The 228,433-nt window shown below is 40.8% G+C and overlaps 4 protein-coding genes and 1 long non-coding RNA gene across 7 annotated transcripts; 4 read left to right on the top strand and 1 right to left on the bottom strand.

Moving 5' to 3' along the window:
- Positions 1-501: 501 nt before the first annotated feature.
- LOC110829556 (uncharacterized) lies at positions 502-8,805 on the top strand. 2 transcript variants are annotated; one of them, XM_087346216.1, is made up of 9 exons: positions 502-668; positions 1,799-1,958; positions 2,175-2,294; positions 2,692-2,896; positions 2,977-3,050; positions 4,247-4,342; positions 4,985-5,091; positions 5,478-5,565; positions 5,961-8,805. In XM_087346216.1, exons 2-9 carry the CDS (start codon positions 1,833-1,835, stop codon positions 6,105-6,107), a joined length of 963 nt encoding a protein of 320 aa, XP_087202342.1. In that variant the 5' UTR covers positions 502-668; positions 1,799-1,832; the 3' UTR covers positions 6,108-8,805. The 2 variants fall into 2 exon arrangements, with proteins under 2 accessions (XP_087202342.1, XP_087202344.1); XM_087346218.1 differs by lacking the exon at positions 1,799-1,958.
- A 6,202-nt stretch (positions 8,806-15,007) lies between these two features.
- On the top strand, positions 15,008-35,002 carry LOC110829561 (uncharacterized). Its single transcript, XM_087346215.1, has 2 exons — positions 15,008-15,104; positions 31,773-35,002. The coding sequence occupies exons 1-2, from the start codon at positions 15,096-15,098 to the stop codon at positions 33,444-33,446; spliced, it is 1,683 nt and encodes a 560-aa protein (XP_087202341.1). The 5' UTR covers positions 15,008-15,095; the 3' UTR covers positions 33,447-35,002.
- Positions 35,003-35,988: 986 nt separating this feature from the next.
- LOC110829559 (coiled-coil domain-containing protein 12) lies at positions 35,989-37,277 on the top strand. The gene is made up of 3 exons (XM_022063391.2): positions 35,989-36,219; positions 36,466-36,604; positions 36,993-37,277. The coding sequence occupies exons 1-3, from the start codon at positions 36,068-36,070 to the stop codon at positions 37,194-37,196; spliced, it is 495 nt and encodes a 164-aa protein (XP_021919083.1). The 5' UTR covers positions 35,989-36,067; the 3' UTR covers positions 37,197-37,277.
- Positions 37,278-42,026: 4,749 nt separating this feature from the next.
- On the top strand, positions 42,027-208,630 carry LOC110829553 (glutamate receptor 1-like). Of its 2 annotated transcripts, XM_087346211.1 has the most exons (20): positions 42,027-42,275; positions 85,886-86,038; positions 142,698-142,825; positions 148,121-148,250; positions 168,292-168,424; positions 168,823-168,943; positions 171,451-171,615; positions 171,819-172,025; positions 175,481-175,588; positions 176,848-176,961; positions 179,610-179,730; positions 179,888-179,982; positions 185,079-185,479; positions 185,692-185,890; positions 186,343-186,587; positions 196,013-196,121; positions 198,317-198,454; positions 199,507-199,581; positions 199,836-199,896; positions 203,019-208,630. In XM_087346211.1, exons 1-20 carry the CDS (start codon positions 42,164-42,166, stop codon positions 203,057-203,059), a joined length of 2,856 nt encoding a protein of 951 aa, XP_087202337.1. In that variant the 5' UTR covers positions 42,027-42,163; the 3' UTR covers positions 203,060-208,630. The 2 variants fall into 2 exon arrangements, with proteins under 2 accessions (XP_087202337.1, XP_087202338.1); XM_087346212.1 differs by lacking the exon at positions 199,836-199,896 and having other exon boundaries at positions 42,028-42,275.
- Positions 86,894-214,994, bottom strand: LOC147874174 (uncharacterized). The gene is made up of 3 exons (XR_015534453.1): positions 214,621-214,994; positions 162,613-162,665; positions 86,894-86,935 (listed from the first exon to the last, which is right to left on the bottom strand). It is a non-coding gene; the product is annotated as an uncharacterized LOC147874174 (long non-coding RNA).
- Positions 214,995-228,433: the final 13,439 nt, after the last annotated feature.

Genomic DNA, 228,433 nt, shown 5'->3' with positions numbered 1-228,433 from the left:
AAGGACAGTTTAGTCAGGGTTAGATTAAGTATGGTTGTATTGCTTTATGTCAAGTTGGGTTAGGTTAGGTAAGGGTAGGTTAGATCAGGTCAGGTTGAGTTGTGTTAGGTTAGGTTACGTTACATTGCGTTATCTTTGGATATATTAGATTTTAGGTTATGTTACGTTAGGTCAAATTCATGACACGGCGACGAATAGAGGGTTTCGAAATTACAAACAGGTCAAGGTCATTCATGTGCATGAAAATTTCTGCAAAACGGTAAGTCTCTGAATGGTAATATTCATGTAAAGTTGAGGTCATGGTTAGGTCGTCATTTCATCATCAGGGCGGGCAGCAGATGACAGGATCGTACAGTCTCAAGCAGTGACCGGCACGGTGGAGGAGCATGGCAATGCACGACAATGGAGGTTCACGTTGTAACGCTGAACGTTACAACGAGGCTCCACCCGGCCAGGATATCGATCACCGGGTCGGGCGGCAGACGACAGCGTATCGTGCAGTCTCAAGCAGTGACCGGCACGGTAGAGGCGCATTGCTACACGTGTAATCCCGTGCTCTGGGAATGAGAGGCCAGGTGATGACACCCTCGAAGCACATCGTGTCTAATTATTAACAGCAACTTATCCGAGCAGAACAACAGTGAGCTAAGTCGCAGATTTAATATAAGGTATGTGGGTTCAGCAGGTGGGGGTCGAACCCGAGGCTGTCACCTCAGATTAATGTCCCAGCTGGTCTTGGAACTAGTGGTAAATTTTTTGTTGCCGATAGGCATGTGGACGAGTCGGTTAGGATGCTCGTTAAATGATGATGAAACAGCCTGGAAATGATTGCCTCTGATTTTGTTTAATTTAATTCTGCGTGCAAATATAAAACTTGAATTTTGTTTGTACGGTTACAAAATTTGGCATATTTATTACCCCCAAGGCAAGTTTTTCCGTATATTATCTCAAAATGAGACTCAGAATGCCAACATAATAAAAAGAGTGAAATTTATACACAAGCTGTCTGCGTACAAGTGTCCGCTACCATAATTCTATTGTGTATCTAAAATTGGAGAATTTGAGTTCCCTTTACACATTTCATTACGTAATATTTAATAATTTCAATTTTCTGTGCTTTATGCAACTCCATGAGGCAAATATCTGAAGTTGCTCGGCTATGCAAGACAATTCCCCGCCTCTTATAGAACCCAAAGGTTCGTTGCCGAGAGCACGACATTCCGCAAGTGGACCCTATCCACAACCCACGACCTCACTCCCTTTAATATTATCCTACAATCTATGTGTAATTCTTCCAAGTTGTCTTTGCCTTTCAGGTTTTTTACCTCTGATATTTGTGACGAGTAGAAATTATGAATCTTTTCTTTACGTGAATTTCTCCAGCCTCTAATGGCTCCCTCCGCGGCCTAAGTATTTTCCACAGCACCCCCTCTTTTCAGACATCCACTAAGTGTAACGAATTCTTCTCGGGCTACCAGCCGAGTCAGGTGGTTGAATCAGGAAAATGGTAGCGATTCGAGAACCATCTTCGTCACTGTCCTCAGGGTACTTAAGTACCTTTCATCCACCTGACACGACTGGTATCTCGAAAAGAATTTATTATTCACACATAATATTCTTCCATAAATCGTTGTCACTTATACTGTCTAGTAATTAAAATCAAATTCTTTGTCTGGGGCACGCAATTATCTCGTGTGGTCACAGTTTATTCATCCGGAGATTTTTTAATATATTCGGACAGACAGAAATGGTTTCGAATTGAAGTGGACGCTTCACGAAGTTCGATCTTTGTGTGCAGACTGGATCGCATCTTTTCACTCAGATCGATCACGATGGAACGCAACTCGGGTGACATAAAGCGAAGGGACCGCGAGAGAATCATGGTGCAGGAGGGAATCGAGTTGTGGAAACAAAAGAAGCAAGTCGATCAATCGAAGAGAATACAGGAACAGCGAGAGGTGAGGAAGGACACATCTGTGCAGACTACTTTGAGATGGAATAACGATAGTGTGTTTCGGGGGGCGATAGATTCGAACCCGGAATCCGCCCACCTTTTTTTAGCGCTAGTAGTAATTCTACATAAAGAATTTTCGATACTACGAATATAATTATATTACGTCAGTCTTAATTTTCGTGATCATTAAGTGAGGAGTCTGTGTATTGATTTCTGATAGCTGCGTGAGATGCTGTCACAGTATTCGCCGTGGGGCCGACCGGGTTGTGGAGCGCCCAACGCTGATGGAATCCGCAAAAGAAAGCTTCATCAGCAGGGCCTATTCGCCGAGGAGGACAAGGTACAATGAATGACTCTTTAAATTAGTAAATTATTATATTTCCTATGTCAATATCCAAAATCACGATTTGAAAATTAATTTTACAGATATAAAACATCCAAGCACAACCTCCAAATTTAAAGGAAGATACTTAAAATCAAACAAATCAATATACGCAACGCAAGATGTGCAACAGTTTTTAAAATTGATAGACCTGATGATGATGTAATACACATCGAAACATGTCGTCAATACAAAATGTAACAAGATACAGTATCTACTGAGAATGTTATAATTTTAAGTAATTTTAAACAACGTTATTTTAAGTTTGTGTATAGACGGAAAATAAAATATTGTATATGTTAGTATTTAATATATTCCTCGGTTGAAATTTGACGGGGTCCCGTCCGTTTTTCAGAAGAACCTTGGGGCCGCCACTGATCGGTCGTGGAGTAGTACGCCACAGAGGGGCAGCTCCGGGCAACAGAAACAAAAGAGCACCGCGTACAAGGCGGATCCCATCTTGCGTTTCCAATTCAACGAGCCGGTGAGACGTTGCGTGGACAACGTCCTGAGATACAGGAAAAGTAACCAGGACAAACAGGCTTATCGCCAAGAGCTAGGTAAGGGACATTGACAGGACTATGCGAGGGGCAGAGACCGCCTGAAAGTGTCGTTGTGTAACGTGGTGCTACTCTTTTAGACGCTCTGGTGTCGGAGAAGAGGCGCGCGCAGAAGGAGGCGACTACCCGCGAAGCACAGTTGGAGAACAAGCTGGTCAGTACAGACTCCACTGTATATGTTTCCAGATAGGGTCCCTTCTCCTCTAACTGGTACCTGTGATTGATTAACCCTCATTTCCAGTTGGAAATGGCATCCCCCTGGGGGCGCCCCGGCCCTGGGGGGTTCTTGTGGAGGGACCGACGAACAATTGGCTTAAATTTTCTACATTCGTTGGTATGTTCATTTGTTCGTCTTTCACTTCTGTAGTAGCCATGCCACGTCTCTATGAACGATTTCTGCTATAAAAAAAAAGTGTTAAATCACTTGGCCACTCGAGGAATCGTAAAAGCCAGCTTATTCCTTTTATTTAAAATGATTGTATGATAAAAAAAACGACGTTCGTTCCGAATCCAGTCAAGTTTAAATTTAAGACCATCGTCTGATAAGTAGATAAGGACAGCAAGACAAGCAAACAGGTGGCTCTTTCTCGCGGTAGAAATAGAAAATTCACAGTTAAGTTGGTTCCGGCGTGTAAGTGGGAAATGCAGGACACTGTAATGAAGTAAGGCATACAAAGGGTCCGGAACATACTAAAAGGGGTTTTGGGGGTATGGAATAATATGACAAATTCAAAATTAAAGTCAAATACTGGGTAAAGTTAACAGTTTTTTTTGTGATATATGATACACGTCGCTATTTAATTAGTTTATGAAGGGCAGTGACATGATACTCAATATCGAATGAAACTCAGTGTGACCGGCAGATTTAATTAATAACTGAACATAAAGATGTCACTACAAGAGTCAGACCGGTTGAAGAGCATATTGTTCATATGAGACGAGGCGACACTTTGCACACACCAGACGTGAAAGCAAGAGATTAAGATGGCACATAATCGGCGTACCACGTGCACGAGGCATGATGAAGCTAGTTTCAAAACTACACCTGACGTATGTTTGTGTGTGAGTGCGTGCGTGCGTGTAAGTTGGCGCTGCCTTGTGAACGCACAAGAACTACAGATTCACTGTTTTTCCTTCGGTATATTGGCATGGTAACTTAAACTAGGAAGATTCCCTTACTAAATAATCAACACCAAATATCTGACGTATGAAATGTAATCAAAGAAACTTTGACGGGTGATTTGCCCAGACAGAATGAAATGTGGATATCGTAGCAGGAAGTTGGCACAGTATTCTTAGTTTAATACGAATAAACTGAAGGCCACAATTAGCTGAGGAGAGTGGTTTCAGGGCTGGAGTGATGAGAACACCCTAAAATGTATCCAGAGGCGAGATGAGGGTGTGAGATGCCGACAGAAGTCAGCCACCGACAAAAACCCGAGCAAGGTGAGTAATGTTCTGCCATATTAACGACATAAAGACTAATGCTACATTACACAATGAAATTCCAGTATAACAACGCGAGTTTCAAAAATCGACTGACCATTTTTTGTTCTGATTTAGCATTCAGATACAGCTCTATATTAAAAGACAGGGGGGGGGGATTTTTTTTTAAATCGCTTAACAAAAATTGTATTTTGTTGATACATTCATGAATCAAGCATGAAAGGTGTTTCTTCTGCTGCAAAATATTATAAAGTTATTATTACTTTGAGGTACTTTGAGATATTTCAAGAGAACGGAGATATGAACCCTCAAATTCCACCCCGTCTCCACTTTCGCTGTTCCTTCACGTCACAAAGACACAGAATCTGAAATATGTTACGTATTTTTTTTAATTTTTTTTCACAATACGCGCCATTTAACTACTGAGTCGTCCTACAGTAGAATTTCATAACCAAAGCGGGCGTAGTTGCTTTGCGGACATCTATTCAAAATGCGATTTTATAAAGATCTTGGGTGCCCTCCTCTACAGCAGGGATGCGGGAACAATGCGTTGGATGTGGATTCTGCACGTAGAAAATAAATTACACGCACATTTGCTACGGGTAAGATGGGACCAGTCCTAAGCTGGTTTCTTGTGCGCAGGTTCTGGAAGGTGTGGAGCTCGTACCCCTATTGGCCCGCAGAAGAGCCGTGGCCGATAGACACCCTCTTTCCTCCACAGACGTAACCCGGATAAGAAACTTCAAAGGGTAAGTATGAGAGGGATCTCACCCCTTGTGCTACGTCGATGAACATTTTTGTACTAAATGACGATACAATTTAGTTCAGAATTTTATTTTCAAATCTCATTATAAAATTTCCTTACGGACTACATAAAAAAAAACATCTTCACGGCGACAAAAGCCAGATTCCCGCCAAACTCAGACATCGCCAGACCCCACCGTAGGCTTTACCACACCCTCGTCTACATTTCTTACTACCAGAGTTACCACCGTCAGATTCTAATTTATTCTAGCCTCGTACAATTAAGCATGACGGACATTGGATATTATATCAGTAGATGACTTTTTCTGTTAGGTACAGTTTGTTACGAATAAGCGAGCGCGTGTTATAGGGTCGATACGTTCTGTTTCAGACCCGCGGATTGTCAGCGAGCGGTAGGAACCCACGAGTATGTCCAGGAGTTGTCCCAGCAAGTGATGACCAAGAAGGACCGCGTACAGGTTAGTGCAAAACTGTCACGAAGCCCTGCGACCTCAGGAAAATTTACTTTCTCGTCACACAGCTCAGCATTGGGAAAGAAATTTTCTCCCACGATCCTTTACTCTTCGAGTTCTTCAGATTCTGTCCGAAACTGGCCCCTTGAACAATTAAGGAATTCATACCATTCATTATCCATTTCAGAGCATGTAATATTATTGGTCCTGATTTAAAAATGGGAGAATGAAAATAAACTCTTTAGATTAGGTCCAAAATTTTGTCTCACTCTGAAGGACAGATAGAAAATGTAGTACAGTCTGAGCTCAACTAATGTCTTTACGACGATGAATAAAAGATTGTTAAGACGGGAATAACATGTGGAGAAATGAAAAATAAGTGATTTTTCTTTGGGTCACAGAAAGCCCACCAGGAGGAGCTAGACAGCTGCCGGCGCCATTTCGAAACCTGGCAGCAATTCTGGGGGCGCCCGGGGCACGGGGCCCCACGCGATGTCAAAGTCAAAGGAAACATTGACATCCTGCTGCATCGGCTTCCAGTGAACTGATGAGAAATTCGAATATCCTGCCACTTCTCGTGTTTCCGAAGAACGACTTCGTTTAAAAATTTGTACTATAATGATGAATATTTTGGAAATTTTAGTTATACGAAAGTCCTGTAGGCGTCTTCACCTGTTTGTAATGGTGATGACAGTTTTATAAATTTCAGCTCATAGGGCTTCGACAGATACCAACTCCTCCGACTACCAGACGTAGGAACACATTAAATTTACTGTGTAGTTACAGATGAAAAACTAAAATTCAATTCTCGAGTTCCGTGTTACAAACACAAATTTATATATATATATAAAAAAAATTACATTTACGAGTGATCCGTCTCTTAAATATTTGACATTCAGTCTCGTCGTGACACCAACAAGAAATCACCGCGACAGAACTCGAGTTGCGTTTGACGCATTCCAGAAGTAAGAGTAGCTACGTGTTCCCTGACGTGCAAGAGGGGCTTCAGCGCGTACAATCGCGTAATGCAATCAGCCTGCGTTTATCTCCGGTGGCATGTCGGACCGCGTAATCGCCCGGAGATACTCCTTCTGGATCTAAACCTGTCTTGCACGAAAGGCAACGCAGTTACATGCAGGTCATCAGGTCGCCGAGGCAAGGCGCTGCCGTCAAAGAGAAAATGAACGCAGGTGTTGACTGACGGATATTTTGGAAATCTGCACGTGTTTGACTGTCGCCAGCTAACGAGGTTCGTGATTTGTACAAAGATGCGTTGTAGCTTATTCTTTTTGGGCCCGGGAGATTATAAATCCTTCGAAACTGTGGCGGAATCAGAACCATTGGGAACGATAGCAAAATCAAAATTACATTCACGAAAAGTGAAGGAGGGATTATATTTGGGGAGTTGTTGTTACCTTGCAGTTCAGAATCTTCTGCCTTGCGGCGTCTCGCATAAAAATACGTAAAGGTGTCCGTGAGGGAGTGTGAGAGCAGGTTGCCGGGAAGAATATTTCGACCTAACGAGAGAGTGGACACTTCAGAGTTTCTAAAATTCATTAAATATTATTAGGGGGTCTAAATCAAGGGGGGCGAGACGTAACCTTACTGACATTGATATTGAGGAAATGGGAGTGGATTCATCTGGCTCAGGATATGGTACAGTTCCAGGTTCTCGTGAAAACGGCAATGCAAATTTTGGTTCCGTAAAAGGCTAGTTTTTTTTTTTAAAAAAAAATTAGCCTAGAAAGAAGGAGTCTACTGTCTTGAGCTATATAAGTGGATGATATGGCCCGCGTTAATTTTCGTGACAGTAAATGCGAAACTTAGTAACAAAACTTGAAAAACAGAACGAGTAATTACGAAAATTGACGTCATAACCGTGGATTTTTTTAAGTGTAAGGCAATATACGTAGGCGTGAAAAAAGTGTTAACTTTGAAGACGAATTCTTCTTACTTGCAGCCGTGTGGACCTGAAATCTCACCTAATACGCGCCTTGACTTGGCTGCGGTGACTTAGCGTGCAGCTAAGATGTTTCCAGCCAATTTCACTCTCTGTGTTTACTTTCTGGCTTCAACCATCCGCCCAGCTGCAGGTGGACGTACAGGGCGATAACTTTTATAACGGATGCCTGCGTTACCGGACCCGAGCGGACAAATTCTCGCCAAGGACACTCGCACTTGCCTATCAAAAACATAATATCTTTCAATTTGCTTTCTGAATAAAATATGTTAATATTTTAATATTTTCCGTCAAATAACAATTTTAATACGATAATAAAATATAAATATTTAAAATATTTTATTATCTTATTAAAATTGTGATTTGACGGAAAATATTAAAATATTAACCTAATTCACAATATGACGCAAATATACTACCTTATAAAATATGTTAGTACGTACATAAAGTATCTAAAAGAATTATGATCATATTTTATTCTCTTGTCACAGAAAACAACTCTGTGATATAACAGAAAAAAACACTTAATATTTAACTTATGACCTGAGCTCTAGAATTTATAATTCAGACAGCAAATGAAACTTTTGGGACATAAATTCAAAGTGAAAGTTCGGACGTACTTCTGATCTTTATCCCCCGAATTTCCTCACGATTCTTCATGCCCTATAACTTTGTTGTTTCGTGTGCCCTTCTTGCATTATTGTTATACGGAAGTGACTTAGAAATAAATTGGCGCATGCGTGTTGCCGAACATTAGGCGATGTAATAGTTCCCACGGTGTGACGAAATAATTTTAGTTCAACGTCAAACAATATTACGTCACCAGATAATTTTAACGAAGCGCTATCAGTGTACACGTTCAAGAGACGTGTAAGCAATAATACTAACCGGTCGCCATAATAAGACTCTTAATAAATGTAGAAAGTAGAAGTTAGCGTGTTTTTGTGAACACCCGGTATTCCTATGACAATCAGTCACTGGGTGTAAAAGGACCTTCCTTTCGTATCACCTGATACATATCAAATTATGATAATGCAGAAAACTGCCCTTATGCACTTCCTTTTTCGTTTATTTCTTGTTGGTAACACTGTTCAGCGTTTGTTTTGTTTAATCCATTATCAAATGTTCACAGTTACGAAAAATTATATGTACCGATATATTTAGAGTTACAATGTTTGTGAGAAATATATATAATGTACGTTGAATTGTTGTTAGATTCTGTTACTTGTAATGTTAATGACACGTTTTATGTTTATAGACAGAAATATAAATGTTTTGTGCAGAAACGAGTGCTGTTTCCTTATGTCATACCTGAAACATATTTACGAGGTGCGATCGGAAAGTTTCTAGACTGTGTCAATAGAGGGCGAACCGGATGTAGTACGAGCTTCTGCCTTTAGGGGGTGCGGCCTACATTCATAGTGAATCAGTGTGCCAGCTGGCATCATCGAATTAGCATTTGTTTCTTAGTTACGGGCGTTTTGGTAGTGCATTACACCGACCCTCCTGCGATTTCGGAATGGCGTGTGCATCAAATTTTGCCAAAGACTCGCCAAAACGGCTACGGAAACCTATGAAATGCTAAAGCAAGCATTTGGGGAGTCCGCAATGGGTCGTGCACAAACTTTTGTGTGGCATTCACGTTTTAAAAATGGCCGAACCTCTGTCGATGATGACGAGCGTTCTGGACGACCATCTTCGAGCACAACGCCCGAAAATGTTACGAAGATTCGGCAGGCCATTCACGAAGATCGACGTCGTACCATCAATGACTTGTGCGACATTGTTGGGATAGGCTATGGGACCTGTTAGCTGATTCTAAAGGAAGAACTCCACATGCGACGCATCCTGTCTGAGGACCAGAAGCAGAATCGACTTCTCGTTTGTCAGGAGCTCAAAGATCTTGCAAGAATCGACCCCAACTTCCTTTCTAAGCTCCGTGTGACTTCTTCCTCTTCCCAAAGATGAAAATTCAGCTAAAGGGAAGGAGATTTGAGACGATAGAAGAGATTCAGGCAGAATCGCAGATGGTGCTTGACAGGCTGACAAAGAAAGATTTCCAGGGATGCTTCCAGGCTTGGCAGCGGCGCTGGGATCGTTGTGTTCACTCCCAGGGGAACTACTTCGAGGGTGATGGATGAATTTAATACATGAGATAAGTGTACGGGTTTTAATAGGCGCAGTCTAGAAACTTTTCGATCGCACCTCGTATATATCAATATAAAATACCGGATTACCAACCAGCTTGAAGACGAAAGTTCACCTCCACAACAACAAAAGACTGTTTATCAAGGCCCATTTTAATACTGTCCTATTCGAGGTGGTTTCAAAACGAAATTTTGTATACACATTTAAATTATCCACGCAGGGCGGAGTCAGCAGTTCAGAAGGTTGGGACAGTATACGACAATCAGGTAACGGATTTGAAGTTTCCTAGCAAAGCAGAATTCTCGACAAGGACAGGCACTTGATTCAGAGTTATTCTTTATGAGTGGGCTAAATCTTATAACCTCCTTAGGGATACTACAAAATGGCTCATCTAATAAGCCCTATTAACACGCCACATACAAATTGTAGTATGTTTACATAAAACATCTGTATCTGACAGAGTTTTCAAATATGTCTGTTTTTAAATAAAAAAATAGGGGCCTGTGTGGGGTACAACAAACTGATGTAACACTACAGCAGTGTTTTTCTTAACCGAATGCCTGTAAATTATGCCGAAAGGGCCCACGATTTGAAGAGATTATACTCTTTTATTTTTAATCTGTATTTATCTAAGTTTAAGGTCTCAAACACCACATTTTTACTTTTACTCTGGAGTTAAAAAAAAAATGACGAAAAAATCTATACCTTCTACCAAAATTTATAATTTGCAAACATTCTGATAAATTCTCCCTCAAAGACGTTCTGTGTCTTCAAGGAACACGCAATGCAGTCATCCATCCGCATTCGCGGTCCAGCTCCTAGCAATTATTTTCATAAATTTTCCTTGAAAAACTAACCCGTGATCCGCGCAACTTCTCACCAAATAAACGACCCACTGTCACGTCGCGGACCGCCTCGGTCCAAGCCTCACTGTTACACCCGGAATAATTTTAGAAGGACAACGTATTTTACCGTGTTCCTTACCCGTCCATGCCTCTCGAAAGAAAAATAAATAATATTAACAAACAAAGTGGAAATGTAAACATACGAAACTTCAATCCATTCTTGCAGCAATTTTCCATCACTGAGATGACATTTTATTCAGATGTACTAAGAAGGAGCGTCTGGAATGCGATGTTCCGACAAGATAAGGAATTATGAATACCATTAGCAAGAGAGAGAGAGAAATTAAGTTTTCATGGGAACCTCAGTGCAGCCAACTTCTGGATGGAAGTGTAGGACGACCACGTACAGCCACACAAAAACACTTTCTACAAATATTCAGCGTTCTTGTGGGCTCGGCTTGTGTTCTAATGGCGAGAGTTGTGAAATTATTTAGATTTTAATGAGTGTCTCCAGTCGGGGACTAGGTTAACTCTGACAAGAGTCAAACAAAGAAAGATAAACAAATACACCTGAGAGCTGATTCGGCGACAATTAACAGACAGTATTATGCCTAACTATGTCAAGAACTTATCGGTGGCCTTGGTCTACAGCATAGGTCAATAATAAGTGGATCTATGCCTCCATTCCCCCCATACGTCCTCACGCCGCAGTGCTTAATTTGCCCAAAGGTTTGTATAAATAAGTGTTGAACTTAACGGCTAAGTGATTAACACCCGTACTTTATAATCGGAAGGTCCCGGAGACCGACAATCCTGACTTGGTTTTCCTTAATCAATCCAGGAAAATGCCAAGAAATCTTTATAATTCTTTGTTTATTTAATCGTCCTTTAATCTCACACAAAACGGCCTGAGTTACTGACAGAATTCTTAAATAAATCATAAATAAATAAATTCCTGAAATCTTGCAGCAACCTCGGGGCCTCATCGAATTTTCTGGTAACCTAACGTAAACATTCATAAGATAGGAAATGTTATTCATTTATGGAACTTAATGTCTTTCTAAGCCCCCCACGGTGGTCTAGCGGTTAGAACGCTGGCCTTGTAATCCTGGGGTCTCGGGTTCGATTCCCGGCGGTGCCCGAATTTATAACTTGTGTTGGGCAAGGCCGTGGTCTAGGCAACACGGAGTTTTCCTCCGGGGGCTTCCCCGGTTTCTCCGTGGCATCCCATTCACACACAGAAGAAGGCAATGGCAAACCACTTCTGGATCATCTGCCAAGAACGTATATGAACAGGTCCTAGTCCGAGAAAAGGATGGAAGGATCCTGTTCATATGGACCTGTCGTCAGACAGAACACTAAATAATAATAAGATGAGGTGGTCTAGCGGTTAGCCTTGTAATCCTGGGGTCTCGGGTTCGATTCCCGGCGGTGCCCGAATTTATAACTTGTGTTAGGCAAGGCCGTGGTCTAGGCAACACGGAGTTTTCCTCCGTGGCATCCCAACAATTACTCCATTCACACACAGAAGAAGGCAATGGCAAACCACTTCTGGATCATCTGCCAAGAACGTATATAAACAGGTCCCAGTCCGAGAAAAGGATGGAAGGATCCTGTTCATATGGACCTGTCGCCAGACAGAACACTAAATAAATAAATAAATAAATAATGTCTTTCTGGCCAATTTAATGTAACGCGATTTGTTTGTGACAGGAATAAACTGGGTTATGATGTTACGTCACGAAATCGAAACACGAACAGAAGACAGTAACGATTCTACATTAAAATGTGACCGCACAATTTCGAAATAACCAAACTACCGAACTCGTTTCGTTACTCCCGAAGAGAAATTATTTTAAAAATGGGAACTTTTAAGAAATAAACTGAAAAATTAATTGGATTGATATCTGCGGAAGTCAATTTTTTGCAGGAAACCGAGGTTGGCTGCGCTGTCACTAAACAGGGTCCCATGAAACAAACAATACGCAATACAATCTTTAATTAAGAGAGCGAGAAACGAGCTAGACGACAGGACTCTTTAGGAAGCTTGTGTAATATCACAGAGATTACGAGTGGACCCGTCACTCTTTAAATATCACACGCTTCGAAACATTTGCTCTCTTCCATGCATCTTCATCAGGAACCAGGCAGGAAGAACTTTTTCCTCATGAACAGTAACACAACTTATTGAAGCATTATATTTAAAAATTGCATGAAAACTACAACATCTATAAAATTTCTTTACGAAATAAATTAATGAGATGATAAAGTTGCGTCATATTGTGATAAATATATATTTGTTTAAATCTTGTCAGTCTAATCACAATAAAATTCCTATTAAATATTAAATATTACTATAATTAACATTTAATATATTTTAAATATTCCTATTAAATATTAAATATTACTATAATTAACATTTAAATATTTAAAATATATTAAATGTTAATTATAGTAATATTTAATATTTAATAGGAATTTTATTGTGATTAAACAGAGAAATAAATTAAATCTCAACACGTCTTTACAGCTACTTAAGCCAGATTACTGCCAAACTGACCTACACAGAACCTTCCTCTCGACTCTCCCCAGACCCCATCATAGGCGCCACCACAGACTCATTTGCATTTTTTCCCTCATACGAGAGTTTCCACCGTCCAAAAGAATATTTTAAAATTTTTCTTCATCGTGCAAACATTTCATTCTTCTATTTAAGCGTGCAAGCCTATTATATTAGTACACAGTTTCTCTGATCTTTGTTCTGTGCGTGAAACTAATATTAGCACTCCAATGGAGCAGATTCATTCTTGATAAGCTAGTAGTCACTCACTGGCCCAAGAACTTCCGTCCTCATGACTGACAACTGGAGGAGAGCTCTTGCGAGCACATTAATAAACCACCAAGTTCCATAAATGAATTTCTTAAACAGCTGAATCACTATAAACTTCTCACGGACTCTGCTCCAAGGAGCAGTTAGTTAAAGAGATAAACAAACATTCCGATATGGGCATGAGCTCAGGTAAACGCAAAACCAATAAATGTTCCAACCCAAAGAGAGACACGGCTGAACGTGGTAACGTGTTGACTTTACACGTCTGTCGAACTGTCAGATCGCCAAGCTAGACAATGCGACCAAGTGACTTATAAGAAATGGTCCTGTAAATTTTCACTGACCTCAGCAACGAGTAAGATCCATTCCAAACAAAGGCTCGCTCCACTGTCTACATTCTATTGAGGCCAGTCATATGAGTGATGTTTATGGTGAAACCAGTTTTTTTAATAGTAACTATACTGTTTCGAAGAAATCAATTTCACACTTTTCCTTTTCGAAACTTTTCCCCTGTCCAGAATCAAACATGGCGACACCTGTCTGTATGTCCCTAGATTCAATGATCAATCATCATCAATAATTACGCAAAGATTGATCAATGTTCGTTAACTCCAAATAGCGTACCATTCGATATTACAATAGTCTCTGTACATTTTAAACTCCCTATCATCAGCAATGTAAACATGGACGCCGAGCGAATTTGTGATATGGTACATACTGCCGACTGCCGGCTGACAGCACGCGGGGATACAAAATATTCTGAAATAAATCGTCACAGAATTTAATCTGCTCTGAATTTCAAGCGCATATTTTATTTCATTATGTCGTCCACAATATTTAAACTCTGCCACATTTGCGAAGAATTTACAGCTACCTTTGGTAATATTATAGTATTCCACATCCTGGTGACGAGATATTATTAATATACAGGGTGTTTACTTTTATCTTTGTTTACTTATAGCATCTGACAGAGCTCCTACATTTTTATGGTGTTTCATTCTATATCAGATCTAAAACTTATTGATGATGTTGAAGAGTCAATTGAATAAAAATTTTCTTGGATATTATCCATCGTCTAGTAAATATAAAACGTAAAATACGACGTTTCGGAGATGGGACTCTATCTCCGTCTTCAGGTTCCGGAGATAGGGATTAGCTCTATCTAGTGGGCCCAACTGTGTAGGAACCTGAAGACGGAGATAGAGTCCCATCTCCGAAACGTCGTTTTTTACGTTTTATATTTACTAGACGATGGATAATATCCAAGAGGTCCGGAGATAGGGATTAGCTCTATCTAGTGGACCCAATTGTGTAGGAACCTGAAGACGGAGATAGAGTCCCATCTCCGAAACGTCGTTTTTTACGTTTTATATTTACTAGACGATGGATAATATCCAAGAAAATTTTTATTCAATTGTTTTATTCTAGCCTAATAAATTAAACAAAAAAAAACATGCTTAATTTCCGTTGTTTCGTAAAGTTGCAATGTTATTGGACCGAAACGTAATTCTCTACACATATTTAATCTTTTTCTTCAGCCCAACCGATGACATGGCCACGATCCCCCACCCCCTTCTCGCTCGACGCATTGCGTAGAGAAACGTTATCACGTCCTGGATTCGAAGCAGATCTTTTGACGGACGACTGTGGCGGGGATGAGCTCGTCCTCACTACATGAGGGTCCATCTCGCTGGCGGAGGCTGCAGTGTGAGTCAGACCCTCGCAGAGAACACAGTGATTGCCTCGTGACGTCATGAAGTTGGTGAGTAAAAAAAAAAATAGTTCATTACCGCAGGCGCCTGTCACCTTCTAATTTTCTTCTTAGCAATGAACTCTGCGTCTTGTATTTATGGCTCGCGCTTCTGTCTCAGAACAACCAGTGATTACGTATTTAAACGACATTACAAGATTTATCTTTTCAACGGACACGCGTTGTGTTTTCTTTGCGGTAAAAACTAAATGTTTAAATAATATTTTGGACGAACTGCTTCAAAGAATTAAGACGGCATTTTGAATATGAGAAGTTTTTGAAATTCCAGCTTCACCTGACAGGAGTTGGTGCTGTAATTCGCCAATAAGTGAATGATCTAAGATTTTTTTTAAAAAAAAATATATCAAGAAATGAATACGTTAGAATTGTTTGTCTTCTCACCCAATATCCAGACACTTAAAGGACACACAGAACCACGCCGTTGCTATGTACGAATTTTCAGCGTATTTGAAAAACTAGATGGTTAGAAGAATACTTGAACATACGAGAGATGAAGTGACATTAGACCCAATGTTAAAAAATTACACAACGAGAAACTTCACCGATTAATCTATTACGTCCAGTGGCGACCTTTTGTTAAAACAGCGATGAACCATCAGTTTCCACAAGAGACGGGATGTGATTGTACATGACGTGGGTAAAGAAGGGTACAGCGGCTGAGGACATTGATAATGGCGAGTATCGACTCTGGAACTTACAAGGCTGAAGACCTAGACTTAGATGGGGGAAATATTAAAATAGACCTTACGAGAACGGGGTGTATGGTTGTGCAGTGGATTTGTCTGACTAAAGAGACAGCCCAGGGCGTATTATAAAGAGTGTAATCATATCTTCCGGTTAAATAAAAGGCGAGTGTTGGATGACTAGCTAAACAACTATTAGCTTCTCAAAGTGAACGAGGTATAACCTAAGATGATATAGTTGCGTCATATTGTGAAAATATATATTTAATTAATTATTCTTGTCCGTCTAATCACAATTTAAAATTTAAAATTAAAATTAAGATAATTAAAATATCACGTGATGTTCCTATCGAAACATTCGATTTACATTTTGAAACATCTTTTTCTTACGACACGTTTCGGTTCTTAAATGAACCATCTTCAGGTGTATAAAAATTAATTAAAATTATATAAACTTAAAACTTAATCATAATTTCTTATATGCAACCTTTTTTATAGTTGTTTATCAGTTAATAGTGATGTTCACATCCAGATTCCATTTTTATATATTTGAAGTTGTTTTACATATGTGAGTCGTGTTTAAGTAAAATTTTTTGTTGGTGAATGTTTTTGTTATTGTTCTTACATCGGCCAAAGATGAGAGGTGTAGATGAGTTCCGATGTGTCTGGAAGTATTATCGTATTTGTAAGTTCATCGTATGCTCCAAATGTCTCGTTTCCGATTCAATAACAACAGAAAACGTAGGCGCCGCGCTGGATAGGCAAACCACACGACTAAACTGTCCTAATGAGAAGTTTATATTCTGCATGGTGTTTTCTAACTATGTACGACATCCTGGTCTCCGTACGTGGATAAAGCCCACGTCCACTTTAGACTCGCGGACACCATCTAGTAAACAAACGCATCGCACGTAAAGTTTAAGGCCGAAGAAAGTTCAAAGGGGCTCACTTCCGAGAAAGTGCAATACTTGTCGGGTTACTCAACGATTTCTCCTATGCCGCACCTTAAAATCCACCTGCCACCTATGAAGTTACTTCTTAATAAAAGAGAGAAATGAGGCTGGCTCATTGATCAGTCAGTGAGAAGAAATTCCCTGCTGTCGTTCATCGCCAGTAATCGCGCCAGAACAAACAAATAACATTCTCATATATCAAATCTAAAACTTCTTGACGATGGTGAAGAGTCAATTGAATAAAAATTTTCTTGGATATTATCCATCGTCTAGTAAATATAAAATGTAAAACGACGTTTCGGAGATGGGACTCTATCTCCGTCTTCAGGTTCCTACCATGGTGTGGTTATGCCTTTTTATTCTGGGACTTTCACTTTTTACTTTGTCCGGAGTTAGGGATTAGCTCTATCTAGTGGGCCCAACTGTGTAGGAACCTGAAGACGGAGATAGAGCCCCATCTCCGAAACGTCGTTTTACGTTTTATATTTACTAGACGATGGATAATATCCAAGAAAGGTCCGGAGATAGGGATTAGCTCTATCTAGTGGGCCCAACTGAGTAGGAACCTGAAGACGGAGATAGAGCCCCATCTCCGAAACGTCGTTTTACGTTTTTTTTTACGTTTTATTACTAGACGATGGATAATATCCAAGTAAATTTTTATTCAATTGAACATTCTCATAGCACATTTATTTTACATTCATTTTAATACGAACCTTCAATTCATGTTTCTGTCAAAGCATTGATCCGTTCCTCCGAAATTTTTTTCTAAGTAAACTTTTACGTAATTCTTGATCCTAGGCAGTAATTAGAACGAAGGTACCACAACTTTCTCTGACACGAAACGGATTAGACGTATCGCAATTAATATAATTTTATCATCCACACTGACTGTCACTTGTTAATGACATCACGATCGTAATAATTCGTAATTATGACCAAGACGAAAGGAACACTGCCCAAACGAACGACCCTACACACGGAAGAACATAGATTTTTTTCTTTTCCAACGAAATTTCCTTGTACCAAGTCGAAGTGCTTTGAATTTGGAAACGTTCTCTTGTTTGCGTCATTACAACAGTAACTGAGAAATGACTACATCTGATAAAAGAACAAAATTCTCCAATCAGCGCTATTAATTTGAATAAATGTCTACGCGAAGCTAATTAAGCTGAAACAGACAACATACACGTACGAGTTAAGAATCTTCTTTTGACTTATTACTGCGACGAGGTCTCAGGATGGCAAACAATGTCTAGAAAGCCTGGCCCTGAGTACGTGTGAAGAGTTAATGACACAGGCTCCTGTGTGACCCTGCAGGCTTCTTACGTACTCGCTTACTCCTCAGCTATACATCGCTTGAAGGACTCCGGCCGTCCCACATGTGGAAGGATTAAGCTCTTGATGAGCGATCAGCCCGTCACAAGAACTTTACCTACACAGGACAGCACAACACAGACACGGACAGACATCCATGCCTTGAGCGGGATTAGAACCCACGAAATGAGTCTCAGAGATATTAGAACATACGTTCGGTCACTGTAACCGGATTACAGGCTTCTAGTCTATAAAAATTAGCCGATTTTATAAATAATTCATGGAGTGACTGTCAACGAAAGACATATTATTTCATGTAAACAAACGGACCAAATATACCTCGCATGACAAAGAACATGAACGATTAGATAATACGCAAATGTTGCAAATGCGCCTTAAACAAATTAATAATTATTCTTTCTTTGGATCGCATATTAACAAATGCTGAAGACATAACGTGGAATATCGGTTAATACAGAATGCCCCAAAAATACGTATACACATAAGATAGTATAATTGCGTCATATTGTGAATCAAATATTAAATTAATTATTCGGTTTTGTCCGTCTAATCACAATTATATTTAAAATTTACAAATAAGATAATTAAAATATCATTTTATGTTCCACATCGAATAATCGATTTACATTTGGAACATAATTAATTATCTTATTTGTAAATTTTAAATATAATTGTGATTAGACGGACAAAACCGAATAATTAATTTAATACGTATACACATTTTAATACGGAATATTAACCATGTATGTATACAAATTTTTGTGACACCTTCTACGTAACCAAGTAATTAACCAACTTCGAAAAGCAGAGTCCATCTTTGGAACCTAAGCTTCACATCAACTGATGTACATTCTTGGACACTTTCTTTCGTCTACTGATTTAGAAAGAAAGTAAAAACAGACGAAGTTTTAAAAGCCGGTTCTGTCATCAGATGAAACATTGCAACTAAGTCAGCTGGGTTAATCGGGAAGAGCCAATCTCAATCACCAAGCCAAGCACAGCCTAATTTTAGCCATTGGCACATATAAAACATAAATAAATTGTAAGTAAGTAGGACGAAGTGTCAGTCTATCGGTACTATTCGCGGAAACAATCTTGCTTCTATATTCACAGACGCTCAAGTACAACAGTTGTCACAACTGTCTGAATCAGTTCAGTTGCAGAAACATAATGGAGAAGCAAAGCACTGATGAGTAGCCCGGGCAGTGCCGTTTCTAAGTCCATTCATTCATATTTTCACCTTGTGATTTACTGCTCGGGACAGAGAGTAGAAATCTTAGTCATGGAACAGGTTTCTATGGAAACATCGTCTGACACACTTTTCAGCGAGTCGGTCCATCAACGGCATTCCTCCGCACTTCGGGTAGCTTCGCTGTAGACCTCTGATGCGCAGGTTTGTTGACAGGGCGTGAATTTAAATGTACAGGGTGATCCCTTTAGAAATATAACCAACATTTATGCACGAATAGCGATCAACTTATGAAACAGCATCCTGTCTTCACACATAAGGTCATGACGACGTAGCTTATTTACTGTAGGCGTTCTTTACACACAGATCAGGCTATACAGAAGGATAGCCGGGCTCTCTCCACAGCCAACATTATCGTCAGCGTAATTAAGCGCCCCCTTGTTTTAGATTTCACGCAAGAGTTTAAAAGAATCTGTGACGTAGACGCATGACAGGAAGGCGAACAAAGGAGATGCTGAGTTTACATTTTAAAAATCATATTTCATAAACGACGTCTCACCATTATGTAGCATTAAATGACAATGCTATTAAATAATTGTTCTTCGATGGGTCTGTAATCTTAAAAGTTCCTTGTACGTAGATGATTCGTTTACACTAACTGGGGAAGTCATAATAATATTAGCTTTTTGATTATTTCCGGAGGCCAGCAAATGGAAGGTACGAGGCTCGTCCACAAAGTACGTTTCCCTGGGGCCGTTTACAGAAACAAAACACAATTTCATGGAAATATTTATTGCAACAGATACAACAAGTGTCCAGCTATTTTTCAACACATTCTCCACCGGAATTGAGACATTTGTCATACCGTGGGACCAACTTTTGAATACCTGTGTCGTAGAAGTCTGCCGCCTGGGATTGGAACCACTGTGTGACAACCATCTCCGCCTCTCTGTCATTCTCAAAACGCTGACGCTGACCGGACAGGAATTTCTTGAGGTGTAGGAAAAGATGGAAATCACTGGGAGCGAGGTCCGGGCTGTAGGGTGGATGATTAAACACCTCCCAGCTGAACTCCTGCAGGAGACTTGCTGTCCGTCGAGCCGTGTGCGGCCTAGCGTTATCACTGACCGCACTTCACAGTCGGCGGGAGCTGGAATAAGAACCTCCATCTTCAACAGCTGCAACGATGCTAATGTGAGAACGCGGGAAGTACCGTTAGTGCATGCGCCATGCTACGTCATTGCTCTATCACGTACGCACAGTCGCTTCGCGCAATATAAGGTTTGCTAGTTGTGGGACGAGTGGGAAACTTTCTTTGTGGACGCGCCTCGTAATAAGGCCCGAGGCGTCGGTCTTTCTTCCCAAATCGCACGTTCATTAAAATTCCCACATAATTCAAACAAAACAGAAGTCAATAACGCGTGTAGTAACGGTCATGAAATCGTGACCAGTTTGCGACAATAACTCACGGACGGGTCAGGCGTTGAATCTTCATGTTCTTCCATCGCTTTCAGATCTCGTGAACAGACTGCAGCCACTTCGTGTGCTGTTTAACGTAGACTGTAATGCGTAGGGTAAAACGTCATGTTTTATTCCGGGATTAAACAGGAAGAACTGAATAAAATCACGCATAAACACTGCCAGATAAAGAGTCTACAGTGGCTTGAGATTATCTGTCTTTCCCCAATGCCATAAACTTCAAAGAATTTCTGTTGAGTTCGACGTTCTCAGACAAGCTTACATTTTCGTTTGATTTATAACATAACAACATGGTTACCGCGCGAAATAAATATATAAACCTACTTTTCCGAATCACTTTGGCTAATGATTTATTAATAACGATTTGTTAATTGCAATACTCAGGATATATATATGATAGTTATGAATTATGGGCTGGGGAGAATGCAAAGAGATAGCTTGTCCCAAAATCAGCGTTGATGAATTCAGGAAGACCACGAAAAAATGTTACGACAGTCGATCTCCTAGCCAAGATCAGAACCGGTAGTAATTACACCACAATTTTAAGTAGCTACAGATGAGAAATTTTGTACGAAATGTTTTGAGCCGAAACGCCTACATAATTACACAAATTCGCACAGCGCCAGCGAAACTTTCAAACTTCAGAGCATACGTCACTAAATTTCATAACAACAGAATTTATGATTTTCGTTGCAATGCGTTTACAGGATAAAGTAATTAACTCTCTGAAGCACATGTACAGTATTTATTTTTATTATTAGTGTTCTGTCTGACGACAGGTCCATATGAACAGGATCCTTCCATCCTTTTCTCGGACTGGGACCTGTTCATATACGTTCTTGGCAGATGATCCAGAAGTGGTTTGCCATTGCCTTCTTCTGTGTGTGAATGGAGTAATTGCCACGGAGAAACCGGGGAAGCCCCCGGAGGAAAACTCCGTGTTGCCTAGACCACGGCCTTGCCCAACACAAGTTATAAATTCGGGCACCGCCGGGAATCGAAGCCGAGACCCCAGGATTACAAGGCCAGCGTTCTAACCGCTAGACCACCGTAGCATTTCACATGTAAATACCATTTAAAAATTGAGTTTCCGCATCAACCCCCCCCCCCCCCACCAAGAAAAAAACCCGCTGTACATTCTAAGGATAATACGAAACCCACAACTCTATATGCAGAAGGCAGGATTGCTAAATTTTAAAGCACGTGGTACACATAAGTACCACTATACTTGAAAGAGTTAAAGAAGGTCTCGTGTAATAAATGTTTGTCGTAACCTCTCGTTTCTTGGGATTCTTTACACCTCTTCATAGCAACCTATAATCAGGTCTTCAACTTACAACATTGCACCTCGCCAACTCTTGCCGCCAGAGGCGACCTCAACGAGTGACAACAGAGTGAGAGAAACAACGGAAGACCGCGGGGCACAACGACCAGCGACCCGTGAAATTGAAAACAATTGGCGATGTCAGTCAATGCCCACAAATTTCTTATAATGAAGGCACAGCTTTTGAAACAGGCACGAACATCTGACACTAAACGCTGTTGGGACACACAGAAACGCACCGGTGGATGAATCGGGCAGGATGCACGATACAAAAACTGCACATTTCACAAAAACGTATCATGAATCACTTACAACTACTAAATTCAAGAAACCATATTCTGTAGATGTGAAGAAAATATTAATATTTGCTTCGGAAAAGCGGATAATGGCGGTCTAACCGTTATCACACACTTGGCATGGAGAGAGTATCTTCGTGTAATTAAAGAAATCTAGTCAAACTGATTATCCATTAAATCTGGCGTGTAAGAAACATGACTGTGAACATTTATGAATTGTTTCTGGTACAATCTGCAAGCGTGGTGATGCGTTTTACGTAATAATAACACACAAAGCCAATCTACATGTTCTCTTGTTGCCCTCAAACATATTTAGACATGAGAACGAGTTTACTCTAGACCATACACATGGACGACTTCACACTTGAAATTCTGTCTTGTCACTAATTCTTGTTCTATTAACAGTTTCCTTCCATATCCTTTCTGAGAAATTATTTCCAATGGCCCTAAGCTGTCTCGTCCGACTGCACGGGAACAGTAGAGCCAGCTATAAGAAAGCTGGAACCAGTTCCATCCCCTGAGGTGATAATAGAAAGTGTCATAAAGAACGCGGATGCTTCCGTGTGACCTTGAAAAGAACGACTACACAAGACACAAAGACTTGTAACCGATAGCAAAGGAGCCTCGGAGGTTAAAATGTTAGATAAAAAAATGTCACGTTTTGTAAACAATAATTGTACCAGGTGAGACGGGAAAGGTGGAAATATTACAAGACGTGCTTAAGAATAAAAGAATTAAATTACACGAGCTTACGGGCGTTTCTACGCTTAAACAATTACAATGTGGCTCTAAAATTATAATTATAAAAAATTCAGGCCTACGTTTTTGCCTCAAAAGTACCTCATTACGGTCTAGAACTTCCAACTGGGACTAGTTGAATGAGCATCAACTTCTCAATGAACCTTTTCCGTGAATTTATTTAAGCTCAAGAGAAGAATGCAGACGGACGGACCAACGCTAATTCCGTTTATCAAAGCGCGTTCATTTTAACGCATACAAGCTTTCGGTTGCAGCAAAACTGTCATCAAAGACTTTTAGTTATTATAATATGATTTAATGACGACAGAGGATGTTCCGGAGATATGTGGTACATATATGTACCACCTACTTTAACAATCAACAAGTCTGAATTCTTTTATTTACGTGTTTCGTCTGATTCTCGTTTCAGACATAGATTATTACCGTAAACAGCGTTAACCTGTTGATCTCTGTAATGGTGATGTGTCATGTTTTCTTCGCGGTACGGACCGAATTCTTAAATATTACGAACACGAGCTTCATCTTTAAAAGGTCAAACTAATGGGGGAGGAGGAGGGAGGCTTCCCGGCGACGCACACACGCCTCTGAAACGGTTAGGACTGCAGACTTTCACTGATTCGCGAGAAAGTATGTAAGCGACTGAACAATGTCATTGATTCCTAGTTGCTTGAATGGAGGAGGGAGGGGACAGAGACTTGTTTTATGTACATTACCACACGACGAGATGCAATGAAGAGAAATCTTTATGGATATTTACTGTACTGTAGAAAGCAGCGGTTTGTTTATTTTACGATGATGTATTGACCACGGAGGTCATGGTGTAGCGAAACATTCCTTTAATCTAGTTTAATATCGTATCAAAACATCATGATGGTATAACGAATGTCTCGAAGTCATTCTAGTGATAAAGTTAACTCTTCTAAATTTTTGGTTTCATTTTTTCATCGTGTTTATAGTCTCTGGCTCTGAAATCATTAGTCATTCAGTACGATGCTTAATAATTCATGCAAATAAAAAATGAGATAAATTAGGGAGGGCTTAGCATGCAGCACGCATAGAGTAAATTAAATTTTAAATGTAAATCCTCATAAAAATATATTAGGAAGACATAAACGTAATATAATTCGAAAATGAATATCAAAGAAACAGACTATTTAGACGTAAATTAAACAGACTCAGGATTGTTTATAGAAAAATGTGTTTTTTGGTGAGATTTGAGGTTCTCACGGACGAAGATGACGATGTTGTTCTTCAGGGTTGTGATGCTGTACAGACCCGCAGGTAGATACCAACGTTTCGGAGGAACATACTGCCACCATCTTCAGGCTTGAAGATCGACACGTCAGGGGTGGTTTTTGCAGTATGCACTTATGGCTGGTTAGTAGTTAGGAAAAGAATACGAAACACGACCAAAAGCATTTGTTGCGATTTCCTGTTCAGAACAGTACCGTAAAGCAGCCATGACGGAGTCTGCGGAGTACAGACAAAAGCTTTCGAAAACAATATGGGAGAGAAATCGGTTGGATCTATTAGCGCGGTGACCCCATGATGACCTTTGTTCTGCTGGGGTTATGATGGTTACTAATGTCTCTAAATCATGTTCCCTACTAGTTTATTTTATAACTCTATGACAAGTACCAATACTACTAATTATCAACTGCTACCGAATTCCACTCCAATTAAATTTTCTTATTAGGCAGGAACCGGAGTCTTACGGTCATAAATTTCAAACGTACGTGGAAAAGTTTTAGTATGGTTTTGTTTTAATAAACAGGTGGAGTGACCTTTAACCCGGACGTAATCGCCCTAGTTGCAATCTCTGATAGCGAAGAATACAGACGGGGGCAGACGAGGTGTTGAATAGAACATGGTCTAATAATTTCAGTGTAAATTTCCTGTATCAAATTTAGTTCAAATCAAGCCAGGGCCGAAATATACCACACTGACATGCACTAATGTCCTCTGGGATGCGTTTCGCGAAACACAGTTGCCGAATGGAAATCGTAGTTTTGTTTTCGGGAAGTATCAGGTTCGAATCTTGACCCGGGAGGAGACCAGGAAAATATCTTAATTTAAAGCCTTGGCAATATTTTGTTCCAAATCCTTTCCAATTCATTATTCATCGCGAACTAATTACTTGTTGCTACGCACTGTAAAGCTGATAAGATTTGCGTAGGATACAATCCGTACAAGAACATAGCCAATTATTTCCTTACGCCTCTCCAGTTAGCATAGAATCAAGGCTTTCTAGATCTGCAGAAATTCTAACTTATTTATCTTCCCCCGCAAATTAACACTAGCCGTGCTCAGACTGGTTATACCATCCAGGATATTTACGAGGCTCGTCCACAAAGTAAGTTTCCTTGGGGCCGTTTACAGAAACAAAACACAATTTCATGGAAATATTTATTGCAACGGATACAGCAAGTGTCCAGCTATTTTTCAACATATTCGCCACCGGAATTGAGACATTTGTCATACCGTGGGACCAACTTTTGAATACCTGTGTCGTAGAAGTCTGCCGCCTGGGATTGGAACCACTGTGTGACAACCATCTCCGCCTCTCTGTCATTCTCAAAACGCTGACGCTGACCGGACAGGAATTTCTTGAGGTGTAGGAAAAGATGGAAATCACTGGGAGCGAGGTCCGGGCTGTAGGGTGGATGATTAAACACCTCCCAGCTGAACTCCTGCAGGAGACTTGCTGTCCGTCGAGCCGTGTGCGGCCTAGCGTTATCACTGACCGCACTTCACAGTCGGCGGGAGCTGGAATAAGAACCTCCATCTTCAACAGCTGCAACGATGCTACTGTGAGAACGCGGGAAGTGCCGTTAGTGCATGCGCCATGCTACGTCATTGCTCTATCACGTACGCACAATCGCTTCGCGCAATATAAGGTTTGCTAGCTGTGGGACGAGTGGGAAACTTACTTTGTGGACGCGCCTCGTATTTCGAAGGAATACAAAAACCGCAAGCCGGAATAGGTCTGCACGGAGACCCGGGAGACAACAGCCTATCGAAATGATAATTGACTTGCATGCTTCCAAATTAAATCTGTCAGGGAAATTAGATTTCAGTATTAAATTTAATCGTCATTTCTGGAGTAATTTACTGAACATACTCACTATTTCATGGCGAATTCGGGGATATTTCATACAGACAGGTCACAATTACATACTGCAAATTCTTTTCTTATAGCATTCACGAAAACAGCACTCAAAGCCCGGAGACTTCTTGAATGTTTCTGAGGTGGCATGGGGAGGGATTAGCCATCTCTGGGACTTACTCAGCCTACACAATTGTGAGTTTTAAACAGTCATCCTGCGTACCTCGGGCGACTCTCCGATGATGATTTCATTACGCACAGGTTCATAATGAAGTAAGAACTGCCACACAAAACGCTTTCTACTGGAGAAATTACCCACGATCAGTGGTGGTACCGCTCAGAAGCCACTGTCCAGGAGCAAAACGGAACGCTTGGCGTCTGACAGGAAGACCTACTTACATCAGACCCAGGGGCCAGACAAGAATTCCTTTCCAATGACACATTTTTCCTTCATAGGTCAGTGGTAACCATGCGTACCACCTGCTTCAGCTTTCATAACTCTTAAGATACAAAATTTTTCCGACGTGCAATCTAATATATTTGTAATAGTGACGTTCTGTGCTTTGTTTGAGGAAAGAACCGTTTTTCCTGAAATGTTTTTGGACGAGCTTTTCTTAGGATTGAAGAGACGAGTACAAAATGTCAAAAATCAGAGCGCGCTTCACGTAATGTCGCGAACAGCCGTATCCTGGTAACCACGCGGGAGATTGCATAAGGAAGGAACGTGCCAGTGTGTAAAAGCGTGACCAGCAGATGGACGGAGGACAGCTGGACCTCAGCCCAGACTCCCAATATCATTTGCGGAAGTCTCGCAGTTTTGCGTGTGTCTACGCGTTGATGAGCGACCAGAATTCACAGTGACACTTTCACAGACGATACAGGTAATATTACGAGCAGCAGTGAACTAAGTCCGATACACAGTCCGCCCTTTAACTTAAGTCTGATGGCAGAAACGAACATTCACAAACCCAACGCGATAACCAACCAAACGGCTGATATATACACCTCCAGTCTTTTGTAACCTTCTTTACTGAAACGCCCTAAAGTTAATAACGAGTTCCATGAAGAAGAATTCGTATTGGCAAGCTGACAGTACAATGAGTTAGTCAACAAATTCTGTGCTTTTCGTAGGACCAGAAGGTTCATTACCGTGCTCAAAAAAGCCCGCCACCAGTCCCTACAGTCGGCCAGATGAATCCAGTCCACATCGCGACACTTTGTTTCTCAATGATCCATTTTAATATTATCCCCATATGTACGTCTGTGACTTCTTTTCAGGGTTTACAGCCTTTCCAATGCGTGCTAAATGATCCTCTCATCGTTGATACAGCGTCGAGTTCTGAAGTGGTCATCGTCGTGACCCCTTTTAAAGACACCGATTATGCCAATCCTCCGCTCCCAGTCAGACTTCGTAATGATTTTTAATTAGCCACATGCACGGATCACCCAGAGAAAGGTGGCCTGCATATGACGGTCGCTCAACAAACGCACTTCCGCGACGTTGCACTGCATTGTTTTAATATTTCGAAACTCTTTCCCTGTTTCTGACATATTACATACTTTTGTGAGGGAGAAACCATCTGACAGGTGTTAATTTCTCCGCGACTCTGTAATTGACGAAGACGTCGATACTGTGATCGGAAGGCACGGGTCGCCATATGTTCGACGACTCCAGAAACCGCCGAGTCATCGCGGGTGGCTTTCTTGAATCATCACAAAGAGATGTAATTTCTCTCGACGCAGGCGAAAAGGGCGCATGGCACAGACGTGGAAAAGAAAGTGATTTCGAGCCATACTCCGAGGAAGCAACAATTTTTAACTGTTGGCATGAATTGTCCTAAATTTCTATGGATTCATCGTAAGGTCGAAGACATCTTATTTAATCTATCTTCACTACTTAAACTTATCTAATCACTCTTGACAGGTAACTTGCTAGTGTTTAAACAAACGTTATGTTTTAAATGTGGGAAATACAGACAGACAGACAGACGAGTCGTGTCTGCCCGCTCTCAGATGCTCCGTGTTCCCATAGATTTCTGTTCAAGAGTAGCAATTCACGTCGGTCACGATATTGTCTCGTAAGACTCAGCCAATAAAAGCAATGATTAGGCAACTCGCTTAACAGGCCTTTAGAACAATGCAATAACTATCGCTACGAGCAATTTTTAAGCTTTATTAAGAACGTCAATCCAAGAACTAGGAAGCGTCTCACTGACGAAATCTCCGAGAAAATCACGCGAACTGCAAAGACAAGAATTAAAACATTAATAAAAAAAAATAATCTAGCGAAAGGAATGTGAAATATCTCATTGATGACTAATTTTGTTCAAGATATTTAATGACTGCGGAACCTGTTTGAAAATAAAAATAGTTGGCAAGATTTTCAATAAACTGCCAGGAATTTTTAATGTAAGTTTTCGTTTTTATAAAAATGGCGAGTTGATGATAAAGGGTGAATGTGGCCGAAGGTCTGGAAACGCTGATAACTCCCACCACAGACGATAAGCGTCTTGTTGTCTGTCGACGGCGACGAGCAACAAATGCATTATTAACCAATCAGAAAATTACACACATCTTTAAACGCATTTCCTTTCGTGAACAGTTCCCAAGAAGACTTGGCTGAACTTTCGTTCCAGAGACCTTTGCCGATTTGCGTCGTATTGTTTCATCACACGCTTGGCATTTCACTTGCCGAACCCACCCCCCCTCCCGGGGGGGTTCCCCCGAACACGCACTACAAAAAATTGCGCGAACAGACTCGTTCGTGAGAAACTCATGTACCCATGCCCCCCCCCCCTGCTGTGAGTGGAGGGGGAGAGACATGACTCCCCCACAAACAAAGGTTCTAGTTAGAAGAGAAAGTGTGAGGACCACATGCTGGGAGGTCCGGGGTACCGTTCACATTCAGGTGTAGCGCCATTTCATCCAAAGTAACCACACAAAGCAGAATTCTTGAGAAGTTAACAGTCGCTTAAGTAATCGCATATGAAACACGAAGGTTCATCACCGCACTAACATAGACAGGAAAAATAATACATTTTATATCCTCACGTCCTATTTCTTTAGCATAATTTTTAATATTATCCCGTAATTTACGTTTAAATCCCCAAAATGGCCTTTACCTTTCAGGTTTTAAAGCATTTTTAACGCATATGTTCTATGCTTTCTACACACACCGCCCATCTCGAAAGTGTTGGGGGAGGGGGAGATATCTGACATTGGTTTCCACCTTCCACGTAACCAACCGCTGCCTTTCTTCAGAGATCAAAAACATGGAGTTGACGAGAACAGTCTACTTCCATGTACAATAACCAGGTCGCCTTCCACAACGTTTCCCTACACTTATATAAGTTGAATATTTTTTCGTAATGTCTTTTCGAGAAAATTCACTTGTATTCGCCGCTGTACGAAAAGTAATTTTGTTTGAATAGCAGTGTCTCGAGGTTTCCCGCAGTTGCTGCATCCCGCAGCACGCCCATAAACAAGTGAAACTCGGCTTCCGCGTATCTACAACGTAGCAATATGGAGGTCGCAGCCGACTTATCGTCTGCTGGAATTTCTCCGTGACAGAACGTCTCGTCTCTGAAACATATTGCCGTAAACATGCAAGATTTCACGAGATATTTTTTTTTGTTTCGTTCTTTTATATTTTATACCCTGAGAACTGCTACAGACGGGTGGCATTTGGTTACACAGATTAACCGAGAGTCAGATTTATTCTTACGTCTTACAACATAAACGTTAATGTCGGTAAGTCAAGATAACATCTCGAACAAGGACGGAAATAATATCTTTTATAAAATTTTAAACGGAATCGGACAAACAATAAATAATTTCACTCCTTTCTAAACCCTGATCAAGAGTGGAAATATTCCCGCTGCTCTCCTCTTTATCGTAATAAAATTGAAAGAAATAAATCTGGATTATTTTTTACGACAATTGTGGGCATAATGTACGAGGTGCGATCGGAAGGTTTCCAGACTGAGCATATAAAAACCCGTACACTTATCTCAGGTATTAAATTCATCCATCACACTCGAAGTAGTTCCCCTGGGAGTGGACACAACGATCCCAGCGCCGCTGCCAAGCCTGGAAGCATCCCTGGAAATCTTTCTTTGTCAGCCTGTCAAGCACCATCTGCGATTCTGCCTGAATCTCTTGCCAAAGACTCGCCAAAACGACTACGGAAACCTATGAAATGCTAAAGCAAGCATTTGGGGAGTCCGCAATGGGTCATGCACAAACTTTTGTGTGGCATTCACGTTTTAAAAATGGCCGAACCTCTGTCGATGATGACGAGCGTTCTGGACGACCATCTTCGAGCACAACGCCCGAAAATGTTACGAAGATTCAGCAGGCCATTCACGAAGATCGACGTCGTACCATCAACGACTTGTGCGACATTGTTGGGATAGGCTATGGGACCTGTCAGCTGATTCTAAAGGAAGAACTCCACATGCGACGCATCCTGTCTGAGGACCAGAAGCAGAATCGACTTCTCGTTTGTCAGGAGCTCAAAGATCTTGCAAGAACCGACCCCAACTTCCTTTCTAAGCTCCGTGTGACTTCTTCCTCTTCCCAAAGATGAAAATTCAGCTAAAGGGAAGGAGATTTGAGACGATAGAAGAGATTCAGGCAGAATCGCAGATTGTGCTTGACAGGCTGACAAAGAAAGATTTCCAGGGATTCTTCCAGGCTTGGCAGCGGCGCTGGGATCGTTTTGTTCACTCCCAGGGGAACTACTTCGAGGGTGAATTTAATACCTGAGATAAGTGTACGGATTTTTATAGGCGCAGTCTTGAAACTTTGCGATCGCACCTCGTATGTCTTGACCTTTAGCATTCGCGATATACAGAGTGTGCCATTTAAAACTCAACCCGACAGCAATCATATACTACGGTGAAATATGAAATCAGAAGCAGGTCCACTCTGTACAACAGACTCTCTCAACCTTCTACGCAGCACGCGAGTTAAGATCGTCCTGGTTGCTAGGCCGCTGTTCACTCCAGCTGCGCAAGAGCTGTGCAGGTGATAATATGATACTGTTGCAAGAATTCACTTGGTTTCGTCGTTTCGTACGTGAAAGGGTTCACACGTAGTAGTTGACGGTGGTTTCCGGTATGTGTAAATGCGTAAGAGGGAGAACACTAGCAAACATCAGCGGTGGTAAGCCTACGACCCCGAGCAGAGCGGACGACAGACCACTGTCCTATACCGTTATATACCAAATTCTCTTACTTTCAGGACTCGACAGCCATTTTATAAACAGCTATTATGTTGAAAGAGTTTTTTTTATTTTATTCCTAAGGATATATGCCTCTGTTGCATCCAACCCACCCTCTTACATTAACCTGCTGATTTCATCTTTAAAATATTTTTCGGTGAACTCCTATGTTGTTAACATACCAAACTTCGCATGGCCGCCATACTGATGATGATTATTGCAAGAAATTAAAAAATTATGACGGTCTTGGCGTATCCTCAAGTATTATAAAATGTTAAATTCTGATGGCACGTGTTTCTGTCCCGCAGGTAGTGCTCATGTTGATAACCAGTCTCCTAGGCAACTTCTGCATCGCGAAGCAATCGGAAGAAACTTCGTCCCTGATTTGGAACAACGCGGACCGCGGGAATCCGCCTTCGCCGCCCCTCAAACTGGACCCCGCGCTCAGACGCGCCTTGCTCCGCGCTCTAACGCAGCTGGAACTCGAGGCGCAGAGTAAATCAGCCGGAGCGGACCCCACAGGAAACACCACCCCTCCAGGTGAAGGCTCCGGGAGCGACGAGCAGGAGGCCAACATAAAACGTGACCTCGAGGAATTGTTAGGAAACTACGAGAACGGCTTTCAGCCCCCGAAGGAACCGCAGCCTCCAGACACACCCAAGGACAACAACGAAATGATTGTGTTAGACGAACAAAACTCACAGCCAGCTGACGACGTCAGCGTAATCGACTACGATGTCCCCGACGACAAGACACAGCCGCCCGAAGACTTACAACGACACGAGACGGCGTCTTTCTTAGAGAAACCACAGGACAGCGCCATATTCTTCCAAGATCAGCAAAGGGAATCACAGAAGACGACCATCGCTGAAGAGAAACCAGAGACGGATGTCTCGACGCCGATTGACATTCAAACAAACATCATACCCTCAAGTACACAAGTGACGGGCACTGACATAACTAGCAATACTGGAAGAAGGGAAAGTGACCAGGACTCCAACGCCGTAGAGACGTCCTCGACGAGCAAAAACGCTGTCGTCAAGAGCACCGACCCGACGCTTGCCAATGGCGTCACAAAACTCGATCTCGATGACCAAGACGTCTCTATATTCCAGGCTCCACTCGTGGCTGCATTTACGCTACAGCAAGACGAGAAGGGTAATCCGAAACGCGTTGTGCCTCTTCTCCGGCGGCCACAGTCACCTCTGGTAACACCACGGCAGCGTCTGCCAACAGAGCAGCTGCAACTCGCTGGCCAAGCACCGCTCTTCCAGCCCCAGACACCGCAAATAACAGGCCAACAACCGCCTTTTCGCCAACATCCGCTGCAGTTGTCTCGAGAACAAGAGTTAGAACAAAAAACTCGTCTCTTAGAACAACAGCTGATTCAGCTGCAACAACAACAACACTTCCAACAACAGCAGCAGTTCCAACAACATCAACAACAGCTCTTGAAGCAACAGCAACTCCTACAGCAGGAACAGTTGAGGCAGAGACAGCAGCAGCTGTTCCTGGAAGAACAACAGAGGTTGAGGCTCCAACAACAGTCCTTCCTTCCCTTAGGGCCACCGCCATCACCACAGCGGCAAAGACCTCAAAGGCAGGAGACTGGCACCGGAATAGTGGATTTTCAGCAAAGCGTTGGTTTCCAGTACAGACAGCAGCCGAACACCCCCTTCCCGCAACAGTTCGTCCCGAACACATTCCAGCAGGGTTCCAACCCGGCGACGACGGACTTCGTATTTAAAAACCAGAACACCTTGAGGCAGAGTGTTCATCCGCCGTCCGTGAACAGCCAACTTCAAAACCTTCTGTACCAGTCGGGTGTCGCCGGGGACCTGCAGAACAACGGAGCGTCGCCTCAAGAAGATCTCAACATTGTGTCCAAAATTCTCTCCCTCAACCACGAAGGAAGAGCGAACAGACCTGGCAGGGAGACGCTTGAACCACCGTCCAGAATAATCAGACCGCCATTTCCATAACTCTGCATACACACACACACACACCGTGAAGGAAAATACGGGGACAGAGTTTTTTTTCCGGTTTGCAATAAGGATAAGTGGAGGTACGCCGAGATGCCTCCATCATATTCATCATTCTTCACCCCTGAACGGGCAGGGGTCAGATAAGACCGCTGTCTGAGAGACAACAGTCATCACAACCTCTCCACAAACATACACCAGGTGAATTAACTAAAGTGCTTCAGACAATCGTCTCCCGTTCGCTACCTGCGGAATGTACATTAATCGAACGCAACCTTAAATAGGCGAAATGCGCCTGGACGGACCAAGGAGGATCTTGTACACAAGGCATCTCCCAAGAACAAGACATAAATGTCGTCGCTTAATCTAACGTACTCGGTTTAAAATAAACATTTCTGTTCTGAACACTGAACACAACGATTTCTGTACCATGTCTTGCCTTCACGCAACCCAACTCAGTACTGAAATACCAAAATGGAGGCCCAAAACAAGTGACGAATGTTTTGTTTCGGTATGGATGTGACTTTCGAACTCAAATTACTTACAACATTCTCTACACAAGTTTCACAGCGCTAAATTTTGTTGAATGTTAAATGTTTGCCATGAATTCAGAACGATGTGGGATGAAACAGCTGTCATGTAGTTTTAAGGGTTTTTTCCCGGAGTGACCGAGGAAAACCACGAAACAACATTCAGTGAGGGTAGCTCTAGGTCGAGAGGATGCATACTTTTGTCCGCGGTTATTGAAAAGTTGCGCACAGAAGGGTTTTCCTCTACTGCAAGATACTTAAAAGCATTCGCGTTCTTGCAGACGATAAACACGTGTTTACAAATTCTACCGAAAAGCTTCTTAAGACATTTATATCAGCAAAATTCTGAAAATTACGAACCCATATTCATTTTTTGGGGGGAAGACTTACGAAAGATGCGGTTTTGTTCTTAATTGTTCTCTTTTTGAGCAGCCATTACTTTAAAAAAAAATAAAAACTAGATAGATCAATACTGATTTAATAACCCAAAGATTAATTTTCAGTAATGTAACAGAAATTTTCAATGGGTAATGTAATACAGGGTTGTTACAGAACTTAATCCTACTTTTACCGCCTTTGTGACGAATTCCAGCTACTAAGCCCTACACCAGATATTCCAATCAAAATTATGTTGGCATTTTAATTTAATCCGTGCGTCCCAAACATGACCCACATCAAACGTCTTTGTTTAATCCTGTTAAGGCACAACCATATTAAAGAGAGATCATAAAAACAAAGGTGTGCCTCTATCTAAGGAGCAAGGCAACATATTTGCTCATAAAACAAATATTCGTAAAGATTCCCCCACAACCCCCAAAGGGTGGTGACTTATTTTCATAGAAATCCACGGTAACCATGGTAACCTAAGTACAACAGTCAACAGCATTCACATAGAAAGAATAAAGAATGCATCAGACAGTATGTTAACATGTTATTATATTACAAATATTAAAGTGCTAATGTTAATGTTATACAATGTTCTATAATGTAACGCATATAAATATATTACTTAAACCATGTCAATAATTGCAATGTAAGTTAAGGAAGAGAGAAAAAAGAACTCTTTTATCTTCCTCCGAAACATTGTCAACTGCCTAAATAAGACGAGAGATCGAAGTGAAGATCATTTTCAACCCAGACCTGAAGATAGAGGTAATGTGTTCCTTCGAAACCCTTGAATCTACCTAAACGTCCACACGGAATTACAACCCAGAAAGAAATCGATACTTCAATCACAAATTCAATAGAATCTTGCACACACTAACGAAGGATACAATTTCATTTTGCCGGTCTAAAATGATATGGTTAGGTTACTGATGCGCATACGCGGGGGATCCTCGATAATGACGTCATTATTCTATCCCACAAAATGCAACGCTAGTCACGATGATATTGCACTGTGTAGGAAGTACGAGAATATGAAACTGGCGTATTACGTGTGTTTTGGCGTCTCGACGACTTGAGTCGGGACGCTCGGCGTCGTGGCGATCAGTGTCGATTCAATAATGTCGTGTCTTAGGGCATCTCTAAGCTCATCTTATTTACATACCATTTTAGTCTAGTCGCAATTCTTCTATCGTGCTTAGTTTCCGAGCTACGGTAAGTAACCTCAGAGGGAATCGAACTCAGGACATTTTTCCGGATATCACCCTCACATGATCTCTTCCTGGTCTCAAGAAACAAGCACGCCAAATTTGGCGCAAATCAGTATAACCATTCGCGAGCTATAAGCGGACAAACAAAATCAGCAATTTAAACTTCAAATGTAAAAAAAAAAGATGGCAGTCTTATGGGTTGTAGCGCCGCGTTGTCTGGTAGAAGTTCACCAACGATTCAGGAGTCCTTGCTGCCTCCGTCAAGGCGATCGCCTTGATGATGGGTACAGGCTACACGAAGCTACAACTCAGATGTCAGCCATCTTAGTAGCAAGTTCGTGACTGTAGTGGCATGCCATCTGGTGGTAGGTGGTAGAACTTGGACTGTGCATTGTATCGATTCTGCGTGTGTTCACACAAAATTGTTTGCATTCCCGGCATGTTGGTATTACCTGTGCCTGGCACTGACTCTGTGTGAGGTCTGTGACTTTCCAATATGGCTTCCGAGAAAAACATTGGTTGTATGGAAGACGAGGCACTGAAACGCAAGGAAAGGTTAAAGGCACTGAAACGAAAGCATGATGAGACTGATAAAGAAGGGGATAAGTCAGAATATGTCAGTACGGAGGGCCTTGCTAGTTTACCAAGGTTAGTATGGTTTGTTACTTACGTTAGGATTTTGTTAATAGTACATAATAATATGTTTTTAAATCTGTAACAGTTAATACAATCAGCTGCTTACTCACTTGACTAAAATCCTCGAATAAAACCATAACAGTATTTTATGTTGAGCTGTAATTTTGAAATCTGTATCAGTATAAGCAAGCAGCAATTTGTGGTTGTATCTTTGTAACATCTTTGTTATATAAAGATGTATATAACCGGTCATTTCAGGCCAAAGTTCCGCAGTTATAGACCACAAGATGTCACCTTGAAAGAAAACATTTTACCTGTTGCAAAACCAGGTGATGTTGAAGCTGAAGTAAAGGATCAGCTGGGATCTGGTAACGTCAAAGTTGTTATCGAAGAACTGGTAAGTACATTTGGAAAAAAAAAGTGATGATCATTTTTAGGCAAGAACTTATTGAATCAATATTAGTGCATGGTTTTGTATCATTTACTCTCCTGAAACATTATTTTGTATATCTACATTCATTAAATTAAGTTTGAATAGACTGTGTTGGGGTAAGTAACCTTAAATGCAACAAAATTCATTGGCAAGTTTAAGGGTTTCAGTGTTGGGTCAGATAACTGTAGGAATACACCAAACTGACAGAAATAATATTGTGAAGTTTCTATTCTTTAGTTTTATAAACTGGAGGACAGGGACCAGTGGTGGGCAATTGTGAACATGGAAATTAACATTTTGGTTACATGAAAGCTGACAACCGTCAGCCTCCAAAGATTTATTTTTGTTGCAGGATATTACCAATTTGGCACCCCGCAAACCAGACTGGGACCTGAAGCGAGATGTCGCCAAGAAACTGGAAAGGTTGGAGAGGCGAACTCAAAAAGCGATTGCCGAACTGATTCGCGAGAGGCTTAAGGAAGGACAGGAGGATTTAGTCACGAGCGTTAACATGGGTGCTAGTGCCAGTCAGAACCTGGATGTTGACGAAGACTGATTTAGTTGCTTTTGTGCATATTTTGTTAAAGGGCTTTGTGGTTTAGTCTGTCGATAATAAAATTTTCATGTTGTCACACAACTCCTTTATTTAAAAAAATCTTTGTTTTTATCGCACTGTTCCCCGGCATATGACTTGATTTGTCGATGTCGCGACTATCTTTACCTGAATCAGCTGCACGCTACCACAGTCTACAAATTACGAATTTGTTGACCTATCGACAGACCCGCCAAAATTTTTCCAACATTACTTATGTTAAAATATATAATAAAATTCAGGTCAATACACAAACTTATTGACCTGAATTTTATTATATATTTTAACTATAAAACACAAACATGACGCATTTAAACCTTATTACTTATGTTGTTGAAATCTTGTAAAATATATTATTACAATAAATGTTTTATAAAACTACAAATTTATTTAGTTCCACGGTTTCCCTTTTTGCGTTCTTCGTTAAGATTTGACCATAATTCCTCCGATGTTCCTTGTCACTGTTTCACTTTATTCCTTTTTGTTGCATACATTTATGAATTTTCGAATTACTTATTTATAGTGGTATATATATATATATATATATATATATATATATATATATATCACCTCGTCTAATTCTGCAATGGGTCGCACGTATCTGTAATTCCAAATGGATGGTACTGAATAGCTGTCCATTCAAAAAGTTAACAATAACTTGCTGCAGTCTAAGGTTCCACGAGCCTAAGTTCTCGGGAGTCTCGTGTTCGAGTGAGGGACGCAAACACGAATCAAAATCCCGAGAATCTGCCATACCGAAGTACACACAAAAGAAATATTAATGAATACAAATATTACGTGCACAAACTAAGTAAGCAAGTTTTTGTATTTCCTTATATAATTTCGCTGGACTTGAATATGAAAATATTTTAGTCTTTCTGTTTCTCACTGATCTGAATCCGATCTGTTAACAAATCGCATCACATTATTAAACTGAACTTCATGAAGACAAATTCTCATCTTGTATCTTCAGTGCGCAGTAAGATTAACCAATAATAATAATAATAAATTTAGACTCAAGCCCGATAGAGGAACAATTATATTGGACTGTATTTTAATTACGAACTGCAAAAATACTGGCTGAAGGAAGAGTTTGGGCTGCCAGGCACGGCCTGGAAATCCTGAGACAGAAATGAAGATTAATAGCACCTCAGCTTAACAATTAGCCTAAAACGCGAGGTCGTCCATCAGGATCTGGCACTTTGCTCCTTGGTCCGTACAGCTGCTTACAACCATGGCCGCATAATACTACGCGTTCGTAATCCGGAGACCCGTATTCAGTGCCACGCCCTTCGTCGCGATCCTCACACCTGACAATAACCTCTAAATCTATTGAGAATACTCCAAATTCAAGTCCTGAAAGGAAGAGACCAATTTGGAAGACCTTATCATAGATCGGAGGGCAATGTTAAAAGTCAGAGTAAGAAGAAATTGTATATAATAATGTGAAATAGATTCATTTGGTTCAGATTTGAACAAGATGTGGGCTGTTCTAAACACGATAATAAATATTCGGATCTATAAAATGTGGGTAACTGATCGAACAGCTGGGCGACTATTAGCTTCTCAAGAAGGATTATGTTGTATGGAGACGGTCTATTAGAGGTAATTTACACTTGTAGGTTGTGTTGAACGTGTTATGTCCGCCAAAAATCATTTAAAAAACCCCGAGAAACTTTTCGCATTTATTTCTAAATCGACACTAATTTTCCTGGTAGGATATTGGAATATTATTCCGACAACTAACACTTTATCAAAGCAAGTACAAAATCTTCCTAATTCTAAATAACACATTCATGACGGTTTAAAAGCTCTCTAAATGCAGACAATAGAATTGAAAGAGTTGATACTCGTTACACAGCTAAAAATCCGTCACTGTGGTAAACCCACTTACGCGTAAATGAAACATCTCGAGAAAGTTCTACAAAGAGTACTAAATCCTGATCTGTCTGCAGACGGGGAAGTAAGGTGCGAAATGTGAAAAGTTTGAATTTATATTAATTAAAAAAAAAACGACGTCAGTGCGACTTGATTAAAAAAAATGTTTCATTTTAATACAGATCACCTTCAACGTAAGGCACACACGTAGCAGTGAAATTTTTTCTAAATTACAGAGCGGTAATTAGACAAATAAATTTACGTACCAGACTGACTCATATATTATTTTAAACAGGAGAAATTAATATGGGACAGAAAATCACAAAACAATCTACTCACCGAATGAAGATAGACGCGTAATGTGCAAACCTGAAATTGAGAAACGAAATTTATAAAATTGATGCAGAATTTTCATAGTGGCACATTTAATAATAAGTTACATTTAATAAATACTTACGTACTCCCCTGTTCCAAAAAAAAAATTGTTATTCAATGCTAGTTTGTGTACGTCCCCTGTATATTAAACTCATTTTAAGAATTATTCCTTCGCTTTGCGCATGTCAACTGTTGTCAGTGGGCATAACTGAGCCAATCAACGTTCATGTCAAACACTGCATTCGTAAAGTATTACAATGATTTTACAATTTTAATAAATGTTATGGCACCTGTAATTTTACACTAAAACCATATAGCATTAATCAGAAACTTTAGCGATTACAAAAAACTTTAAACTTGCACGCACTAAACGAAAATTCTCTGTCTGCTTACGATGTTCCACAATCGTCATAATTCAGCTGTTTCGGGATATTCCGGATCATATTTAAGTTACTCTTGTTACAGGGCGCACTTACGTTCCATTAGTGATCAAATGAACAATGAAAAATGTTCCTAAGTTGGAGGTTCAGTTTGCTGTAGGATAGCTAAAATTTATTTTTAAGGTAGTATATATGCGTCATATTGTGAATTAGGTTAATATTTTAATATTTTCCGTCAAATCACAATTTTTAATAAGATAATAAAATATAAAATATTTAAAATATCATTTCACGTTCCGCATCGAGTGATCGATTCACAAATTGGAACGTTCCAATTTGTGAATCGATCACTCGATGCGGAACGTGAAATGATATTTTAAATATTTTATATTTTATTATCTTATTAAAAATTGTGATTTGACGGAAAATATTAAAATATTAAAATTTATTTTGTATTACGTCAGAAACACCCGGAAAGTCTGGCTAACATGAATGACCTTGAGATATGGCAGCTCCTGAAACAACACTTTTCGTCAACTGGGTAATCTCCCTCAGACAGGGGATGACGGCATAATTCTACATTTTTTAATCCCCTAACCCTTAGTCTTGGCAAATGTCACAGCTACCCTTGAAACTCTGGTAACAACCTATAATAAAACAAGGCGTCATAACTTTGAGGACCACAATCTAAGTTTACATCGCCGTGAAAACACCAAATTCAAGATATTATCTGCACATACTTCTACACCACCCTGCTTATTGCCTTGTAATGGTACTCGTTTGGCAGAGACACTGGGTTAAAGTTGCCAGCGAGTACAGACAGACATGTCTACCGACACTGCAGTCAACCGCTCTACTTTCCTGGACACATTTTGACAGTTCTTGTGTTCTTTATCTGTATCTGTTTTCATCTTTAGCACATTATGAGGCAATGGCAATAAATTACCACTGCCAGACCATTCTGAACACGAAATGCATAAGATAAATGTACGGATCCTACTAAAGATTTCATTTAAACACATTTTAATTAGTATAATTACTTTTTTATATATAAAGAATTCAGTGACAGTTCTGCATGTCTTCTCTGCAGTCATGTGCTTTCATGTTGACTACAAACAGTTTCTGGGCTATACTGTTTTACTTTCAGGTATTTATTCCAATAATCTCACGAGTCCAGATGTCTACCTGCAGAACTAATGTTGCCTTGTTTAATTTTAACCGTCTAATCACAATAAAATATTTTATTAAATATTAAAATATTATTACTACAATTAACATTTAATATTTAAAATATTTAAAATATATTAAAATGATGCTCTTTCTATCGATAGAAAGAGCATCATTTTAATATAATATTTTAATAATAACAATATTTTAATATTTTAATATTTAATAAAATATTTTATTGTGATTAGACGTTTAAAATTAAACAATTATAATCATCACAATATGACGCAACATTATCATCTAATGTTGCCTTATTGCAGGAAGCAACTGATATATATATATATGGATTTTGATGGACCAGGACAGGGTCCGGTGGAGGGATTTAGTTAATTCGGTGATGAACCTTCGGGTTCGGTAAGCCATCTACTTAGTTATATGTATGATGCGAGTGATAAAATGGATTTAAATGACTCGGAATAGGCAATGTTCCTTCGAGTACCATAAAAGGCGGGGAATTTATACGAAGACGAGACACCTTGATTATCACCACTTACACATTTTTTTTACGTAACAAACAATTTAATTTGAGGATAAATAAATCATATAAATGTAAAAAAAATAATTTAAATTGTTTATTGTGCTATAACGTTACAAAAAAAATTTTTTATTCCTAAATGATTTTGTGTTTTACGGAAACTAACGCAAAACGCCTGAAACCTGTCATGCGTCTTGAGGCTTGCAGGGATAAAATTATTATTTTTGTTTTCAGTTACAGGACGCATGCGCAGAGGCTCCGTCCATTTATTGTTACCACGATTGGGGGTGATAGAAGAAGGGTTTGGGTCGCCAAGACCGATTAAGGGCTCCACCGTGATCCTCCTTTCATTCGGCCGGGCCCTTTCGCTACCTCGTACTGTAGGCGACTTGCAGACCTACGCTTGCGCCGTTCCTCTGGATCCTGTTGCCGGAAGCTGCGGAGGGAGAGATGACGTCAGAGTGAGTGTTGCGTCGACGCTGGCGGCTGGGTATGGCGTCGAGTCCGGTCTAACCGGTGATGTTACAGTAGTAAACTAGACACGGTGTGAAGCATCGCGTCACAGTTCAGAGGGATGCTGTTGCTCCTTCGACATCATGCTCGAGATGCGTCCAATCGCCGCTAGGGGCGCCGTCATGGTCACAGCGACGCTTGTGATGCTGTTTCTCCTGCCGATGACCGGAGCCACGGCCGACAAGATCCCACTTGGTGAGTGCTCGTAACTTGTAGAGCGAAGGGGGCTGAAAGCTTCATCTCAATCTTAATCTTTGAGTTGGACTCTTTCTTGTTCAAGTTTCTTTACTTAACAAACACAGGCTACCAAACTGTGAATCGAGTTTTGTCTTTTCAGCGAACTGGCGATAAAATATACCAATTTTTTTTTAAATTTACACGAGTATTAATTGTTAAAATGTAAATAATTCTGTAAAAAGAGCTGTTTTGTTTATTAACTTCTAATGTTTTCGTTTTCAGCAAATTATTGCGTGTCTCTGAACACAAGACAATGAACAGGAAACTTTAAGCGTTTAACATCGCATTTATTTTATGGTAATTCTTACAACTATTCCATTTAAAAGTTGTCGCCTTCGAATCTTATCACAGTGTCGGCATGGTCCCAACCAGTAATATGGATTTCTGTACTCTCGGTCCATTGTGTTTCTTTGTAAGGACGCAGAACACCGATTTAACATTGAATCGTCACGTGACTTCTACAAAGATACATTTATTTTTCCCGTATCTTGTGCTACATCCCGTCATTAGCTAATTATTTAAAGCCACCGACGTCCATTCGTACCGCCTAAAACTTGTGCACGTGTTGGACAGATGATGTTTAAGAGAAAAATTGATTTTTTTTATTAACAAATTAACAGCTTGCATAGTCTATCTGTCGTGTTTAGATCGTGTACAGAAAGAGCATTCTTACATCACTTTCCATGTATTTTATTGATACGTGTGCAATTATTATTTTATTTTAATTTTTTTTCATTTACACAGAATGTGTTTGTACTACACTGTGTAAGTCTTCTGTAATCTGAGGGTTTCTGTCTGTTGAAGACAAATAAACAAATATATAAATTACACGAGAATAAAGTATGAATATTTTTGTAAAGGAACTGCTTCTCATCTATATTAGTCAGTGTGAGAAAGCTGTGTATATTCCATAAAGAAGCGAACACTTCAGGTCGAAGTTTTCATCAGAATGAGAAATGTATATTGCACATCTGAATTAAACGTTTAGTAAGGAATTTGTTTTAAAGGCACCAACTTCATATCTCTCAATATTTCTTGTCCTATTTTAATTCTCTACTACAATGCCTTTACAATTATTTAAATAAGGAGGACGTAACCCATATACAGAGTGATTTTAGAGAAGCTGACAGTGGTTCAGATACACACAGTTAAATTTATATTTTTGATTCCTGATGATATTAAAATGAGGGAACAACGAGAAGCTGGATGTCTATAAACTTCCCGATTTCGTAACGATGTGACATTTCTGTATTATGTAGATGAAGAACCACGTGACTCTTGAATGAATGTGACACCCGCAAAGAACAGGTGAACGCTTTGATTCTGATTCATGAACACGAGAAGGTTTCGAAAGAAAGAGCATAGCACAGCGCAGTCAAATTCGGAAACCTGAATACTGCAGCGACGCTCCGGCTCGTCTTAAAAACAAAAGTTCCGGGCACCGGATTTTAATACCACAGCGGACACGCGACCGAATGAAAGCCATTAATTTCCTTCTATCCCTTCTAAATATGTATATGAAGTGTTTTCAGATTAAAATTCCATAATTAAAGACAGATGTCGTATTAAACTTGAACAAATTTCACATCTTAAGTAATTTAATTAACCACCCAGCCTCCTCTACAATGGGTACCGGGGTCCTTTCCCGGGGGTAAAGCCGGCCGGGGCGTGATGCTGACCACTCACCCCCATCTAGTGCCGAGGTCAAGGAAGAGAGGAGCTATACCTCCACTCCCCCCAAGCGCCTACATGGCGTATAGTGGGACAAACTTTACTTTACTTTATTCTGTGTCTTAAGGAATTTCTTTTATTTACATCAGTTAGACGCCAGAACCTGTATTTAAATTCCCACTGTGAGTTAATGTATTAAATTTGAAGGAATATTATATTTTAAACAATCTCGCATGTTCCTTATAAACGCTCGTATATGCCCACATGTCTGCACGGCGTTAAAACCCAGAAAACAAAAGTCTACAACATAAAATTCAAAAGCCCATGTCTGAAAATATATAATAAAATTATTAAATTACACCAATCCCTTGCAAACCTCAAACCTCAACTATCAAAACCGTGAGATCACGGTCTGATGGTAAATTAGTGATTACTGTCAGCACAGTCGCTAATAACAACATTCATGAAGCGAAGTGAAGTTTCTTGCGTCTTCATTAAACACGGAAAATAAGTAATAAAATCTGACGTAAAATACGGGCACATAAATACAGCTATAAAAAGACGTAACACCGTGGCAATTTGTTGCTGATGAACTTGTTTTGGTCATCCCTGTTTCCAGCAACTACTGGTCTCTTGATGCAATAGCTTATTGAGAAATTAATAACACCTCAGGTGGTCAATAAATTCCCCTCCTGTGATGAAAACCGGGCTCATGTCCGTGTTAAGAATGAATCTAATCCACATTATCACACAGAATTCCTCAAAGATGCATTTTAATATTATCCTCCCTTCCTTCCAATCGGCCCTTATTATACTTTTGTATTTCCCCATCTTCCAGCTGTTTGCTACATGCTTCGCCAATCTCACCTCTCGTACTCGATAGCTCTATTAATATTTAGTGATAATTTTTAATAATTTATTGTGCAGATGAGTTGTAGCATCAGAAATTTTTGAGTAAAAAAGGCAGTTTCTTCAGTCTAAGTTAATTTGCATACATCGATATCTTGAAAGCGTCGTTTCAATTGTAAGTGTCGCATAATAATGAAGGTAATGTGACTTCCGATGGTGAATGAGCATGGAATAGGAAGGAGTCGGCACCTATTTATCTGGTCATTAGTTGCAAAAGATATTGAAAGTGACTAAAAAATGTTGGGGCAGCTGTTATCAACCGCATCTCTAGCTGGGCGCCTCTCGGATTATTATTATTATTATTATTAGTGTTCTGTCTGAGGACAGGTCCATATGAACAGGATCCTTCCATCCTTTTCTCGGACTGGGACCTGTTCATATACGTTCTTGGCAGATGATCCAGAAGTGGTTTGCCATTGCCTTCTTCTGTGTGTGAATGGAGTAATTGTTGGGATGCCACGGAGAAACCGGGGAAGCCCCCGGAGGAAAACTCCGTGTTGCCTAGACCACGGTCTTGCCCAACACAAGTTATAAATTCGGGCACCGCCGGGAATCGAACCCGAGACCCCCAGGATTACAAGGCCAGCGTTCTAACCGCTAGACCACCGTGGCGGAGCCTCTCGGATACAAAAACAAAACTTTTGCCGCTAAACAAAGTCTGTGGGCCCGATTCATGCAACCTGTTAGCACTCTGACGGGAACATGTAGGCGGAATACCAAATTATGAGGGCGATCTGCTACCTGATCCATGTTTGTACATCCCAAAGTCCCACTTCCCTATCTCTGGGCACAGCATCCCTTGCAATTATCTCGGACCGTTTTCATACCAAAAGTACTCAGGAGCCCGGTGCCTGCTTCGGTCTGCGCGCGCAGAATTTCCGATCGATCGCCTTTCCCTGTTCTGTTCAGCACAAAAAAACTAACACACACACCCACATTCTACATCAAGTGTTGTGAACTAGGGACAGACCTATTTCATCTGCATACATGCGGTTCTAAAGGAGCTCTCCCGCCATTTTAACTCATCTTTAGAGACCAGCGGTAAATACGAGCTGAAATAAAACGGAAACAAGTTATAGAAAAGCAACGAGGACTTGGGTACACGGAGACGAGAGTGTCTATGACGTCATTCGAAGATGACGACTTGGCATATTCTGTATGCACCTTCTGGGGGCTAGCGGTGAGTAGTAATGGTCTCTCCTATTCGCCATTTTTATGAAGATGTAGCCTGAGGAAACCGCAATGAAAGGGCAAACGAGTCTCAACTGCAGGGCAGAAAATTGGATTTCTGTGTGTGCGTCCGCGTGTATTTGGCGGACAGACGAAATTGTGACAAAATAACATCGCGGTGCGTGATACTTTAAGTGGACGACGGTGAGGGGAGGGACGCGGCAGTATATATAAAACTGATCAGCTTTTGAAGCAAACATTTCTTTGCGTTCAGTAGGCTCTTTGTTGTGCGATGGAAGGTATAAAAATTCGCATTTCACTCGAAATAAGAACTAGGGTTTTCGAAGTGAACGAAAGCACAGAACAAGAGGACCTAACAAAGGCTCAGGTATTATCAAAGGAATCAATCAGAAACTTTAACATGGACGGTTGACAGTTTATGCTGTAAGTTAAACTGATAACCTTCGAAGCTATAAATAAAGAGGATTTCATTAAGACTTAAACCTAAACCGTTAATTAAATAAAAACTTTTTATATCTTCTCCCACTATCAGATCATTTAAACTCATCGCATCTTGACTCATCACTCTTTATTATTCTCCATTATATTTTTTTTTAAATTTCCTTTAAGTGACTATAGAAACGAGGTGGTCTAGCGGTTAGAACGCTGGCCTTGTAATCCTGGGCGGGTCTCGGGTTCGATTGCCGGCGGTGCCCGAATTTATAACTTGTGTTGGGCAAGGCCGTGGTCTAGGTAACACGGAGTTTTCCTCCGTGGCATCCCAACAATTACTCCATTCACACACAGAAGAAGGCAATGGCAAACCACTTCTGGATCATCTGCCAAGAACGTATATGAACAGGTGCCAGTCCGAGAAAAGGATGGAAGGATCCTGTTCATATGGACCTGTCGTCACACAGAACACTAAATAAATAAAAAGAAACGAGGATTTAACAATTACCACATTGGCCTCGTCACATCTGATATTAGTAAGCTCAGAAATCGTGTCCTGTGCCGAAATACACCTAACATCGTGGGGAGTCCCCTTGATGACATCACGCCCAGACAACCAGTTGGGGGGATCCCCCGTTATATCAACACTCTTCCAGATATGAAAGATACCTATGTCAGGCAGATCTTACTGACCCTTTGACAAATCTGATTTATGTGAGGTCATTCGCAAAGACTGCCGACCATTCTTCACTAAACATCGTCCAACTACTTCCACAGAACGAAAATATAACACGACGAACACGTAAAAATTGTTACACTACGCGTACACTTCCTAACTTGATATATTTCCCCTGCGTTTCTGAGTTTTCCTTCGCCTATCTTCTAAATGCTCTTTATGCACTGAGTTCAATTACGTTCGCGCTGCAGGGAACATTAATTTTTAATACTTCAAGCTGTGTTAGACGCTGCAGTGTTAATCAGAAGTACATCCTAAACATCGGATAATAATTTCCCGTTTTCACATATTGAAGTCTTGACGGTCACGTTCGCCCGAAGGCTATAATTATGGGATTATCAGTGTTTGGCTTTGAACCTAGCCGCGGTATTTGTTACATTTCATTCACCACTGCAAATATTACAGTTTATACATGTTTTTCGTTCCATCCGTAATAAAACTACAAAATAAAATACAGACTTACTTGAAAAATCAAATTTTAAGGTTCGCTGGAACCACCATGGAGTAAAATTCTACTTTAGAAGTTAATCACGAAAATTTTCACCACTTATGAAACCAGAATGTTCATTTACCTTCTTCACAAGAACCAGTTAGTACTTGTCCCTTTTATAAGCCAGATAAGTCCAATCCTGACCCTCATATCCTAATTCTTTAAGATCCATTCACACATTTTTAACAAGTAAAACCATAAATTTCTCAAGAGAATTTTGCGATAATTCTGTAGGTATTTCCCATCCCTTCCACGCGTGCTACATGTCCCGTTTGGATGTAATGACAGCCTTCACATGAATCATTAGGGAGGCGACAACCGAACAGAAAAAATGTACAGGGAAGACAGCTGACAGTTGCAAAGCTCTTCTGTCAAGTGAGTTATAAACATAAAAAAACCTGAGCTTACGCAACTTCATAATTTCAACATCCTCTCTGTTCCCAAGATCTAATATCGGACGGAAAATAACTTTCTCTCCAAAAAATGCCATCCTTTTTAAAACATACCACAACTGACCCAACAGTATAGTGACTAGCTACGGGCTGGGCGGCCGGGGTTCGATCCCCGACGGGGGCAGAGAATTTTTCTCTAGCCTCTGCGTCCAGACCGGCTCTGGGGCCCACCCAGCCTCCTCTACAATGGGTACCGGGGTCCTTTCCCGGGGGTAAAGCCGGCCGGGGCGTGATGCTGACCACTCACCCCCATCTAGTGCCGAGGTCTAGAAAGAGAGGAGCTATACCTCCACTCACCCCAAACGCCTATATGGCGTATAGTGGGACAAACTTTACTTTTACAACTGACCCAAACGTTTGGCGACACATAAATTAGAAATACAAATGAAAACGAAAGACGGTAGTCTTCCGCGCTGTAACACCGTGTAGTCTGGTAGAAGTTTGCTGATGTTTCAAAGTCACTTTGTTCCTCCATCACCAGGACGATAGACTACGTGCCACAACATCCCAGAAGACAGTCATCTTCACATATGCCGCAGTGAGAACGTAGAAATATCATCATTAAGGAAGGTGTTAGTAAGATATGAAGTCATAAAAATTATTGCAAGTGGCTGTCGAGGACTGTGCCCATAATGAGGCAACTTCGAGTTGTGAAAAGATTGAGATCTTCAACGCATTTATTCCGCCAGTAAGACCACCTATAATTTAAGCTTACAAAGTGAAATGATTGAAGTGGACTTCGCACAAACACGGTCTCCACTGTGAAACGTCAGGTGTACGAAACCGCCTTCCGGTTTACATGGAGCTGCAGCGGAGTTTAAAGCGATGCCATGAACACGAAACTACTTCCATGGAGTTCCGGGGAAAAGAGAATTCTGTCAACAAGCTAGGAAACGTACGCATAACATAATAAATCAGAATTTAACCTCCAATAACTAAGGAATAAGATGGAAAAGAAATGACAGGCAGAGGCCGTGGCCAAATTTAAGGCGTAATCATGGAAATTACATGAAGGAACTCTGAAGAAGACCGAAATCGAAGACGGTCCCTCCCGAATACGAAGAAACCACAACGTTCTGCCCGTGACCTTTGCAAAATGCCGCCAGTGACGTCCTTGTGGCAGGCGTGTAATATGGCACCTGCCTTGGAGTTTAGTGACTTCATCGCGGGCGATTCCCCCACGTGGCCGCAAGACTTGCGATTATGAACGCTGGAATTACCAATTGCCACTTAATACTTCGCCTGATATTCATCTTATTTTTCCCGGTTTTAACAAGAATGAAATACGTCGACAAATTTTGGCAAGACTCGCATGTACCAAATTTCATGAAAATCCATTCGGAAGACGGTCAGACAGAGAGAGAAAATCATTTTTGAAACTCTTAGCTGCAAAGGCGCCTAGAAATTGTTTAAAATGAGAGAAATACACAGCGAAAATCTCCTTATTAAAAGGGTCAGGTCAATAAATAGCAGTAATTTCCATTCAGCGACATTTTTAAGCACTGGGTTCAGTATGTCGCAGCATGGTGTTTCTTCTTCTTAAAAGTAACGTTCAGTGACATAATCCTCTTTCCCTTATCACCATATATTTATGGTAAGAAGCCTTTTTGAGTGTAGAAGGCAGTCAGAAGTTCTGTACAATTCAATCAGCTTGTCTGTCCGTGTAAGATGCCACTGAACATCGCGCCTGAAGGTATGATAAACCCCGCAAACATGCGTGTAAGAGAAGTTGCCGGGCGATCAGGGGATCTCACTCTTTTCTATTCCGGAAAAAAAAAATATATATATCGGTTTTCTGTCGTACTACGTTTCGCAGAGACGGTAAAAATAAAGCTGTCCTTGTGCTTCAGACTTTTGAAGTCCGAAGTTCATCCAAATGATATTTAAATATACATTTAAATCTTAAATGAAGACGCGACACTTGTCCATTGCAAAGGTTAACAGATTAAGGCTGTTAAGTGATATAATGGCGGTTTAGTACGAGAATCGCATGAAACATACGACTACACTGTTTGCGTAAGAATGAGGAGTTACTGTCTCTTAAAGCAGAACCACCTTCTGGGGTTTGAATTACTAAATTATATACATTTTGTTGTGTGAGAAGAAAATTCTTGACTCTGGCGAATAGCGGACAAATTTGAGAACGTGACATGCGATTTGTACAGAAAAAATCAGTCATCTGACGATGGCATCAGTGTTTAACGTAGCGACTAACTTACAATTCTAACGACGTAAGCTATAAGCTCATCATAGATGCAAGAGTTAGAGACGGGGTGTCTATCATTTAAGTTTTCTAAGTTTATCTTTCTGGTTAATTTAACTTCAAATTATTTTTGTTGTGAGTAGTACTTGTACGAAGCTTGATTATCAGTCCAGTGTAATAAAACATGATTGTTTAAACGCCGGTTATTTAGAAGCTACCTTCCAGAATTATGGATCATCACACCCCTGGGACCTAGAAACAGGCTCAAAGTGAGCAATGAAAATTTTAAGACTTGAGCAGTAAACTACCGTTTAATTACGACGCTGGCCCATTTCTGCGTAATAACGAAACCTTAAATTCTACTCTGCCCTTCACTCTGTACTCCAAGTTAAGAAAGCGTCTCGGATTTTCACGATTATTAAAAAACGGATTTATGAAGATATGGAGACGTGTTTGCCAGCCTTATTATTTCCGTTGCGTCAAAGAAGTGAAAATTCATGTCGCCACAAGGGTCAAATCAGACGCACTTGAACGCCTGGAACGTTAAACAGCATTTTAACATCCTTTCTACAACTTTCATTTCTGGTATGTTTTTTCAAAATTATATTTCATTATCTCAATATATTATTTTATTTTATATTTCTATTTTATTAATATTCATTTAGTCTTTATATTACTTACATTACAGGCTGATGCAAAAACAACAAAAAACGTTCACCCACACTAAAGTCATATCGAGCATGATGTACATATACAGAACAACATCGAATATGTTATTAAAAATGGAATAAAAATCTGGAAAAGAACATCGTTTGATATCTGATAAACATCTGATAAAAATGTACGCTAAAATAATATATAGAAATTGTATTTAAGTTATTGATTTGAATCTTTATATAATTATATACACCTGAAGATAGTTCTTTTAGGAACCGAAACATGTCGTGAAAAATGATGGTCTAATATAAATCGAATATTTCGATAAAGAACATCATTTAATATTTTAAATATTTTAAATGTTAATTATTGTAATATTTTAATATTTAATAAGAATTTATTGTGATTAGACGGACAAGATTTAAACAATATATATCCTTTCAGTCTTAATGTGGATCCTGTTTCAGCATAACAGCACCGTGTAGATGCAGGCTGTATTATCAACGTTACGGAGGTCCTTAGGGCTTCCATCTTCAAGACGATATAAAATGACAGTCTATAAACAATGTAGCAACAATACAGAGAATTGTTGGGTAGTTATTTCTACAAGCGTAACCAATCCATCTTTTGCAAGAGCCAGAATTTTGGAGTCTTACCATCCGTATTTAATTTCTTGTCGGTATTTGACTTTAAACTTATAACTTACTTTAAGCGTATTTTTATCTTTTCAGCATGACCGGTATCAGTAGTTCGAACAGTAAATTAATTATAAAATTATATTCGAAATCGACTATCTGAGATCCTGCTTTAGAATCACAACGTAACGACCTATAAATTATAGATGTCACTACGTATCAAGCAGATACAGGGAAGGAGAAGGGTTATTACTGTCAGAATTATAAATACACGTTGCCTACATTCCTGATCTGGAGGGGTTTTTTTCCCAATGAAAAGAACTAAAGAGGGCTCGGAAAAAAATTCTGATCTGCGTTAACTTTCGACACAAAAAAACGTTTCCGAATAAATAAACAGGCTTTGAAGAGAAAAACAGCGACATTTCCAGAACTACAAAAAACAGCAGCGCACAGCGATGGCTACATTATCGGTCATGTGATTTTGTTTCGTACGCTGAGTTCGCGTTTATCTAAACCCCAGCCTGGACCCAAAGATTTATCGAATCATCCCCTGCCATGCGCTCTATGTGTCCAACTCATCTTCCTTGGACTTGATCAGGGCTGAGGAGTCGGAAGTAATTTTACGTGGAGTCAGAGTCTGTAAAAAATGTACCGACTCCGACCTCGATATAAAATCTTAAGAACAATTTCTATACCGTGTGTGCCGCAGGCGGCCTCACGCTTAGGGAGATTCAACTACGCGTTGAGCCAAAAGATGTGGGAATAATGCTTTTTAACTTTGGTTCCGGTACCTTTAGAATACAGACTGTCTACAAAGCAACCGATTTCTGCAATAACCATAAGACGTATATTTAAATATAGGTTATTTATTTATTTAGTGTTCTGTCTGACGACAGGTCCATATGAACAGGATCCTTCCATCCTTTTCTCGGACTGGGACCTGTTCATATACGTTCTTGGCAGATGATCCAGAAGTGGTTTGCCATTGCCTTCTTCTGTGTGTGAATGGAGTAATTGTTGGGATGCCACGGAGGAAAACTCCGTGTTGCCTAGACCACGGCCTTGCCCAACACAAGTTATAAATTCGGGCACCGCCGGGAATCGAACCCGAGACCCCAGGATTACAAGGCCAGCGTTCTAACCGCTAGACCACCTCATCTTATTATTATTTAGTGTTCTGTCTGACGACAGGTCAGGTCCATATGAACAGGATCCTTCCATCCTTTTCTCGGACTGGGACCTGTTCATATACGTTCTTGGCAGATGATCCAGAAGTGGTTTGCCATTGCCTTCTTCTGTGTGTGAATGGAGTAATTGTTGGGATGCCATGGAGGAAAACTCCGTGTTGCCTAGACCACGGCCTTGCCCAACACAAGTTATAAATTCGGGCACCGCCGGGAATCGAACCCGAGACCCCAGGATTACAAGGCCCGCGTTCTAACCGCTAGACCACCGTGGCTTAAATATAGGTTATAAGTCTAAAAAGTAGGTTGATGATTCACATGGTGGTGATGAAGTCTTTTGTGGTGACATTTACCATTTTAATAGGTTTGCATTTATTAATACGTATTGAGCTTTTATGAAGGAGTCGGCGTCGAAGCTGGAGTTGGAGTCGGAGAATTTAGCACCGACTCCACAGCCCTGAACTTGATTGCGGGTAAAGAGCACAAAGGTTCGAACATTTACGGCCATGTCTTCGTTGAATTACGAAAAAAAGACAAGTCGTTATAAAAAAAAGTTTAAAATAAAACCAGAAACAAGTTGGTAAAGTGTTAAGCGAATTCACTGACGCTTCTAACAAAAAGTGAGCATCAGAAGTCAGACAGACAGGATGGTGCATGTAATTAGTCTGTGGTGTTGCGACAGCTGTTGCATCTGGCAATCGATAACTAGACGCATTATCATATTGCAACTTAAGTGAAAGCAGAAGGGCTCGCTCCACCGAATATGAACACGCCAATTAGGTGTTCCAGGTGAATGACACGTGTAATAACAACGGCTTAATTAGCGACGAATCACATTTCTCGGAAGTCCATAGTACTTACTATATCGTTTCAATTAATCTGACTTAATTTCCAGCACAGTTATTTATATATTAAATCTTGTCCGTCTAATCACAATAAATTCTTATTAAATATTAAAATATTACAATAGTTAACATTTAAAATATTAAATGGAATAAAAATCTGAAAAAGAACATCGTCTTGATATCTGGTAAAAATCTGATAAAAATGTAAGCTAGCATAATGTATGAAAATTGTATTTGAAATTATTTATCGTTTTGAATCTTTATATGATTATATACACCTGAGGATGGTTTTTTTAGGAACTGAAACATGTAGTGAAACATGAAAAATGATGGTCTAATGTAAATCGAATATTTCGATAAAGAACATCATTTAATATTTAAAATGTTAACTATTGTAATATTTTAATATTTAATAAGAATTTATTGTGATTAGACGGACAAGATTTAATATATACTTATTATATCAGAATATGACGCAACTTTACCATCTTATAAACAGTTATTTAGTTAGACGGGTCAACTCTGGATTTTGTTTTGACCATTAGCAGGTGTTAGGGTTGGAAAAGAAAAAAAAATGCATACAAAATTTTAGTCGGACAGCTGAAATGAAAAGAATTACAGGAGACGAGGCTCAGATGGAAAGAGGCTGTTTAAGTGGGTGTTAAAAAAACAACTTTATATTATTTTTCACCTCACCCCTGCTTGCTATATGACCCGCCCAGGGCATTCTCCTTGAGTTTATCACCCTGATAATATCTGACGTACAGGACAAGCCCAAACATTGACTGAACTTTGCAGTTAAGTTCTGAGGTACGCGACTACACAAGAATCACTTTTCTGATCGCAGAGAATATTGAAATGTTTGTGAGAAACTCAACATGGATACATCTTTTGGTTCCCAAAATACCTCTATAATCGGCTTAAGAAACACAAAAGGAATATTTATTTTAAACTACAATTATTCGACGTACTGAGTGTAAAATATGTTTCAGTGAGCTTTCAGTGTCCTCCCTACACCCTGGAAAACTCGAACGGCATGGCAGTTCTGTTATCCTCTTAACCTCGGTTAACTTACTTCATTACTTTCTGATCCTCTGTGGGTTCAACTTTAACTGTAAGATGATTTGAAAATGAGAATGAGCATCTAAGCACCTGCCAACCACAGCGCAGGGTGGGATACTGGGCGCATGCACATTTTCCCATTGGTTTACGATATTTTGGACAATTCGCAAATTTCACAAAAGTAAAACAGAAATGTCGAGATACAAACTACACACAAGAGCGCAAATATCACTAGAGATTTCACGATAAAACACATTAACGCGAGATAAGGTAATTAATTTTAGGGTTGCTCTGGATATAAATCGGTGACGATCCATAATCATATTCGAAACAACAGAAGATAATATATCGGCTCTTATGAAATCAGACTGGATTCAATTTGATATAAAGCTCAGGTTAATATTAATATTTTTAGGGCAAAATTCACAAACATAATCCCTTTATCTTAAACACTACATTAACAATTTCAAATTACCTCTAATTGGCAACACAAATTAGATATTTAAACATAGGTGAAGGGGGGTATCTATGTATGATTTGCAAGAGCGACTTAGGAATATGTGACTATTCGCACAGAGGAATGAAACGAACAAAAATTAATTCAAAAGCAATGTTACAAAACGAAAACGTCGCATTGTAGGCTGTGGTCTATTGAAACTTCTCGGAATAGGCAATGAACCTTCGTGTTCCATAAATGGCGAGCCATCTTAACTACCTGCACTACTATTTGCTCTTCAAGAACACCGCCTCCGCTCCATGGAGACGGAACACCTATAAATCGCCTGGTAGCCAGCTCACACAGCCTGTGCGCAATTTAGTCTCATCGGCAGGGTAACAAAATGCCTTCCCATTCTCCGGGACTCCCTTTCCGTTCACAGAGCTGACCTGGAACTGTATCTCCACTTTTACGACTTCCATTTTCCCAAGAACCAAACACATTCGGCCCAACTTCTACCCCCCGGGCGTGTATTATAAGAGCTCCTGACTGGAATATATCGGCAAAGCATACCCAGTACTTTAACTGGCAGGGAAATTGGGTAACGCCCATCTGGTGTGTGTATTCGTGTATGGGGAGAAGTTATATCGGAGATACAGCATTTATGTCTGCCAAAACGGTTGAATATTGTAATATATCCTGTGTATACCTGGTCTCACCCTCAAACCCAATAGACCAGAGCCTATACCAGAGTCCCCCAAAATGAGTTTCGCAAACAGCGGGGGGGGGGGGGGGGGGAGAAACATGAAAATATTGATGACTAATTTCTTGTAAAGAAATGACACTTCGAAATTAAAACACTCATTGGAATATCAAATCTAAAACTTCTTGACGATGGTGAAGAGTCAATTGAATAAAAATTTTCTTGGATATTATCCATCGTCTAGTAAATATAAAACGTATAACGACGTTTCGGAGATGGGACTCTATCTCCGTCTTCAGGTTCCCTATGATAGGGATTAGCTCTATCTAGTAGGCCCAACTGTGTAGAAACCTGAAGACGGAGATAGAGTCCCATCTCCGAAACGTCGTTTTACGTTTTATATTTCCTAGACGATGGATAATATCCAAGAAAATTTTTATTCAATTGACTCATTGGAATAATTCGGCTCGGACTGCGTATTTGCAACATCCTGAGCAAAATCTCACTTAAATCAAGCCTCTCTCTCCTTTAGAAATCTCATCTCATTTAAAAGGTAATCAATAGTGTTCAGCCGTTTGTGTACGCGTCTAGCTGACCCCTAATATCAAACGGACTAATAAATTACCCGTAAAAATTCCACGGTCAAACTCGTTTTGAGAACACTGCTGTCCTATACCACAACGGGGGTCAATTCTCGCTTCTTCCTTCCTATCTCTGCCTGCAGCATCCAATACACCCCTCACCATCGCAATCTCGATCTTAGACCCCGCTGGCTGTATAATGATAAGATGAAAGATTGTGGATGAGCACAAAATCCTCCCCTCACCCCTCTAGCAAACTTCCTGCAGTGAGAATTTATGAGTTGAGGGCAGTTGGCAGGGACTTAGTACGTGCAGCGCCGTAGTAACCCACTCCCCCCCGCCAGATATCGTATTTTTAATAAGGCCTATGATCTATGGTGACCAGGGTTAGAAAGGACGTAAGTTAACCTGCTTGCCACAGAAACTCACATGTTAAACGCACAGCGAATAAATGTTCATGCCCAGTCTGCTGCTGAAGTGTTCAACAGAGACGATAATCGCTCAAGCCCTGAAGAAATGCATTACTTTCATGGAACACGAATGTTCATTGCCGCGTCTACAAGAGCTCGAGGATCAATTTTAATTTTACAAAAAGGTCTCATTCGTTGATATAATCATATTTTGCAGACGCATGGCATGTCATATTTTCGGGGAGAGGGGGGGTGGGGGGCTGACACCGGAAAACGCACGCAAGGACAAAGCGCAATTAATTTAAAAAAAAGAAAACTAGCCACTAGGTGTCGTGTTAATGCGTTCTCGGAAAAGCCGACACGCGTGACATTATCTGATTACGAGTGCGTCCCTGTGACATTTCAGCTGTAATTACATCAGCGTAATAAGAGAAAATGTTTCTGTAATTAAGGATTAGGGTTATCTCCCGCCGTGATCACATGAAAGTTGTCTTCGTTTGAGAGACAACACAGGTTATAAATTGCGGTGGTTACCGACGTAAATCGATTTCGGACTTCGAAGACCTCAAAATTCATCCTGGAGACGCGAGAAAACAAATGAAATACTATGCTAGTCATTTCCGTGGGGGAGAACCCCCCCCCCCCCCCCCAAGAAAAGAGACTCTCAGATAGACGCACCCTGCATGATTTGAGTTTTTTACGGCGATAAGTATGAAGATTTCCGTCTTCTGGGTTGTTGCGCTGTGTAGTCTGGTCGATGTTAACCAACGTTTCAGAGGTCATACTGCCTCCATCATCAGGGCGATGAGTATGAAGATTTCTGTCTTCTGGGTTGTTGCGCTGTGTAGTCTGGTAGATTTTAACCAACGTTTCAGAGGTCATACTGCCTCCGTCATCAGAGTATGAAGATTTCCGTCTTCTGGGTTGTTGCGCTGTGTAGTCTGGTCGATGTTAACCAACGTTTCAGAGGTCATACTGCCTCCGTCATCAGGGCGATGAGTATGAAGATTTCTGTCTTCTGGGTTGTTGCGCTGTGTAGTCTGGTCGATGTTAACCAACGTTTCAGAGGTCATACTGCCTCCGTCATCAGAGTATGAAGATTTCCGTCTTCTGGGTTGTTGCGCTGTGTAGTCTGGTCGATGTTAACCAACGTTTCAGAGGTCATACTGCCTCCGTCATCAGAGTATGAAGATTTCCGTCTTCTGGGTTGTTGCGCTGTGTAGTCTGGTCGATGTTAACCAACGTTTCAGAGGTCATACTGCCTCCGTCATCAGGGCGATGAGTATGAAGATTTCTGTCTTCTGGGTTGTTGCGCTGTGTAGTCTGGTAGAAGTTTACCGACGTTTCAGAGGTCCTTGCTGCCTCAATTATCAGGGCGATCGCCTTGTTTAATGATTATTGTGGACGGTTTACCGCTTTTAATGCGATGATGGACTGGAGAATATGATAAAACAAATCTTAATGAATACGATCTGAGGCTGTCTATTGGATTGAACTGGCTCGGAACGGGGTTCAATGGCGGTCTGCCCCATGGATTTAACACAGAAGGGGTATGTAAATGTAGCGTTTAGAAATGACCGTTACTGAAGCGTTGCAGAAACATCTTAGCTTCAGAGAACACAAATTTCAGTACCGCGTACGTGCATATCCCAGCTGTGATAGTTATGTATTTCTCCCAAACCGATCTGTATATTTAAAATTTGATTCTGATAAATGAGGTTTAATTTTGAGTCCTTTGTCAGTGAAGTTTAGTGTAAAATTTATCATTTGCTACAGAACTGAACAATAACAAGCTAGAAAAGTGTAATCTTCGCAATGTTACACGTCTTCTCACAGCTTTTACTGCACGTAGGAAGCAAACCTCAAAGTTCGAATAAAAGCCAGACGTATGGGTTGGGAATTCAGTTGTGTAGGAAATTACAGAAGAATAAATTTTAATTAAATAATGTTTCACTCATTTTATCTAGAAGGAAAAGTTTTGGTAGACCCACATTATTTTAAGTTCTTGACGAACTTAAAATTCCCGATCCACGAGAAAGTTACTACATTAAAAAGACCTGCGTATAGCTAGAAATTATTTTATTTTCCTTCTAAGAATAAAGACGATTATATCTCATCCTTGTATCCTATGCATTCTCTTAAAAATATCTGGGTTTAAATGCGAGAGATGATAAAAGAATTTTGAATGACGACGCACACAGATTATGGTTTAGGACGTTCAGATATTCCACACTTCTCAGAGCTGAAAATGTGAATATCTATATGAATTTCCTGCTGCAACCTGGTGACAGAGGATTTTGGGAACTCTCTCATTCATCCAAGTCTTTGTAAACACCACGGTTAAGTTTTCTCTCTCCACATTGCAAAACCTTCGTTTCATCATCTACCCAAGTTCTTTATTAAAGCTTCCTACGACGTCCATCGAGGTTGGTGTTGCCAAGGAAGAACCCAGCGGGTCTCAGGTTCACTCGATCAAAATTTTATGCAGAAAGATTTACACTTTACGCTTAAGTTTAATAGGATCTTTACAAAAGCATTTCATTATCATCTCGTGCCGATCAAAAGAGCAGTTTTTCTATGGTTCCACGATGTCGGCCTCCTGGGCTGAAACGCAGTGTCGATGTGAGTACCGACGTTTCGGAGGAACAAACCGCCTTCATCTTTAGATTTAAAGATGCAGAACGTAGGTCCTCACGCCATTTACAATTAGAGATTCCTTATCAGCGTAAAAACATGATCAATCACACTCATCCTTACATAGCTTTTATTATATTAAATAAAACATTTTATATATGACTACGTAAGAACCATATTTTAAAATTTAATTTTCTTCTAAACAATGTTATGCAAGAATGACGGAGCTCCTTAGCGTCAGATACACAGGAATTAATCAGATCTGCTGAATAACTAATTATCAAAGTGCGAGGTCTCTTCGCTCTGTTTTTAAACTGAGTTGACACTGGGGACAGGAAGACTTTATTAAAGCCGACAAACCTCAATAGAGCCGAGTCGGTTGGACCTCGCTCTTTTCCTGAGGTCTTTTTTTCTCTTCACGACTTTTGTCTCCCTTAGGTTTCTGACTCCTACCGCTTTTCCTTTGACGAAAATGAAATTGGAGAGCTGTGATGTGGTTTTAGAAATGATTACCAGAGGGCGTTTGCCCCAGTCTCAGCTGTCTTCGTTCTGAATGTCTCCTACGTGATGCGCCCCCTTCATTAAGTCCAGTAGAAACTGCGAGGGGGAAAAAAATGTGGAGGGGGAGGCTTTTTCCCCCTCCAGCCTTCTGGTCCAAAATAATTAAAATTAAAATTAAATAAGAACATTCACTAACACGTTCAAAATGTCACCCACACGTATTCTTTGAACGAGCTAACGTGTCGAGTTTGAACCGCCGGTTCCAGGCAACAGATTAGACACTTACTTAAAAATGGCAACAGATACAGATGAATATCTTGCTTGAAGCTCCAACCGTCTTAACCCCGGGGTATAAGTACGCAGTATTTATTAAATTGTAAGCTCAAAGTACTCTAGGGTTAGATTGGACTTTTTAGGGTTCCTGTTGTGTTATGCGATCCGAGGTCCTCGGTTCCTACAGTTTCAACAACGACCTCGGCTCTCACTGTTGCGAGTACCTGAGCGTGAGAATGTTTTTTGATAATTTTATAAGGTCGTCATATATTTAACGAAATTCTTACATGTGTGTTGCTGCAAAATTATTTGAGGTTTTTAGATACACATGATGAATATATTTTTTTATTAAATGAAAACCGAATATATGTAGGCCTTCTTAACGACTTTTAGTTATTTAAACGCAATGTAAGTACTCATTTTGAAGTAAGATTTATCCTGTAATCATTTTATCGAGAGATACCCGTTTTGTTGTTGACGAGAATCGAACTGGTGTTCATGAAATAGGTTTATACTTTGGATCCACAAGGCAATTGTTGTGTAGCCAAGGCGCATAGCTGGAGTTCCTATAAAATCAACAGATTCTGTCAGTTCAGAGTAAGATAAATCTGTCAGACAGGGAAGCGAGTGTTGGAGGAAATGTAATTAACTTGGCAGACTAGTTTTATGAAAAAGCAGAACGAAGTTAATAAAACCACACCTGCCCAAGCTGACGGTATTAAATGCTGTTCGTACTATATTGTAATAAAGTGCAAAAGGGTAATTTTTATTACGGGGCAGCCGCCATTTTGGGAGGGGCAACACTTCTCTCACAGACGAAGAGTACGTGCACAATGGGGTACAAATTAAATATCCCCTTCCAACTAAACTTGAACGCAGTCTGTTGTCACAAACCCCCACGGGGATTTCCGTAGATAACACGATGTGACGTCCCTGACCTTTTACAGTAAAAATATGTAAATGTTGTAGCAACAAACAGAGACTGGGATTCCCCGAGAGGCATAATTTACGTCGGGTGATAGAATGGAAAGTCCGGACACCACGTGACCGGACGTCACCTCGAGCGCTGTTACTCGAAACGTGGGCAGGATATAATGAAGACTGCGTAAATATGGAAGCTCACAGACTCTACAACACGCGTGGCACAAAACGCGGAAATTTTAAGGGCAAAACTTTATAAGAAACGTAACTAAAATCCTACAACAGGATGTCAGTTCCAAAGTGGGCAAAGCGTGGTTGTCAAAGATGAAAGAAAGTTCAGTCAAGAGATGAAGAGGATTAGGAAAGCTGAAATGGTATAAATATTATAAATAGAACAAAATCTGTAAAACAAAATTGGCTGATATGAAACACAAAAAAACATCTTCATTATACGACACAGGGAAGATGAGACTTTGGCTGTCCAAGAAGGAAATGGTCATGCGGGTTATTCCTTTATGAATACGTGATTCTTCCTGCGAATAACAAAACAGTACCAATTTCTCTTAGCACTCGAGAGTTGACAAGTCAAATCGCCCTGAAGTCAATTCCACTGCACGTACAATTAACCCGTGGCGTTGACAGAAGGGACAGAGCAGACATGTTGGCACAGCATTGTGCGTCATTTGCTGTGATCGCGATGTAGGCAAACCACCGCCCATGAAGAGAAACACAGAGGCCAGCAAAGCCGTGTGCAACAGCAGGGAAGAAACCAGCTCTATTATAAAATGACTTCCACTCCATTTCGTGCTAGAAGAACGCAATAAATCTGCAATCCAGGTTCATTGCAAAATGTCATCGAGATTTTTGTCTGTCTTCATCGCCCCCTTTTTTTTCCATATTAATGGCCCCCCTCATTTCATAAGACAGTCGTAACAGTTTTCACCACTCAGACACGATTCTTTTCAGCGATTTACAGAGTCAGAACTTTGCCACTCCATCGGTAAATACAATTCTCAACGGCACGGAAAATATTAACTGTTTACTGCGAAGAAAAATTGTTTCATAATTCGACTCTTCACCAAATATTATTAGGGCGATCACGCCAAAGGGGGGTGAGATGGGACGGACGTGTAGCCCCTCACGGGGTAGACGACAAATTCGTTCAAACTTTCAGTCGCAAAACCTGAAGGGAAGAAATTAACTTGGAAGACGCTGGCCTTGTAATCCTGGGGGTCTCGGGTTCGATTCCCGGCGGTGCCCGAATTTATAACTTGTGTTGAGCAAAGGCCGTGGTCTAGGCAACACGGAGTTTTCCTCCGTGGCATCCCAACAATTACTCCATTCACACACAGAAGAAGGCAATGGCAAACCACTTCTGGATCATCTGCCAAGAACGTATATGAACAGGTCCCAGTCCGAGAAAAGGATGGAAGGATCCTGTTCATATGGACCTGTCGTCAGACAGAACACTACAAATAAAAAAATAGAAGAGCTAGGATGGAATATTGTTGTCTGGATTAAATGTGGGTGAGGATAGGGACCAGTGGCCGGGATTTTGTGAGTGCGGCAATGAACCTCAAAGACTACATAAAAGAAGGGAAATTTATTCTTTAGCTGAGTTGGTGTTATCTTCTCGAGGACTGTTTTTCATAGAGGCGGATACATATAAACGTTATTTCCTTAGGCGAGTTTGCTAATTTGTGTGGTGAAAGAGGAAACATGTCTTAGAATTCTGATCGCTTTGTGGCACAGGCGCCAGTCTTTTTGCTGTGCGCCACGGCTCCAGCATTCGGACAAATGGAACAGACAGCGTGTCCACTTAGGTGCGCCCACACAACAAGTGTTCGCCCGCGTTATCGACAGGCGGGTTCATTTGTTTCCAGCTCTCAGCGCTCAGATCGAGGATTTGCCACTTCACGTATCAACGCGTCTGTATATCTCACTTGAGAGACAGCCGCAAAATACCACGGATGAAGTTCAGGTACAAACGCGAAAGGAACAAATCTGTCTTGAAGGAACTTTACAACGCATTAAAAGGTGAGATTTTAGGTTCTCACGGCTGCGACTATGATGATGACTGTCTTTTCTGATATTGCCAGGCCATTAGAAGTTTTCGTAGTTGTAAGAAGCTTTTATTTAGTGTTCTGTCTGACGACAGGTCCATATGAACAGGATCCTTCCATCCTTTTCTCGGACTGGGACCTGTTCATATACGTTCTTGGCAGATGATCCAGAAGTGGTTTGCCATTGCCTTCTTCTGTGTGTGAATGGAGTAATTGTTGGGATGCCACGGAGGAAAACTCCGTGTTGCCTAGACCACGGCCTTGCCCAACACAAGTTATAAATTCGGGCACCGCCGGGAATCGAACCCGAGACCCCAGGATTACAAGGCCAGCGTTCTAACCGCTAGACCACCTCATCTTATTATTATTTAGTGTTCTGTCTGACGACGGGTCCATATGAACAGGATCCTTCCATCCTTTTCTCGGACTGGGACCTGTTCATATACGTTCTTGGCAGATGATCCAGAAGTGGTTTGCCAATGCCTTCTTCTGTGTGTGTGAATGGAGTAATTGTTGGGATGCCACGGAGGAAAACTCCGTGTTGCCTAGACCACGGCCTTGCCCAACACAAGTTATAAATTCGGGCACCGCCGGGAATCGAACCCGAGACCCCAGGATTACAAGGCCAGCGTTCTAACCGCTAGACCACCGTTATTTACAAATTGGAATCTAGCGATGGATTTTCGAGGTAAGATGCAAATAATATATTCTAATATCGAAAGTTGAAAGAATAACCTCAACAAGTCGTGGCGGTTTTCTGTAACCATTTACTGAAAATTAAATTCTACAAGACCCTCCATGACAGCGCCACTTTCCATCGATAATTCATTTCTATAACTTCTCGTACCAGGTTTTTCTATGACACTTCTGTAAATCAACGAGATATTTCCCCTCCCCAGTCGCGGATATTACTTCGGATACAAGAAAAACGTTCCTGAACAGACAGCCCTTTGATATATAATGTAGCACATGTCGTTGAAGGATGCTGACAATAGTATTAGCACTACAGGATTACTCTGATTATTTCGACGTCCACGCTTTGTGAACGACACATTTCAGAGGCCACAACTCGAGGGAATGCCGTGTTTCATGTGGGCCTACGCGGTCATAAGGACACTGTTTATCTCATCGGCTATGCTTAGAGAGACCTCAGTCTGCTATCAACGAGAGATATTAGTACAATTTACCAACATTTCTGTTAAGTATTTATAGTAGCTTTGCGATTTCATTGCCTCTGACATCGCCTACGTGTGACGTAGCAAGGCACAGCTCGGTCGGAAAACGTTAGCTCGGCTGTCAGCTCTTTATTTGAACTCCAAAGTGGAAGCAGATGAAACGGTGGACAAGATACGGAACTAATCGTGAGGTGGGCGAATCACTTTCTGTTTTCTCATCAGACGAATACAATCAAATACATGACGCAATCGACAAAATGTTTCTTAAAGGTGGCCATGTCTGAAGTACTTAAGTTGGACAGTACCAAATAAGAATTATATTCCTCGTGAAATTAAGAAATGCACTCTGCTATAGAATTCAAATGTTTCTATATGGACTTAGAAAAAATATTTCTGGGAGAAATGTTAACACCTTACTTTAAGTAATACATACGTAATTAGTAGCTTAAAGACGTGCATTTTCTACACATACTCGTGGCAAAGACACGGGTGACAGATGCTTGAAGCATGGGGGAAAAGGTATGAATAAAAAATGTTGAATGAAACTCCACAAAGATGACTCCAGAAATTCATGATTACGAGGTATTAAACGATTAATGTTTAACCCCACGACTATTCAAATAGGTTATTCGCCGTGAACGAGACACCCAAAGCGAAAACGAGTTAAAGGGAACGTACAAATAGAAAATTCATTTTTAATAACGAATATATAGACAAATTATAAGTACTTGAAGATACATTTCTTCACCAATATTAATTTTCTGTACAATTATCAACCTATATGCATTACGTATAAGTTACAAAAGTTTATGTAAAGGTAGAATTTTATCGAGAGACCTCACCAGCAGTCTCTATCCAGTGGTAGATGAATCTAGTCCACACATCTGCACACTGTTCTCTAAGATCCGTTTTAATATTATTCTTCCACTTTCGTGTGAGCGTTTCCAGTGTTATTATTCCTCCAGACACTTCAATTAACATTTTGTGTGTTTCTCATAGTCCTCTCGCGTTCTACACGCCCTGCCCATCTCATCCTCCTTGATTTAATCGTCCTGAGAAAATTGAAGAAGAGACTATGTACACACACACACAATTGTTACTGAGTATACTTTGAAGGGGCTTCTTTTCATTGCTAGCTTGCGTGTTACTTCAAAACGTGAACTGATTTAAGAGGCAGGCATTAGTTTTCTCCTTGGTCCTACAGCTGTTTCTAAATTCATCGTAGTGACATTTAAAGAATGTCACATAAACAAGCGTTTCGGACATGAAATCAAAGAACACGGTAAAAGGTGTTATTACCACATTAAAACAGGCTTAATAATTTTTCATGCCTTAATATTGATGTGAGGGAGACGGTCTACGAAGCGGAAAGCTGAGCTCATCTGTTTGAAGTGAAGTAGTTGTCTCCATGGCAACTAACTACGTTACAGAGGCCGGCCTGGGGACCGCCGCCAGCGACCGGAAAATACATGGGCGTGGCATACGTAAATCCTTCAATTCAATGTTACTTCACGACTAGATTTAGGGCCGAGATTACGGGTACTTCAGGTACACTACAGTGCCTCATTCTTTATTTATACCTAGAGTTCCCAATGTTTCTCAAACTGTGGCGCGCAATTCAATTTATGCACGCTCGGAAATTGTAGTTAGCAACGGATAATATGGACTACATTTTACAGCATATGAACCTAATCGAAAAGTGGAAACGAAGCTGGTGAAAGTTTGTATGATAATCGGTTATAAATCACCTTCATTTCTCACAGATTACAAACATGCCTGTGCGAGGTTATAAATGATAAATTTAAGGCACAGAAAATCTACCTAGAAATTATGCACACAAGGAAATAATTACATTATAGTGATACCAAATTTTAATTTTTTTTAATTCAGGTATTTAAAGGAAAACAGACATTTTTAAGTATACCTAGAAATTCTTGTTTCACTGAGAATTCTGTAGTCACGAATGAATAAAAATTTAAATAACTGATCTCGAAATCGTTATTAACATTACTCGTAATTCTAAACTGCATTGTATGGTGAATTGTCTTCAGGTTACGGGGATAATGGTACAGGAGATCTGAACCCCATTTAAATTGGATTTGAATGCAATGGAAGATGTTTTGTACGAGATAATTAATTATTATTAATTTAAAATAACTTTATAAAAATGTGTGTAAGAGAAATCCATACTAAGTAGATATTTGTACAAATCGTAATTAGTAGTCACTAACAATACACAAATACTAAATTTTATTAAAATCCATTAAGGACGGCAGAGAAACTGATAAATGTAAAAGAACAGAACGAACAAAAATTTCGTCAACCGAATTGTGACGAAGACGTCTTGTGGTGAGAAACGAATTTAGGTGATTCCGCTAACTGATCCACCACGCACAGTTTTTCATGAAAAGCTGTTACTAGTTCATAAAGGAAAAATAAAACGAAACAAGATTTTATGCAACTCAAAATTATATCTCCGTGTTCATAAGACATCACTTTGAGCCAGATAAATCCAGTCTACAATCTCACATCAGTATTTCTTTAAGATCCACTTAAGTAAACGTAATCTAAGCTTCCTCATAACTGATCTGTTCCTTACAGAATTCACGTCCGAAATTTTGTACGCACTTCTCATTTCCTCCATTTTCATGATTTGATCAGCATAGTAATTTTTAGCGAAAAGTATAAATTATGAAGCTACAAACTATATTTAACGCAACCAAGTTCACTTGATTAAAAGTTAACACAGGCATCGCTGTATCTGAAACATCTGTCTTCTGCATGTGGCGTACAAACCTAAAAATTAATGCGACGCCCATTAATGCAAGAGCCCAGAGCTAGCAGCACAGCTGCAGGCTGGAGAAGGACGAGAATTCCAGCTGGGGAGGTCACAGGAACAACAGACAAGTCAGGAGCCCACCCGAACACACTCGGCGTGCACTGCTAATTGCGTTCTGATTATTTCGCTTCATGCTACCACGCACCCCCCCCCCCCCTCCACACACTTTTTGACCCCAATTCTATTCTTCTTCTTACTCTAGCAAGGCTAGACTTGTAGTCTGCACTTGAGAACAAATTTTAATAAAGCAGAACCAGTACTTTAGAGAAGACATAATTATGGGTGCGCACACACACAAACAAACAAGCGTGTAGGGTTCCTTATAGTAGCTAACAAATCGCTGAGGGTATCCCTGGAAATTTCCAAAAATTCGAAAAAATAACATCCCAGAATTGTCTTGTAAAAAAATTCAGTTTAAAAATGTTGGTCTTCTTTCTGGCCGAAATAAAATTATTAACAGCATGACTTCGTTCTGCTGAGGTTTAGTGAACTTCTACGTTAAATGTGGTGAGGCTGTCCCACTATACGCCGCGTAGGCGCTTGGGGGGAGAGCCCGTATAGCTCCTACTCATTCTTGACCTCGGCACTAGATGGGGTGAGTGGTCAGCTTCACACCCCGACCGCGCTGTTCCCCCGGGAAAGGACCCCGGTACCCATTGTAGAGGAGGCTGGGTGGGCCCCAGAGCCGGTCTGGACGCAGAGGCTAGAGGAAAAATCCTCTGCCCCCGTCGGGGATCGAACCCCGGTAGTCCAGTTCGTAGCTACCCTGGCTAATTCATTGTTATGGAAGCCTATTACAGTCCGGTTGATATCAAATCATTTCTGTTGTCATGCCTTATAGGTTTAAGTAACTTTGACAGGTTTCATCTCTGATATTATCCGTTGACAAAATGAAATCTATAAAAATTACTGAGACCAGGTTACATCTAACGTGCTGCAGTGGAATACACCCCGTCTGCACAGCGTAACCTTTGGGTATAGAGGGCCAGTACATGAAGCAATATTTTCCCGTCTGCTGCAGACATGAATGTCTTCTTTTATTTCCTTTTGTCCGTTGCAAAGGCCACTGTCTTTTCGCGACTTCCCACTTCTTTCGGACTTCCAGTGTCTTCAAGACATCTGTCACGTGACTTCCCGGCAATCCTCTAGTGGTCAGTGTGATTTATATACATCTCCCTTTCGTATGTTTTCCTTCTAATCGATTCCTTTATCGATACACGTTACACACGTCTCCCACACACTCTCATATCGTACTTGAGATCCATTTTAAGTTCATTCCATCTACATCTAGGTCTCTAAAGTTATCTATTCTCATCTTTCGCATGCCCTGTGCATTTACCCATCCTTGATTTTAAGAGTATAATTATAAAACTCAGTTACATAATTTTCTTGTTTTATGCTACGGTCGAAATATTATCCCTAGCACCCAATTTTGAAACAACCTTAACCCTCTGAAGTCCGAAGAGAGAGAGAGAGGGGGGGGGGGGATAGCAGAAGAGTAGAATTTCCGAAGAGAAAATTGGTAGGGGGAGAAGTGAGAGACACTTCGATTTTAGGAGGGGAAAGAGCATTTTTTAGTTAGAAGGTCCCCAGGCAATACCCGCTCGTCCTTCTGGTAAGGATAGAGTAAGAGTGAAGACGTTACGGCGATAATTAGCGACAATTTGCTAGCACAAACGACGGAAGATTTGAATTGTCCAAGTCCAAAGCTCGTATAAATATTATTTATGAATTCAGTCCGTACCGCGAAGAAAATACCACAATCCACCATTAAAAAGATGGACTGGTTAAAGCTTTCTAAGGAACTTATCAATGTTTATACTCAGAATCATACGAAACTCATGTGGGTAACATGCACACTTACTAACTGTTAATGAAGGTGGTATATAATAGTACCAAAGGTGGTATATAATAGTACCATCTGGCTTTAAAGTGTTAATATATAGTCGAGGATGCCAGGATGGTACAGTTGCCTGTATTTTCACTCCATTTGTTGTATACATTACTTACGGGGCATCCCCTTCACGTGCCCGGGCTGAAATCGCGCAGGCGACATCTGTTGCGATGCTCCAGTAATGGTGCCTCAATTAGCACGCTACAGATCATCACCTTGCAGTGCGAACACTTCCTTGCCCTCACATAATCACCACCGCTTTCATTTACAAGTGTCTGTGAACCTTGCTTCGTTAGGACTCTGCTCCACCATTTCTTGCTCTTGTGCAACGAATCCTCGAATTCCATCAGACACAGGGGCCGAAACGTCGCGAGTGGTTAACACTTCTGCTTCCCCGGGTCCAAATCCCGGCCCGGAGACAGACTATCCTGACATCTTCTGTCGTTCTTCTCATTCCATCCAGCAAAATGGCTGAACAATACCTTAAATTAGGCCACGACCGCTTCCTTCCACATCCTTTCAAATTAATTTTTTATTAATCATATAATCATCAGGTTCATCACTCAGCTACTCACAGCGACTTTAAACAAACCACAAATATATACGAGGAGAGGAATTTGATCAGCTCAGCGACAGTGTGGTTCTCAAGGACTCTGTGCCATTGAGTTTTACTGGGGATCGTGCCATAGCTCAGGCGGTTAGTCACCGGCTTCTCACCACGGGGATTCTTACACAGCGCAACCGTGAAAAGAACTTAACGCTTTTTCGCCAAAGTACGGTTTTATTTATTTGTAGTGTTCTGTCTGACGACAGGTCCACATGAACAGGATCCTTCCATCCTTTTCTCGGACTGGGACCTGTTCATATACGTTCTTGGCAGATGATCCAGAAGTGGTTTGCCATTACCTTCTTCTGTGTGTGAATGGAGTAATTGTTGGGATGCCACGGAGGAAAACTCCGTGTTGCCTAGACCACGGCCTTGCCCAACACAAGTTACAAATTCGGGCACCGCCGGGAATCGAACCCGAGACCCCAGGATTACAAGGCCAGCGTTCTAACAGCTAGACCACCTCATCTTATTATTATTTAGTGTTCTGTCTGACGACAGGTCCATATGAACAGGATCCTTCCATCCTTTTCTCGGACTGGGACCTGTTCATATACGTTCTTGGCAGATGATCCAGAAGTGGTTTGCCATTGCCTTCTTCTGTGTGTGAATGGAGTAATTGTTGGGATGCCACGGAGGAAAACTCCGTGTTGCCTAGACCACGGCCTTGCCCAACACAAGTTATAAATTCGGGCACCGCCGGGAATCGAACCCGAGACCCCAGGATTACAAGGCCAGCGTTCTAACCGCTAGACCACCTCATCTTATTATTATTTAGTGTTCTGTCTGACGACAGGTCCATATGAACAGGATCCTTCCATCCTTTTCTCGGACTGGGACCTGTTCATATACGTTCTTGGCAGATGATCCAGAAGTGGTTTGCCATTGCCTTCTTCTGTGTGTGAATGGAGTAATTGTTGGGATGCCACGGAGGAAAACTCCGTGTTGCCTAGACCACGGCCTTGCCCAACGCAAGTTATAAATTCGGGCACCGCCGGGAATCGAACCCGGGGCCCCAGGATTACAAGGCCAGCGTTCTAACCGCTAGACCACCTTGGCACATTTTTGGTTGTCAGGGGCGTGTAAAATAACATAGCTTAGACTGGAATACTATACCAGAATCGTGTCAGAAGAATATTGTCTCCGACATTGTGTGCATCATTTAAAAACCTAACTTATCCTTGTCCATATAAACTTTGTACTTAAAGTAAATAATGGCTTGGAATGCGCGCTTGCGTTAATTAATGTTGGAAAAGACTTCAACAAACCACCTGTGTGCACCGGTTGGAGACATTCAATTTGTTTCCAGCGGTTGAAAGCCTGTGCTACATTTGTCTACTTTTGTAGGTCAACATTTTGCTGGTTACATGCACAATGTAATTAATTCATTAAATACCTCGTACACAAGCCGGTATATTTTAGTAATGCTGAACATAAAAAAAAATGTTAATTTACACAGGTATTTTAGAGATTTAACTGCCACACACTTCGTGGAATTTAAAACATAGCTATTGTTTGTTTCATAGCTTTCCTTAATATTAAATCTTAAAGAAAATCTCAGTTACGAGCTCCGATTAACACTACAGAATCATTAATGTAAAATTTATTATGATTATAATGTAGTTGTTATCACTTGACTGTTATATCCCCAGTGGTAACTATATGTACCACCTGCTTAACTAATCGGTAACCGAATTTTATATAATGAGTTTCGATTCTCTTAATAAGCAATGATTATTTTCCTTTAACAACTTTAATTAGCTGATTTTTGTAATGGTGAAGTGCTGTATTTTCTTTTCGGTACGGGCTGAATTCTTAAATATTAACTATACGGGCTTCGGTCTTCCAAGGGTTAACACACAGTTCAGAGATACAAAATTAATGGTCTAGCCTATTATGCATAGGACCAAGTGACGACATCTTGTGAACGTTATCTGAATTTGACTAGATAAGCGACTTTCAGCTTCTAAAGTAGGTTTCAGGTTCATGGAGACGATAACAATTCTAATAAAACAATAATGCTAATTCTACTCATCTATTTAAACGACTGTAACATCATGAATGTCACAGTTAAGGACTTTGTAGGAGATTAAGAATCTATTCTGTTGTTTATACAACGACGTCAGTGCCTCATACTATATAACGTCGAAGGATCATTAATGAATAGTGAACAGGAAAGGTTATGGAACTGAGGAATACCACGGAAAACCTCAGTGAGAGTATCCGACCTCTGGACCGGGAGTTTTGAACCGGGAACTCAAAATATACGAAGAAGGAATGCAAACCACTCGACGGCGGTATTCGGTGAGATAAATAACCAAACACATGCCATATATAAGATTATAATAGCACTCTGGGCTCTTTGGTACGCGAACAGAACTGCACGTAACATCGCTCAAGAATAATTTGTTGATGGAATGCAACAAGCCATGTTAGATAAGAGATCAGTTACGCAAGGACCTACAGCCTCCCATCTTTCCTCAAATTTAACGGCAATAATCATTTCGAAAAAGGACTTCCTTCAATCGTTAGCTTCCTGTAGACTGTTTTAAATTGACAGCTTTGTACTCGAGCGGAGAAGAATTCCCCCCCCCCCCATTTTTAGTATTTTTATGATGTGATGATTCAAACAAGAATTTCAACTTCTACACAAAAAAAATTACGAGTGTATTCGAGCATTTTGTATCTGTGTGCTCGTTACAAACTTTTCAAAAAGCTACGTGACGGCAGTTACTTAAAATATTCATAAATTAACACTAACAAGGACAAACGCAATTACTTCAGGACGATTAAAACGAGCAAAACTTTCTGCTAGAGAGCGTTTCTAATGGGAACTATTTTTCAGGATGCAAATCTACAGACTGTTCACAATATTTATGTCTGCAGCTGACAGCTACCACTGCTTACAACATGGATAAGTAAACAGTGCAGATTCTCTGCAGTAGACCAGCGAAAAAAATTCCAAAAATCACACTAAGCAGTGTGCTCAAGAACTCAACTTTTCTATACATAAATATTTGAAGAATTCCCACTTTTATTTCCAATATCGCGAAAACTTCGTAGCTTACATGTGGAATATATGAGATGATTTGGTTTAATAACCTCTTATGTAACTCTCCACAGGTAGAAAAATAGATTATTAAGACTAGAAGCCAAATTTGATACATTTCGGTCCTGTTCCTCTCTTCCTATTGTCTCATTCCTTCTTTGTTTTCCTCTCTTATTTCAGATATATTCCTTCATTCTGTTTATTTCCATTTAGAAACGTAATAAAATCCATCACTTTTTTATATTATTTTATTTATTTATTTAGTGTTCTGTCTGAGGACAGGTCCATATGAACAGGATCCTTCCATCCTATTTTTATATTATAGAACTTAAAGAGAGTTTCAGTTACCTTAATGTATTTAAAGTTAGTCAATTTCAGAATAAAATCCTTGAAATGGTTTACACTGTTTATATTCTACAAGTTTTAATTTATATATATTTATATTACGTTTGCATCTACATTAAGCTGATATGTTAGGTACCGAATCTGTAAACACTGAAGTGTTGCTATAATTAATTATTTGAAGTATTTTTAAAGTTACAGGAGACTTTGTTCTGAATGACAGAGTCACCATTTCAATACTTCATATTTCCCTGTCTTGTTTCTTTGTCAACTTTTTGAAGCAAATACAAACTTTTAGTAACGAAACTGTGATTTCGCCCAGCAGTCACCAAACAATTAAGTGATTATTTGTACCGCGCTTTCATCGTATATTTAAAATCATTTCCTACTTCAAGGAAAACACAACATGTCTCCGTTTCAGATATCACTCGATTACAGCTGATTAGGGATATAATTCCTATTTATTCTGAGAGACATACGAGTCCTATAAATACACCGTGCAGATAAAATTTAGTGTTACTGAACGTTAAAGCGGTGATTCATTAAATCACCAATGTATTTAAAAGAGTTAAGGCACATTTCTGTTGCCAACAATATAAATAATAAAGTGTCAGGATGACAAACACGTGTTGTAAGCCTTGATTTATTGTTTATTTATATATTTAGTGTTCTGTCTGAGGACAGGTCCATATGAACAGGATCCTTCCATCCTTTTCTCGGACTGGGACCTGTTCATATACGTTCTTGGCAGATGATCCAGAAGTGGTTTGCCATTGCCTTCTTCTGTGTGTGAATGGAGTAATTGTTGGGATGCCACGGAGGAAAACTCCGTGTTGCCTAGACCACGGCCTTGCCCAACACAAGTTATAAATTCGGGCACCGCCGGGAATCGAACCCGAGACCCCCAGGATTACAAGGCCAGCGTTCTAACCGCTAGACCACCGTGGCTCTGGAAATTAACTTCTAATTCCTAAGCATTCCATGTGCGCGAGGCCTGCATTACACCACGTTTTACGTAGCCTTATTGCAATACTTCCCACAGCGTATTCTATTAACCCCACATAGAGTTTCTGTTTTTCAATCAACTGTGATACGGGGAAACAGATCGGACACAAGGCCACTCCTTCTTCAACGTATCCCGCTGCGCTATAATACAAGTCTGCTTCTGCTGTCTTATAACTGCATTGTCACTGTTATTATTAGCGTTCATAGCATTCGAAAATGTGTCAAAATTTTACTCACAACAACGTTAAAAGCATGACAGCTAAACATTTTTTATTCTCGCCTAATATCAAGTTAATTTCCTGGCATTTGAATAGAATGAGGATTACTACGGTATCTTGACCCAGATTCGAACCGACTACCCCTTCCACACAAGTTTAGTATGCCCCCACTACAACGGAATATTGATGACGAAACTGAAACCGTAAGCGATCAGCAAGCAAACCACAAATTCTGTGGTCTCGTGGGTAGACAACGGACTGAAGATTCTGTGTGCACGTCCGTCGAACACAGACCGCGTGCATACACACAAATTATCGCAATGTTATGTGTTTTATTATTTGTAGTGTTCTGTCTGACGACAGGTCCATATGAACAGGATCCTTCCATCCTTTTCTCGGACTGGCACCTGTTCATATACGTTCTTGGCAGATGATCCAGAAGTGGTTTGCCATTGCCTTCTTCTGTGTGTGAATGGAGTAATTGTTGGGATGCCACGGAGGAAAACTCCGTGTTGCCTAGACCACGGCCTTGCCCAACACAAGTTATAAATTCGGGCACCGCCGGGAATCGAACCCGAGACCCCAGGATTACAAGGCCAGCGTTCTAACCGCTAGACCACCTCATCTTATTATTATTTAGTGTTCTGTCTGACGACGGGTCCATATGAACAGGATCCTTCCATCCTTTTCTCGGACTGGGACCTGTTCATATACGTTCTTGGCAGATGATCCAGAAGTGGTTTGCCAATGCCTTCTTCTGTGTGTGTGAATGGAGTAATTGTTGGGATGCCACGGAGGAAAACTCCGTGTTGCCTAGACCACGGCCTTGCCCAACACGAGTTATAAATTCGGGCACCGCCGGGAATCGAACCCGAGACCCCCAAGGATTACAAGGCCAGCGTTCTAACCGCTAGACCACCGTGGCGAATGTTACGTGTATCAAATCAAAAAGTTCTTGACGATGGTGATGAGTCATTTGAATAAAAGTTTTCTTGGACTTTATCCATCGTCTAATAAATAAAACGTTTTATTTACTAGACGATGGATAATATCCAAGAAAATTTTTATTCAAATTTTACGTGTGTTCAAGTGTGCCACATTATGAAGACCTTGAGGGAATCCGTCACTGGTTCGGGAGATCAAACAAAAAGAGATGACACAGGCTGAGTGTTCTGGAAGAGTCGAGGGCAACCCATACCGGCTACTGAAAGCTTCTCTCTCTCTCTCTCTCTCCCACCCACCCCGCAGCGCCGCGGACGGTGGATTTAGAAAGGTTTTCTCCTATAAAAGTAAATGTTATTGTTATGTGGAGTAGCAGGCAGAACCAAACTAATCCATTTCCTGCAGTTCTATTGGGCTTGCACGTCTGTAGTTTTCTCCGGGTATAAACCAAGTTAAGAACATCGTAAGTACCGTTAGGACATTTATAAATCAAATTATTTCTTTTCTTGTTTCTAACGAAGATATCTGACGTCAAAAGTAGTTCGCCCATTCAGTCCCATCATTCCAAGCGGTGATCTGAAGGCCGCCACATCAATTGAGCTGGACACAGGGCCTCCATTTTGCTAATAACAGTATTCACTATAATTTGCATTACTTCATAGATTATTAAGAACAGATTAGATTCGTGAAAGACTTTCTCCGTTGAAAGCGTCTTCAGAACAAAGCGGACGGAGAATCTATTGACGAAACTTCTTAAAGTCCAATGCTACATAATTTAAACATCCAGTAACTATGCATCCCCCTCCCCCCACAGTTTATAATTATGGGTTTCACACGATTCTGTAAAATAAACAGCGAAGGATTAACCAATTGATCTTTGTAATGTTGACGCGATGAGTTTTCATTGCGGTAAGGACTGAATTATTAAAAAAAATAATATTTAGATGAGGCGTTCTTTGCCTGAAGATGGGAACGTATTAAGCATTCGAAACGTCATATAATTTTATAAACTTTGCAACAGAAAATATCCAACCCATATCCCTACAACATTAACCTTCTGCTTTGAACAATTCTGTCGTATGTACATTTATTTTTATTATAACTATTATTATTTAAATTAAATTCGTGCTTTAAAGGGTTAATTACTTACGAAGTGGAACAGATCACGAACCCGACTAATAAATAATAAAAGATGTTTACGTATTTAAACAAACACCAGACTTTGCATTCAACAGATTATCACAAAGCCAGGTAGGACTGCTGGTTTATTGTTTCCGTGTTATCAGCCGAATAATTTAAAATTTTTAACAATTTGCGTTCCGGATATCTGAAGTAATAATAAATAATAATAATATAATATATTTGGTTTAGACTATATACAGAGATCTGTGGCCGCCTAACACCAGGTTTTCACGGCCACAGTCCTTACATACGTAGCACTATTAGCACTACTGCTTACTACAACTATTCACTAATGCTACTCTACGTGACTATTCCTTAATCCCTAATACTATTTACATAACTCTTTCTTATTGTTCTCGTGCCTTCTACCCCAGTGGCAGTTCTAAATTCCTAATTTTGACCTGTCTTTTACATCTTACTTTGTACAGAAATTTCCCTACATCCCTGACCTCCGTGTCATTCGTAGTGCTTAAAATTTTCTTGAAGGCCAACTCCTCGCCAACGGTGAACCACTTGTTCCTCAGGAGCTGTTCCCTCCACCTCCCGGTTTCCGTACACTTTAATAGTATGTGAATCTCGCTTTCTGTCGCCCCACATAAAGGGCATATAAAAAAATGTTCAAGCTTCAGAAACAATTGGTATACCAGGAATTTAAAAGCGCAACCAAGTTTATACGCAGAAATCCTACCAGACGATTTTAAGGGCAATATTCTGTAACCAGCTCCTGCTAATTACAAATCTCATGAAATCGAAACTTTCCTGAACCGATCCAACATCAAAGTTACCTTACCTTCATAAAATACCCACTAGAGGGAAGCACCATCCCTCCGCGTCTCTAATACGACTTTCATAACTCGATGGTTTTGAATGATGGTGGGCTGTCCTTTGAGAATAACAATGCCTTTGAAATAGAGACTTTCAAGATGAGATGGAAAACGCAACAGTTCAAATTTTACTGCGTTCATCGCAAAATACTGTTGTAGAAATCTTAATAAAAAAAACTCGCGTCGTAGCCGCGCGGTCTGAGGCGTCATGCTTCGGACCGGCGCGCTGGTTCGAGTCTCGGTGGGGAGAAGAAATTTTCTCATGAGCTTTCGACCAGTGTATGGGACCGGTGCCAACCCAGCATCGTGAGGAAATTGGGGAGCGTAGTCCGGTCAGGAAAGCTAGTGATGGCTGGGGGTTCGTCGTGCTGACCACACGTCATCCTGTATCTGGTTGGATGATCGTTCACCTCTGCTTAGGCATGTGAACGTGAGGCTTTGGCTCTCTGGAGCTGTTACGCCACGGATTTAATTTTAATTTTAATTTTTTCAACATAGATAGGAAAGGTGCTATGAAGACTCGAGCTAAGACTGATAGTAACAGGAGAATGAAGAAATTTACATAATACTAGTACACAAATAAATTACCCGCCAAGAATGACGGAGAAATCTGAAATAGCAAATAGAATTATTAAATATTTAAATGAGATTCGGCTCCAAAGGGTTATTGAATTATTCTGGATTCCAGAGTGGAACCCACGGAATATTGAAGCTTTTCCGACGTTTCGCCAGCTGTTATATTCAAGGAAATTAAAGTATCGACATCATTAACTTTACGGATAAGGCTGATCCATCTCCTCGGGTTAATCGTCCCTTGTCATGCCAAGGTTTTTTAGGTCGGCCGACTTTCTTCCTTATGGTAACACTAAACTTACTCATGAATGGACTGATTCTCCACTCTGAGAATATAACACCAACTCGATATATCCAGCACAAATATATCAATTAAAGTTACTGAATAATATAAGTATATAATTATTAAAATATAATGAAACTAAGAAGTGTAGAAAACAATTCTTATGTAACAAATGGCTTAGCGCAAATTAGTGATTTGTTAGAAAGTTAATAACAAAACGTATTAAAGAGGCTAACTTAAAAGTGCTGGAATATATACGTATAAAGTTGGATTCAAATGGACGATTGAAGTTAGCAAGATATGTTACGGCACCAGAACATATAACAGCATTTTATTATTTAGCAATAAAAATATTTATACCATCTTCTCTGCTTTAAGAAATTAGCAGACTTAACGCCAAGTTATTCATGTTAAACAGGAAGTCCAAACATGAAGGTAGAAACCTCAAATTTTTTTTATTAAATGTACTTACACGACGCATCTGAGCCCCTCTGCAAGCAATCGTGAAAAACGTGTAGCTAAAATGTAACAGAAGCATTAAGTTTTGGAATGTTACCAGAATTCGCAAAATGAATATGAAATCAAAATCCATTTATGTCACATAAATTATTCCTGCCAACTCCGCAGTAATACATAATTCATACTCATTTTATCAACCTACGTCTTTCAGAAAACGTGAGGAACATAAAGGTGACTGAACACAATCAATCAATCAATCACTGCGACCTCCTGATTCAATTAGACGTTTTTAAACTATGACAAAGTCTGGAGACGCACACAAACAAACCTGTTCCTTCGTCCTTACGATCCGCTGACAAATATTAGACGCATCTAACGACATCGTCTAAACTTCTTTTGAACTTTCGTAACAAACAAACAAACAAAGGAGTTCAGCAAAAAACGCTGTAGAAAAGCTTCAAATCTAATCTGATAACCCAACACTTGCCCTCCCACATCTACGTATGGGTCTCCCAAGTGACCATTATAATTGCAGTAGTGATGGGTCCCAAATCTTGCTGAAATTCCGGTGTTATGTCTGTGTCATGGCTGCCACTGGGGACGAACACCGGGAAACTGTGCCTACCCCCAGCTGCATGAAGAGATAGGCTAGCCCGCAGTGCGAAGAGATGCCGGCTGAGGACAGGAATGGCTTTTCCATGTTCTTGAACTCCCTGGGGACGACGCTGCGAGGCATCGGGAGACGACGTCGCGGTGTTTACAGCCCCGCATGGATCCTCCCCCCCTCCCAGTCCCCCAACAGTCTCTTGCTACCGCAAACATGACCCTAGAAGCCCGACAAACTTAGTACCCGGTTTCCCCTGGCAACTATAATGCGCCGGACGTGTCTTTTCCGCAACGCGACATAGTTCCCGATATTGAACACCGAAAATCAGGCGACTACAGTTCCTTTTCATGCTTTCACGAGCCAATGGCTGCTGAATATCGACACAGCCAGGAGGGCACAACAAGGGTCGAAACGGTTTGGGGCATAATTCAATCAAAATGCGTTCTCTGCTTGGCGTGATGATTTGCGGGGTTGGTGACCGGGTTCCGATTCTCCGGAACTAACAAATTAATTACGGAACTTCGCGCGACTGCACGGATCTGTGCTCAATTTTATCTGTGACTTTTGACAGGACAAATCATTTGTCCTCAGCGAAATCGTAGTTCCATATTCAGGGAGGATAAGCCTTGAAAAAACTATTTTATTTTTATTTTGGTGAAACACTGTCAATCCACGTAATTTGAATTTGTTTCGTTTTGTGGTCGAAACGTTTTAAATTTCGGCCCCAAAAACGGCTATTCCGACTGAGATTTCTTGTGTTTTTCCTCAGTACCTCCAGAAAACGTCAAACTAATAACTCATATTAGGTTATCACTACTTGCTTTCATGTCCCTTCCAATTTATTAATCATAAAACCACTCAACGCTGTATTGTTTGAGCTACTGTCAACGTTGTTAAATAAACAACAGACCAAATTGTATAAATCACACGTTCCCCAAGGCTTGTAGAAAGTAATCGAAATTACATATAACAATTAATTCGCAAATTTCCCAGCCTCACCGGTTGCAAATGTCGGCTTTGCATTGCCCACAGGGACTATAACATCGTATGGGTAAGAAGCCGTACATACGTCACGGTGGTAGACACTCACGCCATAGCCATGGAAACAAAACAAAAACACACCACGTACTGAAACATTTAACACCAGGATAATATTTTTCCCTTAACAAGATTAAAAGAGGCCCCCCCCTCTCTTCGCAGCATGAAATTTCTCATTTTTAACACAGCCAGAACGCCGTAGCGTGATGCATTTGTTCGCTCTGAGGGTGGAGTCCGGGTCTGTAATCCCATGCAGCGGGTTCCCCGGTCAACGTGGAACGTTATTTATGGTTGAAAAGGTTCGCTCCGAGGACTGGGATTTTTGTAACTTCAGAGTGACCCAAGTTTACATTACTTACGAGCAGTCTTCAGTTTCCTTCGAAAACAAGAGTCGTTTTCATCCAGACACACCGTAATATTATTTTTCCATCTCCTTCTGGATCTTCCACTTGTTCTCTTTCTAAGAAACTTCCCAATTAGTATTATTTTGAGAATCATATGAAATCCACGAAGCAGCCTGTAGGTAGAACACAGAGTCATTTCAAATGACAGCATTTAAAATCTTCCAAATTTCATGCAAAATGATTCTGATTATCCTTGTGTTACGTCAATGAGCTACCTAATTGAAATTCGACAACTCTAAAAGCCAACAGAAAATATGAAAGCTCGTGGTGATGTATTTCATGGGTTAACAGACCCTGGTAACAATCCCCAAAAAACACAGCTACAGCCTTACCAAGATAAATTGGTTGTGGCCTACTTTAAAGCACTGTTTTGGTCAGAGAAAATGCAGGAAGGTATCAACGAGACAGCAGATATTTAGGCACAGATTTGAAACCCGGACCTCCCCAATATGAAGTAGGAACGCCAATAATTTAACGCGATGCTCAGCACACAGCCGTGTATCATCGCTGATAACTTTCTACGTATTACAGTGACCCTCGGAACCCAATGAGGCTGTTTAAAGACACGTGGTTGCAACACGTTTCAGAAAATTCACAAATTTTCATTCCGGGTGTCAATGTCGTACCACTCGCTCTGTCAATGTTGAATGACGCTGTGTTATTGGATTAATATCCAAATTGGCCGTAAATTTTAATGTAGTGTTTTTTGTGTTCATACTATGGTCCGCGGCTACCAATGACGTACTACTGGAATAAATAATCAGACCTCAACGGGTTATAAATATCAATAGTGCGTACTGTTGTGGTCAAAGCTAAATTTTTGCAGCCTCAGTGGTTCATCTGTGATCTAATCCCCAGAACTAACACTGAAACAAAAACTCACGTGATTTCATCTACATTTTCCTAAAGGGTTCTGTAACTGATTATGTAGTAAAACTGGTATGATTTCAAAGTTCATTTTAAGAGCCCTTCGGAGTCTCAAGACTCACGGGGAAGAAAGTGGAATATGGCTGGAAACCACGTTGGAAAAAGACAATTCGGATGACCTAAATGAAGATGGGAAGATTTTAGACTAGATTTGAGAGAAAACTATCTACAAGCGCGCTTAGTATCTTAGGTAGGTGACATAATTAACGTTGCAACTTAAGTCGGAAAGTCCCAATGGAGGAAGGTAAAAACGTCGAACAGACAGATAATTTAATTTCGCAGATAGGCCACCAGACTGCGCTGCTATCAAGGGGTGGGTGGGCTTTGTTGTTTGTCGGTGTTTTTACAGAGTTCAGCACGAATTTCGGAGTGTTCTTTGCTTTTTACGTACTAGCAAATGTTTGCACTTGACAGATGTTTAAATTAGACACCCTTCAGCCTGTGACTGCAAAGTCTGAATCCAAACACAGTTACCAATAAAAATGCTTTTACAAGGAAAATATATGGCCCAGAGTTTGAAAATAAAACTCATTTTTGAGGAAAAAAGTCACTTCCATATACACACAGTTTAAATATTTCAAAACGCTACGTAAAAATAAAACTTTCGCGTATTATCAAAATGGAGCTGCCAATATTCTATTTATTCATATCTCTAAAACGGTAAAGCAACTAGCAGAGAATTTTTTTTAATTCAGTATTTAACAAAGAAGACAGAATGCAGGCGTTGATGTAAAGATAATATTAAAAAGTACTTCAGTTGTAAAGATTCTCAGGAATCGAAATCGATTTACGTGCTCCAGAACACGGTCCAGTGCGCGGGTTCTTGTGACCACGGTAAAGAGCCTGATTGTCTGATTTTCCCAAGGACTCCGCTCCATGAAACTTGTAAAAATTATTTATATACCTGATCTGAGGGCAGAAGAATCTGATAACAATACGAGGCAGTCGAATATCTACAGGTACTCTCTACAGGTACATTTTACGAACGCCAAAGAAAGCCGACAAGGGGTGGTTTGCCAGGGCGGTGTCTGTGCGTGGTGTTAACACAAATCGCCTTGAGACAAAGCGGGTGCCCTGACAGCACAGCGCGTCGTGCCCTCAGGTTGCGGCAGGGACAGACAGATCTTCGTCATACTGATACCGAAAGCCGCTATAAGAAGGTTCGCGGACAGCCGATAAGAGGCGGAGCTTCGTGCCGGGGATAACGATCCTTTACAATTAGAACGTAGCGCAATGTTGTTACGAATTATCAAATATGGCCTCAAAATTAAAAATTTGGCTTCTCCCTCCGAGGAAATTGATCATAAGCAAGTATTTACAAAAATAATGACTTTCAGAACTAAAGAGACGCCAACCAACGAACATACAAACCTACCAGAAAACATTACGACCTATTCCAATTCACCGATAACATTTCTCTACATTGACACACTTTAAATTTCCGTCATAGAGAATCTGACATCTTCTTTCGAAGTACTGACGAGGATAAACTGCGGTAAACGTATGGTTAACCCTTTAAAGTACATGGTAACTATATATACCACCTACTTTAACTTTAAAGAACTCCGTATTTTTCCTACAGATCGTTTTTATGGGTTTTGTGTTATTATTATAATAAACAGCGACTATTTACCCAAATAACATAAACCAGTTGGTCGTTGTCTTGGATACGCGTTTTCAAATATTATTTACGTGAACCTATCACACAGGAGGGCAATTTACTATTGCCCTGGACTGTCCCCACTTTTTATCTACATCCCATGGCTCTCATTGGCCAATTCCCACGACCTGTCCATCTCCTACCTCCTAAAAACAAGCAACTTCCCAACATGCCTTACTTCAGCCAAGATAATAGAGGCAGTACGTTCCTCTAAAACGTCGGTAACACAACTTCCACGCGGTTGCAGTAGATCTGTCAAGACACAGTTTCCATTGCAACTATCCTCTATTCTGTCCTTCATAGAATGTTTTCACACACGTTATATATTGTATAAACGCTGGATGTCAAAAATTATTCTTATGTAAGACTTGTCCAAAATCATATAAACGCTATGAAAATTTACAGTGTCCCTATCTGGTGACAAGAAACTGAACTCGTTCCCGATATAGAAAAAACACGTGGAAGTTTTGAGGATATAGAGAGTACAAGAATATGCTCACGGGCCAAACTCGATGTGCGGGCATGTCGGAGTCTGCACAGGCCTGGGATGGTTGTATTGATTCGGGGCGGGGGGGGGGTGGGGGTGGGGGTGGGGGGTGGTATCAGGCAGGAGCTGCTGGACGCATGGCATCATGAATCAGATGTACCTGCGTCTTCGAGACTTGGGGCACGCAGCAGACACTTGTCGAATTACAACTGGCATACTTCTCACGAGGGAAGTTTCCTCCTATACAAAACAACACTTACAGACCCAGCAACTATAACCAACCTCTTAGAGGAATTTCGTGAAGCGGCGACTACAGTCAGACCAATTAACACCGACGAATAATTCCAAAATTTAACAGTGATAATGTTACATGGTTATCTGTAAAGTAAAATAGTGTAACCACAGCTCCTGATGGGTAACAGAGCCAGATGGGCCACGGGTGGGCTGTGAGTCGCCGGTTGAAGACCACTGACATGATCCAAGCTTGAAAGCATACAAACCAGAGATGCGATCTCCCAAAAGCCTCACGCGTAAAGCTCTGTATATCATGAGAACGGCGAAATGAAGTCCCGGACCTTCCAATTACAAGACGTTAAAGCCTTACGGCAGAATGCCCTAGATAATTACAACAGCTACCCCTTGCCTGATTACAGAATTATTCTCATTGTCTCAGGAACCTCGTAATTAAAACAAAAATATCACGCTTTTGGACCACAGGAGGAACTTGAAACTGTGAGCGACTGATAATAATCCATTCGACTGTTAATAACTTAGCCTTCTCCGCGCTGCGAAATACAGAAATAACTTGGTTCCCTTGGAAACGCCCATTGGTTCTACGATAGAATGTCTCTTCCTAATGGTTAGCATTCCACAGTCGTATTCCGGGTTCAAACCTGAGCTCGGAAAGTGGGACAGATTTTAACTGTTGTAATTTTTCCCTTAGTCACGCCAGGGAAATACTGGGATACTGCCTTAAATTTGGCCACGGCCACATCCAATCCAACTCATTATTAGTTAATAAACATCTCGTTTTACGTTAAACAGACCACACATGAACAGCCTTTAGTATAAGTGGAACGTTTTAAATTGAGAATGCGAGAAAACTAAACTTGGGGGGGGGGGGGGGGGAGAGAGAGAGAGACTGGGAAGCTAACTTTTAACTATCTCCTTTTAGACGCTGACAGCCGCTCAGCTAGTCAAAAAATACCCCGCCTCTTGTGTAATCCGAACATTCATTACCGTGTTCACAACAGCTGGTAGCAGAACATCTTCAGCAGATGATTATTTAACTAACTTTCGTTTAATTTGTTATCCTATCACCTGAGCCACCCCCCCCCCCGAGTACTCTCGTCACACGTGGTACCCGGATAAAAATTTCGTAAGCGTTTCTCACATATACCATGCGTGCTACATAAAATTTCCAGATATTTGAACTTCGAAAGTCTTTCACTTTATTACAACTTCGTCCAAGGAAGAAAGTAAATTGTCCCAATACGTAATTAAACATAATGATTTGATGATATAAGCAGGAGTAAGGGGTAAATCCACGCATTCTCAATCTCTGCAAAACACGAATAGTGGAAAACAACTTCAAGCTCCGTCCATCTTAGTCAGTGGAACAACCCAACGTCCCCAGTGTGCAGAGTCGATCTGGATGGGGTGGCGAATAACATTTTCTCACATCAATGATAACGCCACGGTGGTCTAGCGGTTAGAACGCTGGCCTTGTAATCCTGGGGTCTCGGGTTCGATTGCCGGCGGTGCCCGAATTTATAACTTGTGTTGGGCAAGGCCGTGGTCTAGGCAACACGGAGTTTTCCTCCGTGGCATCCCAACAATTACTCCATTCACACACAGAAGAAGGCAATGGCAAACCACTTCTGGATCATCTGCCAAGAACGTATATGAACACGTCCCAGTCCGAGAAAAGGATGGAAGGATCCTGTTCATATGGACCTGTCGTCAGACAGAACACTAAATAAAAATACATCAATTATCCGGAAATGTTCGTCACAAGAAAGCAATTAACTGAGCTCTAAAACTTTCAAATTGTCTCTCTTTCAGGCGCCATATTTGAGCAGGGTACCGACGAGGTGCAGTCAGCCTTCAAGTTCGCCATGTTGAATCACAATCAAAATATCACAGCTCGTCGCTTTGAACTCCATTCGTATGTGGACGTCATCAACACTGCAGATGCGTACAAGCTGTCCCATCTGAGTAAGTTGTCTGCATGCTCTGTTTTCCTTTCTGTTCTTGTAAGAGGATCCAAAACGAAAGGTCTGTCTGAATCCTTATTCTAAAGAGTATAAAGCACGATATGCACCTCACCCCATCAGGAGGGCCACGCAAACCATCAAGCGGTCACTTATTGTAAGCATCAATTTACTTGGAAGTCTTCACTCCGAAGTAGACATTTTGGCTTGGCTCGGCTCGTCACGGCTTGGTTTATGCAACGGTACGGAACGGCAGTGCATTTATCCACCGGTAAGAAAACATTCTGAGACGCAATTTTCGATCTATCGTTACTCTTACACAATGCTCGAACTGTGCTTGTGACTGATAAATGTTATTTCGAATGAGGGCAGAGGGCGACATATAAACTTTCCACCCTAATGGGTCCTCTTCATCAAAATTTTTAGATAAATGTCGTGGACAATAATTAGAATCCGTCTAGTTTAAACCTGGTCACACAATATCAGAGTACAACAAATTTATTCCAATTCAATAAAAGTTCAAATTTTGTGCTGCTTTGTTGATTGTTCAAATGATTCATCTAAATATTCATTTCAGTTCAGCAAGTTCATCCAATCTTTTAACATAAAGATTTATGATATAGAAATTTTGTAATAAATCTACTTCTCATTCACTTTCCCTGAAGTCTTATCAGAATTATTACACTTTTGAAATTACTATATTTTATATTTGACACTTCTAAGCAGCAAGATAAAATATTCGATCAATCCTACTGATTGTTAAAAATGTATCTGTATTATATATTTTCTTAATATTTCTACCACCGATTTAAATAGAAGTATTTACACTCACCAAGCAGAAGTTTCTGTGTTGAGTGACGTAGAACTTTGATGTGGATCCCAGAATCTCTTTAGGTCGACCCTGAAAATGACAATTGAGAAAATATTGCATCTAGTTTTGAGTGTGTTCAAAGCAGAACGAAAAATGAAGAACTTGAGCAAATTATTTAACATACCTGAAACAATTAAGACGGGAAATTTTGATTTTCTCAACGAGAAGCCCTTTGGGCTATGACAGAGTCTACGATTCTACAAGAAGTGAAACACCAAACTTCGAGAAAGTTTATCTTTTGTCTGATGTGCGGTTAACATTCAAGTTACTACAAATGACTTACGGAACATAACACGATTACCTTCTGGGTTGTAGCGCCGTGTACTCTGGTACAAATTTACCGACGTTTCAGAGGTGCTTGCTGCCCTGACAACGGAGGCAGCATGGACCTCTGAAATGTCAATAAAATTCTACCAGACTATACGGCGCTGCAACCCAGAAGACAGCCATCTTCAGACTCACCGCCGTAAATACCTCAAATCCTACTTATGGATAATTCGCTTTATCTCTGCAACATCTTCAATAAAATATCACACGAAGCAGAATGAAAAGGTTCGTTGAATAAATAATTCATTCACTTCTGTTAATGGCTTGGTGTAACACGTCTAGAAGGCTCAGAGACGAATGAATTCTCGTAGATCTTCCTAAATTCTGTCAGAATTATCGTCAGTATTTATTTCGTGATGATAATGGGATGAAATCATAAATCATAAATCACAATTAATAATAATTAAATTCAATAATTCTTTATTATTATTGTGCTGCCAATTAGATATAGCAGAACACAGAAACATAAGAACACAATAATAAATACAGAAATGTAACAACAAGGAGATTATAAAAAAAATACGTAAGTGTAGAGGACATTTGCCACGGTGGTGTAGCGGTTAGAACGCTGGCCTTGTAATCCTGGGGTCTCGGGTTCGATTCCCGGGGGCGCCCGAATTTATAACTTGTGTTGGGCAAGGCCGTGGTCTAGGCAACACGGAGTTTTCCTCCGTGGCATCCCAACAATTACTCCATTCACACACAGAAGAAGGCAATGGCAAACCACTTCTGGATCATCTGCCAAGAACGTATATGAACAGGTCCCAGTCCGAGAAAAGGATGGAAGGATCCTGTTCATATGGACCTGTCGTCAGACAGAACACTAAATAAATAAAATAATAATAGAGAACATTTATACATAAACGCAACTAATAATAGGTTAAACAAATCGAGTAAGATGGGAAAAATTTCATGACCAAGTGAACGATTACTGGTCTCAAAAAGGTCTCCGTTCAACGCAGATAGAGCAGTTTTTCACAGTGCCATTAAACACTATCCGTCAGTCACCAGAAACTTTATATCTTACTCACTAAACGGCTTAAGCTTTGTCCAGTGTATGGATGGTCGGAACGTAGCGGAACAGACGTGTGATTAAGCAATTTACTACTGGAACGTCTCCCCTGTACTAAAAAGGACGCAGACAATTGATGAGTAGCAGGAAAGATGCTGCCAGGTTTACAGCCACGTCCCGCGACTCGATATATATACAGGGTGTTCAAACACTGGTTTCACAGCTGAACTGATCTGACCCTACCCTCTCTATGAGAGACAGCAGCTAGCTTCTTAAACTGAGATTAAATTCTGTTCCCGAAAAAGCGCAATCTTTTTGCAATCCAACCCGTTCCGCGGACAACCTGAATGAAGCTCATCATAGACCACGTTTTGGAAAAATCTACTCCCATCCCCAAAACCCCGGGGCGCCATTGGCTCAGCGAGTCCATGAGGATGTGTGAACGCGACAAAAGTCAGCGCCCAGGTTCGGCTGTCCAGCCTATAACCAGTCACTTTATTTATTCTGAAAACGTATAAATCTGTGTCTTACAGATTACGAAATGCCCTGTACGTCTGGTAGTGCCGCGAGACAAGATAATCCGTGACGTATATGCGGTTCTCCGATATCCGGTAATTTTTTTCCCCGTTCACGGATTACCGGAAAGATCTTGGAACACCGAATGCCCACAGTAAATGGAGAACCGCCACTGTAGACCTACCAATCAATCAAACAGGAAAACTTAAGAGGTAAAAGTGTCAGTAGTTAAAATGCTGAGTAACCCAACCTATCGACAGATCGCGCTGTTGAGAAACGAAAAGCTGTCCTATACAGAACGGATAGGAATCAGATATTCAATGCCGGCGCCTTGAAACCACGAAACAAATTCTGTGTCATGGCGACTGGCTGAGTTTGCTCAATTCTACGAAAACTAAACCCCACTGAAGCACACAAGACAGACAGACAGATCGTCCCATCAGTTCGGAACAAGCGATAAACTCGGTTGTTTGGTAATATTAGGAAATGAAGCTTCTATCTGAATATGGTTTAATACATTTTCAACATTTACCAAAACACAGAAAATAAAATTATTTTATATCAGCAATAATGCAGTATCCACGAAAGAATATCTGTATTATAAATTTATATATGATAATATTCAAATTACAGGTTGGAATATATGCCGAATTACAAAACACATCAAAATAAAAAAATAATACTTTTACAAGTTCAACAACTGTTTAAATGCAAACTTCCCTGCAAAATATACGCTATAAATAGACTCTCAAGGCCAACTTAAACAGACCTTTCGACTTTTGCTGAGAACTGTACCATAATACGTTGTAGTTTCGGGAAATGTTAAGTGAGGACAGAGAGACTTGTTGGCTGTGGGCATGTTAACTGTGTTAAAGCTCTGTTTACGAGGGTCAGAGTGCGTGTTAGTGCATGCATCTCTGCGCATGAGCTAATGCAAAGTACACTCTTGTCACATCCAAATCCCTGCAATGTTTCCATCATGTTCCTCGGCGTTCGAAGTCCGATTAAGTTCGATGAACTATGAAGAAATTTAAATTTACTTGTAAGCTACAATCTTATTATCTTAAGACGGCCTCTGCACAGCGCCAGAGGAGTGAGAAGATTAAAGTAGTAAGGGGGAGGGAAGGAGACGTAGATCTGGAAGGAAACAATCTATAATTATCACACGATTTACCGGTTTCTCCGTGGCATCCCAACAATTACTCCATTCACACACAGAAGAAGGCAATGGCAAACCACTTCTGGATCATCTGCCAAGAACGTATATGAACAGGTCCCAGTCCGAGAAAAGGATGGAAGGATCCTGTTCATATGGACCTGTAGTCAGACAGAACACTAAATAAATAATATAATAATATATACGAGATATCAGCACTGTAAACCCACCATATTCTCGCGCGTAACAATGAGCTGTCAAGCTTTTGAGAATGGACTCTCCCTACATTACTGCGCAGCCAAACTGTCATCCACAAGTTAGCAGGACTGTACACCATGCCTGAGCTGCAAAGCGTAGTGATTATTAAAAGCAGCATGGAAGCATCTGCGCAGTCTTGGATTAATTTCGCTAGTGGTAATATCATCCATAGGGAAGAGAACAGATTCACGAACTCTGATAACAAAGTACCGAGAAGATGTGGACCAAAGAGTTTTGCAGTAACAGAAATTATCAGAAAATTACGAGTGACACTCTTTACAGTCTGAACAATAAAATATTCCGATAAGATGTGACGTCATGAATTAGCGTTATATTCAGTTGACTGTTTTCAATTTACGGGGAGTATTTAAGTTTTGTAGTCAGACCGAATTTTGCAAATAAAGAAATTGTTCCTCACCAACATAAACGTCGTAAAGTGTACTGGTCCGGACTGAACAATCAGCGAATGGTTCTGACACTATAATGCGAGAAAATGGGGTGAGAGGGTGGGGGTAAAAACAATGCAGACAGAGGAGAAGAGAGAAAGTAGCTAAGAATTTGCAAACGGAGACTAAAATATCTCAAGAGACGTCACGCCTGGAATGGGCCAATCCCAAAGTTGTTTCAGTTCAAAAGAATTTTAACTCTTCATTTCACTCTACTCATAGAAATAATATTTAAAAGCTCGGTTCTTACCTCAAAGAAAACAAAGCATCTCCATTACAAAGACGAGTAAGTTCAATGCTCTTAAGGTGAATAATCGCTGTTTATTCCGATAAAATAGAATACCCATAAATACCACATGGGCGAAAAACACAGAGTTATTTAATACTGAACCAAGCGGTAAACATAGCTATCATTTTTTTAATACGTATATCAAAATTTTAAAAAGGAGGACGTCATAATATATTTCCAAACCTTGTTTGTTTCATTCGCGTGATAGATGTGTCACGTTATTTCAGATCCACTATTACAGGTAATAAAAAAATCAGCTTTTAAAATGTTAATAGTTTTGTTTATCTTGACAATTCGTAACATATATGCAATAATATTATTGGCCCATAATTCCTTTTGACATCATACTAAGCTAAAACCTTGTATCTTAATTAATCACTGGACGACATAATATTAAAAGAGTGGGGCTTCAGACCAAACATTTATCTTAAAATCACAACTTCCGACTGCTAAAATTTGATAAATTTCCAGGACCATCAAGTGTAAGTACGGTGTTCCTAATTGATATCAGCCATCAGCTCGTACTACCATTAATCTTGGTTGAATCACAGTAAACTGATTTCAGATGTAAATAAATGCGTATACATGAAATCACTCGGATACCTAACGACAGAAAATTAACACAAATTGTGACGTTGAATGGTGACTGAATGCACCGGGAAACACATCTAGACAAAACAATAAATGTTGTTATACCTCGAACGGTTTAATGTCTTCAATCCAATACGTGTTACAAACAACCACAGCTGCTAAGATAGTATAATTGCGTCATATTTTGAATCAAATATTAAATTAATTATTCGGTTTTGTCCGTCTAATCACAATTATATTTAAAATTTACAAATAAGATAATTAAAATATCATTTTATGTTCCACATCGAATAATCGATTTACATTTGGAACATTTTTTTACAACATGTTTCGGTTTCATCGAACCATCTTCAGGTGTAAAATTATATCAACAAACTTAAAACTCAATTACAACCAGAAAACATCACCAGAAAGCTACACAACAGAAATTGTAATTTGAGTTTTAAGTTTGTTTATATAATTTTACACCTGAAGATGGTTCGATGAAACCGAAACATGTTGTAAAAATGTTCCAAATGTAAATCGATTATTCGATGTGGAACATAAAATGATATTTTAATTATCTTATTTGTAGATTTTAAATATAATTGTGATTAGACGGACAAAACCGAATAATTAATTTAACCACAGCTGATTCTATCACAGAAATGAAGGAGATTATTAATCTGTCACTTGCTTCACTCTTGTGCCAAAATTCCATTTCCAAGTGTTTAAACAAATCTTTACGAAGGATCCTGACTGAAAGACGATATCTGTCAGTAGGTAGGGACGTGGTAGGAGACGTCTGTACGCCAAAGACGTGATAAAGGAAGTCAGATTAGTGCGAAATACCGAGCTAGTGCGTTCCGTAAACACAAAATCTCGCAGACGAGAGAGGAAGGAGTAACGAGAAAGACAGTAGATTGTCCTGAGTGGCAACAACACAACATTTCTCAAAATCGACGTCAAACGTTTTCCCTAGAATACGAAACGCCATACACAAACATCACAATAAACGATATTCAGTGTGTACTTCGACGGCAATTACACCCTTAAATCACTGATTTGTGGGTAAAAACGCTGACTTCGGTCGGAAAATCGCGTTCCTAATTTGCAATAAGCTAACGTCGGGCACTGATACATCTATTATGCACTACACGGACACAAACTCGGGTCCGAATATTCTCGTCATACGAATGGAATATTAATTAGAATTCCGTGACAAATTCGATATTGTTGCTCATATTGACGAACTGCCCTATCACAAACTACATTAACGTTTGGAGACACGAAAATGTTGGCAACATTCACATTTTATTTATACCAAAAAAAAGTCTAATATTATAAATAGCGAAACTTTGACCTTCAGTTACAAGAACATTCCGACTTTCTCACAAGGGAGACTTAGAAAGTCAGGATGTCTTCCGATGAGCTGCCCTGTGCAGTCTGATAGACTAACTGCTGTCTTCCGGGTTGTACCGCCGTGTTTTCCGGTACAACTTTACTAACGTTTCATTGCGATGAGTGTACTCATAGTCCTGATTACTGAGGCAGCAACGACCTTCCGAAACGTCAGAAACATTCTACCAGATTACACGGCGCTACGGCCCAGAAGACAGCAGTCATCATCATATAGCCCTGAAGATAGAAGCAGTGTGTTCCTCCGAAACAGTCCACGGGGCGACACGATCCAAAAGACCACCATGGGCAATCATAATGCGGCCCCTCGCTCCGCATGTTCTGGAAAGAGGAGCAGTGAACCCGAGACGCGCGCCTTTGCCCCTGACAGGTGCTTCCCCGAGGCAATGCCAGTTCCGGTTGCAGTGACGAGACAAACCGCGGTACGGCCAGATCAATTAGTCGAATTTAAAAGTGACGCACGCGCAGGGCTTCGCCGGAAATCAATGTGTTCGATCTGGTGGCCGGCCATCCCACGGCGGTCAGCGTGCCGATATCAGCCCGCGGCACTCACTCACTGTCCGCTTCAAATCATGACGCTTCATGTAAACACTTTTCTCTGAGCAGAAATCTTTTCGTTCATGAAAAGGCTTTTAAACATCCATCCATTTGTATTCGCTGCGCCAATGACAGGGTAGTCCGGTTTCTTCCGTATCCCTTCCGGTTCATCAATCACAATCACCTTATCATCGACGCTCTGCAGAACTCAGATAAAATCATAATTGATCAATATAATTTTGCGAGTCTGGTCTTGTCCTACGTTAATTTAACGACACTTTCAACAGTTCAGGTTTGCGTAAGAAAATAACAGTGGCGTACTATCTCAGAATTTAACAGGAGGGACTGAGGAAAACCACAAACATCCTTAAACAGGATAGCCGGTCTCCGGCCTCAATTTTAATTATGTTCCTACGTCAAAGCAAAAACCTGAAATCTCACTTCGTAAATTACTGGTTGTGAGAGTCTCATAACACAGAGCAATGGTGATGGGTTTTTATCTCGGATGGAGATATGAACCCAGAAATCTCCATATCCGTTCCGTATTCAGCGTATGAAGAAGTATTCTTAACAGGAGCACAAGATACAAGTTTCGGAAAGAGCCCTCGGTAACCGTGCTGCCCCAAGCTGGTCTCGACGTGGTGTCTCTGCCAAAAAAAGAACCCGGTTCCTTAAGCCCCGTTGCGAATAAAACAACTTCATCTGGAACTACATAAAACGTCTTCCGGAGGATCGTGTCTCAATAACTGTCCCTGAAATGAGGCTACCCCGAAGACAAAGGCGATACGTTCCTCTATAAAGGTCGTAACCATCTACAAAAGCACATTGCGTCACTACGAATACCACAGTCGATAATTTCACCTTTTCGGGAAACTCAAATCTCATCCGTTCTATTTTTCTGCAAACTATTCTAGAGATTCCTACGAAATATGAAGAGCAGTTGATAGAAAATGTTGAACACTCCAGTCCTCGTAAAGGAAACATCAGGAGAATTTCCAGTCTTGGCAATGTTACTATTCGCGGTAGGATACCCCCCCTTCTGATATATTGCACTCATGCTTGTAACCATACGAATTCTGTCACATTAAATCATCATATAAATCCGTACATTGGTAAGTGAATTTAAAAGTAATCTGATTTACAGAAACCGTGTCGCCTGGGGCCAGAACACATTCAAATGCGAATTTGTGATCTTCATCTGACAACGCGGTGGTTGGCCGTCGACTCTACATACATCTAATTCTTGATTTAAAATACGGGAGAAATATCGTTACGTTTTTGACCACTATTGGACCATCTCCAACGTCGAGTAGAGAGAGAAATTACTTTTTTTAAAGTTGGACATCTGATGCCAAACATGCTTCAGTAAATCGAAGTAAAACTGACGATGAATTTAATCGAGAGTTTATTTTGGCACTCCATTTCACGTGCAGTGCGGATTTCTTACAATAAAATGAACATTAAAATCACTACATCTTAATCTGAAGCTGTTGAAGTCAACAAGCCAAGGGTTAGCTGTTTAAATTGGCAACTCGTCTGTTTTTTTATATACTAAAAGTGTCTGTGTGATGACAGGAATTACATGACCGCAATATCGCACCCCCCCCCAACCCCATCGCTGCCTCTTTCTGTGACTGTACCGTTAACTGGCGTTGTCAACCGAATTCGAGCAATTAAAAGTGACAAATGAACATCGTGGCTTGCGTGCTGCCAGCTCACGGGAGTCGCGACTGTGAAATGTTTGTTATGACCGCGTTGCTTTCGACGTAAAACGTTCCGACAAAATTGCGACGAAGCGTGGAATCACGTATCGTTTCGAGAGTCGATTCAACTGCGCTTTAAAAATTGTTCTACTTTAAGTAAAAAAAAAAGTGACAGTGGAACCACGGTTCCGGAGGATTTGACGTAAATACGTCTATACGGAAACGAAGTTTATATATTGGCTTTATTATAAATATTTCCTTTATACATGCTTTACAATTGAGTAAAGTTTGATTAAGACTTTGCTTATTCAACTTGAATTAATTACGCTTAAGATGGGTCTGTGGTAGCTGAATGTAAGGTAATGTAATGTAAGTTAAGGTAAGGTAAGGTAATGAAATGTTTTATAGGTAACAACAATGCCGAGTAAACACGACTTTTACGTTTTCCCTTTTCGTTACAATTTTTTGCCGAATGACCCTTCCTTATAGACGTATTTACGTCAAAAAATTTGCGCGTGAACCTGATACGGCGACATGAAAAAAACAAATACTGTTGTTTTGCCAGCAGAGAGTTGTCCAACTCTAAGGCGTTGAGGTGAAATTTCGAATTGGTTCGGTGCAGGAACACGAGATTTCAAAAATCGGAAACGTAAAACAAAATTAATTTTTAGACGTCATACGTTCTTCCCATAACTTTTTGTTATGAGTATCGATTCTCAATTTTCAGGTTTCACACATTTCATAGGGCCTCCTACACCATGATCCAGTCTGAATTTCTTAACAATTTGCCCTCTTGACACTGAACTAACAACAACAAATAATTAAAAATAATATTTATAAATAATACCGGTCTTTTAACAACATTTACGTTCCTCATCTAGGCATTATTTTATAAGTATTCAATATTCTTCCGTAGATTAATATCCACTTCCTATAAATATTCTATCCTCGAATTTATTAATATGCAACAATCTGAACGAGGTTATAATCCGACGTCCACTGTAATTATCGAATTATCGATTCAGTTATATGTAACCCATTGGATTTTGGAATAATGAATTCCAATGTGACCATCAGGACATTCTGCATGACAAAAGTATGTTCAATATCGATAACAGAACATGCGTTTGGAATTGAATTGCAGTATCCAATATATTACACTTAATATAAACAGAAAGCCTAATAATGACATGTGATACAAAGCTTGTTTCGTTTTTAGGAGAATGTTCTGCTAGTTCGCATTGATATTGTTGCTGAAAGCTTGTTTTGTAACTTTCCTGGTCTAGCGGTTAGAACGCTGGCCTTGTAATCCTGGGGTCTCGGGTTCGATTCCCGGCGGTGCCCGAATTTATAACTGTGTTGGGCAAGGCCGTGGTCTAGGCAACACGGAGTTTTCCTCCGTGGCATCCCAACAATTACTCCATTCACACACAGAAGAAGGCAATGGCAAACCACTTCTGGATCATCTGCCAAGAACGTATATGAACAGGTCCCAGTCCGAGAAAAGGATGGAAGGATCCTGTTCATATGGACCTGTCGTCAGACAGAACACTAAATAAATAATAATAATAAATAATAATTTATATAAAATATATGACAAGGAAGTTAATTCAAATGGTGAATACTACTTACAAAATAATGAATACAGAGAAGTTCACGTAAATAACAGTGAAACTTTTGCGACCGAACACAACAGATCTTACTTGCAACTGCGCTAATATAACGTGGCTGTGACGACATTATCAGTTTTAGCTGACAAATATTACACCCACGCCCTCATAATCGAATTAAAATAAGACACAACAAAGTATAGAAAATCTTGTTTCGGTAAGTAGGTCTAATTTCAAAAGGTCTCCCCGTGGTTTCCGAAAAAAAAAAAAAATATTTCTCGTAACAGAAACTACTTTTAATTAACTACACCTTCCATCTATTACTCTATTTTTCATAACCCAAACCAATCTTACTTTTAAGTTCGCGGTTTCAGGAACCGATATTTAAAGCCAGCATCATTGCCCCCAGCGTTCCCTTCCACTGACACACACGAACATTATCGGTTTCCCATCCAGCATTACATAATACTGGCGTGTTACGTTTGAGACCGTCAGTAATATTTCTTTTCCCACGTCATTGCCATTCGGTTCTGTTCTTTCCAGCTATAACTGGGGGGTGGGGGTGGGGGTGGGGGTGGGGGTTGAATTTGTCGATTACGCTGCCACAGAACGCAAGGACTAATGCCTGGGTTCCAAAGCCCCGTGTTACAATGGAAGGATGGCTAATGGCGCAAAGACTTCTCCAAGACGCGAGAGTAAAGGAAAAACATATAAAAGAGTACATGGAAGGAAAAGAGAAGTTTGACGTGATAAATCTCCTGGACTCATCTGTTGCGGCGTATTTTATAAAATCCTCTTCGTCCAATAGAATTCCTCAGGAGTCATCTGTCTTCATTATACAAGGACAGTAAGTCGCAGTGAACCAATTTAGTATCATTTTGGTCCGCGAAGATTGTAATTTGAGTTTATTCGGTAACGTGCCCTAAGTGTTCGCAAAACAGACCCGCGTGTCTTAAGGATACTGCTAATAGAAATCCACTGAAAAACTTTTTGCAAACATAATTTTGACCTGTTCGGTTGAATGTCAGTGTTTGCACAACGTTAGTTGCCTTGTTAACGATGTAACAACCTTGCAAATTAGAGGCTGTAATTGAAATCTCGCAGACAGCTGTCTGCTACGTCAGTAACACAGCACGTTGCAAATGGATTACTCTGCAGGAGAAAGTTTTCAACAGAAATCGAAATGTTGACTGTTACTTATGAAAATTCACCCCCAAAATTTTTATGTCAGTGCCAAAACTACTACTGTCACACCAGCCACTGGTAATAAACATTCCAATTAGTTAATTATCGTTTTGTTTTTAAGTTTGATCTGATTTTTAATTATTTAAATTTTAGAACACTTCATCTCAGACGACATCTTGATGCTGAATTTTTTTACGAGTGCATACAAATAGAAATAAATTTTCATTCCCGTGCCTACAAGACAAAATAATGTTCTACTTTAAGCGCGGGCAGTGACGTGAGAAACATTCCTTTATTTTCGATATAAATTAACTGAGGAATTACGAATGACAACAGAATAGTTATTTTGTACGTCTACATTTACAGGATAGACGACCGGGGTTCGATCCCCGACGGGGGCAGAGGATTTTTCCTCTAGCCTCTGGGGCCCACCCAGCCTCCTCTACAATGGGTACCGGGGTCCTTTCCTGGGGGTAAAGCCGGCCGGGGCGTGATGCTGACCACTCACCCCCATCTAGTGCCGAGGTCAACGAAGAGAGGAGCTATACCTCCATTCCCCCCAAGCGCCTACATGGCGTATAGCGGGACAAACTTTACTTTACTTTACATTTAAAGGAACAGCTGAAACCACCAAAGAGCATAGCGATTTTATTCAGCGAACAAGTGAAATCTTATTAAAAGACATTGGCTACAGAGCAGTAGGTAATATTATTCTTGGCGTAAATTAGATTTCCAGATTTCGTGTGGGCTGTGCGCGGCCCGTGGTATGGCGATAATGCTCTTGGGGTAGCAACGGCTCTCAAAGTAGAGTGTCAATATTGAGAGTTGCCCCTTGAGACGTGCTGGGTATACAACCCGTCAGGCACACCTGTTGCCCGCACTATGAACACCTGTAGTGATCTTGGACGCTCTGCAAAACACTCGCGAAACAAAGTGGTTCACAAAAAGACCACTTCATAACTCGTGCTTCTTTGCTTCTGTCATAATAAGAATAAGAAGTATTAATTCTAAAGAATTGAAGTACGAAGATGGCTGTCTTTCGGGTTATAGCGCCGTGTAGTCTGGTAGACGTATGATCGCCCTGATGATGGAGGCAGTAAGGACCTCTGAAATATTGGTGAACGTCTGCCAGACTACACTGGACGACAACCCAGAAGGCAGCCATCTTCAGACTCACCACCGTAAAAACCTCAAATCCTACTAATCTGGACCTCCACGTCTTAATTTTTCGTTAGAGATGTCTGTCATAATTTTAAAAATGGAGGCCTTTAACGATGTTAAGTTTTGTCGTAATCAAAAGAGATATTTCAGTCCCTACAACTAATCAAATAAAGTAGGATAGTCAAGACATGTAGCACGTAATGGGAGGCATGGAGATTTAGCAAATTTTAGTCGTAAAAACTTAAAAAGACGGAAAGACCTAGACGTAGACTGGAGGATGATATTAAAAGTGACCTAAGAAACAATGTGTTCGGGAGTGAACTGAATTTATCTGCTTCAGGACGGAAAACATCGATGAATTCTAGCGAGCACGGTAATGAACTTCCACGAGTACGAAAAAAAATATATGAAATTTATGATAAGCTGGGCGACTATTAGCTTCTCAAGATGGAATGTGCTCCAAGGAGATTCTTACAAACCAAAGAACTGAAACTCATAACAGAACTGAGATAGCCGTATTCTTTAACGTCGAGCCGTGTAGTCTGGTAAATGTATAACGACGTTTCGGATGTGCTTACTTCCTCCTTCATCAGAACGATCACCTTTGTGATGAAGGCAGGCAGCACGTGCCTCTACGTTAAAGATTCACCAACAATTTTAATGCATTGAATAGTCTGTGTTTATAGAAGTCAGTGTGTGCGTTTGTATGTCTGCAAGGCTAAGCCTACAAAGGCGAGGGGTGGAGAAATACAGCCAGCCATCTTATACGAGGTGCGATCGGAAAGTTTCTAGACTGCGCGTATAAAAACCCGTACACTTATCTCAGGTATTAAATTTATCCATCACCCTCGAAGTAGTTCCCCTGGGAGTGAACACAACGATCCCAGCGCCGCTGCCAAGCCTGGAAGCATCCCTGGAAATCTTTCTTTGTCAGCCTGTCAAGCACCATCTGCGATTCTGCCTGAATCTCTTCTATCGTCTCAAATCTCCTTCCCTTTAGCTGAATTTTCATCTTTGGGAAGAGGAAGAAGTCACACGGCGAATAAGGAGGGTGCGGGATGACGGCCATGGTGTTTGAGGCCAAAAACTGCCGAACTTTGAGGGCGGTGTGCGCTGGCGCGTTGTCATGATGCGTCGCATGTGGAGTTCTTCCTTTAGAATCAGCTGACAGGTCCCATAGCCTATCCCAACAATGTCGCACAAGTCGTTGATGGTACGACGTCGATCTTCGTGAATGGCCTGCCGAATCTTCGTAACATTTTCGGGCGTTGTGCTCGAAGATGGTCGTCCAGAACGCTCGTCATCTTCGACAGAGGTTCGGCCATTTTTAAAACGTGAATGCCACACAAAAGTTTGTGCACGACCCATTGCGGACTCCCCAAATGCTTGCTTTAGCATTTCATAGGTTTCTGTAGCCGTTTTGGCGAGTCTTTGGCAAAATTTGATTTGTTCATGAAAATCCGCCATTCCGAAATCGCAGGAGGGTCTGTGTAATGCACTACCAAAACGCCCGTAACTAAGAAACAAATGCTAATTCGATGATGCCGGCTGGCACACTGATTCACTATGAATGTAGGCCGCACCCCCTAGCGGCAGAAGCTCGTACTACATCCGGTTCGCCCTCTATTGACACAGTCTTGAAACTTTCCGATCGCGGCCAAACCTCTCTCCTTTGTCATGGCATTAAAGCTGAATGTTATAATTAAAACATATTAAATAAGAAAACAATGCCAGACTTGCCGTATTGTAAAAGTGCGTCAAACAATCAACTTAATAAAAGTATGTTGCTAGTCTAATTAAAAGTCCGGAACGCCTAAAGTTCCACAGCCATCATTACGCCAAACAAAATAGTGCGAGACTGACAATGGAAATCATGTGCTGTCTTTTGCAGAAAAATGGCCGATATTATTCTGTAAAATTACATATGAGCCCCCCCCCCCGGACCCTCCATTATGAAACAATGGATCTGTGGAGGAACGATAATCCTGATAAGAGGGGGGGGGGATTAATAACCGATTATTCACGGCGTACCAGAAATGTCGATAAAATTGGTTTGGCATCTCGAATATAAAGGCATTTATTAGTGGTGACGTAGATACTGAACGCGTAACATTTAATTTAAAACCAGTTTGTTAATGTTTGCAGAAATTAGTAGGAGGAAACAAGGACTGAAATCTCATAACAAAGTTATTAATGATGTTCATTATAATATTGTGTTAACTGATCACAAACAAACTTCCTGAAATGAAGTTGAATAAAACCCATGATCACATAAACGTCACATCCGATTGAAGGCTGTTCTTTTTTAATTTGTACCCAGCGCGCAGGGTTTATAACCATTTGAGGTAAATACATTTGCGTTAAAACTGAGAGCGAAACATAACCTGTAATAAAAGTAATTTGAAAATTAAAATACATCCTGTAAATTTTAATTTGACGTTCCGATCAAAAGATAATCATAAAAATGAAAAAAACAAAACTTAGTAACAAAAAAGAAAATTAATTTTCAAAAATTCGTTGCAAATGTTCTAATTCGATTAACCAATCTCAGTTAAAAAAATTAACAGATAAGTGCTTTGCGGGTTGCTTCTCTTTGTAATTCTCCTGTTTCATGCTACGATGTAAGAAACAATTTTATCGTTCGAGTAAATTAAATTTATACGATGTATACAACGGATATATGTTTTTCTGCACGGTAGTAGCAAGCAGATCATGCGCAGAGCGTGTCATTTTAACCTAATTCCCTACCATCCTCTATCTATTACTTTCCAAGACACATGACGCGGGCAGTACTCTATGGATTTCGTCAAAGAGAATACATTTTTTTAATTTAATCATAATAACAACGTAATGTATTCGTTAGAAGCCTAATCTTTGTTCTGAAAACACGATACAGAACACAAGGATGACAAACTGGGTGCAAGTTACGTTCTATATTGCTGAAAACATATGGAGGAAAATTTGTGATCTACAAAACACTTAATTTGGAGAATGTGACCTTCCGCTATGAAGTACTTCAGACCCGAGGGGGGGGCATACTCGGTCACATAACACAAATTACGAAGACCTTAAGACTTGAAGATTTCCGTCTTCTGGGTTGTTGCGCTGTGTAGTCTGGTCGATGTTTACCAACGTTTCGGAGGTCATACTGCTTCCATCATCAGGGCGATGAGTATGAAGATTTCTGTCTTCTGGGTTGTTGCGCTGTGCAGTCTGGTCGATGTTAACCAACGTTTCGGAGGTCATACTGCTTCCATCATCAGGGCGATGAGTATAAAGATTTCTGTCTTCTGGGTTGTTGCGCTGTGTAGTCTGGTCGATGTTAACCAACGTTTCAGAGGTCATACTGCCTCCGTCATCAGGGCGATGAGTATGAAGATTTCTGTCTTCTGGGTTGTTGCGCTGTGTAGTATGGTCGATGTTAACCAACGTTTCAGAGGTCATACTGCCTCCGTCATCAGAGTATGAAGATTTCTGTCTTCTGGGTTGTTGCGCTGTGTAGTCTGGTCGATGTTAACCACCGTTTCGGAGGTCATATTGCCTCCGTCATCAGGGCGATGATTATGAAGATTTCCGTCGTCTGGGTTGTTGCGTCGTGTAGTATGATCGATGTTAACCAACGTTTCGGAGGTCATACTGCCTCCGTCATCAGGGCGATGAATCTACCACACTACACAGCTCAGTAATCCAGAAGACGGAAATCTTCATACTCACCGCTGTGAGAACCTCAAGTCTTACACCTTAAGACTTGCCTTTGTAGTCACGTAGTTTCCAATTTTAAGTAGAAAGGAGCTGTAGGGTTATCACAGGCCTGTACGAAACTCGTCGTTGTGGGTCCATGGAATAAGATAATACATTTTCTGCTGACGTCTTGATACACGCATAATTCTTTTTAATAATGTAAGCTATGAAACGGACTCCATTTCTGGAAAGCCTTAATGCATATATGCCTTTCTGCCATATAATAACATGCTCACACATATTCATACATTACGTATGGACCTAACAGTACATACAGACAGAAGATACTTAAATTCCATTACGCGACAAACAACCATTTTTAAATCATGCTACGCTTTGAGTATGCCTGTCTTCTGGATTGTTGAACCGTTTAGTCTGATAGTGATGTAGGCTGCAAGCACCTCTGAAACGTCGGCAAACTTCAATCAGATAACACGGAGAAACAAGAGAGTTGCCGTGAGAACCTCAAATATCACTATATAGGTTATGGACCGCGGACGGACAGTCGTCTACACGGAGAACTCAAATCAGTGATCTGCGATATCTTCGAATCTTCATAAATCGTGATGATAAAACGTTAGCATTAACTTAAATGCAAATTTTTGCCTCGTACTTGGCGTAACATAGCTGAAACAATAGCAGAGTTACAACCGCGAACTTTCCGGTGATGTGAATATTACTCTTTACTGCTTTAATAATGCTAAACAGTTGCAGACTTCTGTTTTTCTCGACCGTCCTGGAGCAAAACTTAACTTGGATCGCATACAAAAAAAAAGTAATAGTCCTGCTTTTCGTTTCCCGCTCACTTTCTGAACGACTTTATTAGGTTCTCAGTAGTCACTCATGAATAAGCAATAATATCTGCCTTAGCCTGCGAGAAACACCACTCGTATTTACAGTCTCATTTGCTAATCGAATGTTAAGTGACGTTTCAAAACACTTCACCGGCCGACTCCTCCTACTTAACGCACAGGCAGACGTTAATATAATTTTCACAAGCATCCGGTACGAATATTCAAGTGTCAAACAACTTCACTGACTCCACGGAGAATTGTTCTCGACAATATAATGGTCACTAAATTCCCCGCCTTTTAAGTAACCATTACGTCCATTATAGACTTCATAATAGCCAACCACTAGATTCTGTCAGTCAGTTGAATTTCATTTAAACCCAAAAACCTAACAATTTAAGTTAAAAATTAAATTTTAATAATTTACGCACGTACAAGGCCCCTGAAGATGTCGAAATTATATCCGAGACACGTCAAGTTAACATAAATGATTTTAAATTAATTATATTTAATTTTTAATAATAAATTAAGTGCGACTGTTTAAGACTTCAGTTGAAGGCAAGTTTTATACAACAGAAAAATTTAAATTCCGTAATAATTCAAAGCACATTATGATTTATAAGGATCTACAATTTTTGCTAAGCGACACGATTTAGCCAAAAAGGAGAGATCTTATCTTGCTCGTATCGTCAACATTGGTTATAACTGCTGTTTAAACTGGCCTGTTACTACGTTATTACATAATATTTAGTGTTCCAGCAGAATGATATTTCAAAGGCTAAATTACGGTCTAACAATAAATAAAGAACCAACAAATACGAAAATAATAAAAAAAATACTCATAGAAAGGCAGAATAATTGTTTCGATACTTCCGCTAGAAGTCTATACGTAAAATGAGAGTGACTCTGATAAAACTTTAGCATATTTGCATTACTGTCATCAACAGGACCATTATCATTACTATTGTCATCATAAAATCACCATTATCCAAGTTTTCCCGGCGGTGAAGATGTCTTATGGGACCCTCTGACGTAAGATACCACAAATTCAGACCTGCCACTCGACTACTTTTATCATAATACTCGAGAAGCTATCCCTCAGTTCCTAAATATCCACCAGCACCGTTCTCGTCCACACTTTAGTGTTCCTATGTAATAACTCCGAATACGCGAGAATAGTTCAGTATTCGACATTCTATCTGTGCGTCTGAAACACGAAGTCTGTGATCGCAGGCAGAAGTGAGGGTTCAGGGAGGCTGTGATGGTCGTCAAGGGAACCGGAGTACAGATACTATGGAGATATCCGAGCTATTCGTCTCCATATTGTTGACGCTTACTTGCAATACCCGTTCAGTGAGCTCATGGGAAGAGGGGGCATATGAATTATGTATGAGGGTTGGTGTAGGGGGCCCTAGAGGATTCCGGAGGAAGGACGGAGTCCTAAAGAAGTTTGGCTTTCCGAAACAAAATGGCTCACCGCCAGTAGGACCGGAGTAGTGGCTTATAAGAGAGTGGGTTCCATGCACTGCGGTTCGGATGCCTGGTCATATGATCTATGGTCACGGGAGGCGAAGACCACCGCTCAGACTTGGAATCACGTCCGCTCAGGGACTTCCTGTTCTGTCACAAATGTTCATTAAATACGCACAAAAGTGTCAACATCCTGTTTACTTGCAAGGAGACTGGCACCCGTTAATTATAACGGCGATGAATGTCACGTTGTTCTTCCGGCTTGTAACGCCATGCACCTACTGAATCCACCTTCAGTATATACTGTATTAATATCGGGACAACCCATCGAAGTATCACAGGATCCTTGGCTCCTGCTGTTAAACCTACTACTAATATTTTCTTGCGGATTTGGAAGCTTACATGCAGAATAAGCAGTCACAGACAGCCGACAAGGGGTGGCCCTCCAGCTTCGGCGTTAGACGGGGGTGATGACAGATCCTCACCTTAAAGAGTCAGTATTTTAAGAATTTTTAGACAGGGCCACGGATTCATTTGGCCGGTCTAAGCACAGAAAAATGACAGCCAAGGTGGTCTAGCGGTTAGAAGGCTGGCCTTGTAATCCTGGGGTCTCGGGCTCCATTCCCGGCGGTGCCCGAATTTATAACTTGTGTTGGGCAAGGCCGTGGTCTAGGCAACACGGAGTTTTCCTCCGGGGGCTTCCCCGGTTTCTCCGTGGCATCCCAACAATTACTCCATTCACACACAGAAGAAGGCAATGGCAAACCACTTCTGGATCATATGCCGAGGAAACGAACCTGTCGTCAAAACAGGGGGAAAAAGAAGAAGAAGAACATAAGACGCGAAGCTCAGAATGTCACTGGATTCCATCAGTTTTTTTTAAACAGTAGCAAGAGAATTAGCTGGGTGCAAGACTTGGTCTCTCAGGTAAAAATAAGAACACGGAGCGTGTTTGGTGCCGTGGTGCTCAGGAAGACATTTAGACGTAATATAGTTACCGTGACAAAAGACTGGAGAAAAATGCGTAATGATAAACATGAAAGGATAAGAAAGGAAGCGGACGTGGCCTAATTTAAGACACTGTACTAGAATTTATCCAAAGACACTAAGGGAAACTACGAAGAACCTGTCAGAACAGACTCTCCCGAGGCCGATATCAGAACCAGAGATCTCCTGAATACGAAGCAGGAATGCTAATCATTCTATTCCAACCTTCGGTCTCTGCTCCATATACAGTTAGTTACTTTCATTCGCATAATTATTTATCACCAATAACAAAGTCGCCACTATAACGAACAGCCCAGAACGCGTTATGAACGGTCTTTATGAAAGAGATGTGTTAGTTTCCATAGCAATTATAGTCAGTGAGCAAATGGCGTTAGTAAATTACACAAACTAGAAATAAAGCCACTTTGTTGTTGAATTCCAGCTACAGCTGTAACACTGCCGAATACCCGACAAACCACTGAATATAAACTGAGAGACATGGCGCTCTAAATAACACAAAGGATAATGAGACGTTCAGAAAAAAATAATTTCACGTACAGAATCGCGTTGCACCGGCCCACACACACACAAACTACAGCTCAGCCCCGAATTCAAGTGTTCCGGCTGCAAAAGTTACAACTGGGAAGAATATAAGAGATTGTCGTGCATCTCGTTGAAATGCACGGCTTCTGTTTATCGAGGCTTCGTTGCTATTGGAAACCATTTGGACCTCATAAATCTGAGGATATATTTTCCTGCCTTCTTGCTTTAAACGCACGGAAAAGGCATAATACATTCCCTTCCCATTTTGAAGATTCACCAGGATAAATAGATGAATAATGACATATTTATTTTCTATTGTCCTTGCAGAAGAGTTTCCTCTGAAGTTATCTGCGTCTATATATAAAATAAATATCAAACTCTAAAATGTTTGTTCTAAGTAAAAAACATTTCTTTACAAAATGGCGTTGTTAATAAACTATGTTTATATGCTTTCTACTTTGAACATTCAAACAAACAAAAAAGTAAACAGCAAACATTACTTTATTCTCATTTCCTTCGCAAAATGCCTAATTCATTTAGGTGATGAAGTCAAGAGATGAGATTCGTAACAAAATTTTAGTCAGGATATTTAAAAGTTGTTGATAATACTAAAAAGGATCTAAAACAAACAGAATGCGAACTGATTCACGCGGCATGTGGTAGGGATCGATGGCGTATCTTGTGAACACTGCAATAAACCCGCGGGTCCCATAACAAATGACGGAGAACTTCCTAACTAGGTGAGCTACTACCAGCTTCCCAGGGAGGAGTGTGCTCCATGGAGTTAGCAAAAGATATTTTTCTGTGTGCGAGGCGTGAACCGATAGACGACTGCATTAACCCTTTAATAAACGTTTGCCTGATAAACATTTTTAACCGTGAAACTGCTTCAAAAATCAACAACTCTTCATTCTTTATATTTCTTATGATTCTCAGTGTAAACGTCGATCATTTCCTTAAACCACGTTAACCATTTAATCTTCGTAATGGTAACGCGTTGTGTTTTCTTCGCGGTACGAGCTGAATTCTTTAATATAATTTACATATGATTTATTGGTTTATATGCGTTATAATGCCATAAAAATGAGCTCCTGAGGCATTCTTTACGTCGTTTTATCTTTTGTTATCCCTAATTTATTTTTCATCAGGAAGAAATACACGTATAAAAATAAAGTACTTCAAAATAAAGGAATACACTTTCTGTGTCATCCTTTAGAACACAGGTTGGCCTGGATCGGCCTTATTTCTCATACTGGCGTGAACTATTTCCAGAGAAAAGTCATTTTGCATAATGTAATTCCAGGGCATCCTTCTACCTTTACACTGCAATACAGCATCAATGCTACCGCGCTATTCCACAGGAAATAAAGACATTGTCTAGCCGAGAATGAAGTCACATAGAAGGCAGTGACGTGTTAACACGATGTCTCAATGTACTCCTTTCATCATCTAAATTCGGTGCCAAAATCTGAATATGTTTCTTTTCATTAATCTGGACACACACAAACACGCCGCAAGATTTTAATAAGCTCCACGTGCGGTGCTATACTTACTTACCCTAAACGCAGGTCTGTTCGTCAATAAACACTGCTTACATTGTATTTATCCGATTCCTGTTTTAATTGTTTATTAGGAATCAAAATATGGTTTCAATCTTCATACACGGACAAAAAAAATATATAATGACGCCTGCTCTCTTAACTGAGCAACCGCGTGTAGCAGTGTCTTTTCTTGACAAGCTGATAGTCAATAACCTGCTCAAGAATCCGTCTCTTCTTTTACGGAGTTGTGAAATGCCAAATTGCGCTCTCAAGATCCTGCCACGGTACCCTAACCACAGGTTTGCTTAATTTCTGTTCTTATCATCACACCCAGTTTCCGCAAGACCCATTTTAATAATATAATTCCATCTACTTCTAGGTCTCAAAGCAGATTTCTTCTTTTGAGATCATTATATTAACATTTTTAACTGATTTTTTATCTCAACGAAAAATACAAAACTTTAATCATCTGCTTACGAAATTCTTACGTATACGTCAGATAACTGTCCAAAATTTTCGCCCGGACACCTATCTTAAGATATTTTGTGGTTTTACTCAGTCCCTTCAAGCAAATGCCGAGATGGTACTTCAAATCAGTCCAGGACCGTTTCCTTCCACATCCAATCCAATTCATTTTTCGACGCTGTTACAGTCACAGCTAATGGAAACGTCGTTCAATAAGATTCAGATAAGTTTCGAGATTTTCTCCAGCCTCTTCGGAATTTTTCTGTCGAAAACTCTCAGTACGTGATCTTCCATCATGGCGGGAGATCAAATTTTCACACTCAGGTACGTTTTATATTACTCGAACCAATATATGCATTACTGCTAAAAGCAAATGTTTTGCTGCTTGTTATAACGAAATTGAATAAAAAGTTTCAACACTGAGGGATTCACATATTGAATTATTGCCTGAGACTGAAAAAAAAAATGATGCAGGGAATGAGGTTATGTAGAGGTCTCCTTGGTAACGCAGGCGAAAACACAAAGCTGGCGGTGTGCAGATGATACGGGTTATAATGACAAGCAGTCACGTGATACCAGTGGCAAGAGACTACAATATACTACATCGTTATACCTACATTGGCTTCAGGATGGCGTGGTTAAACTCAGACTAGAGCATACGTCCACATGAAGCAAAGTTATGTTCTATGGGATTATGTGAAAAATTCGTAAACGTGTGTTGGATGCTACAAGAAACCACGCGAATCGCGTTATTTTTCATCATGATGGTATGAATATGATATTCTGTAAGACAAGAACGATAAAAAAAAACTACCTTACTGCCGAGATTATAGTGTGGTGTTGTGTAGTCAACTCTTCGAAACACGAAGCCCGCCTAAATTACACTTAAGAGTACAACTCCTGTGTTAAAGCAAAGAACACATCTCCATTATTAAAGTTGGTTAATGTTGTTTAAGGAAATAATTTATCTTTATTCTGACAGCGTACGACTGACGATTCAACCTTTTTAGTAACTCTCTCTACAGGGCAGGTTGACGTCATCTGAACATTCAAGGGAGAAATTGCCTTGTGTTTCAAAGTAAGGTGCAGGACACACAAGTCCTGGTTACAAAGATTGTGTCCGCTGTGTGGTTAGGTTAGGTTTTAAGGAGGGGGGGGGGGGGGGTAAAAGAACTGAACAACATACAAGACCCAGCAGTGGAGACATGACTGGAACTTTGCACCGGAGCACACACACAAGTTAATTAATTAAGAAGAATGGGTATCAACTTTCGTCGTTGTACCAACACGTCAGTAAACACTTCGTAAATGAACACCTGTCTTCTGATGGGACCTGAGATATCTGGACTCCGCACAAAAATCACTGGTACAGAAATCCTATCACTATTAAGGAAAACTGGGGCTAATTATTTGCAAAATTTATAAACTTTTCTTGTTTCTGTATAAGACTGTAAATATTATTTTCTCGTCTTGAAGGAAACTGGTAGTAAGTCCGAAGATGGCTGCCTTCTGGGATATTGCACCGAAGTTTACCGACGTTTCAGGAGATACTTTCTGTCTCCATCAACGGAGTAATGACAATGGCCTTTGAGGACAGTCAGCACTTGTGAGACGCGTGTAACTTATACTACACGGCGCAACTTCCCAGAAGGCAGCCAACTTCGGACTCACCGCGTCAACAAAAGCTGCATCACGTGAGGAACGTGCTCTGGATACAAGAACAATAGACGGACTGCACATTCAGAAGAGGCTCTTATATTTAAAGTAATTTATTTATTTATTTATTTAGTGTTCTGTCTGATGACAGGTCCATATGAACAGGATCCTTCCATCCTTTTCTCGGACTGGGACCTGTTCATATACGTTCTTGGCAGATGATCCAGAAGTGGTTTGCCATTGCCTTCTTCTGTGTGTGAATTGAGTAATTGTTGGGATGCCACGGAGGAAAACTCCGTGTTGCCTAGACCACGGCCTTGCCCAACACAAGTTATAAATTCGGGCACCGCCGGGAATCGAACCCGAGACCCCAGGATTACAAGGCCAGCGTTCTAACAGCTAGACCACCCATTAGAATTCTTTCTCATAATCCACTGCCGCCCCGAAAGCGCCTTCCCCCCCGACCCCCATCCGATATAAAAATGTCATTTGTTTTGATCGTATTTTAACATGGAAGGAAACGAGAGTAGATAGAAATTCTGGTATATGATATCTTCCAAAGAGAAGGTAGAAACTGAACATCCCTAAGACAAGTTCTAGACAGGAGATGTCTCTCCAGAAAGTCGTACAACCGCTGTGTTATTTTGATGTAGGACGAAGGAAATTTCTTTCCCTCGCCTTAATTTTTTTTTTTTTAATATCTCCCTCCTTTTCAGTTTTTATGTTAACATTTCTGATCTATGGCTGGATGTCACGTATTCCTTTGGAGGTATTTTTCCCTCTCAAGTCTGTCTAAAGCCTAGCGCGCTTTTCAAAGCTCCTCTTAAGAGCCACGTCATTTCAGTGTCAGATCTCATTAACACAATGAACTGGGAATACGACATGTCTCACCTTAATCCGTACAAAACACCACTATCGCCTTACCCGACTACAAAGTATGCCAGAAAGGTACGAGACGCTGTCAAGTCCTTTTTCTCTCTAACTACTCTAGTCAAACTTTAACCTAAATCTTAAGACACGCACTCTCGCTGGTCCCTGTAATACGGTTTTTGCATTCGATAAGTACATCGAAAAACAATCAAAAAAGGCGTATCACTTCAGCCTATTATTATTATTATAATAATAAAACTAATATTTCCATTAATTTAATTAAATTTACCCAATAATACATTTAATGATTTACAACCCTGTCCAAATATTATGACAGTGATCAAAGTGGGGGAGGGGGACGCGAGATGGGCGGGGCATGTAGCCTACTGGTATACAACATTTTAATCAAAAACCTGAAGGGAAATCAAAGTCATGAATGGGATTATTACCATTATTATTAATATCTTGGGAAGAATTCTCTGTACCAAATTCTACGAACTTACATGACCCCCCCCCCCAAAAAAAAAAGCAGTCATCTTAAAAGCTACATATAAACTTCATGTAGCTAATCTAAAACTTCTTGACGATGGTGAAGAGTCAATTGAATAAAAATTTACTTGGATATTATCCATCGTCTAGTAATAAAACGTAAAAAACGTAAAACGACGTTTCGGAGATGGGGCTCTATCTCCGTCTTCAGGTTCCTACTCAGTTGGGCCCACTAGATAGAGCTAATCCCCATCTCCGAAACGTCGTTTTACGTTTTTTACGTTTTATTACTAGACGATGGATAATATCCAAGTAAATTTTTATTCAATTCATGTAGCTAAATTTAAAAGAAAATTCTGTTCAACACCTGTTACCACGGCCCCATCACTTACGGACCCTACCGACTATAAGAGATTAAAGAGTTACATGACACAAAGTTCATTTTAGTTGTTTTCAAAATCCGTCGTGTGGTCCTCGATTTAAAACATTCGGACGGAGGGACGGACGGACAGACACCCCCAACATGCTTTCAGTTTATGCACGCCGCACAAAGAAGGCGCAGGTAATAATGGAAATACTTTTTGGTACAAAAAATATCTCGTTGCCATGACAACAGTTCAGTAGTGGGCGGTTAAGTTCACAAACTGGTATGTTAGTTATCTTCATTACAGCCGTTTGCTCCGCCACGCTGAAACCACAAATATACCGCCCACAAACCACTAGGCAGTATTCATCGCCCCTGAGGTAAATTTTATCCCGGCTACAGCCTCATAGGACTTGGGAGATCACTAATGACTTGCGCGGGGTCATTTGGAAGACATTACAACATTACTTGGAAGAGAATCAAATCTTCGTTGCGGAAACAGTCGAATGTGAATTTCATTCCTTAAATCGATAGGATTTAAATTGTATCGATTACCATGAGCCAAAAATAAAAATAAAGTTATTTTGTCAATGGTAAACATTAACAGCTCAGTGGATTTAAGTAATACTCTGAACTAAATAAATCCTTTTGTACATAAAACTTTATTATTATTATCCTGGGGTCTTGGGTTCGATTCCCAGCGGTGCCCGAATTTATAACTTGTGTTGGGCAAGGCCGTGGTCTAGGCAACACGGAGTTTTCCTCCGTGGCATCCCAACAATTACTCCATTCACACACAGAAGAAGGCAATGGCAAACCACTTCTGGATCATCTGCCAAGAACGTATATGAACAGGTCCCAGTCCGAGAAAAGGATGGAAGGATCCTGTTCATATGGACCTGGACCTGTCGTCAGACAGAACACTAAATAATAAATAATAAAACTTAAATGGCTTTTATTCAATTCCGTCCAATCTTTCATTTTGAATATTGTTTTAAAAAATCTTAGATTCTTTGCGACATCCGGTATGTAGTGTACTTACAGCAGCGATCAAATTTGTGAAGTCCACGAATACTCACTCTTCATTCAACTGTTAAGATTTCCTGTCGGCCAGCTGACATCAAAGAAAACAACTTGAATTCATTAAATAAATACGAGACGTTTCAAATGAGTAATTTCTCAAAGCCAGTGTTAAGGATAAATCAAACAAGGTCCATATTACAACGAGAGAGAGAGAGAGAGAGAGAGAGAGAGCAGCTACTTGCAAAAGAGGCTGTGAGGTGAAATCCGATAACTGAAGAATTTATCTCAATCGTTCAGTAAAAGAACAAAATCTTTATTTATAAAATTCATTGACTCAAAATTACTAACTGAAAACGTATATGGTTACTCAAGCTGCGAGACTTTATACAAGTTCAAAGTGAACAGACTTTCTATTTGAAAGTAACGTTTCCTTTTGAAGTGATGAATGTTCACGTGTTACACATTCCAGAAATATTTTTACTATTACGACCGTCAAGTTTGTCTGTCTTGATCTTTACTCACGATTAATTAATATGCTGTGTCAAATTATTTAATAACGCTCTACAATCTGCGTAATGCTCATCGCTACTGCAGCGTGCAGCTTCGAAATGACACGAGAAAAACCACGTTATAACATTTATTTCACTTCAAGTGTTTCTGACTGCATACGGGCTCGGTACTTCGTGTTGGAATTATCGTGATTTACGATGTGATGGCATTTCATATCCCAACAGGACCCACCTCCAGGAGCATTCCACCAGTCACGTCCCTGGAAGAACATGGATCTGCACATGTTGGACAAATGTCGTTTGTGTCGCAACCCAAAACGTGAATTAACCCTCTGAAACCAAAGATAATTTTTCCCCAGCATCCTTCTACATCCCTTCTCACGGTTGACTGACCACTTTCATCTCAAACACCTTCAATCTGTATCCTTCAATGAACGTAAGGCAAGTGTTCAACGATCAACGACTACTGGAGACCGATTACATTTCCTGGAGACAGTCACTTCGATACGAAAAATCATAAACGCCTAGTCCAATATAAGGCTTAAGCTGGCCTCTACTCCACTAACACATACAAGCGTAAATTTCACTAAAAGATACACTTCATTCATTAAAAAAACAGCTGTAAACAAGCAGCTATTTGAACTGAAAATTAAATGTTATTAAAACTGATACATTTTCAAAATTGCAAAACTTCGTGAGATCGCAATAAAATTTCGAACATGGCGGCGACTCTGACTTGCCTGGTTTAAGAGACCACGTCTCAAAGCCCGCACAATACAACAGGTAAAAAAATACAGTTAAGTTTATTTCATTTCTGCTTTAAATTTTAGATAGAAGACTGTAAGACAAACGAGTTTGAACTGGATCCCTTAAACTCAAATACAGCTCAGAATAACACCAGCGAAACACTGGCAAAGCTTGTCATGTGGGACTGAAACACATTCACAATGTGTGTTATACACACACCAAAGTCTCCACCACGAATGTCTGGTTCCGGTTTATCAACCAACATTCATCTCCACCGACCTCTCGTGAACTTGTTCCATAACATTTGACCCGTCTTGTACTTTGTACGTGTTTACAATGCACGCAAGTGGAAAACGATATCGGACGTTTCCTAACTTGGTCTTGCGTCGGCGAATGGGCATAACAGCGGAGAGTTGTATATCGGCCGGACAACTACCAACATTACGATGTGAATTTCCCGCATTATCGTAATCATCGGGGGAAAAAAAGAGATTTGAGACTTTTACGAATACACGGCGTACGTACTAATGCGGCTATAAACATAACACGTGAAAGTTGACATTAGTACGTAAAGTTATTAATTAAATAACTAATTAAACGCGGTATAATCCTTCTTGAGAAGCTTACGGTCGCTCAGCTAGTCACGAAATTCCCTCCCTGTTCTCGAATACAAGTTTCCGTGTACACTCCGGTGTACATTCTACGGACACTTTGTGTTTGTTCACGTGTAATTTTTAAACACGCTTTCTAAGCGTTTATCAAACTACACGTTTCAAAAACATGCGCCCATGTGTGGTTGATGTGTCTACGTAGTTACTGATTTGATTTTACTCAAACGATCAATATTCCATAAAACATTTATCAATTGATTAAAAAGTATGATAATAATTCTGGGTTCATTACTATATTTGGGTAATGCCTATCTCAGGCGGTTAGTGACAGGTTTCTTATATCAGACGCCAGGGTTTGAACCCATATCTAGGGGAATTTATAATGAGAAAAGTTTTCGAAAGAATTTTTCGATTTCCCCTGTGAGTACCATTCCACTGCTCCTCAATATTCATTCACAAAAAATCAACTCATTACATATACATTTTCCTGAGTGCCTTTGTTAAATTACAATTGAAATGTTATCGGTTTCCGATGGGCTGACCCCTCAAACCCCGGTAGCAACTATATGTACCACCTGTTTTAATAACCAGTAACTCTGCATTTTATAAGATTCTCACTGTAAATAGCGATTATTTCCATAAACAGCATTAACCAGTTGATTTTTGTAATGGTAAAGTGTTGTGTTTTCTTTCCGGTACGGGCTGAATTCTTAAATAATATTTAGGCAAGCTTTGGACTTCAAAAGGTTAATCTGAACCACGTAATCAGTAACTGTGCTCCGATGCTAACCGTAGGCCTGTATTATCTTCACCAGGATCCTTGTATACGAACGTTGCCAGTATCCTTGGTTACGTAGCCTGTAATTACTCTCGACACAAACTTTTTTTTTTTGCACATCACAGCTTAATGACGACGATGGTTAATTTTCCTGAAATGTCCCGTGTTCCTGTCTGGAGTTTTTTTATATGTGTCAGGGTTAATTCTGGGTTTCTCTTATGCGACGCTTTGAGATTCAGGACGGTGGGGAGGGGGGAGGCGTCTACAACGACTACTATCTGGTGTAGACTCAGCGACATTCATTTAAAACAACTAACGACTCGTGATGTCATTGCGGTAGAACATCCTACGTGTCACAAAGGATTCTGGGGGGGGGGGGGGTGTCTGCCAACATGAGGCACTGCTGTGGACACAGACGTCAGTGTCTTCAGCGTTGTAAAAATCTGCATACTGACAGAAGTGTGCTTCTGACAAACACACGGCTCCTGAAAGCCGCGTTAAATTTCGCTCATGTCCGCACTATTCACACCTACGTGCATCTGGACTAAGTGATAAACTTCATAATGAGGGGATCCATAGTTCGTATACTCTACGCCAAACGCTATTAGGGCGATCAAATCAATGAGACGGGCGGAACATGAGAAATGCGTACAAAATTTTGGCTGCAAAGTCTGGAAGACAGAGTCCGCTTGGAAGAGCTAAGCGTCGGTGGCCCTTAGAGAAATATAGTCTTGAGACGATAATTGCGTTTTCTTTGCGGTAGGGTCCAGGTTTCTAGTTAGACCAGGGGGCGCAACGGATTAGGCTTCTGTCCTCCTGTCACATGAGGACGGAAACGCCGTGGTTATTTAAAACACCCAGATGATGGAACTCCAAAAAGAAAAATACACAATAGATTCATCTGGCTCAGGATAGGTAATAAAACTCGAGGTTCCATAAAAGGCACAAACTTTCTTGACTACCTGAGCGTACTTTTGACTTCTGCAGATGGGCTTTGCTCCATGGTGTTCGCTGAGGTAAGAGCCACAAAAATATTTACACAGTATGTTATCAAAGTCCCACGTAGACTTTATTTTGAAAAGTGTTCGAAATACGCCATTCCCTCTGGGACCTGTCACGACTTAGGCTACCTGCCATACAGCGATAGCGAAGACAGTGACAGAGCCGCCAGAGGTCTGCTACCACACAGCACGTGCTGTCTGACATTCGCGCACAGATTTATAGGTAGAGTGGGCAAAGCTTACAGATGTGAATTTTTCATTCGGCTACTGCAGTTTCAGGGAGCAGGAGACTGAAACTACTGTTTGTTTTATAGAGCAGTAGTGACACAGACTTCCCCCCCCCCCCACCCCCGCGGGCCATCCAGCCTTTTTGCTCGTACTTGAAAAGTTATTTTCAGAAGGGAGGAAAGACGAGTTGAAAGAATCAAAATTCTCCTTTCCTTTCCCTGCCTTATGATCACATGAAGAAGAAAGGACTCAGATGACATATGGACCCCGAGGCGGGAACGTTACCCCCCCCCCCCCCCCCCGACGTAAAGCATTTTGAAAGACGACGACAACTTTTAAGACTGAGCCAAACAGGAATTTTAAGAACCAAGACCTCATTCACTTCCAACCCACTCTTTTTAAGTCTTCTTGCCCTATTTTTTAAGTAAATGCTTTGTGAGAAGAACACACGTCTCTCTAGATACGATTGATAACACTTTAATAGCAAGAGGGAGGCATCCATGTTAACCTAACCTAACCCGGCGAACACGATAGGTGCTCAGCGTCGGTTTCCCAGCGTTGTGACGAATGGTGTCCCGAAGCTCATCTTCACTTTATTATGAAATTCATGTCGGCGTCGAGAGGATATGCGTAGCGACGCTGGGCGTCAGTTTGTCATCGTTCTGTCGTATCGTAACCCGAGGCTCGGTGGTCATTTTAGGAGTCCAAAAGCATAAATTATTTGTTAAACTGCGTTTGCCTCCTACAACGAACTTTGTAGCTTCATTATTTTGTCACAGCAACGAGAGAAGAATACAACTTACACAATATATAATTTTAAATATATCATTTAATAAGCCATAGCTATCAGTTCGGGAACAGTCTGCCACGACTAACATTACGTAGAGGAAACCGGTGTTAATGTAGTCGATCACGCCCTTCTAACATCTGAGCGAAACAAAGTAAACACAAGGAAAATTTTCCCGCAGAGACCGAGATAAGGAGAGTGGCAGAAGATTATCCGTGGTTCGTAAGATACGGCGTAATCATGGCGGGAGGGTTACTTGCCATTAGCTCCCTGACTCTAATTGTCTGCAGTTTGCCCTTCGTCCAGAGCACAGCGCCCGGGTCTTTTGTCTTATCCTCCGTCTCTCTTACCTCACCACGACGTAACATTTATTGTTCTCACGGAGTGCGGTTATACTGCTGCAAGACACTTGCAGAAATTACGACCTGCTTCGGAATTGCCTCAGTACAAATGGGACCGATCTTCATCCCACGATTTACTTTCTCATGTAAGTTTCTTTGGTTCCATCCCGTGGTGATTTGACGATGCTATTTCAACTATAGGAGATTCACGACGAAATGGGAACATGGCTATAGCTGGTGTGTGGTGTGGTGTGGTCTGTGAAGGTACTGACGACGGAGGCAGTATGACCTCTGAAACGTTGGTTAACATCGACCAGACTACACGGCGCAACACCCCAGACGACAGAAATCTTCATACTCTGATGACGGAGGCAGTATGACCTCTGAAACGTTGGTTAAAATCTACCAGACTACACAGCGCAACAACCCAGAAGACGGAAATCTTCATACTCATCGCCCTGATGATGGAGGCAGTATGACCTCTGAAACGTTGGTTAACATCGACCAGACTACACAGCGCAACAACCCAGAAGACAGAAATCTTCATACTCTGAAGACGGAGGCAGTATGACCTCTGAAAAGTTGGTAAACATCTACCAGACTACACAGCGCAACAACCCAGAAGACAGAAATCTTCATACTCTGATGACGGAGGCAGTATGACCTCCGAAACGTTGGTTAACATCTACCAGACTACACAGCGCAACAACCCAGAAGACAGAAATCTTCATACTCTGATGACGGAGGCAGTATGACCTCTGAAACGTTGGTTAACATCGACCAGACTACACAGCGCAACAACCCAGAAGACAGAAATCTTCATACTCTGATGACGGAGGCAGTATGACCTCTGAAACGTTGGTTAACATCGACCAGACTACACAGCGCAAGAACCTAGAAGACAGAAATCTTCATACTCTGATGACGGAGGCAGTATGACCTCTGAAACGTTGGTTAACATCGACCAGACTACACAGCGCAACAACCCAGAAGACAGAAATCTTCAATTCCGTGTATGTTCCTTGCCATGTGTACCCACGTTTGTCGGCTAAGATGTGTTGTAGAAAACTGAAGATTTCAATTCCACAAGCCAAACCGTACACCACGTGGAAGATGATATCCTTCGCTCTAGAGCAAAGGCAGTCTTTAATATCCTTTCAAGAAAGCGGAACTACAGAATATAACAACCCCACGTGATACCAGAAGCCCAGCATGTAACCTGCTTGTTCGTCGTCACATCTCTTCCGCGCTGTTTCTGTCCGAACAACGGCGCTACGACGAGGAAGCAACCATTCACAGCTGCCCTGTCTGGCTGATGAACTCAGTTACACATTTGTATCACAACCGGCCGTCATGCGGGAAAAGCTATCCCCTCCCCCCGGCCTTATTAATTATATTTTCCGCTTGCCACGAGATGCAGGTTGAAAAGCGTGTCATGTAGCAATGGACTGCATCATAATTAACTAATATCCCTGCTTAACTACCAGCAACGTTCGAAACGGCTGACTCCGTACACTGATTGATTGACTGATAATCGCATGGGATGTGTCGCCCTCTCTGAAGTACTGGTGTCAACCAACAGGATATAGGAAGGAATAGGAGCGGGGAGGGTATTTAGCTAATGTAATGAAGGGTAGGCTCTGGCCAGGTATTTTGACATTCTGTATTCGTGATCTGATTAGACTACGCTTGTTCAGTGGCCGTGTAACTAAAACAACGAAAGGAATGCGTACAGAATGTGATACGCGAATTCTCCACACAGCGCAACCGTCAAGCGAATGAGGTTATGGCGTTGGGTCCACCTGACGTGCCGGCAAGAATTTCCCGACTCTTCCGCCTGAGTCCGCACTTGTAAAAGAAATAATAAAAAAAAGAAACTCGCTGTAGAATGCGTAAGAAATGTTTTTTTTTTTCCGGGTTTAAGGCGTCGGTCGCTGCTCTTTCAAAGCTGCAGCCTGAAACGTGTGTCACCAAACTTACAGATTTTATTGCGTAATATTCTGCAGTTCGTTTCATACATTACAGCGTCGAATGAAATAATAATGAAAAAGTATTAAAAGGAGGAGTATACGGAAAATGTCGTGGCCAAATTAACGTCATTATCCCCGTACGTTTCTGGAGGGACGGCGAAAAACTATAATAAAAAAAATTCCGTAAGGACAGGGCATTTTCGGGGTTGAAATTAAAATCCGGGAGCCCACCAAATACGAAGCAGGGTCGCTAAATATTCGACCAGGACTTGTTTTAAGACGGAAAAAATAGTCCGTACATAAAGCGCACGGATTTTAGAGCCAATGTTAAATTTTTGAATGAAAATACACAGACACATAAAACAGCTTTATGTAATTTAAAATAATCGATTGTAAAAACGGTCTTTAATGCTTAAACCCTTTAAATCCAAATGGTAACTATGTGTACCATGTACTTTAACAATCAGTAACATTGAATTTCGTATTTATATGTTTCATGTGATTCTCACTGTAAACAGCAAATATTTCCTTAAACAGCAACGAGAAGTTGATATTTGTAACGGTGAAGTGTTGTGTTTTCTTTGCGGTACGGAACGAATCATTATATATTTAGACGAGTTTCGGCTTCAGAGGATTAAAGACGTGGTATTACAAACGCTATCCAAATTAAACATCTCTGATTCAATATAAAGGAACCTGGCTGCAGGAGCTAGCCTGGAACACGTCCATTCGCGCGGTAACAAAGACAAACACACGTTTTCCGCTGAGTACTGGGAAACGCAAAGAAAATAGTGTTTTCCCGGGTCCATTAATTTGTACAATCGCTGTTTGAGCAAACAATTCCTTTTCGCCGTCGCCAAATCGCTTCTTTCCCGGGGTTTTGCATTCAGTACACACAGCTGATACTCATTTTCTCACGGCAGATATACCGCGACACGGAACCCCAACTAATCCCAAAGATTACACAAAACCCCTCGAAGAGAGGTCAGCTTCGGTTGTCAGATCTCAGGGGCACGGATTATCATTTCAATGCGACCGCGTCCACAATATTGCTTTCTGGTCAGCAACTAACACAGACTGCTTTCGCATGGAAATATCAATATTTCTCCTTAGACGTGCTTGGAAAATAGAATAGCGCTATGATTTTAACAGCAATATTGTCGCCAACAAAGATTTCAATAAAGAAGGGCTCCCTAACCTCATATAAATTCATAGACCAGCAGCCAAAATAAATTCCCCGCTCTTTTATTAAACTTAAAGACCCATCACGCCACTTCGCACACGAGATAAATAAAGTCCACAACCTCTCATCTAACTTCTTTCAGACACACTTTAATATTATCCTGCCACCTACGATTAACGAAAAAAGAACTATACGGCCTATTTATATTTATTATTATTTAGTGTTCTGTCTGACGACAGGTCCATATGAACAGGATCCTTCCATCCTTTTCTCGGACTGGGACCTGTTCATATACGTTCTTGGCAGATGATCCAGAAGTGGTTTGCCATTGCCTTCTTCTGTGTGTGAATGGAGTAATTGTTGGGATGCCACGGAGGAAAACTCCGTGTTGCCTAGACCACGGCCTTGCCCAACACAAGTTATAAATTCGGGCACCGCCGGGAATCGAACCCGAGACCCCAGGATTACAAGGCCAGCGTTCTAACCGCTAGACCACCTTATCTTATTATTATTTAGTGTTCTGTCTGACGACAGGTCCACATGAACAGGATCCTTCCATCCTTTTCTCGGACTGGGACCTGTTCATATACGTTCTTGGCAGATGATCCAGAAGTGGTTTGCCATTGCCTTCTTCTGTGTGTGAATGGAGTAATTGTTGGGATGCCACGGAGGAAAACTCCGTGTTGCCTAGACCACGGCCTTGCCCAACACAAGTTATAAATTCGGGCACCGCCGGGAATCGAACCCGAGACCCCAGGATTACAAGGCCAGCGTTCTAACCGCTAGACCACCTTATCTTATTATTATTTAGTGTTCTGTCTGACGACAGGTCCATATGAACAGGATCCTTCCATCCTTTTCTCGGACTGGGACCTGTTCATTTACGTTCTTGGCAGATGATCCAGAAGTGGTTTGCCATTGCCTTCTTCTGTGTGTGAATGTAGTGCCACGGAGAAACCGGGGAAACCCCCGGAGGAAAACTCCTTGTTGCCTAGACCACGGCCTTGCCCAACACAAGTTATAAATTCGGGCACCGCCGGGAATCTAACCCGAGACTCGTGATTTGTCGTCTATCAAAAAGTGACGTCATCAAACAATGTTACGTTATATTTGTTTATTCGGCATTGTTGTACGAACACAATAATGCCGATTAAACAAATGACTTGATAAATGACTTGAATAAGACACTAAACAACCCCCCCCCCGAAGGGGGTTGGTCAAGTGTTTTAACCCCCCCCATTCGGGGGGGGGGTTGATTTCGTTTTAAAAACTTGACCGACCCCTCCGAGGAGCTCCGAGATGAGCGCTCTGCTCTAGTAATGAAAATGAACGAGAAATTTTTCGGGAGGGGCTCCTCGGCACCAAGAAAGATTTGAGGGGCACTGATCTGAATTATTCTGACAGGAACATGATAAGCTTTCATGCTGCACTGATATAACCTCGCCTTCACATTTCTCATAGGCTCTGCATCTTCCAAATAAGTCTTACTATTTCAGTACTTGTTATATTTTTACCATAGTTCTGTCAGCTGCTGTAGAAACGGTCCATTTTCTATGCCCTGTTTCTTGCATAAGACGGTTCTAACTGCTGTAATCTGTTGGTTCCGTAGTACGGTGATCTCTGAACTGTTTTCGCTTTTCTTGGTTAATATTCGAACGATATGTTTCGCTTTTACTCCTATGTTTACAATTACCGAATGTAAGGCTAGTTGTGCTCAAACCTTGTCATGTTTTATGTATTTAATAATAACATATGTTTCTCAGGTTGTGGATTTTATTTATTGTCTAAATGAGCTGTCGTGAGTCAGCAGAAGGTTCTCAGTTCCCGTAGAACAAAATCATAGTTTCTCGCCAAGGACTTTATTACTTTAATCACAACCATTCAATCAACTCACCAGAATTAAACAACATCCGGTGAAATTTTAGAATCAACCATTTTGTATTTCACTCATATGTCACGTAATCACTGATCTGTTAGAGCGTATTTTTTTCAAACCTGACTGTATACCTTACTTTAGCTCATTAAACAAGAATTATACACCTTTTACACATTCTGTTCTTTTCCGACTACGTCCCTTGTTATAATTACACATAAAATTTAAACTGTGTGTCTTTTTAACTTCGTTTAAACAGAGGCCAATTTAACACCAAGTTTCTCATACATTTTACATAAGAAATGCCGTAGTTTCTCTCTGTTATATTTACTTTGCTCGCCACGTACGATGATTGGTGCATTCTTGTCACGTGCCTTACAATGCTAGAGGCACATAATCCCCTAGTGACGTCACCTCTTTGGTTTGTACTCCGACCACAAGAGAAGCCAACGTACCGACGGGTGGTAGAATGAAATACTGTCATGGCGAATTTACAGACTGCAAAATTTCCTGGTGTGAACAAGCAAACGGATCCAACCCCCCATCACGAAGCCCTACCAAGAAGTAAACTAGACACGACAGAGCAGAGGAAAAAGTGTGGGTCGATTATTCGTGGAACATGAACAAATAATCTTAACGTCAAGAAATGTTAAGATCTAAGCCTCAAATCGCCGTACGGTTGAATCGGCGAAGAACAGCGTTTCATACCCAGATTATATTCACGCTAGACAATTACCCGTCAAGAATTGACGAGAAAATGCCCAAGATATCTTAACAGAAGGCAAAAAGCACTCGCATGTTACATAGACTGACTTGAAGCTCCACTGGATTCAATTCACTTTGCTCCGATCTGAAAACATTTGGAGTTACGCTCTGCAGTGGAATGGACTTTCCAGCAGTTATATCGAATCTGACAGTTTTCTTCATACGTCCACCAGGGTATTCAATCTTTACTCGTTCACTTTCTTCCTTTCTTCCTTCTTATATTTTGTTTTCTCTCCCTTCCTTTCTTGAAGTCTCCCTCGGTTCTTCATTCTTCCTCGTTCTTATATCTGTCAGTTATTCAATTCTATTTCTCTTCCATTCTTCCTGCTAACCTTTTATTTATTCCTGCATCCTTTTTTGACGTAAATACGTCTATAATTTCGGGTCAGTGTCATTCGGCAAAAAGTGAAACGAAAAAGTGTAACGAAAAAGAAACGAAAAAGTGTAACTGCATTGTTATGTTACCTAGCAAACGTCAATTGTTTACTCGGCATTGTTGTTACCTATAAAACATTACATTACTTTACACTACATTCAGCTACCACAGACCCATCTTAAGCGTAACTAATTCAAGTTAAATAAGCAAAGTCTTAATCAAACTTTACTCAATTGTAAAGCATGTATAAAGGAAATATTTAGAATAAAGCCAATATATAAACTTCCTTTCCGTATAGACGTATTTACGTCAAATTCTCCGGAACCGTGGTTCCACTGTCACTTTTATCTTCCTTATTTTACTCTTTCTCTTTCTGTAGTTCATTTCCTTATAATCGCATTATTTAAATTTTGTATAGACTAAAATGCATTATTTTCATCTTAATTTTAAGGCCGTAGGATTGAGTCAGACAGAAAACTCGGAACAATTAAAAACAAAAGAAACGGTTGTTTGTAAAAGACAGGGAATTTTACAAGCGTTTGAGAAGAACGGGGAAATAGCTTGGGACATTTCTCTGTTGACTTATATACACAGCAATGTAACTAACTTCAAAGCGCAGTGTAGTGCAATGGTGACATTATCTGTTACTGCACAAATATCACAAGTTTTAATGACGACAGAAATAGCGAGAGACGGGACTGAGCGACACTTCAATTCAGGAATCGCAATTGAAAAAAAAAATGATAATGAAGAGGGAAATATTAATTACTAATATTGCAGGCAAAGCTTTCAGACTACAGGATGTAAGAGAATCATATCCAAAAGATATTTCTCATTTATGATACGCGAGGGGGGGGGGAAACCTTTAAAACCAATAAGAAGCCCCATTTAATCGAAAGAAGTTTTATTTGGACGGAACAAGCGACTAGGATGATTACGATGACGGTGATGACACATTACACTTCTCCGCGGATCAGAATCCATTTTTGTGAAACAGACATTCGCTCTTAGCCAAGAAAATCGGCGATTTTAATGAAAATGGGCATAACGCTAGAACGAAATTTCGTATAAATCAGTGGACTGGTTGAACCGTTAAGAGGGTGGTACACATGGAAGTGCCGTGGTCACTTTAAGTGTACATACGAAAAGAAAATACCGCCCTGTATCGAAGAAAAAACGCGGAACACTTAGCTTGCATGTGTTGAAACGCAAATTTTTTCACGCATTTTTGAGTTCGTTCATTTCCGATTTCGGAGGACAGCAGTATCAGTAAGAAGGGTAGAAGTGCGTTGTTGTTTTGGAGGGAGCTGCAGGTCTAGGACGCCTTTGTTGTAAGAGGGAATGCGTCTTTTCTGCTTTGTTCCGCCATCTCTTCAAGTACAACTGAACAGCTCTTCCTGGAGTCGAGACAAAGGGCAATCCTGCAGGAGAAGTAACAATTACTTCCCGGATCGTTAGGTCTCTCTACGTTGCTCCTTATTGCCGTAGGACGGACGTCTGTTATACCTGGACCTTACTTCCCGTTATTTCCGGGTCTCACAGTTACAATCTGCACTTCGCAATGTTGGCACTAATTCTTGAGTGCTCTCCTTGGCTGGGATGGGGGAAATCCAAGGACTTCTCAGAAACTGAAGCAGAATGCTTGAATACACAACAGTCCTTAACAATTTATAAACCGACTTAAATCCTGCTAAATTTAGATAATGATTTTGATGATAACTACCTGATATTTGCGGATTTGACTGTGATGAAAATCGCAGTAGTGAAATTATGGATTAAAAGCTGATGATGGGGACAGAGTTGGTTCCCGAAACGTCGGTTTACTACGGTAACCAGTTGACGCGGCTGATTGCCCCAGAAGATTTTATTCATAAAACAAGTAGCTTTTTAGATGGTTACAAACGTCTCGGGCCAAGTTACTGCCTCCATATTCAGTGTAGAACTACCTACTTGACTAGCTTCTATCTTGAAGATGGAAGCGATAAGTTGCTTCGAAACATTTTTTCTGTATTAGATGGTTATATGCACATATAAGCCTATGATGAATTAAAAAAAAAGGACCAAGTTGCTTCTGAAAGTGGCACTAATACGAGGTGCAATCGGAAAGTTTCAAGACTGCGCGTATAAAAACCCGTACACTTATCTCAGGTATTAAATTCATCCATCACCCTCGAAGTAGTTCCCCTGGGAGTGAACACAACGATCCCACCGCCGCTGCCAAGCCTGGAAGCATCCCTGGAAATCTTTTTTTTGTCAGCCTGTCGCCAAGAAGGCAGTACCTAGCCGCCTGAGCTATGATATGGTTAAGACTATGAATGACGCAAAATAATTCAGATTTTGCTGTCGTCAAAACATATTTAATACATAAGGCGGACGGGACTGGGTTATAGAAAATGTGCCTGAAGAAAATGTGGTAAAGATTTTCAAATCCACACTGGATGTGTGGGCCTACCAATAAATGTAGTATCCCTATTATATTTAGTTTTAATAACGCAGATTACGTAATATCAGTAGCTTCTCAGAAAGGACTCTGTTCCATGACTTTACATGCCTCTCTGAACGAATAATAAAATTACTGAATGAACCACTTGATTACTCTCTGAGAGGCTGACAGCCTTTTGAGTAAGAGATTGACAGATGCTGTACAATGTCGGTTTCTATCACTTAGAAATGCACGAACGATACGTCACTTCGCCGAGTGAATAAAGCCACATTTCGAGAAATGGAACTGCGTTGTTCGTATAAACTGATCCCATTCATAACCCAAATTCGCATCACGGAACGCAGGTACAGTGCTTTCATGCCTAATTACAAGGATCGCCCCAGGCAGGAGCACGGAAACTGCAGGCTTTGAATTATTGTCTCTTTAGCGTCTGTATATTTGGCAGCACTGCGAACACCTCACCACCTCATCTGCCGACCGCACAGCTAACCTGACTGACTATTCGTAACTTACCACGTTACCACAATGCGGTTAACAAGAGCACACTCGGTCGACGTTTCGGTACAGTTCCGCGGGGACGGCTACAACAGAATCACAACTAAACCGATATATGTATGGACCACAGACCAGGGACAACACGAAACTATTACAGTGTTCAAACAAGAAGGCGAATGAGTGACGTCATATCGCGCAGACAGCGAAGCAGATACAAGGTCACCCTTTTGTCTGAACTGGTCTTTTCATGCTTCAGTGCTCAAGTTCCTGGGACTTGGTAACACCACACACAGCCTTGCCGGGACCAAAACGTGTGTTTCGCCTACGTCAGTACCTTCCGTGTGGGAGGAAATCAAACGCATTACCGACGCAATGAATGAGACAGCATATGTTTCCTTATATGCTGCATTACACCACGGTGATCTAGCGGTTAGAACGCTGGCCTTGTAATCCTGGGGGTCTCGGGTTCGATTCCCGGCGGTGCCCGAATTTATAACTTGTGTTGGGCAAGCCGTGGTCTAGGCAACACGGAGTTTTCCTCCGTGGCATCCCAACAATTACTCCATTCACACACAGAAGAAGGCAATGGCAAACCACTTCTGGATCATCTGCCAAGAACGTATATGAACAGGTCACAGTCCGAGAAAAGGATGGAAGGATCCTGTTCATATGGACCTGTCGTCAGACAGAACACTAAATAATAATAAGATGAGGTGGTCTAGCGGTTAGAACGCTGGCCTTGTAATCCTGGGGTCTCGGGTTCGATTCCCGGCGGTGCCCGAATTTATAACTTGTGTTGGGCAAGGCCGTGGTCTAGGCAACACGGAGTTTTCCTCCGTGGCATCCCAACAATTACTCCATTCACACACAGAAGAAGGCAATGGCAAACCACTTCTGGATCATCTGCCAAGAACGTATATGAACAGGTCCCAGTCCGAGAAAAGGATGGAAGGATCCTGTTCATATGGACCTGTCGTCAGACAGAACACTAAATAAAAAATAATATGCTGCATTATAGATGTTGGGAAGAAACAGGACAACTCATGTTTCTGCATTAAACATTTTCAGTGCGATGGAACATTTTGTATGGTAACCGAAGTGTGAACAGGTGATACACTTATCACGATTCGAAAAAGAAATAAAAATATTATACAGACTGATCCTCTGAGTCTGTAATCAATTTTATGAGACAAGAAAGAAATATCTGCCTTCTGTCTCTAGCAAAGTTTCATTTAAGGCTGGCTCTGTACGCCGACAGGACAACCAGCTTCGAAGCTATTGATCAGCAGGCGCTGGGCACGACACCCACGTGTCCTGGTACAGAAGTGACCTGATCTACAGCAACACGTTGTGATGTGGAGCACTGAGTCTCAGAATAAGGCACAACGCGGACACCCCGAGTCCTTTGCCGTGTCACGGTAACGCTGCAGATGACGGCAGCAGGTAGACCATCATTATCTGGCTGTTTAACGGTACTATTTCAGCTACGTAAGTTACACAGAATCGAATGAGAAGAGAAGATATTTATGAATTGTTAAATACACAAAGGATTATTTATTTATTTTTTATTTTAGTGTTCTGTCTGACGACAGGTCCATATGAACAGGATCCTTCCATCCTTCTCTCGGACTGGGACCTGTTCATATACGTTCTTGGCAGATGATCCAGAAGTGGTTTGCCATTGCCTTCTTCTGTGTGTGAATGGAGTAATTGTTGGGATGCCACGGAGGAAAACTCCGTGTTGCCTAGACCACGGCCTTGCCCAACACAAGTTATAAATTCGGGCACCGCCGGGAATCGAACCCTAGGCCCCAGGATTACAAGGCCAGCGTTCTAACCGCTAGACCACCTCGTCTTATTATTATTTAGTGTTCTGTGTGACGACAGGTCCATATGAACAGGATCCTTCCATCCTTTTCTCGGACTGGGACCTGTTCATATACGTTCTTGGCAGATGACCCAGAAGTGGTTTGCCATTGCCTTCTTCTGTGTGTGAATGGAGTAATTGTTGGGATGCCACGGAGGAAAACTCCGTGTTGCCTAGACCACGGCCTTGCCCAACACAAGTTATAAATTCGGATAATTTTTGATGTTCGCACTGCGGGTAATATGGAGTCGGGGCGGAATTTTCAGAGGCGCTTACTGCATCCATTATCAGAGCGGAGATAATATTAGGTTGCCTAACTTTAGCCAAAATATTCGTCCCTTTTAGTCGAAACTTCCTTATATTTAAGCTAAATGTAAACGAGAGGATAAAATTTGTAAAATGTAAGTGGGAATAACGGAGGGCTACAGGAACATAATCTCTGCAGCAAGAGAACAGGGCCATTATAGGTAGTTATATTAAGCCGTGGACCGGAAAAAATATTAGACGGACACAGCCATTTGTACAGAGAAAGTCAATTAATGGAAAAAAATACATCGTTTCACAATCTAAGAACCAATCGTATATTTTTTGGTACCACTCTTACGAGAATCTGCTACAATTCCCAAATGTGACTGGTTCCACAGAAATTCCAGCAGATCCCTTTCAGTAGGAAGGATGCGAGGTAATAATGACAGCCATTCAGCCTAAGGGAGCAATACAACCCCCACACACACACACAAACACAAAGTATAAAAACGTCGAATAACGTAGTTAGTTCTATAAAGCGGCGTTGATCTCAGTGGATCGTTTTCTAATTCCACGACGCACACACCGCTGAGAAATCCAATAAGTTACCTGACGAAAAAGCCGTATAACCTTCAGGGGAAAAAGACGTATCGAAGTTCCGGTTCAGTGATATCCAATATCGTGGTATGGTTCCAGTGGAACTCACAGGTGTTTCTATACTTCTAGCCTGGGCAAGAAGCCTGTCCAGAGATAGAACGGACGCTCACAGCACAAGCGATAAAAGCCTGGAACACCTACAGATATGACACACATTATCGGCTAAGAAAACGAACTGACCTGACTCTATAAATTGAGAAGTGGCAGTCGGTGTAATGAATAGGGTATGGGGTAGATGACCGGGGTTCGACTCCCGCCAGGTCACAATTTTTTTATATTCGCACCAAGTCCAGACCGACTCTACCCAGCATCGAATACGGGGGTAAAGCGGCCAGGGGGAAGAATCTAACCGCTCAGCCTCCATCAACAACCGATGTCAAGAACGCATTGAGCTATGACACATCTACACCATAAGCCTACGTTAAATGGACCTTAGTGAAACAGCAGGGACAGCTTTACTTAGGACTTAATTCAATGGAATGAGATCTTTGATAAGATGACAGTCGCCCACCTCGTCAAGGAATTACCCGCCTTTTACGAAACTTGAAAGAGTTCACAAGAACCGACTGTCTAACCCTAAACGTAGACAAATAAATCCGATCTGTTCATCTTCACATTGCTGTTTACAGATACGAGGTGCGATCGGAAAGTTTCTAGACTGCGCCTATAAAAACCCGTACACTTATCTCAGGTATTAAATTCATCCATCACCCTCGAAGTAGTTCCCCTGGGAGTGAACACAACTATCCCAGCGCCGCTGCCAATCCTGGAAGCATCCCTGGAAATCTTTCTTTGTCAGCCTGTCAAGCACCATCTGCGATTCTGCCTGAATCTCTTCTATCGTCTCAAATCTCCTTCCCTTTAGCTGAATTTTCATCTTTGGGAAGAGGAAGAAGTCACACGGAGCTTAGAAAGGAAGTTGGGGTCGGTTCTTGCAAGATCTTTGAGCTCCTGACAAACGAGAAGTCGATTCTGCTTCTGGTCCTCAGACAGGATGCGTCGCATGTGGAGTTCTTCCTTTAGAATCAGCTGACAGGTCCCATAGCCTATCCCAACAATGTCGCACAAGTCGTTGATGGTACGACGTCGATCTTCGTGAATGGCCTGCCGAATCTTCGTAACATTTTCGGGCGTTGTGCTCGAAGATGGTCGTCCAGAACGCTCGTCATCATCGACAGAGGTTCGGCCATTTTTAAAACGTGAATGCCACACAAAAGTTTGTGCACGACCCATTGCGGACTCCCCAAATGCTTGCTTTAGCATTTCATAGGTTTCCGTAGCCGTTTTGGCGAGTCTTTGGCAAAATTTGATGCACACGCCATTCCGAAATCGCAGGAGGGTCGGTGTAATGCACTACCAAAACGCCCGTAACTAAGAAACAAATGCTAATTCGATGATGCCGGCTGGCACACTGATTCACTATGAATGTAGGCCGCACCCCCTAAAGGCAGAAGCTCGTACTACATCCGGTTCGCCCTCTATTGACACAGTCTTGAAACTTTCCGATCGCACCTCGTATAATAACAGTTTCATTGAGAATCTACGAAAACTCTATTTAAAAAACGTAGTTCCTGAATGTAAAATGAGATTGTCCATACAATAAACCATTGCTATTTAACCTTTCAAACCTCAAAGGACGGAATATGATGTCGCTGTTTCCAAGAAGAATGTTGAGGAACTTCGCACCACACTGTCCGCTTTATGCCTGCGTTGAAGTTCGTAACACATGAGACCGCGGCAGGAAGTACTCCCTATTGACCTTATATGTGACCTCGCTTGACCTCGTACATAAAAGCTGCTTGCTGTCTGTAGAGCGAGGGGTGTTAAGCGCGTGGTAAGCCGATGGCTGCTGGCACAGCAGAGAGAGTCAGGTCACGGGTGGCACAAGAGAGAAGAGGCTTGCTTGCTTGCCTGAAGAGATTGGATTTGTAGCTCCAGTCGTGCGGCAAGGTTTACACGGTGTCGTGTTCCCCTACCGAAGGGTGGAAACCTCTTCAGCGACATGAACGAGAACATCCGGTGTAAGGCCGTAATCGAAATACCAACTCCGAAAATACTGTAACTACTAAACGCGACTTGGCTATTTCCAATTTGGAATGAAACGGCATCCACTCCAACTGGAATCCATCCCATTTTCTTCTCCTTTAACCCTTTGTAAAACTGAATAGGGCCACAGTAGGACACGAGGTAAAAGAAGGAAGAGAGAGAATGAGAGAAATTGGCTCGAAAAATGGGCTGACGATTTTGGCCGAGAAACCTTACCTTCCAGATAAAAATATCGACAGTACTTCGGACACGTAGAACCGTCTCCAGACGCTAATCAAAGGAACTATTTCGCATAACAGCTTCGTGAGATGCATTATAAAACGAAGATCATAACAGCATCCTTTCTCTCGACCCGTATGACACCTCACTGTTCCTGTACGACGCCCGGTGGATGATTTTAAAAATACTGCGACAAATCGTGAACGAAGGCAGGCGAGATTTTCAAAAATCCCATAGGGACCACTTATCTACAGACCAAGCAGGCGCAGACTTGGTGATCATCTACTGTCAAGGGATTTTAAACCTTATGGAATAACATATATCAATGCGTGTCTTGATATTACCGTTGCCATAGCAATGCTGTTACGAGATATCGGGTATTATTTTTATTTATTTAGTGTTCTGTCTGACGACGGGTCCATATGAACAGGATCCTTCCATCCTTTTCTCGGACTGGGACCTGTTCATATACGTTCTTGGCAGATGATCCAGAAGTGGTTTGCCATTGCCTTCTTCTGTGTGTGAATGGAGTAATTGTTGGGATGCCACGGAGGAAAACTCCGTGTTGCCTAGACCACGGCCTTGCCCAACACAAGTTATAAATTCGGGCACCGCCGGGAATCGAACCCGAGACCCCAGGATTACAAGGCCAGCGTTCTAACCGCTAGACCACCGTGGCGGTATATCGGGTATTATGTTACAATATTTATGACCATGTGCGTTTACTACTTTAGATCATTCTTTACGGGTAACTCGGTAGTATATATAATATTATGCATGTGAAGATTATCGTCCCATTTCAATGCCGTTCACAGAAATGACACTGATTTTCGTTACGCAGTTTCAGGGCGAATCGAAGTGTCACAATTCCCAAGGCGATAATCTTGAGAGCGAAAGAACGTGAATAGAATCCCAGGTAAGGTCACCTGGCCAACGGAGCCTACTCAAGAGGAGCAGCGGGTTCGATACTGCAGCAATTTTAATCCCGTACCAACTTGACGGTGAATTCCCTCGACGCCAATTGGGGGGAATGTTACATCTTACATTCTACCGCGAGTAGAATTGCTAGCGAAGAACACGCTGCCGGCACTGCTTCAAATTAACTCTTTAACGCACAGTGGTTGCTACCACTCACTTCAGCATTCAGCATTCAGCAACCCTGTATTTAGCTTACAGCGTGAACTTACGATTCTCTGAATAGATTACAATTATTTTCCTAACAGTAATAATCAACCGGTTGATTGTAATATTTTGAGGTGTTCACACGAAATGAATTTTTAAATTTTATTTGCATGAACCAATTCTTAAACCGCTTTCTCTCGACTTTTTAAGTATTATCTTCAACACCGAGGAAAATCCATGAGTTATAACTTGTACTTTAAACATCTCCGACATTGGTTGATTGGTTACACGCTAATTATACTGAAGACTGCCCATAAACACGTCGTTTTAACATTTGCTTATAACTTAGTTAAACATACTCAGCACGTATTTGAAACATTCTCTTCATTTTCGAAACACGCTGCCTTCAAATCAGTTGTAACAAAATAACAATAATATGTCCGCTTTGTAAAAGGAAGAACTTGGTTATAGGCTGAATCTGGTTGACGTCTCTTTGCGTGCAAACAATGACAGGTCCCTCGAACCTCCGAACTGAAATATGAAAATTGAAGATTTCCGTCTTCTGGGTTGTTGCGCTGTGTAGTCTGGTCGATGTTAACCAACGTTTCAGAGGTCATACTGCCTCCGTCATCAGAGTATGACGATTTCTGTCTTGTGGGTTGTTGCGCTGTGTAGTCTGGTCGATGTTAACCAACGTTTCGGAGGTCATATTGCCTCCGTCATCAGGGCGATGAATCTACCACACTACACAGCGCAGTAACCCAGAAGACATAAATCTTCATACTCATCGCCCTGATGATGGAAGCAGTATGACCTCTGAAACGTTAGTTAACATCGACCAGACTACACAGCGCAAGAACCTAGAAGACAGAAATCTTCAGAATCATCGCCCTGATGATGGAGGCAGTATGACCTCTGAAACGTAGGTTAACATCGACCAGACTACACGGCGCAACAACCCAGAAGACAGAAATCTTCAGACTCTGATGAAGGAGGCAGTATGATCTCTGAAACGTTGGTTAACATCGACCAGACTACACAGCGCAAGAACCTAGAAGACAGAAATCTTCATACTCTGATGACGGAGGCAGTATGACCTCTGAAACGTTGGTTAACATCGACCAGACTACACAGCGCAACAACCCACAAGACAGAAATGTTCATCGCCCTGATGATGGAAGCAGTATGACCTCTGAAACGTTGGTTAACATCGACCAGACTACACAGCGCAAGAACCTAGAAGACAGAAATCTTCAGAATCATCGCCCTGATGATGGAGGCAGTATGACCTCTGAAACGTAGGTTAACATCGACCAGACTACACAGCGCAACAACCCAGAAGACAGAAATCTTCATACTCACCGCTGTGAGAACCTCAAGTCTTACATGAAATATGAAAGTTAATTGAAAAAATAACAAAGAATTATTCTTACTAAATTAAATTCAACTGAACGAGCAGTCCTTTCTGGGAAGCCAACAATCATGAAATTTCAAACCTTCTGTGGAAACTAAGTTATATTGTTGTGTTCACGATGTCAGTCGTTCCACCCCATTCAGAGCGAGACAAATGAAGCCTAAAATCGGATTACTGTTTCTTAAGATGTACACCGGGACTCGTTAAGAAACAAGCAAATATAAGAATTGGTACAAATAATAAGATTTCCGATGACAATGGAAAATAATTGAGATGTGAATTTGCTGCTGTAACAATGATTCTTCGGTTTACACGGCATTGAAGACGAAAGCAAATTTAATGATATTATTTTCTGGAAAATATACTTGTGAGATAAAATCAACGAAGCGATCAACTGATGGTACTTAGCAGAATCAAACAATGCATAAATCGAGATTGCCCCTGACTGTACAAATTTTCTCCCAAACACATTTATAATATCTTGACACTAAATCAAAATAATATTATAAATTATAACTGCGAAAGGATAACATTTTCCATTGTAATAACTCTTCAGAACCGGAGCTCGTCTAATATTATTTAATATTTAAGAATTCTGTCCGTACCGCAAAGAAAACACTATACTTCACCATTACAAAGATCAGCTGGTAAACCGTCTGAAGCCGAAACTCGCCTAAATTACATTTAAGAATCCAGTCCGTACCGCTAAGAAAACACTATACTCTACCATTACAAAGATCAACTGGTTAACGCTGTTTAAGGAAGTAATCGCTGTTTACAGTGAGAATAGTATGAAGGGCATAAGGCCTATTGGCTGCTGAAGGTGATGAAACGTAGTAAGCGTTGTACTAAGGCGTAAAAGTGTTACATTCGACCAGCCGTTCAGATAGTATCACAATTCTGGCAGACATACATTTTTTATTAGACGTAGTAGAGGGATACTGGATAAAGAGTAGAAATACATAACTCATTCTGTTCACCTCTGCTACTTCTCAGATAATTAAAACTAATTTTATCAAATTATACCAATCGTTCTCAGAGTAAACTTTCCACTGACTCTTAATACGCGCACCGTACCATTAATCTTACATGTTAATTGGACGTTAATTCTGACTGTAAATAACTTCTGCCTCACTCTCACTCTCTCTCTCTCTCTCTCTTACAATGAACTGCAACAAATTATGAAATATGAAATGTCGACACAACTGAGCCGCTAATCATTCAAATGGAATTTAATAAGACCCTCAAATTTATTACTGTTTCCTGTGTTTCAATTACACAGAAAGAATTCAATACAGAATGTAAGTTTTGTCGGGTACAATCACGTATAAAAGGAAATAGGGAGAAATTATTTCCTGAAACGTGCCTGCATTTATTTTATATCCAGTGGCAAGAAGTGAGCTTCAGGTCACAAAAAAACATGAAAAATATTAAGTACACGAAAATAAAGCAACGTAACCTAAAGAGCTCGGTATTTCCCTATGCTTCCGGCATTTAATTCTCTCCCAAAGTTATTTTCATCATGGCTAAAGAACTGTCTTGTTCTTAGTTTCTTCCTGTTTGGAACGTGAAAAACACTTCATTAAAAGTACCTACTTTTGTTTCACGAATTATACGTTCCTCCGAAACGTCGGTAACCACACAGTGTCAACACTGAAGACGACGGCCGACACTTCACCAAAACCAGAGATCTGGTAACAGCAGACTACTCAGTCTCACATACGAGGTGCGATCGGAAAGATTCAAGACTGTGTCAATAGAGGGCGAACCGGATGTAGTACGAGCTTCTGCCTTTAGGGGGTGCGGCCTACATTCATAGTGAATCAGTGTGCAAGCCGGCATCATCGAATTAGCATTTGTTTCTTAGTTACGGGCGTTTTGGTAGTGCATTACACCGACCCTCCTGCGATTTCGGAATGGCGTGTGCATCAAATTTTGCCAAAGACTCGCCAAAACGGCTACGGAAACCTATGAAATGCTAAAGCAAGCACTTGGGGAATCCGCAATGGGTCGTGCACAAACTTTTGTGTGGCATTCACGTTTTAAAAATGGCCGACAACTCTTACCCAGGTGACATTTCAGGTTCTCACGCGGCGAGAATAAATATATCTCTTTTGGTGGGTGTTGCTATGCGTAATCTGGTAGCTAACCGACGTTTCAGAATTTTCATGCTGCCTCCATCGTCATCCGCTGGTGATGGAATCAGTAGGCACTTCTGAAACGACGGCGCCAACATCCCAGAAGACAGTAAGTAATCTTCATAAACTAACTAACTAGATGGCTTACCGAACCCGAAGGTTCATCACCGAATTAACCAAAGCCCTCCACCGGGCCAACAAAATCCAGTTTCCTTCAACTCCTATCTCCCATAGATTCCGCCTAACATTATCCTCCCATCTACGTCTTGGTCTCCCCAGCGGTCTCTTCCCTTCAGGTTTCCCAACGAGTACCCGGTGCACACCTCTTGTCCCATCCATGCGCGCTACATGTCCTGCCCATCTCACTCTTCTCGACTTAATCACCCTCACAATACTGGGGGAGCAGTACAGATTTTTAAGCTCATCATTATGCATCATCGTCTTCCCTCTTAGGCCCAAATATCCTCCTCAACACCCGATTCTCAAACACCTGCAAAGTAATCTTCATGGCTTATTTAATTTGCTGACTAAAACAGGCTTTAAAAGTGACCCAGTTGTCTTTCAAATTGCATGTTCGGAGTCGTTTCTCTACCCGTTCATCATTTGTAACCACCCAAATAGCCGTTAGGTAACCTACGAGTAAGTTATCTTCCTCTATAACGCTTAGTTTCAGCAGAACCCAAAATAAAACTCAAGGATCTCCTTCATCCAATATAATGAAGTCCCCAAGTACAGCGAACTTTCAAACATTTCCTTTTAAACTTTGGTGCCAACTTCCGTGATCTGAAATCGATTCAACCATCATATTTCAAGCCTTAGGGTGTGTGTATGTGTGTGTCTGCTAACTTCAAAGTAACTTCAGAACACAAATCTGGAAATTCTAAGAAAAAATGGACCACTGCTAAACGAGAGACCAAACTTTGCTTCGACAAAATTTCGATTAAAACGTTATAGTAAAGAAAACTGATCACATAATTATAGCAACGAAATATATTCTTGGAAATTTTGGTCGGAAAACCTAAAGGAAAGACGCCATTTAGTACACCTAGAAAATATATCACCAAAATCATCAAGGAATACGGTGGCTTTATCAGACTCAACAGAGGAATCATCAGTAAACTATCCCGAACGCGTTTCAAAATGTCAGTATTTAATTTAATTCAATGATTTTCATGATTAACTGAACGTGGAAAAGTAACACAACTCTCACAGTTTGTGAACAAAGTTAGTTTTTTACGTTACTCATAATCCGATCTGCTACTGACAGCTTTTCACCTTAGGTGATCTCCCGGTCTTCTCAGGAATCACCCGATCACGGAGATACAACCGGGAAACGGAGTTCTGAAGTGAAAATACCAAATAAAGTGATTCAGGACTGTTGCTATGCAACCGAACAAGTCACAAGTAACTCAGTAGAAAATGTAATTGTTTGGGAGCTCAGAGGCACTTCAGCCTAACAATCCTCCGACCAGCCCTTTTGATTATGGCGACGGCACGCGAGCTACTCACAGTCTAAATATTATTTCTGATGAGTAGCTTTTCTGCAAACGTTATTAAACTTCCAGGGTCTAGTACCAGAGAAGTGGTTAGTTAATTGGCAGTCTAGTTTAATCGATTTATAACTATGATGTCTACCGAACGGCACTAGTTACTAGCGACTGTCAAGACTTCAAAAAATAAAGCTAAACCTGGTAATTTTAAACTAACTTTCATTATAGAAGTGGAATTTTTCCACGCCAGAAACACAGCATAATATTATATAACAATTATTCGATAACCAGAAACTTATTCATATGAACACGGGTAAGGAATTGGCACTAATGTAGGAGACAGTTGAAGATTTCCGTCTTCTGGGTTCTTGCGCTGTGTAGTCTGGTCGATGTTTACCAACGTTTCAGAGGTCATACTGCCTCCGTCATCAGAGTATTAAGATTTCCGTCTTCTGGGTTGTTGCGCTGTGTAGTCTGGTCGATGTTAACCAACGTTTCAGAGGTCATACTGCCTCCGTCATCAGAGTATGAAGATTTCTGTCTTCTGGGTTGTTGCGCTGTGTAGTCTGGTCGATGTTTACCAACGTTTCAGAGGTCATACTGCCTCCGTCATCAGGGCGATGAAGATTTCCGTCTTCTGGGTTGTTGGGCTGTGTAGTCTGGTAGATGTTTACCAACGTTTCAGAGGTCATACTGTCTCCGTCATCAGGGCGATGGTTAATATCGACCAGACTACACAGCGCAACAACCCAGAAGACAGAAATATTCGTACTCTGATGACGGAGGCAGTATGACCTCTGAAACGTTGGTAAACATCGACCAGACTACACAGCGCAACAACCCAGAAGACAGAAATATTCATACTCTGATGACGGAGGCAGTATGACCTCTGAAACGTTGGTAAACATCGACCAGACTACACAGCGCAACAACCCAGAAGACGGAAATCTTCATCGCTCTGATGACGGAGGCAGTATGACCTCTGAAACGTTGGATAACATCTACCAGACTACACAGCGCAACAACCCAGAAGACAGAAATCTTCATACTCTGATGACGGAGGCAGTATGACCTCTGAAACGTTGGATAACATCAACCAGACTACACAGCGCAACAACCCAGAAGACAGAAATCTTCATACTCTGATGACGGAGGCAGTATGACCTCTGAAACGTTGGTTAACATCGACCAGACTACACAGCGCAACAACCCAGAAGACAGAAATCTTCATACTCTGATGACGGAGGCAGTATGACCTCTGAAACGTTGGATAACATCAACCAGACTACACAGCGGAACAACCTAGAAGACAGAAATCTTCATACTCTGATGACGGAGGCAGTATGACCTCTGAAACGTTGGATAACATCAACCAGACTACACAGCGGAACAACCTAGAAGACAGAAATCTTCATACTCACCGCTGTGAGAACCTCAAGTCTTACATAGGAGACAGTTGTCAGTGAATATCTTGCATGCTAGAGGAATCACCCAGTTAAAATCCCGAGTAAGTTAACCGACTCCCCTTATCAAAATTTAACGAGGTTTTCCTCAGACCCTGGACCGTCAAATACTACCTGCCACCTTTAAAATTCTTACCTATTCAAAATTTATGTCTTACCAACTTCCCAGAATAGAGCCGTCTTCACTCTCGTGAGAACTTGAAAATCAACTTCACAAATGGTCTTACACGCTCCGGAAAAGAAGAAAATATACTAATTAAAAGAAAAACGAATTCCAGTGCAAGCTAATATTTTAAAAAATGTCTAAAAAAAAGGAATTATTCCTGGGGTGGGGGGGATACACATTCAGAACTTATAACCGATTACGTCAACTTCTCAGAAACGAAAACGTCGACATCAGTGGTTAGTTAATGAGAGATATCGAAACTGTCCAGCCACCGAATCGATACCCGACCTTTGGTACGTAGCGAAGGGAGGGACTGAGAAAAATCACTACAAATTCAGTCTGTGCCGAAATTTAAACCCACCAGGTCTCGAGTACAAAAACTCCCAGCTCCTAATGCAGCCCCTCCGAAACCTAAATTTATCAAACCTACCCCCTTGAAGTGGAGGCCACTAAATTATTTATCCTTCAAAATTATCATTTCACCATATGTTAATCAGAAAATCAAAATTTCGATATCCCTTTCTCGAGCTTATCATCATAACGTCTTAAGACTCATTCTATGCTTCAAAGAACGACGAACGGGCAATGCGTGGGAACCTTCTCCCTGCAGGAATAAAATCTCTATCACTTCTCAATCACGGTTCTCTCTTTAGTAGTACTGTTCTACCCACAAGGAGGGCGCTTTTGTAACCAAGGAAGATTTAAAATACTTCGACGTAAGTGAACCAATCGCACGGCCCACAAGAACAAGGAAAGATGATATTAAAACGGATCTTAAGGATACAGGCTGAGAAGGTGTAGACTGTATTTACTTAGCTCAAGGTAGGAAAAAGTGGCTGAGTCTTGTGAACATGACAGTCAACCTACGAGTTCCATGGAAGACATTTCAATTTTTTATCTAAACGACTATTAGCCTCATGGAAACAGTTGAGTTGTTTTCAGACTGCACCATCCCCCAAAGAAGCGACTCATTACACCAAAGCACACCTTCCTCACGTGGTAATTAACTTCACCACTCAAAAACAGTATCTCAAGTCGAACGAGCGCTTAAGATAATCACAACCATCAAATGGATACGAACTTAACACTCCGCTGTATTTCAAAACTAATCCGGCATGACCATCAATCTACAGACTACCAGAAGCTTTGCTTCCAGAGGCCACATTTTCAAAGAGAAAACAAGGGAACTTTCCTCTCTATATACAAAGTCGTCAGCTAAATGATGATTACTTAGGAGTCCCTAAAGACACGAGAATGATGACAATAGCTGAGTCACCGCCATAATTTCTACCGTGCAGCCGGGAACAATAGTCAGCGCCTTGTCTTCGAGTCCTCCATGTATAATAATGTTGCTCAGAATACAGTAGATTAATTTTTCACTTTGCCGTAGCTTTTAAAATAAAAATGTCTTCAGAGTAGAACTCCCGTGGGAGTGCGGTGGATGATATAGGAGTGTTGATGTGATCCCGAGGGAAATGAAAAGGTTCAGGGGGGGGGGGGGGGCAGGAATGGAAGATGATGGACTTTCTTTCGTCTTTCTCAGAAAGTTGCAAAGTGCGAAGAGACTGCCCCGCCTCCTCGCGACTCTCTTTCACACTAAACGACACTTTCAACAACTTTTCTTCGCCTGGTTTCTGACCGTCTGACTGCCGTAAGGTAAAAATAACAGAAGGAATGGATAACAGGACAGAAGGGGCGACTCTCTCCAGACACTTCTACCTTCCTACTGTATTACAGATAAAGTCCGCTCCGAGGTTAAATCGGGAAGAGATGTGCTGGGCACGCAGCACAGCTCAGAAATTAACGCAAAACTTAAAATTTCGATGGAAAACTTTAAAGGACGAGACAACGTGGAACCCTAGGCTAAGTGGGAGGATAATATTAAAATGGATCTTATAGAAACAGGGATTGAATTAATCTGGCCCAGGATAAGTGGCGGGTTCTTGTGAACAGGGAACTCTGGGGATTTTTCTGAGTGACTGATCGAGTATAAGCTCCGGGTTGTGCTGCATGGAGCGAGGACACTCCAAAAACTCAAGGAAATAACTTTGTCAATTGAAAAAACTTTCCTTGGATATTATCCATCGTCTAGTAAATATAAAACGTAAAAAACGACGTTTCGGAGATGGGACTCTATCTCCGTCTTCAGGTCCCTACACAGTTGGGCCCACTAGATAGAGCTAATCCCTATCTCCGGACTTTTTCCTTGGATATTATCCATCGTCTAGTAAATATAATACGTAAAACGACGTTTCGGAGATGGGACTCTATCTCCGTCTTCAGGTCCCTACACAGTTGGGCCCACTAGATAGAGCTAATCCCTATCTCCGGACTTTTTCCTTGGATATTATCCATCGTCTAGTAAATATAAAACGTAAAACGACGTTTCGGAGATGGGACTCTATCTCCGTCTTCAGGTCCCTACACAGTTGGGCCCACTAGATAGAGCTAATCCCTATCTCCGGACTTTTTCCTTGGATATTATCCATCGTCTAGTAAATATAAAACGTAAAACGACGTTTCGGAGATGGGACTCTTATCTCCGTCTTCAGGTTCCTACACAGTTGGGCCCACTAGATAGAGCCGCCTTACCACCGAACGAAGTCCACTCACATATTGTGTGGGCGACAGAGCCAGTCTCGACGCATTAACCCATTCATTTGTAAAACCACTACTGAGTAGAACAAGAAATAGACAACGGCACATTGTTCTTTGTCCCGTGTTGCAGTATGCAAGCAGTTCTCGCGCGGGGTGTTCTCCATGATCGGAGCTGTTAATCCGGACTCCTTCGACACGCTGCATTCCTACAGCAACACGTTCAAGATGCCCTTCGTGACGCCCTGGTTTCCAGAGAAGGTAAGTTACGTTCAAGGAGCGACGGCGCTCTCCTCTTAGTCCGTGGGCTACCGACCGCCTCACGCACTTTCGTGGTATTACTCAGTCCCTCAAAGTCAACGCTGGAAAAGTCGACTACGTGGAAGTATTAACAGGTAGCCAAGAGAGGGGGAAAAAAACCGAATTCTGGGGTGGGATTAATTGGGTGGTAACCGCAGGAATACTGACAATTAAAGAGGTTTTGACACTGGCGACCTGACGACACTGTTTGCCTTACCAATAAATCGAGTTCTTGCATTTTTCCGGCAGACCATTAAGATAGGAGGTAACTAATTTGAGTTACGGTATAATTCTGAGACCACAAATGAATAACAGACAGTGTATATAATGGTAAGAACTTGTAATATAACAAACCTATCAAATGTTACACTACTCAATTTTAAAGTGGTATTAACTTGAAAATAACCGTCTTCTGGACTGTTGCGCCGTGACAGATGTTTACGAAAATTTCAGAGATCCTAATTGCCTTCATCATCACAGCGATGAGTAACTTTCAATGTTCATATTTTGTCTGACATTTGTCTTAATATGACGATCTAGCCGTAGGGTATGGGATTTTGCAGACGTGGCCTGGATTAATCTGGCCCAGGATATGGAAAGAGGCTGGCTTTTGTGAGCACGGTAATGAAAATACCTGGTTTTCTTGCCCAGCAGGAGGAATTTTGGTTTCTCAAGGTCATAAAGTTAATGACGAGACAGGTAACGCCAGGGACGTTTAGGAGGTGATGAAATTTGGATCCACCGTTTCAGTACAGTATGTTAATCACCTCCGTTCCTCTAGATCAGCCAGGGGTGTGATGGGGAGGGAGAGAACGGTGTGGGTGCCCCTGTTCCTAAGGTATCGCTACAGCACTTCCAATTAGAAACGTTAATTAGTTACAATAATTCACGGAACAAAATTACTTCCATATATTCGCACCGCCTCCCCCCCGGCCAATAAACATTCACACGAATCTCAAGGCGGTATGAGGACGCATTCTCTGAATCGAAGATAAGATCCAGGTGACTTTATCTCGTAATTAGACAAATGTATCGCCTTATTCTGCCGTCGAGGACAGAATGTGCGAAACACGTAGCACGTACGAGGCAAGTGAGAAAAGTTAATCGAAGAACCTCGAGGAAAGAGGCCACTTGGGAGACCTGGTGGCAGATGAGTGAATAATATAAATAAATGCGGTGCGAATGCATGGGGTGGATTCAACTGGCTCAGATTAGGGCCCAGTTGCAGGATACTGTGAACACAGCAATAAACATTTTGGGTCCATAAAAGGACCAGCTGAGCGGCTAACAGCTTCTTAAAGACACTCTGGTCCGTGAAGTTTGTTAGACTGTTGCTTACTGAGACTATTTCTAGACTACTTGGGAGGAGACAATTTCTTTGCGACGTAGAACTGCGTAATTCGGATCACTGTATAAATGAATACGCGTTTACAATCGCAGATGGGGCAAATATGGGGGGGTTCCAGATCCGTTCTCTACAAACTGCGTCTCTGGCGAATACAGCTGCATGACCGAATTTAACGGGAAACATCAGTTTTTCCTGATAGTTCTACAGACGATTATTTCGTCATTTGTAATTCTTGTTCGGGCAGTCGCCATGGCAACTTCGAAGTACTCTCACGACTGGAAGCCACACACACGACACTAATTTCCGGCCTCAAACAATAAAAAGCACCCGAATGAGATCGCCATGTCGCATGTGTGGTGCGATCCTGCGAGCCAGTTCGGAAATTTTCAAGGATTCCATTGTCACCGGAGACCACTCCAACCTCAGAAGTTTTAATTTCATACAGTTGCCCGCGAACTCCTGAGCTGGAAGCGATATTAGTGCCACTTAGTATATAACGAAAACTATTCAAATTTGTCCGCGAACTTTTTCCCGTAGAAACAAATACGAGGTGCGATCGGAAAGTTTCAAGACTGCGCGTATAAAAACCCGTACACTTGTCTCAGGTATTAAATTGATCCATCACCCTCGAAGTAGTTCCCCTGGGAGTGAACACAACGATCCCAGCGCCGCTGCCAAGCCTGGAAGAATCCCTGGAAATCTTTCTTTGTCAGCCTGTCAAGCACCATCTGCGATTCTGCCTGAATCTCTTCTATCGTCTCAAATCTCCTTCCCTTTAGCTGAATTTTCATCTTTGGGAAGAGGAAGAAGTCACACGGAGCTTAGAAAGGAAGTTGGGGTCGGTTCTTGCAAGATCTTTGAGCTCCTGACAAACGAGAAGTCGATTCTGCTTCTGGTCCTCAGACAGGATGCGTCGCATGTGGAGTTCTTCCTTTAGAATCAGCTGACAGGTCCCATAGCCTATTCCAACAATGTCGCACAAGTCGTTGATGGTACGACGTCGATCTTCGTGAATGGCCTGCCGAATCTTCGTAACATTTTCGGGCGTTGTGCTCGAAGATGGTCGTCCAGAACGCTCGTCATCATCGACAGAGGTTCGGCCATTTTTAAAACGTGAATGCCACACAAAAGTTTGTGCACGACCCATTGCGGACTCCCAAAATGCTTGCTTTAGCATTTCATAGGTTTCCGTAGCCGTTTTGGCGAGTCTTTGGCAAAATTTGATGCACACGCCATTCCGAAATCGCAGGAGGGTCGGTGTAATGCACTACCAAAACGCCCGTAACTAAGAAACAAATGCTAATTCGATGATGCCGGCTGGCACACTGATTCACTATGAATGTAGGCCGCACTCCCTAGCGGCAGAAACTCGTACTACATCCGGTTCGCCCTCTATTGACACAGTCTTGAAACTTTCCGATCGCACCTCGTATAATCTGCAACAGTTATATGTTGTTTCCAAAAATAATACAGCACACGTGTGTGACACGTAGAATTAGTCGTATGACCAGGATTACCGTAACATAAAAAGGTATTATCTACAGTTAGACCAATGATATATACTAACATCTGTCATTTTCAGACAGTTTTTTTTTCACAGCCACTTTAAAAATACCCTGAAAAACCCGTAGGAAGCGACAGTGTTTCTTATCTGACTTTTTCCCCGCTGGGTAGAAACAGCAGACACTTCCGAAGAAAATGAAAGTGATTACTGAAGTTCAAAGCAGCGTTGTCTTTCGTTACCTTTCGAGATATTCGCTAGGAGAATATCACAGCGTTACTTGCTGTCATGACAACGAGAAAGTCAGAAGTTCATTACCGTGTTCACAAGAGCCTGACAGTGGATCGTATACACATCCACAAGAATCCACTACAAAACCTGACATTTACGATCCATTTTAATACTATCATTCCATTTATGCCTGGCTTCGCGGTAGAATTAGTATTTTAACAAAGAAATGGATATGTAAATGTTACATTCGCATTTTTCAGACTGATTCTCATACCTCAGAAGCGCCTATCAAAAGCGCTCCAAGAGTCAACATGAAAGAAACAATTTTAGAACTCTTTGCGATGCGTGGTATTACGTATTTTCATTAAATTTTTTCATTACATTTCAATTTTGTTAAATCGGACAAATAAAAAATAGGGATCATGACGAGTACACGCGTTTCTGAGCGCCGAAGTGACTGGTTGGGAAATATCCAAACCACCTTTTTTACTATGGTTACTTAAGTTACACGCCAAAATCGAAACAATTCTGTCAAACCCTAACAATCATTACGCAATGCACACATTTCCTAAATTTATTTTATTAACGGTGTTACACCACATCACTTGCCGCGGTCATTAGCGACTGGTTTACCTTTCAACACGATCGATTTTTAAGAATTAATATGGTCAGCCCGTATTTTTACAGTCATTTCATGAAAAACTGATGTTTCCTGGTCGACCAAAAATTCAAAAATTCTGTTATGGAATACGATTTACTTACACATTTTCAAAATTCTCCCAAAAAAGTTTTGTCTCAAATACCACCTACAGTCCGATATTATTAATAGGCGACATCTTTGTAATATCTTCACTCATTACAAAATTAATTTCAGCGAACGTAATACCTCTACGTTTCCCCCCCCCCCTCCCCGACTACTGGTCCATATCAAAGACAAGGTCCTAACGTACTCTCACACAATTTTCAGCGTCTGTAAAAGAGTTTTATATTTTAACGTTTCCCTTTTTTGTGTGTGTGGCGTTTATTCTCTGGAATTTCATTAATATATTTTCTACCTAGGCTCAAGATATGATATTTGATATCTTCAGTGATTAAACTCAATGAATGAGTTCCTATGCTATTTCCTTCTCTCTCTCTTTTTATTTTCCCTTTGGAATGTCGTCTTGTTCATTTGAAGTGCCAAAGTGTCGAGACGTATTTCCCCCGCACCTTTACACAATACATTCAAACACTGCTTTGTGAAATCTACGTTATGTTTTCCCTCCAAATCTTCTTAGCCTTCTTTTTATAATATATTCAATATAAGAATCAAGGGTAAAAAAAAAAAACAATTCAGCTTCACGTTAGCCCAACATCTTTGTTTATTGGTTTTTCCATTCAATCCGACATTTTCGATTACTCGGTCGTATTTTGGCCCAGTCTAAGTCGGATAATCATGATTTCCTGTGCGATACAGCATTGATTAATTTACAAATTAGAACCAAAACAACATTAAATAATGAATCAGCACTAAGTAACGTAAGACTTCATTTGGTAGTGAAAGTTTCCACACGCTGACCGTGACTGACTTGTCACAAATTTCTTATGAATGGTGCACTGTGGTAAGACGCAATTATAAGCTACTCCATCCAAATTTTCTCGAACCACAGTCGGCGTCAGTTCGCTTGGCGTCTACATTCCACGGTAATTATTTTCTCTCAGCTCGTTACGGCTCGGTTTATGCAACGGAACGGCACGTATTCGCCAGTCAAATAACATTTAGTAAGAAGGATCTCTCTCCACTATTACACACTCCGCAGACATCAAAGAAATGTTATTTGGCGAGGTAGTAATGAGTTGGGGCATGCGCAGAGTGCGTTATTCCACGCTTCTTCTATCTCCCCCCCCCCCCCCCGAACTTTGTGAACCCAAGATAAATGACGCGGACAGTACTCGAAACCAATATACGTATCCTACAGACCAGCGTTTATAAAGCCTATGGCACGCGTACCACTGGTAGTACGCGAACTAAGTAAGACAATCAAAGGATAATATTAAAATAAATAAGTTTTCCCTTGACGTATTTGGTTAGTGGGACATTTAATGTGTTAAATTATAATTAGCGAAAAAGGGGTGAGAACCCCTGCTACAGACGATTACGTCGCTGACATGACAGAGGAATTTCACGTTCTTTCAGGTTTTAACACCATCGTCTGGGTTCCTTGACTATGCCATCAGCATGAGACCAGACTATCATCAAGCAATCATTGACGTCGTACGATATTACGGATGGAGGAAAATCATTTATCTTTACGACTCCCACGACGGTAAGTACCACTTTTGTACAATAGTCGGGACGAATCTGTGCGTGTCACGTCCGTCTAAAAATAAAAAGGCATACGGATCAGCGGCTTAGCAGGTAAATATTGTTTACCGGCGCCTGCGTCTTCCTTCTCGCTGCCTCACTTCATGTCTCGGTCTCACGAAGCTCGAGATATCTTCTCGGCTTCGCTGTTTGGAGAACGTTTCGGAGAAATATACTGCCTCCATCTTCAGGGCTGTGCACATATGTTCAAAGATCTGACAAAAACAGACAACCTTATGTCATGATGTCCTGTGACGATTCCGTAATGCGACATAACGTCTTAAGCCATACGGGAAACTTTTAACTAATCAAAGGCGTCGAGCCGTTAAGTATTGATATATCTACTCTGGAGTATCCTGAAAAGAGGACCAGTTCTGCTGCTGTCTGGAGAACATTTTAACACACGATTGTACAAATGACTGACACGAATTTGATGATTATTTACAATGACTTTGAGTAAAGAGGGGAATCATCCAGCTAGACGTAAACGTTATGCAGTGCGTTCTTTGATGTAGTACGTGTTGTATCTTTTGAACTGCAGGGGATTGTGGACGAGAAGCGGATTTAATAACACCCAGGCGACAGAACATTCTCAGTTCGGGCATGTTGAAATTTCTAAAGGAGTAAGCGAATTTATTGCACTCTCAACGGATTAACCAAAGCTGAACTTAAGAATCAGATGCCACTAATAAACATTGGGGTCTACATAATTGTGATTATGTCACAGACAATACGACGGGTTGGAAACACGAGATTTCTGTCAGAAATGAGCCGAGTACATTTATTCAATTAATTTTCAGATCTGTCTTCCACGTGTCTACACAAAATCCTACTTTTAATTTTTATATAATTCATGGAATGAACAGATTGTTATAAACTCAATTTTCATCAAATTATTCTGCTGAATATATGATTTGACTGTTTTCAATGATAAATTACCAAAAGTGATTTATGAAAACGTTTTATACGAAATAAGACGAAGGAAAGACTTATTAGATGTCTGGAGTGCCTGATGCTAACAAAGAAAAGACGAGGGGTCCATATTTCAGCGGCTTTACGTACGTGAGTTTCCGTTCTTAGCTTCCGTTGGATCAGCGGTGAGTACAAAAAGGAAATTTTGTCACAGGGAACCGAAGAATTATGAAAACCCTCTACCGGAACCATGTGATATCTTATACACCAACTGAAATGAATACAGGAAGACATGTTAATCGCAGATTCAACAGCGTACCTACTTAGCTAAATAAAGTTAGAAATAAAAAGAAACTTTTAAGAAGGAGAAACCTTTCCATCTTGAAGCTGAGATAAATTAATTTCAAGTTACTCGAAAAATGTTTAGATAAATAGTGGCTAATACTTAACAACATTTAAATAATTTTTAAATATCTGACATACCCTTGTCCTTAGATTTTCTCGACTGGAGTTCGATGTGTAAATTTTAGCTTTCTGGTGAGGCTCGCGTCGAAGTTTCTCATCCCCAAAGGTCAAAGATCCCATCCGATATCTTACAACCTATGGTCTGGAAATTGTACTACCTTATTCTGAACCTACCTTTCTCTCTACGTTCCTCTAAGTCATTTATGCATGAGCGAGGCACACATCAATGAAGATCAGAAACGCATTAAAAATGTAGGCGAAAAAGAATTACGTGATAGAAATAAGCTTAGACCTCACATAAATATTGTGACATAACGAGAACTGGATTCAGTGACTGTTGCAAATTCGGTAATAACTCTTTGGATTAAAACAACAGAAATTTGACTATCTGCGTGATTATTAGCTTCTCAAGAAGACACCTGCTTCGTGGAGTTAATCAGACTTACTTAGAATCGTCTCTTCTCCCAAGACGGCCTTTTGCCCGGTGTTCAGTCACGTCTTCATGGTAAATAGCCTGCCTCAGAATTATTCGTCGGAGTCTCAAAACTCCATTCCCGAAACTACCGTTTTACACAGACCAAGTTTTGAAGACATTTGTCACGAGACACGTACACAAAACCTAGTAGCTGACTTCAGCCTCGCCAGAACTATAGAGTTAACATATAATGTACAAAATGTTTTAAATGTGAAAAGTTACGTTTAAAGTTTTGACTTATTGCTTCGCGCACTAAATTCGAGTCGTGCGTCACTTGTTTAAGGCGCGACAGAATCCGTGTACACGACTCGTGTCTCCCAGAGTTCAGAACCGCAGATCAATGTTCATTTGCAACGGGCGGAAATTTAGTGTAGAAATATTCTGGAGTGTTACCCAGATGACGTTTACGATTAATGTGTAGATTTTTCACAGATAAATTTTCTCCAATTTTCTTCTAAATCTCGCGTGATAACATAAGAATATACACGCATTCTTAATTCTCCAAACACAGTAGATTTCACGTAATTATTGTTAGTTGTATTAGTCTTTTGTGTTAGCCATTTACTTGTAGATAAACCCACAAGGTATTTCAAACAGAAGCAGATATCTATGTGGTGTAACGTAAGTAATAGAAGGGAATGTGTAAAATCACATCGCCTTTGACGTTTGTTTGGAAGATATGGCATGAAATACTTTAAATATTAGCGTAATCTTCCCACAGAGAAATTTGACGTAACGACTACCACAAATATACAAAAACGTCATAACGATCCAAAGTCTTGTTTCAGTAATTATTCGTGTCTTTCCCCGTCTAATCACAATTGTATATAAATAAAATTTATACATAAGATATTAAAATATTATTTACATATTTGGTACATCTTTTTACTACATGTTTCGGTTACATTGAACCATCTTCAGGTGTAAAGTTAAAAGTTAAAAATTATAATCTTGTGTTGGGCAAGGCCGTGGTCTAGGCAACACGGAGTTTTCCTCCGTGGCATCCCAACAATTACTCCATTCACACACAGAAGAAGGCAATGGCAAACCACTTCTGGATCATCTGCCAAGAACGTATATGAACAGGTCCCAGTCCGAGAAAAGGATGGAAGGATCCTGTTCATATGGACCTGTCGTCAGACAGAACACTAAATAAAATAATAAATAAACTAAGATTAAGATTATAATTTTTAACTTTTAACTTTACACCTGAAGATGGTTCAATGTAACCGAAACATGTAGTAAAAAGATGTACCAAATATGTAAATGATATTTTAATATCTTATGTATAAATTTTATTTATATACAATTGTGATTAGACGGGAAAAAAAACACGAATAATTAAATTTTAATTCACAATATGACGCAATTATATCAACTTGTTTCAGTAACTTTTGTGATGTAGTACAAAGAAAAACTTGTTTTACTTGGACGTTCATGTAGCATTTTCGCTGAAACTTTGCAGTTCAGACATTTATTATTTCCGAGCTAACATGCCAGCTCAACGCAGTGCGTTAATAGAAATTTGGTCCAGTAGACACCACGTTTTGATGCTACACGTAGAAACTGTACCACTTGTCTTTGTGATCCACTTTGATCAGCGTTAGTTTCGGGCTAATTATGGCACACGAGTGTTAACGCGCGAAATCGATTTACTCTTCACAAACGCTTAGTTTGCCTGAAATAGGCTACGTCTATGGTAACAACAAAACAGGGGAACTATTAAATGGTGAAAATACGGAGTTATTTCGCGCGGTGTTTCGTCGTAGCCCACGGAAACGACCACACCGAACAAGGCGAAAGGTTCGACGAGGTTTCTCACCTTTCTGTTGGCTACCCCCAGGAGATCTTCTTTCCGGGGACGTGACGCTGTATTTTTTTTATTTATAGTGTTCAAATTTTAGAGACAAATGAGGATAATGAAAGTGTGGACATCAACAGGGAGTGGGAAAATGTCAGAAACTGCATCAAAATTTCAGCAAAAGAGAAACTAGGATACTACAGGAGAAAGCAAAATAAACCGTGGTTTGATGAAGTATGTTCAAAATTAATAGATCGAAGGAAGCAAACAAAATTTCAATGGTTGCAGAACCCAAACAAAACAAATGCGGATAATCTATGTAACGTGAGACGTGAGGCTAATAGAACCTTTAGGACTAAGAAAAGGGAATACCTGAAGGGCAAAATTGCTGAACTTGAGACAAATAATAAGGAAAAAAACATCAGAGACCTGTACAGAGGCATTAATAACTTTAAGAAAGGATATCAACCCCAGACCAATTTGGTAAAGGATGATAGTGGCAATTTGCTTGCAGATCCAATAAAAATTGTGAATAGGTGGAAAAATTTCTTTAGCGAGCTCTTAAATGTTCATAATACTGGTGATATTAGACAGATTAAAATGCATACAGCTGAACTGTTGGTGCCAGAACCTAGCTTAGATGAAGTGGAACTAGCCATTGGGAAGTTGAAAAGTTATAAATCTCCAGGAATTGATCAGATTCCGGCCGAATTAATTAAAGCAGGTGGCAAAGGGTTGCATATGAGGATCCATAAGCTTATTCAGTTAATTTGGGATAAGGAAGAGATGCCACATCAATGGAAGGAATCCATAATTATTCCTATTTATAAGAAGGGGGACAAGACTGAGTGTGGTAATTACCGAGGAATATCGCTGCTATCAACCTCATACAAAATTCTATCCAACATTCTTTTGGCAAGATTAACCCCATATGCGAATGAAACTATTGGGGATCATCAGTGTGGGTTCAGACGAAACAGATCAACGATTGATCAGATCTTTTGCATTCGTCAGATACTAGAGAAAAAATGGGAGTTCGGTGGGACTGTACATCAGTTATTTATAGATTTCAAAAAAGCCTATGACTCTGTGAAGAGAGAAGTGCTATATAATATTCTTATTGAATTTGGTATACCAAAGAAGCTAGTGGGTCTAATAAAAATGTGCCTAAATGAAACCTGCAGCAAAATTCGAGTAGGTAAATATGTATCTGAGACATTCCTCATCAAGAACGGTCTAAAACAAGGAGATGCTTTGTCTCCCTTGCTCTTTAACTTTGCGCTAGAATACGCCATCAGGAAGGTCCAAGGTAGGCAGGAGGGTTTGCAATTGAATGGGACACATCAGCTATTGGCATATGCTGATGATGTTAATTTATTGGGGGACGATATAAATACAATAAAGAGGAACGCAGAAGTTTTACTAGAGGCTGGTAGACAAGTGGGGCTGGAAGTAAATTCAGAAAAAACTAAGTACATGTTAGTATCTCGTCATCAGAAGACAGGCGGGCAAAATTATCTTAGGGTGGCTAATAAATCCTTTGAAAGGGTTACAAAGTTCAAATATTTGGGAACAACAATAACAAATCAAAATGATACTTGGGAGGAAGTTAGGAGGAGACTAAATTCCGGAAATGCTTGCTACTTCTCAGTCCAAAATATTTTGTCTTCCCGTCTGATTTCTAAGAACCTGAAAATTAAAGTATACAAAACAATAATATTGCCTGTTGTTTTGTATGGGTGCGAAACATGGTCTCTCACTCAGAGGGAGGAACACAGATTGCAGGTGTTTGAGAATCGGGTGTTGAGGAGGATATTTGGGCCTAAGAGGGAAGACGATGGGGCGTGGAGAAAACTGCACAATGACGAGCTTAAAAATCTGTACTGCTCCCCCAGTATTGTGAGGGTGATTAAGTCGAGAAGAGTGAGATGGGCGGGACATGTAGCGCGCATGGATGGGACAAGAGGTGTGCACCGGGTACTGGTTGGGAAACCTGAAGGGAAGAGACCGCTGGGGAGACCTAGACGTAGATGGGAGGATAATCTCAGGCGGGATCTATGGGAGATAGGAGTTGAAGGAAACTGGATTTTGTTGGCCCAGGACAGGGTCCGGTGGAGGGCTTTGGTTAATTCGGTGATGAACCTTCGGGTTCGGTAAGCCATCTAGTTAGTTAGTTAGTTAGTGTTCTGTCTGACGACAGGTCCATATGAAGAGGATCCTTCCATCCTTTTCTCGGACTGGGACCTGTTCATATACGTTCTTGGCAGATGATCCAGAAGTGGTTTGCCATTGCCTTCTTCTGTGTGTGAATGGAGTAATTGTTGGGATGCCACGGAGGAAAACTCCGTGTTGCCTAGACCACGGCCTTGCCCAACACAAGTTATAAATTCGGGCACCGCCGGGAATCGAACCCGAGACCCCAGGATTACAAGGCCAGCGTTCTAACCGCTAGACCACCTCATCTTATTATTTATTTAGTGTTCTGTCTGACGACAGGTCCATATGAACAGGATCCTTCCATCCTTTTCTCGGACTGGGACCTGTTCATATACGTTCTTGGCAGATGATCCAGAAGTGGTTTGCCATTGCCTTCTTCTGTGTGTGAATGGAGTAATTGTTGGGATGCCACGGAGGAAAACTCCGTGTTGCGTAGACCACGGCCTTGCCCAACACAAGTTATAAATTCGGGCACCGCCGGGAATCGAACCCGAGACCCCAGGATTACAAGGCCAGCGTTCTAACCGCTAGACCACCTCATCTTATTATTATTTAGTGTTCTGTCTGACGACAGGTCGATATGAACAGGATCCTTCCATCCTTTTCTCGGACTGGGACCTGTTCATATACGTTCTTGGCAGATGATCCAGAAGTGGTTTGCCATTGCCTTCTTCTGTGTGTGAATTGAGTAATTGTTGGGATGTCCCGGAGGAAAACTCCGTGTTGCCTAGACCACGGCCTTGCCCAACACAAGTTATAAATTCGGGAACCGCCGGGAATCGAACCCGAGACCCCAGGATTACAAGGCCAGCGTTCTAACCGCTAGACCACCTCATCTTATTATTATTTAGTGTTCTGTCTGACGACAGGTCCATATGAACAGGATCCTTCCATCCTTTTCTCGGACTGGGACCTGTTCATATACGTTCTTGGCAGATGATCCAGAAGTGGTTTGCCATTGCCTTCTTCTGTGTGTGAATGGAGTAATTGTTGGGATGCCACGGAGGAAAACTCCGTGTTGCCTAGACCACGGCCTTGCCCAAAACAAGTTATAAATTCGGGAACCGCCGGGAATCGAACCCGAGACCCCAGGATTACAAGGCCAGCGTTCTAACCGCTAGACCACCTCATCTTATTATTATTTAGTGTTCTGTCTGACGATAGGTCCATATGAACAGGATCCTTCCATCCTTTTCTCGGACTGGGTCCTGTTCATATACGTTCTTGGCAGATGATCCAGAAGTGGTTTGCCATTGCCTTCTTCTGTGTGTGAATGGAGTAATTGTTGGGATGCCACGGAGAAACCGGGGAAGCCCCCGGAGGAAAACTCCGTGTTGCCTAGACCACGGCCTTGCCCAACACAAGTTATAAATTCGGGCACCGCCGGGAATCGAACCCGAGACCCCAGGATTACAAGGCCAGCGTTCTAACCGCTAGACCACCGTGGCGGGTGACGCGGTACATGAACGAAATTTTTCATGTTGACAGAAAGGTCATGTGGATTACAGCACTTCGCCATTCGGGTTATCTGACATCAACGGGTGTTTCATTTTTAGAGATTTGTGAAAGATAAAATGTAACTGTTATCACCATGAGCAGACGCGGTCTTCTAATGTCTTAATCCTAGTGGAGTTTCACGGTCTCATGCTAGTGTCTGCTAAGTCTCTCCATAAATTTTCCTCATTTTGGCTGCTATCGGAGAATTTGGAATGAAGTTCTTGAGCTGGGCATTCTGAGAACATGGGTTCTCTACATGGTTCTGTAACTATGTGTTTAATTTCTTCATCATCATATATTACGATAGCCCAAAACGTGTATAACCCAACAGTTTCCTTCCATAATTTCTTTCTACTTTAGAATCGCTTCTAACTTGTTTCCAGTTCACGTTCATTGAACATTTCCTGAACGATCCTCATGTCTAGCAGAACTCTTCTTTGCACGAAGTTCGACAGAACACCTCCACACACACTGCAGAAAGTTACATCTCCCTTCTAGACGGAGAAATATGTTTCGTTCCTTTCTTCGCAGACAAATGCGATTACATGTCAATGCGAGCAATGCATCTCGTGGGAGATGCCACAGCCAACAAAATGAATATCCTTTCGCGACGTTAAACAATTCAGGCCAGATTTGTCGTCCCATCCCCCCCAGCAGCAATGCGCAGGCGTAAACAAAGGATATACATGACAATAAATTAAAACAAGAGGTTCTGTATATCACCAGCAGGGTTCGGTAGGGAGGCTGTAACTTATCAACCCTGTCACCAGGTGGCTGTAAGACCTATTGTTATATATATACACAGCCAGCAACTAGCAACAGCAACTTCCGCATTGCTATTTCCGGTCACGTGTCTCCGTTGCAAATTGAAATTCTTGTTTCGGAGGGAGCCTTCCCTCACACTCATAGCCAATAAATATCTTGCAAGTTTCTAGCGGTAGAAAGGGCAACTATAAGCGTTGCAAGGGGATGGCGGTTGACACATTGGATGCTAAATCAGACATGGCTGCCTGCACAGCGTAAGAGTCAACGAAGCTGGAAGGAATTTTGTTCCTCCCTTCAGTCCTCGAAGCCCCGATCTTCCTCTGTCTCGCTCTCCCACACTCTCTATCCTTTGCTCACCGGTCTTCAATTTGTTCCCAATCAGAGTCGACTCGTATCTCTACATGGAAACACCTTCACATCTGTTCGATCTTCTAATTGGCCTTACTAACGACCGAACGACTCCTTTCAAATACAGTGTATTCCAAAAAGTAGTCCAGTAAGGCTACTCGGTCCATGCTCCTGAATTAATTCAGCAGCAACTTAACAGAATAACAAAAATTGTTCCCAAGAATCAATGAGAGTCTAATGTTCGTAATGTGACTGTCTGCGGGCTAGAATACGGTAGTTAGATTCCCGGGGAGATACAGACTCGTGGGCCCAACATAGCCTCCCGGTGTGTTACCCGGTGCACGTGCACCTAGTATCATGTTCAAAAATCCGTGGAGCCTTACCTCCACTACAACCAAACCCATTCATGGTGAGGTCTTAGTCACAGAGACAAATACGTTTAATCTGTGACAAATTCCAAGTATTGATCCTGACTGAGAGGTAGAATTTTTCATTTTGATGAAAGATTCCCGGGTTATAAGCCTCGTCAGGTGAATAAACCCTATCTTCTGCCAACGTTTCGACAAAAATCTCTGCTCTCATCCTCAGGGCTGCTGGGTAACAAATCTGATTATTTGTTGCACGCTCGCTGATGTGGAACCTGACGCGGCTTGTAACCCGAGAATGTTTGATCAACTTCACTCGCCACGAAAGCTTCACTCGATATTTTTCATCTTGTCATATGACAACATCTGTGGTCAGACAGTTGTTGAATAAAGAATTTATAAATGTTATAGACAATTCTGTTTCTAAACAGATACCATCAGTAAACTACCTTAAAAATCCCACGATTGTTTTTGTGTTAAATACAAAGTGCATCAGCGTTATGAAGCACAAGGACTTTCGAAACACACGCAAAAGTGCACAGTTCCAGAACGCGGAATTTCAACCAATGATTGGATTATGCACACGAACAAATTCTTGGTCCTCAAATATGTACTTATTTACAAGAGTATCATTGCGATCACTGGTACCAAACTAACAAACTCAACCAACACGTAAAATCTTAGTTCCCTCAAAATTGATGGCTTATCAGTCACGAAATATCCCACTTGCAGTAAACTCAAAATTTCACTGTCGCGTAACAAAGGCAGCCAACCCGATCCTGATAAAAAATTTCTGTTCACTTCTCACATCCTTCATGCCCACTAACTTCAATATTTCCTGATTAATAAGACTAACAAAACCATTCGAGTCGTACGAATTATGATTCTAGTCTCACGTAATTTATTTCGAGGCTCCTGTTGCCTTTACTTACAGGTTTACACATTTAAAGTGTTGCCAACCCTGCAGAGTGAGCTGAGTGGTTTGAATTCCACAGTTAAATAACAGTCCACGAGATTTAAAGAATTGTTCAGGTATGATTTTACACAAATTAATATACTCCTTAAAATGAAATAAAATTCTCAGCAGCGACTTATATCGTGCAAATGCCCAAAATAAGCATCATTTTCTACAAAGGCCGGCCAGATACGGGAGGACTTATGACAGGAGAAGCGTATGAGAACTGTTTTCTCGTGTGACAGGTTCTCCATCAAGCGCCACTGTTTCTCCCCCCCTCCTCGTGTCGCCATGGTTACAACGCCATCTCCAGCACTGGCTGGTTCTGTTATAATTTCCTGGCCGGATTTTTCTTTTGGAAGCGAGCAGCCGATTCTACAAAATGAGTTAGGGTACTCGGGTGGTTTCTGGAAAAGTTCCCAGTCCACAATCTCTTGAGCATTATTTCAGTAAATAAGTTGCAACAACCGAAACAATTATCATCGTGGGCTATTTTCTATAGAATATCCGAAAAGTCTGAAACCAACAGCAAAATAATTTATCTTACATTTACCTTAAAGTGCAGTTACTTTAATCCAATGTGTCTACCATCAATCTCGACCCGAACATCGATTGCGTGGGTACAGAAGAATCGATTTCTCAGCCTCTCCATACACCGGATCTCAGTCTTTCACATTCCTCTCTCCAGTATTGTTCAAAACACAAATTCTTGTCGTCAAAATGACACGCGGGAATAGAAAAATACAAGAAGTTACAGCAGCAATTATCCAACCGACAACAGCAAGACTGAAATTTCGATACACGCCGAGAGGCATCATAAACCCCCCACCCCTTAAAAGTGTTATTATAAGTCACCATTCATTCCGTTTCTATATCATAAAATATACATATTCAACTTGCTCAATTTTATCAGTCTAATCACAATAAAATATGATTATTAAATATTAAAATATTATTACAATTAACATTTAAATATTTAAAATATATTAAAATGATGCTCTCTATCGAAATGTTCGATTTACATTAGAGCATTATCTTTAATGTAAATCGAACATTTCGATAGAGAGCATCATTTTAATATATTTTAAATATTTAAATGTTAATTGTAATAATATTTTAATATTTAATAATAATATTTTATTGTGATTAGACTGATAAAATTGAGCAAGTATATATTCAACACAATATGACGCAACATTATCATCTCATACCTATTCAAATTTGCTGCAGAATCCTTCTTGAGAAGCTGACAGTCGCTCAACTATTCCAATTCCCCACTTTCGTGGAGACCGGAGGTTCATTATACAGTGTTCATTGCAGCACGCATTGTCACAGCCCATTAACAATTTTAATATTATCCTCTTATGTACACCGTTTTTCCTAAGTGGTCTCTTCCTTTCAGACTATCTCATGCGTGCCACATTCCTCAACCATCCCATCCTTTTCATATCAGAAGGGGAAAATATTACGTTCTCTTCAATTCCTCCTGCACGAGTGTTGTTTTAGGAAGACTGCATTTTAAAACAAGGTCTTCCAGAATATCTTGGCAGGATACTTATCTATGAAAAATTACGGTGTCAAAATAGATCAAGGCTTCATTACCCAACTTCGATAACTTATTTTGATGTTAGTGAGAAGGAATAAAATTGTGTAGTTGAAATAGCCTGTGAGTGGCCATTCAAAAGCAAAGGATGGTAAATTTACATTACGCAGAACAGAGTAAAGAGATCGCTGGGGGAATTTCTTCTTTTTATTTTCACACAATGTTTTGTATTCTCAAAGCCAGAGTGAATGATGACACGCGATTAATTGTACGTCTCTCTTGTAGCAAAGAAGAATCATGTTGACTACCTTTAACTCAGCAGAAAGCAAGCCATCAGTTTGTTTCATCCACTCGATCAGTTTCTTGTTTCATATTTTTGTCCAGAGGCACCCCAAATCTCATTAAGGCCAATAGTGGGGCGTCGGTTTTTCAATTTCAGGTTGAAGTTGTCCCGAGGCCCCCCAAAATCACGATACGACCTTCTGGTACGGCGTGGCAACGATTGGAGTCGCATCGCGACGTTCGGCGTCGGTTTATCAGTTTCTGGCTGAAGTTGTCCCGAGTCTCCCCAAATCACGGTGCGACATTCTGGGACGGTGTCCCGGCGATTGGCGTCGGGTCGCAACTCTCGGCGTCGGTTTTTAAACTTATCACTGAATTCCCTTGGACACCAAATCACAATACTGCCTTTAGGAGGGGCCCGACGCTCAACGTCGGTTTCTAATTTTCTCGTTGGTTTTTACCGAGGCCCCCAAATCCTAATACGGCAACTAGGGGCGTCGTCTCGTCTCGACGATCGGCGTCGGTTTTTCAACTTCTTGCCGAAGTTGACCCGGGGGGGGGGGGGTCTCCCATTTAAAATACGGCCTTGAGCTGAGCCGCGATGAGTGGCGTTTCGACACGGCGTCGGTTCTATAAATTCACGTAACTCACCAATAACAAATACGGTTTCTTTAAGCGGTTTCGCGACGAATGGCCTCACTTTGATCGGCGTCGGTTTTTAAATATTGCGTTATGAGTTAGTCCGAGACTCATCATTATGGTTTACGGGCTTTCGAAAGCTCACCAATACAATACGTGGCCATTCGTGTCGGTTTTGACTACCATTTTCGTCTCGAATCTTTGCGTTGATATATGATCTCCTTATGGAAGGAATGACACCAGGTTAGTCGCAACGCGTATCGCGGAGCCTCTCGCCGTGATTTCGTATGTATGTTTCGTATTGTTTCGAAGGTAGAGGCTAGGCAAAACCTATGAATTTATGTTCACACATTTTAGTGATTATGTCTTCTTACTCGTAAGTCCATATTAGCCCTTTAAATTGATAAAGTTTCAAATAAATCAAAAAGTAACTTTAGATGGGAGATGAAATATTCTAAACTCAACTGTAGAATCCACAGAAATTAATCAGTTTTAAATTTTTTTTGTGAATGCATTTCTGAATTATATGAGCGAGACATCAGTTTTAAGGAATAAGTGATTTGAAATATTTGCATGCTAACGCATCTGCAAAACAAGCTCAAACAACAAGAAAGGAGTTTGATTTAGTGAGTTATCAAAACTAGTTTTCTGCACACTAATTCTACCTCCCACAAGACAAAAGCTTACTTTCAACGTATTTTGTATTTCATTGAAAGAAGGGCATTCTTTATGCACGTACAACAAAAACGTAAAAACAAAAGATAATATCAAAGAGAATTTGAGTTCCAATTTTTATTCAGAATAATTCATGATGTTTCTAGAGAAAGCAAAGCGTATTTACATTACAATCCATTACTAGGATGGCTATGGGGAAAAGGGTAGGCTTGTGTCTGACGGGATTAACCCCGGCTGGTACGGGCAAGGGCTCAGCGGTTCCTCGGACTGTGGATACCAGGTCCATAGATCGATCTATCGATGTGGACAATAAAACCTCCACAACAACCCTCAACACTATCTAGGCAATCGCATGGCTAATCGATGACTTCTTAGGTTATTTCACGAAGCTGTTTCACATATTTAACATAAAGTAGTGCAGAACGAGATAGCCACTGATCATTACCGGAGAGTGGGCCAGGATTTAGAACAGAAAACCGAAATTTATAATTCCGAGTTTCGCGTTTATTATGGGTCTGTAACACGGCATACCTATGTTGCAAGTCGATCACGTACGGCAAGATTAAGATATTATTATTTAATACTAGGAATTATTATTGATTTTAATGTTTTACAATCGCAAAATAATTAAAAATTAAAGTGTTGACTAAAATCCAAACGTTAGTGTCCCGACTACAAGCACTTATAATTATTTGCATTAAGCACGCTGTCACCACATTTACACAAATTCGTGGTAAAGGATCACGTGATATGCCACGTCGAGGTTCTAACACGTGGTTCCTGATGCGATCCTCTGTCTAGCCCTATATAAATAATCCCATTTCAACCTAAAGATGGAGACAGCATGTTCCTCAGAAATCCCAAGAGGACCAAACCTACATTCCTTATTCTTTTCGCTGCTAGTATTAAATGCAAAAACTATACATATTTTTCACAAAAATTGTTTTTAAAAATGTTCTCTCTCGGAAAACTACACTTTTGTAGCCGAATAAATGTTTACAAAGATTTATTATAACAAAGTCGATCCTCTATCAATCATTTATCAACAATACTTAACAAAATACAGAAGAGGTCCCATTATCCGACATAAACGCGACCGAAGAACGGTTGGATAATCGAAATTGCTGGATAATTAATACATATTAGTGCAGTGTAGTGAAGAAAGGGACTACGGCATTAGGGCCTACCAGAAATGTTCTAAACAACAAGAAAGAAAGAAAGGTTTTAGGTAAGGCAGTTCCACGATAATCAAATTCGAAAGTAAAACAGGGCAACTGTACATACAGTAATATCACACACGCAGCCCGACAAAGAGAGCAAACACCAAGCACTCAATATAAACAAAGCAGAATTGTAAACACTGTGAAACAGAGGGTACTACTTACATGTACTGACGGACAATGAAGATGGTTGTTTGAACGTCGAAAGCAAGTCTCTCCTGAAAAGATAAAATAGAACATTGAATTCGGTGTATGTTAATATCGTCAAATTTTTACATAACAACATCAAATTGTTAAAATTGGTTATGAATATATCATACTTAACCCTTTGAAGCCGAAGATCGTCTGAATATTATTTATGAATTCAGTCCATACCGCGAAGAAAACACTTCACTTAACCATTAGAAGTCGAATCAGGCGGTACCACATAAGATTTAACATCCCGGTCAAAGCCTTAAGTACGCAACTAAGGAAGTTGCTTTTATCCACCCAGCGAAATTTAGATGGACTATATATATATCAGAGCCACGGTGGTCTAGCGGTTAGAACGCTGGCCTTGTAATCCTGGGGTCTCGGGTTCGATTCCCGGCGGTGCCCGAATTTATAACTTGTGTTGGGCAACGCCGTGGTCTAGGCAACACGGAGTTTTCCTCCGTGGCATCCCAACAATTACTCCATTCACACACAGAAGAAGGCAATGGCAAACCACTTCTGGATCATCTGCCAAGAACGTATATGAACAGGTCCCAGTCCGAGAAAAGGATCGAAGGATCCTGTTCATATGGACCTGTCGTCAAACAGAATACTACTAAAAATAATAATAATAATATATCGCTGAAATTCAAAGATCTTTATGAAATTAGTGATCACAATTTATATTCCGGTTATCAACTCCTCCTGCCTTCTGCCTTTCATCTTTTCGGAGACCGAAAACTGCGTCAATAACTCGACAATTAGATGGCTGACTTTCACGGACGATGGGTCGTGTGGTCTCCTGTGCACTGACCGACGTTTCAGAGGTGATTACTGCCTCCGTTATCAGGGCGATGCACCTTTAATGGAGGCTGCAGGCATTAAACACCTCTGAGACGTCAGAAAACTACCGGATTATACGGCCCAACGTCTCAGAAGACAGTCATATTCATGTTTGCCGTCTTGAGAACATGAAATATTACCGACACGTGACCGACCTTTATATGACAGAAATATATCACACCCACGCGAAAAAAAGCTACCTCCAAATGACTTCACACTAGCTTGAACGCACTTTTGAAATAATAAAAATAAAATTTAAACCCAACGTCAATGTTAAGTTCCATTTCACATCGCTGCGGAGACTCCATACGATTAATTACAAGCTGTGCCGACCTCTGGTGGCACTGTGTCCTTGGCGTTAAGTCTGTGGCCTGGGGATCCCTGACGTATTTTGAGGTTAGCTGCTCCTGTTGATACTGTTGTCATGGCAACAGACGCAGAAGGAAGGAAAGGCATCTCAGAGTGAAGGAAATAAACAGCCTACCAACATTACAGCACGTCGACGTCTGGTCGGGAAGCTGTCAGAACATTTATAACACATTCGCGCCATGAGCCTAAGATAATTTAAATGGGAATCACACAAACAAGTAATCTGTAATAATAATTACTCAGGTCTTACATTTATACAGCGCCTAATGCATAAACTGAAACTTTAATAAGGAAAAAACCATAATGAATATTTTACTAATTAAGTCGATTTGTCACGTGACTAGACCCAAAGTATTCCTTTCATCCTCCTTGTAACTGGAAACAACGAGTAAAGTCCTTAATTAACAGGAGATAACACATTCAGTAAAGAAATAAAGGGACCTTTATAAAACAAAATTTCCCATTGGAGCTTACGCAAGAGAACTTTATCATACCTTCAGTGTGCCCAACGTGTACGCGTGGGTTACTTTTGCTAAAGTACAATCCGTTTACGCAATCTGTATGTTGCTTAACGATGTTTTAAAACACCAATCATGACATCCAGTTACCGGGACCTAGCTTCATTTAAAGACGGGACGTCCCGAATATGAAGCTCTGACGTTAGAGAACATCGATGTAATGAAATAAGAAAGTAAGGAAGAAAGACAGAAGGGACTAAATGCAAAAAGAAATGTGAAAGAACGAGGACTGCAAACTTCGAGACTCGAGACTCGAAAATCGCATCGATACCTCGTCTATTTATATCAAATTTCAAAAAGGACGTCTCGCGTGGTTGTCTGCCTGAACAAGCAGGAAGCACGCAGGTATCCGACAGAGCAACTTCCCTTCCACAACACAGAGATTAATGGTCGAATCTGTGTTTTAAGCTGTCACAATCACGTGTATCCCCCGAGCCAACCAGTCAGCCAGAGCTTGTCAGCGTCCCCGACAGGTGGCAGCAGTCGTGTCACTCGCCTTGTGACGTCACATATCAATCACGCCACGCCCCAGAGCTAGTTGCACGGTGTGAAGAAAAACGTGAACTTCGTCGTACCTGGAAGCGAGCCTTAGTTCACATGATCAGCAGCGGTTGCGTCAGAAAGCCTACTTCACAGCAAGCCGACGTTTCCCATAAAAAATTATGGGTACAACGTACTAGAAATTGATGAAAACAGAGCGTAGCTTCAAATCAAGAACCATCAATTTTTCGGTATAAAATTGCCTGCATCGAGACTTTTAATGTTTTGGGAATATACGAGGTGCGATCGGAACGTTTCCAGACTGTGTCAATAGAGGGTGAACCGGATGTAGTACGAGCTTCTGCCGCTAGGGGGTGCGGCCTACATTCATAGTGAATCAGTGTGCCAGCCGGCATCATCGAATTAGCATTTGTTTCTTAGTTACGGGCGTTTTGGTAGTGCATTACACCGACCCTCCTGCGATTTCGGAATGGCGTGTGCATCAAATTTTGCCAAAGACTCGCCAAAACGGCTACGGAAACCTATGAAATGCTAAAGCAAGCATTTGGGGAGTCCGCAATGGGTCGTGCACAAACTTTTGTGTGGCATTCACGTTTTAAAAATGGCCGAACCTCTGTCGATGATGACGAGCGTTCTGGACGACCATCTTCGAGCACAACGCCCGAAAATGTTACGAAGATTCGGCAGGCCATTCACGAAGATCGACGTCGTACCATCAACGACTTGTGCGACATTGTTGGGATAGGCTATGGGACCTGTCAGCTGATTCTAAAGGAAGAACTCCACATGCGACGCATCCTGTCTGAGGACCAGAAGCAGAATCGACTTCTCGTTTGTCAGGAGCTCAAAGATCTTGCAAGAACCGACCCCAACTTCCTTTCTAAGCTCCGTGTGACTTCTTCCTCTTCCCAAAGATGAAAATTCAGCTAAAGGGAAGGAGATTTGAGACGATAGAAGAGATTCAGGCAGAATCGCAGATGGTGCTTGACAGGCTGACAAAGAAAGATTTCCAGGGATGCTTCCAGGCTTGGCAGCGGCGCTGGGATCGTTGTGTTCACTCCCAGGGGAACTACTTCGAGGGTGATGGATGAATTTAATACCTGAGATAAGTGTACGGGTTTTTATACGCGCAGTCTAGAAACTTTCCGATCGCACCTCGTACATCAACACACCTTGAATGGACGAGTGGAGGAAAGACTATCAATTCTTCTCATCGACAATAGTTGAAAGTGAAGCCTGCTGTCTTGTGGGTCGTAGGACAATGTAGCATGGAAGATATTTACCACGGCTGACGATGGAGGCAGAAGGTACCTCTGAAGTGTATGCACCGTATGCTCAGAAAACGAGCGTGCCTCTAATTTACAACATATAGATGTGATTTTAGGCTGTCTTAAGAGGAACACTTTGGTATTAGGCAAAAATGGTACCAGATATGAGATCAATACGTGCGCATGAGCCCATCAGCGTAACCAAGCTTTACTTTGGCGGCGTGGCAATAATTTCGACTGGGGAACCTTCTTCTCTCCCTCTTAATTAAATTGCCGTGCAGTGTGGAGTTCCAAGGGACATGTGCCGAGAGCTTTTTCGAATCGTAACACAAATGGAGACAGACGGTCCACATAAAAACTTATTTAAACATTTGAAAAGGGAAAAAGTAAACAGCTAAGTATCGTTCCCCACATCCGATAAAACATACTACAGATATCAGCAAGTTAATTAAGTATAGAAAAAACTGTCACTGTTCCTTTTGAGAACGAAACAAAGTCCATAGGAACATCGAAAAAATAAAGTTATTGGACGCTGAAAGAAATGTTACAAAAATGTACTCGACACTGCTTTGAAACACGCTCAATAACTTTTTGCATTGACATGGGCGAACCATCAACAGGTAAACCATAGACTCATACTTTAATTATTACATTTAAAACAGGAGACAGGTAAAAATCTACACTGAACTGTAACAAGAATCTCGTAACAGATATAATCACAGTTTCCATGCTTATAAACTGAGTGACGTAGTATACGATTATCGATCTAATGCCAATTTCTAGGTTTGCTGATCGACGTAAAAGTAAAAGTAAAGTTTGTCCCACTATACGCCATGTAGGCGCTTGGGGTGAGAGGAGGTATAGCTCCTCTCTTCCTTGACCTCGGCACTAGATGGGGGTGAGTGGTCAGCATTACGCCCCGGCCGGCTTTACCCCCGGGAAAGGACCCCGGTACCCATTGTAGAGGAGGCTGGGTGGGCCCCAGAGCCGGTCTGGACGCAGAGGCAAGAGGAAAAAACCTCTGCCCTCGTCGGGGATCGAACCCCGGTCGTCCAGCCCGTAGCTAGACACTATACTGACTGAGCTATCCCGGCTCATTTGCTGATCTACGTATATATCACAAATCGATATTTTTAATTTACGAAAAAAATGCGAACTTAAGTTTATGTGGGGAAATGTGACACAGAGGTCAGGTAGTTCGCCCATATCTTTTGAGTGACGTAGTTTACCATTATCGACATAAAGCAAATTTCCAATCTCATTATCACTGATAGCTTAAAATGCATTGCTAATGAGAGTTCGTGTGTACCGGAGTTCAGGTGGCTGAAGTGTTAATTTACGACTATTTCAGCGGTAGGTAACGATACATAATAAGCGGTCGCTCCCTGTTTCAGAGTAACATCCACGACTGATAAACACCACGACAAACCTAAACTAGCTTGTGTTCTGATCAAAATTCGAATAGGTCAGGTTTAATTATTTGTGTTTTTTTTCCCGTCTAATCACGATTGTATATAAATAAAATTTATACATAAGATATTAAAATATCATTTACATATTTGGTACAACTTTTTACTACATGTTTCGGTTACATCGAACCATCTTCAGGTATATTTTAATATCTTATGTATAATTTTATTTATATACAATCGTGATTAGACGGAAAAAATCACAAATAATTAAATTTTAATTCGCAATATGACGCAATTATATCAACTTCGATCAGGTTTGTCGTATCGATACGAGTAAAATAAACTGTCGCCAAAACAACCCGCATGTCAGCTGTTATTTTTATTATTTATTTAGTGTTCTGTCTGACGACAGGTCCATATGAACAGGATCCTTCCATCCTTTTCTCGGACTGGGACCTGTTCATATACGTTCTTGGCAGATGATCCAGAAGTGGTTTGCCATTGCCTTCTTCTGTGTGTGAATGGAGTAATTGTTGGGATGCCACGGAGGAAAACTCCGTGTTGCCTAGACCACGGCCTTGCCCAACACAAGTTATAAATTCGGGCACCGCCGGGAATCGAACCCGAGACCCCCCAGGATTACAAGGCCAGCGTTCTAACCGCTAGACCACCGTTAAATTACGTACAGTTAAATTACGTACTTGTACAACAGACTACGAAGCACACTTCTTCTGTCATTAGGTCTACTCAGGCTACAGCAGATCTACCAGAGCCTGCGACCCGGCAAAGAATCCTTCCAGGTGGAGTCAGTGAAAAGGATCCAGAACATCTCCGAAGCCCTCGACTATTTGCACGGCCTGGAGGAGCTCAGCAGGTGAGTGTCGCGAGAAAAACAACTTTTAATTACAGTAGGAATCGAGGTGTTCATGGCGCCCGGTATTGTAAGGCGACTTAGTCTGGTAGAAGTTTACGGTCGTTTCAGAGGTCCCTGCTGCCTCCATCAACAGGGCGATTTCAGTTTACTTTCTTAGACATAAACTAGTGGGAGAACGATAGGGTATTGAAGACATTTTCCGCCTTTAATGGAACTCGAAAACCCCGGAATTTCTCTAAGAATTACCACATAAATCAGTTACATTCATTGTATGTGCTGACGTAACGCACTTCTCTGAAAGAGTTGGGTTAAGAACATTTGACATTGAACATAATGCAAGTTCGTGGAACTTCTGTAAATGCGTCACATTAAACGCAGTCTTTATTTATGGCTGCCAGGTGGAGCCACAAGTACGTGGTGCTGGACTGTCCCACAGAGATGGCCAAGGAAATTGTAGTGAGCCACGTTCGTGACGTCACACTAGGAAAACGTACTTACCACTACCTGCTCAGCGGATTGGTAAGTACTGTTGTACCACTCGTAGAAGAAATTTGAAGCACCTAATATTTTATCTGAAATTAAAAACGTAATATGTATGTTTACACAGTTACGTGTTATTATAAATTTTCTGTTATTTCAAAAATAATTATTTCATTCTATTAATTCATTTTTAATTTATTAAACAACGCTTCTTTCGGACACACAGTTCTATCCAGAGTCCAATTTTGGGATCATTAAACTGAATTATACGGAACATCCGACTGGATCTCCCAACCAAGACTACCAACCCTAGCAATCGAAGTCCCACGCCGCGTGCGTTGCATACGCAAACAGGATCCTCTGTGTACCTTACTAATTCATTGTAATTATCCTTTATCATGCGCCTCTGATACTGTAAAATCAACAGAAACGTTGTTCTGTATAATAAAGCTAACCGCTCTGATAACCACACTGTTTATATTTGACTAACTACATGCAGCAGTGTCCTCGTTGATAATCTGACGGTCGCTCAGCTATCCAACATCCTTTTTGCCTTTTTTTTCAAATTCGAAGCTTCATTAACGTGTTGACAAAGTTCCCAAATGAATCCAGTCCACACCCTCCCGCCATATTTCCTTAAGTTTCATTTTAGTATTATCCTTCCCATCTACATCTAGGTCTTGCAAGTGCTCTCTTTCGGTCAGGCGTGTTTTATATGGTCCTTATCTCCCAATTACAAACTATGTGCTCCGTCAATATTTTATTTAACTACTCAGAACAAATTTATAAACTACCTATTGAGTATCTTAGGATAAAATGCTAGACAGCAGTTTCCAGTTCTGAACAACCTAACCTGAAAAATATCTCTTCAAACGGAACGACAGATTTCAAACAACTGCGCTCGTAAATTTACACGTAATTAAGGACTTTGCCGGGTTAAAATCATTTCAGTTTCTTATCGAGCGAAACATAGACTTTCTTGTGGAGATAACAGTCGCTCAGCTAGCCAAAGAATGCCTCGCCTTTCATTTAGCCCAAAGGTTCATTAACGTGTTCAACACCGGAACCCCTCAGTCAGATAAATACGACCCACACTCATGTATTTTAAAGCGAGTACAAACCTACATAAAGTCTGCAACGTCTTACGGACAAAAGTACCTTAATACACGATGACAGCAGAACAAACCGATTCCACATTCATAAAACAGCCTTGAAAACCATTCTATTTAAACCCAATTCAGTGCATTCATTTGTCGCATTATTCTTGTTCTTAAAAAAATCCTATTTTCAATACTTTAATATCCCTTCCTCTGTACACTCACACACAAAAAAATTAAAACCTTGTACCAATGACGAAGATACACCGACTACAGACTGACGGACAAACAATTCCATTTTAGCCCGCTCATTATTTCCAGACATCACTCTGAAACACAACTCAGCTGGAGTTCTGACATCTTTGTCTGTATTTGGTGAATAATTTTACGCTAGAGAACTAATGTACATGTGCGGAGAGATGCGAACGCAAAGCGGTGTCAAATAAGTCTCACTTCTCAATTACCATACTTAATTCCCTGAACAGGCTGAGATGCAACCCGCCGCGCGCAGTCACTAGGGCACTATAATCTTTGTGGGTTTAATAGCGGGGCAGACACGTAAATGAGTTATAGGGCGGAGAAATGATAAATGCAGATTCAATGAAACTTAAATTTTATGAGATGATAAAGTTGAGTCATATTGTGATAAATATATATTTGTTTAAATCTTGTCAGTCTAATCACAATACAAAATTCCTATTAATATTAAAATATTACTATAATTAACATTTAAATATTTAATAGGAATTTTATTGTGATTAGACTGACAAGATTTAAACAAATAAACAAAAACTTAAATTTTAGTAACACACGCAGATAAATAAACAATAATTCAAAATAAGACTCTGTAACACAGGTGGTATTTAGTAAAATCTTAGTTTTTAAGGTAAGAGATTATTAGACACCCATGGCAGAACCTCAAGTTGAAGGACTACCCCTTGTCTTCCGTCACATTTATTAATCAAAATCTGAGCTACCCTTCACACCTACAGGCATTCTCCTCCATCCGTACTCGAGGACGCGCCATATATTGCGTAACTGACCACCAACTAACTACATTGTGCATAATCGTCTTTCAGACGCTAATAGTTACCCACCCAGCCACGATATTTTCCACCTCTTTATAGAACGCGGAAGTTCATTAGCGTGTTAACAAAAACTACTGTCAGCAGCTTACAGTATAATCCTACAGTATACGAAGAATAATGAATTGGAAAGGATAAGGAAGTAAGCGTTCGTGATCTCGTAGAGGTACTGAGGACAATCACGAAAACAACTAGGATAGCTGGTCCCCGGACAGAGATTTGAACCCGTAACTTCCCTATACGACTTAGAAGTGTTAACAAATCTACAGCGACGTGAGTTTCCATGAGACCATCATGGAATTCACAGAAACAGGTCTTCGACGTTTGTGCTCGTGAGTAACTCGTGTGGTGTTGCTTTGTGCAGATTATGGACGACCGATGGGAGAGTGAAGTTATCGAGTATGGTGCTATCAACATCACAGGCTTCAGGATAATAGACTCATCACGACGATACGTGAAGGACTTCCTGGAGGGATGGCGGAAGCTAGACCCTAACACGTCTCAAGGTGCAGGCCGGGAGTCCATCTCGGTAGGTTTTCCGCTCTCCTTGATACCGCATAATAAAACATACGACTCAAAATTTAAATTCTTTCAAATTAATTTTCATATACATATTGTAGCTATTTAATAGCTATCTCTCAGAACAAACCTCGACGTCACGCCAAAATTCATCTAAATTTCACCACAAATTAACGAAAGATTCTGTACATAATTTTGTGACGTGTCTTTTAGGCACAGTCAGCGCTCATGTACGATGCAGTATTTGTATTGGTCGAGGCGTTCAACAAGATCCTGAAGAAGAAGCCGGATACGTTTCGGACCAACTTCCGGCGAGGTCAGATTTTCAACAACGGCAGCAGAGGAATGGACTGTAACACGAGCCAAGGCTGGGTCACTCCCTGGGAGCACGGGGACAAGATATCCCGTCACTTGAGAAAGGTATGCAGTTTATTCGTCTACGGATTCGAAGTTTCGAGCAACTCGACAACTGACGCTTGCAAACCGGAATTTTTTTTCTAAACTTACTGAAACTAAATGTTTTCGTAGATTCACTGCGCCAAACCATATACAAATAAACAACGATTTACTGGGATAAAAACACTATAAATGGTAGATTAGTTTTACTTATGACTTAGGATCTTATTAAATTAGAAAGAAACAGCGTAAAGACGACAGAACAACACATAAATCCACTGATATAATACGTTAAAATGTCGAGGTTGTACTTCTGGGTTTTATAATCTTATAGACTAACGCTTCGGAAGAACATACTGCTTCCTTCTGCATGGCTGAAGTTACAACTCCAGTTGCGTCCGCATGCGAGGCTACTCATTCCATTACCGTGTCGCAGGCCCGAGGTGCGATAAAGCAGAATTGTTGCCTAGAAAAACGATCTGTGGACGAATTCCGGTAGGATTTCTCGCAAAGGAGCACTAACGCATACATCTTTTCCAAAATCTCCTCTAAAGTTCGTAAGACAGGAAAATTCATAGCTCCAAGCCAATTCCTCAAGATAGAAAAGTGTTTCCCTCTAGATCACCAGATGGCGACTGACCAGACAATGCTCGTTGGAATCCATGTGTCGTTGCGGGGAGATTTGTTCTCTCCGTATTCAAGATCTCGTGTGGAGATCAGTGCGAGGATTTAATGGGATGGGCCAAGATCCCACTTCTCTACGGCGTTGGCCAAACAGCAAATCGCGGCTTGGCCAGTTATTGGACAAGTACAAGCGATGCTCGGTCGTCCTTTTCCGAGCTCATGAGAGCATCTCGACCGGTGAAACTGTACTTAGGATAACAGATTAGCACCTGTGACAGTTATGAATTGTTACAATGCTTCCATATACGAGCCAGCAGTAGCTACTGTAGTCCTTAATCAAAATCCAGTCTCATCAGAATTTAATTTAACACGAATTAGAAGTACATTATGCTTCAAATTCATTTTAAGTTTGGTTATTTTATAAATAAACCCTTCGAAGCCGAATTTCCACTAAACAATACTTCAGAATTCAGTCCGTACTTCAAAGAAAATGCAATGGGTCACCACTGCAAAGATAAATAGGTTAATTATATTATCATAATTAATATCTGTTCACACTGAGAATAGTAAAAGACTAACAAATACAAAATTGCACAGTTAGTGATCGTTAGACGACACTTATAGTTACCACCGGGCTTTAAAGATTTAAGGTCTTCAGCTGAGTCTTTGTGCGTCCGCTGATGGAGTCACACTGAACCGATAGCAAAGTCTTTCTGGCGGAGGAACGGACCATCGTTAAACTTGGCTCATCTAACGAAAACCACAGGGGCTCATTGCATTGCCTATAGACATATAAATGCTAAAACCCTTTTCGTCTTGGATGGTGAATTCCATAAGACGTAAAAGAAATCCAAACCTCCTTAAACTTTTATTTCACTGCTATCAACAAAAGCTCATCGGAATAAATACAACATTAATCCCATCTGACTCGACAGTCTGGAAGCTGTAATTCAGAACGGTGTGTGTATGGTTCAATCCTCCGTCTTTATGGAACCGACCGACCGATCTTATATTATCCTCGGTGTTACTATTATTCCTCTTTTGTTCGGTCTGCTACCGTTTCGTACTCCATCAAGTAAAGATTGAAGTCGCTCAAATACTAAGAGACCTAACCCCACCACACACAGACACATCTTCCTCTCCAGTTCTCTCCTCCCTTAGATTTAATTTTCCAGTGTAGAAAAGGAGAAAAGTCGAGCCCTCGCAACGAATGATCGATAAGTCAGCCATGACGTCATGACTAACCAGCCACGTGATATAGGATAGTGGGAGTGAACGAGCGGGCGAGGGTGACATTTTCTAATCACTTTCAAACGCAAGGTTCCAGCAGTCACTAACCACCTGGTTAAGTAATCAACAACCATTCGTTCAGCACGCAGAGCATGGCATAAACACCGATTAATCCCCCTTTTTATCGTTGTTATGGAGACACGTGGTGTTCTCTTTGAGGTAGGAACTCAACTTAGATAAGCCTCGAGCTTCAAGTCCAGATTCTACCTCATCAGTCTACAATCTCTTCCAGAAGCCTTCTACGGTATCTTCACCTACATTTACCAGGACGAACGGGCACTGAATGGAAACCTTAAAAGTCAAAAAATCCCCCCCCTCCGTTAAATGTAGTGTCTCTCCCAAAATTTTCTTCTCTCTCTGTTCACTGTTCTTCCAAAGGGTTAAGCACAGAACACACAGTGTTTCCGGAAGAATTTTTTTTCATTGAAACGGACCACTGTGGGCGTTTTCCGCGTCACATGGCACAGCAGGTGGCCTAGCCATCAGGGATAAGCAGACACTGTGAAGACGAGGACGAAGGAGACGATGAAGCTAGGCTAGATGATGCCCGGCGACCATCAATCACATTCAACTGGGATTACGATTTTCAGGATTTGAACTTCACATTACAGTCTACATGGAAGCATACATAAAATTCACTAACACACCTTAAGCTGAAAGGGAGAGGATCACAGTTCTACCGTCAATGAACACAATTTCTAATCCCGATAAAAACTGCTACATCACAATGCATGACTACACTTTCGTTTATCACAATAAAATGAATCCCACGGAGTATAATCCTTCACCAGAAGCTTACAGTCGCTCAGAGAGTCAGGGAATTTTCCATTTTTTTGGAACCTCAAAGTTCATTACCGGTTTTGCATTAGCCTCCTACCGGCCGTGTTCTGAGTCAGATTAATCCAATCACCACCCTCCTTCCTGAGTTCAATAAGATTCATTTTAATATTATCCCCCCTGTCTAAACCTAGACTATCCGATGGTCTCAATGACTCAATGACATTCTAATTTAAAAAGTAAAGAAAGGTAGTATATTTGCGTCATATTGTGAATTAGGTTAATATTTTAATATTTTCCGTCAAATCACAATTTTAATAAGATAATAAAATATTTAAAATATCATTTCACGTTCCGCATCGAATGATCGATTTACGTTCAAATTTGTAAATCGATCATTCGATGCGGAACGTGAAATGATATTTTAAATATTTTATATTTTATTATCTTATTAAAATTGTGATTTGACGGAAAATATTAAAATATTAAAGTAAAGAAAATTATTACTTAAATAAATTTAAACATTTCGGGTCATATTTTATGTTTCGTAAGGCATTTTCGGAATTGAATTCATCCGCCGCACTAGCTTTAGTAGTAACTATCAGAATTATTATACAGTTTTTACTTACGCATTATCTTGCTGGTTAATTAGAGATAGACTGACATTCCTACTTTGCGAATGTACCAGTTACACCGCCATGAATCTGTCGTCAAGTCCTCGTTTGTGTGAACATAACGCAGCCTGCACTACACAACAGCGCTACTGATGGTATCAAATGTTGTTACAGGTGGAGTTAGAGGGATTAACAGGGGAGATACGTTTCAATGACGACGGAAAACGTCAGAATTACACGCTGCACGTAGTGGAAATGACGTTCAACAGTGCCATGGTTAAGGTGAGCTTCAACAAGTGTTAACTACGCTCAATTTACCGGTCATCGGTTGCGTACACGCAAATTTCATTCTAAAAAAACATTGCATATTCATGTGCCGCGTCCCCGAACAAACGTTTTCCGTTTTGGGTGACATCGTTCATGTTCTGGGTTCAGTATCAACGAACCAAACGTAAAAACAAAGCAAGAACAAGGAAATTAAGACGACCACGTCCTGCCAAGCCTATAGGGCATCCGATAAACGGATTATCAGTACCCACTTAATCAAGAAATATATGCCAAATCTAAAACTTCTTGACGATGGTGAAGAGTCAATTGAATAAAAATTTACTTGGATATTATCCATCGTCTAGTAATAAAACGTAAAAACCGTAAAACGACGTTTCGGAGATGGGGCTCTATCTCCGTCTTCAGGTTCCTACTCAGTTGGGCCCACTAGATAGAGCCCCATCTCCGAAACGTCGTTTTACGTTTTTTACGTTTTATTACTAGACGATGGATAATATCCAAGTAAATTTTTATTCAATTAGAAATATATGCGTTCTGCAAAACTCGAAAATTTAACCACCTTCACTGCAGATTTCAGCATTTCGGTTTTAATACATGTGACATGGTGACGTTTACCTATTTCAGCCGAGTTAAAATAAACTTTCTAAACTAAGCTATGACAAGGGCGTTCACAATTATAATGTTTATTATTATAAGCGCTGAAACATTCTTTTGTAAGGAGGGGTGTTTACACACAGCTTCTCGATATGGAATTCGACTGATTAGAACATTTGGTTTGGAAATTTCCGCATAAATACATTTTTAATATCTCTTTACAGATTGTACCAGTGTTATTAAACTTCATTTGTCAACCAGTTAAATCAAGTCTAATTCAATTTTTATATATTACCATAAATTACATTGTTTGTTAGTTACTGAACGTAATGGCCCGGTGATTAACGATCCAGTTTTTTATATTTTTAAGGTCCCGAATTAAAATCCTGGCCCGAAACAGGCTGACAAGTCTTCGTGGTTTTATTTAATCCTTTAAAGTAGCTGTCGGGACAGTAACTTAAATTAGACCACCATCATTTCCTTCTGTAATTGTTTTCCACGAAGAATCCTATCGTTTACGTTACAAAGTCTCAAGTACTGACAGCGATACCACATATTCTGGCCAGAAATTTCATTAACGGCTACTGAATATGAACACCACTTAACTTCCCTCTGTCCGCAGCTTCCAACTAGAATTGAAACTGAGTTTATCTTCCCAGGTTGCTGAGTGGACCGACGAGTTCGGATTTAGTCCTGTCGCAGCCAAATACGTGCGACTGAAGCCAGGATCAGAGATTGAAAAGAATAAAACGTATATAGTGACCACCATCATTGTAAGTACCACCTCACAGACTCTACGCTTTTCGCATGGAATACATAATAAAAACACTGTATCAGTGGAGAGTTTGCGTCAGTCGGATGATAACAGAGGTGGCCTGGCTTTTAACACTTGAATGCCCAGTGATAGATGTCCCAAAAAGATGTATACACACATTCAATGAATTAAATAAAGACATTTAATGAAATATACCATTACATATTATAACTTGTGTTGGGCAAGGCCGTGGTCTAGGCAACACGGAGTTTTCCTCCGTGGCATCCCAACAATTACTCCATTCACACACAGAAGAAGGCAATGGCAAACCACTTCTGGATCATCTGCCAAGAACGTATATGAACAGGTCCCAGTCCGAGAAAAGGATGGAAGGATCCTGTTCATAATATATGGACCTGTCGTCAGACAGAACACTACAAAAAAACCATTACATACGTCAGCATTGGCAATTAGTGAATTAGCGAATCTGGTTTATGTGTTCAAAATGACCACCGTCAGCTTCGTGGCACAGTTGACAGCGGTGAGAAACTGATTAACAAGCGGCCATCAAATTTACTACTATGTACACATCTTTTTGGGACACCCTGTATATGCACCATCCACTTTAGCAACAAGTCTAACTCTGCATCTTTTATTATTTGTTTCGTATTATACTCCACTGTAAGCAGCGATTATTTTCTGGAGATCCTTATAATAACTAAGTTTAGTGTTCCTTGATGCATTTACGTGTTTGTGTGTGTGCGCGTGTAAAGGTATGTATGTATTCATGCATATTTGCCACAATTACTAAAGGTTTTTGAAGCCGAAGCTCGTCTAAATAATATATAAATAATAATGCAGTCCGTACCGCAAAGAAAACACAACACTTTACCAATACGAAGATCAGTTCCGTGGCTGTATTATGTTGACCAACGTTTGCCAGAGAAATGCGTGTTTAAACATCTGCATATGGACTTTTGAACACCCTGTATAAGTATTGAACTTCGATGATAGATCTTAATAAAGAAGAATTTGTTGTTAATGCTGCGAAGAGGTCTAACTGCGTCTCTGTGGAACGTGGGGGGGGGGGGGGTCTAACACACCCTTTGTCTATCCCCCAGATGATAACATGACTGAACACGAACAACGGTGGAATGATACTGACAGAGGAAAACCGAAAGACTCGGGAGAAATGCGTGTCCCAATCGAGCAGGGGCTTGCGAGCTGTTATACAGTGGAACGCATTTTTGATTTGAATCAATGAGATCGGTCCTTTGTGGAAATGTACGCTACAAATATAAAATCAGTCGACAAATATTTGAGGTTCCCAGTATCCCACGTCTGACTGATTCACATTTGCATTCTGTAACATGCACTGCATTTGCGTCAAATTCCCGGCCTGAAAATGGAGGGAGAATGTTCCCCCGAAACGTTGGTATCTACCCACATCCCAGCAAACCAACATCGACAGATACTCAGTACTTCACTAAAGACATCAGGACACGCAGGCTTTAGACTTCCATTAAATGGAATTAGATCTCATTTTCAAACTCTGCCATTTTTATAACTATTCGATTCAATTTCAGACCAGGCAGGCTGTTAAATGCTTTTTAGGTAGTTTTTTTTTTCCTTCTTTCCTGGGGGTATTGATACACACGGCCCCTGGATTAGCCGACTATTTTCGCTTCTACACAGACGGACTGAAAGGCTGGTGGTAGAAGCTTTATGGTCCGCTCAGAGTTCCTGGGTTGGAAGCTTATGCAAATTGTGCAAACCCCGTTTCTGTACGAGTACTTTCACTGTTGATCATTGCTTAGCAACTAACAAAAAAACAGAACTCTCACAATGTTATGCAGAGCTGATAAATCAAGCTGTTTCCTCTCTGCGTGGATCGCGGACCCTATCAAGAAGCTGGCGGTATCTCAGCTTGTCAGAAAATCACTTCTTTTATGAAGCCTTATAATTTATAATCGTGTTCACGAGAGCCCGCCACTGATCAAGTCAGGTGAACTAATTCCACACCTCGCATTATGAATGTTCAAGATACGTTCTAATATCATCCCCACATCGACGTTTATATCTGACAAGTGGTCTCATCCCTTCAGATTTACCGATTAAACTGCTGTATGAAATGCTCATCTGAGGTCCATGCTACACGCACCGCAAATCTTTCATGATATTACAACTCTAATATATAGTAAAGTTAAGTACAGTTTGTCCCACTACACGCCATGTAGGCGCTTGGGGTGAGTGGAGGTATAGCTCCTCTCTTCCTTGACCTCGGCACTAGATGGGGGTGAGTGGTAAGCATCACGCCCCGGCCGGCTTCACCCCCGGGAAAGGACCCCGGTACCCATTGTAGAGGAGGCTGGGTGGACCCCAGAGCCGGTCTGGACGCAGAGGCTAGAGGAAAAATCCTCTGCCCTCGTCGGGGATCGAACCCCGGTCGTCCAGCCCGTAGCTAGTCACTATACTGACTGAGCTATCCCGGCTCATACTCTAATATATAGTAAGAAATACAAACTATGAAGCGATTTTCATGCAAAACAGAATAAAATGTTTCTCAAGCATCGCTTATTTCATATCTTAATTTGTATTTTTTATAAACTTTTAAATGACCCGCGTCTATTCTAGTGATAGCTGTTAGTAAAAGTTGCATAACCGCAGGAGGAGCCGTACATCATGATGCGAACCCCGGAACCCGGAGAGAACCTGACCGGAAACGAGCGATTTGAAGGTTACTGCAAGGACCTGGCAGATCTCATCGCTAAGAGACTGGGCATAAACTGTAAGTATCCATCCATTCGGTGCACTAACTGACCTATCCATCTCAGTGTAAAGACCACGAGACAAATTCACATCTCTTTAAGTCCAGAAGTAGACTGAAGTGGAGTATGATTGAAAATATGAGCGGACGACATGTTGTGACGTCATTTGTGTTGCAGATGAACTCAGCATCGTGAAGGACGGAAACTACGGAGCAGAGAATCCGGACGTTAAGGGCGGTTGGGATGGTATGGTCGGCGAGCTCATCAGAAAGGTACTGGTAAATTATTCAGCTACTGTGTCCCCCCCTCTCTCTCTCAACACAAAAGGAAGGGTATAATTCAGCATGACGTTTCGTACAGTCGGAATAAGTCCAACGTAATTAAAACTCAGTGTATGGTAATTTCATTATGTATATATCGTCGATAAAGACGCTTATATGAAACCTTAAACCAGTGTACAACATTGGTTTTCAGTAGTGAACGGGGTCAACTATTGAGAGTTTTCCAGTGTTTCGACAAACGTTTCAGTTGCCATCTTCAGGGAGAATGTGTGTTGGCTGGGTGTTTTAGGTAGCATTTTTGAGCAGGTAGTGGGTGGCCGGTGGGATGTGAAGGTTTTGATTGGCAGAAGAGAGGAGTGGGCTGTTATCCAATCGGTAAAGAGCATATGGTTAAGAAAAAGCTGCGAAGAAACTGGTCCTTCACGTATCACTCGCCATCAATTCCCTACTGTAGGTCTATATAATGCTTCCGAAAACACCCATTCGCCCTGAAGATGATAACAGCGAAGTTTGTCGAAACGATGGCAAATTTCAGCGTTCGAAAAGGCTCAATCCCGAAAGCCGAGGTTGTACGAAATATTACAGCTGCGTAAACAGTGACAAGAATTGCCGATGCATATTAATTAAGTCGCATGTCGTAACCTTTGACCTTTTGTACACAACGCAGGTAACAGAACTGTGCCTCGCAGGCACGAGCAATGTGTTTCAGATTCAGAGCATAAAAACATTTCTAACAAGGATATTCGAATTTATACCGAAATGTTTTTATAAGCTTCCTGCAAGCACTTCAAATGTAAATTCATATCAACCAAGGCATTAATGATTTAATAAAACTGCGATATTTTCCCTTGTTGTGTTGTTATAATCGACTATCGATACTACTTATCGATATACACACGTATCACGTATTTGAGAAATGAGTGTTGAGGAAAATGTTTGCATATAAAAAAAGCTATCCTTTCAGAGGACTGGAGAAACTAGCATATTAATGAGCTTAATAATTAGTGTATTTCAACAGATATTCGAGTTATTGGGTAAGTGTGGAACTGTCCGTTAAGTCTTTCATCACATTATTACGATCTTGGAGGACATTGTTTCACCAATGAACTTGACTCACGCTTGCAAAAATGAGCTAGGATTCCACTTTAATTATTCGTGTTTTTTCCGTCTAATCACAATTGTATATAAATAAAATTATACATAAGATATTAAAATATCATTTACATATTTGGTACAACTTTTTACTACATGTTTCGGTTACATTGAACCATCTTCAGGTGTAAAGTTAAAAGTTAAAATTATAATCTTATAAACTAAAACTTAATTACTGTTGTTGTGTAAGTTCATAAGATTATAATTTTAACTTTTAACTTTACACCTGAAGATGGTTCAATGTAACCGAAACATGTAGTAAAAAGTTGTACCAAATATGTAAATGATATTTTAATATCTTATGTATAAATTTTATTTATATACAATTGTGATTAGACGGAAAAAAAAACACGAATAATTAAATTTTAATTCACAATATGACGCAATTATATCAACTTAGGATTCCACTGTTGTCTTTGACGTTTTCGCCCATGCTCTGTGTAAAAAAAATACCTTTGGGAATTTTGATGTATTCCAAAGATCGCACATTTGACAACTTATTATTTTCTGAATTGGTTATAAATCTTGAACTTGGTCCATGTCCAAATATCTGCTCCATATGCCAATATGGTAATGGGGTAATTTTTAAACGGGCATAATTTCCTCCTCTGAGAGATTTCTCATTTTCTGTGTAGTCTCTCACTAATTGTCAAATTTACCTTGAATTTTCATTCTCTTTGTCATTGTAATCCTTAAACTAACACAGCAAAGCAAGATAACAGACCTACATTTATTTAGATTACTCCGTGCATGTCGCGTAAATCGGGTTTGTTCGCGGCGAGACAGAAAAGTCTTTAGGTAACTCCGTAATCACCATAAGATTGAAAGCTTCTTCCTCAATGCCTGATCTTCCTGTACCTCACTAGATGTCAGCCTTTACCAAACGCCGCAGGATTTACAACTAAGTACAAGAATCTACCGTCAGAGTTCACTGTTCCTCGCGACGCTCGGCGTCGGTGCTGCCTCGCGACAAGAAGAGTTGTAGTCCTTGTCAGGGGATCGATTCCAAGAGTTTTCAAAACGGGACTGGGATGGAAACGTACATAATTTACGGCCGTATTCTAAAATTCCATAATTCCCGTTTGCCTAGACGAAACGTCGCTCGACGTTTAGGCCGCTTGCACGTGTATGTATTAGCTGATTTCTGGCTTATTTAAAGAACGACGTTCAATTTAAAAAGCACGTAAGTCGAAATAGACGACCGCGGCCTGCTTAGAGGAAATATCTCGGCCGGGATTACAGATTAACCGACATACTAACATGCTTGACGTTAGAGAAAAATAACTTACTTCACTGGTAAGTAACTAAGGAAGTGTCTGTTGTGTTAAACGTCCACGCTACGGCTTCGCTAATACCTGACGGGACACAAAACAGAATATTTCATTCAGACGCACAGAATATTATTTTTAGAATACCCACCCATAGGCGGTTCATTATTCTAAATTTGGTCCAAAGACTATTTTAGAATCCGCTTCGCTTATAAAAAAAATACAAATCAGTATAAATAATCTACCACCAAATTAGACCCATAGATATGAAGACAATAGGAGAGAATTTCCGAAACGTCGAATATAATAAAAAACACAAACGAGGAGCTGTGTTCAAAATAGTTATGACGTAAAAAAAATTACCATTTTTAGAGACATTCAGAAAATCACTCGTATAAAAAAAAACGTATATCATATTAGTGAATCAGTCATTTTATACGTCACATATTAAGACATACATGCGAGACCGTACAAACAACGTCAGTAAACAACCACTCAGTGGAACTACCATTCCAGAGTAGACCAGCTAATGCAAGTAAATTACTATTTTTATTCTCGATAACGACTATCGACTGACATTATCACAAACATTTATACAGGAATTACACTGTCAAGCTATCACGGCACTGTTTACTCGACTATAATGACCGAGGATAAAAACAGTCACGAAAGATTCACTGATATTAATGAGCCTCTAAAATGTCTGCCGCATGGAACAATAATTCGATTTTATACAAAGCCTGTTTCCATAGCAACAAATACGCCGAAGCCAACTTCCAGGTGAGACCCCGTCACACCAATGTCTTACATCTCAAATTATTACACGAGACAATCAAATAACTCCGTAGACCTGAATTATTCTCGACGAACTGGTTAAGAAATTGTTTTCCGCTATTCCGCCATCAGATTTATCGACACCAAATAATTTAAAGTGTTACCAACACCAAGGATTATAAAAAAAAAGAACCAAACTAAGTCAAATTCAATTCCGAGTTCACGTGTATTTAGTCATAAACGATTCCACCGACACTGCTGACCTCAAAAGTACAAAACACCGCACCAGCCCTCAAGTTCTCCGAACCTCACTCGATACAGTTACGAATTTCTGTTTTGATTTTTAGCTATTATTCGCATGATTTAAAAATATTCGCTATGCCACTCCGAAATTGTGGCATTCAGCCGAAACACTTCGCATAAAGACCTCCTCGAATGTAACGCGTACAGCTTTTACGCCTAGTCGTAAATATTTCTGTTGGGCGGATCGGTAATGATCGACCAGATTCTCGGCCAAACATCGAAAATTAAGCGCAGAACCACTGTCTCGTACAGAATAATTTTTCCTTAATAATACTGGGAACAAAAAGGAGATTCCCGAACGCCGGCCGAAGGAAGGAAGGAAGGTGGGGGTGACTGTGCCATGTGACGCAGTTTCCCCTAGGCAAGTGCGTGCCGCAACCTGCCCTACAGATCAGCTGTTGTCGCACATCGAAAGAACCCAATGACCTACTTCAATCAATGGCAGTATGATTGAAACGTTCGGCTTTGTATTCCACGGTTCTAGGGGCTGAGACGGCTGACTCACAGCAAAACACTGCGTGCGAGACCATGATCAAAACGAGGGACGTGATTCTCAAGGTCACATCCCCAAATACCATAAAACTTTTTTTTTTGGGGTGTTGCACGGCAGACACGAAAAACACACACAACCTTTTAGTCGGGAAATCGAATGCCAGGCACCACTCGAAAGTCGTACGCGAAGTTAGGAGGATAATATTTAAACGGATATTTAACAAACAGGGTGTGACGAGTGTTGACCTCAATCAACTGACAAGTAGTAACCAGTGACGGGCTCTTGTGAACAAGATAATAAACCCCTTTATTTTTTTATTTTTAGTGTTCTGTCTGACGACAGGTCCATATGAACAGGATCCTTCCATCCTTTTCTCGGACTGGGACCTGTTCATATACGTTCTTGGCAGATGATCCAGAAGTGGTTTGCCATTGCCTTCTTCTGTGTGTGAATGGGATGCCACGGAGAAACCGGGGATGCCCCCGGAGGAAAACTCCGTGATGCCTAGACCACGGCCTTGCCCAACACAAGTTATAAATTCGGGCACCGCCGAGAATCGAACCCGAGGCCCCAGGATTACAAGACCAGCGTTCTGACCGCTAGACCACCTCATCTTATTATTATTTAGTGTTCTGTCTGACGACAGGTCCATATGAACAGGATCCTTCCATCCTTTTCTCGGACTGGGACCTGTTCATATTCGAACCCGAGACCCCAGGATTACAAGGTTCGATAAAAGGCACATAATTACACGATTAGCTAGAAGAAGTTTCTCACAAAACATTACATTCCACGTAGGATTTGAGGTTTCCGCGGCTGTGAGTCCGAAGATGGCAGTCTTCTGGGTTGTTGCGCCGTGTTGTCTGGTAGAAGTTTACCAACGTTTTAGAGGTCCTTGCCGCCTACGTCATCAGGGCGTAGAGGGCTATCAGACTAAACGGTGCTACAACCCAGAAGACAGCCATCTTCCACTTCACTCCTGTGCCTGATCATGGCACCCGATGCTTAAGCGCCTACTTGATTTATAAGTTGCACTCCCGTATCGGTGTATCCTGGGCACAATTACAGAGTACTACAATCCCACTGTTATCTTGCAGGAGGCCGACATAGCAATTGCATCCATGACGATTACTTCCGAACGAGAACGTGTCATCGACTTCAGCAAACCCTTCATGTCGCTGGGAATAAGCATCATGATCAAGAAGCCGGTTAAGCAGAAGCCGGGCGTCTTCAGCTTCCTCAACCCCCTGTCCAAGGAGATCTGGGTGTGCGTCATCTTCTCGTACGTGGGCGTGAGCATTGTCCTCTTCATCGTGTCCAGGTTCTCGCCTTACGAGTGGCGTCTTCTGCACTACGGTGACGACGCCGGCCATCAGCATCCCGGTGTGGGTGCATCCCCTTCAGTACCCAGCACAGTAGCTAACGACTTCAGTATTCTTAACAGTCTGTGGTTCGCGTTGGGAGCCTTCATGCAACAGGGTTGTGACATATCCCCCAGGTTAGTGAAGTCTGTACTGTCGTAAACAAATTGAGATTTACTGAGATCTGATTGGATGTTTCAGCGGCTACCAGAACGATGCAGATACCTTCGATGATGTACCACCGTACATGATCATTACGTACCGTAAGTGCCTCCATCCTCCTGTCCTTTCCCCTGCTTTGTTTTAAAACCCGTCTTCAAACTGTTTACGCTTCGCTCTGTGTCTGCAGGTCCATCTCAGGGCGTATCGTCGGCAGTGTCTGGTGGTTCTTCACCCTGATCCTCATCTCGTCTTACACCGCCAACCTGGCGGCATTTCTCACCGTCGAGCGCATGGTCGCGCCAATCAATTCTCCCGAGGACCTGGCTTCACAAACCGAAGTGCAGTACGGGACATTATATCACGGCTCGACCTGGGACTTCTTCAGGGTACGTCTTCTTTTTACCACGACCAGAAAGATAACTGATTCAAATCAAGCCGTTGGTTCGAATTAAATTGTCTTCAAAGCCAAATACAAGTAACTCGGAATTGAAAAATCTCTAGTCTCTGCCTCGTATATTATTCAAACACACTGTTTCAGTTGCACACGTTACATGATAAATATTCATAATCACAAACTCAATAGGAAAGTCGAATAAAAAGTCCTATCCTTGTAACATGGCGTTTTTTACAAGCTGCGCCTGCTTTAACATAATCAACAGTAATTATTTCCCTCGACAGCATTAACCGATTGATGTTTGCATAAAAACAGGTTTTCTTTGAGGCAAGGCTTGCATTTTTATACATTATTTAGGTGAGCTTCGGGCTTCAAAGGTCCGTCATCATTTCTGCCACCCTACATACAACTATTATGTAGCTGAAACTCCTGTTTGCGTTACAGAAATCCCAGATCACGCTCTACAGCAAGATGTGGGAATTCATGAGCTCTAGAAAGCACGTGTTCGTGCGCACGTACGACGAGGGCATAAAGAGGGTACGCACGTCGAAAGGGAAGTACGCTCTGCTCATCGAGTCTCCCAAAAACGACTACATCAACGAGAGAGAGCCGTGCGACACGATGAAGGTTGGACGGAACCTGGACGCAAAGGGGTTCGGCGTCGCGACGCCTCTAGGTTCCCCACTCCGGTAAGTGTCACAGCGACTGTCATCTGGCTTGTGGCTCTTGGGTAGACACTGTCGTTTCGAAGGAACATACCGCCTCCATCTTCGGGACTAAAGTCTCTGGGTTATAGAGGTACATAGCCATGTTTCGTAAAATCCAGACTGCAGGTCTACAGCGTCGCTGAACTTCAACAAACCTACAGGACTTTGTCATGCAAGGGTTGGATGGGGCGTGGAAGGAAAAGTGGAAGGCCTACCGAAAAGTAATAAATCTTACAACTCGAGAGGCCAGATGTAGCTTACATACTCAAGAAATTCGCCGTCTCTTGAAGGAACATCACCTTTTTACAAAACAGCCCGCCAATGGACCACGATCCTTGAGCAGGGTATATTCAGTTCATACTCTCATATAAAATAATTCATTCTTTGTCTGGGTCTCCCATGTTAACTCTTTAATTCGGGTTTTCCTACTAACATTTTCTATAAATTTATCATCTCGCAAGAAATCCCGACCAGGAAATTCGAAAACTTGATTGGTATTGATGAAAATCTTGGCGGTTAACACCATAGCCAACAGCTCAAATGAATTCTGCACAAGCGGACGGAAGTATGAACATCAATCTCCATATAACGCGTTCATTTATGCCCTCCCCGCAAAGCAAGTACGAGGCCTCGCGAACCTCTGACTTACGCGACCGCCGCCAAACGTCTTCTAGGCGCCGGCGTCCCTCTTTTGCACAAAGGCATTTACCGTAACAAAGCACAGAATGTGATGTGAATACCACATCAATTTTGCTACGGTAGTAACAAGAAAACTGTGTCACGAAAAAATGATTACGCAGTACAGCGCGAAGGTCGAAGGTTTTCACGGGCGTCAGTACTTTGAATATTGCGTAGAAGAAGACAGGAAATGTTTCGCAAATCTTTCTACGTACAAATTCTTCGCTGCAGAACGTACGTATGTAAATGCTGAATTTCCTTCTGTACGTGCAAACGTAACATTAGTAAAACTCACACACTGTTCCTGATTAACTCACACGTGGATCCACACGTAAATTAGTTTCGGAGTAATTTTATTCTTATTAAAAATTCTGGGGTAAAAATATATAACTTGCGTTTTCAGGAACATTACCCACATAGAATGTTTAGGGTTTGCAATGTTTCTCTAAAAACCGACTCCCCCCCCCCCCCCGAAGATAGCAACTGCAATGTTTGCCGAAACGCTTCAGAAACCTTCGCCACTTTACACGGCCTATTGCCGAAAGGCCGATGGTGCCCTTAGCAGGCAAAGAGTTACCAGCATCATAAGGCACATGGTCGCTGACTGCAGATGGAGCAATTCAAAACGTGAATTCATAGTTCGATGGTGTTCAAACTCATTTAAATCACACACGATATGACAAGTATTTTCAGCGTTGATCGTTAATATACTTTAATAAAAAGATTAATTTACGCAAAAGTTAAACGATTATGTCGTGTTCTCGACAGACTCGTACACAACCAGTTTCAATCATGCGCAATAATTTCCTTGGATTGTTATATCATGAGTTTCCAATCCAACAAATTTGAAAGTAGTTTTTCATATAAAATATCCTGTCAAAACTTTTGAACCGGAATAAAAAAAAATATTCAAGGTCAGCGGGGTGTAGAGATATGACTGAAACATTAGCTGGCGTTAATGGCATTGAGTGGGACTAATGGTCGCGTTCATGAGAATCCATCAATGTATCACAGTGACATCACACGAGCGATTTCAATACCCCCAACCCTCAATCAAACAACATCCCCTTTATCATAAATGAGCGTTCTCAAATGTTTCTGTGTTACGAAGAGACAAATGTGTGGAGGGGGTATTGATATTCCAGTAACAAAATATTCAGTCCTAAGCTCGAAAATGTTTAGGGCCCCGCGGACAGAACCCCCTTTCCCTTAAGAATAAAATAATTAAACTTAGAACCGGTCGAATATCCGTACGATCCTGGTTTTACTTTCAACAAACTAATGAATTCTCACGTGTGACAACATAAGACTTGAGCGAGAACGCGGACTGAAGAAACTGTGGTCCATGGAGACTGTTAGGCAGACGTAAGAGGCAATGGTTCTATGCCCATAAACGCGAGTCATAAGGACGAAAATACCTTAATAGTGTTACCATGACAACGCTTGTAATAATTTAAGCATAACGCACAAACATACAGTCATAAATAGGACAGAAAATCCCTTAACAGCATTACCATGACAATGCTTGTAATAATTTAAGCAATACAAACATAGTCACAAATATTGCACCATACACTAAGATACTGACTTTGCTCATAAAATAACTAATTAGATCTTATTACTGAGAAGCTAACAGTCACTCAGCTGGTTCCCTGACTTTTATGTAACCCGAAAGTTTATTACCGTATTCACAAGAGGGCGACACCGACCCCTATTCTTAGCCACATTAATCCAATCCACAACCTCGCACCAAATTTATTCAACATTCATTCGTACTCAAAACTCCCGATTAAAATGTTATATTCATTGCTAATATATATCTCTCTCCTTCAGAAATGTTGTGTTCCTTAGAAAAAGACAAGTCGCTTCAAAGACACTTGGCACACAGCCAAAATGTGCTTCAAATATAAGTCGTAGATCTTTATAAGAAATATAATTTTATGTCCAAGTATTTTGTACGACGAGCTATTTCTAGCTGTTCTGTAACTACCATTGGAGGTTAAATTAATCTGCAAAAAATCACAGTAAAGGACTCCCCAACTTCATCGCAAATTCCTTGTGTCATTTCAGAGATAAAATATTCCGACGGACAGACACAGCCTCCCACTTATCCGTTCATTACACGTATTTCATATTACGCCTTCAGTTAAGCAAACGGAGATTAAATCACATTCCTCTGCCACTGCTGGCACCCTAAAGTGTGTCCATATTCTGTGGCAAACCCATCACATTTCCCACCATTCCAGTTCTTTTCTTCAAGAAAACAGTTGACAGCCCTGAACTGGTTCAGGCACATCGCAGCGGTGAAATGAAATGAGGGAATCGAGCATATTAAAGACACATTTTAGTAGGGATTAAAAATGAAATTGATGTTTAAATTTCCGCGGCATACTTCTGAGGTGTCATTCACTGCCACGCAAAAAAAAAAAAAAAAAAAAAAACTAAATCCTGAAAGACGTCCGATTGTTCAACATCGTATTTGTCCTGTACATAATTTTTTATCTTTAGAATTTGCCCACGTGTAACTACGCTTATCAACAAAGTTCACGAACTAAACACAAAAAGGCTGTCTGTTATTCACCCTACACAATTAACAAGCAGCTGCAACCCCCGGGAGGGATGAGGGGGTGTTTGTGGGGGGGGGGGGTAGTTCATACCGTACTGCAGTTGACCCCTGACATTCAGACAACCCAGCTACGCATCCTTGTCAGGGCGATGTTACGTACGGCACAATCCCACGAGTGCAGTCTTGCAACAAGGAAAGAAAGAAAGAAAGAAACAAACAAATCGGCCACAAGATAAAAAGGACGACTTTATTCCAGAATTTTCTAGGCCGGCAATCGTTGTCCTGAGCCATTCAGTGGCTTCTGCGAATCATTCCAATTTTGGGAACAGTCTCGAACGAATTTCACTTTCGATTTTCCGTACTGCTTTGTGCTTTTAATTTCCATCTTTCAAATGTTATCATCGCAACTCATATTCCTCCTAAATGTTATATTTAAACTGCCCCTACCCGTAGTAAAATAAAAAAGCTGTACAATTGCAACAGCTTTACTCTACAGACTTCAGATTGCATAAGATAACTCATCATCAATAGCAATCACATCCCACGCTTTATCTGTCCATGTTTCAAGGTCAAACCTTCACCCTGTTGCTAAGTACACAGCAGATTTTGACAAAAAATTTAAAACTAATTAAATTAATTAAGATATTCCTGAAGATTTTAGCTGTTTTCAGGACATTTGAAAGACTGTAATCTTCGTTTCTGTAAAAGTTGATTATTTTCTACTTGTATTCCATGCTATATAAAGACTGCAATGAAGCACTCGAGATAAAATCTGTTCAGCGATATAAAATTTTGGGAAATCCTTACCTTAGTTTCGAAACAAAAATTTCGACGGATTGACAAGGCACGTACTCCACAAAATCTATGTTAAATTTATGCACTTATTTGCATTAAATGTGCCAATAAAAGTTTAAAGAAAATTTATATGAGAAAGTCCACTACTTTCGCTGTAGCAAAACACAAACAAATAAATATATCAGATTAAGCGAAGTAAGGACACTCAAATACGGCTAATATTACCGCTAAAAAAAATTTCCACACCTTACCCTATTGTTTGTGCGCGTACATGACGCCAAAAGGATCGTTATCATGCTCCATCTCGTCGCATAAAAAGCAAAAACAGCTGACTGCGTCAGCAGCGAACAAACCAATAAAAACTATAAATATTCCACCCCTCGTCGCTATCAGATAGTTTTCTAACAGAATGGCATTTCACCAGTTTGGCGACGCAAGTCGCTGATTTCCTTGCGAATGTTGGCGAAAATCGGGCTCAGAGAATAACACGACGGTGACGCGGCCACTAAACAAATCCTGCATAATTCAACGCTGACCGGAAACTCGAAGCGTCGGAACGTCCAGTGCATTTTGTACCGCGGAACCACCAACGACTACCAGAATCGCGCAAAAACATAAACTCTGAGACCGATCCAAAGGAAGCTCGAATTAAATTAACCTAAATATTTTCCCTCCTTCCTAAGTTCTCACCCGGACTTCCAACTATCATTTTATGAAATTATTTAAACCCTCCGTTGCTGACTCTCTGCTAAATAACATTTAACTGAGAGTTATACATCGTTAAAGCAGATGGTATACATAGTTACCACTACGATTTAAATAGCTATTGAGTGCTTACAAATATTTACAGGGTTATTCCAATTAATTACAGTTATTTAAAACAATGACCGTGTAGTGGCCTTTATACTCACACAAGTTATTCTTACTGAGGTCTCCTCCGTGGTTTTCTTCAGTCTGTCTCGACAAATGCCGTCATAGCCCTTGAAATAGGCCAGTCACCCGCTTCTGAATTCCCACCGACACGAAACACGTATATGACAGCGTCGTTAAATAACTTAAGTGCTTATCAATCACATAGGGAACCTTCTGGTGTCCTTTTGCTTCATACCTAAGAGGTCTCGTTTCCCCCTACCCACGGGACAGAATATAAATGAATATAAAACTTGAAAGCAACAGATGACTTTGGGGTAAATATCAGCGCATATTAGAGGATAATATTAAAGTGAATCATCAGCAAATAGGATTAAAGAACATTTTCGTGCTCTTGTAAACACGGCATTGAACCTTAGAGTTGCATGAAACGCAGGTAATTTATCTACTAGCTGAATGTACTGTCAGCTTCTGAAGAAGGGCTTTCTCCATTAAATCTGATTGGTTATGACATGCGCCAACACAGAGGATGAAGAGACAAGTGGAACGAACTAGTTGCTCTGAGCGCGGTGCCAGTCCGACACTGATCCAGTTGTCAGTGCTCGGAGATGGGAAGGGGTGGTGGTTGTGCCAGTCTTCATCCCCAAAGCGAGGGGCGGGGAGATATAAAAAAAATTGTGACGTCACGTCACAGTTTACCCAACACTCAATAACGCATGACTGACCAGATATCCCGCGTTTTAGACTGCGTTTCAATAAATATTCAGATCTGCGTAGATACCTTAGACGCCAGTACTCTCGTGTAATTCAAATTATTACAAAGGAGACTGATCCTTAAATCAGTCAATGATTAAACAGAAGTCTATGTTAAGGTGTCACAACAGCATTTGCCTGGACGGACTGAAGAAACTCACGAAGAATTCCATAAAATAAAATATCAGGTGTCCCGGCCGAGTTCGAACCGGGTCTCCTCCGAACAAAAATCTCCAAAACCAGCAACCTGTCGTCAGCGTAACGAAAGCTAAAGTTTTCGCGTCACCTCCATGTTGTTACACATTCCACAAAGAAATTTCCACAAAAAAACATTACATTTTATTAGAAGATCTAATACAGAATTACACTCAAAAATCCTCGTACATTCTAACGGTTACCATGTCAGGATTATTGGATAAAAAAGAAAGAATAATGACAATGATTTTTGAAATATGTATCAGCTGGTTCAAAATTTTTAGGAGTGGCGAGAAGAACGCGATACTTCATTCCTACTCTCCACCAAAAACAGGGAAAGTACGCTCAAAATTAACTGAATACGTCCTTTAACAGATATCTCATCCAATATTAATTTGAGTTCTCTACACGTATGTCCAGTTCGCCTTGAATCTGCTCCTTACAGCTGAATTAATAATAAAAAATTCAGTCTCACTCCGAACAACATGCATCTATGAATTATTACACCTTTATATACGTACGTATATATAACACAGGAACGTCTCTTGGATACGTCATCTCTCATCTGCATTCTGCACCAAACAGTGAGACATTTATTTTGAGGGATTTGACTCTGCCCTGCAGTAAACAATCCAACACACAGTGTGTTTAAAGTAACGGGAACCACCTCATTTATAGGCCAGACACAGCAGACGTTAGATACCGCTCTAGCCTTTGTCGGAATATGCTTGAATTGAAGACAGCCATTTCGGCTAAAGACTTGCGCGTTACGGGGAAGAATTAGTCAGATTATTCGAAGAGGAAAACGTACTGAATTCGTCTTTACTTCATGAAATCACAGGCCCATAAAGGACGGCCTTTCCACTGAAATAAATAATCGTCACAATTAATTTTCAGACAGTATCTAACGCAGTTTAGACGTACGAGGTGCGATCGGAAAGTTTAAAGACTGCGCCTATTAAAACAAAATTAATAATAATAAAAAAACCGTACACTTATCTCAGGTATTAAATTCATCCATCACCCTCGAAGTAGTTCCCCTGGGAGTGAACACAACGATCCCAACGCCGCTGCCAAGCCTGGAAGCATCCCTGGAAATCTTTCTTTGTCAGCCTGTCAAGCACCATCTGCGATTCTGCCTGAATCTCTTCTATCGTCTCAAATCTCCTTCCCTTTAGCTGAATTTTCATCTTTGGGAAGAGGAATAAGTCACACGGAGCTTAGAAAGGAAGTTGGGGTCGGTTCTTGCAAGATCTTTGAGCTCCTGACAAACGAGAAGTCGATTCTGCTTCTGGTCCTCAGACAGGATGCGTCGCATGTGGAGTTCTTCCTTTAGAATCAGCTGACAGGTCCCATAGCCTATCCCAACAATGTCGCACAAGTCGTTGATGGTACGACGTCGATCTTCGTGAATGGTCTGCCAAATCTTCGTAACATTTTCGGGCGTTGTGCTCGAAGATCGTCGTCCAGAACGCTCGTCATCATCATCATCGACAGAGGTTCGGCCATTTTTAAAACGTGAATGCCACACAAAAGTTTGTGCACGACCCATTGCGGACTCCCCAAATGCTTGCTTTAGCATTTCATAGGTTTCCGTAGCCGTTTTGGCGAGTCTTTGGCAAAATTTGATGCACACGCCATTCCGAAATCGCAGGAGGGTCGGTGTAATGCACTACCAAAACGCCCGTAACTAAGAAACAAATGCTAATTCGATGATGCCGGCTGGCACACTGATTCGCTATGAATGTAGGCCGCACCCCCTAAAGGCAGAAGCTCGTACTACATCCGGTTCGCCCTCTATTGACACAGTCTTTAAACTTTCCGATCGCACCTCGTATTTCTGATCGACTTATAAAACGCTATAAACAACTACTTCGAAACAAATCAATCAACCTATAATATAATAAACAAATTATAAAGATCTATTTACCCGTATTTAAGCCACAGACCCATTCTTTTTTACGACAAGTCTTCTTGAAACTTTAGAAGTCTGATTCGATTTTATTTCTAATCGTGTGCTAACTTACAGCTGGAAATTACACGCAGTCTATCGTGTCATATTTAAACAAAAAATATGTACGAAGTTAGCAGTTCAACAAATCACGGTCTATAAAAACATTTCGGTAATACGAGAAATGTTTCTCGGGGTTTTCCAAGTAACTCCGTGAAGGAGTCCTCGGGAGGGCAAAAATCACTGACGGTACTCGAAGTTTCATTACCCTGTTCACAACCCCAACCAGATCCCGACCGATCTAGTCCACGAATCTCTCATTATGCCCTTGTCTCCTGTCACCTTCATCTTTATAACAACATTCTCATATGAAATTCACACCGCACATGATTGCCCTCGTGCATGGCTTATGCATACAAATCGGAATCATTACGTCAGATCGATACATTAACATCGATTTTTGTCTGCGAAGAAGAAGCAGGTGTCGACTCCCACTGGGACAGTGAGGCGAGATGGCAGGGGGGCTGGAATGCAGACCTGCACGGGGCTAGTTCATGTTATACTATTTATCATGAATAAATGAGGTTAGAGCAGCGATCAATCAACGTCATGATGTATCCATGCGCTAGACTGCCATTTCGTGTTGGAAGATGGAGGCACCGGATGAGGAGTGCTGCGGATGAAGACAGTCAAGTCGGGATGAGAAACAGAGAAACGAATTGAAACGAATTAAAACTCCCCCCCCCCCAAAAAAAAAAGACAAGCGGAATCTCCGTGACAACTATCAATTGGTTAATGCTGTTTAAGGAGACGTTAAATGTTAATTCTCAGACTCTAGGAAACCGGCAAAGATTCTGAGTTACTGAACATTATAGATACCGCTATATTTTAACAAGATTTAAAGCAGTATCACACGATTTGTGGTAAGTTAAAAATATTTTTTTGGAAGGAATTAAGTTATATATCTATATTATGTAGATAAGAATATACTGAGATAGAAGGCACGAGAACAATAAGAAAGAGTTATGTAAATAGTATTAGGGATTAAGGAATAGTCATGTAGAGTAGCATTAGTGAATAGTTGTAGTAAGCAGTAGTGCTAATAGTGCTACGTATGTAAGGACTGTGGCCGTGAAAACCTGGTGTTAGGCGGCCACAGATCTCTGTATATAGTCTAAACCAAATATATTATATTATATTATATTATATCCTGATTTGAAAATACTTTGTCAGCAGAAATTAAATCCAGATTGAAACGTCTTTAACACATTTTAATAATATTAGTCAGTCTAAAATAAATTATATATAGTATTTGTCTAGTTTCTGCTTTAAAGTGTATTTTAAAAATGGGTTCTCCCCCCCCTCCCAGTGGTACATATTTATAAAATCAAAAGTTATAGCACGTAAATTAGTTTATCGTCTAGATGACAAATTCTCTTGTGAAATACGAGGTTATCACGGCGCTAAAGATGCAGATTGTGGTCTTATACCACTTACAAAAACACAAGGCATATCCACTCAGAAGACCAGAGTCGGCATACTTCCGCTTTATTCCCGCCTAAAAAAATTGTGTTTCATCAGTAATTTTTTTAATCACAGGGATAGAATCAATTTGGCCGTCCTCTCGCTCATAGAAAATGGAGAGCTGACGAAACTCAAGAACCGGTGGTGGTACGACAGAACGGAATGCAAGCACAGTGACAAACAGGCAAGTATTACACATCTTTTTTAATATTATCACATTTCATTAACGTTTGAATTCGAAAAAGTGGCACATCTCACAGGCTCTGTGTGTTGATCTTATTACTGAAACAAGCAGAGCGAAATTTTGCAAGTGTTTCTAAGATCTTCCTTGAAGAATATGTCAGGACGTCTTGAAGAAGCGTTCTCAACTCCAACAGTCGCACCCTCTCGTTCAAAGATGACAAAATACCAAGAGAACTGTTGAACCATCAACGTCTTCCTCCACTAATTTCTCATCATATTCTGGATGTAAACATGACAAGTACATTTTAATAATATCATCACCATCATCTTGGTCAAAATTATCTATTAATTTATCGGCGTGTTCTGATTAACTTTCTTATTTGTGATTTCGTCTCTTTTTGCTACAATTCAGATTTTTATATACGCCTATTCCCAATTTTGTTATTAATATTAAAATTATAAATTCAATGCAGAATTTCAAGTTGATGAAGCAGGAATTTGCTCTTTATTTTGAAAAAAATACCTTTTTTATATAAAATATAGCAGACATCAAACAGCTTATTAATTTATGGTGGGACGAACTAAGGATGATAAAATTTTCTGTGCCAATCATTTCACCCACCCTATATTTATTAATCCCACATGTAAATATACCAATCCCAACTAATGCAAGGATTTCTCACGTTAATCATTAAATTATCACGATGTTCCAAATTTATTTTGTACAATCAGCCCTATAACTGTATCGTCAGTACCAGTTCACAGGTTAATTTTCCAACACTTCACACAAATAAAAATCGACCTCTTAATTATCTTCTGAGATAGGGCGGAGGACAGCATATTTTTCGATAATAAAAGATAAAACTTTTTTAGACCCCCCCTCCCTCATTTATTCTTCTGAATTGTCAACGACTGAATCTACTCTTGCTGATGGTTAATAAAATTTCAACTGCCAGAGAATACAAAGACGGATGTCGTCCGGGAAGCCGCGCTGTGTAGTTTGGTAAATAATGATCGACGTTCAGAAAAGCTTCTCTGAAACGTCGGTCCGTATGTAACAGAATACACAGAAGACAGCCAGAGTATTCCGTGCCAGTCAGCGTGAGATGCCCGGATCTCATCTGGCAGAAGAAATCACTTCACTGAGTGGTCCCTCTATTTAAAAAGTTCGGGCCCCTTTCCTTTCCCGACTTGGGAACATCAGACGTAAGGAAAAAAACAATTTCATAATGTGTAGTAGAACGTTCGCAAGGGACGCTTTTTTTTTAACTTCCCTGAATAAGACACGAGATGCTGTTTGCTGGGAAACATTAGTTCGAATGAAACGTCAGTTACTGTCATCTCTTCATTTCTTCTGACATTTCGCCTTTTCTGATAACTTGACTCAAACGTCAGGGTCGTGATATTCGTTCTCCCTCCCAGTTTCTGCTTATACCGACATATATAGATCTAATTTATTCATAAACTCAGTATCTACATATCTTACAAAGAACATTTTGTTATCACACACAGTTCATGAACACCAATCACATTCGCAGACGTTTTCAGAATATTATATAATAAAGAGGCCTCATAATTTTATCTTATCCTCTTTAAATATTATTATAACAACACAGGCAGCAAGGGCTTATGGGGAAGGACACACAAGCATGGTAGAAATGCCTACAACATTTTATTTGGAAAACCTGAGGCGAAGAGGTCGCTTCGGAAACTTATTCTTAAATGGGAGGATAATATTAAATCGCAAGCGAAATAAATATATACCATTATGAATGTGGATTTCACTTAACCAATCAATACTCAATATAAGCATCGTTTATTTCAAGCATATAAGGTTCCTTAAGTCTTTCCGTGATGAGAGTTTAACAGGAAGGTATTATTAATTTTATATTTCATGGTAAATTACGTCACTATTCACTAGTAAATCCACACACCAAATACAAACGTACACACGTCTATAAAAAGGACCGGTTTTCGGGTCCTAAGTTACATAAATTATCTACTTTGTTTCATGGAATGTGTTAAGTGAAGTTAGGTTTGCTGAGGATTTGTCAAGGATATTACAGCTCTTACTAAAAGCTTGACAAGGGTTCTTGATGACAGTAACAAAGGCAGTACCCGAAACGTCGTTATGACACGTTATGTTATGGTATGTACCAAAGGACACGATGGTATTTTGTGGTGTCTGGTCCACAGGACGCATCACGAAATGAACTGTCTCTGAGTAATGTAGCGGGCATCTTCTACATCCTGATAGGAGGCCTGCTGCTCGCTATGGGAGTTGCTCTACTGGAATTCTGCTACAAGTCACACACAGAAGCATCACGAGCAAAGGTAACCGTGGCAAGCCACTGAAAAACCTCCCTGTCCGCGCACTCTTAATTTGAAATAGCAAATCAACATTCAAAGTCATAATAAATTGATGTAATATTTATTTTTATTAGCAATTAATTAATTATTGCTACGTTTTTGTCAGTTTTATACTGGTGATTACATTAACTGGTGGGTGAAACCAGATATACGATTGCAGTTAAATTCATCAAAAGAATCTATGTACTACTGCAGTTATGTTCATTATAACTGGCTTCTGTAACTGGATTTATATACAGTTATTTAAATATCTGGTACAATACTTAAGCCAGTTCCTGGAGAGATTATTTGGAGCAGGATAAATATTCATACTATAATTTCATTCTAAGCAATTTATGAAAGTAAGAAAGTCTGATTAAGTAAACTAAGAAACAGAAGGTTATGCTGGATTAAACAAAACTTATTTTACAATGTAGTAAAACTATAACAGAATAGTCTATATTTAATTACTGTGTTAAAGGTATATAATTGTGCATTAAACATCAGCGTCAGAACAATGTAATTACTAAGATTTACCACTGCAATGTCTGGTCTGCGCAAGACGAAACTACACCAGTATTTTGTAAAAATTAATGGTAACGCGGTTCGATAAACTATTCACTGCAGTGACATCGCGGGTTTATGACAAACGAGTTTCGCGAATAACTACCGCGGGTCCTATGCTGTCCAACTGAGCGAGTAATTATATGGAGGTCACGACATTTCCCAAGTTAGAAAAAGTTTAACTTAACGGCCTTATATTTCAATACTAATAAGAGTGAACAAAATAAACTTCCGCTAATATTTTCTTGTTATAACCTTTGTCTAACTGATCGCGTGCGTTTTCTCAGCGAGAGGCCTTAATTTGTAGCGCCCGGGGTCAAACTGCGCGGCCGCGGATAGGATACTGATGCCCCTCACGATACTGAAATAGAAGCAACGGACATTCTCAGAAGCGAGAAGCGTTAAGAGAGGGGAAATTTGCTTTGGCAGGGATCGACATTGACGGTGATAACTTGTGTCGCTCTTGCACGCAGATTCCACTGTCGGACGCGATGAAGGCCAAAGCCAGACTCACCATCGGCGGTGGCAGAGACTTCGACAACGGCCGGGTAAGTTTAACCGGAAGCTAGTTACTTCGGCACTCCGCTGCTGTGTGGCGCTGAACTCGTACCGCCTTGTGTCAGTTCCGTTTCCGGCCACGGAACAAAGGCTAGAGGAATTTCAAATCATCATTTGGTTTTTATCATTAGATTTTCTTAAGGATTTGATTATTATTGTTTTTCATCGGGTTAATTTTCACGTCTTCATTTCCCTTCTCTTTCATTTTCTTGTCCCGTTTCTCCATATTTGTTTCTTTCTTCAGTTCTACGGGCAGAAGGACAGTGACAGAATGCGCCAGTCACCTGTGTGGAGTATGACATCGAGTGAGTACTAAAATCCCCGACACAATTAAAACAAAATAAAACCTAAGCGTCACTTTCCTTTCCACAGAAAGAACACTCCAACCTCCATTCATCACACGACCCCTTCATGCACCCAAGCATTCATCAGGCCCTCTTCCGTTTCCGCCATTTTTGCTCCAAATTCATCGTTCAAAAATCGGAATCAAAAACTCACATTGACGGGATTGTGAGTTACGAGCAAATTCTCTGTCTCAGTAAAAAGTGTTTCTTCCTGACAAACACACATACAAAATAACACGAAACTTGAACTGAATAATAATCCAGTTCAAGTTAATTTTGGTCTTCTTGATTGTATCGCCTCAGAGTCTTGTAGGTGGTTACTCACATTTAGGAAGAACATAATTCCTCCATCTTCAAGGTATCAAAATAGAAATGTTAAGTTTATGACCACCTACACGGTGACACCCACAAACACGCAGAGGTCATAAAAAACATTTGCAAGAGTTATGACATCTGCACAGTGCCATTACATGGAATCAGAACCATTTTTCTTAAAAGGTCAGATAATTCAAAACTGTCAGATTTAATCTTAAAGTGAATGACTAATTCAAGGCTGACGATAAAACATGAAATTATCACAAAGATCTAGATTTTTTAAGAATGTGGATGTCTTCTTCAATGCTGCGATGATCGCCCTGATGATAGAGGCTGTAATTACCTGAGAAAGGTCAGTCAGTATGTAAGAGACTAAGCGGGAGTTAAGACCCTACAAAACAGAAATCTTGATGTCATAGACTCCCTGGAACACTCGTTTCGATTTTCCCCATTAAACACGGTAACCGCAAACACTTTATCGACCTGAGCACCGCTGCTTTGCATATAACCCTTTAAGGGTCATGCGATCACAGTCTTGAAGAGTTGCGTGAGAGAAACACGCCAACTCTCCACTTTGACATGAGATTTTTTACTTTAGAACTGCGATACCAGGCACGACACGGGCAGCGTTTCCGTTACGTCAGAAACATGACGCTATTCTGCTGTCATCTGTTCGTGGAGGCGCGACGGCAACATGCTTAAGAAACCAACATCTTCTTCAAGTAGTTACGCGTGACATTGCCCCGGAGCGTTTGTCAGAATTTCGCATCTGATCTTTGAACAAAGTAGCCTTACGTCAAACATCATCTACCATAATTTTTAATTCTGATCTACACTAATTTGTTTCTAACATAACGCACTCCGTGGAAAAGAATCCTTCACGAGAAGCTGATGGTCGCTCAGCAAGGCAAGAAATTCACTGCCTTTTTTTATTATTATTATTATTATTTATTTGACTGCAAATGGGTTTTTACCCGGTGGCAGTGGTCCTACAATAAGACACAAAACAATAAGACACAACAAAACATAAGACAACAAAAACAATAAGAAACAACAGAACAATGAGAAACAACAAAACAGTAAGACAAAAAGACATAACTCTAACTATGATTCGCTTTTCATTAAAATAAATCCGTGTATTTTTAGCCATAAGAGCGACTATTAGCTTATCAAGAAAGAATGCTGTATTGATTTAAATATAAGACTATGATTTGCAACTCAAATTTATCACGTAATTCACTATCTTAGATTCATTATAAATATGTACTTGAGTTTTCTGCTTCAAACTTGACGCATTCCTAATTTAAGTATTTCAGCTGAATTTAAATTAGTCTGTGAATCTGAATGCCTCTCCTCTGCCCCACACAATGACACAACAAACTTCTGCACACGTGTGAACCCACGTGTATAGTCCCACTGCATGAAACTGTCTAAAAAAATAACTCTATTCACCTTTTCCTAACGTATTGTGTATGAATTTAATAACATAAGGTATATTCACCTAACAGTTATTTTCATTACGCGACTTCGAAACGTAATATTAAGCTTTTTTCTAATCGTTTCTAGATTTATTCATACAAAAACAAAATTTGCCTTTACACATGCCAGGAAAATGGCTTATACGAGTAGATAAATACTAATTATTTTACGCGAGATATCCACTTCTCTTCCGAACACTTTAATCCTTCAAAGTGGGGAACGAAGCCGGTCTAAATAATATTCAAGAAATTAATTCCTCCCTCAAAGAAAAGACCGCACATCCTCATTACATAAACCAATTTGTTAACATCTAAAGATATGATCGCCGTTTACACCGAGAATTAAACGAAACCCTTAATACAATAGACAGATTTGTATCTTATATGCGTCATGTTTGTGTTTGATTAAATATATTTATTTTGTACAGTCTATACATAAACGTTTGAAGTTTATTGGTGTTGTAAAAATTATATAATATTAAAACATATTAAAAAATATAATGTAAAATCGTATTTACGATTAAGAGCGCTAATATAATATTTTACACAATAAAATGTTTTAATATTATATAATTTTTACAACACCAATAAACTTCAAACGTTTGTGTATAGACTGTACAAAATAAATATACAATAGACAGAGTTACTGACTCTTAAAGTACATGGTACATATAGTTACCACTAGAATTTAAAGTCTTAAATATACGATTGATTGCTTGATGGAATATGTGTCGTGTAGAAAAGCAGATGGAGTAACTTATGAACTAAAAGATATTTACAATTACGTCTACAAACTAAATACATTTGAAAACATACATATTTAAACATACATTGTGTAGCTTAGACGAGAAATACATATAAGATTTGAATCGTAAAACACGAAGACTTGGTACATATAGGCACAATAGGGCGGATAATGTAATCTTAAATAAAAGCATGGTACAAAGATGTGGATTTTACTGGATCTGAACAGGGTACGGTGGTCACACGGCAATGAACCTACGAGTTCAATAAAGGAGGAGAATTTGACTATCTGGCTCTTCAAGTAAAATTATACAGCATAAAGTGAATTTATTTAGACAAAATATCCCTCTGATTTCGAACATGCACCAGTTTCTCAAAAAAAAGACATTCAAATTCCGAAATAATGGACACAATAATCCTGGGTAACGTTTAATACCACATAAATGACGAGTGTGGGCTCTGGTAATACAACAAAGCTCTGTCCTACATTTCGAAAGCCATGATAAATGTTGTAAAGCGTGTCGATGTACTGTTCATTGTTCACAGTATTACACGCCGGCCAATCAAATCAACAGCGCAGAGGGTGACCAGGTTCACAACAACACGCACACCCAGGTCTGATGCGGTAAAGCACGAGCTGCATTCACACCCAGACACCGCATACGAGAATGTTTCTACTGCTGATGCTGCTTTAAGTGACGTTACTCAGTACATTCTTACCCAATTCCATCGCCCACATTTAGAGAAATACTATCAGAAAATACAAATGTAAGTGCCTCCACAAATATCATTCAGACCCGCCAGCGACTCTTGTCCATAAGAAATGCAACTCTGAGCGATTGCAGGAACTGTCAGCGTGCGTTACATTCGTCCTGACCGGATGTCCAGTTAATCCAACAGGTAATCAGATGTACACATGAAAACACTGACGAGGAAGCCACACACGAAAAAGATGTCACTTGAAACTCCTACCGTATATTACAGATGTATAAGTTCATACCGTCAGCATATTCTTCAAAACCATTTGTTTCGCGTGTGTTATTTTTTGATTACACTTTAACTGCTGCGTTATACGAGCATTACAGCCCTCTTTAAATATTTGAATTATTAAATACGAGATTATAGTAACACGAAATCCAAATAATGTATGTGAATATACGTGTTTGTACTGTATAAATTTATCTACATCATCTGGCTTCTGCAATAATACAAAGTCAAGCTACTGATAATACATTTATAATACTGTAAAACTCATAATTTCCATTTGATCTTGGAATAAGAGACAGTTTTGCGAGGTGTTAAGAAGGTACTTATTCAGATATCTCTCGTATAAAATGTACTGCAATATAATATGATCAGAGCTGCAAAAGACTGGACTAGTATAAATTCTGTAATGAATCTTAAGGAAATTATGTACCTAATGAGATAACTGACCACAGCCTTCGTATGAATTACCAGGCTATAGAAGAAACAAGAGAATTGAAATTTGTCAAATCAACAAGAGGAATTATGAAACAGTGAACAGTGGCAACGTATTTAAACATTAACACGGCCATGACCGTGCTCGTGTGACGTACGACAAAACGTTCGCTTCATTATTTAAAACAATTTTTATTAAATATTTTAGAACGTATATTATAAGAGATTAAGATCAGAACATTTCAGGCTTAAAGTATCTCACTGTTTACATATGAATTTCAACTGACTTATGATATAACACGAGTTCGTATTTTTTACAAATCCAATTTAACATTTTGTTCCTGCAGGAATGACAAGAAAAATTGAAAGTTATTACAGTTATATAAACACAGAAGTGCAAATGATGTCTCGTGCCATGATTCCCTAGACAGACCCAAAGAAAAATGTGCAGACACACTTAAAAACATTTACTTCCTAGTTGAATTCCGATACATCCATTGACAAGTGCATAATTGGTAATCCTGAAACCACCGCTTATTTATTAAAATGTTACGAATGCAAAACAAAAACAGACCCCTTAAATACATATTTCATAAAACAGTTCGAACATACAAGAAGAATAATTGATATGTTTGGAAGAAATCAATACATGATATTTGAATTAATCAACTGACTGACATTTGGGTAGAATCGTTAACTATTCAGGTTTCGCTTGGTATTGAAGCAGCCAGCATCGATAAACAAACAAGGAAATAAAAATAGTGTGGGTGCAGGTGTTAGGTAGGAACATGGCGTCGTCCTCCCGTCAATGAGACGGGTAATCACATAAATTCTAAAAACCATTTACAATGGACAGTCAAGGGACGGTCTTAGCGATGTGTTGAAGCTTCAGAGAGGTAGCATACTTCGTGAACGCCGTGTAGTCTGACGTGAACAAGTACATCACAGGGAGAAGAATAAGAAGAAGGCCAACTTTAATGACGCTGTTGCTCAAGATTTGAGAGAATTTCCTGAATGGAAAGATATCATTGATGATATCCTGTTTATAACGCGGCAAGGACTACGGACTTAAACCCTGGAGATGGAGGCGGTATGTTCCTCAGAAAAGTTGATATCTACTCAGAAGCCCACATGGTGTTACAACCCAGAAAACCAAAAATTGAAATCTTCGCCGTCGAGAAAACTTCATTATCTCTAAGATTTAAGAAACAGTTGAACTGGCTACTGCGTCCAATCTGGAGGAAGAAATATTGACTGCAACTTCAAATTCCACAAAGTTCTTTTAATATCTGACTCCTCGGTGTTATAAAGATATTGAAGCTAAACTTTTATATTAATTTGTGCATTTAAAACTCATGTCACACACACAGGCATTCTGCCACGTACGAAACCTCTCTGACATTCAATTATAGAACGTAAGCTCCCCGCGTTCATCTGTAAAACTCTACACATACTACTGTTAACACCCACTAAATGATCAGTTACGAATATGACAAAGAAACTTTTGTGCTGGAAAAGTGTGTAGACGTTCAGACTGTTTCCAAACGTTTCCATGAACCACAAGTTTTACTGAAGATGATTGTGTTTTGTTACCGAAGATTCATATCGTGTTTTGAAATATCGTTTAGGATATTAGACAAGTTTAAAACATCTGTGTTTTAGATGTTTGCATTCAACGTCATTAAGATATTAATGTTATAAACTACTATATGTAGTCATCGTTTCTCTATCTGTAAGTAGTTTCACCTCTTCCCACACTCCAGAATCACCCATACCCGAAACAACGTTGTCACGAAGAATTTTACAAGACAAATGGCCCATTACTGACTGTACAATAAATATTACCAATTGCTTTTGATCTAGAAATTCCTAAGAACCACCTTTACATTTCAAAACTTATCTGTCTACAAAGCTGTGTAAGTACATTACCAGGTCAATTATCTGTACATTTGTACCGTCACAACATCACAACTGCAACAAAGAAATACATTTCATTGTACCATAAAAATATGAATTAATTTATAATATGAAATATCAAAAATTGCATCAACTCTCGTGTCATTGAGCGATCATTGTATCCACTAAACAGAGTTGTCTTAAACTCAAATATCTGCAATGGTTGTGTTACTTATTTATGTAAACCGTGTCCCATAATTATCTTTACAAATTTAACACTTAATAACCAAATAATGAGATGAGATATCACAATGCTGTTTTGACGTAAATACGTCTATAAGGAATGGTCATTCGGCAAGAAAGTGTAACGAAAAAGTGTAAGATGGTTACCTAGGGAACGTCGTGTTTACTCGGAATTGTTGTTACCTATAAAACATTACATTTCATTACTTTACATTACATTCAGCTACCACAGACCCATCTTAAGCGTAACTAATTCAAGTTAAATAAGCAAAGTCTTAATCAAACTTATCTCAATTGTAAAGCATGTATAAAGGAAATATTTAGAATAAAGCCAATATACAAACTTCCTTTCCGTATAGACGTATTTACGTCAGATTCTCCGGAACCGTGGTTCCACTATCACTTTCTTCCATATGAAAGTGTAGTATAACAACTTTGAGAGTTACTCTTTCATATTAAAAAAAACCGCATTGTGATATCTCATCTCATTACTTGGTTATTAAGTGTTAAAGTTGTAAAGATAATTATGGGACACGGTGTATTTTAAGTACTACTTTATTTGTGATTTCTTCATACTAGTACTCTTTTAACCCTTTGAAGTTGAAGTTCGTCTAAATAATATTTAAGAATTCAGTCCGTACCGCAAAGAAAACACGAAAGTTCACCGTTACAGACATCATCTGGTTTATGCTGTTCGAGTGAACAAACTACGGCCTTGGAAGAAACTGGGTGTATTACGTAGATACAGTATTTGGAACATAAAGGACGAGGCATGACAACGCTGATATTTATTTCTCTAATTTTAAAAACCATAATTTGAAAATTTCAAAGCACAAAATTACAGATTAATTTCGCATTTGAATTTTAATTGTTTATTTGTTATCTCAAATACTGTTACAGGCACAACAACTGCTTTTGAACGCCTTCAACGCGCCAGTAGCTCAGAACGTTTCGTCCAATAAAATTCTGTTCATAAAAATAACAGGATTGCACTTAGCGATTGTTTACAGCAAGCTTTTCCTAGCACGAAAGCGTTGTTAAGAATTTTCATTGTAATTTTTTTTAAAAATAAAATGTCACAGAATCAACACAGGCTCTTGAATTAGGACGACCCGATTACCGGATAAGATAGCAACGCTCAGTTTAACGCGCTGAATACTCATTTCCTTGAGCGTTGGTTCCGACCACTTAGCCCACAGCTATAACAATACGTCGTCGTGACCTTAAAACTTCCATTTTTAGGGGTGTCCAAATGGATACATATACAGTCTTCACGAAGGATGGCATTATCACTGACGGTGGGTCCTTAGTAACCCATCCATCACTTCAATCATTGCGACGTCACAATCATCTGTCCCAAATGTTCATATCCATGTTAACTAAACAATGCCACGAAATACGAAGGCTTAAATAAAAAAATATATCACGTAAGATCAGTAGATTCAAGTAAGTTACACTGATTTTGAAACATTAGCAAAATAACTGTTTTTCGTATTGATATCATAACAAACTTATTTTCAGACAGAATTTCGTCGATACAGATTGGCGGAAAATATTGAATTTGTCTAAAACCATCTTGTTTCGGTAAGACATGACTTTCCGAAGCTTCAAGTATGGACATGATTGATTATCAGTGTTATTACATTTTAAATTTCATCACGTTAAACGGGTTAAGAACAGATCATTAGGTTGAATTAAGTGTTGTAATTAAATAAATCTGGAAATTAAAAATTATCGAACTACAGAGAACCCAATAAAATGTGTAAGGCTCCTATGTTCGAGAAAAAAAGTAATAAATCACGTAAATGAAATCTCTAATATTTCTTCACTTCAACAAAATCACTAAACTTTAACCATGAATCTCACAAATAACGGAAACCGTTTTCCACCACAAAGACGAAATTCACGAAAATTGTAACGTAAATCAAAAAAAAAAAACATAAATCAGATGATCTGTCACGAATTCAAATTCAAATCAAATAAATTAAGCCTGTTCATATGATACGAACAAAAGTATTTCTATGGGTTAAGGATGAATTACCCTGATCAAGCCATACAGATGTGTGCAAAGAAAATAATGGACCTGCTTTATGAATGAAATGTTGTCAAATATTTTAACTTACAATTATTTACGTTTCAAAAGAATAAAGTCTTAAACTATTTTAAGCACAGAAGCATACTGTAAGTCTTACATTAGCTAATTACCAATGAGTACTGGAAACACGATTTAAAGAATTTAAGATAATTTAATAAAAGGTTTGTTTCTTTGAAAACGAAGCCGTCATATAAAACCACTTTAAGGCATTTGTATTTTAGAAATAATTTACATTTCAATGAGGACTGGAGTCAGTATTGAAATCATTACAACAATTAACTATAATGACGGTATAAAGTAGTTCAGAATAATCCTTAATGTCCAGTTAGACATTTTCATAAAAGAATTAAGACGAACGGAGTTTGGTATTTGTACATACAAACAATATAAAGTCTTCTAGGGTATGGCGTAGCTACTTATTTGTACACAATTATTAAATATTTACGTTGTAATAGAACACATTTGTACAGAAATCCAGTTGTCAAATAAATCTGTTGAATCCGTACACTGTTTCTCAATGCTTCGCTTTAGTATCGTGGCTGAAGAATCTCTAATACACCGACGTAGTATGTGACCCGTCGAACCTTTTTTGTCTTGAAGACGAAGACATTTTATCGTTAGCTTGTCATAGACGCGTATCTTTGAATACCGAAGGCGAAAATTATACGTAATATCCTTAAACCCAAGAGCACTTGTCTTTACAGTAATCAGCTGCAAAGATATTAGTCAGAATTTTACCCATTCCTTCTATTTTTATTTAGTGTCCTGTCTGACGACAGGTCCATATGAACAGGATCCTTCCATCCTTTTCTCGGACTGGGACCTGTTCATATACGTTCTTGGCAGATGATCCAGAAGTGGTTTGCCATTGCCTTCTTCTGTGTGTGAATGGAGTAATTGTTGGGATGCCACGGAGGAAAACTCCGTGTTGCCTAGACCACGGCCTTGCCCAACACAAGTTATAAATTCGGGCACCGCCGGGAATCGAACCCGAGACCCCCCAGGATTACAAGGCCAGCGTTCTAACCGCTAGACCGCCTCATCTTATTATTATTAGTGTTCTGTCTGACGACAGGTCCATATGAACAGGATCCTTCCATCCTTTTCTCGGACTGGGACCTGTTCATATACGTTCTTGGCAGATGATCCAGAAGTGGTTTGCCATTGCCTTCTTCTGTGTGTGAATGGAGTAATTGTTGGGATGCCACGGAGGAAAACTCCGTGTTGCCTAGACCACGGCCTTGCCCAACACAAGTTATAAATTCGGGCACCGCCGGGAATCGAACCCGAGACCCCCCAGGATTACAAGGCCAGCGTTCTAACCGCTAGACCGCCTCATCTTATTATTATTAGTGTTCTGTCTGACGACAGGTCCATATGAACAGGATCCTTCCATCCTTTTCTCGGACTGGGACCTGTTCATATACGTTCTTGGCAGATGATCCAGAAGTGGTTTGCCATTGCCTTCTTCTGTGTGTGAATGGAGTAATTGTTGGGATGCCACGGAGGAAAACTCCGTGTTGCCTAGACCACGGCCTTGCCCAACACAAGTTATAAATTCGGGCACCGCCGGGAATCGAACCCGAGACCCCCCAGGATTACAAGGCCAGCGTTCTAACCGCTAGACCGCCTCATCTTATTATTATTAGTGTTCTGTCTGACGACAGGTCCATATGAACAGGATCCTTCCATCCTTTTCTCGGACTGGGACCTGTTCATATACGTTCTTGGCAGATGATCCAGAAGTGGTTTGCCATTGCCTTCTTCTGTGTGTGAATGGAGTAATTGTTGGGATACCACGGAGGAAAACTCCGTGTTGCCTAGACCACGGCCTTGCCCAACACAAGTTATAAATTCGGGCACTGCCGGGAATCGAACCCGAGACCCCAGCGTTCTAACCGCTAGACCACCGTGGTTGGTCCATTCCTTCTATATGCATATAAATAGCATTCAGACCAGATATTTCTCCTCTGGTTTGTTTATCCATAAATTTGCTAAATTTCGAACTTAATATTGGATATGCCGGAACAGTAGCACGCACCTAAAACGTTTCCGGCTGTAAACAGTACATCATATTGAACGGAAGTTACATACATTAACAGCATTCTTACATACCGTAGGATAATTAATATTTCAAGACAAAGTAAGTTAGATTCACACGAAAATCAATTAGGCAATGTTAATGGTAGTAGTGAAATGCGCAATATGGATGTGCGTATGGGTTATTGACTGACTGGTTTGTTGGTTATTTAACGACACTCTGTCAATAAGACGGGTTACACGACTAGAAAAGAAATTAAATTCCGAGGAGAACGCCTTAAATTAGGCCACGACGGCACATGAAACTTTCGTTATCAACCCTGAAGAGGGCGGCGAAAACAGTCGTCGAAACGCTGGATTACATTTTCATACTTGCACCCGATCGTAAAGGAAGACCTTGCTGCAACTTCGAATCTGATATTCTAAGACCTGCTCTCACGATAATGTTTAGATTTCGCCGGTGTGCCTTCTCAGAACTGCGTCATAGTAGGGAGAGGGTGCCAGAAGGATGGGGGCCGAGCCCTGACCCCACAAATTTCACCTCCTCCACCCAGAAACCAGGCACATGGTCAGCATTGATCTAGCTCCCTCACCCGGCGATGACGTCAGGCGTGACGTAGCAAACCAGCGATGTGCGAGAATTTAATGGCCGATGTTCGCGAATTTATACCGATTTCCAGACTACCCTGAGTACAAAAACCGAGTCCGCCACGCCCTCTGTTCTTGCCTCTGCACCGACACCGCCGCCTGCGACCCGAACTTCCGTCTAGATGAATTATTACGAGTCATAATTATTTCGAAACGACAGTATTAAATCAAATACATGAATAAATTAAGCAAAGATTGGACGGTGGAGTAAATGCTTCATACCATAGAACTCCGTCATACTTTGTCTTCCAATCCCCTGCCATATACGTAAGATTAAAGTACACAGGAACGTGAAATTCGTAGATAAACACTAACGTTTCGGAGAAACATACTGAATCCATCTTCATGACCCAGAAGAACATCGTCATTTTCAGCACCAAGGGTATCGAAAACCTCACATAACATCACGTGTAGCCACTGCAGCTTCCACAGCGACTGACATGTCGTCAATATTCCTCTGGGTTACGACGCCATGTGGAATTGTAGGTTCACATTCAACATTATAAAGCACTCGTAGTTAATAAAATGTACAGCAATTTCTAACCAGAAGCGGTTTTATCACCTGAGGATTTCATGTACCTAAGGTTTTCCACCTGTAAAGAATTTTCTGAACAGCGATAATTATATTAATCTCCTCGTGTTTTCTAACTTTCTTTTCAGGAAAAAGCTCATTTTATATAACTTTGGCGGGAAGAAAGTTATAAGACGGAGATTACTTTTCCTTTTCAGCCTAGTGGTAACTATACGTCCGACCTGTTTCAATAAATCTTAATTTCGTATTTATGGAGTTTGTATTATTCTCTCTGTAAAACAGATATTATTCATTTAAACAGCGTTAACCGCTTAAATATTGTTTTCTTTGAGGTACGGAATGAATTCTTAAAGATTATTTAGACGTGTTTCGGCTTCAAAGGGTTGATGACACCCGTCTGTTCGTTACCGTGCTCAGAAGAGCCCGCCACTAACAACTATATTATCATCCGATATAACAATACGCCACCAAAATTGTAACTTAATTTAAGCTTTGTTTACATTTCTAATTTTTCCCATTTTCAGCTTATCACAATTTCTTAAGACACGGAGTGCGTAGTCCGTTCTCTCGATACGCATTGACGTGTTTCAGACGATCAACCATAACTTGCACGAGTCTGCTCCGGTAGCCGAAAAGACTCTAGATTAAACGGACGCCACCGTACCCCACTTGTAAGAAAATCGGAACACACCAGCCGTGTCTACTACTGAGCCCGTGGTTGGTGGTATCAAAGCACGGCCACTTCCCAGAAACACTCGATAATCCCACAGGATTTTCTTCCTCGAAAATCAGATCAATCCTCCTCACTGCCACGGCACACACGGACTAAACAAACATCTGGAACAGCCGTGCGATTTAAGACGCAAATCTGAAAGGTCAGCTGAGGCTTAAGAAGACATAAACCAACGTAATATAATATTAAAAATACAACAACAAAAAATCTAGAAAAAACAAGTAGCGGGGAGAGGGGCAACAATAGTTGCGTGGTACGAAGCAAATAGTTCGCAATCTGCGCACTTTCATTTTCACTCCAGTTTAACTCGACCTTCCCTCATTTTATAAAAAACTAATCTTTTCCGTGGCCCTACTGATGACTTAAGAGCAACCTAAGTTATTAATACACAGTTTATGAGTGTATTAACTACTAATAGTAACACACACACATAGTACCTATATGAGGAAATTGGTTGAGAGGGAGTAAACTGGATTAAAGTGGCTCAGGATATGGATCAGTGACTGCCTCGTGTGATAATAAAACATTTACGTTCCAAGAGACGGAGAGATTTTTCATCTATCTATTAACTACGAGCTTATGAAGAACATTTGTGTTCCACGGATTCTGTTACACGAGTCTACAGTACGCCTATTACAATGAATCTTGTGACTCAGGATTACAGGAATACCTCCAGGTAGATACTCCCGCATAGTACCTTAAAATCGGTTACGACCACTTCCGTATATATATATAAACATTTCAAATTCATATTTTACTATCACTCCACTTATGCAGTTTAAAAAGCATCGTTAAATAACTGAAGAGTCAACTCCGTCTCATTTCTGTTGCAGTGTTTAATTACGTCAATAAGTTTCTTTGTGCTTCAAGCTCTAACCTTAAGGAATGAATCAGACGCGTTCCTCTAAAATGTTTGTAACCACCTGACAGCCTTCGCGGCGTCACAGCCCACAAGGCCACAATCGATAACTTCACTGCCGTGAGAACCACGAATCTCAGACCGACATAACAGTATTTGTGTTACAAAAGATCTTCATTTACACTTTAAAACCACTATCACTATAAGCATACGTAACAGCCAAATAATTAACAAAGTTAAAATTCCTCAACCTCTGGTCCCTTTCTTACGTTCAATCATCATATTTCAGACTCAATGCCTATAAGAATAATGAGACAGACAGAGAGAGTACTTTATAAAAATACACTATTTCCTTCCTCTTACTGATGACTCCTATTTTAATTGCATCTAAAACGCGACTACGTAATTTAATCTCGACATCATTACATGAGACGTTACAATAATAATACCATACCTTAAAAGTGCCATTAGTACGCTGGAGATACGAGGGCGGGTAACCTAGCAACGAACTCTCAAGAATTAATACGTAGCAACCGGCGTTATCACAACGTAATAATTCTCTGAATTAATGCAAAATCTGACATAAGTCACAATGAATGACCAGAGTTTTATTCTCATACTCTTGTGTCTAGACAGGGACTGGTAGAGGGCTTTGATTACTTCGGTGATGAACCTTCCGGTTACCTAAGCCACCTAGTTAGTTAGTTAAGGCTCGATTTGTTATTACAAGCACAGTAGCACAAACATTGCTTCATTAAAACTGTACAGGTTATCTGATCTTAAACCAGAAAACAGTAAATTTATTCAAATAATTTAAACAACACACCTTCGACAAAAAAAAATCTGTAGATTTTGTACAATCGAGGTAACCCAATTTAACAATACATAAGCACGTAATACAGGGAAATGCGCTCAGGGATTCGACGTCATCGCCTCATAGTCAGCGGACAATTGAAACGCTCGTACTGTACAGCAGTCTCATACTTGTGCTAATTGCAAAACATTTTACCCCCTGAAGATGACTGTCTACTGGGATGTTACGCCGTATAGTCTGCTAGAAATTACCAACGACTCATAAGCCCTGATGATGGAGGCAGTAAGGCCTTTTATACAGGGATACACGGCGCATCATCCCAAAAGTCACATTCGTAATCTCCGCCGTGAGAACCTAAAATCTCGCCAACTTATTCCTTTTTTTTTTTAATACACAAATACATCTGTGAAGGAAGTTATTTACACAAAGGCAGAGACGTGTTATAATAAAAGGCGAATTAGTATTGGACAGAATTAAAGTTGTCCCCATGCTAAAACAATAGGCTTCAAGGGGGACACAGACCTCCCAATTCCCGATGTTTGAGCGACCAAGAAGCACGCTCTGCTACCATAATCAACTCTAACCTTTTGTATATACTGACATTTAGAAAAGGTAATATCGACTGTACACAGTCGATATTACACTGAGCCAATATGTCCCAATGATTGTGCTGTGTGAGATAATGGCTTACTTTTTACATTACATCAGGCATAAACATCATGTTTAAAAACGATTCCGTAAGGCAGGCTTGTACATTGGAAAGTTACATGCAGACAGAGAGTCAAATACGAATAACAAGTTTATGTTATCAACATATTTACAGAGACCACACACGTGTTCAGAGAAGAAATGAGTAATTATGTACTCACCATGTACCCAAACGGTTCAGAAGACTGAAGGAAGAACCTCCAGCTCCATTTTCAATTTGGCTTTGACAAAACACTCACAAAAGAAAGCAGATTAAAGTATGCATCGTTTCTTCAAACGCCCCATAATTAACATTCATTCACAGCAACTTTCCGCGAAACTTACTTTCAAGAGAATGACAAAACTTGTTCTCAATGCGAGCCCGAAACACTCTACCGACACACGTTCAAATTCTTGTACTTAAGATACGTTACAGTGATGTTTAAACACAGATTTATTGTGCACTACGCGTTAAACTATAACACACCGACCACAACATGTCTTACTTAACACGCGCAAAACTCTTTCCCACGCAGTCCAACTCGTCACGCCGCCATATTCCCCACTGACAAAAGAAACGTGAAACAGCGAAATGTGATAGTGCACTGTTTCGGGTGCGTTCAAGAAGCTTGTTAAGACATGTTGAAACAAAGCGACAATCATGTAAGGCGTAGCGACATGAATGTAGTTTATACTACGTAATTTTTACAAAGGTAAAATTTTAACGAGGGTATATTAAGACGGACGATACCTACGAGAAAGGCAATAAAGACCAAAAAAAACCCTGAATTTTACAGAATCATAAATACTACTAGAAACATTAAACAAGAAGATAAATGCGTTGTGTTTCTGGAGGGTCACTACGCCTTGAAGAAGAATGGAGGGTAATATCCAATAAATATCAATCACAGGACAATAAAAGGACGGAAGTAAGTGGTCATCTTCAAACTCCAGCTGCGTTTCTTTGCATTGGGTAGAAAGAGGCTTAGTGGAATGACAACCATTCATATAAAATGTACGTAACTATATAACTAGTAAAGTCTCTTCCAAGAATCAAACTCTGGTCTACAGAACATCGCGTTTTATAATCTCTGTCCAGAGATTCCTATACCACTTCCGGCCACGTCATAATAACGGCGTATATAACCTACTCAACTGATGAAGATACTTTTGGCTACTGAAGTACCTTACCACGCTACTCAGAAATGTTCTCTAATAAAATCAGTCATTAGCGAGACATTTGTCATTGTCCACAGCGATAAGTTACTTGTAAAATACTGACGATATTAACGAAGCATGTTTAGAAACTTCTCTTTTCGCCAGAACCGCAGAAAACATATGTGAGACACAAGAACATCGGTGAGCCGCGTGTTGAGAACCCCAGTGAATTTTGTGTGTTAAGATGCGCGGTGTCGGGATTACGTGTGAACCCACGGGGCCATGGAAAACGGACGGACCAACAACGCGCGCCTGCTATCACCTATGCGGCTTCCCGCCCAACATACGAAGACAACTAGAAAAGTGTCGTCTCTTTTTTACTACACTCATTGACTTTTAGTGCAGACAAGTGGGCGTGAAAAGTTTATGGCTTTCGTACATAATAACGACATGGACACACAAGCACATGGTCTCATTTTGTCCTAAATAAGATGCAAAGCATCTCGAAAATTACTATATTACTTTCAGAAATAATTATGCGGTGTTCAACAAAATAGCTTCCGTATTTCGAATTATAGTAATGTACGAATCGAAAACGCCAAGAGACAATTTTAATCACAGAGAGGTAATTTGTAGGATGTTAACGTAATTATAATATTAAAATGTACCTTAAGAAGTACAAAGTAAAAGTATCTTGGGATAAATATATACTGAACAAATGTGGTGTGTCAATGTGAACTGGATTAATCTGGCTCACTACAAGGTCCTGTGGCGGGGTATTATGAAGAGTAGGGTCCCATAAGGAACAGCGATGAGTAGAAAAAAGTTCCTTACAAATGATTCTGTTATAAGGATTCAGTATATTACACTCAACAAGTAATTCAGCTGCTGTACTAGTGACGTCATCATTCCAAGACTTCTCGTTTGGCTAAGTTTTAATAAGAGAATTAAAAAACATGCTAAGAATTCTACTTAATTGGCAGAATCATATTTTTCTGCTAGTAAAATGTATATTAACGCGCAGCTCCTAATTAACAGACTGAAACAAGGTCTCCCCCCCTCCCCTCCGGCCGCAAGAGAAACTTTCATCGCCTTTGAGGATGCAGACAGAAAAGATGCACGAGTGAATGAACTCCATTTTCGGTGTTCAGGAATGAACGCCTAATAACTTTCTTTCACATCCTAAGGTTAGCAAGAATTATAAATCTTTTTTTTAAAAAAAGTCACCAGTTCAAAGATGACTGCATTCTGAAAATTTTACGCCGTGGTAGAATTTAGCCGACGTTTCAGGGGTTTTCGTTACCACCATCATCAGGGCGATGAGTGTCATGATGGGGACAGGAAGTACCTCTGAAACTTAACTTATACCAAACTACAAGGAGAAACGTTTCAGAACAGAGTCGCCTTCGTACTTTGCCACCGTGAGAACTCGAGGTATCGCCAACCATCTATATCCACTAGGCAAAGCAACCAATATGACGGAGTGCAGAGTGTAATATGTTGTTACCAAACAAACTTCATCTCGGTGCGGCTTTCAGTGATGAAAGTGGTTGATCATATCACACAGAAGGAGAAAGATTAATCCGTCTTCCGAGAGACTCACCCCACTGCGGTCTGCAGACAGTTATTGGTTCAATTCCATAAACTGGCTAAGGAATAACACTTAAGCAAATTCTCTACACACACTAACAAACTACCCCTGTAAAGGGTACATAAACATTACCTAAGTCCGTTTATACGAGCTTAAACTTTCTTGGTGGAACTTGAGATTCTCAAGGCGACAAATACAAATATGGCCGTCTTAAGGGATGTCGTACATTGTATAGTGCAGTAGAAACTAATCCATTGTCACCTCGAAGAGCTTTTCAATGATTTCATCGATATAATGGCGCAAGACTTTAAAAAACAAGATAAACGTTCTGACTCTGACGCACGTGACAAAGCTCAGGGCCAAACGTTCAAAAGAATTGGCATTTATTTGGAACGGGATGCTTTCGCACATGGACAAATCTACGTCGCATTTTCACGTGCACCAAGCGACAATTGTATATTTGTTTATCTAAAAAAAGGGATGAGAAAATAATCTCATTACAAACGTTGTCTATAGAGAAATATTGAACGAAAAGAGTATGAGTGACAGGAGAACACAAGATATTAAAATAAAAGACAGAAAACGAAAACTTGAAATGAATCTTGACGAAATTAAAAGTGAAACAGTTGAACATGCAGTTAAACGTGTAAAAGTTGAAGGGAATATAAGAACAATAAGTCATACAGAGGATGAACAGCCTATACGGAGAGTGAAGCAGAATGAAACGACGATTACACGTGAAATTGTACCAACTATCGAACATTTGAAACTCGAGAATGCCAATGGATCAGACTGCTTTTTGATTTCCTCACTAAACATGTTGCATTCAGCTACTACGTTCGTTGAAAGTCTAAAAGAAATGATATTCAATGAATACAACGGTACAATGGTGCACAATTGATCTCCGAGATTGCAAACGGATACAGTCATCCTCAAAACTTACATAATGTCATTTCAATACGACAAAAACTTAAAGAACATTTGAGAATAGATTTCCAAAGTGTGTCCGAAACGATCTACAACATTTTCGAGGAATTACCAATTGAAATCCAAAACCTGTTTGACTATCAGACGGTGAATACAAAAACATGTAGAAATGGTCATCAACTTCAAGGACGTTATAAAAACCAAATATTGGTAATGAACTTACCACAAAGGAACGCGACAATCTTCGGAGACTTATTGGACCATCAAACACAAACAGATCTGTACGGAATGTTAACAACACTACGTACGTGGAACGAAAGAAATTGTTGTTGGTGACCGTCAAAAGTACATGATTTTGGAAATAAATAGATTGACTCTAAATGGAGTACGCACATTTGAAATAATGAGAATGAGACAAGACAACCAATTAATGTATGGAAAATATTGGAAATTGCAAAGTGCGGTCGAATTTGTAGACATTAAAGGTACTGGAAACGACGGACATTTTAAGGCATGGCGACGTTATAACGATGAATGGCTTATCTTCGACGATAATCACATTACAAAATCTAGAAAATTTATCGATAAATGTAAAAGTGTAACACTCTTATTATTCGAAAAAATCATAGAATAAAAAATGTTACGTCATTTCTTTACTCTCTTTGTTGTGTTGGTATATTGTCTTCAAAAATTCCCTTCCGTTATTTCTCATGGTATTTTAACTGACAATACGTCTTTATCGAATAATATATCGTAGAAAGTTGACTGACCAAGAACATTTGGCCTTTGAATAGCGACGTAAAAACTTAAACATCAGACCTATCTAACAATTAAAAAAAAACGAAGGGAGAATATTAACAAAAGAAGGAAGGCTAAGTAAGACTTACATTGATAAACGTAGAAAAACGTATTTAACAAGAACAGAAGGGATAAAAAGCAGACGAATATTTTCAAATGTGGAGTTGGACGTAGAAAGTTGACTGACCAAGAACAGCGAAGTAAAAAAGTAAAATATCAGATTAGAGAATGCGCTCCGAAAGGAGCGCGTTGCTCTAGTGATACAAATTTGACGTCGTATGAAGCCGTCGCGGCGGTGAGCGTCGCGTAGTCGGGAGCTCAATTGCGAAGACTATCACAAAATTTCGAGATTCAGTGGAACCAGAGACAAGATTAGCCATAATCTTTAGATTTTGGCTTCACGGGATTCCTATACATCTCTGATGTATACATTTAAAGTCTCGAAGCAACTCCACAGTGAAAATGTGCCAGAAGTGTGCAGATGCGACGTATTTACTTGCATACAGCTCTTTCAAAGTCTCCCTCACGCTATTTAATGTGTTAGTTTTTATTTATTTAGTGTTCTGTCTGACGACAGGTCCATATGAACAGGATCCTTCCATCCTTTTCTCGGACTGGGACCTGTTCATATACGTTCTTGGCAGATGATCCAGAAGTGGTTTGCCATTGCCTTCTTCTGTGTGTGAATGGAGTAATTGTTGGGATGCCACGGAGGAAAACTCCGTGTTGCCTAGACCACGGCCTTGCCCAACACAAGTTATAAATTCGGGCACCGCCGGGAATCGAACCCGAGACCCCCCAGGATTACAAGGCCAGCGTTCTAACCGCTAGACCACCTCATCTTATTATTATTTAGTGTTCTGTCTGACGACAGGTCCATATGAACAGGATCCTTCCATCCTCTTCTCGGACTGGGACCTGTTCATATACGTTCTTGGCAGATGATGCAGAAGTGGTTTGCCATTGCCTTCTTCTGTGTGTATGGTCCAGTAACATTGTCTGCCGAGTGACAATTAACCATAAAGTCTAAACTGACTTTCGACATATTGCCGCCATAAATGTCAAAGTGTGACACTTGGGACAACAACCAATTCGCGACAAAACCAAGACTTCCGGGAACCAAAGGTCAATCAATTTTAAAAACACGATCGTTCGACCACTGTACATTCGTTGCTGGTCCCGCGACACGTCCACACTGCACGCAAGCTGTTGCAACACTCGACTCGTCCTTTGTTGTTCCCTCGTGTTCCCGCCTCTCGACCGATAACCGGGCAAATGTATCGGCACATGATTTTCGTCGCGGCACATCAAGCGACTCTGTGCAGATACAATGTGCCGCGACATTTGTGCCCTAGTGCGTACATGCCTTTATGTTGGGTTAGGTTAGGTTGGGTTATGATAATTTACGCTGAGTATGCGATACTGTCCCTTAGGCCCCATGACCGTCTTCGTCGCTACGCTTGGAGTCTCCGGAACGCATCGAAACATTAGGCGTCGCGACGCCTGACGTCGATTTTTAGTTGACTGGTCAGCGTCTTCTGGCTGCCGTCTGATATAAATTTGACGTCATGTTAAGCCGTCGAGGCGGTGGGCGTCGCGACGCCTGGCGTCGAATTTCTCAACTTTCGAAAAATGTTATTCTAAGGGTTCCGATCACATTAGAGTGAATCTGAGATGACGTCACGATAATAGGCGTCTCGACGCCCGGCGTCGAAATTCCAAAGTCACTCCATATATCACCCAATTGTTTGGATCACATTCTAGGGGCCCTGCGATGGTGTCGGTTAAGTTAGGTTAGGTTGGGTAAGGTTAGGTTAGGTTAGGTAGGGTAAGGTTAGGTTAGGTTAGGTTAGGTTGGGTAAGGTTAGGTTAGGTTAGGTTGGGTTAGGTTAGGTTAGGTTAAGTTAGGTTAAGTTAGCTTACGTTAAGTTACGTTGGTTTATGATAATTTACGCTGAGTATGCGATACTGTCCCTTAGGTCCCATGACCGTCTTCGTCGCTACGCTTGGCGTCTCCGGAACGCGTCCAAACATTAGGCGTCGCGACGCCTGACGTCGATTTTTAGTTGACTGTTCAGCGTCTTCTGGCTGCCGTCTGATATAAATTTGACGTCATATGAAGCCATCGAGGCGGTGGGCGTCGCGACGCCAGGCGTCGAATTTCTGAACTTTCGAAAAATGTTATTCTAAGGGTTCCGATCACATTAGTGTGAACCTGAGATGACGTCACGATAATAGGCGTCTCGACGCCCAGCGTCGATATTCCAAAGTCGCTCCATATATCAAAGGATTGTTTGGATCACATTCTAGGGGCCCTGCGATGGCGTCATTTAAGTTACGTTAGGTTGGGTAAGGTGAGGTTAGGTTAGGTTATGTTGCGTTAGGATAGGTTAGGTTTGGTTAGGTTAGGTTAGGTTAAGTTAGGTTATGTTAGGTTAAGTTAGGATAGGTTAATTAGGTTAGGTGAAGTTAGGTTGGTTTATGATAATTTACGCTGAGTATGCGATACTGTCCCTTAGGCCCCATGACCGTCTTCGTCGCTACGCTTGGAGTCTCCGGAACGCGTCGAAACATTAGGCGTCGCGACGCCTGACGTCGATTTTTAGTTGACTGTTCAGCGTCTTCTGGCTGCCGTCTGATATAAATTTGACGTCATGTGAAGCCGTCGAGGCGGTGGGCGTCGCGACGCCTGGCATCGAATTTCTGAACTTGCGAAAAATGTTATTCCAAGGGTTCCGATCACATTAGAGTGAATCTGAGATGACGTCACGATAATAGGCGTCTCGACGCCCGGCGTCGAAATTCCAAATTCACTCCATATATCACCCAATTGTTTGGATCACATTCTAGGGGCCCTGCGATGGCGTCGGTTAAGTTAGGTTAGGTTGGGTAATGTTGGGTTAGATTACGTTGGGTAATGTTAGGTTAGGTTAGGTTATGTTGGGTTATGTAAGGTTAGGTTGCGTTAGGTTAGGTTAGGTTAAGTTGGTTTATAATAATTTACGCTGAGTATGCGATACTGTCCCTTAGGCCCCATGACCGTCTTCGTCGCTACGCTTGGCGTCTCCGGAACGCATCGAAACATTAGGCGTCGCGACGCCTGACGTCGATTTTTAGTTGACTGTTCAGCGTCTTCTGGCTGCCGTCTGATATAAATTTGACGTCATGTGAAGCCGTCGAGGCGGTGGGCGTCGCGACGCCTGGCATCGAATTTCTGAACTTGCGAAAAATGTTATTCCAAGGGTTCCGATCACATTAGAGTGAATCTGAGATGACGTCACGATAATAGGCATCTCGACGCCCGGCGTCGAAATTCCAAATTCACTCCATATATCACCCAATTGTTTGGATCACATTCTAGGGGCCCTGCGATGGCGTCGGTTAAGTTAGGTTAGGTTGGGTAATGTTGGGTTAGATTACGTTGGGTAATGTTAGGTTAGGTTAGGTTATGTTGGGTTATGTAAGGTTAGGTTGCGTTAGGTTAGGTTAGGTTAGGTTAAGTTAAGTTGGTTTATAATAATTTACGCTGAGTATGCGATACTGTCCCTTAGGCCCCATGACCGTCTTCGTCGCTACGCTTGGCGTCTCCGGAACGCATCGAAACATTAGGCGTCGCGACGCCTGACGTCGATTTTTAGTTGACTGTTCAGCGTCTTCTGGCTGCCGTCTGACATAAATTTGACGTCATGTGAAGCCGTCGAGGCGGTGGGCGTCGCGACGCCTGGCGTCGAATTTCTCAACTTTCGAAAAATGTTATTCTAAGGGTTCCGATCACATTAGAGTGAATCTGAGATGACGTCACGATAATAGGCGTCTCGACGCCCGGCGTCGAAATTCCAAAGTCACTCCATATATCACCCAATTGTTTGGATCACATTCTAGGGGCCCTGCGATGGTGTCGGTTAAGTTAGGTTAGGTTGGGTAAGGTTAGGTTAGGTAGGGTAAGGTTAGGTTAGGTTAGGTTAGGTTAGGTTGGGTAAGGTTAGATTAGGTTAGGTTGGGTTAGGTTAGGTTAGGTTAAGTTAGGTTATGTTAGGTTAAGTTAGCTTACGTTAAGTTACGTTGGTTTATGATAATTTACGCTGAGTATGCGATACTGTCCCTTAGGCCCCATGACCGTCTTCGTCGCTACGCTTGGAGTCTCCGGAACGCGTCCAAACATTAGGCGTCGCGACGCCTGACGTCGATTTTTAGTTGACTGATTAGCATCTTCTGGCTGCCGTCTGATATAAATTTGACGTCATGTGAAGCCGTGGAGGCGGTGGGCGTCGCGACGCCTGGCGTCGAAATTCTGAACTTGGAAAAAATGTTATTATAAGGGTTCCGATCACATTAGTGTGAACCTGAGATGACGTCACGATAATAGGCGTCTCGACGCCCGGCGTCGATATTCAAAAGTCGCTCCATATATCAAAGGATTGTTTGGACCACATTCTAGGGTCCCTGCGATGGCGTCGGTTAAGTTAGGTTAAGTTGGCTAAGGTTAGGTTAGGTTAGGTTGGGTTAGGTTATGATGGGTTAGGTTAGGTTAGGTTATGTTGCGTTAGGTTAGGTTAGGTTTGGTTAGGTTAGGTTAGGTTAGGTTAGGTTAGGTTGGTTTATGATAATTTACGCTGAGTATGCGATACTGTCCCTTAGTCCGATGACCGTCTTCGTCGCTACGCTTGGCGTCTCCGGAACGCATCGAAACATTAGGCGTCGCGACGCCTGACGTCGATTTTTAGTTGACTGGTCAGCGTCTTCTGGCTGCCGTCTGATATAAATTTGCCGTAATATGAAGCGGTCGCGGCGTTGGGCGTCGCGACGCCTGGCGTCGAATTTCTGAACTTGCGAAAAATGTTATCCGAAGGGTTCTGATCACATTAGTGTGACCCTGAGATGACGTCACGATTATAGGTGTCTCGATGCCCGGCGTCGAAATTCCAAAGTCAAAGTAACAAGTGGACAGATTTCAGAGCTTGACTATTGCCATTAGTTCATTTATATAAAGAGCTTTCCTATATTATTTTATATGTATTCTATCGGTAGGTATATAATGCTTGTTATGTTATTGCATTGCGAACCATATTGCAATTTCAGGACATGGCTCTGCTACAGGTAAATAAATAAATGCCTATCAAGTAAGAACAACCTCTCATTTGACGACGACTGCACAACTGTGATCTGCGTGCTTTTTTCCCGATGATCCTCCATGATCTACATCAGTGGTATTCAACCTTTTTTGTTCGCGTACCCCCAGATATAATTTCTCTTCAACTTCGTACCCCCAAAGTTGTTGGTGTATAATTCAAGTTATACATAGTATATAATCTACATCTAAAATAAATTAAATAAATTACATTACTGATTATTCAGTGTTTATAATTAATTTTTTTTTTTTAAATTTCACGTACCCCCTACGATGTCTTCGCGTACCCCCAGATATAATTTCTCTTCAACTTTGTACCCCCAAATTTGTTGGTGTATAATTCAAGTTATACATAGTATATAATCTACATCTAAAATAAATTAAATAAATTACATTACTGAATATTCAGTGTTTATCATAAAATAATATATTTTTTTTAAATTTCACGTACCCCCTAAGATGTCTTCGCTTACCCCCGGGGGTACGCGTACCCCAGGTTGAATACTACTGGTCTACATCACTGACCCACTGCCCAGGCCTTGCATTATGAGAATAAACATAACCGGTGAATGTAAACAAGAGTTAGTCACGTTTTTGCTGTAACTACACCTCTACGGGGAGGCATACAAACAGTTTAGGGGTCACATTTGGAGTCTAAAGGGACCCCGATGGGTAGGTAGGTACAGTATCTACACTTCGCGGTCATGACCAACAGAAACAGTGCTGCTGCGATGGCTATGTTGCAAACCATGAGCGTTCCCGATTCGACCATCAGTCAGATGCGGGTATTATTAGGGGCATTAGCCAGAACAAGGATATAACTCACAAGGGAATGGTTAGGTTGGTCATTCCGAAACCTCACTTGAAATCTTGCTCATCTACAGAGCCCATCTAGTAATGATTGTAAACAAATTTTTAGCTGCTGATACGCTGTGCAAAGGTACGAAAAAATTGCTCAAAGTTCGTATGTATATTTAAAATTCGCTCCGCCGCGCATGCGCGTGACGGCAGCGCGGCATTCACCAGTACATGGCAGCGGTGGGCGTGGGCCAGGCGCTGAGAGGGCAGCGAAAGGACTTGAGAAATGTCTCTCATACACTTGCGCGCGTTGTTTATTGAAAAAGTACACAGGAACCATTTATATGTACGTATCTACTATAAAAATTTCTTATTCCCCGTCTGTGGAAACAATGCACCGAAACAATAGACTGTTCACTCATCCATGGCTACTATGTACATGTAAAACCTCTCAAGTTGGACACCTCTATATATTGGACATTTTTAATTGGAACCGGCGAATATCCTATATTTTTACATGTCCACAATATCCTATATCTTGGACACCCATTTTGTTGTAAGTTGGACAGGTTCGTGCACTTAGCCTTCAATAATTTTCAGGGAAACATTTACAGTTACATATTTTGTTGATTTGAATTATTGAGTGATGAATGTCTTCTGTCTGTAGGATTAGCCTATGGTTCAGGGGGTAAGAGACATGGACCCATCGTTGAAATGCAATGAAAGTGTTTCGTTATTCTTTCTTTGAACCCTCCACAGAACTACGAATTTGCAGATACAGTTTTAACTCCACCAGCACTGATCTTACATTTAAGTTCAATCTTTGTTAACAGAAACGGGATTTTCTTTTAAAGACAGGGAAGGGAAAATTGATGGAATTAACTTTAAAAAATTTCATAGAGTCTGGGGTGTAATGTGCAATGAATGGAAATCGGTTTCAAAAAAATTATTGTTGTTGCTACTTTTGACGGGTGTTTCTCCAGTATATTTTAAATTAGGAATCAAGAAGGTCACACATCTGCTAGTCTTCAATCGTGTCGTGTGGCCTGGCTGTAATATTGCGTCCTTCACAGACCTGCATTGACAGCCTTCCACATTGCATTGAAAGATCTGGTAATCACAATGTCACTAAAACAACTCCTCTACTAAGAGCAAACAATAGTTAAGCTTCTAGCTCCGCGGAGACTAATCTCACCAGCGGCTGGCCCACGCCCTCCGCTGCCATGTACCGGTGAATGCCGCGCTGTCGTCACTCGCATGCGCGGCGGAGCGAATTTTAAATATACATACGAACTTTGAGCAATTTTTTCGTACCTTTGCACAGCGTATCAGCAGCTAAAAATTTGTGTACAATCATTACTAGATGGGCTCTGTAGACGAGCAAGATTTCAGGTCAGGTTTCGGCATGACCAACCGGACCATTCCCTTGTGGGCAAACAAGTTAGCAACGAATTCTTTCCCCTCAGTCAAATGTCAAAGAAGGTCTTTGCTCATCTGTGTTTACAAAACAATTTCCCAATAATTTCCAATTAGAAATCTAAATTCCGCTAAAAACTGAGGTGTACAGCATCGGATCCCCGTTTGCTTTAATAAAATTAAATTAAATATTTGGAAATAGCAGTAACAAATCAAGATCACATTTACAAAGTTAAACATATTTTAAGTCAGGTAGCGGCCCGCGGGTGGCATGCGACCCAAAATGTCCCAATAAATCTTAAGCCACATTATGTCTGTCAAACAGCATTACGCGTTCCGCTATATAATGTTTAATTATGTGGAGCGGAAAATGATTTTCAACGAAATTCGCGTTTCTGTGTTCTTATGATGAAACTAGAAGAACAGAAAATATGTCTTGTTCTACTGTTTGTAAACGGAGATGAATGTGTCCAATAAGAGCAAATGAACATTAAATGAATACTGATACGAGGTTCGATCGGAAAGTTTCAAGACTGCGCCTATAAAAACCCCGTACACTTATCTCAGGTATTAAATTCATCCATCACCCTCGAAGTAGTTCCCCTGGGAGTGAACACAACGATCCCAGCGCCGCTGCCAAGCCTGGAAGCATCCCTGGAAATCTTTCTTTGTCAGCCTGTCAAGCACCATCTGCGATTCTGCCTGAATCTCTTCTATCGTCTCAAATCTCCTTCCCTTTAGCTGAATTTTCATCTTTGGGAAGAGGAAGAAGTCACACGGAGCTTAGAAAGGAAGTTGGGGTCGTACACCATCAAATATTCATGGCAGTATGTTTCTTCGGAATGACAGAAATCTTCATCGCCACTAGAACCTCCGGAAGCATTGATGGTGCTGATTGGATTATACAATGAAATGCGTACCGCGTAGACTTAAGTCCAGGGAATATTAGCTTCTCAATTATTCAACCCCACGTAGTGTTATCTCGAGGGACGTAGACGTCTCGACCCATGAAGGACACTGACAGTTTTCAAATGCCTGTGAGCCTTTGCATGCTGGTGTTCCTTCTGAAGGTAGCGTGTAACACTAGTGCCGTGCATGTGTGCAGAATCTTGCCACTAATGACGTCACGTTGAGGTGACCCACTTTGCTAACTGACTGAATAACAGATCCTACTTCAGAGGGTGATTTCTTGACTAGCTAAGCTACTGTCAGCTTTGTAATGACTATGTTACTTTAAAGGGGTCCGTGTCACAATATCATAGCCTGTTCTCAGGTTGCTGATAGTATTTTTATTATTTATTTAGTGTTCTGTCTGACGACAGGTCCATATGAACAGGATCCTTCCATCCTTTTCTCGTACTGGGACCTGTTCATATACGTTCTTGGCAGATGATCCAGAAGTGGTTTGCCATTGCCTTCTTCTGTGTGTGAATGGAGTAATTGTTGGGATGCCACGGAGGAAAACTCCGTGTTGCCTGGACCACGGCCTTGCCCAACACAAGTTATAAATTCGGGCACCGCCGGGAATCGAACCCGAGACCCCAGGATTACAAGGCCAGCGTTCTAACCCCTAGGCCACCTCATCTTATTATTATTTAGTGTTCTGTCTGACGACAGGTCCATATGAACAGGATCCTTCCAACCTCTTAAGGTTGTCAGGGACCTGCTCATACATATATACATTTTTGGCAGAGATGATCAGAAGTGGTTTGCCATTGCCTTCTTCTGTGTGTGAGTGGAGTAATTGTTGGGATGCCACGGAGAAACCGGGGAAGCCCCCGGAGGAAAACTCCTTGATGCCTAGACCACGGCCTTGCCCAACACAAGTTATAAATCTCTGAGCACCACCGGGAATCGAACCCGAGGCTAAATATATTCTATCTACTGTATCTGAGTGGGTTTATTTGGCGGCTGTGCCGTTAGGATTAGGAAACGGGGCGACAGACACAGCTATCGCGCATGCCGCTAAGTGCCTGGAATCAAAAAATCGAAGTACACTAACGAATTTAGTGTACGCGTTATAACTCAAATGGTCTCTTAGCAACATGGCGTCATGACGGAAGAAATCCGAAGTAAACTGAATGCTTTCATGACTTTGGTACGCCGTAAGGAAAGAAGCTGTGATCTAGTTCAACAGGCAATAAGTGAGCACTCGCGTGGAGGACCCAAGGTAAAACCG

The sequence above is a fragment of the Zootermopsis nevadensis genome, unplaced genomic scaffold (assembly GCF_977971745.1).
Source record: "Zootermopsis nevadensis isolate Lab colony 2312 unplaced genomic scaffold, Znev_1.0 Znev_ptg000010l, whole genome shotgun sequence".
NCBI lineage: Eukaryota > Metazoa > Arthropoda > Insecta > Blattodea > Termopsidae > Zootermopsis > Zootermopsis nevadensis.
The sequence above is the reverse complement of the archived record's forward strand: the minus strand, read 5'-3'. Positions and strand labels throughout refer to the sequence as shown.

Coding starts and splice junctions, on each gene's coding strand:
- LOC110829556 (XM_087346216.1), top strand. CDS start 1,833: ATGGAACGCAACTCGGGTGACATAAAGCGAAGGGACCGCGAGAGAATC. Junction 1,959..2,174: donor GAATACAGGAACAGCGAGAG/GTGAGGAAGGAC, acceptor GATTTCTGATAG/CTGCGTGAGATGCTGTCACA. Junction 5,566..5,960: donor CCAAGAAGGACCGCGTACAG/GTTAGTGCAAAA, acceptor TTTGGGTCACAG/AAAGCCCACCAGGAGGAGCT.
- LOC110829559 (XM_022063391.2), top strand. CDS start 36,068: ATGGCTTCCGAGAAAAACATTGGTTGTATGGAAGACGAGGCACTGAAA. Junction 36,220..36,465: donor GGCCTTGCTAGTTTACCAAG/GTTAGTATGGTT, acceptor CGGTCATTTCAG/GCCAAAGTTCCGCAGTTATA. Junction 36,605..36,992: donor AAGTTGTTATCGAAGAACTG/GTAAGTACATTT, acceptor TTTTTGTTGCAG/GATATTACCAATTTGGCACC.
- LOC110829553 (XM_087346211.1), top strand. CDS start 42,164: ATGCTCGAGATGCGTCCAATCGCCGCTAGGGGCGCCGTCATGGTCACA. Junction 168,944..171,450: donor ACTACCTGCTCAGCGGATTG/GTAAGTACTGTT, acceptor TGCTTTGTGCAG/ATTATGGACGACCGATGGGA. Junction 186,588..196,012: donor CCTCTAGGTTCCCCACTCCG/GTAAGTGTCACA, acceptor TTTTAATCACAG/GGATAGAATCAATTTGGCCG.